The sequence below is a fragment of the Carcharodon carcharias genome, chromosome 20 (assembly GCF_017639515.1).
Source record: "Carcharodon carcharias isolate sCarCar2 chromosome 20, sCarCar2.pri, whole genome shotgun sequence".
NCBI lineage: Eukaryota > Metazoa > Chordata > Chondrichthyes > Lamniformes > Lamnidae > Carcharodon > Carcharodon carcharias.
This window is the reverse complement of record NC_054486.1, coordinates 26,243,385-26,501,065: the sequence shown is the minus strand read 5'-3', so window position 1 is coordinate 26,501,065 and position 257,681 is coordinate 26,243,385. Positions and strand designations below refer to the sequence as shown.

Sequence of the window (257,681 nt, the reverse complement as noted above, 5' to 3'; positions counted from 1 at the left end):
TAATGATAATCAGACATAACTGGAGGCAGCTGCTATTTTATATGGTCAGCTGCCGCTGAAACATGCATGCCCCATCCCCAAGAAAATGATAGGTGCAGTGTTTGGGGGCGGGTCTTCCAGATTTTGGCCAGCTCTCCATCGTTGTGAAGATCCAGGCCTTTGATTCCCAAAACACTCCTTCTTCCCTGACTCAAGTTGCTGCTAGTTGAGTGGCAATTGTTCTGAATTCTGGGCAGTTTCAGATGGTTAGACTGTTCCCAGTAAGGACCAACTGATACTAAAAGTAAAATTTTGCTGTGGCCAGAAATCTGAAATATAAACAGAATGCTGCAAGTACTCAGCAGGTCAGGCAGCATCTGTAGAGAAGACTGTTCAGGTCGATGATCTTTCATCAGAACTAAAAGATGTTGGAGATTTAACAGTTTCTGAGCAAGTAGGAATTGGGAAAGGGGAGAAGGGGAAAGAATAAAATAGAAGGCCTGAGATTGGGTGGAAGGCAGACAAGATAAAATGACAAAAGAGATGATGGTGCAAAGCACAAGGGGTGGCAATGGGACAATAAGAAAATAATAGATGATTCCAGAGAAGGTGTAAATAGTTACAGAAGAATTATCAGCATGGGCTGTCTGAAAAAATGGGAGCAATGGTTATGATCTAAAGTTCTTCAACTCAAAATTAAGACCAGAAGGCTGTAAAGGACCTAAATGAAAGATGGGCTGCTCTTTAAGCTTGCATCACTGAGGTTGGTCAACTCACTTCCCACAGGGGCAGCAGAGCTAGGAAATTCCCATTCCACCAGGCTCGGTTAGACTCAGAGACAATTGTGAATGGTTCTAAATCCAACAACCCTCACTGAACGGGGCTGAATTAGAAGCTGTGTCCCAGGTGAATAATGTCAGCCTGACACCACCACCCCACCAACCAAACCAACTGAGTTCATTGGAAAGTGTCTTTTTAGTGGGTGAACGAAACTGCCCCGCAGTGTCAGAGGAGATCTTCTCCAGTCACTGCTGCTGGTTTCAGCTTTCCCCAATCAGCTATGTTTACAGTACCCAGTGAACTTTGTGGCGGGATTGGGGCACAAGGTAGGGTTAAGCTTTATAACAAAGGTTTCAGGCAAGAACAGGGCGGTACTGAACTGCTGCTGGCCACCTAAGCCTCCGTTAGCTATTCTCTTGGCCCTTTTATAGTTATTTAATGGCCTTCTGTCTACTGTTGGGAGTAGGGCGAGGGCCTGACCGGTGAAGGCCGCCTTGGCGATTCCTTCACATACAGCTATGGGTGAACTATGTCACTGATAGACTTGTAGCATTCTTTAGCCACTTTGTTCTTTCACAAGAGATTGAAGATGACTTTTTGTTCAAAGGTCGGTATGGAGCCTAAACAGCCGATACAGAACAAATGGAGTTCTCACAGAGCACAGAGTGTCGTCCCTGACGATTGTGAGTGTGTGTGTAAATACAGCACACTGTATAGTATATATTGAATACTTGAATGTGACAGGGACAAACCCATTTCTGTGAATGGTTATACCCAATGTACTGTACCTCTTATTTATTCTAACTGTTGAAGTGAACACTGTGATTTTCACACTTTAATTTGAGCAGTTGCCTATAGTTTGGGAATCATGGTGTGATTAAGAGGGTAATACTGGAATGTTCCCATACCCACTCCCTCCATGACTGGTAGTCAAAATAAAGAGGTAATACAAACATGCCCGTGTGTTGTTAATCGCCTGAAGCAGATCCATTCCACTATCATTACTCACAATGGGTGTTCCTGGCCATTACCAAGTAATATAGCAAACTTATTTTAATGGAGGGTGGCTGTGTTATGCAAAACAATGGTTTGAAATGTTTACTTGCAAATCATAAACCATTCAAAACAATCTACACTCTGTTATCCTGTACAAAACAGAAGAGTCATTTGAGTCATGGAATTAAGTGCATGACCATGTGGTAAGTGTAGCATGCTGTGGAGGAACAGGTGACTTTGGACCTATGCTTCCAAAGTTCTCCACAATTGAAGTTTTCCTCACCTCATGTCTGGATCTGTTGTAGACTAATTGATAGAGATTGGTCATTATGATTAGTCAACTCCATTATCATTGTAGCATACTAACATACAAAATAGAAGTAGGCCTGCTTTGAGCCTGCTACACCATTCAATAAGATCATGCTTGTGTTTTCAATTCCACATTCCCATCTACCTCCAGTAAACTTTGATTCCCTTGCCTAACAAGAATCTGTCTACTTATGCTTAGAAAATATGCAATGACCCCATCTCCACTGCCTTCATAGGCAGGAAGTTCCAAAGTCGCACAACCCTCTGTGAGAAAGGATTTCTCCACATCTCTGTCCTAAAAGGGCAACCCCTAATTTGAAAACAGTGCTCCCTTGTTCTGGACTCACCCACAAGGGGAAACATCCTTTCCACGTCCACCTTGTCAATACAGCTCAAGGTCTTATATGCTTCAATCAAGTCAGCCTCACTCTTCTAAACTCCAGTAGAAACAAGTCCAGTATTTCCTCATAAGACAACCCGCTCATTCCAGGTATCAATCTAGTAAATGTCCTCTGAACTGCCTCCAACCCATTTACATCCTTCCCTAAATAAGGAGACCAAAACTACACACACTATTCGAAATGTGATCTCACCAATGCTCTGTATCAGATGAATATCAGGATAATAGAAAGTTAATTAAATGGACAGTGGTCTTCTTACATCCAGCAGTCCAATGCTGCATTTTCTTTATTCATTCACATTGTTGCTGGGCCAGCATTTATTACCCATTCCTTACTGCCCTTGAAAAGGTGATGCTGAGCCACCTTCTACAACTGCAGTAGACCACACAATGTAGGTACACTCATTGCTGTTAAGGAGGGAATTCCAGGATTTTGATCCAGCCACAATAAAGGAACAGCAATAAAGGTCCAAGTCAAGATGGTGTGTGACTTGAAGGGGGAACTCAGGGTATTCCCAAGCACTGCTTCCCTTGCTCTTCTAGCTGGTAGCGGTCTTAGATTTGGGAGATGCTGTTGATAAAGTCTTGGTGAGTTGCTGCAGCACACCTTTCTATATGGTATATGATGCTGCCACTATGCACTGGTGGTGGAGGCAGTGAATATTTAAGGTGGCATATGGGGTCTCAATCAAGTGGGGCTACTTAGTCCCGGATGGTGTCAAACTTAAGTGTTGGTGGAAAGGCTACGGAGAATCAGGTGAGTCACTCACCTGAGAATACACAACCTCTGACCTGCTCTTATAGCTACGGTATTTATGTGATTGGTGCAGTTAAATTTCTGGTCAATGATGACCCCCCCAAAATGGTGGTGGTGGGGGATTCAGTTATGATACCAATGAATGTCAAGGGGAAATGGTTAGTTTCTCTTTTTGGAGATGATTATTGCGCCTGGCACTTTTGTGGTATGAGCATTACTCGCAAATTATCAGCCCAAGCCTGAATGTTTTCCAGGTCATGTTGCATACTTCATTATTTAAGTAACTGTAAATGGAACTGAACACTGTGCAATCATCCCACTTCTGACCTTATGATGGAGGGAAGGTCATTAATGAAGCAGCTGAAAATGGTTGGGCCTAGGACACTATCCTGAGGAAATTCTGCAGTAATGTTCTGGGCTGAGATGATTGGCCTTCAACAAATACAACCATCTTCCTTTGTGCTGGATATGACTCCAATCAGTGGAGAGTCTTCCCCCAATTCTCATTGACTTATTTTAACTAGGGTTTCTTGAAGCCACTCTTAGACAAATGCTGCCATGTGAAGGGAAGAGACTGTCACCCAACCTCTGGATTATAACCCATTATGGTTAAAGTTTTGAGTTTTGTAGCTAACTCAGCAATTTGAACTGAGCACCCACTCTTAACAGCAGTAAGTACTCACATAAAACAGCCACTTCTATCGCTTCCACTGGGCAGCACTGAGCAGAAGTGGCAATAACAAGAGTTTCAGCATTTGCAGTGAGCTGTCATAGTTGGCGCCCCCTTTGAAGGCAGCTCACTGATGGAAACAATCCACCCCACCCCACCCCCACTCCATATTGACCTTCTCGCCACTCCTGTATTAAGTGTCCACCACCTTTATATTAACAGATTAACAGCCATATACTGACCCATCTTTTGCCCTGATATCCCATCGCCCCAACATGACCCACCCACCACCTATATATTGATCTTTAGCCACCCATGACTCCTCGCACATTCATGTCATAAACGCTATCATCCTTGTCATGATTCTCACCCCATTCACCCATATTGTAATCCCGCCAAAAAATTGACACTGCCAAATGGCAACCCTCCCATTGCCCACATGGTGACCTCTGCTATCCATATACTGACATTCATTTATACTTTGAGCAGTCTCAGAACCAACTCTTCTTTAACACCTCCCATTGGAACGCAGGTGACACTCTGGATTTTAGAATAAACGTTTATTGATGAGTAAGGACCAGCTGATTTGTACAGAATAAAGGTGAACTAATCAAGAATGTTAAGCTTCTCCATTTCACTTCAAAAATAAAACTGAGGATTACTGCTGTCTGGAAATTGGGTGCAGCAACTTGGACGAAATGCCGGCGCAAATTGAGTGTCTGGTTTCTTGTTTACATACACGGAGCTCCTGCAGTCACTTCCAGTGTTTTCATACCTTTCAAATCACTAGAGAAGCTAATCTTGCAAAGCACTACATCACCAAAAATATCACACACTAAGTTCAAGACCATGATCATTCAGTACATCCTGGATGCTTCTTGGTCCCAGTGACCATATGGTCACTGGCTGAAGTTAGTAAATCTTCTAATGCTCACTCGCTGGCTAACTTGCATCTGCCTACCAGTACATAAAAAATCAGCCTTAAAACTGAGCCCCTCCATTAACCTATTTATAAATAATTGTGGGGCTGATTGTATAACAATAAAATTGTCCAATACTGCACTGGACAATACTGAATGAGGCATCAGGTACAGGTCTCCAGAAAGAAATCCTGTTGCTGATTATTACCAGTGATAGATATTAGTTTAGTAATAGCATTCTATTACTAAGTCAGAACGTCGTGTTTTCAATTCCACATCAGAGACTTGATCACTAATTCCAGGCTGACATTCCACTGCAGTACAGCTTTTGGTTGAGACATTAAACCAAGGCCCCAGCTGCTCTCTCAGGAGGATATAAAAGATCCCATGATCCTATTTCAAAAACAATCAAGGGTGTTCTCCCTGATGTCCTGGCCAACATTTACCCCTCAAACAACAACACTAAAACAGGCTATTGGGTCTTTATCACATTGCTGCAAGCAAACTGGCTGCTGTATTTCCTAAATTACAATAATGACTACACTTCAAAAGTACTTCACTGGCTGTGTAGTGTTTTGACACGTTCCATGATTGTGAAAGGTGCTCTATCAAGACAATTGTTTCTCTATCAATGCCGCTGTGACAAAGAACCTTCAGGCTGTTGCTCATTCACCTGTTGTACATCTAAAGCTTTGCACTTAAAATGTGTTGCCCAAAGTTCTTCTTTATGAAGTGCCTCAAGAACAAAGATGTAGTTTCAAATGTGCAGTGATACCAATTGACGGTGAACTGATGCTTGCTATCTGTTGGGACCATCTCCTTGACTTTATGAGAGCAGTGGGAAATGTCCTCTTCTTCAAAGCCTTGCTGCCACAGTTAGTTGCAGAAGAATCCTTTGATGGGGTGGTTGCTTAGTTTAGACACCTATTTTAAAAAAGCATTCTTTGATGATAAATTTCAGCAGCACAGGCAATCGATCCAGGCTCTGTCTGAAAGAGAAAATTCCACATCATTCTCTTACAGAAAATGGTGTCTGGAGCAGTTTTTAACCTTTAAAGTTGACTCCATTTATTCCACTTCAATAGCCTGGAATCCTCACAAAAGTCCAGGTTTTATTGGCCAGTTTTCTTCCCCAACTCTCCGGAAAGTTGTCTGGCTGGGGTAGAATTCCATGAACACCAGCAGACCTTGTGCATTTACCCCCTTATGACTATGCTTCATGTATGAAAACGGACAACAAAGGTTGGTCAGCTAACCTACTTTCCAGTCCTCCTTTAACCTGCTCCTTAAAACCTAACTCTTTGATCAAGGTTCATGGCCACCTGCCTGAATATCACCTTATGTGGCTTGGTGTCTAATTTTTGTTTTAGGTGCCTTGGGGTGTTTTATTATGTTATTTAAGGAAAGAGTAGGGCCTATTAGAGACCAAAAAAGCAACCAATGTGTGGAGGCAGATGACGTAGACATGGTTCTTAGTGAATACTTTGCGACTGGCTTCACAAAAGGGGGAATTGTTGAAAGTTGATTAATTGCCAGGCCGCTTAGGGAAACAAAGGAGGAAACAGCGGAGGCTCTGACCATCATTTTCCAATCTTCTCTGGCTACAAGTATGTTTCCTGAGGACTGCTAATAGTGTACCATTAGTTAAAAAGGGAGAAAGCCAGTCAGCCTAACCTTGGTGTTGAGCAAGTTACTGGAATAAATTCTGAGGGACAGAATAAATCATCATGAGGAAAGGTACAGATTAATCAAGGACAGTCAACATGGTTTTGTTAAGGGAAGGTCATGTCTGAGTAACTTGACAGAATTTTTTGAGGAGGTAATAAGGAGAGTTCTCTGAGGGTGAATTCTATAAAGGCTTTTGACACGTTCCAACATGGAAGACTAGTCAGAAAATTACAAGCCTACAGGATCCATGAGGAAATGTTAAGTTGGATCCAAAATTAGCTTAGTGGCAGGAAGGGTAATAATTAACAGGTGTTTTTGTGACTGCAAGGCTGTTTCCAGTGGGGTTGCGCAGGCGTTATCCTAGGTCCTTCCTTCACTGGCTTAGACTTAAATGTAGAGGAAATGATTAAGAAGATCGGAGACAATACACAAATTTACCCCATGGCTAACAGTGAGAAAGAAAGCTGTAGATTGCAGGAAGGTCTCAATGCACTGGTTAGATGGAAAGAAAGGTGGCAAATAGAATTCAATCTGGAGAACTGTATTTAGGAGGGCAAACAAGGCCAGGGAATACATAATTAATGGTAGGATACTAGAAGTAGTCGTTTGGTAGTACAGAACTTGAGTACTGCCAAAAAAGAGACATATCGAAACTTTTCATCTTGCACTCATCAGTCATCTCATACAGTGTAAATTGTTGTTTTCCCCTTAAATCAGTATTCTTGAGAATTGTCCTGATGAGTGCAAGACAAAAAGCTTTGATACGTCTCTTTTATCAGTAATACTCAAATACTGAGAAATGTAGAGGATCTGAGGGACCTTGGACTGCATGTCTACAGGTCACTGATGGTAACAAGGTAGGCAGATAAGGTAGTTAAGAAGGTGTAGGGGATACTTTCCTTTATTAGCCAAGAGACAGAATATAAAAATAGGGAAGTTATGCTAGAACTGTATAAGATACTAACTGGGCCACAGCTAGAGTACTGGGAACAGTCCAAGAAGGATGGGATCACATTAGAGAAGGTAAAGAGGAGAATTATGAGGATGTTGCCTGAAACAGAGAATGTTAGCCATGAGAAAATATTGGATAGGCTGGGGGGAGATTTAATTGAGGTGTATAAATTTATGAGGAACTTAGATAGAGTGAATAGAAAGAACCTATTTTCCTTAGCAGATAAGTCAATAACCTGGGGCACGGATTTAAAGAAATTGGTAGGAGGATTAGAACGGAGTTGAGGAGAAATTTGTTCACCAAAGAATGGTGGGGATCTGGAACTCGCTGCCTGAAAGATCGAGGTGATTCAAAAATTTACCCTGTGGCTGACAGTGAGAAAGAAAGCTATAGACAGCAGGATGGTATCATTGGACTGGTTAGATAGGCAGAAAAGTGCAAATGGAATTCAATCTCAGAAATCCTCATCGCATTTAAGAAGCATTTGAATCTGCACTTGAACTGCCGTAACCCACAGAGCTACAGACCAAGGGCTGGAAAGTGGGATCAAGCTGGATAACTCTCTCTTAGCTATCAAGGATATGACAGACCAAATGGCCTAATTCTGTGCTGTAAATTTCTGTAATTCTATGATTCATCAATATTTTTTACTCAAAAAGCCATCAGGAAAGCACAGACGGAGAGCTGGCAGAAAGCCAGCCATGAAATGGTGGCCCTTCACCAAGACTTCTTGAAAGACCCTCACATCTGTGCAAATTTATGCAGGTTATAATTGAAAATTGATGGCCGTTTGGTCAGGTTTATTGAATGAGGAAAATTATCTTATGCCATCATTTCAAGGCAGCCTGTCCCAGTGTAAACTGACAACAGTACAGGAGAAGAGTGCATAATTACCTGAAAGAATGAGGCTGTTACTTGATTGAAGCTACTTCACTGATCTGCCTGTGTCTGTTGTAGGATTTCCTGGCAGCTTCTGTACACCTGGGATAAACAGTCCAGACGTGGTTTGGCACTCTTGAAATAGAAAGTTGAATGTTGTTAAAAATCCACCGATTTCCTTCCTCTCCCCAAGCCCCTCGTGGTGACTATTAGCTGCACTTATTGAACGAGAGGAAGTCAAGCTGGCTGTTTGGAACTTAAGTTAACCTTTTCTCCCTATTAAACATGGATTCAGCTTTGCTGGCACATGCCAGACGTTATCAACGAATCACTTCCTTACACAACTGACAAATCCTTCCCTGTCAAAAAACGAATCTTCTACTATTTTGACAGATGCTGTGTACAGATGTGGTGCTCAGAAATCAGACTGCAGGTCATCATAGTCTATATCCCATTAGCCAAAGCTCTCAGCCCACACATGCACTACTCGTCCTCTATCCACAGTATGTCAAGATGATGCTGGAGTGTGAGAGAGAGAGAGACACAAAGAGAAAGACAGCTAGATCAGTAACTAAAGCCACACAAGAGGAAAGGGAGAGAGAAATCACAGGGCCACAGTAAGAGTGCTTAGCAGTCTAAATAATTAACAAGGAAGGAGCAACAACGAAAAAAAGAGAGGTCAGGTTACGGAGACAATGAGAGAGCATACGAGAGAATAAAAGATTAATAGCCAAGCCACAGAGAGAGAGAGGGAAATCACAAACAGCCCAGAGAGAGAGGGGAAGAGGTCAACCAGCCACATTGAGAGAGATAAAGCAAGATCACCAACTAGGCAAGAAAAACAGACACAGAGAATACAGGAAAGAAAGAGACAGCCAGAAAGCGAGTCAGAGAGATGGAGAAAGAGAGAAGTGCAAGTATACCAATATATATGCCAGCTTTAAATATTTGCAACATGACCAAGTGCACCCCTTCCCCCTATTTAACCTGGCCCCCTTTCCCTCACACCATTTCAATTGACATTCTTTGATTCCCTTTTCTCATTATTCATGCTCACTTCCTACATACATTAATAAATCACAATGCTCTTCCACTGTTATATTGGTAAGTACCAGAAATGCTACTCGAATAGCTCCTTGAATGCCACTGTCTGGGCGCTACTGCGCCACACAATCCTCAAGATCTCAGGTTTGACCCTCATTCTTGCTCAGCTATGATGTTCCATGCTTCTGAGTTAGAAGGTTATGGGTTTAAGCCCTACTCCAGAGACTTGAGCACAAAATCTAGGCCAATCCTCCAGTGCAGGGAGTGTTGTACTGCAGAAGGTCCTTTTTTTAGGTGCAATGTTAAACTGAGGCACCGTATCCCGTCTCATGTAAATGTAAAACATCCTACAGCACTATTCAAAGAACAATGGGAGACTTCTCCCTGCTGCCCTTTCCAATATTTATCCCTCAACCAACGTCACTAAAACAAATGATGTGGTAATTACCACAATGTTAATTGTGGGATCTTGCTGTGTGCCAACTGGCTGCTGCATTTTCTACATTAAGACAGTATCTAAAAAGCACTTGAGATGGCCTGAAGTTCTGAAGCTTAAAATTCCTCAGATAGGCTTCCCGCTAGATTCCCATCTACCCTGGTCTCTCTGCAATTTAAAGCTGGGGCAGCAAGGCCTCAGACAGGCCACCCGCCCTTGCTCCAGTTGAGGCCCTTAGGTGACCAATTATTGACCACCTAATGGTCATTTCCTGCCCAGCCTCAATTTTTAGGCTGACGGGAGGATTTCCCAAGTATGAGTGAAGTGTGAAAATAATTGGGTTCAGGCCTCGGGCGGGAAGGGGGGGGCCAACACCTCCACCTTTAGCCCACTTTTAACTTCGGGCGACCCCCCCCCCCCCCACCCCCACACTTAAAGGCTGGTAACTTCAGGACCTCCTTTCACCCCCTGCCTCTCCCCTGACTCCCCAATCCCCCAATGTCCACACCCTCAAGCCTCCCCTACCCTCCCTTCCCATCCTGAGATCCCCAAAACTTACCACTTCTGGAATCCTGGGGCTTAGGCTCAGGGGACTGCTTGCAGTCCTGTCCACTGCAGCTTCTGGCGCTGCACGGACTAGAGTGCTGCCAGTCTCCCAAGTGAGGGGCGGAAGTCCCACCTACAGCCAATTAACGCTCATTGGAGTGTGAAATCGCTGCAGGGCAGGCAGTGTCAGTGGGGATGTGCTCCACACCAACTCTTAGGATGGGGGCACGGGAAACCCTGCCATCCTACAACTCCCAGCCATTATATAAATGCAAGTTATTTCCCCTTCGGTTGAACAGTCCACCAACATTACAACAGTGCAAAGCTTACTAGTGAATAATGTCCAATTGGACAGTACAGTGTGACCACAGCTCGAGGTGAAGATAGAATTAGGATGCCAGGACAAGAATGGTGAAGGAGGAAGCCCACCAGAGCTCCCCATTTTTGATTGGCAGACCAGCAACCACCACCCCCACCCCTCACAGTGGAAATAGGTAAGGCCACACTTGGTTGCAAACCCCTTCACGGTTCAGCAGCTGCCAAAGTTCAGTCTGTGGACTTACAAAGATTCATTGCTTGACTGAGGTACAGAAGAGATGTCAGTGCCTCGTGGAACTGTAGCCCAGCAACAGTGTTACCTGAATTTGTTACAAAGCCAGCATCAGAGATGTTGGTGTGGTAAGATTGCAGTGGATGGGGCGGGGGGTGGGTGTGTGTGGTGGGAGGAGAGGAAGGGAACAGAGAGGGAATCATCATTTACGTTCACTCACAGCCATTTGATCTTACTGTGTTTTACCTGAAACACTGGTACCACTTCTGAAACTCCTCTGGGGTTTCCTGGATCTATCAGTAGTATACACAGGTAGTAGATAACCTTCTGCTGCAAGGAAGAAACAAAAGATCTTATATATTAGGCTTCATCGCTTCTCATAAATTTTCCCCAGCCTCTCTCAAACACAAGCATCCTCTGGAACTGTTGCAGTCTATCTGGTGAAAGTACTCCCACTGTTATTGCAGCTGCATCCATCCAGGCAAGTGAAGAGCATTTCATTATACCCCTGACTTGTGCCTCATAGGTAAAGGGGAGGCTTGGACAATTTGGAGCTTAGCTACGTACATACCACAGGATACCTGCTCTAGTAGCCATGGCATTTATTTGGCTGATCCGGTTGAGTTTCTGCCGAATGGTAATCCTCAAGGATGTTGATGGTGAGGGTATTTGGCAATGGTAATGCCTTTGAATGTCACGGAGATGTGGTTAGCCTCTCTCTTGTGTGAGGGAATCTGTGTCTTTAAATTTAATTATAGCTTTTGAGGCAGACCCTAACCAAAACACAAACTGAACTGAAAGGGAAGCAGGAAGGGGAACAAAACAGATAAACATAGAAAAGAAACTGACCCTCCCAGTTGCTAAGGAAACAAAAACAAACACGGTTTTGAAACTAGAACTTTTAGAAAACTGAACCTAGTTGAAAGACATAAAAGGACACAGATTAGTCCAAGCTGGGCAGTAGCAGCTGATGGTGCAGAACAGGCAAACTGTAGAAGGCAGAATCCACATACAGAAGCTGAAATAGAGTTGCTGCAGCAGTTTCTGTCAATTGAAGATACCATTAATGGATCTATGCCATTCAGACTAAGTTGAGCTGGCTCCGCAGGTGTGTACCATTTTGTGGTGGACCATGCAGATGGAAGTCAGGTTGGCTGTGAGCTGCTGTCAGACGGGATCAGTCTAGCTCCTCGAAAGATCAGAGCTGAAATTCTTCATGAAGAAGACGGAGTTTGAAAGACTTTGGGCGGAATTGGCCGTGCCCACTGACGTCGGGCGTGCTCGGCGGCATGAGCAGACAATATGGCGAGAAGGCCAGAATTTGGTTTCATGATGTCGTGAAATCAGTTTGCGATCGTCCACTCAGCCTGTCGATGACAGGCTGCGTTTCCTGTCATCGGACATCAGGAACAGAATATAGAGAATGGCTAAAAGGTTAATCAGGAGTAAGAAATTAGAGTATCAGAGGAAGCTAGTTAGAAACATAAAAACGGATAGCAAGCGTTTCTACAGGTACTTAAAAAGGAAAACAGTAAGTAAAGTGAATGTTGGTCTTCTAGAGAGTGACAGTGGGAAATTAATAGTAGATAATAAGGAAATGGTGGAAGAAATGAACAAATATTTTGCTTCTGTGTTCACTATAGAAGATACAAAAAACACTCCACTAATAGCTGCAAATCAGGAGGTAAACGGGAGAAAGGAACTTGGTGAAATTGAAATCACTAGGGAAATGGTACTGAGCAAATGGAGCTGCAGGCTGGCAAGTCTCTGGGTCCCGATGGACTACATCCTAAAGTCTTAAAAGAGGTGGCTAATGAGGTATTCGATGCACTGATGTTATTTTTCCAAAATTCTCCAGATTCTGGAAAGGTTCCATCAGATTGGAAAGTAGCAAACATAACCCCTCTATTCAAGAAAGGAGGGAGGCAGAAAACAGAAAACTATAGGCCAGTTAGCTTGTCGTCTGTCATGGGGAAATTATCAGAATCGATCATTAAGGAGGTTATGGCTGGGCACTTAGAAGAGCTCAAAGCAATCAGGAAGAGTCAGCATGGTTTTGTGAAAGGAAAATCATGTTTAACCAATTTATTGAAGTTTCTTGAAGCAGTAACATGCGCAGTGGATAAAGGGGAGCCGGTAGACATACTGTACTTGGATTTCCAGAAGGCATTTGATAAGGTGCCACATCAAAGATTATTACGGAAAATAAAAGCGCATGGTGTGGAGGGGTAACATATTAGCATGGATAGAAGATTGGCTGGCTGGCTGGCAGAAAGCAGAGAGTATGCATAAATGGGTTTTTTTCTGATTGGCATGATGTGACGAGTGGAGTCCCACAGGGGTCTGCACTGGGGTCTCAACTTTTTAGGATTTACGTCAATGACTTAGATGAGGGGAGTGAAGACACGGTAGCTAAATTTGCAGATGACACAAAGATAGGTAGGAAAGTATATTGTAAAGAGGACATGAGGAGATTGCAGATGGATATAGACAGGTTGAGTGAGTGGGCAAAGATCTGGTAAATGTAGTTCAATGTGGGAAAATATGAAGTTGTTCACTTTGACAGGAAGAACAAAAAAGCAGAGTGTTACTTAAATGGAGAACGGCTGCATAATTCTGAGGTACAGAGGGATCTAGTACATGAGTCACAAAAAGTTAGTATGCAGGTACAGCAAGTAATTAAGAAGGCTAATGGAATGCTATCCTTTATTACAAGAAGGATTGAACATAAAAGTAAGGATGTTATGCTTTAGTTATACAGTGCATTGGTGAGGCCACTTCTCAAATACTATGTGCAGTTTTGGCCTCCTTATTTAAGGAAGGAGGCGGTTCAAAGTTGGTTTCCTAGATTGATACCTGGAATAAGTGGGTTGTCTTATGAGGAAAGGTTGGACAAACTGGGCTTGTTTCCAATGTTGTTTAGAAGAGTGAGGGGTGATTTGATTGAAGTATACAAGATCCTGAACAGCCTTGACAAGGTAAGTTGTTTCCTTTTGTGGGTGAGTCCAGAACTAGGGGGCACTGTCTTAAAATTAGGGGCTGCCCTTTTAGGACAGAGATGAGGCAAATTTTTTCTCTCAGAGGATTGTGCGACTTTGGAGCTCCCTGCCTCAGGAGATGGTGGAGGCAAGGTCGTTGAATATTTTTAAGACAGAGGTAGATTCTTGTTATGCAAGGGAATCAAAGTTTATTGGGGTTAGATGGGAATGTGGAAATCGAAACACAAGATGATCAGCTAATGAGGTAATCGATGCACTGGTGTTATTTTTCCAAAATTCGCTAGATTCTGGAAAGGTTCCATCAGATTGGAAAGTAGCAAATATAACCCCTCTATTGAAGAAAGGAGGGAGGCAGAAAATTGGAACGCTGGATCGTCTGCATGATCATGCACATTGGCATGATCGCACGCCAAATTGTTTCACAACAGCATATATAAGGCTGCAGCACTCACTTGGGTCACTTGTTGAATTTCAAGGTTCGGGTGCATGGGAGGCATGGGGGCAAGGGCTGCCCTGCAGTTGAGGCAACTTGGGGATGGGGGCAAGGGCTGCCCTGCGGTTGAGGCAACTTGGGGGTGAGGGGCGGGGGGGGGGCAGGAAAAAACTTAGGGGTGGGGGCAAGGGCTGCCCTGTAGTTGAAGGTAGCACGTGTGGGATGGGGGACAGGGAAACTGCCACACATTAGGAAAAGCTTGTATAAAGTGACCATTCCTCCGTAGCTGAGACGGTTCAGATGCAGCCACGTTGTCTGAGGAATAATAAATGGAACTGAACACTGCACAATCAACAATAATCACACCTATTTCTGACCTTATAATGGAGGGAAGGTCATTAATAAAACAGCTGATGATAGTGGGACCTAGGACATTATCCTGAGAAACTCCTGCAGTGATTCTCTGGGGATAAGATGATTGGCCTCCAACAACAACTTGTAATTTTTTAGCGCCTTTAATATAATAACACATCCCAAGATACTTTTCCCAAGATGCTTTACAGGAGCGTTACCAAACAAAATTTGATCAAACCACCATCTTCCTTTATCCTAGGTATGACTCCAGCCACTGGAAAGTTCTCCACTCAACACCCCCCTACCTCCATTCACTTCAGTTTTTGCAGGACTCCTTAATGCCACACTTGGTTGAATGCCGCCTGATAGCTGGGCAGTCATCACTCTGGAATTCCACTCTTTTGTCCATATTTGGACCAAGGCCATGCCTCCATTTCCCCCATCCACCTGAGAGATCCTGCACCGTTCAAGGATGCTGCCACATTTTGAACCTCCCTTCCCAGGGAGCAGCAAGATCAAAATGATCATTCACTATCAATTGTGGCAAAAGGTTATGGCCCTGAAACATTAATTTTATGTTTCTCACCACAGAGCGTTTCCAGCAGTTTCTGTTTTTAATTCACATTTTCAGCAGCTGCTGTATTTTAGAATGATAAAGCGCAGAAAGGCTCAATTTGGCCCATCATGTCTGTGCCAGCTTTTGGAAAGAGCTATCCAATTATCCCACCCACTCCTGCTCTTCCCCGTAGCCCTACAAGTTTCTTCTTTTCAAGTATTTATCCTATTCCCTTCTGCTTTTATCCACCCCCCCCCCCCACCCCCCACTGCAAGAATAATCATTGTCTTCCTCTGCAGTTTTCTCATTTTAAAATTTCTCTCTTTTCTGAGATCATCCTTTTAAAATCATCCACCATCACACTCTCTGAGGTTAGGCCTGCAGATCTTTCCCTTTAACCTGTTTGATTTTCTTTTAAAATCTGTTTTTCACCTCCTACATTTAATTCCGTTTCCGTTGATATTCTGACAAGACGTTCCTTTCCTGCGACCCCACCCCCGAGCCCCATCTGTCATCTTCTCTGACATTCCAGCTCTAGCCTCCAGAGTCCTCTCTTCCAACTATTCACCTCAACCCTAATCTTTTTCAATTAAGAACTATATATTCATTTAATCATTTAAAACAAATGTAAATCTTTTAAAAATGTATACATTTTTCAATACCTTTAAATTATATATTTAATTTTAATAGTTATTTATTCTCTTAATCTTTCATGCTGCAATTTAAAATTTCAATTTAAAGGTATTTCAATAAATTTAAATATATATAGATTCAGAAGCAAAATACTGCAGATGCTGCGAATCTGAAATTAAAACAGAAACACTGTGTCACCTGCCAATGCAATATGGCTGTGCAAGATGGCCACCAATACACTTCTGCGCATGCGCAGAAATCCAATGACGTGACTGTCAGAGCCTGCAGCTTGGAACTCAGAGTAGCAGAAGGGGGAGGGAAGGATTTGCAGGTGGGAAACTAAAATCCTTTCCTTGTAGGGTATTTTACTGCAGTCATGTTGCTAAGTGTTTCTAAACTCTTGTCTCACTATATCAGTAATGTAAGTGGATTGTAGGTTGCCATGAATGTTAGACGAGGTAATAAAGTCTAACACTCACAGCAAAAGACAATCCAAATACAATACTGAGATAATGAGACAGAGTTTAGAAACACTCACCAACAGGACTGCAGTTAAATATCCCACAAGGAAAGGATCTTAGTTTCCTGTCTGCAAATACCTCGGTTCTAACACCCTGTAAAAGGGGTTTCCAAAATCCATCACTTTCAGTCCAGCATGGAAATTCACAACATTGTTTCCTCCTGCTGCCAGTGATGGCCATGTATGTGCCCTGCTGCGCACTGCCCCCTAGAAACATGGCGGCCGTTATCCCAAGCCTGTCATCAGCATACAACTGCGCATGGAAGGCACTGATAGCAAAGCAGCCAAACATAAAACGCTAGAAACACTCAGCAGATCAGGCAGCATCTGTGGAGAGAAAAACAGAGTTAGTATTTCAGATCACCGATTCATGTCAAAATTGGAAGAAGTTAGAGGTTTAGCTGATTTTAGGCAACCACGGAAAACTAGCCAAGGCCGGTGGAATGGGGATTTTCTACCTTTGTTGACCCTGTGAGATGAGAAGCTCTCAGTAACGGAAGCCTGAGGAACAGCATGTCATCTTTCAGTTAAGTGCTTCCTTCATACAAGTGACTGCACTTTAAAAGGAAGTATTTAATTGGCCATGAAAGTGCTTTGGGACATTTGAAGTCACGAAAGGCACTATATAAATGTGAATTCTTATCCTGCCCTTTCTCAATCCTCCAAAAACAACTTAGAGGTTCCCTAATTTCATGTGGTTTCTTTATTACAATATTAAAGACAGTCTAAAGAGAGCATTAACTTTCCTGATGCAGTTCCTCACCAGAACACCAGAATTCTTCGTTTAGACGAAGAATTCGCTCAAGCGTTAACCAGACTCTCATTTTCAGGTGTTGTCATTTCCCTGCAGTTGAGCATATTGGCAAATTAAGAAATTGTTACTCTCTGCCTCACTTACCATATAAAAGGCTTCATTGATCACAATATCTTTCACCTTCTTCATCTCAATGAACCTCACGCTCTCTCTGCCCGAGGCATACAAAGTGTTCATCTGGACTCCAACTGAGCCAATAATCAGTACTGACTCCTGATCAATTTTAAATAAATGGAGGTGCAGTATCATCCCAAGGAGAGTCACAATGATGGAAGCTGAGAGCACTGAAGTGTTCTGCAAGAAACAATGCCCAATATCAAACATCAGTTCAGTTTCTGCAACCTGTTCATGAAGCCAACTTGAACTCTACTTCAATAATAGAAACAGAAAATGCTGGAAATACTCAGCAGGTAACTTTCCAGTTCTGATGAAAGGTCACAGACCTGAAACGTTAACCCTGTTTCTCTCTCCACAGGTGCTGCCTGACTAGCTGAGTGTTTTTAGTGTTTTATTTTGGTATTAGTGAACACCACTCTAGCCTGCATTATGTGCCCACAAAGGCATTTACACTGTTGTGGTCAGGCCTAATGTCTCTCCCAAGCAACTTAAGCAAGGGATTGCAATCTGCCATTCTCTCATCTTAGTTTCATAATCATACATATACAAGGATTCTCTGCATGTCTCCTGGTGGAAAGTGTGATGAAGATGGGGCTATCCCAGAATCCTTAGCAATGTTGAAAACCCCCTATTAAAATTATACGGGCTATACTGGTGGAGATCTAATAGCCAGATAGGTTGTGAAATACGAAAGAGCTAAATGAAGTGGAAAACATAATTGCAATGTGTTACGATCTCCGTGGTAACCAACAGCTTTTAAAAAGAAATTCAAAATTCCACTATATATTTGAAAGGATGACATGACAAGATTTTATGTTTTAAGAGGCTGATTCAATCGTGGTTCTCAAAAGGGCATTGGATAAGTACCTGACGAGAAAAAAATTGCAGGACTACAGCAAGAGGGCAGGGAGTGGGGCTAGCTGAATTTCTTTTGCAGGGAACTGGCATGGATACAAGAACCTGGATGGCTTCCTTCAGTGCTATAACCAATACACAATTCTATTTGATGAAAAATCCCAGAAATGAAATGTTCCATTACATGCTTGAGCCAAAACACAACCTGGTTAAAGAGGCACTCTGCACCATCTGCCTCCACCTCACATTCAGGCAGTGCATTCCACATCTCAATCACTCACTGTATAAAAACATCTTTCTTCATGTCACCACTTAATTGGCATCCCCTGGTACTTGACCATTCTACCAATGGGAGCAGTTTCTCTCTACCTACTCCAACTGGACCCCTCATCATTTTGAACACCTCTATCAAGTCTCCTCTCAAACTTCTCAAAGGGGAATAGCCTTAGCATGTCCAATCTAACAATGTAAATGAAGGCCCTCATTCCAGTAACCATTCTCATAAATCTCTTCTGCACCCTCTGTAAAGCCTTCAAATACTACCTAAAGTGTAGTGCCCAGAATTGGACACAATGCTCCAGTTGAATCCAAACCAGTGTTTTATCAAGATTCATAATAACATCCATATTTTTGTGCTTTTGCCTCTATTTATAAAGCCCAGGATCCCATATGCCTTTTTAACCGCTTTCTCAACCTTCAAGAATTTGTGCACATGCGTACTCAGGTCTCACTGTTCCTGCACCATCATTAAAATTTCACTCTGTGTTTTAAATTGCATCCTACTAAAATATATAAGTAATTACATATTCTCGACATTAAATTTAATCTGCCATGTGTCCGACCATTACACCTGTTTCTATCCTCTTGAAGTCTATCACTATCCTCCTAACGGTTCACAATACTTTCAAGTTTTGTGTCGTGCAAATTTTGAAATTATGCCCTGAGCAAAATCTAGGTCATTAATATAGATCAAGTAAAACAATGGTCCTTGTACTGTTCTCTGGGGAACCCCACTATATATCTTCCTCCATCCAAAAAACAACCATTCACCCTACTCTCTGTCTCCTGCCACGTAGCCAGCTTCATATCCATGATGCCACCGTTCCTTTTATTCCCTGGGGTTCATTCTGCTCACAAGCCTGTTATGTGGCACTTTAACAAATGCCTTTTGAAAGGCCACATACCCGACATCCACTACGCTGCCCTCATCAACCCTCTCTGTTACCTCATCAAAAATCTCAATCAAATACAGTAAACGTGATTTGCTTTTAACAAATCCAAGTTGGCGTTCCTTAATTAATCCTCACTTGCCGAATGACTGCTAATTTTGTCCAGATTATTGTTTCTAAATGTTTCCCCACCAAGTGACAGGCCTGCAGTTGTTGGGCTTATCTTTACAGGGGGGGTTGTATTATGAGGAAAGTTTGAGTAGGTTAGGTCTAAACTCATCAGAGTTTCGAAGAATGAGAGGTGATCTTATTGAAACATACAAGATTATAAAACAGCTTGACAGGGTAGATGGTGAGAAGATGTTTCCTCTCATGGGGGAATCTAGAATGAGGGGACACAGTTTAAAGGGGTCTTTCATTTAAGACTGGGATGAGGGGGAACTCCTTCTCTCAAAGGGTCGTTAGTCTTTGGAATTCGCTTCCATAGACACCAAAGGAGGTTTGTGGCCAGTGCCTCCACGATTTTCAGCCCTATTCCCCTCAGCATTGATGGATGCATCCCATCCAGCCCTGGTAACTTATCAACTTAAAGTACAGCCAGCCTATCTAATGTCACCTCTTTATCAACTTTAGCCTATCCAATATCTCAATTACAAAACAAAAACAGAATTACCTGGAAAAACTCAGCAGGTCTGGCAGCATCGGCAGAGAAAAGACTATACGTTTCGAGTCCTCATGATCCTTCAACAGAACTGAGTGAATATTAGGAGAGAGATGAAATATAAGCTGGTTTAAGGTGGGGGGCAGTGGGGGGGAGAGAGGTTGGCGGGGGGTGGTGTGCTTGTAGAGACAAGCAAGCAGTGATAGGAGCAGATAATCAAAAGATGTCACAGGCAAAGGAACAAAGAGGTGTTGAAGGTGGTGGTATTATCTAAACGAATGTGCTAATTAAGAATGGATGGCAGGGTATTCAAGGTACAGCTCTAGTAGGGGTGGGGTGGAAAGACTAGCAGGGCATACAAGATTTAAAAGTAATGGAAATAGGTGGGAAAAGAAAAATCTATATATATTGGAAAAAACAAAAGGAAGAGGGAAGAAACGGAAAGGGGGTGGGGATGGAGTAGGGAGTTCAAGATCTAAAGTTGTTGAATTCAACATTCAGTCCAGAAGGCTGTAAAGTCCCTAGTCGGAAGATGAGGTGTTGTTCCTCCAGTTTGCGTTGGGCTTCACTGGAACAATGCAGCAAGCCAAGGACAGACATGTGGGCAAGAGAGCAGGGTGGAGTGTTAAAATGGTGAGCGACAGGGAGGTTTGGGATCTCAATTACCTTCTCTTTCACTATGACATTGGCAGCATCTTCTTCCTTGGTAAAGACAGTTGCAAAGTACTCATATCGCCCCTCAGCCATGCCCTCTGCCTCCTTGCCTTTCTTCCTATCTTGAGAAACTCAGTTTTGCCCTGAGGTCAGTGCCCACTTGCTATAACCTTCTTTCGACTAGATGCCAACTGCCAAAGCAGTGCCCACGTGCAGTATGTGAAAACCCCGCCCAATAAAGGGGCGCGTCCCGAGGGCCTAACTGACGCGCCCGTGCACCAATCGGAGGCTGAGGGTCACCTGCCTGGACTCACTACGTCACTGCGCCCTGCTCAGCCAATCAGCGGGCACGTCTCCGCCCTTCCCCTCACCTGGGTGCCGTAAAAGATGGAGTAAGCGACCAGCCAGACGGCGGCGGTGTATGTAAGCACCGAGCGGAGTGACAACTTCGGAGAGATGACTGTAAATTCGCGACACAACGGGGAGTGGCGCTTTTGCTCGAAAATGATGCCGCGACCGTTAATGTCCTTGAAATCCGGCGCCATCTTTTCCCACCGACGGGTTTGTCGGGTGACGTCAGGGAGCCGTACGCTCGGCGAAACGTCAGACCGCCTGCTGCGTCAGGTCACGTGACTGCAATGGCTTGTCGGTGGGGCAACCGTTTAAAGGGACAAAAGCAAAAAACTGCGGATGCTGGAAATCCAAATCAAAAACAAAAATACCTGGAAAAACTCAGCGGGTCTGGCAGCATCTATGGAGAGGAATACAGTTAATGTTTCGAGTCCGAATGACCCTTCAACAGAACAGAATTTAAAGAGACAGTCCAGCCCGCACCCCCTCCCCCTCTCCCTCCAAAAGTCCAATAGAACCAATTCCCAGGGAATCTTCAAACTGGGAGATGGTGCAGCTACACAATAACTGGGAAACAAATGGGAACGTGAAAATAAAAACAAAAAACTGCGGATGCTGGAAATCCAACACAAAAACAGAATTACCTGAAAAAATCAGCAGGTCTGGCAGCATCGGCGGAGAAGAGTTGACGTTTCGAGTCCTCATGATCCTGTTGAAGGGTCATGAGGACTCAAAACGTCAACTCTTCTTCTCCGCGGATGCTGCCAGACCTGCTGAGTTTTTTCAGGTAATTCTGTTTTTGTTTGGGAACATGAAAATGTTAGTTTTAGGTCAGTGACAGGAAGGTACTGAAATCTCCACAGCTGTCCTGCTGATTATTTCTAGCACTTTCTGCAGATTTCCAGCATCCGCAGTGCTTTGCCTTGTAAAATATGCTAGAATCCTTGTTAAAAGATCAGATAACAAAACAATGTTATCCATTCATGGGATGTGGGTGTCACTGACTCAGCCAGCATTTATTGCCCATTCCTAAATGCCCTTATTCAGATGGCATCAAAGAGTCAACCACAAGGCTAGACCAGATAAGGACAGCATATTTCCTTCTCTAAAGGATATCAGTGAACTAGATGGATTTTGACAACAATCAGCAATGGTTTCATGGTCCACATCAGACTTTTAATTCCAGCTTTTTATTGAATTCAATTTTCACCATCTGCCATGGTGGGATTCAAACCCAGGTGCCCAGAGAACTAACCTGGGTTTCTGGAATACTAGTCCTGTGACAATACCAATATGCCACCACCTCCCCATGCTAGTAATGGAGAATATAATAATAAATAACAGATTCCTAAAAGGAAGGTGATGCTAAACAAGCCTTTTTGAATTTTTGAAGAAATAACAGAAAGTGATAAAAAGGGCTGTGGTATGCACAGATTTTTCTAAAGTCTGCAATAAGGGACCACAGAAGAGACTCATGACTAAGCTCAGGGTGTATGTGGTGGTATTGATATATGAAGTGGTACATTTTGGTAGAAAGATTGAGGAGAGGTAATATCAAATAAAGGGTGCAATTCTAAATCCAGTGCAGGAACAGAGAGACCTGGGGCTTTGTGTGTACAAATCATTGAAGGTGGCGGAGCAGCTTGAGAAAGTGGTCCAAGATATGGTATCCTGGGCTTTGTAAATAAAAGCAAGGAAATTATGATGAACCTTAATGAAACAATGGTTTGGTCTCAACTAGATTATTCTATCCAGTTCTGGCGCTGCACTTTAGGAAGGATGTGAAGGCATTACAGAAGGTGTAGAAAAGGTTTATAAGAATGGTTCCAGGTATGAGGGTCTTCAGTTATAGGGTTAGATTGGGGAAGATAGCCTTTGAGAGGATATTTGATAGAAGTGTTCAAAATCTGCAGGGTCTGGACAGAGTAGATAGAAGGAAACTGTTTCCATTGGCACAAGGGTCAAAAACAAGGGGACACTTATTTAAGGTCATTGGCAAAATAACTAATGGTGACATGAGTAACAACCTTTTTGCTCAGCAAGTGGTTAGAATCTGGAAGGCACTGCCTGAGAGTTGATAAAATTGTGGCTTTGAAAGGGGAATTGGATAAACACTCAAAAGCAAATTTTGCAGAGTTACAGGGAAAGGGGAAGGTAGTGGAACTAACCGACTTGCTGTTGCAGAGAGCCACAATTAGCTGAGTGGCAGCCATCTACACTGTAACCATTTTGTGAATCTATGAGGCAATGATCAGATAGCAGAATGTATTGAGTAAATGTTAGACATTCACTCTCTCTACCATCACTGCAATATAGCTGCAATGTGTATCATCTACAAGGTGCACTGTAGCATCTCGTCAATGCTTCCTTGACCAACACCTTCCAAACCTACAGTCTCTACCACCTTGAAGAGCAACAGTTGTTGGGGAACAGCACCATTTCCAAATACTCCTCCAAGTCATACAGCATCCTGACCAGAAAATATATCATTATTCCCTCGTCATTACTGGCTTAAAATCCTGAAACTCCCTCACTGACAGCACTGTGGGTGTGCATACAACACGGACTGCAGTGGTTCAAGAAGATGGCTCACCGCCATCTTCTCAAGGGCAATTAGGGATGGGCAATAAATGCTGTCTTTGACAGCAATGCCCAGATAAGAAAAAAGTTGGCTACAAAACAAAAAAAAATGGAAGGAAATAAGGGAAGTTACTCACCCGGGCAATGTCAAGTGGTGTCCTACTGAGATCCATTATGGGACCATCAGTTTTCACCACATGTATATATGATTTAGACTCGCAATTGGAGTTATGGTGTCAGAATTTGCAGACAATACAGATTGGTATCATCATGAAAATAAATTTCAATATTGTGACGTGTGAGGCAGTTTTACGGTAGGAGGAATAAGGAGACTAGTTATTAAGTGGGATAGAGGAGCAAAATGGTCTGGGAATACAGATACCTAAATACCTGAAAGATCATAACAATTAAAAAGGAAGCCCTGGGGCTCATTTGTATTGAGAATACTAAAGCAGGGAGGTAATGTTAAATTTATGTAGAACCCTGGTTAGAGATGGAGTACTGTGTGCAGATATGGTCTCCATCCAGTTAAGGACTGTTAACATTTAAAGAGAAATTCAAACGCTTAATTTTAACCAATAAAAATATGCCAGAAGATTTAACTTTTTTAAAAATAAAACTTATACTTTATTGTATACAGAACAAATATGATTAACATCATAGCTGAGACCCAGCTATGTAGAGGGAGATGGTGACATAGTGGTAATGTCACTGTGCGAGTAATCCAGAGACCCAAGCTAATGGTTTCTTTGCCACAATACATTACACATTTAATTCCAGATTTTTTTTGTGGTGGGATCTGAACCCAGGTCCCCAGAGAATTACCTTGGGTTGATGGATTAAAAAACTAGCAACAATGCCACTATGCCATTGCCTCCCTGTTAAAACTTTAATCTTTAAAACTACAAGCTATAAGTTACTTTCTAAAACACATGAACCAAACTAGATATTCGCAACAATATATTATGAATAATGTATAATTTTGAGTTGAATTTATATATATTTGTGTGTTAAGAAAGATAAAAATGGTTTCAGTTTATTTTAGGTTTTGTTTATGACCCTTGGTGCCTGGGAGTCTAGATAGATTTATGACTAAAAGGGTTAAGGTATTTTGGGTTTGTTTGTGTATATACATTTTTAATGAGGTCTTACAACCCCTGAAGTTAAAGAGGTGGGTTAAAAGGGGCCGAATGTTCAGTAATTCTGAAAAAAAAGTAGAAAAGCTTCACTGTTGCCCAGGGATTTTAAGCTCTCTGAGAGTAAAAACTACAAGGCTAGTGGGACAGTGATTAACTGAATGATCACAATATTGAAGCATTGGAAAATACATAAAAGATTTGCAAGGATATTAGAAGATTTCAAAGGATGCAGTTATCAAGAGAAATTGAGCAGGCTAGAAAAGAGAAGTCTAAAAGTGGATCTGATAGATGTCTTTAAGGGATTTGACAGAGTGGATGTGGAAAACTGTTTCCATTTGTGGGTGAGACAAGAACAAGGAGGCATAGAGATCAAATTAAAAAATTAGGAGGAATTCCATTACACGGAGAGTAGTGACAAAGTGGAATTCTGTCTCATGCAGTGGTTGAAACAAATTGCATTGATGCATTTAAGTGGAGACTTGATTCATACATGCAGGAGAGGTGCTGAAGGAACACAGAGATACAGTGGGAAGAGGTAATTAGAGTGGGACGATGCTCATGTGGAGTATAAACATCGGCATTGCTTGGCCTAAATGGCCAAGTGGTTATGGTACTGGGTTTGTAACCCCAAGATCAAGAGTTCAAATCTCAAGGCTTGGCCTAAATAGCCAAGTGGTTATGGTACTGGGTTTGTAACCCAAAGATCAAGAGTTCAAATCTCACAATGGCAAACTATGAAACAATGTAACATCATCTGAAAAACAGATGGGAATGTGTTTGTACTCGAAAGAGTTATAAACATCGGCACAGACCAGCTGGGCTAAATTACCTGTTTCAGTGCAGTTAATTCTATGTGATTTAGCACATCAACTCAGTGTAGTGGTGATGGAGTGCTGCACTGTTGGAGGTCCCATCTGCCTTCATAAAAGATCCTGGGACACTATTCAAACAAGGGCATGTTCCAGTGCCCTGACCAACATTTATCCCTTAACCAACACCATTTAATACAGATTTTTTTGCTTTTTTGATTTATACATCCAGGTAGATCAGAGCACTCCCACTGTAGCACCTAATTGTTTCTTAAATTACTCCAAGAGTTTTCTCTCCACTGCTCCATGTGAAAATGTATTGGTGTCAGCTGTGGCTCAGTGGGTAGCACTCTTGCCTCTGAGTCAGGAGGCCATGGGTTTGAATGCCACGCCAAAGACTTGAGCACATAACTTAAGCTGATACTCCAGTGCAGTATTGTCAGAGGCGCCATCTTTTGGATGAGATGTTAAACCGATGCCCAATTTGTCCTCTAATGTGGATATAATAGATCCCTTGGCATTATTCAAAGAAGAGCAGAGAAGTACAGTACACATCAGTTCCTGGCCAGTATCTCTCTCTCAACCAACATCACTGAAACAGATTATCTGGTTGTTACATAAGAGCATAAGAAATAGGAACAGGAGTAGACCATTTGGCCCTCGAGTCTGCTCCGCCATTCAATAAGATCATGGCTGATCTTCTTGTGTTTCGATTTTCACATTCCCATCTACCCCCCTGATAACCTTTGATTCCCTTGCCTAACAAGAATCTATCTACCTCAGCCTTAAAAATATTCAATGACCCCGCCTCCACCGTCTTCAGAGGCAGAGAATTCCAAAGTCGCACAACCCACAGAGAAAAAATTTCTCCTTATCTCTGTCATAAAAGGACAATGCCTAATTTTAAAACAGGGCCCCCTAATTCTGGACTCACCCACAGGAGGAAACATTCTTTTGACACCCACCTTATCAAGGCTGTTTGGGATCTTGTATACTTCAATCAAATCACCCCTCACTCTTCTAACTCCTGTGGAAACAAGCCCAGTCTCTCCAACCTTTCCCTCTCATTCCAGGTTACAATCTAGTAAACTTCCTCTCAGCCACCTCCAATGCACTTACATCCTTCCTTAATTAAGGAGGCCAAAACTGCACTGTCCTGTTTGTGGGAACTTGATGTGTGCAAATTGGCTGCCTACATGAACTCAGTGACTACACTTCAAAGTATTTCATTGGTCATAAAGCGGGTTGGGATGTCCAACGGTCATGAGATGTACTATATAAATGCAAGCCTTTTGAGCGAGTCAGTTTTCACCTGCTTAACTTGTTGTAGTAGTTAAGTTCACGATGGAATGTTGGAGCAAGTTTCTGTTACTCTGACACTGTTATTCCAACTAAAATGAAATTCCGCCTCATCCAGGACAGGATGTTGGATGAGTGTGGCAACACAACAAAGAGGCAGTGGAGCAATGGAGGCTGGATGTGAGGAGGTAGGACTGGGTGTCCTCAGTCTACATGTGGGTGATGTTCCAAAGGGGCAAAATCTAGCTGAGGAAGAGGTGGGGGACAAGGATATTCTTGGGGGAACTCCCAGGCAGTGTGGGAGCAAAAGAGAAGCCACTGCTGTGGTTACAATTGGATAGATAAGAGTGAAACCAATGAAACAGTCGCACAGAACTACAGAGTGGAGGGGAGGCATTGGAGGAGGATGGTGAGGTCGACCATGACAAAGTTGCAAAGAGGTTTAGTAAGCTGAGGAAGCATAGTTCACCGGGGTCACAGAGGATATAATTTATGTTTTTAATAAGGACCATTTCACTGCTGTAGCAAGGGTAGAAATCTAGTTGGAGGAGTTCAAACATGGAGTTGTGGGAAAGATGGGCATTGATTTTGGAGGTGACAGCACATTCAAGGGTGGAAAGAGGAAAGGCAGTTTAGAGTTGGGGCAGCAGTTTTCAAGGACAGAAGAGTCAGGTGGATTTCTTAAGGAGGGAGCTGATGATGCTATTGAAAAGGTGGGGAACAGTACCTGAGGAGAGGGAACTATTTCCAATGGCAGCTAGTACAAGGGCCAGGAAAAAAGGTTGGGTGGCAATGGAGCCAAGGAAGACCAAAGTGAGTCCAGCACATCAGTGCAACAGTCAAGGCTGAAGCATCTTCAGCCAGAAATGCCAAGTGGGTGATCCATCAGGACCTCCTTCTGAGGCCCACAGAATGTCCTGTACAAAAAAAGCAGGACAAATCCAACCTGGCCAATTCCCGCACCATCAGTCTACTCTTGATTATCAGTAAAGTGATGGAAGGGGTCATCAACAGTATTATCAAGTAGCACTTGCTTAGAAATAACCTGCTCACTGATGCTCAGTTTGGGTTCCACCAGGATCACTCAGCTCCTGACCTCATTACAGCCTTGGTTTAAACATGGACAAAAGAGTTGAACTCCAGAGGTGAGGTGAGAGTGACTGCTTTTGACACCAAGGCAGCATTTGACCGGAGGGATGGATGGTGTCATCTACAGTGCTGTCAAGTGGCACTTACTTCACAATAATGTGCTCACCGATGCCTGGTTTGGCTTCTACTTGGGCCACGTGGCTCCAGAGCTCATTACAGCCTTGGTCCATACATGGACAAAAGAATTGAATTCCAGAGATGAGGTGACAGTGACTGCTCTTGACATCAAGGCAACATTTGACCAGAGACAACAGACCAGCAAATCCTGCATGAGCAAGGAATCCACCTACCACCCTCCCTCAGCTGTTGTACACCACATGAAAGAAGCACTGAGGGTCACAAGGACACAGAATGTACTCTGGCTGGGAGCCCATCAACAAGAGTGGTTCAGTAGCATCGCTACTTACCGTCCTGAAGGACATAGCTGCCAGACAGGGCCTGCGGCAGGCGGTGGTGGAGTCCAACAAGAAGGAAAAACCTATTTGACCTTGACCTCACCAATCTAATTTTTTTCCCTTAATTCTTTCATGGGACGTGGGCATTGGTGGAAAAGCCAGCATTTTTTTCCCATCCTTAATCGCTTGTGAACTGTGTCTTGCTCAGCCACTTCTGAAGACAGTTAAGAATCAATCGCATTGTTGTGGGTCTGGAGTACACGTGTAGCCTAGACCTGGTAAGAATGGCAGATTTCCTTCCCTAAAGGACATTAGTGAGCCAGATGGACTTTTAAAACAATCGATGATAGTTGTCATGGTCACCATTACTGAGATTAACTTTCAATTTCAGAGTTTATTAATTGAATTTAAATTCCACCAGCTGCCACGATTGGAATTTGAACCTGTGACCCCGGAGAATTAGGCTAGGCATCTAGATTACTAGTCTAGTGACAAAACCACTACTTATGCCTCAATGCAGCTGTCTGTGACAGTATTGGCAGGAGTGACCATCATACACCCACAAAGGAGATGAAGTCCCGTCTTCACACTGAAAATACTGGCCATCGTGTTATCTGGCACTACCACTATGCTAAATGGGAGAGATTCAGAACAGATATAGTAGCTCAAAATTGGGCAGCCATGAGGCACTGTGGACCATCAATAGCAGCAAAATTTATTCAACCACAATGTTCAACCTAATGGCTGTCAAATTCCTCATTCTACCAATACCATCAAGCCAGGGAATCAGCTCTATTTCAATGATGAGTGCAGGAGACCCTGCTAGAAGCAGCACCAGGCATATCTAAAAATGAGGTGTCAACCTGGTATAGATACAACACAGGACTACACGCTGAACAATGGAAGCAGCAAGTTATTGACAGAGATGCTTAATCCCAATAAGGAATTTAAGGATGGTGTTTTTTGTTAATTCTTTCATAGGATAAGGGCATTTGTGGCAAGGCCAGCATTTGTTGCCCATCCCTAATTGTCCTTGACTTGAGTGGCTTGCTTGGCCATTTCAGAAGGCAGTTAAGAGTCAACCACATTACTGTGGATCTGGGGTCACACATGGGCTAGGTCAAGTGGGGGTGGTGGGTTTCCATCTCTGAAAGAAGTTGGCTTTTTACAATAATTGATGATAGTTTCATGGTCACCATTTCAGAGACTAGCTTTCAATTCCAGATTTTATTAATTGAATTTAAATTCCACCAGCTGCATAGTGGGATTTGAGCCTGTGTCCTCAGAGCATTGGCCTGGGACTCTTTATTGCTAGTCCAGCGACATTACTGCTACACCACCACCTCCCAAATTGAAAGAAATTGTGTAAAATGCCGCAAAGATTAGTGATAGCCCAGAAGATTGGGAAAATGTTATAAATCAGCAAGGAATGACTTAAAAAAACATAAAGAGCAAGAAATTGGAGTATGAGAGAAAATGAAGGAGAAATATAAAAACAGACAGTAAAAATTTCTACAGTATATAACAAGGAAGAGATCAGCTAAAGCAAGCATCGATCCCTTAGAGGGTGAGGTTGGGGAATTAATAATGGGAAACAAGGAAATGGCAGAGTCTATGAACAAGTATTTTGTACCTGTCTTCTCAATAGAAAAAACAGAAAGCATACCAAGAATGGCAGAAAATCAAGAGGCAAAAGAGAGGGAAGAATGTAAAACAACCACAATGACTAGAGAAAAAGTACCCGGAAAACCAATAGGACTAAAGGTTGACAAGTCCCCGGACCTGATGGCCTGCACCTAGGGTCTTTAAAAAAGTGGCTGCAGAGATAGTGATGCCATTGTTTATAATCTCCTACAATTCCCTGGATTCTGGAAAATTCCCAACAGATTGGAAAACTGCAAATATAACACCACTATTCAAGAAAGGAAGGACACAGAAAGCAGAAAACCAAAGGCCAGTTAGTCTAATTAATTAATTAATCTGTCAAATTAATGACCTCATAGTGAAGGAGCCTCCAGGTAACAGTGATAATAACATGACTGAATTTTGCACCCATTTTGAGGGTGGGAAATGTGAATCTAAGATTAGTGTTTTAAACTTAAGTAAAGGAAACTATTGGGTTTGAAGAGGGAGTGGGCTAAGGTGAACTGGGAAATTAGGTTAAAGGGTAAAACAGTAGAGATATAGTGGCAGACATTTAAGGAGATATTTCATAACACTCAGCAAGATGCATTCCAGTGAGAAAGAAAGACATTAAGAAAAGGACGTACCATCTGTGACCAACTAAGAAAGTTCAAGATAGTTTCAAATTCGAAGAAAAAGTGTACAATTCTGCGAAGGTTAGTGGTAGGTTTGAAGATTGGACAGAATTTTAAAACTGGCAATGACTTAAAATAATGAGAACTTAGAATATGAGAGAAAGCTAGCTAGAAATATTAAATCAGATAGTAAGAGTTTCTACAAATATTTAAAAAAGGAAAGAGCAATTAAAATGGGTGTTGGTCCTCTAGAGATTGAGTCTGGATATTAATAATGGGAAATAAAGAAATGGCGGAAGCATTGAACAGATATTTTATGTCTCTCTTCACTGTAGAAGATAATAACAAATAACATCTCAGAAATACTTGTAAATCAAAAGGTGAAAAGGAGGGAGGAACTTATAACAATTACAGTCACCAAGGAAAGGGTACTGAGGAAACTATCAGAACTAAAGTCTGACAAATCCTCAGGATGTGATGGCCTGTGTCCTAGGGTCTTAAAAGAAGAGGCTGCACACATAGTAGATGCATTGGTTATAATATACCAAAATTTTCCAGATTCTGGAAAGGTCCAATCAGATTGGAAAATAACAAATGTAACTCCTCCATTCAAGGGAGGAGGGAGACAGGAAGCAGGAAACTACAGACCAGTTAGCCTAACATCTTTCATGGGGAAAATGCCAAAATCTATTATTAAGTGGTTATAGCAGGCCACTTAGAAAACCTTAATGCAATCTGGCAGAGTCAACATGGTTATGTGAAAGGAAAATCATGTTTGACTAATTTATTAGAGTTCTTTGAAGAAGTAATAAGCAAGGGAGATACATGAGAACCTGTAGATATAATGCACTTGGACCTTCATAAAAACATTTGACAAGATGCTACATCAAAGGTTACTACACAAAATAAGAACTCATGGTGTATGGGTTAACATATCAGCATGGATAGCGGATTGTTTAGCTAACAGGAAAAAGAGAGTAGGGATAGATGAGTCATGTTCAGGTTGGCAAGCTGTAACTAGTGGAGTGCCACAGGGATCATTGCAAGGCCCTCAAATATTTACAATCTATATAAATGATTTGGATGAAGGAGTAGAATGTATAGTTGCCAAATTTGCTGATGAAACAAAGATAGATAGGAGAGTAGGTTGTGAAGAATACATAAGGAGTCTGCAAAGGAATATGGATAGGTTAAGTAAGTGGGCAAAAAATTGGCAAATGGAGTATAATGTGGGAAAATGTAAACTTGTCCACTTTGGCAGGAAGAATAGAAGAGCAATATACTATCCAAATGGAGAGAGATTGGAGAACTCTGTGGTACAGAGGGATCTGGGTGTCCTGGTTCATGAATCACAAAACGTTAGTATGTAAGTAAGTAAGGCGGTAAGTAATTAGGAAGGCAAATGGAATGTTGGTGTTTATTGCAAGGAGAATTGAGTATAAAGGTAGAGAAGTTCTTTTACTGTTGTACGGACGTTGGTGAGATAACATCTGGAGTACTGTGTACACTTTTGGTCTCCTTACTTAAGAAAGGATATCATTGCATTAGAAGCAATTCAGAGGAGGTTCACTCAACTGATTCCTGTGGTGATGGGATCTTATGAGTAAAGGTTGAGCAGGTTGAGCCAATACTCATTGGAGTTTAGAAGGATGCGAGGTTATGTTATTGAAACATATAAGATTATGAGGGGGCTTGATAGGGTAAATGCTTTGGGGATGTTTCCTCTTGTAGGGGAATCTAGAATTAGGAAGCACTGTTTAAAAAATAAGGGGTCTCACATTTAAGACAGAGATGTCTCAAAGGGTTGTTTGTCTATGGAATTCGCCTCCACAGAGAGCGTGGGGGCAGGATCATTGGATATTTTTAAGACTGAGTTAGATAGATTATTGGTTAACGGGGGAGTCAAAGATTATAGGAGGTAGACAAGAAAGTAGAGTTGAGACCACAATCAGATCAGCCATGATCTTATTAAGTAGTGGAGCATGCTCAAGGGGCCGAATGGCCTACTCCTGCTCCTAATTCATATGTTCATTTGTATGTTTCTATAATACTGTTAAAATGTAACCATGGTCTTTCCACAGATAAACCTGTACATTTGAGTTCATAACTAACAAATACTGCCATACAAGGCAGCAGCTCATGTGTGGGAGAATTTGACATTACTGAGCTCATCTTCAAAGCTAGAGCAGGATATTCTTAGCGCCCATTGATCCCTGATAAGCACATGACCTTTTCCATGGCAGCAGGATGATTGGAATCAGAGAATGGGAAGTAATGACAGCTTGATGTCAGCGGTATTGTAGATCAAGTCACTTCCATGTGTTTCATGTAAAGTTGCCATCTCTGGCTGCCTATATTCCTGGTGGTTTCATCACATAGCCTCCTGCCTCGTCCCACCCCCATCCCATTTCTCCTGCCATCAGTCCATCTTCTAGGACCGCTGCCTTCCAACACCAAGGAAAGGGAACGGACCCTTTGAGCAGAATTTTCCCAGACCATAGAAGATGTATTCAGGGGAGAGTGAGGTGGGAAGGCCCAGAAAATGAGACAGGTCTGGATCCTGATGTGATCCCAACCATCTTCCTGCTTTCCCTGGGGTGGCATTGAAGGTGCATGGAGAACACCCCCCCTCCCCCCCACCCCTCCCCCAGATCTGTTGGACAAGTAATTAAGAGCATGTTGAGGCTGTTTAGAAGCCAATTATGAGGTCCTTTAGCTCTGAATCCTGGATTTCCCATCCAGGGCTCTTGTTTTCCAACCTGCCAGAAATTCACCAGAGTTACTGAGGTCAGTGCACAGTGGAACATGTTTTTTTCAGTGAAACTGACAGACTGGGAATGTTTTGATCAGTGGAACTGAAGAGCTGCAGTCATGGCCAGATGAGAGACTGCTGTTCAAAGCACTTCTTCTCTCAGAGAGTGCTTTCATTGCTGGACAGATGATTCCCAACTTCTTGGAAAGAACTTTGTCTGTCAAGCATATCACTCCATCTTCAGCTGCACTTATCTGCTGCCAGCCTTGACCACACCTCTAGGAGCAGCAGGAGCAACACCAGTCGTAGCATCAGCTGCCTTCTCTGCAGCTGCATTCCCCTCCATACAGCAAAGGGGAATGACACCAAGATCCAGCTGGAAGGAGGTAAGATCACCAACACAGGCTATATGGACAAAGGATCAGCTCTCTCAGCATGTCTAAGCACCAGTGCATCAGAAGGCTCAGACTTTCACAGCAGCTTGCAGCTGACATCTGCAGCCTCCTGGAACAAAGACTTCCTTCCCAGTGGAGCAGCTGGGGATGGGCATAGATTGCCAGTGATCAACAAGGTGCCACTCTCTCTGGGTCTTTGCCTCTCACCAAGTTGTGTGGTGCATGAAGAGAAAGCAGAGAGGTGTGAGTGTTCATAAAGGCTTGAGTGTAGACAAAGGAAGGGACATAATTTGTGGAGGGTGACAGTGAGGCATGAATACGAAAGAGCAATAGGCAGAAGGTGAGTTTGAATGCTGGCTGCTCAGATGGGGATGTGAGGTGCAGGAGGTGTGCATGTGAGAAGATAAACTGGAGCTGCAAGGTTGTGTTGTTCTGAAGAGTTATGATGGAGAATGCTGGGTATGTCAGAGAAAAAAAGGACTTCCATTTGAATAACATTTTTCATGACCATTGGATGTCTCAAAGCACTTTATAGCCAATGAAGTTCTTTTGAAATGTACTCACTGTTGTACTGTAGGAACGCAGCGACCAATATTCACACAAGTTCCCACAAATAGCAATGTGATAATGACCAGATCATCTTGTTGTAGAGATTGTGGTAGAGAGGTTATAGAGATAAGCCAGGGAACTACAGGCCAGTGAGTCTCACGTCAGTGGTAGGGAAACTATTGGAGAAAATTCTGAAGGAGAGAATCTTTCTCCACTTGGAGAGGCAAGGTTTGATCAGGAATAGTCAGCATGGCTTTGTCAGAGGGAGGTCATGCCTAACAAATTTGATGACCAGGTGTGTAGATGAGGGTAGTGCAGTTGATGGATTTCAGCAAAGCCTTTGACAAGGTCCTACATGGGAGACTTATAAAGAAGGCAAATGCACATGGGATACAAGGTAATTTGATAAGGTGGATTCAAAATTGACTTAGTTGTAGGAGACAGAGGGTGATGACAGAAGGCTGCTTTAGTGACTGGAAGCCAATGTCCAGTGGTGTACCACAGGGATCTGTGCTGGGTCCCCTATTATTCATCATTTATATAAACGACACAGATGACTATGTGGGGTGTAGGATTAGTAAGCTTGCGGATAACACAAAGATTGACTGGGTGGCTAACAGTGAGGTTGAGTGTCTTGGGCTACAGGAAGATATGGACGGGATGGTCAAATGGACAGATAAGTGGCAGATGGAACTTAACCCTGAAAAGTGTGAGGTGATACACTTTGAAAGGAGTAATTTGACAAGGAAGTATTCAATGAATGGCATGACACTAGTAAGTTCTGAGGAACAAAGGGACCTTGGTATGTGTGTCCATAGATCACTGAAGGCGGAGGGGCATGTTAGTGGGGTGGTGAAAAAGACATATGGGACACTTGCCTTTATCAATCGAGGCATAGATTACAAAAGTAGGGAGGTCATGTTGGAGTTGTATAGAACCTTGGTGAGGCCACAGCTGGAGTACTGTGTGCAGTTCTGGTCACCACATTATAGGAAGGATGTGATTGCACTGGAGGGGGTGCAGAGGAGATTCACCAGGATGTTGCCAAGGATGAAACATTTAAGTTATGAAGAGAGGTTGGATAGACTTGGGTTGTTTTCATTGGAGCAGAGAAGACTGAGGGGCGACCTGATCAAGGTGTACAAAATTATGAGGGGCATGGACAGGGTGGATAGGGAGCAGCTTAGTTGAAGGGTCAGTCACGAGGGGACACAAGTTCAAGGTGATGGGCAGGAGGTTTAGTGGGGATGTGAGGAAAAACCTTTTTACCCAGAGGGTGGTGATGGTCTGGAATGTGCTGTGTGGGAGGGTGGTGGAGGTGGGTTGCCTCACATCCTTTAAAAAGTACTTGGATGAACACTTGGCAAGTCATAACATTCAAGGCTATGGGCCAAGTGCTGGCAAATGGGATTAGGTAGATAGGTCAGGTGTTTCTCACATGTCAATGTAGACTCGATGGGCCGAAGGGCCTCTTCTGCACTGTGTGATTCTGTCATCTGTTTTTGTGATGTTGATGGAGGAATAAATATTAGCCAGGACATTGGGGATAACTCCACTGCCACTCTTTGAAATAGTGCCATAGAATCTTTTGTGTCCACTTGAGTGGGCAGACGGGGCCTCGATTTAACATTTCATGTGAAAAACAGCATCTCTGATAGTGCAGCATTCCCTCAGTACTGCACTAGAGCCTTAGTTTTAAGTCCTGAAGTGGGATTGGAATCTGGAACCTTAAAGGTGTGCAGCTTTGCACCTGAAAGTGTTATGCCGCTCACCTGTCATGCTTGCTTGAGGTCCTCTTTGTGCACTGCCTGAATGTTAGAGGGAGCACACTCCTGATATTGAGTTCCTCAGCCACTTCCTTGCTCCCCTGTTGGGTTGGAGAGGTTGTCCTCTTCCTCCCGTCCTGGGAGAGCTCACCTCACTGCAACCCCTCAGATCCCACAGCAGGACATTGAGGTAAGAGTAGGAGACCCAAAGGGCAATCTTCCCGGGTTTTCTTTCCATCCCTGAGATTCCTGCAGCCTGAACAATCCAAATGTTGGTGACCATCTTAAACCCATGTCGTGTTCCCTTAAGTAGAAACTCTTCCTTAGACAGAATGGACGTGTCATCCTGCTTGCTCTCCCTGATTGGTCGGGGCGGTTGGTAGTGTGCTATTAATTGGTTTTCTCTTATAAAGAGCAATTATTAGGTGTGTTATACAGAGAGTCAATTTCCAAACCCAAAAATGGTCCCACCATTGCGCCAGGAACTAAGTTGATAAGATTCGGCCCTTCGTCACCCAATTGAATTAATCTTGACTGATACTGAAATAGCCTTTTTCCCCACTGTTGTAATAGGCCTTTAAGGGATATCAGCATGACATCACTAGAAGGGAAATGGGTTATGTGATCCAGTCTTAGTTTCACTTCTGCTTTGAGCAGAGCACACACACGGCTTTGATGTCTTCAAGCTTAATGCCTATGTATAATTGTTCTCATGTGCCTAGTTTTAATAAATTAACCCACAATGTGTTTACCAAATCCATTATGAGTGATTGGTGCCTTGTATCTTGCATAGTAAATAAGCACAAGGTATTATATCATTAGAATAACACAACATGATGATCAGCAGTGGGGTTAAGTACAGGTACGACATGGTGAACAGCTTTAGACCATGCTACATGGTAATGAGAAGATGCTCAATGTTTTGGTCAGCCCACAACAAATTTGCAATGTCAGAGAATGTTGAAAATGTAGTGTGCTGACTGCAAAGAAAAGCTTTGAAGACACAACGCCAAGTTAGTGCTCAAGTAAAGAGCTGGTAAGCAGACAGATCCCTTGTGGCGAGATTGCAGCGCATGGCCTGTCAGTTCCCTGAGTGGGACAGCACATCAAGAGGACCAGCACTGGGTTAGCTCAGTTGGAAAATGCAAGTGACCAGGGTCTAGGCCGGATCAACAGCCAGCAAGGGAGAATCAAACAAAAATAATCATAAAAATTGGGTCAGAGAAGGTTGCAATTATAATGAGCTGCTTTGGGAGTTGCTGAACAATAATTTGAATAAAAAGCAAAGATGCCATTACTCTGTGGTGCATCCCTGACACAATCTGTCTTTGTGAATGGAGCTTTGGAAAAATGTGTGAATGTGGCTATAGTGACCCTTATCTCAGGTACTAAAGAAGAAGGAAGGTCAAAGAGTATTGTCAGAATGTCCACAAAATTTCCCAGTTTGAATTGGGATGCAGCTGACCTACTATCCAAATTTAAAATGTTTAAACAGCACACAGAACTATGGTTTCTTGATTCAGGTGTGCCTGAACCAGAAAAGCAAGCCGTAAAAATTTGCCTAGAAATTGGCTGAATATGTCAGGATTAATAGAAGAAGAGCTAAAGGATCCCCCAAAAATACGGGCTACATTGGAAGACCATTTCAGAATCAGGTTAAACTTCTGTATTCATCAACTAGAGTTCATGTCATTTCAACAACAGCTGACAGAATCCATAGACCACTTCGTCAGCAGATGCTGATTTTTCAAATGCAGGACTAGCAGACAGAATTGTTGAGTTTGGTGAAAGCATCCACTCCCATGGATGCATTCCAGAAAGACCTGCTAGACAAGCCCAAAACATATAGCACCAAAGAGCCTCTCAAGGATAGGTGGAAGTACAAAGCAATCCTCACAGGTCAACAAGCTTACAGGTCCTAAATACAACCCAATACAATACAATGTTGACGTGCTCAAGAGAACACTCAAACCCAGCAAGACACGTGGAAGGTGTGGCCTTCTGCATTCACCAAGAAAATGTCCAGCTTTTCACCAATTCTGCAAGGCATGTGGCAGAAAAGGCCATTGGCAGCAGCAGTGCACTAGAAAATAAGCTGATGCAGCTACAAAGAACTGTGTACTGATCCAAACAGACTATACACAATGGGTACCTTCAAGCAATAAGAATGATCATCCAATATTCCGTCAGAAACATATACGTGATGTGATTGGCAAACTAGAAAATGACAATGATGCGCACAACAAGACAACAAGCAGTGAACTCATGTTTCACAACATCAATCATAGATATCATCACACCATCCAAAGCATTTGCCCAAATTCAAATTATCTACCCTAAGAAAGTTGGTAAGTATTCATTGTTGGCTAAGATTGACACAGTGCCAACCTCTGCAAATTCTAAAAGACATGTATCCATAGACATGGAAGGCCATGGCGAAACCCACTGCTGTGAAACTTTCACACCCGACTTCTTTCATGTCCATGGCATTGACTTCATCATCATTATCGACAACTTTACAAAGAACTCCATTATTTGACAATTGCACAATATGTCAAGAACAATCTCAGTGTTATTTTCAGTCTATTTGGTGTGCCTGGAGAGAGCATTACGGTAATGGGCTGCAATTTATTGGTAAGCCATTTCAGGATATGTGTGAGAAGTGGAATATCAATCACACTATTTCTCTTCCTCATTACCCTAAGTCTAACTGCCTAGCTGAATGCACCATTTGCAAAGTGAAATTCTTAATTCTCAAGTATAGACAGATCAAGCAAGATCCACACATTGCAATGTTACATCTGAGAGTGACACCTTTAAGTTCAACTATTCAATCACTGGCAGAGCTCTTAATGGCAGACCAGTGCTTACCAATTTACCTACTCTTGCCATTCTACTCTCTCAGAAACTAGAGAGCAACTTTTAAAACTACAAGAGAAGACGACTAACCTGCACCATAAAAATGCAGGTACAGAATTGCCAAGTTTACAGTTGGGGCAACAAGTTCACATCCAAGATCCCACACAAGGTATGTGGCAACCAGTTGAGATGACTAAGATTTGTTCAGAACCAAGGTCCTATGAAGTTATTACATACAAAGTTGCAATGATGTGGTATAACTGAGGACAAATCAGATCCATTTCAGCTCCTCAACCACTGCACAGTCCTACTGCATCTAAGACAAGATCCAAAATGCAACCATGAGCAACATCCAAGAATGACAATCCCACAAATCACTGTGAGTAATTAAAGAAACCTCCAAACGAGATTACTACCACAAGGCCTGGGCATACCCATTGATAACTTTTACACTTTAGAGGCTCATGGATTCATCAGTTCTATGCACGTATGTAATGGTAACTAAACATGAACATGAATTGTAAATAGTTATACATCTTTGGAAGGGGAGAAAGTATCTTTAAACAGAAAGTGGGATGTTGTAATATGCCTTTAAGGGGTATCAGCATGACAACATGAAGGGAAATGTGTCATGTGATCCCATTTTAGTTTCACTTTTGCTTTGAGCAGAGCACACACGCAGAGCTCTGATATCGTTGCGCTTTATACTTATGTGGGTTCATTTATTCAAACTAGGCACAAGTTCTCATTTGGGTTCATTTATTCAAACTAGGCACAACGTGTTTACCTGATGAACAGTTGGTGCCTTGTGCCTTACATAGTAAATAAACCCAAGGTGTTATGTCATTATAATAACATGACACTCATCTGCAATACCTTTACAACAAATAAATTAAAAAGCTCAAAGAAAATGATAAAAAATCATTCGCCTCCTGTTCCACCATCCTCATTGGCAGAGAGTTCCAGGCTATTACCACTCGCTGCATAAGAGAGTTCTTCTTCACATGCCCCCCTGCATTTCTTGACCAAACCCTGAAATCTGTGTCCCCCTAGTCCTTGTACCATCAGCTAATAGGAACAGCTTCTCTTTGTCTACCCTATCTAAACCTGTCATATTGTTGTACACCTCGATCAGATCTCCCCTAAAGCTCCTTTGCTCTGAGGAGAACAACTCCAGCTTCTCCAACCTAACCTTGTAGCTACAATCACCCATCCCTGGAACCATTCTGGTAAATCTCTCTGCACTCTCTCAAGACTCCCCAGTGTCTTGACCAATATCAATTCTCAACCATCACTGTTAAAACAGATTATTTGGTGATTATCTCATTGCTGTTTATGGGACTTTGCTGTGCACAAATTGACTGCTATTTTTCCTACATTACAACAGCATCTACACCTCAAATGCACTTCATTGGCTGTAAAGCACTTGGGGACATCCCGAGATTGTGAAAGGCATGTAGGAATGAAAGTTATTTCTTTTCATAAGTGGACAGAACTCGCAGATAATATTGGCCCCACCTCAGGCAGACTGCAGAACATGAAGGGTCCAGTATGAGTTGCTTTCAATGCCTGAAAGTGCTTAATTGGAAATTACTTTCTAATAGGACCTTTATGCTGTTTCATTAATTTAAACTCCCATGGGTTAGTTAGAGTCCAGAGTAAGATTGAGATGTATTGGTGTTGGTCTCTTTTAGTTTGACATTCCTGGCATAGACAAATTAAGTCAAAAGTTTCTCAGAAGAGGTGTCCTTTCCAGATATACCAGTGCGTTATTCAAGTGAAATCTGATGCTTCAGATTGTTTCGTTTTACTGTTATTTTAATATATGGGAAAATTGACAGAAAATGGGTGATAGAATGTACCAGTGCTTAGATCTTGATAAGAGTGAGATTATGTAGTATTCTAGTAGCAATTCTTGATAGATTTTGAAACCATTCTCATGCATTTGAAAATAATCCAACCCTGGCATGTAGCAGATTGTTGTACATCCTTCAGGTTTTTATTAACCTAAATGCTTTTAGCATAAAACAACTGAGTTTATTCAATAATGGTATGCTATTGAAGTTTTAGATCAAGGTTTGGATCTCAAGCCTGTGATCTAACCATTTTGGCAATCTTAGGTCACACCAACACTCACACAAGGGATCATAGAGATACAAAAATGATGGTCTCAATCAAAAGATGTAGCCAGGATATGACTGCTAAGTAACTACACATGCACCTTTTTAAAATGACAAGCTATAAGCACACATGTTCCATTTGAATAAATAAATTGATTTGTGTCACTTAAGGTATAGAAGCCCCATTTAGTTCTGCATGTTTTAGGAAATTATCAGTGTACCATTCTTGCATGGAACTGGCTGCGATGGTTCTGGCTCAGATTCCAAAAGTGCTGGTCCAGGACAGAGCCCAAGAGGGGAGATGCAGAGAGTGGCAAACACTGGGGCCCAGGCTCAATGTTATAACAGCATCCAGAGTGATGAGCCAGACCTGAAAGACTTTTTTTTTAAACCTGCAACCGTCAGTCTAACAAATCCGGTTTTTTAAAAGCAAGTTTTTCAGCTGAATTTCAGTGTGCAGCTGTGCTGCTGCTTCTGACCTTCAGGCAGCTTCATGGTTCCAATTTTGAAAAGCCCACCAAAAAACATAAAGTACCTGAAGGTCAAAAGCAGCAACTGAGTTTTCTTGATTGAAGATCTGTTCGAAGGTGGTAAGTCCTTTAATCAATTTACAGCTAATTGGATGCTGGGGGTGGGATGGGGGTGCAGGGTGAGATGAGCAGGTGGGGGTATTTCGGTGGTTGACGTAAAGGGGTAGGGGTTGGGGGGGTGGGGGATGAGGTGGGAGTTGGGGTGTGTGTGGGGTGGGCATTGACGGGGACGTGAGGTGGGGTGATTGAGGTGTTAGGGGGGTGAGGTGAGGGAGTTGGGGGTTGAGGTGAGGGGGTGGAGTATGTGGGGGTGAAGGGTGTGGATGAGAGGGGAGGTGAGGAGGTGGTCAGGTGATGGTGAAGTGGTATTGTTGCTGGACTAGTAATCCGGAGACCCAGGGTAATCCTCTGGGGACCCGGGTTTGAATCCCACCATGACACTGAAAAAGACAATGGCAAACTTAGCCCTGTCGACACTGTAAAGTCCTCCTTACTAACATCTGGGGGCTAGTGCCAAAATTGAGAGAGCTGCCTCACAGACTAGTCAAGCAACAGCCTGACATGGTCATCTCACAGAATCATACCTTATAGATAACAACCCGGACACCACCATCACCATCCCTGGGTATATCCTGTCTAACCAGCAGGACAGACCCAGCAGAGGTGGCGGCGCACTGGTATACAGTCGGGAGGGAGTTGCCCTGGGAGTTCTCAACATCAACTCCGGACCCCATGAAGTCTTATGGCATCAGGTCAAACATGGGCAAGGAAACCTTCTGCTGATTACCACGTATTGCACCCCCTCAGCTGATGAATCGGTACTGCTCCATGTTGAACACCTCTTGGAGGAAGCACTGAGGTTGGGTGGGGGACTTCAATGTCCATCACCAAGAGTGGCTCAGTAGCACCACTACTGACTGACTGGCTGAGTCCTAAAGGACATAGCTGCTAGACTGTGTCTGCAGCAAGTGGTGAGGGAACCAACAAGAGGGAAAAATGGACTTGATCATACTCACCAATCTGCTTGCCATAGATGCATCTGTCCATGACATTATCGGAAGGAGTAACCATGGTCGTTGTGGGGACAAAGTCCCACCTTCACATTGAGGATACCCTCCATCGTTTTTTGTGGCACTACCAACATGCTAAATGGGATAGATTTCGAGCAACTCAAGACTGGGCATTTATGAGGCGCTGTGGGCCCTCAACAGCAGCAGAATTGCAATTGAACACAATCTATAACCTCATGGCCCAGCATATCCCCCACTCTATCATTACCATCAAGCCAGGGGATCAACTCTTTAATGAAGAGTACAGGAGGGTATGCACCAGGCATACCTAAAAATGAGGTATCAGCCTGATGAAGCTATAACGAAGGATGACTAACATGCCAAACAGCCTAAGCAGCAAGTGATAGACAGAGCTAAGCGATCCCACAACCAACAGATCAGATCTAAGCTCTTCAGTCCTGCCAGTCGTGAATGGCAGTGGACAATTAAACAACTCAGTGGAGGAGGAGGCTCCAAAAGTATCCCCATGCTCGATAATGGGGGAGCCCAGCGCATCAGTGCAAAAGATAAGACTGAAGCATTTGCTACAATCTTCAGCCAGAAGTACTGAGTGGATGATCCATCTCTGCCTCCTCCACAGGTCCCCAGCATCATAGATGCCAGTCTTCAGCCAATTCGATTCACTCCACATGATATCAACAAATGGCTGAAGGCACTGGATAGTGCAAAGGCTATGGGCCCTGACAATATTCTGGCAATAGTATTGGAGACTTCTGCTCCAGAACTTGCCGCACCCCAGTACAGCTACAACACTGGCATCTACCCGGCTATTTAGAAAATTGCCCAGGTGTGTCCTTTACACAAAATGCAGGACAAATCTGACCCAACCAATTACTGCCCCATCGGTCTACTCTCGATCATCAATAGAGTAATGGAATGGGTCATTAACAGTGCTATCAAGTGGCACTTGCTCACTGACGCCCAGGGTTCCACCAGGGACACTCAGCTCCTGACATCATTACAGCCTTGGTTCAAATGTGGACAAAAGAGCTGAACTACCGAGGTGAGGTTAGAGTGACTGCCTTTGACATCAAGGTCGCATTTGACTGAGTGTGGCATCAAGGAGCCCTAGCAAAATGGAATCAATGATAATCAGGGGGAAAGCTCTCTGCTGGTTAGAGTCATACCTAGCACAAAGGATGATGGTTGTGGTTGTTGGAGGTCAGTCATCTCATCTCCAGGACATCACTGCAGGAGTTCCTTGGGGTAGTGTCCTTGGCACAACCATCTTCAGCTACTTCATCAATGACCTTCCTTCCATCATAAGGTCAGAAGTGGGGGTGTTCGCTGATGATTGCACAATGTTCAGCACCATTCACGACTCCTCAGATGCTGAAGAAGTCCATGTCCAAATACAACAAGACCTGGACAATATCCAGGCTTGGGCTGACAAGTGGCAATAAACATTCATGCCACACAAGTGCCAGGCATTGACCATCTCCAACAAGAGGGATTCTAACCATCGCCCCTTGACATTCAATTGCATTACCCAAAACTGAATCCCTCACTGTAAACATCCTGGGGGCTACCATTGACCAGAAACTGAACTGGACCAGCCATATAAATACTATGGCTACAAGAGCAGGTCAGAGGCTAGGAGTCCTGCAATGGGTAACTCACCTCCTGACTCTCCAAAGCCTGTCCACCATCTACAAGACACAAGTCGGGAGTGTAATGGAATACTCCCCACTTGCCTGGATGAGTGCAGCTCCCACAACACTCAAAAAACTTGACACCGTCCAGTACAAAGCAGCCCGCTTGAATGGCACCACATTCACAAACATTCACTCCTTCCACCACCGACGCACAGTGACAGCAGTGTGTACCATATACAAGATACACAGCAGGAATTTACCAAGGTTTCTCAGACAGCACCTTCCAAACCCACAAACACTACCATCTAGAAGGACAAGGGCAGCAGATAGATGGGAACACCACCACCTGGAAGTTCCCCTCAAGTCACTCACCATCCTGACTTGGAAATATATTGCCAATCCTTCACTGTCGCTGGGTCAAAATCCTGGAACTCCCTACAAACAGCACTGTGGGTGTACCTACACCACATGGACTGCAGCGGTTCAAGAAGGCAGCTCACCACCACCAAGGGCAACTAGGGATGGGCAATAAATGCTGGCCCAGCCAGCGAAGCCCACATCCCGTGAATGAAATAAAAAAAAGAATCTATCTGGCTCTGCTAAAAATATTCAAAGATTCTGCTTCCGCTGCCTTTTGAGGAAGAGAGTTCCAAAGACTCACAACTCTCTGACAGAAAAAATTTCTCTTCATCTCTGTCTTAAATGAGCGACCCCTCCCTTATTTTTAAACAGTGACCCCTAGTTCTAGATTCTCTCACAAAAAGAAACATCCTCTCCACACCCACCCTGTCAAGGTCCCTCAGGATCTTAAGGGTTTCAGTTGTTGCCTTTTACTCTTCTAAATTCCAGTGGATACAAGCCTAACCTGTCCAGCCTTTCCTCATAAGACAACCCGCCCATTCTTGGTATTAGTCTAGTAAACCTTCTCTGAACTGCTTCTAACGCATTTATATCTTTACATAAGGAGAACAGTACTGTACACAATACTCCAGATGTGGTCTCATCAGTGCCCTGTACAACTGAAGCATAACCTCCCTACTTTTGTAATCAATTCCCCTCACAATAAATGATAACATTCTATTAGCTTTCCTAATTACCTGCTGTGTCACAAAATTAAATACTGTACGTCTCAAAATTCACTTTTGAATTTAAACAAACACATAAATGGCAGCCTAAATTTTCATTATGCCCTAAAGTAGACATTATTCTGATGACAAGCTATGTTGATGTACCAGAATCTTGGGCCTCATCAAAATAAATCTAAGAAACTAAAAACAAGGAATGATGCACTATCGCCTGTTTTATTACTCTTACAAAATCTGGGAATAAAATCCCTATTTGTCACCAGGAGATTGCGAAAGAGAAAGGTTTTACAAATCTCTTCACCATCCTAGATTCATCCCAGATCAGCTGTAAATTCACAGTGTACAGCACAATTTGTATGGCACCTTCTGGGGGAATGGGAAACAATCCAATTCATGAGTTAAGGCCGTACTGAGATTTTGTACCATGTATCCGTCTTCTCTGAAAAATTCAGGTCAACAATTCAATGTACATTTTTCCTGGTACACATCTGATTGACAAATCCTGGGGATAGTGTTATCAGTGTAAAAGGGGCAAATACTGTTTATGATATGTCGTGGGTTGGTGCCAGAGAAGTCAGAATGGTAAGTTTGTGTTAAAAACAGAGTTGAATTGTTTTGTAAATGTAATGATTTATTTGTAGCCATTTTCCTGACATCAATTGATTGCTCTGTGATTAATTTCCTTAGAGGAAAAGCATTGAGCTTACAATTTCACCACAGCTACTGTCACTCTGCCTATTGCATGCAGATGTCATGAAAGAAACACAAAACCTGCATTTATACAGCACCGTCCACAATGTCCCAAATCGCTTTGCAGCTAATTAAGTACTTTTGAGTTGTAGGAGTCATTAGGATAATGTAGGCAATGGTACCAAATGGTGTAACAGAATCAAGGGGCCGAATGGCTTACTCCTGCTCCTAATACATATGTTCATATGTCATTTAGATGGATGAGATGCGTTGCGCTAGGTGGCCTTTGTTATCCATAATTATCTTCCGAACAGAGGGTGGAATCATGGCTGGAGTTCTGTTTATTATTTTGCTAATGGAAGTTTACTGAGCATGCTTTGTGGGGCAAAATTGCCAGGACAGGAGTGCGTAATGGGCTCATAGTGAATCAGTAACCTGTTTTATATTGCACATGATTCTCAAGAGTCCTTTTCATTGACTTCAATCTTGTCCTATTGTCCACTTACCTATTCTCCGACTCTATCTTGGTGCTTTTTATGAGCTTTTGAGGCATTGAAATAGCATGATAAAGTTATGTTGCATAGTATTGAAAATATATTGTATTGAGAAGCAGCAATCAGCAGAGTCTTCAGACTTGCTGATCAAGAAAACACAGATACAATTGTGAACCATTCAGTCTTTGTGTTCTGGCCTCTTAAAAGTTGTGTTGCACAGTGACACCTGAGGGCTCCAACTCTTCTCACTGACAGTGAAGACCTATGTTGTTTAATCATTCCACTTTGTTGCTCAGGAGTCATTTGAACTTTCTACCTGTGAGATTACTGATAAAATAGAATTCGATTACACACCTTGTATGAAATAATGATATTGAATAATATCATGCACCCAGGAAGAGAAAGTCTTCTCCTTCTCAGAATGGAAAAAGATCTTGTGCAGTTTATCTGGATTGTAAGTATTAATCTTCCCCCCAATATGAATTTACTGTCACCATGTTCATATGGTGCAATATGTGGAACATGTTAATGAGGGCTGAGACGGTCACCAAAATCAGTGTTATCATCTGCACAGTGTTATAAATAACCACAAGGATATTTTCCTGTCAAATTAACAATATTGCATGATGCTGTTAAAATAAAATTTGTACTTTGTTTTGTTTTGTTTGGGATCACTTGTAGGGTGCACACAAATTAATGCTGCATTATATCATTGCTGCTCTTAATATTAATCACCCATGCTGCATATATGTTCGATGATATTTGTAACCAGATGCCAACAATGGACGTTATTATTTTACTAGGACTTTTCTGTGATTGGCGAATTGATTGGTGATCTGGAAAGGGGAAAAAATATCATGCATTATTGAAGGAGAGGGTTAAAGAGGTAGGGGTGGGGTGGTGTGGGGATGTGGAATAAGCAGCACAGAAACAGAAGCATCAGAGCCCATGATTTCTCTCCCCGGTCCTGGTACTGGGTTTCTATAAAGCATGACAACAGATGTATGAAATTTCTTTACTCTGTCCACTTGAAGTGTGAAGGTCTATCTCTGATGAGAAAATTGATTATGAAAGTAAATTAGCAAGAAATATAAAAACAAACAGCAAGAACTTCTACGGGTATATAAAAAGAGTGGCTAAAGTGAGCGTGGAACCCTTGGAGGGTGCAACTGGAGAATTGATAACGGGGAGCATGGGAATGACAGATAAATTAAACCAATATTTCACATTGGTTTTCACAGTGGAGGACACTATAAACGTCCCAAAGATATCAGATAAGCAAAGAGCTAATGGGAGGAAAGATCTTGTAACAGTCTCTATCACAAGGGACAAAGTATTTGACAAACTAATGGGACTAAAAGGAGAGAAGTTGCCAGGACCTGATGGCCTGCATCTAAGGGCTTTAAAGGGAGTGGCTGCTGAGGTAGTGGAGGCATTGGTCGAAATATTCCAGAACTCACTAGATTCCGAGAGGGTCCCAGCAGATTGGAAAACTGCTAATGTGATACCCCTGTTTAATAAGGGAGGGTGGCAGGAAACTATAGGCCAGTCAGCCTAACATCTGTTGTTGGGAAAATGCTAAAGTCCAATATGAAGGAAGAAATAGAAGGACATTTAGAAAAGCTTAACGTAATCAAACAATCAACATGGTTTTGTGAAAGGGAAATCATGCTTGACAAATTTGCTAGAATTCTTTGAGGATATAACAAGCAGAGTTGTTAAAGGGGAACTGGTAGATGTAGTGTATTTGAATTTCCAGAAGGCATTCGATAAGTTGCAACATAAAAGGTTATTGCACAAGATAGGAGCTCATAGTATTGTGGGTAATGTATTAGCATGGATTGAGGATTGGTTAACACACACAAGGCAGAGAGTCAGGATTAATAGGTCTTTTTCAGATTGGAAAGACGTAACTAGTGGAGTGCCACAAGGATCAGTCCTAGGGCCTCAATTATTTACTATCTATATTAAAGACTTGGAGGAGGGGGCAGATTGTAATGTTGTGATGAGGACATAAAGAATCTGCAAGATAGGTTTAGTGAGTGGGCAAAAACTTGGCAGATGGAGTTTAATGTAGAAAATTGTGAGGTCATGCACTTTGGTAGGAAGAATCAAAGGCAGACTATTATTTAAATTGAGATTCCAAAAAAGTGCAGCACAGAGGGATCTGTGTGTTCTTGTCCATGAAACGCAAAGAGCTAGCATGCAGGTGCAGCAAGTAATTAAGGAAGCAAATGGAACTTTGGTCTGTATTGCTAGGGGGTTGAAATTTAAAAATAGGGAAGTCTTGTTACAACTGTACAGGGTGTTGGTGAGGCCGCACCTGGAGTAGTGTGTACAGTTTTGGTCCCCGTATTTAAGAAAGGATATACTGGCATTGGAGGCAGTTCAAAAGAAATTCATCGGCGGAGAAGAAAAGAGTTGACGTTTCGAGTCCTCATGACCCTTCAACAGAACTGATTTTTATTTACAATGAGAGGGGTGAAATATAAGCTGGTTTAAAGTGGGGGTGGGGGAGTGGGCGTTGGGGGGGGGAGAGAAGTGGAAGGGTGGGTGTTGTTGTAGGGACAAGCAAGCAGTGATAGCAAGCACTGCTTGCTTGTCCCTCCAACAACATCCCCCCATCCACTTCTCTCCTCCCCCCACATCTTAAACCAGCTTATATTTCACCCCTCTCATTGTAAAGAAAAATCAGTTCTGTTGAAGGGTCAAGAGGACTCAAAACATCAACTCTTTTCTTCTCCGTCGATGCTGCCAGACCTGCTGAGTTTTTCCAGGTAATTCTGTTTTTGTTTTGGATTTCCAGCATCCGCAGTTTTTTGTTTTTATCAAAAGAAATTCACTAGGCTGATTCCTGGGATGAGGGGGTTGACTCATGAAGAATGGCTAAACAGGTTAGGCCTTTATTCATTAGGGTATAGAATAATGAGGGGTGATCTTTTGAAACATTCAAGATTCTGAAGGGGCTTGACAGGGTAGATGTTGAGGAGATGTTTCCACTAGTGGGGGAATCTCAGACTAGGGGACATCGTTACAGAATAAGGGGACACTCATTTAAAACAGAGATGCGAAGGAATTTCTTCTCTCTGAGGGTAGTGAATGTCTTGAATTCTCTACCCCGGGGAGTTGTGGAGGCTGGATCACTGAAAGTATTTAAAGAGGAGGTAGATAGATTTAAGGGGAGTTAAGGGCTATGAGGAGCTGGCACGAAAGAGGAGTTGAGGCCTGGGGCAGATCAGCCATGATCTTATTGAATGGTGGGGAGGGCTTGAGAGGCCAAATGACCTACCCCTGCTTCTATTTCTTATGTTCTTATGATGAGGTGAAGAGTGACTTTGGTGATTTGAATGTCTTTGTTGGTTTTAGGTATGTCTCTGCTGGATTGAAGCCAGTGTGCTGGTGTAGGTCCGGTCTCTGCTAGGTGTAGGTCTGTATCTGCTGGATATAGGTCTGTACCTGTTGGTTGTAGGTCTGTCTCTGCTGAGTGTAGGTTTGTCTCTGATGACTTGAAGTCTATCTCTGGTCGTAGAAGTAATTTGAAGTGATGAATTAAGGATGGGGCACAACTGATTTTAATTCTAAATTTTAATTAATCTTATTAAATAATGAACCTAGGGAAGATGTGGAATTGCTAAGACCCAGTCTGATTCATCGCACTGATATTGTACACTGTTTCAAAATTCAGACTATGCCACATGAATTAAGTTTCTCCAACCCACACCTCAATAATTGGCTTGGTGTTTATTAATCCATTGGGGTGAGTCCTAAAGATCTGAATGTGTCAGCCTGTAGAATACATCATTTAGACATTAGCCGCTGTCTAAAAGTACGCCTTATACCCAGACTGTAGGTCAACATAAAATGACAAAGCTTCCCAGATACTGAAAGGTTTAATAGCGTTAATGATTCCCGACAGTTCCTTCGAATTCTCCTCATTGAATAAAGGGGTTGAGAAGAAAGGGAAAGGTCAGAAGATCTATCCCTAATCTTCTTCATGATACTTTAATGCAAAAAGTTCAATGACATGTGTCTTTTGGTGGAATGAGGAAATGAATAGGCGTTTCCCTGTTTTTCCACAGGCACTAGTAGCCCTCCAGTAATTTGTCCAAATGGCCATTCCTTGTGTAGGAATTTGCATTGTGAAGGGCAGCAAATTATGCAGCAGTGGAGGGGGGAAGCCAGGGTTATATATGGTCGTTGCAACAAATCCTGTCCTCAGCAAATTGCTGAAAAGCCGCCTTCAATTTGTGACTTACACACCCATACACATTCTGGCAGTAGTTTTCTCGATACTGCTCAAGAGAATGTTTGCTGGCTGCATTCTTCCTCCTCCCTAGCCCAGGGACACTGAGACCAAAATAATGACCTTAACTGCTGCCTTGTCTGAGATCAGTTATCTCAGCACAGACTAGAAATCGAGCCTGGAAACTTCAAGTCTTTAAGGTCTAGTTCTGTATTGGACAGTATCTTTTCTCAATTGATGATCAGGGGAGCTACAATATACTCTTACCATGATCTTTATTATGGCATTGCATGCTTGCAAAAGAACAAGTAAAGGGTTGGCTGACAATTTATTTCAGAAGACAATGCATATTTCAATCTGTTGGTTTTGGTTTGGGACTTTCTTGGTTTGCTGTAATTATAGGAACCCCTTTATGCTATATGTACTCTTACGCAATTATAAATAAAATTCAGCTCACACTACCTCCCAACCAAATCTGGGAGTATAACCAATCACCTACCTCTCCAATATTGCTACTGAAACTTCTGACTACAACAGAAAGGCAGTAATTTGGGAGTTCCCTGGATTGCCCCTGAAGATGTTAAAAGCATTGAAAGGTGTCACTGAACCAGGTGAGGGAAGGTCAAGGACATACCACTCCATGCTGAACTCTCCGACATTATATCCTTGAACATCTTGGGCAAAATTTGTCACTTTATGCTCCAAATGGGGAGCAGCATTTGCAGGGAATGCATCCTGGCACTCAGCCCATCATTCCTTTACTCATTAATTTTACTAATGAGCTGGCACAAACAAGATCAAGATGTGTTCACTGCTGGCAGCACTAGCAATGCCAGATAATGAACGTGCCCTTGGATTTCCATTAATATGTACATGAGTTGTCAGAGCATTAAGCCATTTAATGAGCAGCCGATTGGTAACTGGGAACTCACTATGGAAAGAACAAGAATTGTTGAAAGTCTAGGCACAATGCCATAGGAGATGCTTGGCAACTATGAAGTGGCATGATTTGCAGTTAGCAATTAGTGAACATTGAAGCAGGGGCTATATTATGTATTAGTGCATTGCTGTGTACACATCAGCTAGAGTGCTCTAGCCACTGAGGCTAGGGCAGATGGTATTTTACAGTCCATTAAGTGATTCAGTCAGCACAATGGTTAATCACTAGCAATGTGCAGTTAGAGAGAGAAGCAATCATGAGATTTTTATATACCAGGGAGCAAAGGGTAGGGCACAAGATATCAGAATTCTGATGATTCAAAATCCACATTAAGGCTGGGAGGAGAAGGGGAAGAAAGGAAGAGTATATTTGCAAGAAAGGTGCTTAAGAAAATGTCTGAGTGCTGAGCTAATAGGCAGTGGGCTCTGGTTGGTATCTGAGCATTTTATATTGACAAGATTGCAATGGACAAGGTACTGGATAACAGAAGTAAGACTCTTGAAAGGGTCCCGAACTATTTGGAAAACCTAGACTTGTGCAAAAGATCACCTGAATACTTCACTCAGATTCATGACCTTTCTGTATGTCAAAAAAATCTTCCTGAACAGAGCAAAACTACCAAATACTTGAGGTCTACAAGCCCTAGATTTGGTGTGGGGTAAAAGCAATACAGCATGTGGCAAACTCACCTTACATCAGAGAAGACCATTTAGTTAGTATATTTTCTTGGGATAGGGGTCATGCTGGCAAGTCCAGCATTTATTGCCCATTCCTATGAGAAGATGGTGGAGGCGGGGGGGTTGGTGGCATACTGTCTTGAACCTCTTCAGTCCATGTAGTGAAGATGTACCCACTCTTACGTAGGGAGTTCCAGCAATAATGAAGGAATAGCAACGTGTTTCCAAACAAGCACAGTGTGTGAATTTCAGGGGAACTTGAAGGTTGTGTGTTCCCACTGCCCTTCAGGCAGATAGAGATTGCATGTTTGGGAGGTGTTGGAAGATCACAGTGAACTCTCTCAATTTAGTGCTACAGCTCTCCTACACACCCCTAGCATACTTCTGCTGCCCTGGCAGTATTTTCACCCTAATTTCAGTAGAAGTCTAACAGTGGAGTTAAATTCTCACACAAGGGAGTTTAACTGCCTCAATTTCTAGTGTAGTAGTCATTTCTATTAATCATTTATGGGTAAAACAACGCAGGCAAAGTTTAACACAAACGTACCAAAGCACAGGAGGGAAATTGTTAATGCAGTGGTGTCAGCCATGGCTCAGTGGATAGCCACCTCACTTCTGAATTAGAAATATGGCCGTGGTTCAAGAACACAAAATCTAGGCTGACACTCCAGTGCAGTACAGAGTGAGTGCTACACTGCTGGAGGTACCGTCTTTTGAATGAGATGTTAAACTGAGGTCCCATTTGCCCTTTCAGGTGGATGTAAAAGACCTCGCGGCATTATTCAAAGGAATCCTGGCCAATTTTTATCCCCAAACCAACAGACAAATAACCTGGTCATGGTCACACTGCCTATTGTGGGACCTTGTGATATGCTAAAGTACAATTCACAAGTACTTCATTGGCTGCAAGGTCTGAAAGCCCTAAATAAAAGTAAGTCTTTCTCTAGTGTCAGCTGTGGTTCAGTTGTTTGTACTCTTGCCTCTAAGTCACAAGGTTTTGGGTTCTAGTTTCCACTCCAGGGCTTGAGCACAAAAATCAAAGCTGACTCGCCAGTGCAGTACTGAGGGAGTACTGAGCTATCACAGATGCCATCTTTCAGTTGAGACATAAAACTGAGATCCCATCTGCTTGCCTGGGTAAATGTAAATGATTCCATGACACTATTTGAAGATGAGCAGGGGAGTTACCCTGTGTCCTGGCCAATATTTATCCCTTAATCAACATCACAAAAGCAGATTATTGCTGTTTGTGGGAATTTGCTGTGCACAAATTGGCTGCTGCATTTCCTACATTACAACAGTGACTACACTTCAAAAGTAAAGCGCTTGAGACATCCAGCGGTCATGAAAAGTGCTATATAAATTCAAGTGTTTTTTTGGTTAACATTAATGCCGACTGATTTCAGGAACCATCCGTACTAATACATAAGCATGTCCACTGACAATACAGTCTGATCCACCCTGCAATCCCTTCAGCCAGAGCTGCACTCCTTCCTATAATCTGATAAAAAGCCTTGACCATTTGAGAATGAGCAGGTGGGTAATCAAGCCAACACTTAAAATTATTGCACCTTTTAATCAAGTCACCTGCCCAAAGAGAATTATTTTTTTTTAAAAGTTTGTTTAAATTCAGATCAAAAAGTGTGCAAGGAAATCTGTCCAGTAAATGACATCTGATGTTCATTAAGTTGTTTGTTCCAGTTTTCATTGACAATGGAAATCTCAAAGGTCTTTTTGGATCTGCATCCTGTTGAAGGTGGTGAACCTACAAGTGTTCGACCCTTGTGTGGTATGAAGGCACAGCTGAGAGGATCACCCTCAGTTTCATTATTGCACTGCTCAGTAATTAAGCCCAAGTCTCCTGCCGCTAAAGATTTATAATGACTTCATCTTCCAGTTGTCCATCATGTATGGGGTCCACTAAATCATTTGCTGGGGTCTCCTCTCTTCTGTCTTCCATCAAACCCAGAGGAGCCGTCACATAACGATAGTCAGCACTGTCTGAAACAGCTGAGGCTTCCATATTGCCTACACCATCCACTTCCCAGCAGGCCAGGCTGCGGCCTTGATCAGATGCAAAAGCCTCTGCCCCTCCCTGCAAGTTCATGTAGAGAAGTTGTTCTGACTCTGTGATTGGAGAGAGGCCCAGTAAGAGGCTTTCCAGCGATGTCCTCAAAGATTCAAAGGAGGGCCTGAGCTTGGGGTCAGTGTGCCAACACTTGTGCATGAGCTTGTACCTGTCGCAACACAAAAACATTAAAAGATCTTAATAAGAAAGTCATTCAGCTGTAGACGAGGATTCCTCAATATGTCTCTACTAAGCATCTTCAAGGTTACTTTGGAAGGAACAAAAGAACAGGAGTAGGCCTTTCAGCTCCTTGGTCCTGAGTAGCTAGTGGTGAAGCAGAGCAAGGGGACAGCACACATAGTAGAGCTGGCACCAGAGCTGCTTTCACGAGATATATCAGCCTCATATGATTAACCCAGCCCCCTCTACAGCAAATTCATCTATTGCAAGTGTCCTTTGTCAAAAGAAACACTCTCCCATTTAACAAAAAGTGTTTGTTTCCCCTGACCCCCACCCGATCCCCATGAAATAAATTAAACACTAAACAAATCCATCTCCAGCCCTTAACTCAACTATAAGTAGCACCGCTAACCCCTAACCCAATAACAACTTGCATTTATATAGCGCCTTTAATATAGTAAATTGTTTCAAGGTGTTTCACAGGAAGGATTATCAAATGGAATTTGGTGCCATGCCATGTAAAGATATATTCAAAAACTTGGTTAGAGATAAGTTTGAAGGGACATCTTATAGGAGAGAGAGGGAGAGAGGTGTAGGGAGAGAAGTCCAGAAACTTGGACCTAGGCAGCTGAAGGCATGACCACCAACAGTGAACTGATTAGACTGGGGATGCACAAGAGGCCAGAATTGGGGAGTGCAGATATCCCGGAGAGTTCTGGGGCTGGAGGAGATTACAGAGGTAAGAAGGGCCAAGGACCTGGAGGGATTGGAAAAAAAGGATGAGGATTTTAAACTTGATATGTTGCTTGACTAGAAGCCAGTGTAGGTCAGCAAGATGTTGATAGGTGAAGGGACTTGGTGTGAATTAAGAACCGAGGAACATTTTATTTTGAAAGTTAATTCCTGTCCCAATATCCCCTAGAATTGTTACTTACAGTTCATCAATGCAATCGGGGGGCTGCTTCAGCCGGTGCCCACGTATGAGGTAGTCATAAATCTCTGCATTCTCAACCCCTGGGTACGGGGTCTGACCTCTTGTTGCTATTTCCCACATGGTGACTCCAAATGACCACTAGAATCAGAGTTACACAGTTACAAATAGAAAAGATGTATGATAAACACACTGGCACATTCACATTTACCCTGCTACGTTCCTGATGCCTGTTGGGAGCCTCGCTATAGCTGTAAGTCAATAGTAGGTTTGGGGTAACCCCCATACAGCACACACATATCCAGTCTCTACTCTATTGCTGTCCCTGATACCTCATGTGATTCACTCCTTCCAGCACCTTTAGCACATAGTCTTGAGCATCAATGTTAATGGGAGGACCAGGAGGGTACAGGGAACCCGGTAGCGGGTGCTGCACAGGGCAAGTTTAGGGGATCCTGCAAATCTTAATGGCAGGGCTTCATTTGAGTAAACATTAGCAAAGATCCACCTGAGATTTGGCCAGTTTGACAGCCTAGGTGGATGTCAGCGACTGCAGCGCCACAAGGCTGCCCTGGGAGATGGTCCCCAGTAGTCAATGAGAGTGGCAGTGAGGGTGAAGGGGGGTATCTGGCTGAGATCTGTAGGGCAACAACCCAGGAATATGGAAGCCAAAGGTTTCCTTGTGAGGCCTGGAAGAGCACTCAAAAGAGCAGGTTGGTTAGGATGGGAAAAGGCAGGAAGTCAGTTAATCTAATGGCACGTGACAAGCTAGATTTTAACAGACTAACCCCTGCCAAACTAACTTTCTGTCAGGTGCAGTCCTGGACTAACTGGAGCTTAATCAGATTTTGTGTTTCAGCCTCTCAAGGCACCAAGTCTTCACCCGGTAATGCCAATCCTCAATTGACCCAATGACATTCAAGGTGTCATTTACCACCCGGTCCTTGGGGATACCACAACAGACTGCTTCTCCCTCTGGTCTTTCATATTTATTTGAACTCATTATCACAATGGCAAGGCCAGCAGTTACTGCCCATCCCTAGTTGCTTAAGAAAATGATGGAGGGCCTTCTACTGCAACTCTGGCCATTTAAGACCGAGATGAGGAGAAACAAAGTAAACACTGCCTACCTTGCCAGCTGTGGTTCAATGGGCAGTGGAAGGTCGTGGGTTCAAGTCCCACTATAGAGGCTTGAACATCTGTCTGATACACCAGTAAAGTACTGAGGGAGTTCTGCATGGTCAGAGATGCCACCTTTTTGGATGAAGTGTTAAATCGAGGCCCTGTCAGCCCTCTCAGGGGCATATAAAAGATCCAGTGACACTATTCAAAGAGCAGTGGAATTCACCCTGTTGTCCTGGCCAATATTTATCCTTCAACCAACATCACTACACCAGATTATCTGGCCATTATCACATAACTGTTTGCAGGACCTTGCTGTATGCAAATTGATTGCCGCACTTCCTAAGTTACAACACTGGCTATAAAGCACTTTAACACGTCCTGAGGTTATAAAGAAGCTGCCTAATTGCAAGTCTTTCCGTTGGACGTGAGTCTCTGATTTGCCCTGTGTCATAGTTCACATGTTCTACACAGTGACTGTCAGTTAGATGATGACCTTGTCTGTTCCATGTGACCTGTTCCCAGGAGTGGCTTCATTGTTCCCTTGTAATGACCTTTACCATGATTGGAATGATTTTTCCACCCCAGGGCTAGAGCAAAACTGTTACCAATCTATAGAAGCTTCCAACAGCAACAAAAATTAGCCCCTTATTGACCTCCTGCATGCCATTCCCATGAGCAATAACTTTAAAAGGGGCATTTTCATAACCAATGACCTTAAAAGGGGCAAGACCAGCTAACAGCTGAAGGTCACAGCTATGTTTCAGACTTCAGACTGTACATGAGCAAAGCCATAGGAGATAACTATGTGCATAACATACATGCATGGACTTTGTACATACCACGTCACTGTGAACTGTGTACACATTATCTGCCAAACTCTCCAACGCAATCCATTTGACAGGCAGCTTGCTCGTGCTACCTTGTCTATAGTAATCACCGCTGTACAGCTTCCGAGATAAGCCAAAGTCTGCCACACACACATGCATATCTTGGTCTAGCCTGGAGAAAACAAGAAGATTTGGTGCAACATATATATGAATTCACAATGACAATTGGGTTGATTTTAAGAAGCTCACGCTCCCACAACACCTATAGTAACAGGAGGAGGTCATTCAGCCCCTCGAGCCTGTTCCATAGTTGAATTAGATCATAGTTGATCGGCACCTTAATTCCATCTATCCACTTGGTTTCTTAACATCGATGGTAGAAAAATGACCAGAGGCCATTGTCAAGGACAAAATTAATTCTCACTTGGAAAAGCACAAGTTAATAAGCAGCAGAACTTATTAAAGACATAAACCATTGTCATACCTGATGAACTCAAGATTGAGTTATTTGATGAAGTAGCAGAAGGGGTTGATGAAGTTATTGCAGTTGATGTATATATGGACTTTCAAAAGGCATTTTGATGGAATAGTCTCCACTTGTCTGATGAGTGCAACTCCAACAACACTCAACAATGCTCAATACCATCCAGGACAATACAGCCTGCATAACTAACACTCCCTCCATCACCAGCCTGCAGTGACAGCAGTGTGTACCAACCACAAGATGCGCTGCAGCAACTTGCCAAGGTTCTTCTAAACCCCTGACCTCTACCACCTGGAAGAACATGAGCAGCAGATGCATCGGAACATCGCCACCTGGAAGATCCCCTCCAAGCCACACAGCAATCTGACCTGGAACTATATTGCCGTTCCTTCACTGTCATTGGGCCAAAAACTAGAACGCCCTTTCTAACAGTGCTGTGGGTGTGCCTACATCACATGGACTGCAGCAGTTCAATAAGTTCAACCAGCACCTTCTCAAGGACAATTAGGGATGGACAATGCGTGCTGGCCTTGCCAATCATGGTCAAATCCCATGAATAAATAATAATATGTACTGCATACCCCATATGTGCTCACTTACATGCAGTTGCGTGTGGCCAGGTCCCTGTGGACAAAGTTCTTGCTACTCAAGTACTCCATTCCTTTGACAATGTCAATCATAAAGTTCAACAGGTTCTGTACTGGAATGTCCTGAAAGAGAGAGAGAAAGAATATCATCAACTGGGGAACAGAGAGACACAACACAAAGCATCTAACCAGCGCTTGGAGGAACAAATATAGCCAAACAACCCAAGGTGTGTCAGACAGGGGTAATTAAAAAGAAGAAAAAAAGAAAGATCTGCATTTATATAGCGCTTTTCATGGCCTCTGAACCTCTCAAAGCACTTCACAACCAATGAAATGTAATCATTGTTGTGGGAATCGCTGCAGCCAATTTGCACCCAGCAAGCTCCCACAAACAGTATTGTGACACAGATAATCTGTTTTTGTGACACTGATTGAGGGATAAATATGGCCAGTTCATTGGGGAGAACTCCCCTGTTCTTCTTCAAAATAATGCAATGGATCTTTTACAGCCAGCCCACAGGGTAGATGATTTAATGTTTCATCTGAAAGGCAGCACCCTCCAACTGTGCAGCACTCCCCCCCAGTACTGCACTGGAGTGTCATACTTGATTTTTGTACTCAAGTCCCGGTCAAAAAGTTATATATTAAGCCAAATTGTGAAGGATTTTAATCAGGATCTTATTGGAAGAGAGGGAGATGGAAAGATGGAGGGAATTCCAGAGAATGGAGCCTAGTTAGCTAAAGTCACAGCTGCCAATGATGAAGCGAAGGAACCGTTGCTAGAGGTGAGGATAGATGGAGCAGGGAGGAGGGGTTTGAGGAAGCTATGATGGAGAAAAGAACAGTTAACTTTGCAAATAGGGATAATGGCCAGAATTTAATGCCCTCCCCTGAAGCGAGTTTGGAGGTGGGAGAGATCACTTAATTTGGTGGCAGTGTGCGTGGTGCCAATCCCGCTGCCTTCCTGCCTCTGCCCCGATTAAGCCTGGAGCGGGAAGCCTTGTGGACGGCCATCATGCCCTGACGCCATTTGAGGCCCTTAAGTCCACTTAAGAGACTCATCCCGCTACTGCTGGTATTCAACCAGCGGTGAGAGGGACAGTCGACATGTGGGAAGGCCTAAAAGTAAACCCTGTCATTCAGGCTCCAGGAACAGGAGGATCCCTCATTCAAAGCACTCAGTGCCTGAGCTTGGGACCCTGCATCGGGAAGGTGGGGGAGGGGTGGGGTCAGCTGAGAGCTACGCCCCTGTCTTTGCTGCCAATCCCCCTGCCCTGCCACCCTCACTCACCTGGGTCCCTCGGTGACCCTAGGCCCCGCCCTGGGAACATTGCTGGCAGCTACCACCAGTCACGCTGCCTGCAATGAACAGCTGTCAGCCTCTGATTGGCCGGCAGCTCTCGAGGTGGGGCGGATTTCCACCCCTAGGGAACTTAATTCCAGGAAGACCATTGACGGACCTTCTGCAAAGGAGGTGGTATGGGGCTCTCTGGGCAAGGCTCCCATCGTCTACATTAAATATTGTCCATTGCGGCAGTGTGCATTTGACACGAGGACAACAAAGCCCAGCAAACTTGATATAAGTTGGTCAAATCGGGCAAAGGATGGTCAAAGCAGTTGTGGACCAGATATACTCAGGTTTGTGCCCCATGACTTGAGGGAGCAAAGATGGTGGCCAGGGAGATTGACAAAGATGGAAGAGAAGAAATGTGGAGGTTTGGGGATGGTTGAGCAAATTGACAGCTACAGAGGTACTGTGGTAAATGAAAGGTCAACTGCTAGGTATTTTGGAGTTAGAGAGAGAAAGAGAGTGCGAGACACACACAGACACACACACACGTCATGAACTAGAGCACAGAAAGAGACAAAGTAAGAGAGAGGTACATCACCAGCTAGGCACAGATAGAAACAAATAGACGCAATATAAACCAGGGTAAAGAAAGAGAGAGACATGCAGACATTACCAATTTTAACATGGAAAGTGAGTGACAGTAAAAGTGCGGAGCAATGCTAATGGTAAAGAGTGTGAAAGAGGGATCACCAATCAAAATAAGCAGAAATAGAAAAAGAAAAAAAGTCATGAAAAAGAGGAGGAGAGCAAAAAAGAGATGATAAACTAAGGCAGAGAGAAAGTAAAAGAACAACATTTGACCAACTGGGGCACAGACAAATGTGTCACTAACAAGGGCAGAGAGAGTAACGCACATTACCAAGTAAACTGATGGCGAGAATCGCAGGACAGCAAACAGCGATGACCTGAACTTAACTATAACAGCTGGAATAAAAACAAATGTCTGTGCCAAACACTTCCAAATAAAATCACTTCCTTACCGATCTAATAATGAAATGATAGGCACAGAGGGAAAATTGTCTTCACCAGTAACATGAAATGTGCCCATAGCCAAGCTGATGTATGTGATTCTCTCAGCCAATGGCTTTTTTAAAATTCATTTTTCACAGGTTGTGGGCTTTGCTGGCTGGGCCAGCATTTATTGCCCATCCCTTGAGAAGGTGGTGGTAAGTTGCCTTCTTGAACCGCTACAGTCCATGTGGTGCAGGTACACCCACAGTGCTGTTAAGGAGGGAGTTCCAGGATTTTGACCCAGCGACAGTGAAGGAGCAGCCGATATAGTTCCAAGTCAGGATGGTGAGTGGCTTAGAGGGGAAATTCCAGGTGGTGATGTTCCCATCTATCTGCTGCCCTTGTCCTTCGAGATGGTAGGGGTCATGGGTTTGGAAGGTGCTGTCTAAGGAGCCTTGGTGAATTCCTGCAGTGCATCTTGCAGATGGTACACACTGCTGCCGCTACTACGCATCAGTGGTGGAGGGAGTGAATGTTTGTGAATGTGGTGCCAATCAAGCAGACTTTTCCTAGACTGTGTCCAGCTTCTTGAGTGTTGCGGGAGCTGCACTCATCCAGGCAAGTGGGGAGTATTCCATCACACTCCTGACTTGTGCCTTGTAGATAGTGGACAGGCTTTGGGGAGTCAGGAAATGAGTTAATTATTGCAGGATTCCCAGCCTCTGACCTGGTCTTTTAGCCACAGTATTTATATGGGGAGTCCAGTTCAGTTTCTGGTCAGACGTAACGCCAAGGATGTTGATAGTGGGGGATTCAGTGACGGTAATGACATTGAACATCAGTGGGCGATGGTTCGATTCTATCTTGTTGGAGATGGTCATTGCCTGGCACTTGTGTGGCGCGAATGTTACTTGCCACTTCTCCACCCAAGCCTGGATATTGTCCAGGTCTTGCTGCATTTGGACATGGACTGCTTCAATAACGGAGAAGTCGTGAATGCTGCTGAACATTGTGAAATCATCAGGGAACATCCTCACTTCTGACCTTATGATGGAAGGAAGGTCATTGATGAAGCAGCTGAAGATGGTTGGGCTAAGGACACTTCCCCAAGGAACTCCTGCAGTGATGTCCTGGAGCTGAGATGACTGACCTCAAACAACCACAACCATCTTCCTTTGTGCTAGGTATGACTCCAACCAGTAGACAGTTTACCCCTTCTTTCCCAGTTTTGCTAGGGCTCCTTGATGCCACACTTGGTCAAATGCTGCCTTGATGTCAAGGGCAGTCACTCTCACCTCACCTCGGGAGTTTAGCTCTTTTGTCCATGTTTGAACCAAGGCTGTAATGAGGTCAGGAGCTGAGTAGCCCTGGTGGAACCCAAACTGGGCATCAGTGAGCAGGTTATTGCTAAACAAGTGCCACTTGATAGTATTGTTAATGACCTCTTTCATTACTTTACTGATGATTGAGAGTAGACTAATGGGGCAGCAAATGGCCGGGTTGGATTTGTCCTGTTCTTTGATTACAGGATATATCTGGGCAATTTTCCACATAGCCGGGTAGATGCCAGTGTTGTAGCTGTACTGGAACAGCTTGGCTAGGGGTGTTCTGGAACACGTCTTTGGTACCATTGCTGGAATATTGTCAGGACCCACAGCCTTTGCATGGTCCAGTGCCTTCAGCCATTTCTTGATATCACGTGGAGTGAATTGAATTGGTTGAAAACTGGCGTCTGTGACGCTGGGGACCTGTGGAGGAGGCCGAAATGGATCATCCACTCGGCACTTCTAGCTGAAGATTGTAGAAAATGCTTCAGCCTTATCTTTTGCACTGCTGTGCTGGGCTCCTCCATCATTGAGGATTTTTGTGGAGCCTCTTCCTCCAGTGAGTTGTTTAATTGTCCACCACCATTCACAACCGGATGTGGCAGGACTGCAGAGCCTGTATCTGATCCATTAGTTGTGGAATCGCTTAGCTCTGTCTATCACTTGCTGCTTATGCTGTTTGACAAGCAAGTAGTCCTGTGTTATAGCTTCACCAGGCTGACACCTCATTTATAGGTGTGCCTGGTACTGCCCCTGGCATGCCCTCCTGCACTCTTCATTAAACCAGGGTTGATCCCCTGGCTTGATGGTAATGGTAGAGTGGGGGATATGCCGGGCCATGAGGTTACAGATTATGTTCAAGTACAATTCTGCTGCTGTTGATGACGCCTCATGGATGCCCAGTCTTGAGTTGCTAGATCTGTCTGAAATCTATCTTATTTAGCGCGGTGGTAGTGCTACACAACACAATGGAGGGTATCCTCAATGTGAAGGTGGGACTTCATCTCCAAAATGACTGTGCGATGGTCACTCCTACCGATACCATCATGGACAGATGCATCTGCAGCAGGTAGTTTGGTGAGGCTGAGGTCAATTTTGTTTTTCCCTCCTGTTGGTTCCCTCACCACCACCAGACCCAGTCTAGCAGCTATGTCCTTTAGGACTCAGCCACTCAGTCAGTAGTGGTGCTACTCAGCTACTCTTGGTGATGGACATTGAAGTCCCCCACCCAGAGTACATTCTGCACCTTTCAGTGCTTCCTCCAAGTAGTGTTCAATGTGGAGGAGCACTGATTCACCGGCTGAGGGAGGTTTCCTTGCCCATGTTTGACCTGATGCCATGAGACTTCATGGGATCCGGAGTCGATGTTGAAGATTCCCAGGGCAACTCCCTACCGATTGTATATCTCTGTGCCACCACCTCTGCTGGGTCTGTCCTGCCGGTGAGACAGATGATGGTGGTGTTTGGGACCTTATCTGTAAGGTATGATTCCGTGAGGATGACTATGTCAGGCTGTTGCTTGACTAGTTTGTGAGACAGTTCTCCTAATTTTGACACTAGCCTCCACATGTTAGTAAGGAGGAATTTGCAGGGTCAACAGGCCTGAGTTTGCTGTTGATGCCAGGTGGTCCATCCGGTTTGATACAGCTGAGGGGCTTTCTAGGCCATTTCTGAGGGCATTAGCCAGGCTAGGTAACGATGACATATTTCCTTCCCAGATGGGATTTTACAACAATTGACAATGGTTTCATGGTCATCATTATTGAATTCAAATTCCACCATCTGGTACAGCTGGATTCGAACCCGGGTCTCCTGAGCAATACCCTGGGTCTCTGGATTACTAGTCTAGCGACAATAATGCTATACATTGTCTCCCCTGCTGATTCGCCAATAGCCCTTTTCTTGCCGCTAAACCCAATTTTCCCGCCACAATGTCTTCACGAAAATAATGTTTGGAAGGTTTATTTTCTTTGACAAATGAGAGGAGCTCTGTGCCAACACTTGTCACTGTGACATCATAATCAAGGCATGTTTTATTCATGGGTTTTGCATCATTGTTTATTCATTCTTTAAAGAATCTCAGTTTGACACCACTCCAGAGCACACGAGCACAGAACAAGTTGTCCTTTGGCAATGTCATCCCACCCAGAATGCATTTCTGGAAGACAAGCCTTCTCTAGCGCTGTGAAGAATTTGCTTCATTGGGTGGATTCACCCATAGTCTGTGCCTCTAATGCTAGGCAAGGGAGCTATGTGTGAGGGATACTATTGGAATATGTAATTTGCTTTTAAAAAAGGGGAACTTTCCATTTATCTCTACTTTTTGGGTAAAAATTTTCTTCTTTATGAATCTTTGGAATTCTCTACCCCAGAGGGCTGTGGAAGCTCAGTCACTGAGTATGTTTAAAGTAGAGATTGATGGATTTCTTTATGCCAGTGACATAAAGGGATATGGAGATAGTGTGGGAAAAAAGCATTGAAGCGGATGATCAGCCATGACAGTATTGAATGGCGGAGCAGGCTCGATGGGCTGAGTAGCCTATTCCCACTCCTATGTTCCGACGTTCTTTATCTTTTTTGCTGAATTTCCAGCACCCGCTGAGGGAAGGTTCTGTCAGCATTGCTGCTCCTCTGCTCCATCACCTATGTGGCCCATCTTCATGTATGCACATAGACTGTGAGTGGCAGCCCACTATTCCTTTGTGGGAGGAATCACAGTCAAATCCAGAGCTTTCCACCGCGTATTTCTCCAGCTGGGGAAGGGGCATGGGGTTGGGGTCACTGGACAGCTCTTTCTCTTCCTAGCATGAGGGGCACTGAAGCTGATTGTATTGCTCATTATCTACTCTGTCTGAACTCATCCAAATGAGGATTGGACCAGAGCCCATCACAGTCTATACAGCACGGAATCACACCGAGCACAGGCTGTTCACCAAGAAGATTAGCTCTTCTTTAACATTACATTCTCCTGTGTGGAAATCAGTAGGAGAGCAGGCCTTTGCATTAGCAGTTGGAGGTTGAGGCAGATCATTGACTTACAACTGGCTGGTCTCCAAGCCTGGAGAGTACAAGGTAGGTGCGAAGATCTCCATGTTTCATGAAAGGTAGCAAGACCATGGGAACTGGAAGCCGGCGATGGGCTCGACTCTGGAGACTCACTCCTAAATGGAGCAGAAGAAAAAAAGAAACAAGGAAACATTGTTTTTAATTCAGGGCATGAAGATGCTGTGTTACGCTTTTCTTCAAAGGAGCACCAGTTGAAAAAGCTGTTAAAAAGCATATGGGTCCCTTGTCTTTATTATTAGAGACATTGTACAACAGCACAGAAGTTATGCTAACCCCCTACAAATCACTGGTTAGGCCTCAGCTGGAGTATTATGTTCATTTCTGGCACCACACTTTAGGAAGGATGTTAAGGCCTTGGAGAGGTTGCACAGTAGGTTTAGTGGAATGGTGTCAGCGAATGAGGGAATTCATTATGTGGAGCTGTAGAAGCTGGGATTGTTCTCCTTAGAGCAGAGATGGCTAAGAAATGTGAATTATGAAGCATTTTGATGGACTAAATAAGGAGAAACTGTTTCCTGTAGCAGAAGGGTCAGTAACCAGAGGACACAAACTTAAGATAATTGTCAAAACAACCAGGAGGGAGATGACAAGTATTGGGAAAGGTAAGTTTGTAGAGCAATGAGCTAGGAAATGGCATGGCGAGTAGGACTTATTGGATAGTTCTTTCAAAGATCTATAGGTCAATTGGCTTCCTGCTGTGCTGTATCACTCTATGATTCATTTATTTTGTCTGCAATACCAGCCAGGTTCAATCTCATCTTATAGTACCTGCAGGATCTGGGAGTAGATGGAAGGAAAATGAACCCAACTTAAGGTTACTCATTAGTACCATTCACCGGGTAGATGGCACAAGATGCCATGTCCCAAAATGTTACCCCTCAACATGTTTCACGTTTGCTACTCACCCTCAGACAAACCTTAGCAGGCCCCAAAGCCAATGTAAGGCTTTGGAAGTGTAGTTACTGTTCTAATGTAAGAAACAAAGCAGCCAATTTGTATACAACAATCTGCGACCAGATAATCGATTTTATGATATTGGTTGAAAATTGGCCCAGAAATTGGGGAAATTCCCCTGCACTTTTTCAAAAGAAAAACCTTTTTTATTCTTTCACGGGATGTGGGTGTCAGTAGCTAAGCCAGCATTTGTTGCCCATCCTTAATTGCCCTTGAGAAGGTGGTGGTGAGCCACCTTCTTTGACCACTGCAGTCCATGTGGTGTAGGTACACCCACACTACTGTTAGGGAGGGAGTTCCAGAATTTTGACCCACCGACAGTGAAGGAATGGCAATATATTTCCAAGTCAGGATGGTATGTGTGTGACTTGGAAGGGACCTTGCAGGTGGTGGTGTTCCCATCTATCTGCTGCCATTGTCCTTCCAAGTGGTAGAGGTCATGGGTTTTGGAAGATGCCATTGAAAGAGCCTTGGTGAGTTGCTACAGTGCATCTTGTAGATTGTACACACAGCTACCACTGTGCATTGATGGTGGAGAGGGTGAAAGTTGAAGGTGGTCGATGGGGTGACAGTCAAATGAGCTGCTTTGTCCTGGATGGTGTCAAGCTTCTTGAGTGTTGTTGGAGCCACACTCATCCAGGCAAATGGAGTTTTACATCCACCTGACGGGTTCGACATCTCATCTGAAAGACGGCACCTTCAAAACTGCAGCACTGAGAACATAGGTACAAATATCTAGAGTGGGGCTTGAACCAGTGACCTGCTGACTCAGAGCCCAGAGGGCTAGAAACTGAGCCAGAGCCATCAACACATTAGTTGCATTTGACAACAAGACATGGACCCTAGTTAGTGTTCAGAGCAACTATTAAGCGTAAAAAGAGGCCATTCAGTGCTTATCCTAAAGGTGGTTGCTGTCGAGTTCCCTGCTGTGCTTTCTTTTATCTTGTTCTACCTTAGCTGTGCTATTTACTTTAGGGGACTGAAAAACTTGGTCATCCCAGATTTTATTTTCAGAAGGATGTTGATCTAAATTTCAGAGCAATGGAAAATAGTCTGAGGGAAACAACATTATTAAAAGGGATAAAAACAAAAAAACTGCGGATGCTGGAAATCCAAAACAAAAACAGAATTACCTGGAAAAACTCAGCAGGTCTGGCAGCATCGGTGGAGAAGAAAAGAGTTGATGTTTCGAGTCCTCATGACCCTCGTGGTCATGAGGACTCGAAACGTCAACTCTTTTCTTCTCCGCCGATGCTACCAGACCTGCTGAGTTTTTCCAGGTAATTCTGTTTTTGTTTTGATTATTAAAAGGGAACTGGAAACACTGTAAAATGCCAACGAGCTAAGGCAACTGTTGAGGATTGCCACAGTGCTGATCTTACAGATTTTGCCAAAGGTTCATTTAAATATTTTATATGACTTCTAGGGTCTCAGTGAAACATGAAATGGGCACAAGTGCTTCAGCTCACCACGAGGCAGTAGAGTTCTGAACTCTAACTTGGAGTGAATGGAGTCTGCTCTCCCAACCCAGGGTTCCCTCAGTGTTTCCAACCTGCCAGAACCCGCCCTTCTGGATTCGAGTCTCCAGGAATTAAAGATTAATCTCCTGAGCACTGCTGCAAGCAAAACCCAGAAGAAAAATTATTTTCATTTTCTTTGAGCATTTTTGATTTATTGGTTGTAATTGGCTATTCGACTGACAGTCAATTACACAGAGCCTGTTTGCTTTCTAACCAATTGTGGGTAGACGGTACACCCTGAGGATGGACTTCTTGGGAGACCAATGGCAGGAGAGTAGGGAGGAGGGGCTGGTCAGAGGCAAAAGGTCATGTGATGAAACCTCCTGGAATAGATCCAACCTGGGTTGGCAGCCCAACATGCTGGATTTAGTGGGTTAAATAACTGAACACCAGATGGTGCAATTCTCCAACTGGTCTTCCAATCTAGTCTTCTCTGTACACACACACTAGTCCCTGCAACACTCACCAATCACCTTAATGACATTCGGGTGGTTGAATTCTTTCATGCAGGCTGCCTCTCGCAGAAACTCCTCGATATCTCCAGATGCATTGATTTCAGCTGCATGGGAAAGATAAAGCAACATAAGCACAGAGGACAGAAGCAGACAATTCGATCTTTGGAACCTAATCTATATTTCAACTAGATCTTGGCTCACCTTATATTTTAACTCCATCTACCCACCTTTGATCCATATCTCTTCATACCCTTACCAAACACAAACCAATCAATCTCAGTTTTGACATTTTCAATTGACTCCCAGCTTCAACAGCTTTTTGAAGGAGAGCATTCTGGATTTCCATTAACTTTTCTGTGAGGAAAGAATATCACCCCTGAACTGCCTAGCTCTAATTTTAAGATTATGTCCCTTCTGGATTCCCCCAAATGAGGAAATAGCTTCTCTTTATCTACCTTAATCACCTTAAACACCTCGATTAAATCACCCCGGATCTTCTATACAGTACTCGAGGGAATACAAGCCAAGTCCATGTAGCCTGTTCTCATAGTTTAACTCATTTAGCTCTGGTATTGTTTCATCAGATACAAAGAGGGACGGACATCAATCTGAAGCTTCTCTAAGCAGCTTTAGCAACTGCAAGCTTGGCCCTCAATTTGCCATGGCTCCCAGCCTTGGAGATGACCATCTCTCAGTCTCATTAGCCTCAATTAGGAGGTGGTTATCTTTCCCTCCCATTTTTCCAGAATGTGTAAATGTCCCATACACTGACTTTCATGTGTGTGATCTTCATGGTCTCTCATGTGGCTGGAAATAATATATTTAAGATTTGAAATTTAAAGAATGATCAGATTAACCCTCAACTTCCCTGGATAGGAAACAAAGTGTTACAAAAAGTCGGGGGGAGCATCAATCATCCATGTCGAGTAATAAATAGCTCCAAAAAAAATTAAAGTCAGAATGTTGCTTCAAATTATGCCTGGGGAAAATAGAAGCCTTGTTTTATATATAGTTTTAAATATCTTAAGAAGAATTTATGTCCTCAAAGAGTGACGAAGAGCACAACACGGGTTTGAAAATGAGTGGGATAGTGGAGTGGAAGTGTGTCAAATGAATGTTTAATTTAAGAGCATAGCACCTTTCATAACTTCAGGACATGATAAAGAATCTTACCGTCAGTGAAGTACCTTTGAAATGTTGTCAGTGCTGTAATGTGGGAAACACAGCTGCCAATTTGTGCACAGCAAGGTCCCATAACAGCAGTGTGATAATGAATAGATAATCTGTTGTAGTGATTTTGGTTGAGAGATAAATACTAAATCAGTAGCATGAGGAGAACTCTCCCACTCTTCCTCAAAATAACATCATGCGATTTTTTTTTACATGCACTTGAGAAGGCATTAGTTGGTTTAACGTCTCATCCAAAAGACAGCACCTCTGACAGCACTGCACTACACCCTCAGTACTACACTGGAGTGTCAGCTGAGATGTTCTGAAGCTTCTGGCTGAGACCTGAACCCACAACTTTCTGATTCAGAGGTGAGAGTGCTACCCACAACTGAAAACTATCACCAGTTGCTGCAGTGGGAGAGTTAGAATAATAGAGAAATCAGCTTCAATGAGCTAAATGGCCTTTTCTCATCTTTGATTCTCTCAAGCTAGGATGAATCATGAGAATGAGGGTGGATGGAGAGAGGTATCACTTCATTGGAGCCCAATTATGTCAATCGTGTCAAGGCTGGAAGCCCAAATTCCATGCGTCCATTTCAGCCCAACCACAAAAACACAAAGACCACAAGAATTAGGAGCAGGAGTAGGCCATTCGGCCCATTGAGCCTGCTCTGCCATTCAATAAGGTCATGGCTGATCTGATTGTGACCTTAACTCCACTTTTCTCTGCCCACCATAACCCTTGTCACTGTTGTTGATCAAAAATCTACCTAATTCAGCCTTGAGTATATTCAGTGAACCACCTTCCACTGCTCCACAGATGAACAACATTCTGAGAGAACGAAATTCTCCTCATCTCAGTCCTAAATCAGAAACCACTGATTTTTAAACTGTGTCCCTTCGCTCTAGACTCCCCCCACAAAGGGGGACATCCTCTCAGCATCCACCCTGTTAAGTCCCCTTAAGATCTTATATGTTTCAATAAGATCACCTCTCATTCTTCTGAATTCCAATGGGTATAGCCCCAGCCTGTTCAACCTTTCCTCATAAACTAAGCCCTTCATATCAGGAATCAGTCGAGTAAACTTTCTGTCAAATGCTTCTAATGCAATTATATCCTTTCTTAAGTAAGAAGACCGTAGCTGTACTCCAGATGTGGTCTCATTAAGGCCCTTTACAGCTAAAGTAACACTTCCCTTCTTTTATCATATTGCATCCTCAAGATGGACAATCGTTTCACTCACTTTTTAGCATTTTCACAGCCAACTTTTGGGAGGACCCATCTTCCATCTTTAAATAAGCCTCCTTGACCGAGCCAAACTCTCCTGGAAATTAAAAATAGAAAGAAATGTTGGCAAATCAAATAATAATGTAATCAAAATTTTAAAAATGATGGGGTCCTATGTGATTTCTCATTGGACTCAGGGTGGGTTCATCCATCCAGTGTCCTGCAACATTTAATATACAGGCCCAAACTTAAACTACCAAACCCCCCACCACTAAAAAAAACTGCATTTATATAGCACCTTTCATAACCTTAGACATTCCAAATCACTTTGCAGCCAATGAAATACTTTTGAAATGTCATCTGTTGTAATGTAGGGAATGCAGCAGCGATTTGTGCACAGCAAGTTCCCACAAACAGCACGGTGATAACGAAAGGTAATCTGTTTTAGTGTTGAGGGATAAACATTGGCTCAGAGACTGGAGAAAACTCCCCTGTTCCTCTTCGAATAGTGATGTGAGATTTTGTACATCCATCTCCGAGAGCAGGCAGTGCCTCACTCCCTCAGTGCTGCCCTGGATTGTCAACTAGATTATGTACTTGAGTGGGATTTCTAATCACAATCTTCTGATTCAGAGGGTGAGAATACTACCACTGAGGCAATGTTGATACCGTTGTCAGGTAGCACACCTTCTTCAAATGTGATATCCCTCTGTTGTGGAATAGCCCTTTGAGAATTGCTAAGCAACATAAAGAACCATGTAAGTCCAGATGGATAGTATGAGTCAGTACCTTCTGGACAGGATGGGAAGAAAGCTCACCAACCACAGAAAAACTGACCTCTGCCCAGTGTCCGCCCCAGTTCAAGCTGCCTCTCATGGATGAAAATATCTTCCAGCTTCTGCTTCAAAGCATTGCTGATTCCCAAAGTGTCGACTATATCAAGACAAAAAAACAGTTACTAGAGTAGTGTGCAGCACAACAACCTTCACAGACAAATAGAGAGAGACACACACAGAGAATGCCTGAAAGATTGTGCTGGCATCAAGAACAACAGACAGAGACCCAGAATGACTGGGATAGTGTGCACAGCATGGAGAACAGCAGACAGAGAGAGACAAACACACGAAGGGCTGAATTTTTAGGAAGGCGGGGAACACATTCCTCACCCCCACCTCCACCACTGAATCCAAGAGCCCCACTGCCATTTTACACTCTAATGAGCGTTGATTGGCATAATGCGGGACTTCTGCCCCTCAGTCAGAGAAAGCCCAACCTTGAGAGCTGGCAGCCAATCAGATTGGCCAGCAGCTCTCCAGTCCCTCCAGCAACAATGCTGCAGTGGCCGGAAGAGGTACTGCATGGAGCTACCAGAGCCTAGGTCCCAGGGACCGGAGGCCCATGTAAGTGTCAGAAGCCCCAGGGTGGGGAGGGTAGGGAAGGCCTGGGTGGAGTCACGAGGGATAGGCTGGGTTGGTAGGAAGGTATGGAGGTCACCGGGCCTTAAGGGGAGGGCCAGTCAGAAGGGGGCTTCTGATAGAGATGCACCCCTTGCCCCAACCTTCCCACCTAAGGACAATCTTTCTTCATTTTTAGCTTTCCTCCCCTGAGCTGTCATCCACCTGCCAGCCTAAAAATTGAGGTTGGGTGGGAAATGGCCCTTAAGTGGCCATTAATTTGCCACTTAGGGGCCTCAATTGATGCAAGGGTGGGCTTTCTGTCTGAGGTCCTGCCCACCCCAGTGTAAAATTGGTACAAGTTTGGGGCAAGCGGGAACCCAGAGGGAATCCCGTTCATGCAATTTCACATTCCCCCTTGCCTTGGAACCCGCCTGGGTGAGGGGAGCATAAAATCTTGGCCAGAATTACTGGGAAGAGTGTGCACATTTTGGAGAGTATGCAAAGCACATTGGGAAGAGCAGACAGAGATGCAAGAGGCTAGAGAAGGCAACTGAATATGTACAGGAAGTTGTCCTTAACTCGACTGTGTGAGTGAATATATAGCAAATTTTGACTTGGTTAGCTCTTGTATTTTTCTATTGATCATAAATGCCAGCATCACCCATTTAATAAATACTAAAAAAAAATAAAGTCCAACGTTACAGTCCACCTAAATTAATGCAACAATCCACCTGTATCAAATAATCCATCAGTGGATCATTATGTCTACATTAGTGGAACATTACAAAGTATTATTGAACACTGACTGATCACATTTCACAGATTGCTTTTCCTTAGTCCCAGCAATACAAGAACCAATGGTTTTCATGTGGGTTAAAATTCCTTGTTACTACATTCAGCACAATAGAGGCTAATGCCAGTTCCTGCGTGTGCTATTTTAACAATGTGATTAATGCAAAGGTAGATGAACAGATGGTTTTGATTTGAGTATTTTATGCGAAGGGAGGGAAATGTGTGGAACAGACTGCGCACAGAGAGAGTGGAGGCGGATAGTGTTAGCAAATTCAAGACAGGGTTGGATTTATTTTTGAGAAAATGAGCGATTGAGAAGGTATAAGGGAAGGGTAAAATTGCCATCTGCAAAGTGTGTGTATGAGTGCTTAACAAGCCCGCACCACCTTTTCACACAGTTATTAAAATAACTAGCTAGAGTTAATGAGTTAAAATATTTAGAGGTCGGTTTTATACATCTATCCCTCTGAAATATAAAGTTCCAAACTATTTTGAGAATTCTTGAATTAATTTTGCTTTATGTCCTCTAGTTTTCTATTCACAGCTTAAGTCTAATAATCTGGGATCATAGAATATTACAGTACAGAAGGAGCCTCTTTGACAGAAGCATCCAATTAGTCTCACTCACCCGCTCTTTTCTCAGAGCCCTGCAATTTTTTCCCCTTCAAGTATTTATCCAATTCTCCTTTGAAAGCCACTACTGAATCTGTCTGCCCCTTTCTGGTAGTGCATTCCAAATCATATAGCTCATTCATCCTGGCCACATGTTCTGGCACTTTTGCCAATAACTTTAACTCTGCATCGTTTGGTTACTGGCCTTTCTGCTAGTGGAAATAGTTTCTACCCATCTACTCTATCAAAACCCTGTTTGATGTCCTTATTTAAACTTTACAGCCCCACCTGTTATTGTCTGTCATCTCTCTTTCCTTTCATCCAATCTTTTCCTGGTCTGCACTGTGACCATTTTCACCTTGATGAAAGATCTAGCCCAAGACATCTTCCCATCTCAGCATGAGTATTACATCCTATTTGGATAGTACTGGAAGGTGATGGAGTCATCCTATTTTCCCCATGGTGATTTACCAGTTCCTGAGGGTACATAACAGGGAAAGGTCCAGGGGAGGTGACTGATGGTATAGTCAAAGACATGCATTCCCCTACCATCTCTGTGCTCCCTGACCTACACTGACTCCGGCAACACATTGATTTTAATATTTTCATCCTATTTCTTAAATCCCTCCATGGCCTTGCACCTCCCTATCATTGTAATCATCTCCAGTCCAGCAACTCTGAGGTGTCTGCGCTCTTTCGCAACCCCCATTTCACCATTGGTGGCCATACCCTCAACTGCTAGGCCCAGAGTTCTGGAATTCCCTCCCTAAACCTCTTTACCTCTTTCTGATCCTTTAATACGCTCCTTAAAACCTACCTCTTTGACCAAGTCTTGGTCACCTATTTTAATATCTCCTTATGTGGCTTGCAAGTAAAATTCGCTTTGATAAAGCTCCTATAGGTGTTCTACTCTGTTAGAGATGGTCAATAAATTGCAAGTTGCTGGCGTTGTTTTGAGAAGGCTTTTGAAGGAAGATATTGATTATATTAAGGGAACTCCAGTGTACAGGAGTATGATGCCTGAAGATTCCACCATGGATGCTTGAGCAGAGGGAAAAGATGATGCCATGAGCTTGACCATGGAGAAGAGGCATTGGAGGACACAGAGGTGATGCAAAATGGCACAGAGAGGTCAAAGGGGAAAAACAGGCACATAGTGTCATGGTCACAGTCACATAAGAATCATCATTGATCTTGACCAAAGTGAAAGGATTGGAAAGGAAGATTTTTTCGTTAAACAAAAATAAAAATACCTGGAAAAACTCAGCAGGTCTGGCAGCATCTGCGGAGAGGAACACAGTTAACGTTTCGAGTCCGAATGACCCTTCAACAGAACTGTTCTGTTGAACAGTCATACGGACTCAAAACGCTAACTGTGTTCCTCTCCGCAGATGCTGCCAGACCTGCTGAGTTTTTCCAGGTATTTTTATTTTTGTTTTGGATTTCCAGCATCCATAGTTTTTTGCTTTTATCTTAAGATTTTTTTGTTCTTTGGAAAGACAGACATGAAGTTGGGTGGGAACCTCAGAGCCAAAATTAATGATGAGGCAATAGATGAAGATGAAGAGGGTCTTCAGATGAAGAGATAGGCTTAAGCACCAGGGATTGAGGGGGTTGGGGTGGGGGGAGGTGGAATGATGGCAATTTGGGAAGGGAGAGGAACATGGAGAGAGAGAGGGGGAGTGTTGAAGGTGGTTGAGAGGTAAGGTGCTGGATTGGAAAGGAGTTACCGGTTTCATTAAGATTACCCTAATAGTGGTTGAAGGGGGAGAAAGGGGGAAAAGATGCAGAAGTGCAGAAATGGTGTACTGGGAGACATCCAAGGCAGAGATGTGGCTGATCAATAGAAAGGAGCATGATCCACTGGAATAGTTTCAGTTTTTATACAAACCAATTATGAATTCCTCACAGAGTGTCAGAAGCGAAGATGGGACAAATGAGTAGGAAGGTTAAAGGAGTTTAAAGTAGATGCAGTGATGGTTTGGAGTTACCCTTGCCCTCCAGGAATATCCCAGATAAGAGAACTTGACCACAGAGAGGGTCAAGCAAGATTACCTGAGGTAGAAAAGATAAATCTGGAGTTTGACAACCAATGCATTAAGTGTGCTAGAGCATATTCCTTCATGCATGAAGTCATAGTGGTGTCTGATCTACTAGGAGAATAGTTAGGATGCGAGGGATCTGGTGGAGATAATAGTATGTATGTTGGTAAATCAGTGGAGAGGGAGTTGGATGCTAAAGTGTAGCAAAGATTGAGGAGCAAAAATTAATAAATGGAGTTGAGGTGCAGATCAGCCATGAATTAACTGAACAACAACTTATATTTATATAGCACTTTTAAGGCAATGAAACATCCCAATGTGCTTCACAGGAGCATTATAAAACAAAGTGTGACACTGAATCACATGAGGAGGCATTAGGTCAGGTGACTAAAAGTTTGGTCAAAGAGGAAAGTTTTAAGGAGTGCCTTAAAACAGGAAAGCCAGGTAGAGAGATGGAGAGGTGTAAGGAAGGAATTCCAGAGCTCGGGGCTTAGGCAACAGAAGGCACGGTCACAATGGTGGAGTGATTATAATTGGGAATGCCCAAGAGGCCATAATTAGAGGAGCGCAGATATCTCGGAGAGTCGTGGGGCCAGAGGCGATTACACAGATAGTGGACACAAGGGGATTTGAAAACAACGATGAGAGTTTTAATGTCAAGATATTGGGCAGAATTTTACAGCCCCGTTGCAGTGGGGATGGGGCCATAAAATGTGGTGAACTCGGCGGATCCGTAAAATCCCATCAGCATAAAATTCCACCCATTGCTTGACTGGGAGACAATGTAGGTTAGCAAGTACCATGGTGATTGGGGAATGGGATCTGCCGCCAGTTAAGACACAGGTAGAAAAATTTTGCTTGGCCTCAAGCTTATAATGTGGAAGACCAGCTAGAACTATGTTGGAATAGTCAAGTGTGGAGGTATCAAAGGCTTGAATAAGAGTTTCAGCAATATAGAATGAGACATCAAGCTAGAGGGGCTGAATGGCCAAACGCTGTTGCTCTGTTCCTATGTTCTCAATGGATTACAATGATGTTTGTTCAGACTCACAAGGCTTGGGATTATCTACCTTTGGACTGGAGTACTAGATTTGATGCTTCGTTGCCAAAACTAGCTACAAACAAAGACAACTCAATGTATGCATGTGAATAATCAAATAGCCAATAGCTTCACATACATGTAGCCTCGATGCGCTCTGCTCCTCTACGGTTGTAGACTCTTCCTGCCCTGTATTGGACCATCTGGCCCACTCCATCGGAAATAGGGCCAAAGGCTTCTCTGTGGAGAGAGTGATCAGAGAAATCAGCCGCTGGCTTTGTAATACAATGTTTCCACTGGCAAAGTACACACCTCCAAATCACAACAATATTCTGCATGTTACAAAGATGAGGTACTTTTATTTTTCATTCCTTCCCTCAAGAAGCTATTTATACATTGACCAATGCCTCTGTCTTCACACCTAGGGGGACAGCTGTACACAGATTAATGTCTCTCTGTCTCGTCCTCTAACGTTGTATCGGTACACAGTCTGGACTCTTCCAAAGATCAGGAGTGGAGAAAGCAAAAATGAACATCATTTTAATTAATTAATTCAAATACTTAAATGTAACGTCCAGTCATTTGTCAGGTTGCACAATCAGATTAGTTAGCTTTCACTGACTGTCACATCCTCGTTGACAGTTTTAACCCATGGAAAGTGAACCAACAACATATTTTGTCATGTGACCTAGCCTGCATCAAGCCAGGTAGTGTCATTGGTCTGGCCATATTACTGTGTGGGGGAGAGGACTTGTAGTCGGGGAGACACATCAATCCTTTGACTTAAATCAACAACAATAACTTGCACTTATATAGCATCCACATAGTAAGAGGTCCAATGGTGTTTCAAAGGAGCAACTATCGAACAAATCATGACACCAAGCCACATAAAGAGATATAAGGGGAGACAATGGCATAGTGGTATTGTCACTGGGCTATTATTCTAGAGAGCCAGGTTAATGCTCTGGGGACCTGAGTTCAAATCCCACCACAGCACATGGTGAAATCTGAATCCAATAAAAATCTGGAATTAAAAGTTTGATGATGACCACCATTGCCAATTGTTGTAAAAGCCCATCTGATCACTAATGCCCTTTAGGGAAGGAAATCTCCTGTCCTTACCTGGTATGGCCTAAATGTGACTGCAGACTCACAGCCACATGGTTGACTCTTAAATGCCCTCTGAACAAGGGCGATTAGGGATAAGCAATAAATGCTGACCTAGCCAGTGATGGCCACATCCCATGAATGAATTAAAAAAAAGCTACGTACCATTGGGCAAAGAAGTACAAAAAGAAAGACTTGCAATTATATAGCACTTTTAGCAACCAGCAGATGTGTCAAAGTGCTTTACAATAAATGAAGTACTTTTGAAGTGTGTTCACTGTTGTAATGTTGGGAATGCGGCAGCCAATTTGTACACAGAAAGCTCCCACAAACAGCAATGTGATAATGACCAGATAATCTGTTTTTTGTGATGCTGTTTGAGTGACAAATATTGGCCAGGACACTGGAGGAAACCTCTGTGCTCTTCTTTGAAATAGTGCCATGGGATCTTTTATGTCCACTCGAGCCAGCAGACGGGGCTTCGATTTAACATCTCATCTGAAAGACGGCACCTCCGACAGTGCAGCACTCCCTCAGTAGTGCACTGGAGTGTCAGCTTTGATTTTGGTGCTCAAGAGTCTGGAATGGAAATCCACTCTAGTGACTTGAACATGGAACCTTGTGCCTTAGAGGCAAGATGTAGGTGTTTAAAGAAGTATATTAAAGCAGGAGAGAGAGGCAAAGGCAGAGTGATTTAGGGAGGAAATTCCAGAGTTTAGGACTGAGGCAGTTGAAAGCATAGTTGCCAATGGCAGAGTGATGGCATTGAGTAATAAACTCACCCAAATTGCATTTCCTTTCTCCGGATGTGGTACATAACAAGCAGCACGCTGATTAGAGTTAAGACTGCACAAAGAATTCCAATTATCACAGGTGCCCATGAGGTCTTTCGTTCTGTTTCCTCCAACCCTAAGAGAAATATGCCATGAATTATAGGTTAAATTCTAAGATCAGAGTCCTTTGTCAGCCCCTCACAGCCAACCTCGCAACAGAAAAAAAACAACCAGTCATAAAATTGAGGCCTTCGTTGCAGAGTGACAGGTGTTTTGCTTGGTGGCGCAAGGTGTCAGTGCCAGTACTCCCTCATGTGGTGAGGTGCCCAACCTCTACAGGTTGAGCATCCTTTATCTGAAACCCTCGGGGCCGACTGCATTTCAGATTTCAGATACTTTCAGTTTTCGGATACCACATGGAAACTTACATTACAAAAGCCTAAGCCTAGGCTACCTATAGTCTAAAGTAAATACAATGGTTGGAAAAGTAAGATGTATCACTGAATAATAAACACAGGGTACCTGTAATAAATTACTTTTTGACATGTTCACCACAAAAATCACAAAATAAACAGTGCAGACAAACAGCTAGACTTCATCGCACTAAAGATCGATGAGGTTAAAAAAAATGCGGGTTTTGGATCTGCTCGGTTTACGGCTAAAGGATTCTCGACCTTGGTGGCAATACAGGCTGGCAGTAGTGGACAGGTTTAAACAGGAAATGTGTCCATGTGAAAGTCAGAAAGAGAAAAGAATAGTTAAGTATGTAACAGAAAATACATCAAATCTAAATCACTAAAACAGAAATTAATAACAGCAGTAGTAATGATGATGAGCATAAGGTTGAGGATGTCACTGTTGGTTAAATTAATCTTCAGCCATTAACATAATATTTCTCATTAGCCAGGTCCTAGCAGGAAAGTGGGCACAACTCTTGCTGTGCAACAGAAGATTAACGCTAAGGGCAGCAAGGGGCTATATGTCAGGACACTAATTTCTCTAGCAGTAGGGTGTAGGACTCAGGGTCAGCTGTTCAGTACCAGGCTCAGGAGGAAGCCCAGTATCCTCAACAATGGAAATCTCTACCAGTATATCCCCTCAATTTGTTTTTTAGATTTCCATCAATAACAACTACAACTTTTCTTTGTATAGCGCCTTTAATGATATAAAACATTAAAAAATAAAACATGACACACCAACACATAAGGAGTTTTAGGCCAAATGACCAAAAGCATGGTAGGTTTTAAGGAGTATTTCAAAGGAGGTTAGTGAGGTGGAGAGGTTTAGGGAGGGAATTACAGAGCTTGACCCAGGCATCTGAAAGCACGGCCACCAATGGTGGAGCAATTGGATGCTCAAGATGCCAGAATTAGAGGAACACGGATATCTCAGAGTGTTCTAGGACAGGAGGAGATTACAGAGATTACAGGAATCTAGCAATAAATTCCTTCTTGCAGTAGATTCCTTCTTGTGTTCATTTCCCTTTAGTAGTAATTTTCCACTAGCAGTAGATTCCCTCTTGCATTATATCCTAACAATAAATCCCCTTTAACAGAAGATTCCCTCTTGCACTAGATTCACTTTAGCTGTAGATTTCTTTGCAGTAGATCCCCCTTCCACTAGATTCCTTCTAGTAGTAGATTACCTCTTACACTAGTTTCCGACTGGAAGTAGATTCTCCCTTGTAGCAGATTACCCATAGCAGGAGAATCTCCAGTGCACTAGGTTCCCTCTTGCAGTAGATTCCTTCTAACAGTTGATGATTCTTACCAGTAGATTCACTATATTTCCATCTAGATGTAGATTTGCTATTGCACTAGATTCCCTCTGGCAGTAGATTCCCTCTACCAGTAGATTCCCTCTAGCTCACAGAATAACAGAATGGTTGCAGCCCTGAAGAAGACCATTCAGCCCATCATGTCTGTGTTGGCTCTCTGAAGGGACAATTCACCTTATGCCACCACCTCCCCTGCCTTCTGCAAGAGTAGCCCTACACATTCTTCCTTTTCAGATAATAATCCAATTCCCTTGGAAGATTCATCTTGCACCAGATTCACTCTAGCACTAGGTCCTATGTTGCAAGATATTCCCTCTGTAAGATTCCCTCTTGCAGTACATCCCCTCTCGCAGTAGATTCCAGCCAGCAGTAGATTATCTCTATTAGTATATTCTCTATTTTAGTAGATCCCACCTACAAGATTCCTTCTTGTAGTGGATTCTCTCTAGCAGTGTAATGTCTGTTGTGATAGGTCCCCTCAACAAATGGATTCCCTCTTGTTGTAGATTCCCTCAGCTGGTAGATTCACTATTGCAGTCGATTCCATCCAGCAGTGGTTCCTAGTTTAAAAAGCCCAAGTCAGCCGAATGGCAGGGCTCCCACTGGTGACACTTGTTGAAAATTCCTCAGGACAGCAGAAGCCATAAGGAAAAGTTCAAACAACAACTATAACTAAGGTGACTAATCCTAAAGTTTTAAAGTGATTGTGTAGCAGTCAAGAAGAGGGATACACACGGTTCATTCAGTATTGATAGGCCAAAAGGCAGTTTTCATGCAACAAAGGGTGATCTGGTGACTTGGGCACATGTGGGATTAATGGCATACAAAGTGACATGATTTTTAAACACGGACAGAGATCAGCCACATAACCCAACAGCAGCACAGACAGATCAAAGCAAAATAAAATACCGCGGATGTTGGAAATCTGAAACAAAAATAAAAATTGCTGGAAAAACTCAGCAGGTCTGACAGCATCTGTGGAGAGGAATACAGAGTTAACGTTTCAAGTCCGTATGACTCTTATTCAGAGCTAAAGAGAAGTAGAAATGTGGTGAATATATACTGTTTGAGGAGGGTGGAATAGGAGAAGCAGCACATACAGGCTGTGAATTCACCATTAAAATGGCCAGCCACCTGATAACAAGAACTCAGAGGATTGCCTGGCTTCCAGTATTATTAAAATACAGCACGAATCACAAAGAATTTGGAGTAGGACCATGTGACACACATTTCCACAATGAAGATATTCGTGATGGACAAGGTCAGGGGGTTATAACCAACCTCCCAGCTAGGGATAAAGAGAGAGGAAAAATTATACATTGGACAGATTTTTGATCGACAAGGGAGTTATGGGAGACAGGCAGGAAAGTAGAGTTAAGCCCACAATCAGATCAGCCATGATCTTATTGCATGGCAGAGCAGGCTCAATGGGCCGGATTACCTACTCCTGCTCCATCTTCTTATGATCTTAAGAATTTGTACAAAGTACTCAGACTCTCATGACAGTGACAGAGTGACTGAGAGATACAGAGAGTCTGAGGGAATCATTTGCCTCTTCACCGTCTGGGAGGCTGCTCATTTGTTGGAGGACACAGCCAATTTTCATCCCATTTATGTCAAAGGAACCACAATCGAATGGGATTGATAAGGGCTGGGAGACTAGTCAAGTGGTAAAGTCGAAAATTACTCTCATATGTAAGAAAAGGTAAACAGGTTGTTGGTCCAGAGAGCACAACTAAACAATAGAGACTAAATTTAAGAGGAGCTAATAGACAGTCAAAGGGACTGAAAATTGGCAACTTAGCAATCTATACAAACACACAGAAGGGAGTGAGAAATACACACAGAACAATAAATTGTATTTATATAGCATTCAATGTAGTAAAACGTTATTGATGATTCATAGGAGTGTTATCAAACAAAATTTGACACCAAGCCACATAACGAGATATTAGGGTAGATGACCAAAAGCTTGCTCAAAGAGGTGGGTTTTCAGGTTTTAAAGAATAAAAGAAAGGTGGAGAGGTTTAGAGAGGGAATTCCAGATCCTTAGGAGCTAGGCATCTGATGGCGCTGCCTCCAATGGTGGAGTGATTACAACTGGCAATGCTGAAGAGGCCAGAATTAGAGCGGTGTAGATATCTCAGAGGGTTGTAGGACTGGAGGAGATAACAGATACAGAGAGGCGAAGCCATGGAGAGATTAGTAAATAAAGCTGAGAGTTTTAAAATCAAGGAATTGCTTAACCAGGAGCCAATGTAGGTCAGCGAGCTCAGGGGTGCTGGTTGAAGGAGATTTGATTCAAGTTAAGACACAGGCTGCAGAGTTTTGAAGGAGCTCAAGGGTATGAGGCAAAAACAGAAATAGCTGGAAAAACTTAGCAGGTCTGACAGCATCTGCAGAGAGGAAGACAGAGTTAATGTTTCGAGTCCATATGACTCATCATCAGAACTAAGGAAAATTATAATTGAGGTGAAATATAAGCTGTTTAAGGGGGGGTGAGACAGGTGGAGCTGGATAGAAGGCCAGTGATAGGTGGAGGAAAAGGAGAGATTGCCAAAGATGTCATAGACAAAAGGTCAAAGGGGTGTTGACGGTGGTGATATTAGCTAAAGGATGTGCTAGTGGTGACATTAAGGGTAGAAAGCAGGATGATCAAGTGACAGATACCCCTAGTAGGGGTGGGGTAGGGGGAAGGGATCGAAATAGGCTAAATGGTGGAGAAAAGACAATGGATGGAAATAAATTTAAAAATAATAATAGAAATAGGTGGGAAAAGAAAAATATATTAAAAAAATATATAAATTATTAGTAAAAAAGGGGATCGGAAAGGGGGTGGGGATGGAGGAGAAAGTTCATGATCTGAAGTTGTTGAACTCAATATTCAGTCGGAAGGCTGTAAAGTGCCTAGTCGGAAGATGAGGTGCTGTTCCTCCAGTTTGTGTTGAGCTTCGCTGGAACATTGCAGCAGGCCAAGGACAGACATGTGGGCATGAGAGCAGGGTGGTGTGTTGAAATGGCAAGCGACAGGGAGGTCTGGGTCATGCTTGCGGACAGACCTCAAGTGTATGAGGGTGAAGGATGGGGGGATGGCCAGGAGTAGATTGGAATAGCAGCAAATGAGCTGAGGCAGGGCAGAGTCAGGCAATGTTACAGAGGTGGAAATAGACGATCTGAGTAATTGTGTGAATATGTGGTCAGAAGCTCATCTTGGGGTCAAATTTGACACCAAAGTTGTAAACAGTCTGGTTCAGCTGCAGAAAGTTGCCAGGGAGAGGGATGGAGTTGGTAGCGAGGGAATGGAGTTTGTAAAATGGACCAAAGACAATGGCTTCAGACTTCCCATCATTTAATCGGAGGAATTTTCTGCCCACCGAGTACTGAATGTCAGATTAACAGTCTGACAACTCGGAAACTGTGGAGGTGCTGAGAGGTGGTGGTGAGGTAGAGCGGAGTATCCTCACTGTACCTGTGGAAACAGAAGCTCCTTTTTCAAATTACATCACCAAGTAGTGGGGGGGCACGTAGATGGAAGGAGGAGCACGTAGATGACAGGAGAGGTCCTTGGGGACACCAGGGGTAACGGTGCAGGAGCAGGAAGAGAAACAATTGCAAGTGATTCTCTGGCTACGACTGGATGCATAAGAATGAAATTAAACAAGTGTAATCCAACCATACTGGACAACAGTGGAACGGTGTTGGAGGAGGATGATGTGGTCAATGATAAGAACATGGGAACATAGAACGCAGAAGCAGCAGTAGGCCATTCATGTCAAAGGCTGCAGACTGGTTGAGAAGGTCAAGTAGGAAAAGTTAACCTTTGTCACGGTCACATGGGATTTCCTTTGTGAATTTGGTAAGAGCCGTTTCAGTACTATCACCTAATTGGAGGGATCCAAACATGGAGTTCCTGTAGAGATGGTCATGGATTTGAGAGGCAGCAGCAATGAATATGGAGAGGAAAGGGAGGTTGGGGATGGGGTGGTCGGCTGCAAGGACAGAGACAGTCAGGGGTAAGTTTTTTGAGGAGAGGGGTGATGAGAGCAGAGGCACAGAACCTGAGGAAGGACAATCATTCATAATACCAGCTAACATAGGGACCAGGAGGGGAGGTTGGATGGTCAGCAGTTTAGTGTGAATAGGGTTGAGGGAGCAGAAGGTGGGTCAAATGGACAAGATGAGCTCAGAGTGGCCATGAGTGAGGGAAAATAGGAGAAAATCTAGATAGGGAAAGATGCACATTCAGGAATAGGCTGGGAGGGAGGATTAAAGGAAGTTTGGCCGATTTGGTTAGTAGATGGAAGGGTTAGAAAATGATCTGTAGTAAAAAAAAGAAGCTGGGGATTATCTTTGCATTCCAGGACGATCCTGGATTGGTGAGCAATTTTAGCAGATGACTTCAGGACCCAGAAATGCTTTATGTGGTCTAGCCAGATCTGGCGATGAACAGCAAAACGAATTGTCTGCCATATCTGTTGAAGTCTGATTCCCTTGAACTTAAGAGAGCCAAGGTGTGGGCCATACCAGGAGAAATGGCCAGGGTTAGAGAGAGGTACGGTTTTAATGGGCCGAGGACATTGGAGGTGGTGCTGAGAGTGCAGTTGAGCAACACAGGCGGTTTGAGAGAAAGAGCCAAAAAGAATACACAGTAAGGGAGAGAGAGAAAAAGGCACGTTTACATTAGGAGAAAGAAAGAAAAACACACAGAAAGGAGAGGATTGTTGTATGATGTTGTATGTGCCTGCACACAATGTAACGGTGCTCAGCAGAGCAAGAGTTAATGTGCAACTGGAGAATAGCACTATCCACTGTATGATGTATAGAGTCACGTGGTAATAGACGCAGAGAACAATCTAGAGAGAACACTCTGGAAGCAGACTGAATGAAAGTAACAGCATCGTGCATGACAGTAACCTGGAGTCCGTAAATAGTTAAAGATTAACAATAAAGGGATTAACTAATGTTTAACTATACAAGTCTCAAGATCTCATCATTGAGGCATCTAAGAACCCATATTACAACAAGAGCTGTACTCAAAAAGGAGAGAGGAGTCAAAGACACACAAACCTGAGATAAAGAGAAATGCAGACAGAAAGGAAAGAATGAGAAAGATACGCACAAAGGGAGATGGAGAAACACACACAGAGAACAGGAAGGTTAAAGGGAAATGATAGAGAAATACACATAAAGGGAGAGGCTAGGAAATGGAGAGCAATGAAAGAAAGGGAAAGGCAGGTGGCCTGTGAAATTCATGGTAAATAGTAGGTTAAAGGGTATGTGGTAATAAGCATCATTAAATCATCACGCTATGTGCAAAAGTACAATTGGATAATGCCTCAAACTCACTCCTGGTTCTATTTCAGGTGACCAATGAGTGACTTCAAACCACATGCTGGGCAAACATTCTGACTGAAGTGCAAGAAGCTGAGAAATGTCTATTCCAACCCCCATGAAAAGCTGCTCCTGCTCCATCCGCTACAAAGTAAAGGAAAGGTTCATGCTGAGTGTCTGATATATATTCATCTCACACCTCAACAACATCATGCCCTCCCCAAAAGACATTCGAAAGACATTGTTTCCTATTTCTCGTAACAAGAATTAAGGCATTTTGCACTCACCAACCTAAAGTCAGAGCTAGGAATGGAACAGCACCCTTTTGATAAAATCCACATAGCGTTGATGTTGAATATTTCCATATGGCAAAGCTCCCTTGCCTTTAGACCAACAAAATAATTCAGCCTCAAAGGACAAGGCACTCCTGCAGGAAGGCTGCATCTCCATTCTTCAGAATAACTCTCCAGCGGCTGGTGTCAGCAAGATTGGAAGTTAGTGCCAAATGGACAGTTTCCCTCTGTCGATCTGTGTCTACAAGGAACTGGACTGAGATGAACCCAGATTTATTTCATATAAATTAGGACCATAAGATGTAGGAGCAGAAGTAGTCCATTTGGACCATCGAGTCTGCTCCTCCATTCAATGAGATCATGGCTGATCTGATAATCTTTAACTCCACTTTCCTGTCTTTCTCCATAACCCTGGATTCCCTTACTGATTAAAAATCAGTCAATCTCAGCCTTGAATATACTTAATGACCCAACCTCTACAGCCCTGTGGTAAAGAATTCCACAGATTAACAACCCCCTGATAGAAGAAATTCTTCCTCATCTCTGTCCTAAATGGGCGATCCCTCACTCTGAGATTATGCCTTCTGGTCCTATACTCCCACAAGGGGAAACAACCTCTCAGCTTCTACCCTGTCAAGCCCCCTAAGCATCTTCGATGTTTCAATAAGGTCGCCTCTCATTCTTCTAAACTCCAATGAGTAAAGGCCCAACCTACTCAACCTCTCCTCATAATAAAATCCCTCCATACCCAAGATCAACCTAGTGAACCTTCTCTGGACTGCCTCCAATGTCGGTATATCTTTCCTTAGATAAGGGGACCAAAATTGTTCACAGCATTCTAGATGTGGTTTAACTAGTGCCTTGTATAGTTTTAGCAAGGCTTCCCTATTTTTATACTCCATTCCCTTTGAAATAAAGGCCAATGTTCCATTTGCCTTACCTATTACCTGCTCAACTTGTATGCTAGCTTTTTGGGATTCATGCACAAGGACCCCCAAATCCCTCTGTGCTGCAGCTTTCTGCAGTCTTTCTCCATTTAAGTAATATTCAGCTCTTCCAAAGTGCATAACCTCACATTTTCCCACATTATATTCCATCTGCCACAATTTTGCCCACTCACTTAACCTGTCTATATCCCTCTGTAGACTCTTTGTGTCATCCTCACCACTTGCCTTCCCATTTATCTTTGTGTTATCCACAAACTTGGTGACAGTACGTTCATTTCTCTCATCCAAGTCATTAATAAATACTGTAAATTAATTGTGGCCCCAGCACTGATCCCTGTGGCACTCCACTTGTTACAGGTTGCCAACCTGAAAATGCCCTCCCCGTACCCCAACACTCTGTCTTCTATTAGTTAGCCAGTCATCTATCCATGTTAATATACAACCCCTAACACAATGGGTTTTTATCTTATTAAGTAGCTTTATGTGTGGTATCTTATCAAACGCCTTTTGGAAATCCAAATATATTACATCTACTGGTTCTCTTTTATCTATCCTGCTTGTTACCTCCTCAAAGAATTCCAATAAACTTATCAGGTATGATTTCCCCATCATGAAGCCATGCTAACTCTGCTTGATTAGATTATGTATTTCTAATTGCTCTGCTATTACATCCTTTATAATAGACTCTAACATTTTCCCAATGACAGAATCTTCATAGATAGCAGAAGAGGAGAGTTTCATACTATTAGTTGGGCTAGATTAGATTCCAACTTCTAACTCACTCCCATGTGTCCGTGAGAAGCTTAGAACCATAGAAAGTATACAGCACAGAAAGAGGCCACTTGGCCCATCGTGTCTGCACCCGTCGAATATCAAGCCACCCAGCCTAGTCCCACTTTCCAGCATTGCCCTGTAGGTTACGGCACTTGAGGTGCATATCCAGACACCTTTAAAATGAGCTGAGGGTTTCTGTCTCTACTTCCCTTTCAGGCAGTGAGTTCCTGATCCTCACAACCCCCTGGATGAAAACGTTTTCCTCATCTCCCCTCTAATCTTTCTATCATTCACTTTAAATCAATGTCCCCTAGTCACTGACCTCTCTGTTAAAGTAAATAGGCTCTTCACATCCATTCTATCCAGGACTCTTACATTTTACACATCTCAATCAAATCTCCCCTCAGCCTCCTCTGTTCCAAGGAGAACAACGCCAGTCTATCCAATCTTTCCTCATAGCTGCAATTTTCCAGTCCTGGAACATCCTTGTAAATCTCCTCTGTACCCTCTCTCATGCAATTACATCCTCTCTGTAATGAGGTGACCAGAACTGGACGAAGTACTCAAGTTGTGGCCAAACTAATGTTTTATATCATTCCAGCATAACCTCCCTGGACTTATATTCTGTGCTACAGTTAATAAATGAAAGGATTCCATATGACTTCTTAACCACCTTATCAATCTGTCCTGCTACCTTCAGGCATCTGTGGACATTCACTCCTAGGTCCCTCACTTCCTCTACACCTCTCAGTATCCTCCCATTTACTGTGTAATCCTCTGCTGTGTTTGACCTCCCCAAATGCATCACCTTACACTTCTCTGGGTTAAATTCCATTTGCCACTTTTCTGCCCATCTGACCTGTCCATTATTGTAGATATAATAGATATAACCATTATTGTAGATATAAACCATCCCCTCAGCTCACAATTAAGGGTATTATAACCTGGTGTTTTACAGTAATTAACACGCCTAACTGCAAACAAGTATTCAGATTAAAATATTTCTGATTATTCCACAGCAAACAGCATTAAACATGATGATAGCTAAGTGATTTGGTCCAGTCAATAAGTGTACTGAAACCTACAGATTTGGAAGGACCCACATTTGATTTCCAATCTGTGCTGATTCACTCAAAGTAAAGCCTATAGTATTTCAATAGCTCTAGGCTTACCCTAGACTTGGGAGCAGTAAATCAATCAGCCAGGGTCTGCTCCTAACCCCCTCTGCACCCAGCCCCTTGCTGAAAAGTCTCTGTGTGCCTGGACATAAAGTTAAGACCAGTTTGGCAGAAGTGATACACCCCATGATCCACTAGTCTATAATACTCGGCTGTGTTCACACTGTGTGGTCACTTATTTAACATACCGTAGGGCAGAATTTCCCAGTCGGCGTGCGGGGGTGGGACCCGCACACCGACACGTAAAATGATGCAGGGTGACGTTGGGCGTGCTTCCTGACGTCACCATGCGTCATTTAGATTTTCAGTTCAGTGGGCGCGCAGCCAAATCGGCTGCTTGCCCGCCAAACTGTCAAAGGCCTATTGAGGCCTGTGAATTAGCTAATTGACGTGGTTGTCAGGGTTGCCCGTCCAACACGGGAAGGCGAAGAGCCCAGGCGGCCTTCCAAAAAAGCATGAAACCTCATCCACGGGCAGGATGAGGTTTCATGAGGGATTTAAAATGTTCGGAAAATTTTTAAGTAAAAGTAATGGACATGTCCCAGCTCATATGACAGTGTCACATGAGGGGACGTGTCAGGAAAATTTTTTCATACCCTCAATAAATTTTTATAAGTTCAACCGATCTCCCTGAGGCAGCACTTTGCCTCAGTGAGATGTGCGAGTCCTTCAGCGTGTATGCGTGAAAGAGACCAGCTCAGGAATTCCACCCCCCCCCCACCCACCCCCCCCCAACCCCCCTGCCCGCACAGGGAGTGCATAGCGCTTCCGGGCAGATGTCACGCTGGGTGGCTCACCCATGTAAAATGGCAGCGTGCCCTCCCCCATTGGGAATCCACCCACTCCCTCACAGCCCCCCTGATGGGGGCAAAATGCTGCCCATAGTTTTACACGGAACTGCAACCTCATATTTCCTTCAGAAGAGGAGGGAGGAATTTTCAAGTTCAAAAGCGAGGAGTTATACTAAACGTTAATTAATCAATGGTTAGGCCGCAACTGTGGCACTGTGCTTAATCTGGGCACCATGTTTTAGTAAGGATGGCAGGACCTTAGAAAGAGTGCAGAGGAGATTCATTGGAATGGAAGCAAGGCTGAGGAACTTCAGTAAAGTGGGATGACTGGATAAACTGGTTCCACCAGCAGGAGGGTTGGTAACCAGAGAACACAGATTTAAAATAATTGGTACAAGAGCCAGAGGGAGATGAGGAGAATTAGTTGTATGCAGCGAGTTGCTGTCATCTGGACTGCACTGCCTGAAAGCTTAGGGGAAATAAGATTCAATAAGTAACTTTCGAAAAAGAATATAAATACAAAAGCAAAATATCGCAGATGCTGGAAGTCTGAAATAAAGACAGAAAATGTTGGAAATACTCAGCAGGTCAGGGAGCATGTGCCACGAGAAACAAAGTTAACATTTCCAGTCAATGACTCATCAGATTTGTTCTGATGAAAGGTTATCACCCTGAAACATTAACTCTGTTTCTCTCCACGGATGCTGCTTAACCTGCTGAGTATTTCACGCAGTTCTTGTTTTTTTTGAAGAGGAGTGATTTGCAGGACTTTTAGGAAAGATAGGGGAATTCAACTATTTGGATATCTCTTCCAAAGAGCCTGTACATGCACCATGAGCAGAAAGGCCACCTTCTGTGCTCTACGATGAGTGGGGAGGGGGTGAGAAACTGAACATTAATTCCCTGGCGACAAGTCCTAACCAGTCTATGTGAGCAACTTAAATCATAGAACCATAGAACACTACAGCAGGGAAAACAGGCCATTCGGCCCTTCTAGTCTGTGCCGAAATATTATTCCGCTAATCCCATTGACCTGCACCCAGTCTATAACCCTCCAGACCTCTCCAATCCATGTATCTATCCAATTTATTCTCAAAACTTAAGAGTGAGCCCGCATTTACCACGTCAGATGGTAGCTCGTTCCACACTCTCACCACTCTCTGAGTGAAGAAGTTCCCCCTAATTTTCTCTCTAAACCTTTCCCTTTTCACCCTAAAGCCATGTCCTCTCGTGTTTATCTCTCCTAATCTAAGTGGAAAGAACCTATTCGCGTTTACTCTGTCCATACCCCTCATAATTTTGTAAACTTCTATCAAATCTCCCCTCATCCTTCTACGCTCCAAGGAACAAAGTCCTAACCTGCTTAATCTTTCCCTGTAACTCAACTCCTTAAGACCTGGCAACATCCTAGTAAATCTTCTCTGCAATCTTTCAATCTTACTGATATCCTTCCTGTAGTTAGGTGACCAGAACTGCACACAATACTCCAAAGTTGGCCTCACCAATGTCTTATACAACCTCACCATAACATCCCAACTCCTATACTCAATACTTTGATTTATGAAGGCCAGTATGCCAAAAGCTTTTTTTACAACCCTGTCTACCTGTGACGCCACTTTCAGGGAATTATGTATCTGAACTCCCAGATCCCTTTGTTCCTCCGCACTCCTCAGTGCCCTACCATTTACTGTGTATATCTTACTTTGGTTTGTCCTTCCAAAATGCAACACCTCACACTTTTCTGCATTAAATTCCATCTGCCATTTTCTGGCCCATTTTTCCAGTTGGTCCAGATCTCTCTGCAAGCTTTGAAAGCCTTCCTCGCTGTCCACAACGCCGCCAATCTTAATGTCATCAGCAAACTTGCTGATCCAATTTACCACATTATCATCCAAATCATTGCTATAGACAACAAACAACAATGGTCCCAGCACAGATCCCTGAGGCACACCTCTAGTCACAGACCTCCAGTCTGAGAAGCAATCATCTGCTACCACTCTCTGTCTTCTCCCACAGAGCCAATTTCGAATCCAGTTTACAACCTCTCCATGGATACCAAGTGTCTGAACCTTCTGAACTAACCTCCCATGTGGGACCTTGTCAAAGACCTTACTAAAGTCCATGTAGACAACATCCACAGCCTTTCCTTCATCTACTTTCTTGGTAACCTCGAAAAACTCTACAAGTTTCGTTCAACACGACCTACCACGCACAAAGCCATGCTGACTATCCTTAATCAGCCCTTGGCTGTCCAAATAATTGTATATCTGATCTCTCAGAACACCTTCCAATAACTTACCTACTACTGACTTCAGGCTCACTGGCCTGTAATTACCTGGTTTATTTTTGGAACATTTTTTAAACAACGGAACAACATGAGCTACCCTCCAATCCTCCGACACCTCACCCGTGGCTAAGGACATTTTAAATATTTCTGCCAGGGCCCCTGAAATTTCTACACTAGTTTCCCTCAAGGTCCCGAGGGAATATCATGTCAGGCCCGGGGGATTTATCTACCTTTATTCGCTGTAAGGCACCAAGCACCTCCACTTCTTTAATCTCTATATGTTCCATGATGCTACTTCCTTCCTTATACACTATGCCAGTTTCCTGAGTAAATACCGATGCAAAAAAACTGTTTAAGATTTCCCCCATCTCATGAGGCTTCCTCAGAAGCTGTAGTGTGATTTATATATTAGTTTGCAGGTTCATCCAATTGTACGAGAGAAGCCTCATTCACCTTGTCCCTGGGCTAACAGAAGCACAGGTGCACTCCATGGGCCCCGGCCACCTGCAGTCTGCGCACAGACCCGAAATGAATGCTTCTCAGAGGGATCGAAGGGGTGTAGGACAGCCTGGGTTCCCGTATCGACCGTGATCTCCTGCGAAGCAACACAAAGTCTCTCATTATTCTGTGATGCAAAAAGGGTGCTTTGTAAACAGACCATAAAAGGTTCATGAGCAACCATGACACATCAAAGCTTAAATGAAGCTCCATGCAGAACACAATGTCCTGCTACAGTGTTTAATCATACATGGACATCATCTCATCACAATACCTCAGAGACTGCCCTGCTCAAAGCATTTCAGTCTCCTTGGAGACTATATTGGTATTATTCACAAAGCCCTGCAGCCCTTCCAGTTCTCAAAAGCTCCCTTATTCCTGTTGCATACTGAAATTAATTTAGCTTCTCAATGTGTCCTCCTGCCCCAGGCCAATTGGTTAATCAATGATCAGTATTAGCGATAGAAACACCAAATACACAGCATTTCTGTCCAGCATGTGTGAGAGGGAAGTTCAGTTAATTTTCGGTATGGGTCTTTCAACCTCAATGAAGAAAAATGAAATTTGCATCTTTCAAATTGGGGCTGTTACTTTACTACCTGCCTGCAGATTTCAAATGTAGGTGGTTTGTAATTTTAATCTCAACTATTATTGGCCCCAAATAATGGAGATTGCAGATCAGAGCATGGATATAAACCGTAGGGTGGATTAAAATGGAGATTGGTGCTGGAAGGATGAGTGTTCAACACGGAGATTAGTGAAGGGAGGATGGTGTTAAATATGGACTGGGTCAGAATGGAGATTAGTAATGGAAGGACATGCATCAAATGTGGACTCGACTGGAAATGGTACAGGGTACTGCTGCACCGGAGTGCAACCTTAAATGGAGTGCTGGAGTTTGGTGAGTTGAGGAAATCTTAAATCTCTTTCTAAAGTCTAATATTGTTTGTATTTAACATTTAATGGAAAGTACTGTATAAATTCTAAATCTCATCCAGGGGCCCAAGCAGGTAGATAGAACCTCAAAGATAATAATCTGTGGATTATTACCTGAGCCACATGCAAATTGGTATAGGGCAAATAAGATTGGAGAAGTGAATGCCTGGCTCAAGGACTGGTGTGGGAAAAGTGGGTTCTGGTTCATGGGGCTGCAGCACCAGTACTGGGGAAAGTGGGTCTGTACCTTTGGGACAGCCTACACCTGAACCATGCTGGGGCTGGTGTTCTAGCGAGTTGCCTAACTAGGGAAGTGGAGAGGGTTTTAAACTAAATAGTGGGGGCAAAGGATCAAATTTGGGAAGATGTGGTAAAACATAGAGTGGAGACAAGGGGTGGATTTTCCAGCCCCGACCACTGCCGGGATTGTCCCGATCCCGCCGAAGGTCAATGGACATTTGGCTGGGCTGCTGAATCTCCCACGTAAGTCCTGCCATGGCAGGACTGGAAAATCTCAGTCAAGGCAAGAGAGAAAGGTACTAGTATAGAAAATGATAAACTGACCATGACACGAAGGGACAGTGAGGACAAATCTAAGAGTAAATCAATAAATAAGGCTAGATGTTGCAAAATTAACAAAAGGACAAAACTAAAGGCTCTGATTCTGCATGCGCATAGCATTTGAAACAAACACAGATGAAGTTATAGCACGAATAGAAATAACTAAGTATGATCTGATAGCCATTATAGAGACAAGGCTACAGGATGAATAGAATGGAACCTGAATATTGAAGGTACATGACGTTTAGAAAGGACAGGAAACTGGGTAAAGGTGGAAGGATGGCTCTGTTAATTAATGATGGTATTAGTACATTAGAGAGGGATGACCAAAGTTCAGAAAACCATGGACAGAATTTTACTCTCGATGGGTGGGTGTGCGCCCAATGCGAGCGAGCGTAAAATGACGGGCAAGCGTCCCGATGTCTTCACGCACTCACGTGATATTTCGGTCGGTGAGCGGGTGTGCACACACGGGAGTGGACAGCACATCCGCCGACAATTAAGCGGCTTATTAAGGCCCTTAATCAATTAATTCAGTCGAATTTTTCACTGCCCACCCAACCGTTCGGTTGGCAAAAAGGCCAAGCAGCTGTTGCATTTTTGGCGAAACCTCATCCACGGGCGGGATGAGGTTTCGACCAATGATTTTAAAAAAGTAAAAACTCTTAACACTCATGTTTAACATGTCCCTGCTCATGTGACAGAGTCGCATGAGGGGACATGTTTTCATTATTTTTAATATCTTTATCTTTATTGCTAAAAATCTTCAGCTTCTTGAGGCAGCTCTGTGCCTCAGAGAGCTTTTACTGTGAGCACCCCCATTCATGCACACACTTCCACCCACCCCCACCCCAGCAGTGCAGCAGCGCGTGTTTCATGCTGGCTGGCTGTTAATTGGCCAGTCAGCGTGAAATCTATGTCGGTGCCCAATCGGGGGCGGCAGTCACTTTGTGACAGCGGGCTGCCCCTACCCGACGAGGGCAAAATTCTGCCCCAGGGTGTAGAAGCGGTTTGGGTTGAGATGAGAAATGATAAAGGCAAGAAGTCACTTGTGGGAGTGGTGTACAGGCCCCCTAATTGTAATTATACGGTAGGACAGAGTACAAAGGAAGAGATAATGGGAGCTTGTCAGAACAATACGGTGATAATCATGGGAGATTTTAATCCACATATAGTCTAGAAAAATTAGATGGGTAAAGGTAGCCTAGATGAGGAATTCATAGAATGTTTTTGGGATAATTTCTTAGAACAGCACATTCTGCAGACAAGCAGAGAGCAGGCTATACCAGACCTGGTATTGTGCAACGAGATAGGATTGGTTAATAACTTCATAGTGAAGGCTCCCTAGGTAGCAGCGATCATAATGGGGAGAACTTTCCCCATGTCGGGTGGGGTGTGCAGGAGCGGGAGCAGGTGGTCACTGACCCGATCGCTGCCAGCGATCAGGACCGCACCACCATTTTACACAGGCGGGCCAATTAAGGTCTGCCCAGCGTGTTTGCCGAATCCCAGGGACGGCTGGAGTGGGTGGGCGGAGGCGGATTGGCAATCACTGCCGGGTCGATTGGCGACACAGCGACCTGTTTAAAGGCTAAGCTGCAGCCACTCCAAGGCTGCTGTACATGGCCAGAGGTCGGGGCCGAGGCACATCGAGGCTAGCCATGCAGGAGGGTAGGGTGGGTAGTCACTGTGCGCCCAGGTTTTCAGACGAGTGCATTGCTGCCCTCCTCGAGGAAGTGGCAGCACAGCGGGAGGTGCTCATCCCTGAGGATGGGAGGAAGAGACCACCCCACTTGACCAAATATGCATGGGAGGAGGTTGTGGAGGTCGTGAGCTCCGACGTGGTGCGGTGCTCATGGACCCAGTACCGCAAGCGCTTCAACAACCTGCTGCGCACAGGAAGGGCGAGTTGCATGTTGGCATCGTTCAGTTCACCCATCATGTAAGCTTCTCCCTTCCCCCTCCGGCGCCCCACCCATGTCTGAGTGGCCGTTTTGAGCAGGAGGCCCTCGACTTGGAGAGGCGCCATGCACCCAGATCCACCGGAGCCAGAAAGGATGTGGTTCCACAGGCAGGTATGTGTGGCCAGCACTCACGTCACCAGTAGTCTCCCAGCATCCAGGGCAGTGCTGATTGTTCAGTGAGTGACGTAACCAACATGGCTCGCCCATTGCACGTGGAATGATCCGGGGAACAGGCAGGTACATTGACATTGCCCGCAGGCCAACTGATCGAATTTCCTTACTCTTCCTTTCAGCATCATCGGCACGGCCGGGATCCGGAGTAGCAGGGGCCCCTCTGACACCTGAGGGCCATGAAGTCTCAACATCACCAGCGTCGCACCATCTCTGCCAGGCAGGCACCAGCACAGATACTAGCGCCTCGGTGGGCATATCTTCGGCTAGTGTCCCGGATCACAGTGGTGAGGGCATTTCACAGTCACTGGAGGAGCTGGCAGAGACAGAGAGTGCCCATGGCACCAGCAGTTGGAAGACTGCAGGGACCCAGGCACATGCTCAGTCCGTCACTGATGATGAGCCTCTGGAGTCGTCGGCGATGCAGCCAACTGATGAGATGCAGCCGGGTGTGCGGGTATATCTGGTGGAGATACATGAGGCTCTGCTTGGCTTAGTATCAGTGGTGGAGGAGTCTACGCAGACTGTAGCCGGTGCATTGAGCCTCTTGGGTGAGCATCAAGCTTTCTCCATGGAGAGAGTGGCGAGTCTCATGGAGAGGCAGCTCCAGGGACAGGATCAGGGGTTCCTGGAGTGCGCTCGGACCTGCAGTCCCTCATAGGGGCATTGATCTTATGTAGTCAGTGCCCGTGTGGGTGGTGGTTTGGGCACCAGGTATCCCACCTCGGTGCCCATCTAACTACGGTGAGCAGGGAGGGCCAAACGGACCTCATGTCGGCAAAGCAGCTGCCTGTCGTTTCTGCTGGCGCCTCTCAGGGCGGTCTGGGTGAGGGCGGCAGCTCCTCCACCCCTCTGCCAGTGACCACGGCACTCAATGAGGCTGCAACGACTGGGGAGATGACAGCTGCGGAGCTGGAAGCTCCCTCCCAGGCGGGTCCATCACAGGCTTGATGGGCTAGAGGACGTCCGCCAAGATCATCGAGGCCACCAGGACATCAGAGAGAGCAGGCTGTCTCAGATGCCAGTGCCAGTGAGGGGGCAACACAAAGATGTAGCACCCACAAGTATAAAATGAAGGCACCTTAGGCACACCCTGTGTTCATCACTGGTGGTTTTTTTGTTGGCCCCCCTATGAGTTCCTTCTGATTGTGTGTAAAGTGCAACACCATTTTATTTCTGTTATGTCAAGAGACTTTTGTTACAGTATTAAATTTATGTCATCTAAAATGGCTGGGGGTACCTCTTTTCTTGGGCAGGTGCATGGATTCTTGAGATTTGATGAGTGATTTGTTTGCCATTGACATTTATTGACTGGGCCCATCATCAATGCTCCTATCCAGACAGATTTTGCGCTAAGGTCTCCAGGATGGAGGCAACAGGCCAGGCTTGTGTTGGAAATCCATATGTGCTGTGCTAGTTAAAGGTTCCTTGGATTAGAGTGGTCCCGGGTGTCCCTGCCTCCCTAGAGTATGCCCAGGTCAGCGTGTGCCCCCTCATCATTTCCCTGTGCGTTCTCATCCTCGGACTCACTGCTGGACTCATCGTGTTCAGCCGCACCCATTCCGTCTACACCTTCTTCGTCCACAGCGTTCCCCCCTTGTAGTGCAAGATTGTAGAGAGCGCAGCATGCAACCACTATCACCGAGACAGGATCTGGGGGCTATTGGAGTGCGCCCCCTGAGCGGTCCAGGCATCTGAAGCACATTTTGAGAAGATTGATGGTTCTCTCCACGACAGCCCTTGTGGTGCTCTGGCTCCTAATGTACCGCAGCTCAGCTTCTGTTGTTGGATGGCGGAGAGGCGTCATGAACCACCTTCTGAGGGGATAGCCCTTGTCACCCAGCAGCCATCCATCAAACCGAGCCAGAGCACTGAAGAGCCCTGGAACCTGCGAGAATCTGAGGACGTCGGGGTCGTGGGAGCCTTCTGAGTACCTTGCACAGACTTGTAGAATCAGTATCCTGTGATCACACACTATCTACACGTTCATGGAGTGGAAGCCCTTCCTGTTGACGAAGGCACCGGGCTCACCTGCTGGCGCCTTGATGGCCACATGTGTACAGTCTATAGCATCCTGGACACGGGGGAAGCCAGCAATGGCCATGAAGCCTCTGGTTCACTGTGCCTGACTTGCCTGGTCACAGCGGAAGTGGATGAAGATCAATGCCCGCCTGAACAGAGCATCTGTAACCTGCTTGACACAAGTGTGGACAGCTGATTGGGAGAGACTGCAAAGATCACTTACCGAGCCCTGGAAGGAGCCAGAGGCATAGAAGTTGAGGGCATCTGTGACCTTTAGAGCCAGGGGTATGGGGTGCCCACCCACAGAGTTAGCTGAGATCTCTGGACCAATCATCTGACAGATACTGTTGACTGTCCCCCTTGACAGACTGAGTCTCCTTCGGCATTGCACCTCAGACATATTGAGGTAGGTGCTTTGCCTTCTGTATACCCTGGCAGCAGGATAGTGGTGTTTTCTGTGGCCCCCTGCACCTTGGACTATCCCTTGGCTCTGCGCCCCTTGTGCCTGCACCTGGCCTCCCAAAGGTGGCTCTCCTGCAGGCTGAATGTACACTCCTGGCCTCCTCCCCCTTCTAGCCCTCCATTCCTCCTCAGATGAGGCGCCTCCAGTGGAGAGATCACCTCCCATTCCCCTGCGCAGGGAGGCTTCCTGAAACCTACAGGCCCCAAAACAAATCCTCACTGAAAAGTGCTGACCTGAAGGTAATGGGTGCAGTCCAAGCAGCTGATATGCATTTGCAACTTTTCCACCTCACACAGGCAAGTTTCACTAACTTCTGAGCAGTAACTTTTAAATGTCTGGATTTGCAAATCCACTGAGCCCTCTTCTCCCGCCCGTGGTTGAGCATCAGGCAAATTTCTGATACCCGTCTGCCCGTTGCAACCGTGCAATGAGCCGAAGATCACACGGGTACCTTAAAATCCAGGTCAGTTGGAGCCTCAAGGGCCTTAAGTGGCCAGTTAATTAATGGCAGCCGCACAATGAACATTGTTGTGCGCCCGCCCACCGAAATATCACGATGGTGCACGGTGATGTCAGGACGCAAGCCCGACATCACCGCACATCATTTTACGCATCGGTATGTGGGTCCTGCACCCACACCCCGCTCGTCAACAGAAAACTTCTGCCCAATACAATTGAATTTAACATTCAGTTTGAGGGAGAGAAGAGTGGGTCCAAGACTAATATTTTAAACTTAAAAAAGGGCAATGATAAGTGCATGAAAGCAGAGCTAAATGAGGTTGAGGGCTAGGTCAATAGAGATGCAGTGGCAGATATTTAAAGGGATATTTCAGAATACAGAGAATATATACATTCCAGTGAGAAAGAAAAGTTCCAAGGGGAGGACCCACCATCCATGGTTAGCTGAAAAAGTTAAGCACAGTATCAAACTTAAAGGAAAAGCATATAATTGTGCAAAGATGGCTGGAAGGTCAGAAGATTGTACAGAATTTAAGGAACAGCAAAGAATGGCAAAAAGATTAATAAGGAGGGAAAAATTAGAGTACGAGACAAAGCTAGCTAGAAATATAAAAACTTTTAGTAAAAGTTTCTATAAATACTTGAATAAGAAGAGTTAACAAAATGAGCATTGATCCTATAGAAAGTGAGTCTGGGGAATTAATAATGGAAATTAAGGAGATGGCAGATGAATTGAGCGAGTATTTTGTATCAGTCTTCACCATGGAGGACACAAGTAACATCCCAGAAATGGCTGTAAATCAAGAGTTGGAAGGGAGGGAGGAACTCCGGTAAATTGCAATCACTAGGGAAGTGGCACTTCGCAAATTGTTGGAGCTGTAGGTTGACAAGGCCCTGGGTCCTGATGAACTTCATCCTAGGGTCTAAAAGATGTGGCTAATGAGATAGTTGATGCGTTGGTTTTAATTTCTCTAAAATCCCCTAGATTCAGGGGAGGCTCCATGAGATTGGAAGATAGCAAATGTAACTCATTTATTCAAAAATGGACACAGAAAGCAGAAAGCTACAGGCCAATTATCTTAACATCTGACATAGGGAAAATGTTAAGAGCTATTATTAAAGGTGTTATGGCAGGGCACTTAGAAAAATTCAAGGCAAAATGACACAGCCAACATGGTTGTGTGAAAGGGAAATCATGTTTAACCAATTTATTGGAGGTCTTTGAAAGATTCACATGTGCTGTGGATAAAGGGGAGCCAGTGGATGTACTGTACTTAGATTTCCAGAAGGCATTCGATTAGGTGGCACATCAAAGGTTATTGTGGAAGATAAAAACTCATGGTGTAGGGGGTAACATAATGGCATGGATAGGAGATTGTCTAGCTAACAGGGAGCAGAGAGTAGGCATAAATGGATCTTTTTTCTGGCTGACAGGATGTGACGAGAGGTATGCCACAGGGATCAGTGCTGGGGCCTCAACTTTTTACAATTTATATAAATGACTTGGATGAAAGGACCAAAGGAATGGTGGCTAAATTTGCTGATGACACAAAGATAGGTAGGAAAGCAAGTTGTGAAGAGGACACAAAGAGGCTACAAAGGGATAAAGATAGGCTGTGATTGGGCAAAGGTCTGGCAAATGGAGTATGATGTGAGAAAATATGAAATTGTCCATTTTTGCAGGAAGAACAAGAAAGCTTAGTATCTAAATGGTGAGAGATTGCAGAGCTCTGAGATGCAGAGTGATCTGGAGATCCTATTGCATGAATCGCAGAAGGCTAGTACGCAGGTACAGCAAATAATTAGAAAAGCATTGTTTATTGTGAGGGGAATTGAATACAAAAGTAAGGAGGTTATGCTTCAGTTGTATAGGACAATGGTGAGATCACATTTGGAGCACCGTGTACTGTATTGGTCTCTTTATTTAGTGAAGCATGTAAATACATTAGAAGCAGTTCAGAGAAGGGGTACTTGGCTGATACCAGGAATGGGTGGGTTGTCTTATGAGGAAAGGTTGGACAGGCTAGGCTTGTATCCACTGGAGTTTAGAAGAGTAATTGAAACATTTAGGATCCTGAGGGGTCTTGACATGGTGGATGTGGAGAGGATGTTTCCTCTTGTGAGAGAATCTAGAACTAGGGGTCAATGTTTAAAAATAAGGGTTGCTCATTTAAGACAGATCTCAGGAGAATTTTTTTTCTTAGAGAGTAGTGAGTCTTTGGAATTCCCTTCCTCAAAAGACAGTGGGAGCAGAGTCTGAATAGGTTTAAGACAGAGGTAGATAGATTCTTGATAAACAGGGAGGTGAAAGATTATCAGGGGTAGGCAGGACGTTACAATCAGATTAGCCATGAATTGAATGGTGGAGTGGGCTCCAGTGACCAATTGGCCTACTCCTGCTCCTAATTCGTATGTTTATATGTTCGTATGTTCATACACACTAGGTTATACTGGGACAATGTGGATAATCTCATGTTCAATCAAATACTCCAATGTTGATTTTTGTACGGGTTAGGAGGAGTGTTACTCCAACTCAAAATCTGGCTGTCCCAGATTCAGAGCGCTGGTGAGACATAGCACAGACTGGACCACCTTTAAGTCCTTTCCATCCAGCGTTTCCAGGTCATGGTCAGGATTGAATAAAGGCAGAGTGAAGCAGTGTCTATACTATCTCCTCAGATCACTCCCGGTTCATTTGGAGTATAGGTCGCAGGTCCTTTAATTTATCTAAACAGTGCAGCTCCACCCGCTCTCAGAAAAATGCTTCAATTAAATGAAGGAGAGGCTTTACTGACAAAATAACCATCCTAATTATCTCTCTGAGGAGACTAGCAATTTAATATTAATCAATGCCAAATTATGGACAATTTTACTTTGTCTACCCAATCATACATGTAACTAGATGGAAACTGTTTCAGAGTCAGTCACTACAGCCAGTACAGAAGGGACATATTGGGCAGATCTAAAGAAAAAGTTCTTTATCCCACTGATTAGGATATAGAGAGTACAGTAGCATATTTATAGGGTATGATAGCATAGTGGTTGTATTACCGGACAAGTAATCTAGAGGCCTGGATGAATATTTCAGAGACATGAATTCAAATCCAACCACGGCAGCTGCGGAATTTTAATTTGATTAAATAAATATGGAAGAAACAAAACTAGTTTCAGTGATGGTAACCATCAGATTGTTGTGAGCTTGCATCTGGTTCACTCATTTCCTTACCCAGTCTGGCCTACATGTGAATCGGGACCAACAGCAATGTGGTTGGTTCTTAACTGCCCTTTGAAATGGCCTAGTGAGCCACTCAGCTGAATTCAAGAAGCAGGTGCACCAGTTCTTCTCAAAGGTGATTAGGGATGCGCAATAAATACTGGTCTTCGTGGTGACGCATCCATCCCATGAGTGAATAAAAAACAGGAGTGCCAGAATCCTTGGCATATTCCTGGTTCCAATGAGTTGGTTCATTTTTATGAGATGCAGGGTTTTGGAGGGAGGGAAGGGAGATCTTCCCATATATTATTGTCCAGTCTGTGCATGGAAGAGCTTCCTATTTTTTATTTGTCCATTGCTTAGAGCCTAGGCAACTGAAAGTGTGGCTGCTAATGGTGAAGCGATTAAAATTGGGGATTCTCAAAAGCTTAGAATATCTCAGAGGTTGTGGGGCTGGGGGAGATTGAAGAGATAGCAAGAGACAGGCAAGGCCATGTGGGGATTTAAAAACCAGGATGACAATTTTAAAAATTAGGTTCTTTGGCTGGGAAAGAAAAAGATTGAGCAAATGTTAACAAAAACACACACAAGACAATGGTGATATGTGGTTTAATTGAGTTTAGGGAGAAGAATGGATTGGGAATAAAAGCAAAAAGCAAATGGGGGGATGGTGGAAAAGAAGGGTCAGTAGAGAGAAAGAAACAAAGCCATAAAGGAGACAAGGACAGTCTAAAAACAGAAAGGCAACAAGCCTTGGAAAACATCTGGGGTCTTCAAAAAAGTAGCAGTTGCAGAGGGCGAGGGGAAACCCAAATATGTTCCTGGAGATTACTGCTGCTGGGCTCAGATTTTCTGAGGCAATGGAATTGGAAGACAAGATGGGAGGACCATATCACAATGACAGTAAAGCTTGGCTCCACTGTGTTGCCTATGGTGAGAAGCAAGTATTAGTTATTGAGTTTTCCAGGCATTGTCCAGGAATGTGACACAGGAAGACAATAGGAAATGTACACAGTCACAATACTTTTCATTTATCATAATGGAGGACGTTTTATAAACCACCACCTTCTTTTCCTCCTGCCTGCTCCACTCCACGATGTATCCGAGTAGAATGCCATGTACATCCCAAGCTGCCACATCATACCACCATATCACCAATGATGATCCATTGTAGAAGTAACTCACATTCCTTGGTGGTGCACTTGGAGCTATGATAGAAACAGGCCATGTGTCAATGGAGATACCACCTTCATAACTATAAGATGCAATTTCAAAAAGTCTTTGGAACAGCATATGGCAACTGCCATTAGGCAGTTAGTTTAATATCTGGTGCCAAGCTGTAGTACTTCTCTGTTTCCCACACTATTTTCTCTGCTGTGATTGGACACCAGATCCTAAGAAGTGATACCCCATGAACCCACTGACCTCAATACCAGGACCGACACACATCGCCATCCACTTCTCCCATACAGGCAGTGGCATACACCAGTCATACTAATGTGCTGAATACCCAGGTATTGACCCAAGTGCATGGTTGGTATCCCTGCTATGGACATGGTCCCAGATCCATGATGCAGACACAAAGGCCAATCTGGTGCCACAAAATACAAGTACCACAATTCTGAAGCCATAGGTCTGATACTGGCACTGATACAGCTATACTGACATACCCCAACACTTGACACCTGACCATCACTTTCGTATGCATAGAAATCATCAAAATATTCCACTTTATTGGATTTCCACTAGGTTTCTCTCTATTTCCTTTCTATTAACTCCTATCCTCATGGAGTTAACCTTTACGGTGTTGAGACTATGTAGTTAGGATATAGACTATGTGCCTTCCATTGCCCTAGAACTAGGGTTCACTATTTAAAAATAAGGGGTCGCCCATTTAAAACAGAGATGAGGCAAAATTTTTTCACTCAGAGGGTTGTGAGTCTTTGGAACTCTCTTCCTGAAAAGGTGTTGGAAGCAGAGCCTTTGAATATTTTTAAGGCAGTGATGGATAGATTCTTGGTAAGCAAGGGGATGAAAGGTTATCGGGGGTAAGGTAGGGTGCAGATTTGTGGTTACTACCAGATCAGCCATGATCTTATTAAATGCGGAGCAGGCAAGGGGTTGAATGGCTTATTCCTGCTCTTTGTTCATATGTTCGTATGTGTATATGTTCGTATGCTCTGGAGCATACTGGGAACAAAGCACCATACAATTCAGCATGTCTGGCTATTCCATGTTGGCATTCTGTCCACATGGATTTCCTTCTCCATCCATTTCTGCAGTCAGGACTCTGTCAACATGGATTCTATTCATCATCAATTCCCAGATATGGGATACACACTCCATTGATTCAACCCATAGTACATTCCTAATTTTAGAATGGAAATTCCACAGTTTCCAGACCTGCCCATTGCCATAGACAGCATGTGGACACCATGACATTCATCACCACAACTTTTCCCAGGATGTAGGTCTATAGTTTCCAGTTCTCCTGATAATTTCCATACTTAGAATCATAGAAGCAGAGAATAGCCCACAACAGAAGAAGGCTATTCAGCCCATCGAGTCTGTGCTGGCTCTTTCAAAGGGAAATCGATCTCAGCATTGACCCAGTTTCCTGCAATGTTTTTCTCCTTGAAATATTTATCCAATTCCTTTTTGAAGGCTACAGTTAATTTCTATCCTCCACCAGATCAGGCAGCGCATTCCAAATCCAAACCATTCGTTATGTTAAAAAGGTTTATCTCATGTCGCCTGGTTCTTTTGCCAATCACCTTAAATCTGTACCTTCTGTTTATAGCCACTGGAAACAGGATCCCTTTATTTACTACATCAAAACCCGTTCATGATTTTGAATTCCTTTATCAAATCTCCACTAAGGATGTAGTCTTCATAGCAAATCTTTGCAATCTAAGCAGTATTTTTTATTCTTTCATGGGAGTATCAGAATTTGTTGCCCATCCCTAATTGCCCTTGAACTAAGTGAGATCAGTTTGCTAGACCAATGTACTCTGGGTGGGGGGCTTCAATGTCCATCACCAAGAGAGGCTTGGTAGCACCACAAATGACCGAGTCCTAAAGGACACAGCTGCTAGACTGGGACTTCGGCAGGTGGTGAGGGAACCAACAAAATGGAAAAACCTACGTGACCTTGCTATCACCAATCTACCTGTCGCAGATGCATCTGTCCATGACAGTTTTGGTAGGCCACTGCACAGTCCTTGTGGAGACAAAGTCCCATCTTCACACTGAGGACACCCTCCATCATACTGTGTAGCACTACCACCGTGCTAAATGGGATAGATTTCAAACAGATCTAGCAACTAAAGACTGGGCATCCATGAGGCACTGTGGACATCAGCAGCAGAATTGTACTCGAACACAATCTGTAACCTCATGGCTCGGCCTATCCCCCACTCTACCATTACCATTAAGCCAGGGGATCAACCCTGGTTCAATGAAGAGTGCAGGGGGTATGTCAGGAGCAGCACCAGGCATACCTAAAAACGAGATGTCAACCTGGTGAAACTACAACACAGGACACTTGCATGTTAAACAATGGAAGCAGCATGCAATAGACATGCTGCTAAGTGATCCTACAGCTAACAGATCAGATCTAAGCTCTGCAGTCCTGCCACACCCAGTTGTGAATTGTGGTGGACAATTAAACAACTAACAGAAGGAGATGGCTCCACAAGTATCCCCATCCTCAATGGTGGGGGAGCCCAGCAAATCAGGGCAAAAGACAAGGCTGAAGCATAGGTAACAATCTTCAGTCGAAAGTGCCAAGTGGATGATCCATCTCAGCCTCCTCTTGAGGTCCCCAACATCTCAGATGGCAGTCTTCAGACAATTTGGTTCACTCCATGTGATTTCAAGAAATGCTGAAGGCACTGGATACTGCAAATGCTATCGACCCTGACAATATTCCGGCAATAGTACTGAAGATATGTGCTCCAGAACAAGCCACACCCCTAGCCAAGTTGTTCCAATACAGCTACAACACTCGTATCTACTCAACAATGAGGAAAATTGCCCAAGTGTGTCCTGTACACAAAAAGCAGGACAAATCCAATGTGGTCAACCATAGCCCATTAGCCTACTCTCAATCGTCAGCAAAGTGATGGAAACTGTTGTTGACAGTGCTATCAAGCAGCACTTACTCAACAATAACCTACTCACTGACACTCAGTTTGGGTTCCGCCAGGGCCACTGAACTCCTGACCTCATTACAGCCTTGGTCAAACATGGACATAAGAGCTGAACTCCAGAGGTGAGGTGACAGTGACTGGCCTTGACATCAAGATAGCATTTGACTGAGTGTGGAATCAAGGAGCCCTAGCAAAACTGGAGTCAATGGGAATCAGGGGGAAAGCTCTTTGCTGGTTTGAGTCATCCAAAACACAAAGGAAGATGGTGTGGTTGTTGAAGATCAATCATCTCAGCACCATTTGCTACTCCTCAGATACTGAAGCAGTCCATGTCCAAATACAGCAAGACCTGGACAATATTTAGGCTTGGGCTGATAAGTGGCAAGTAACATTCATGCCAAACAAGTGCCATGGAATGACCATCTCCAACAAGGGAGAATTTAATCATCCCCCCATGACATTCAATGGCATCCCCATTGCTGAATTCCCCACTATCAACATCCTGGAGGTTACCACTAACCAGAAACTGAACTGGACTAGCCATATAAATACTCTGGATACAAGAGCAGGTCAAAGGCTGGAAATTGGGCAGAGAATAACTCACCTTCTGAATCCCCAAAGCCTGTCCACCATCTACAATGCACAAGTCAGGAGTGTGACAGAATACTCTCCACTTGCCTGGATGTGTGTGGCTCCACCAACATTCAAGAACCATCCAGGACAAAGCAGCCCGCTTGATTGGCACCCCATCCAGCACCTTCAACATTCAATCCTCCAGCACCAATGCACAGTGGCAGCAGTGTGTACCATCTACAAAATGCACTGCAGAAACTCACCAAGTCTCCTTCCACAGCATCTTCCAAACCTGTGACCTCTATCACCTAGAAGGACAAGGGCAGCAGATGCATGGGAACACTGCCACCTGCAAGTTCCCCTCCAAGCCCCTCATCATCCTGACTTGGAAATATATCACCGTTCCTTCACTGTCACTGGGTCAAAATCCTAGAACTCCCTCCCTAACAGCTCTGTGGGTGTTCCTACATCACTTGGACTACAGTAGTTCAAGAAAGCAGCTCCACCATCACCTCTTCAAGGGCAATTAGGGACAGGAAATAAAAGCTGGCCTAGCCAGCGACACCCATATCCCATGAACGAATAAAAAAATTCTACCTCAACGTCTTTACAAATATGCGTCAGTTGTGGCCAGTGGGTAGTGCCTTGAGCAGAACTTTTAGGATGGTGGGTGGGCATGATCAGCAGGCTGACGATTGGCTGCGGAACAGACTGCCGATCACGATCACCCCCTGACCGCGAGTTCACGCTGGCTGGCTGACTGACCGCCAGCCAGCGTGAACCACGCGCTGAGAAGCTCAGCGCTGCCGGGGTGGGAGGGGGGAAGAGGGCGGGCACTGGAGCCAATGTGAGCGCGGGCCAGCATGAGAGAATGCTCTCTGAAGGCAGAGAGCTGCCTCAGGGAGCTGCACAACCGAAAATGTTCAGCTAAAGTTTCGAAAAGCAGAAAATAAAATGTCCAAGCGTCCCAATCAGGCACCTGAAAACATACATGATGAAAATGCTGTCCACCAATTTTTATTTTTATTTTATTTCATCATGGAAAGCTTATCCCACCCTTGGATAAGGTTTCATGAAAAATGTAAAGGCCACCTGGCCAATTCACCTGTCTGCCAACCATAAAATTAAAGACAATCGCGCTGTTAATTACCTTAATTGGCTACTAAATTGTCAGTGGGTGCGCTTCCGACTTTTGCGCACCCCCCCCCCCACCATCCGAAATATCGTGCGAGCACAGGATGATGTCAGGATGCTCGCCCGACGTCATCTCTTGCGATTTCAAGCCGGATCAGGTCGGGTGCACACCCGCTCAATCAGAATAAAATTTTGTCCCTTGAGTCAGAAGAGCATGGGTTCCAATTCCACTCAAGAGATTTGAATATCTAATTAGGCTGACACCCTCAATGCAGTACTGAGGGAGTGCCACACTGTCAGAGGCCTTATATTTGATGAGCCTTTAGCCCCTAATCCCCTCTCTGGTGGATGTAAAAGATTCCATAGCACTATTTGAAGAAAAGCAGCCAAATCTCCCATGTGTCCTGGTCAAGCATCCCTCAACCAACATCACTAAAACAGATTATTTGATCATTATCATATTGCTGGTTGTGGTAGCTTGCTGTGCATAAATTGGCTGCCATGTTTCCTACACATTTTACACTGCGATTGGTTAGGATCTCGAATGGGCTATCTGAGACTCCTGGAGGTAGAATCAACCTTGGCTTTCAAAAGGGAATTCGGTAAGTGTCTAAAAAGAAAAGATTTGCAGAGCTAGTGAAAGGGCTGGAAAGTGGGACTCACTGCCTTGCTCTTGCAAAGAATTGGCATGGACACAACAGGTCAAATGGCCTCCTTCTGTGCTGCAACTACGCTGTGATCCTATCATACAACAATATCCACACTTCAAAAGTACTTCATTGGCAGTAAAGTGCTTTGGGATATCCTGAGGTCATGAAAGGTTTTATCCAAATTTTGTTTTATTTAAATAATATTACTCTTGGGAGGATGTTGCCCACGCACATGCACACGCACACACACACACACACACACACACAAACACACACACACGACAGATTAACTTACTGGTTGAATTCAACTTATGAAGTTATTTCAACAGAAACTACAATGACCTCAAAGACCCTTGGGTATAGTAGCATATTGGTTATGTTATTGGACTCATAATGCAGAGGCTTGAACTTATGATTCAGAGTCATGACTTCAAATTCCACCATGGTAGCTGAAGAATTTAAATTAAATAAATCTGGAATTTAAAAAAGGTTAGTATCAGTAATAGTAAGAATGAAGCTACTGATTTGTTGTAAAAACCCACCTGGTTCACTCATGTCCTTTAAGGAAGGAAGTCTTCCATTCTACATGATCTGATTTATTTACCTGACTCCAAACCAACAGGAATGTGGTTGACCTTTGAAATGGGTGAGCAAGACACTTAAGTTGCATTCAAGAAGGTGACTCACTTCCACCTTGCAGGGCAATTTGGGATGGACAATAAATGCTGCCCTTGTCAGTCATGCCTATACACCATGAATGAATTAAAAAAATGAAGGCTGGAGAGACTCAGTGCCCATATAAGCCATCTTTTACTACACATGATTGTGGATCACCTCACCTGCTTCAGATGTTTGGAAATGTATCCACTCAGTGAACTCAGAACGCCCGACTTCATTACGACAGCTAAGTCGGACACTGCAGGATGTGAATGGGCTCAGGCCTCTGATTGTATGCCTGTATGGTGGAACAGGAAATGTCTCCTCAAAAGATATGTTGTAATTTGAAGTAACATTCACCTTGTTGGGATCATAAACCTAGAGAGGCAGATAGACACACACACATACACAATTTGTTAAATTACAGCCAAATGACAGAATATCCACAGCCAACTTCATTATAAAGGAATAGAAGGTTCCTAATGCTTATAGAAGCCCTCCAGTACCAGCACCCCAATCACCGACACAGTCTCTCACTCCAGTACCAGTTCCTCCATCATAAGCAATTTTCCACAATCCAGGACCAGCACCTCCATGACGAACACTGTGTCACACTCCAGTACCCGCACTTCCATCTCGAACACTGTGTCACACTCCAGTACCAGCACCTCCATGACAAACACTGTGTCACACTCCAGTAACAGCAACTCCATCACCAACACAGTCTCACAATCCAGTACCAGTTCCCTCATCACCAGCACTGTCTCACACTCCAGTACCAGTTCCTTCATCACCAATACTGTCTCACGCTCCAGTACCAGAGCCTCCATCACCAACACTGTCTCAAATTCCAGTACCAGATCCTCCATAACTAACACTGTCACACATTCCAGGACCTGTTCCTCCATCACCAACACTGTTGCTTGCTCCAGTACCAGCAGATCCATTACCAACACTGTATCACACTCCAGTAATAGCACTTCTTCCAGCAACACTGTCTCACACTCCAGTGCCAGTGCCTCCAGCATCAACACTGTCTCACGCTCCAGCACCAGTTCCTCCATCATCAACACTGTCTCACACTCTAGTACCAACACCTCTATCACCAGTAATGTCTCAAATTCCAGTATCAACACCTCCAGTGGCAACACTGTCTCAAATTCCAGTACCAACACCTCCAGTGGCAACACTGTCTCGCACTGCTGTACCAGTTCCTCGATCACCAACACTGTCTTACACTCCAGCACCAGCTCCTCCATCACCAACAGTAGCTCACATTCCAGCACCAGTTGCACCATCACCAACACTGTCTCACTCTCCAGTGCCAGTTCCTTGATCACCAACAGTCTCACAGTCCAGTACCAGCAACTTCATCACCAACACTGCCTCACACTCCAGTGCCAGTTTCTCCATCAGGAACACTGTCTCATTGTCTAGTACTAGCACCTCCATCAGCAACACTGTCTCACACTCCAATTTCCATTCCCCCATCACCAACACTGTCTCAAAGTCCAGTCCCAGCACCTCCATCACGGAAACCGTGTCACACTCCAATACCAGTTCCTCTATCACCAACACAGTCTCATAATCTAGTACCAACCTCTCCATCACCAGCACTGTCTCCAACTCCAGTACCAACACCTCCATCACTCACACTGTCTCTAACACCTGTACCAACACTGATACCAGTGACACTGTCTCACACTCCAGTGCCAGTCCCTCCATCACCAACACTGTCTCAAATTCCAGTACCAGTTCCTCCATCACCAATTGTCACACACCCCGGCTTCAGCACTTCCATCACCAACACTGTCTCACACTCCAGTACCAGTTCCTCCATCACCAACACTGTCTCACGCTCCAGCTTCAGCACTTCCATCACCAACACTGTCTCACACTCCAGTACCAGTTCCTCCATCACCAACACTGTCTCACGCTCCAGCTTCAGCACTTCCATCACCAACACTGCCTCACACTCCAGTACCAGTTCCTCAATGCAGTTTCTTCTGCTTAATGCTCATGCAAAGCACTTTGTCGCACTTCGCTAAGTTAAAGGAGCTATATACATGCAAGCTATTGTTGCTATTGATAGGTACAACATCTCAGCTCCCACATGCACAGGAACTGAAGCAAATAAACTTATGGGCCATGCAGTTCGAGATGGAAGATGTGTGAATCTTTGACTCAGTTTTCATTGTTGTCCTTCAATTATTAACAAATATCACTAAGCTACCTACAAACATGAAATGGTTCAATTCATTGGCTCACTTTGGGCTCATTAAACTGATTCCCAAATATCATCTCCTGAGGTAGTTACTGCAGGCAAAAGTTACATAGAAGAAAATAGCTTATTTAATCCTTTAATTGAAGAAGAAAACCAGAAAATCATTTACAGCAACCTGGTCTAATCCACCCTGGGCAGTTGCTTTCCACAGGTAGTATTTCCATGGTCCCATCAGTAAATTCCATGCACCATTTGAGCTGCTCTGTGTGCATTTAGCACTACAGTCTTCAACTCCATCCTTACTATTTCTTTCTAAAGGAGACGATCAAAGCTGCATTAATTTAGAAAGCAGCTGATCAGTTTTGGAAGTGAGTGGACCCAGAGGTTACAAACGTAACAAAAGCATTAGTCTAACGACAAGAGTCTCTACAAGAAGAATGCACCATTTGTAGCTAACTAAGGAAATTGTGGGCAGGTATCAAATTGAGGGAAACGGCATACAATTCTGCAAAGATTATTGGTAGGCCAGAAGATTGGGAAAATGTTAGAAACTAGCATAGGATGACTAAAAAAAAGGAGAAATTAGAATTCGAGAGCAAATAAGTAAGAAATATAAAATCAGTTAGTGCTTTTCCAAGTATATTACAAGGAAGAGAGTAGCTAAAGTAAATGTTGATCCCTTAGAGGGTGAGACTGGGGAATTAATAATAGGAGACAAGAAAATGGTTGAACGTCTGTCTTCATGGTAGGAGACAGAGAAAGAATCCCAAGAATAACAGGAAATCAAGAGGCAAAAGGGAGAGGGGAACTTAAAATAATTTCGATCGTTAGAGAAAAATTATTAGGTAAACTAATAGGACTAAAGGCTGACAAGTCCCCTGGACCTGATGGCCTCCAGCCTAGTGTCTTAAAAGAAATGGCTGCAGCCAAAATTCCCTAGATTCTGGAGAGGATGCAGTGGATTGGAAAACCGGAAAATTAATACCTCTATTCAGGAAAGGAGGGAGAGAAAAGCAGAACACTATTGGCCGGTTAGTTAACATCTGTCATTGGGAAATTGCTGCAGTCCATTATTAAGGAAAGAGTAGTAGAGCATTTAGAAAATCAAATGCAATCAAGCAGATTCAACATGTTTTTATGAACAGGAAATTGTGTTTGACAAATGTATGCATGTTCTTTAAAGATATAACAAACAGAGTTGATAAAGGGGAATCAGTGTTTGGATTTCCAAAAGGCATTCGATATGGTGCCACATAAAAGGTTACTACACAAAAGAAGTGCTTATGGTGTTGGGGGTAAATATTAGCAAGGATAGAGGATTGGCTAACTAACAGGAAACAGATAGTTGGGATAAAATGGGTTACTTTCAGGTTGGCAAACTGTAACAAGTGGAATACCACAGGGATCAATGTGAGAGCCCCAACTATTTGTAATCTATATTAATGACTTGGATGAAGGGAATGAGTGCATTGCAGCCACATTTGCTGACGCTACAAAGTTAGGTAGGAGTGTGCAAAAATTTGGCTGATAGAGCATAATGTGGGAAAATGTGAGGTTGTCAACTTTGGCAGGAAGAACAAAATGCAGAATATTATTTAAATGGAGAAAGACTGCAGAATACTGCAGTACAGAGGAATCTGGGTGCTCTCATACATGAATCACAAAGATTTAGCATGCAGCTACAGCAAGTAATTAGGAAGGCAAATGGAATGTTGGCCCTTATTGCAAAGGTGGATGGTGTACAAAAGTGGGAAGTCTTGGTACAGTTGTGCAGGGCATTGCTGAGATCACAGCTAAAATACTGTGTATTGTTTTGGTCTCCTTACTTAAGGAGGGATATACTTTCATTGGTGGCAATTCAGAACGGGTTCACTAGGTTGATTGCTGGTTTGAGGGTTTTGTTTTATGAGGAAAGGTTGAGCAGGTTGGACCTATACTCATTGGAGTTTAGAAAAATGAGAGATGATCTTATTGAAAAATATGTGGGAGCTTGACAGAATAGATGCTGAGGGTGTGGGATGGACTTAACAGGGTGCTCTAGTCCACACACCCTTGGCTAAAAGGTTTTTAGGTGTCTAATATAAATAGAATTAAGACGAGAAAGTCTGGAGCAGAAGGCTGAGCACTGATGTAGCTGACTGAAACTCACTGTGCTGTCTGCAGTGATGCTATTTCATCCAGGGTGAGCTGGCTGCTCTAAGCTATATTGTAGGAGAAGGCAGAGTCCAGGAGTTTAAGTGAGAGTGAGAGGGAGTGTGAGAGGGTATGTGATAGAGAAGCAAGAGTGAGTGTGAGAGGGTGCATGTGAGACTGCGAATGTGTGAGAGGGTAAGGGTGAGTAACAGAGACTGAGGGCAGAATTTTTCTCCAGCGGGATCTTACAGTCCCGCCAAAGTCAATGGACTTTTGAACGGCTTGCCGCATTTTACGGCCCTGATCTCACCACGATAGGGCCGTAAAATTCCACGCTGAGACAGTGACAGAATGAGTGAGTGTGTGTGTGAGTGTGAGAGAGAGTCAGGGTAAGTAAGAGAGAGAGAGGCTAAGAAAGAGAGCAAGAGAGTGAATGTGAGAATGAGGAAAATATAAAATGTGCTGTGGTATCTCTCATGTCACTTGGTGACGGGCTACAGAGAAGCCCTGCCTATAACCTGGTGCCTGTGTGGTCTGGCATGGCATGGAGTAACACCAAGGGTATGGGAGCTACTTATTAAACATTTTGGAAAAGCACTTCTCTGTGAAGGAATTGAAGTCTCACGATCATTCCAAAGTTGATGGACAGAGACCCCAGTTTTGAGGAGGGCATACGGAAGTTTCTAGACTCTAAAACAGATACCTGGGAGTATGTTTACCAGCAATATGTGCCTGGTGCATAAAGTGGGAATTAAATAGAGTGCAGATCTTTTCTGCTGAGCTTATCACATGAATTCTTAGGCTTGATGGAGCTCCACTTCCAGTTGGATTTATGTCTAAAACTCCAGGTTGGGATCCAGAAGAAGACTCAATTTTCCAACTAACCTCTCCATCTTATGTGTGGAGTCAGAAATTATTAAAGTTTATAAGAAACTTTCAATAACAAAGAACTATAACCTTGATCCAGTTTCCTGTCCTATTTTGATTCGGAGAAAGATGGGACCCTTGGCAGCCTGAAGACTATTTCCAGCCAGATGACAAACTTTGCCCAAGTAACCATCCACACCTCTTTATGTGAGAAGAATACAAAATGTTCCTCTCCTGAGCTGTAACCTTGTTCAATACAAAAGCCCTCTGTCTGTGACTACAGACCATGTACTAATTGGAATCTGGCAACCCTATGAACCAAGATTTCACAATAGGGGGGCACAAATTTGGAATCAGACCAAACATCCACAGCCCAAACCACTTCACTACAATCTGAGATGTCTAGAGAAAACAAAAATGTGCTGTTAAAAATGTAATCCCAAGAACAATTGGTTCAACAGAAAACACAAAATTGGGACCCGAACAAGGGTTTATGTACATACAATTACTTCAGATTACCTCACAGCCCTGCATTGCTTCAGTGGAGAAGGCCCAACCAAATTACAGGCACTTAACTGGCCAGAAATAGGCCTCTCCAGGGATTAAGGACCCCAGAGCAGAAATCCCGCCCGCAGAGAGCTACCAGCCAGTCAGAGGTCGGCAGACCTACAATATACCCAGTGCCACCAAGAGCAGTGGGTGTTGCCAGTAATAAAAGGATATATCAATAGGGTGAGATAAAGTTATGTGGGAAGAACTCATGTGGAGCATAAACCAGTTGAACTGAATGGCCTGTTTCTGTACTGTACTTTCTATGTAATTCTACGTACAGACAATGTTAAAGAAGGAATTGGCTTGGTTTCTGACACAATGGGCCTGATTTTAACTCTAGTGGGTGGGGTTGAATGAGTTAAAATTTCATCCAATAAGTACAAGGAGAATCTGCACAATCTGATCACCGCTGCGAGAGTGACCGCACTTACTTGAGCTGTACAGGCCTGAAGCTTCGAGAAGCCGTCAAAGGCAACAGTCCAACTGATGCTGACATTGTTGGAAGTCTGGCTGTTGATTCTCAGCTTGGTGGGCTTGGCTGGTGAAACTGAACAAGAAAATTACTCAACAATTGGTGCATGGGGAGGCCACAGCCAAAGGACTCATCAGCTCCAGTGCAGAATCTCGGTTTGAGCTGACAATGCAAAACACTGTAAATAAATCCTGTGGGCAACACCTGCCCAGTCATAGACTTTCTAGAACAGAGGTTCTGTTCAGCATTCTACATCCAGGCTACATCTGACTATCAGCTTGAGAACAAGAGAATAAGAGAGTGAGTCACATTGCATTTGTTTTTAAATCATGTGACAACTCGCATAGCTGTTCCAGGAACCCGTCAGTCAGCATGTAGGAGCAAGAGATAAGTAACTGTGTGCTCTTAAAGGGACAGCCTTCCCCAAACAATACAATTCTCCTTTGAAAAGGGAAATTCATTACTGGTAGCCAATTAAGACCATGTTAATAACAGTTATCATAAATTACAAAACAGCAGAGCAAACTTATTACCCTTAAATGCAGAAGAGAGGAGAAGGGGGAGCATGGAGCATGGAAGGGAAGGAAAAGAAGAAGAGGCAGGAATGAAGGAAAAAAGAAGGGAAGGGGGAAAAAGTAAGGAAGTAATGGGGGGAAACAGAAGGAACGGAAGGGAAGGAAGAGGAGAAGGAAAGGGGGGGGAAGAAGGATAGGAAAGGGATGGGGAAGCATGAGGAGAAGGCAAGAAATCAATGAAAGGGAAATGAAAAGAGAAAAGGCGAAGGAAGGAGGTTGGAGAAATGAGAGGGAAAGGAATGCAGGTGAAGGAAGGAAGGAATGAGGAGGAAGAAACAGGGTAAGGAAGGAAATGGGAAAGAAGGAAGGTGTGAAGGAAATAGTTGTAAGAAGGGTCCATTAAGGGAAGGAGGGAAAGGAAGGAAGAAGGTAGAAGAAAGCAAAGAAGGAAAGAACAGAAGAGATAAGGGGGTTGAAGGAAAAAATGAAAGAGAAGAAAGGGGCAAAGGGGATGGGTAAGAGTGTAAGAGAGGAGAAACAGAAAGAGAAAAAGGATGAAAAAATACCACTTGCATTTATATAGCACGTTTAACATTGTGAGACATCGCAAAGTGCTTCATGAGAATGATTATCAAACAAATTTTAACACTGAGCCACTTAAGGAGATATTAGAAAAGATGACAAAATCCTTGGCCAAAAAGGTAAGTTTTAAGGAGCATCTTAAAGGAGGAAAGTGAGGCAGAAAGGCAGAAAGGTGCAGGGAGGGAGTTTCAGAGTTTAGGGCCTGGGCAACTGAAGGCACAGCCACCCATGGTGAAGCAATTAAAACAGGGGGCCAGGGTTGGAGGAGATTTACAGAGATAGGCAGAGGCAAGGGCACAAAGGGAAGTGAACACAAGGATTATAATGTTTCAATTAAAGTATTGTCAGAATGGGAGCCAATGTAGGTGTTATGACACAGCAGTTGTTAAAGGCTGAGTTATATAAATCTCAGAGGGAAACTTGAACAATTGTCATAACCTATACTGTCAATTGGTATATTTGAGATACAGCTCTGAATTCAGGAATAAGACCACCGAGCCTCAAAAGATTTTCTATATAAAATTAAATTAAACATTTATTAATTTAACAACAAATTAAACACATACACATATCTACAAATTATTACCATAATAATTTTCAAACAAATCCCCAAATTAATCATTCCCAGGTAAATCCCAAGGCAACAGTAACCCATAGACGTTAAAAAGATGCCAGGCAAAGCACATTTGACCTTATGAATTCAAAATGAGGTTCCTTTCAGTTTGGTTCCTTTGCAGACACCATTGTAGGCTTACAGGCTGGTTAGATCTTAAATGCCTCTGACCCACACACACACACACACACTCCTTTTCGTTTACACCTAGCTTCCCCTTTGAATGTAAATTTTCCATTGTATTATTAGGTTTTTTAATTTTACCTTTCCTAACAATAATCCTATCATTCCACCAATTTTATTAGTAATATAAACACATTGCTTGGTGTCTCCCAGCTAGGTGCAAGATTTTACCTATTCTCTTAAATGGTTTATTCAACAAATACAAATTTACACTTTACCTTCTCCTCCTTACATTTATCTAATTGATATATCAAACTGCTATACACCACAACACCCAGACTAGCTGGCTTTAATCCATTCGGACACACATAGACACAGACACTACAATTCCAATTTAATAATAATTTCCAATAACGTTATAGATATTAATATGTCTTCATGACAGTAGGTCAGCAAGTACAGGGTCAATGACTGAATGGGACCTGGTGCATGATTGGATATGGGCAACAGAGCTTCTGATGAGCTCAATTTTACGGAGGTTGCAAAGTTGGTGGCTGACCAGGATGGCATCGGAAAATCAAGTAAAAAACTATCACAGCATGGATAAGGGTTCCAACAACAGACAGAAGAGAACTGGACAAACTGTGATTGTGAACTTACCTTTGACATTGGCACTAGCTGTCCGGGAAACGGTTACTCCCTTTGAGTTGTGTGCTTCGCAAGTGAAGGTGGTCAGCCTTTTAATTCCTGAGGACAACGATTGCAGAAAAACAAGATGTTACATTCTACAGATTCAGAGCAACCACCTCCCCAACCCAGTTGAAGAGACAAAGAGAAGGAAGAGTTCATGCAGTTTGCTTTTGTATTGGGGACAGAATGAGACATCATAGAGAATCAGTAATGCCTCTGAATTAGCTGGTTTCAGCTGAGACAGAAGTAGGACAATACAATTGGCTTCACAGGAACAGAAGGAGGCCATTCAGCTCCTGGAGCCTGCTCTGCCATTAATTAGATCATGGATGACCTGACCTCAACTGCATTTAAACCATTTGTCCCATATCTCCTGCTACCTTTGCCACACAAACCTCTATCAATCCCAGTCTTGAAAGCTCCTGTTGAGCTCCAGGATCCACAATCTACTGGGGAGAGTCTCAGATTTCTTTGTGTGGGAGATTGTTTCTGGATTTTGTTCCTGAATGAACTTCTGTCTTTGAGTTAGAGAGGAGGAAATTATCAACTCAAAATTCCTGGATCTAATCACTGCCCACTGACCTCCCCCCGACGCCCCTTCTGGGAAATGTGTGTCTGCAGAAGTTAGGCAATAACAAGGACAGGCTCAAATGTGATGCCTCCATAGTCGGACAGTTTCGGGTCACCAGTGGAAGTAAAAGGCTGCCAAAACTAATGAGTGCCCTAGACAGTGCCATCACCTATCAGAGCAGGAGAGCAGAAAAGAGGAGATGCAAGAACTGAAATTCTGAATGTTGCTTTCTGCATCACCCTTCCCTTCAGCAGTTCAGCAATAAAGGGCCAGTCATGACCCCATTTTGTGTTAGGTCCTTTTTATATGCAAATCAGGGGCCTTGCACCAGGTTGGTGCACCTGCTGCAAGATTGGTTTGCTCTGAAAGTGTGGTCAGGAAAACAAGGCTTACATGGTGGTTGATTGGTGGTTATTATTGTATAAGGGTCTGACATCGAAAGATGTGGGACTGGGTACAGTACTGCCTGCACTGTGATGTAAAGGACCACATGACCTGAGTCTAGAGGGCAGCCTAGTACTGGACAGAGACATGTGTAGAGGCAAGCATGGAGACAGCTCTTAGCTTAGACCTTATACTGTGTATATGTATTTAGTTACTAGTAGTTAATAAACGCTTACTGTTAAACTATACAAGATTCAGAACCTCTTCATGAGACCTACTGCACTACACACAACATCTTACAACTGTTATTATTGGGACAGTTGCACAACCAACATGGTAAATTTCAAAAAGAATTTGGAGCTGGAAGGGCAAAGATTATTCGAAATATAAACCATCTGAACCTCTCAACTAGATACTGGCCTGTAACTCACTCCCTGATAACAGGCCAAAATACTGACATTTTCTTTTCTGGTTGTCACTTTTTAGAATTCTTTTTGCCCTTGCAATTCCAAGTGCCTCTTCAACTGTCTTATGGTCTGTATGTGGGCTCACTCCAGGTATTAATTATTCTATATAAAAACCATCTGAACCCCTCAATTAGGTTCCAGCCTGTATCTGACTATCCTCTTCATTCTGCATTGTGCTTTTATTAATCATTGGTATGCATTAAATTGCTATATGTGTGTCCGTACATGCTGAATGCTGTCCCTGAGTTTTACTCAGTGGGGGGACAGACCTTCAGGCACCTGGGCTGATGTGGTTGTTGCAAGTAAGGCAGTTTGGCACAGTTACAAGAGAAATCCCTCCAAACATACTCACCTTCCCCACCTCTGTTTAAAGAACATTGATAGCAGGTGGATATCTAGGGGAGGAGGTTGCTGACAACTGCTTGCCTTCCAAGGAAATGCAGATCAGCAAATTTATTCACAAAGCAGTTCACATGCAAGCAGCAAAGCAAGATTCAACCTGTTGGAGGAGCTGCTAATTTCAAGCTGCAGATTTCTGTGAAAATGTTAATCTAATAGGTTTTCAATGAAACAATTACAAGAACTAGAGTCCCTGCTGGCTTCAGGAAAGAGAACCAATTGTGAAATACAACTGGTGCCATGTTACCCGGGCAGCACTGGCATTTGCAAAGAGGCTGGTGCACATCTTCTGCGCAAAGCCAACATTCTCAGGCATGCAACTGTTCCTCCGCCTAGGGCAATACTAGCATTCTTACACGGGCTGCTCCATTCTGTTTGGGCACTGCCAATAGCGCCAAAAAGGCTGGTGCCAGAGTGTATGGTACAGTGCCAAAGAGACTTTGTTAATTCATTTTGGACCTGTACAATTGTTGGGTTCTCACCTCTGTCCTGGACAAGAGCTGGCACTATTTTTTTCTGTGGAAAGCAATCGATTAATGGATGCCCATTAATGGATGGAGTGGATCCCATTCGGACAGTATGAAAGCTGATTTCAGCCAAGCAGTAATACACTCTCAAAGCATCTGATAGCTATCTGCAGCACAGCAATTCAATTCAATTCAAATGGCTGAACAACAAAGAGGTAGAACATAGCAACCCCACTGAGAGTCAAATAGCAAGACTGTGACAAAATCCAAATGACAGAATATGATATCGGCACTGTGGTGGACTCCCAGAGAGAATTTGATATTGATAAGCTGATGGACTCCCAGTGAGTGAGCTCAATATCGATAGTGACAGACTCCCATTGAGAGTTTGATATAAATACACTGACGGACTCGCAGTGAGAGAGTTCAATAGCGATACCATGTCAGACTCCCAGTGAAAGAGTTCAATATCGACACGATAACAGAATCCCAGTGGGAGAGTTCACAATCGGCACTATGACACATTCCTAGTGAGAGTTCCATATCTTCACTAGCACAGACTCCCAGTGACAAAGTTCCATATCGGCAATGTGAAAGACTCCCAGTGAGAGAGTTCCATATCGACACTATTTCAGATGCCAGTGAGAGAGTTCCATATTGACACTATGACACGCTCCCAGTGAGAGAGTTCAATATCAACACTATGACAGACTCCTAGTGAGAGAGTTCCATATCGACACTATGACAGATTCCAGTGAGAGAGTTCAATATCGATACTATGACAGACTCCCAGTGAGAGAGATCAATATCGACACTAACACAGACTCACAGTGCGAGAGTGCAATATCGACGCTATGACAGATTCCGAGTGAGAGAGTTCCATATCGACACTAATACAGACTCACAGTGGATGAGTTCAATATCGACACTATGACAGACTCCCACTGAGAGAGTTTGATATTGACACTAATACAGACTCATAGTGGGAGACTGCAACATCAACACTATGACAGACTCCCAGTGAAAGTGTTCCATATTGGCAGTATGACACACTGCCAGTGAGAGCGTTCAACATCGACACTATGACACATTGCTCGTGAGAGAGTTCAATGTCAGCACTAATACAGACCCCTAGTGAGAGAGTTCAATATCGACACTAATACAGACTTCCAGTGAGGGAGTTCAATATCGACACTATGACAGATTCCCAGTGAGAGTTCAATATCGACACTATGACACATCCCAGTGAGAGTTCAATATCGACACTATGACACATTCCTCGTGAGAGAGTTCAATATCGACGCTATGACTCATTCCTCGTGAGAGAGTTCGATATCGACACTATGACAGATTCCAGTGAGAGAGCTCCATGTTGACACTAATACAGATTCCCAGTGAGAGGCTTCCATATCGGCAGTATGACACACATCCAGTGAGAGAGTTCAATGTCAGCACTATGACAGACACTATCCAGTGGGAGAGTGCAATATCGACACTAATACAGACTCCCAGTAGAGTTCAATATCAACACAAATACCGACTCACAGTGAGAGAATTCAATATCGACACTATGATAGACTCCCAGTGAGAGAGAGTTCCATATCGACACTAATACAGTCTCCCAGTGAGAGAGTTCAATATCGACAATATGACAGATTCCCAGTGAGAGAGTTCAATATCGACACTATGATAGACTCCCAGTGAGAGAGCTCAATATCGACAGTATGACAGACTCCCACTGAGAGAGTTCGATATCGACACTAATACAGACTCATAGTGGGAGAGTGCAATATCGACACTATGACAGACACCCAGTGGGAGAGTTCAGTATCGACACTATGACAGACTCCCAGTGGGAGAGTTCAATATCAGCACTATGATAGACTCCCAGTGAGAGTGTTCCATATTGGCATAATGACACACTGCCAGTGAAAGCGTTCGACATCGACACTATGACACATTGCACGTGAGAGAGTTCAGTATCGGTACTAATACAGAATCCCAGTGAGAGAGTTCAACATCGACACTATGACACGTTGCTCGTGAGAGAGTTCAATGTCAGCACTAATACAGACCCCTAGTGAGAGAGTTCAATATTGACACAATGACAGACTCCCAGTGAGAGTTCAATGTCGACACTATGACACTTTCCTCGTGAGAGAGTTCAATATTGACACTATGACAGATTCCTGTGAGAGAGCTCCAATGTTGACACTAATACAGATTCCCAGTGAGAGGCTTCCATATCGGCAGTATGACACACATCCAGTGAGAGAGTTCAATGTCAGCACTATGACAGACACTATCCAGTGGGAGAGTGCAATATCAACACTAATACAGACTCCCTGTCAGAGAGTGCAATATCAACACTAATACAGACTCCCAGTAGAGTTCAGTATCGACACTAATACCGACTCACAGTGAGAGAATTCAATATCGACACTATGATAGACTCCCAGTTAGAGAGAGTTCCATATTGACACTAATACAGTCTCCCAGTGAGAGAGTTCAATATCGACACTATGACAGACTCCCAGTGGGAGAGTTCAATATCAACACTATGTCACATCCCAGTGAGAGTTCAATATCGACACTATGACACATTCCTCATGAGAGAGTTTAATATTGACACTAATACAGACTCACAGTGAGAGATTTCAATATCGACACGATTTCAGACTCCCAGTGAGAGAGTTTGATATCGACACTAATACAGACTCACAGGGAGAAAGTTCAATATCGGCACAATGACATACTCCCAGTGAGAGAGTTCAATATCGACACTATGACAGACTCACAGTGGGTGAGTTCAATATCGACACTAATACAGACTCCCAATGAGAGAGTTCAATATCGACATGATGACAGACTCCCAGTGTGAGATTTCAATATCGACACGATGACAGATTCCCGGTGAGAGTGATCCATATCGACACTAATACAGACTCACAGTGGGTGAGTTCAATATCTACACTAATACAGACTCACAGTGGGAGAGTCGATATCGACACTATGACACATTCCTTGTGAGAGAGTTCCATATCGATACTATGACAGACTCTCAGTGAGAGAGTTCAATATTGACACTATGACACATTCCTCATGAGAAGTTCAATATCGACGCTATGACACTTTCCTTGTGAGAAAGTTCAATATTGACACTATAACAGATTCCTAGTGAGAGAGTTCAATATCGACACTATGACAGATTCCTAGTGAGGGAGTTCAATATCAGCACTATGATAGTCTCCCCGTTAGAGAGTTCCATATCGACAATAGAAAGATTCCTAGTGAGAGTGTTCAATATCGGCACTATGACACATTCCTCGTGAGAGTTCAATGTTGACACTATGTCACTTTCCTTGTGAGAGAGTTCAATATCGACACTAATACAGACTCCTAGTGAGAGAGATCAATATCGACACTAGTACAGACTCACAGTGGGAGAGTCAGTATTGACACTTTGACACACTCCCAGTGAGAGTTCCATATGACACTTTGACACATTCCTCGTGAGGGAGTTCAATATCGGCACTGTGATAGACTCCCAGTGAGAGAGTTCAATATCAACACTAATACAGACTCCCAGTGAGAGTTCAATATCGACACTATGACAGACTCACAGTGGGTGAGTTCAATATCGACACTAATACAGACTCCCAGTGAGAAAATTCAATATCGGCACTATGACAGACTCCCAGTGAGAGAGTTCCATCTTGACACTAATACAGACTCTACAGACTCCCAGTGAGAGTGTTCCATATTGGCACTAATACAGACTCCCAGTGAGAGCGTTCAATATCGACACTATGACATACTCCCCGTGGGAGAGTTCAACATTGACACTATGACATATTCCTCATGAGAGAGTTCAATATCAGCACTATGACAGATTCCAGTGAGAGAGTTTAATATCAACACTAACACATACTCCCAGTGGGATAGTTCAATATCGGCAAAATGACAGATTCCCAGTGAGAGAGTTCAAGATCGACAGTATGATAGTCTCCCAGTGAGAGAGTTGCATATCGGCATTATGACACATTCCCAGTGAGAGAGTTCAATATTGGCACTATGATGGACTCCCAGTGAGAGAATTCCATATTGGCACTATGGCACATTCCCAGTGAGAGAGTTCAATATCGACACTATGACAGACTCCCAGTGAATGATTTCAACATCAACACTAACACAGACTCCCAGTGAGAGAGTTCAATATCGACACTATGACGGACTCCCAGTGAAAGAGTTCAAAATCGACACAATGATAGACTCCCAGTGGAAGAGTTCCATATCGGCACTGACAGATTCCAGTGAGAGTGTTGAAGATCGGCACTACGATAGAATCCCAGTGAGAGAGTTCAATATTTGCACTATGATGGACTCCCAGTGAGAGAGTTCCATATTGATACTATGACAAATTCCCAGCGAGACATTTTGATAGCAATATTTGGATGTATCCCTGCTTTAACTGCACGGTGATGACCCTTACATACAGCTGCTAATTGTCAGGCTTTGATCAGAAGGCTCATTAGCACTGCCAGTAGATCATTGGATGCCTGTTCTGAGGATCTGTTAACTCTAGGTGACTACTTTTAATGAGTAGTCTACCTAACGCTCACACAAGTCGTACCTTTAACTGTCAGTACGGAAGGGGATTCTATCCCTGTTCCTTCGACTAGGACCCCTCCCATCCTCCATAATATCTCTGTCGGCGTTGGCCTTCCAACAGCAGCACAGGTCAGGTTGAAAGGTGTATCTTTAAATACAATGATGTCCTGTGGATGCACTGTGATGTATGGCAGACCTAATCAGGAAAAAAGAGGAGTCATTATATACCAACCACATAAATCCTAATTACAGCACCCCTCCCAATAAATAACATTGGCATGATTTTTGGCACTCCAATTGGTGTCATTGCCATTAATTACCCACACTCCATTTACTACCCAACTGTAGAACAGACAGAATCAACACCCCAAAAGATTATTGTTAGCATGAATCCACACTGGCCTTTAATACTGACCTTGTAATGTCCATTACCTTAAATCCTACACACTGGCCATTTGTCTAAGTTCTTACACACTGACCTTCTTTATAGATAATGAATGCCATTAATCTAAACCCCACACAATTACTCTAGATACAAACCCTGCAATCTCCAATGTCCTAAACTCTACACAATTATCCATGATATAGGCCCTACAATCACCTTTGTCCTAAACCCTATACGATTATCCTCATTGCGGACTCTGCAATCTCCATGATCCCAAAGCGAATACACTGAACCTGGACGCTGATTCTCCAACATGCCGAATGATAAAACTAGGTATCGTGCCTATCTCCCACCCCCCATGTTCACTTCAATAAATCCTACGCACTGACTGACTCTCCCTTGCCCAGGGCAACATTAATATTTACTTCCTCACCTTCAACGGTTAAAAAGGCCTTCTTTGAGTTAATATGAATGCCTTTCACACTCGCCGTGCACCAATACCAGCCCATGTCTATTTGCTGCACGTTTATCAACCTGAGAAAAAGAAATGGATGCAGAGGTTTATCACAATGAAACTTATTGCAAGCAAGTCAGTTTTGTTCAGCTATTAAAGTAATATCACTGATTTAATTCAAAGAGACAGCACAGACTCTAAGTATTTGTGGTTTTCCTCCTTTGCTAGAATGTCTATAGAGAAGTGGATCACACATTGTGCAACTAAGCCACACAGACCAAGAAAGGTCAAAGGTCAACCTGCAGTCTGGACCGAGTCACCTGATCTCAACCAGGGCCGTGACGGCAACACTGCAACTTGACTGTAATGCCCCTGTCAACTTGAGGGTCCTGGCTTCTGATGGTCATTCAGTTGGATAGTGCCAACTGTTAGACAGCAGGTGAGGCCAGTGTCAGGATCAACTGCCGTCCACTCCCATACGTTGTCAAAATACCTGCACAATGTTTGAGGTCACGCGTCAAGAGAGGCCACTTGGCTTTTGCATTTGTATGGCACCTTTCATAGAATCACAGAATCACACAGTGCAGAAGAGGCCCTTTGGCCCATCGAGTCTGCACAACACATGAGAAACACCTGACATACCACCTAATCCCATTTACCAGCACTTGGCCCATAGCCTTGAATGTTATGAAGTGCCAAGTGCTCATCCAGGTAATTTTTAAAGGATGTTAGGCAACCTGACTCCACCCCCTCCCAGGTAGTGCATTCCAGACTGTCACCACCCTCTGGGTAAAAAGGTTTTTCCTCACATTCCCTCCGAAACCTCCTGTCCCTCACCTTGAACTTGTGTCCCCTCATGACTGACCTTTCAACTAAGCTGCTCCCTATCCACCCTGTCTATGCCCCTCATAATCTTATACACCTCGATCAGGTCGCCCCTCAGTCTTCTATGCTCCAACAAAAACAACCCAAGTCTATCCAAACTCTCTTCATAACTTAAATGTTTCATCTCTGGGAACATCCTGGTGAATCTCCTCTGCACCCCCTCCAGTGCAATCACATCCTTCCTATAATGTGGTAATCAGAACTGCACACAGTACTCCAGCTGTGGCCTCACCAAGGTTCTATACTACTATAACATGACCTCCCTACTTTTGTAATCTATGCCTCGATTGATAAAGGCAAGTGTCCCATATGCCTTTTTCACACCCCACTAACATGCTCCTCCGCCTTCAGAGATCTATGGACACACACGCCAAGGTCCCTTTGTTCCTCAGAACTTCTTAGCGCCATGCCGTTCATTGAATACTTCCTTGTCAAATTACTCCTTCCAAAGTGTATCACCTCACACTTTTCAGGGTTAAATTCCATCTGCCACTTATCTGGCCATTTGACCATCCCGTCTACATCTTCCTGTAGCCCAAGACACTCAACCTCACTGTTAACCACCCAGCCAATCCTAGTGTCATCCGCAAACTTATTAATCCTTCTCCCCACATAGTCATCTATGTAGTTTATATAAATGATGAATAATAGGGGACCCAGCACAGATCCCTGTGGGACGCCACTGGACATTGGCTTCCAGTCACTAAAGCATCCTTCTGTCATCAAGCTCTGCCTCCTACAACTAAGCCAATTTTGAATCCACCTTATCAAATTACCCTGTATCCCATGTGCCTTTGCCTTCTTTATTAGTCTCCCATGGTGGGACCTTGTCAAAGGCTTTGCTGAAATGCATATAAACTACATCAACTGCACGACCCTCATCTACACACCTGGTCACCTCCTCAAAAAATTCAATCAAATTTGTTAGGCATGACCTCCCTCTGACAAAGCCATGCTGACTACACTGATCAAACCTTGCCTCTCCAAGTGGAGATGAATACTCTCCTTCAGAAATTTCTCCAATAGTTTCCCTACCAGACATGAGACTCACTGGCCTGTAGTTCCCTGGCTTATCTCTACAACCCTTCTTAAATAGTGGAACCACATTAGCTGATCTCCAGTCCTCTGGCACCTCCCCCGTGGCCAGAGAGGAATTAAAAATTCGGGTCAGAGCCCCTGCAATCTCTTCCCTTGTCTCCCTCAGCAGTCTGGGACACAAATCATCCGGACCTGGAGATTTGTCCACTTTTAAGCCTGCCAACACCTCCAATACCTTGTCACTCCCAATATCAATTTGCTTAAGAACCTCGCAGTCTCTCTCCCCGAGTTTGCTACCTTCATCCTCATTCTCCTGGGTGAAGACGGACGTGAAGTATTCATTCAACACTCTAGCGATGTCCTCTGGCTCCACCCATAGATTGCCCCCTTGGTCCCTTATGGGCCCTACTCTTTCCCTGGTTATCCTCTTCCCATTGATATACTTACAGAATATCTTGGGATTTTCCCTACTTTTACCAGCCAGAGCTTTCTCGTATCCACTCTTTGCTCTCCTAATTGCTTTCTTAAGCTCCACCCTGCACTGTTTGTACTCCACTAATGCCTCTGCTGATTTGCTTCCCTTGTACCTGCTAAAAGCCTCTCTTTTCCTTCTCATCGTAACCTGAATATCTCTGGTCATCCATGATTCTCTGGGCTTGTTACTCCTTCCTATCACCTTAGAGGGAACATGTTGAGCCTGTACCCTCCCATTTCCTTTTTGAACACCTTCCACTGCTCCTCTGTAGATTTCCCCACAAGTAACTGTTCCCAGTCTACCTTGGCCAGATCCTGCCTTATTTTACTAAAATCCACTCTCCCCCAATCCAAAACAATTTTTTGCAACTTGTCGATTTCTTTGTCCATAACAAACTTAAACTGTACCATGTTGTGGTCGCTATCACTAAAATGCTCCCCCACCACCACCTCAGCTACCTGTCTGGCTTCATTCCCCAGAATTAGGTCCAGCAATGCGCCGTCCCTTGTTGGACCCTCTACATATTGACCTAAAAAGTTCTCCTGTACACATTTCAAGAAATCCACTCCATCCAAGCCCATAACACTATGTCTATCCCAATTAATGTTGGGAAAGTGGAAATCACCTAATATAATTATCCTATTGTTTTTGCACACCTCCACAAATTGTGCACATATTTGTTCCTCAATTTCCCACTAACTATCTGGGGGTCTATAATAAACATCTAATAATGTGGTTGCCCCTTTATTATTCCTAAGCTCTACCCACAAAGCTTCATTCGATGCCCCCTCCAAGATATCATCTCTCCTTACTGCAGCAACGGACTCCTTAACTAATAATTCAATGCCTCCTCCTCTTTTACCCCCTCCCCTGTCTCACCTGAAGATTCTATATCCTGGAATGTTGAGCTGCCAATCCTGCCCTTCCCTCAACCACGTCTCAGTGATGGCTACTATATCACAATTCCACAGGTCAATGCTCACCTTTAACTCATCCGTTTTACTTGTAATACTCCTGGCATTGAAGTAGAGGGCATCCAGCCTTGCCTTACTCCCTTGAAGCTTATTGGAGATATACTCCCTCTGACTTGATTGTTTTGCTGTATTATGATGTGTCCCTATTCTGCTAACATTCTGTGTGCCCTCGTCCTGCCGAATTACTTTAAACTCCTCCCAACAGCACTAGTAAATATGCCCGCAAGGATGTTAGTCCTGCTCTGGTTCAGATGTAGACCTTCCCACTTGTACAGGTCCCACCTTCCCCAGAAATGGCCCCAGTGATCCAGGAATCTAAAACCCTCCCTCCTGCACCAACTCTTAAGCCACGTATTCATCTGCGCTATTCTCCTATTTCTGAGCTCGCTAGCACATGGCACTGGGAGTAATCCAGAGATTACAACCTGAGAGGTCCTGCTTTTTAGTCTACTGCTAAACTTCCTGAATTCTTGATGCAAGACCTCATCCCTCTTTCTACCTATGTCATTGGTACCAACATGTACCATGACCTCTGCCTTATCACCCTCCCCCTTCAGGATGCCCTACAGCCTTTCAGTGACATCCTGGACCCTGGCACCAGGGAGGCAACATACCATCCTGGAGTCACATTGACGGGCCACAGTAGTGCCTATCTGTTCCCCTGACTATAGAATCCCCTGTTACTATTGATCTTCCTCCCTTCCTCCCCTCCTGTACAGACAGGCTGCTTAAGGTGCCAGAAGCTTGGCTCTATCCGGACTCCCTGGAGGAACCAGCACCCTCATCAGCCTCCAAAACGGTATACCAATTTGAGAGCGGAACCCCAGGGGACTCCCGAACTACTGCCTGTTTCTCTTGGACTACCTGGTGGTCAGCCATTCCCTTCCTTCTTCAAGTCCCTTCATCTGCAGTGTGACCACCTCTCTAAACATGCTATCCACAATGCTCTCAGACTCACGGATGCTCCACAGTGTCCCCAGCCACCGTTCCAGCTCTGAAACCCGAGCTTCCAAGAGCTGCAGCTGGACACACTTCCTGCACACATGCTGGTCCCGGGCACTGGAAATGTCCCCGGCTTCCCACATGGAGCACGAGGAGCACACCATGGCTTTGAGCTCTCCTGCCATGACTTATCCCTTTAGATTAAACCTTTTAAGTCAATTACCTAGGGCCCTTCTTTCCTGATCCTCGTTACTGCACAGTATACAAACTGTAAACCACAAAAAGACCTTAAACTATAAGCGATTAAAGTAGTAAATACCTTACCCACTACTTACCAGTGATTCCTTTCCCTTGTAGCCTCTACCGCTGCAGCACGCTCTGAAGGTTTAAGAAGTTAGATAGCAAGGAAAAAATGCAAAGAGCACCTTGTCCCCTATGCACTGAATTCCCGCTTTGCACCAAATTCCGAATACCCACTCTGGCTGTGCCCCACTCAGGATGTGCTCGGTCTCCTGTTCATGTGCAAGCACACTGTAGCGTGCTTCCAGATAGTCCCTTTCTTAAATAGAGCTGACTTGACTCACCACTAGTTAAGCTACAAATAGTAATTAACCCCTATTCAGGCCCTAATCAGGCTTCAGGTGACTGACAGTTAACTGTCACACCGTCAGCTGAGTCAGCTACCTTACCAATTTTTTATGATCTCAGGATTTCCTAAAATTCATTACAGGCAATGAAATGTTGTAATGTAAGAAACATGGTAGCCAGTTTGTGCACAGCAAGATTCCACAAACAGCATTAAGGACAGGATAGCTGTTTTTGAGATGTTGGTTGAAGGATGAGTATTGGCCGGGACACTGAGGGACAGCTCCCCTGCTTTTCTTCAAAAGAATACTATGGGATCTATTACGTCCATCTCCGAGGACGGACAGGACCTGGGTTTAGTGTCAGGGCTGCACTGGAGCGCCAGCCTAGATTTTTGTGCTCAGGTCTCTGCAGTGCAAATTGAACCCATGACCGTCCGACCCAGAGAGGAGAGTGATACCCACTGAGCCCGCTGCCAACACCACCTTACAATGTTGGTGAACCACGGGTACTGGATGCCAACATGACTCAGCCTTCACTAGGCAAAGGGAAAAAAATGAAAACAAACTTTCCTCTCCTTAAACACCCATGGAAGACAACTCAGAAGGAGGCAGTACATCACGTGGCATCAGCATGTCACCCCTGATGGCCACATTTCCCGACAGATTGGGAATATGCAATGAATTAGCAGTCAAAAGCCCTGCCATGCATTCTACCCTCTGATGGTGCAGCCATCATTTTAGTCATTCCCTCCATGATTTTCTGTTGCTTCAGCCAATGCTGAGATAGCAACACAACAATTACCTCAGTATCCCTCAGTTGGGGAATGGAATAACCCACCACACTACGGTATGTACAATGAACTCCCAACATCCATAAACCTTGTACACTGACCCTATCTACCATTCCAGTTACAAGTCAAGAAATAACCTAAGTCCGACTGGCGATCACCATAATAAGAAGAAAAAAAAGACCTGCATTTGTAAAGCGCCTTTCACAACCTCTAAACACCCCAAAGTGTTTCACAGCCAGTAAAGTCCTTTTGATGTGTATCACTGTTTTAATAGAGGGAACACCGTAGCCAATTTGCAGACGGCAAACTCCTACTAAAACAATGAGTTAAATAATAAGATCATATGTTTTAATAATGTTGGTTGAGAGTTAAATATTGTTCAGGACACTGAGGAAGAACTCTCTTACTCTCCTTTGAAATAGTAGCATGGGAACTTTTGCATCCACCTGAGAGGGCAGACAGGGATGGGGAATGCACCAGGGAACAGCTGCCCTTCCCCCTCCTCCTTGTGCTTTTGCTTAATTGAAAAAGAGACAATGCCTGAACATGTTCTCTCTGCTGGTGGAAGACAGGGCTCTGCACATGAAAATAAGTAGCTTCTAGTAAGTGAACGTGCGAGTCCGATTGACGATCTTTTTTGGTTGTCAGTGCATCCAAAAGATAGCACATTTGACAGTGCAGCACTCTCACGATAATACACTGGGACCGTCAGCCTAGATCTTGAGCTCACCTCTATGGAGTGGGCCTTGAGCCCACTCAGGCAGCGGAATGCCTGTTTGGGTTTGTGGGATTACCTGATGCTGCTCAGCAATTCGTCTTCGCTAAGGTGCAGGCTGGTGGACTCTACGTCTTGTAGCTCTCTGCCGTCCTTTAGCCAGTAGATAGCAGGCCAGCCCGAGAACCCCTTCCCCTTCAATTGACATCCCATCTGAGTATTCAGGCCCAGTGAGACTGTGACATTGGTGGGATCGGCCACAAACTCCAGCCCTGTCAAAAGAAAGGAAATGAATAAGAAATTGCTCATCAAGAATATTTTACTGAATGTGCACATCAACAGATTTAAGCCAACCAGAGGGGATTGGCTTTGCCCCACACTCTTGTCTTTGCTGAAAGGGGTTAGATCCCCCGATTGTCTTGTAAGAAAAGAGCCCACTGGTCTGGAATCAAGCCGTATTGAGCAAGTATGGCTTGTATTCCCTTGAACATAGAAGGTTAAAGGTTAAAGGATGACCTAATTGAGGTGGTTAGAGATCAAAGGTGATGCTAGGGGAGATAGGGAAAAACTATTTGCTGTTGTGGCAGAGTCTACACAAAGGGGGCATAGCCTCAGAATTAGAGCCAGGTCATTCAGGAGCGATGTCAGGAAGCACTTCTTCCCACAAAAGGCAGTGGAAATCGAGAACTCTCTCCCCAGTAAAGCTGTTGAGGCTAGTGGGGAGGTGGTGGGGGGTGGCGCAATGGGGTTGGGGGGAGGGGTGGGGGCAGTCTAGTTGAAAATTTCAGAAAGGAGATTGATAATTATGGTATGAAGGTTACTGAATCACATCAGGTCGATGCAGTTAAGATCGGGCATGATCTAGTTGAATGACACAACAGATTTGAGGGGTTGAATGGCCTCCTCCTGATCCTATTCCTGTGTTCCAAAGCCCAGATTCAATCCCCAGCCTATACTGAGCTGTCTGATCTCATGCCAAAGGTGCAGTTGATGCTTTTAATTGGCCTCAGCACCCCTGGGCTATGGCAGGGTCTGGGCATGGTGGGGATGGGGAGGAGATGAAATTGGCCTGGCTTCTCATTCCTGATTGTTATCCAACAATGCTTTGCAGGGAGTGTTTTAATGCCCCATATGTTGAAGTTAAATGTCTAGGATCGCACATGATGAGCAGCCACACATAACATATCTGGAGGCAGTTTATCAACTGACAAACCTGGCATTAATGAAGTGTTCTTCGTTGGAGCTCTGGCCTTGTCTTCTTACTTGGAGAATGCCCATGGTCCTAAAGCTGCTTTCTACTCTTTCCTGCTAATTATCAGCCTAGGCTCACTGGCAGCACTCTCACCTCCAAGTCAGGGTGTTATGGGATCAAGTGTCACTCCAGAACCCTTAGCACATATTCTTAGCACACATTCTGCTGGTACTCTAGTGTAGTACTGAGGGAAGTGCCGCGCTGTTGGAGGTGACATTGGATGGGATATTAAACCAAAGTTCTATCCACCTTCTCAAGTGGACAGATTCAGTGGCACTAGTCAAAGCGGGGGAGGGAGGGGTTCTCACTAACACCCTGTCCAATATTTACCTCTCGCCCAATATCATTGAAATAGATCATCTGGCCATTAACATATTGCTGTTTGTGGGACCTTCCTCTGCGTAAATTAGCTGCTGCATTTCCTACATTGTAACAGTGACGACACTTCAAAAAGCACTTAATTGGTTTTGAAGTTACTTTAGAGTGTTCAGAGGTTGTGAAAGACACTATAGAAATCCATGCATTCCTTACTTTCAGAGCCTCCCTGTGGAGGAATGACAAACCTCCGCTTATTTTAAAAGCGGAAGGGGAATTACACTCAAACAGCTGCCTCGGCAAACGTGGCATTCAGGAAAACCTGGGGTATGGATAAAAAGTTGGCGGCGTTTGGGGGGAAAGCACCAGGATGAAGCATCACGGAAAAGATACAAGGTTTGCCGGGACTGGAAGAAAAAAATAGCAGCAGAATAAAAAGTAGGTCAGAAATAGGAGGGCTCAGATGGGAGGAAATGTAAGGCAGTCTATGATGGGTTTAGAGTGCATGTGTATAAATGCACTGAACGTGGCAAACAAGGGCCGGGATTTTCCGGCCCTGGCCGCCGCCGGATCTTCCAGTCCCGCTGAAAGCCAATGGACTTTTGGCTGGCCCATTCCATCCCCTGCAGTGGCTCCCTCCATGAGGGAGCCAGAAAATCCCAGCCAAGGTTTGGGAGCTGCAGGCTCAACATAATTAGCCTTATGGATTATGATGTGGTGCAATAACAGACTTAGACAGGGGAAGAATGGGCTCTTAATATACCTGACTAGAGTGTACACTTGGGAAAGATAGGGAAGGAATAAATGGAGAAGGGGAGAGTGTGAGTGATGGTAATATTGATCAAAGATACTGGGCAAAATTCTTTCTCAGACATGAAGCAACATGGAGGCAGGTATTTTGCAAGCTGGCCGGCTGGTTTTCCGCATTAACCCACCCACTCCCCCGGGCCATTTTCTTGGAGGTGGGATCAAGGGGCTAAAGTGCTACCCACCCACAAGTAACGGGCAGGCAACTGAGGTTAGTTAAAGGTCGAACAATTACAGACTCAGTCTTCCAATTCTCCTTAAATATGAAAACGGGAGCCAGACGACTGGAGGTGTGCAAATGTTACAATCCTGTTCAGAAAGGGGAGAGGGATAAACTCAGCAATTACAGGCCAGGTAGTTTAGCATTGGTGATGAGAAGCTCTTAGAGATAATAATCTGGGACAAAGTTAACTGGCACTTGGAAAAATATGGGTTAGTGAAGGAAAGCTTGCATGGATTTGTCAGACTATTTGCGTTTGACTAACATGATCAATTTGTTTGATTAACTGAATGAGGGTAGTGCATTTGATGCTGTGTATATGAATTTTCAAAAGGCGTTTGATGAAGTACCACATCATGGACTTGTTAGCAAAATTGAAATGGGTAGGGTTAAAGGGGCGAGAGCTGCATGGATACGAAATTGGCTAAACATTAGAAAGCAGAGAGTGGTGAATGGATGTTTTTCAGACCAGAAGAGACTGTGCAGTGGTGTCCCCAGGAGTCGTTGCTAGGACCAATGTTCCCTGTAAAATTTTGCTGTGTGCAGCCAGTTTTTTCCATGTTCCATACCTTTAAACTTATTTGTGTGACCACAGCAGGCACGGAATATGGCCTGCACTATATCTTCCAGTTTGCTGTGCAAACATGCATACACATAGAGTAGTGGGAACATTGGTTGAGGCCTCTGCTTTTTTTGATAAATAGATATATATATTAATGACCTGGATATTATTTTGAAGTTTGCACTAAAATCAGAAATGTAGTAAACAGTGAGGAGAAGAATAAAAGACTTCAAGAAGACACAGAATTGGCAGACATACGGCAGATGAAATTTAGCGCAGAGAAGTGTGAAGTGATTCATTTTGGTAGGATGATCGAGGAGAGTATAAAATAATTGGTACTATTTTAAGAGGGCAAAAAAGACAAACCTGGGGGTATGCATACTACAAAGTGGCAGGACCAGTTGGCAAGGCTGTTAAAAAGACATTTTCCAACGAGTAAGAAAAAGTCCAAAGGATGGACACACCATCCTCAGTTAACTAGAAAGGTTAAAGATAGTATCACACTTAAAGGAAAAATATATAATTGTGTAAAGAAGGCCAGGAGATTGGACAGAATATAAGGAACAGCAAAGGATGACTAAAATATTAATAAAGAGGGAAAAATTAGAGTATGAGAGAAAGCTAGCTGGAAATATAAAAACAGAGTGAGCATTGATCCTATAGAAAGTGAGTCTGGAGAAATGATAATGGAAAACAAGGAAATGGCAGAGGAATTGAAGAGGTATTTTGCATCAGTCTTCACTATAGAGGATACAAGTAAGATCCCAGAAGCAGCTGTAAATCAGGAAATGGAAGGAGGGAGGAACTCAGGAAAATTACAATCACCAGAGAAGTGGTACTGAGTAAATTGTTGGAGCTGCGGCTGACAAGTGCCCGAGTCCTGATGGACTTCATCCGAGGGTCTTAAAAGAAGTGGCTAGTGAGATGGTTGATCAATTGGTTTTAATTTTCCAAAAAACCCTAGATTTGGGGAAGGTCCCATTAAATTGGCAGATAGCAAACTCCATTATTCAAAAAGGTAGGGAGACAGAAAACAGGAAACTACAGGCCAGTTAGCTTAACATCTGTCATAGGGAAAATGTTAGAAGCTATTATTAAAGCCATAGCAGGGCATTTGGATAAATTCAAGGTAATCAGGCAGAGTCAACATGGTTTTGTGAAATGGAAATCATGTTTAACCAACTTATTGGAGTTCTTTGAGGAAGTAACATGTGCTGTAGATAAAAGGGAATCAGTGGATGTCCTGAGTGTACTTAGATTTCCAGAAGGCATTTAATAAAGTGCCACATTAAAGGTTATTGTGGAAAATAAAAGCTCATGGTATAGGGGGTAACATATTGGCATGGATAGAAGATTGGCTGGCTAACAGGAAGCAGAGAGTAGGCATAAATGGGTCTTTTTCAGGTTGGCAAGATGTAACGCGTGGTGTGCCACAGGGATCAGTGCTGGGACCTCAACTTTTAACAATTTATATAAATGACTTGGATGAAGGGATTGAAGGGATGGTTGCCAAATTTGCTGATGACACAAAGGTAAGTAGGGAAGTAAGTTGTGAAGAGGACATAAGACGGCTACAAAAAGATATAGATAGGTTAAGTGGGCAAAGATCTGGCAAATAGAATATAATGTGGGAAAATGTGAAATTATCCATTTGGCAGGAAGGATAAAAGAGAGACATATTATCTAAATGGTGAGAGATTACAGAGCTTTGAGATGCAGAAGGGTCTGGGTGTCTTAGGGCATGAATTGCAAAAGGCTAGTGTGCAGGTACAGCAAATAATTAGGAAAGCTAATATAATGTTATTTATTGTGAGGGAAATTTAATACAAAAATAGTGAGGTTATGCTTCAGTTATACAGAGCACTAATGAGACCACACCTGGAGTACTGTGTACAGTATTGGTCACCTTATTTAAGGAAGCATGTAAATGTTTTGGAAGCAGTTCATAGAAAGTTTACCAGACTAATACCTGGAATTGGCAGATTGTCTTATGAGGAAAGGTTGGACAGGCTGGGCTTGTATCCTCTGTATAAGATCCTGAGGGGCCTTGACAGGGTGGATGTGGAGAGGATGTTTCCTCTTGTGGGAGAATCTAGAACTAACGGTCACTATTTGGGGTCGGCTATTTAAAACAGAGATGAGGCGAAATTTTTTCACTCAAAGGGTCGTGAGTCTTTGGAACTCTCTTCCTGAAAAGGTGGTGGAAGCAGAGTCTTTGAATATTTTTAAGGCAGAGGTGGATAGATTCTTGGTAGACAAGGGGGTGATAGGTTATCGGGGGTAGGTGGGATGCAGATTTCAGGTTACTATCAGATCAGCCACGATCTTATTAAATGGCGGAGCAGGCTTGAGGGGCCGAATGACCTACTCCTGCTCCTTGTTTGTCTGTTCGTATATGGGATTCTTGGCTTTATAAAGAGAGACAATAGAGTGTAAAAGCAATGAAGTTATGCTAAATCTTTATAAAATATCAATTAGTTCAGCTAGAATAGAATGTTCAATTCCACACATTAGGAAGGATGTCCGGGCATTGAAAGGATGCAGAAGAGATTTACTACAATGGTGCCGGGGATGAAAGATTTTTACACGAAGAGACCAGAGAGTCTTCTCCTTAGAACAGAGAAGGCTAAGGGGCAGTTTGAACAAGTTGCTCAAAATCTTGAGGAGTTTTGATAAAGTAGACAAAAGAAAAATTGTTTCCAGTAGCAGAAGAGTCAGTAACCAGAGGAAACAGAATTACAATAATTGATAAAAGAATCAAAGGGATAATAGCAATATAATTATAATAAAACACAAAGAGTAATAGTGATATGAGGAAAAAGTTTTCCACCCAGAGGGTGGTTGGATTCTGGAACGAACTTCCCGAGAGGGTGGTGGAGGCAGGTTTGATCGAGATATTCAAAAGAGCATTGGATTGCTATCTGAAAAGAAAGAATGTGCATGATTATGGGGATAAGGCAGGGGAGTGGCACTTGGTAGAATGCTCTTTCAGAGAGACAGTGTGGACTCGATGGGCCAAATGGACTCCTTCTGCACAATAAAGATTCTGTTATTCTGGATGGAAAACTCTTTTAAAGCAGCAAGTCGCTATGACCTGGAATGCATTGGATGTTGTAATTCATTAATAAAGGAATTGGATAAACACTTGAAAAGAAAAGATTTGGAGGCAGTGTGACTAACTGAATGGTCTTTTCAAAGAGGCATCACAGGCACAATGGGTCGAATGTCTTGGTTCTGCTATATCAATCAATTGTTCATGAAAGGTAGAAAACAATTGGTATTTGTTCACAGAGGTACAACAGGTTGGTGGTACTCAGTGGGATGTTGCAGGGCTTGGAGCTAGGACCAATATTGTTGCTGATGACCTGGATGCTGAAACACAATACAAAGTAGTCAAACTTGCGGATGACAGCAAACCAGGGATGGTGGAGAAGTGGGTGGGGATGTGGGATTGGATGAGGAAGCTCAAAAATTACAGAATGAGTTGGAAAAATATGCAAAAACAATTGCTTGATAGTCTTGTATCTTAAACTATGCAACCACTGCAAAACAACAATCAACAAAATCAGTTAGCTTAGTTGCTTAGAGTGTAGTTCTCATAATGCCAAAGTTGTGGGTTCAGTCCTCGTGCCAAGGCAGGTCAAACATAGGCAAGGAGGCTTTTTACTGATTACCACTTAAAGCTCTCCCTCAGCTGATGAATCAGTACTCCTCCAAGTTGAACACCACTTGGAGGAAGCACTGAGGGTGGCAAGGACACAGAATATACTCTGGGTGGGGTCTTTAATGTCCATTACCAAGAGTGGCTCTGTAGCACTACTTCTGACCGAGCTGGCTGAGTCCCAAAGGACATATCTGCCAATATGGGCCTGCAGCACATAGTGAGGGAACTAACAAGAGGGAAAAACCTACTTGACCTTGTCATCACCAATTTACCAATGGCAGCTGCATCTGCCCACGATAGTGTGGGTATGAGTGACCACTGCACAGTCCTTGTGAAGATGAGGTCCATTTTCACACTGAGCATGCCCTCCAATGTGTTGTGTGGCATGACCACCATGCTAAATGGGATAGATGCAGAACAGGTCTAACAGCTCAAAGCTGGGCATCCACAAGGTGCTGTGGGCCATCAGCAGCAACAGAATTATATTCAACCACAATCTGCAACCTCATGGTCCAGCATTTCTCACTCTGTCATTACCGTCAAGCCCAGGGATCAGCCTTGGTTCAATGCAGAGTGCAGGAGGGCATGTCAGGAGCAGCACTGGGCATACCTAAAAATGCGATGCCAACTTGGTGAAGCTACAACAAAAGACTGCTTGCATGCCAAACAGCAGAAGCAGCAGGCAATAGATGGAGCTAAGTGATCCCACAACCAAGCAATGCCAGAACAAACACATCAGATCAAAACTCTGTAGTCCTGCCACAGTCAGTCATGAATGGTGGTACACAATTAAACAACTAACAGGCAGAGGAGTTTCCATAAATTTCCCCATTCACAATGATGGAGAAGCCCAGTGCATCAATGATGGCTGAAGCATTTGCAACCATCTTCAGCCAGAAATGCCAAGTGGATGACCCATCTCAGCCTCGTCCGGAGGTCCCAGCATCATATCGCCAGTATTCAGCCAATTCGATTCACTCCAAGTGATAGCAAGGAATGGTTGAGGGCACTAGATACTGCAAAGGCTATGGGCCCTGACAATATTCCAGCAATAGTACTGAAAACTTGTGCTCCAGAACTAGCTTGTGCCCTGGCCAAGCTGCTCCAGTACAGGTGCAATATCTACCCGACAATGTGGAAATTTGCCCAAGTATGTCCTGTCCATAAAAAGCATGACAAACTGAACCGAGCCATTTACTGACCCATCAGCCTCCTCCCGATCATCAGCAAAGTGATGGAAGGGGTTGTCGACAGGGATATCAAGCGGCACTTACTCAGCAATAACCTGCTCACTGATGCTCAGCTTGGGTTCAGCTAGAGCCATTCAGCTCCTGAGCTCATTCCAGCCTTGGTTCAAACATGGATAAAAGAGCTGACCTCAAGTGGGGAGGTGAGAGTGACTGCCCTTGAAATTAAGGCAGTATTTCACCAAGTGTAGCATCAAGGATTCCTGACAAAATTGAAGTCAATGGTAATCAGCGGAAAACTCTTCAGTGGTTGGAGTCGTACCTAGCATAAAGAATGATGGCTGTGGTTGTTGGAGGTCAATCATCTCAGTTCCAGGAGTTCTACAGGTCATGCCCTAGGTCCAACCATCTTCAGCTGCTTCATCAATGACCTTCCTTCCATCATAAGGTCAGAAGTGGGGCTGTTCCCTGATGATTGAATGATGATCAGCACCATTCCTGACTCCTCAGATACTGAAGCACTCCATGCCAATAATGCAGCAAGACCTGGATTCAGGCTTAGACTGATAAGTGGCAAGTAACATTTGCACCACAATAATGTCAGGCAAGATCATCTCCAACAAGAGAGAATCCAACAATTGCCTCTTGACATTCAGTTGTTATCACTGAATCCCACTATCAACATCCTGGGGGTTACCACTAACCAGAACATGAATTTTACCAAGTTTATAAATACCTTGGCTACAAGTGTGGATTAGAGGTGGGGAATTCTGAGGTGAATAATTCACTTTCTGACTCCTCAACAACTGTCTACCATCTACAAGGCACCAGTCAGAAATCTGATTAAATACTCTGCACTTGCCTGGATGAGTGCAGTCCCAATGACATTCAAGAAGCTTGACACTGTCCAGGACAAAGCAGCCTGCTTGATCAGCACCCAATCCACCAACTTTAACATACACTCCCTCCACCAATGCATAGTGGCAACAATGTGTTCTATGTACAAGATGAACTGCAGCAACTCACCAGGGCTCGTTCAATAGCACCTTCCAACCCCGTGACCTCTACCATCTAGAAGGACAAGGGCAGCAGATAGATGGGAACAGCATTACCTGAAAGTTCTCCTCCAAGTCACTCACCAACCTGACTTGGAAATATATCGTTGTTCCTTCACTGTGACTGGGTCAAAACTCTGGAATTGTCTCACTAACAGCATTGTGGGTGTACTTACACCACATGAATTGCAGCGGTTCAAGAAGGCAGCTCACCACCACCTTCTCAAGAGCAATTAGGGATGGGCAACTAATGCTGACCTTGCTGATGCCCATGAAAGAATTTTTAAAATGCTTTGCTTAAGTTCAAGTCAACGGAATATTGAACTACATTGAATAAATAGAATACAAGTTAAAGGATAGCATAATCAAATTGTACAGAGTATGATCAGACCGTACCTTGAGACCATAGAGTGTTCAGTTCTGGTCACTGAGACACAAGGGAAATGAATTTGTGTGTTAGAAGTGGTCAAGTCTTGGAGGTCTGAGTTATAAGGAAAGATTCTGAGGAACAAAGGGACCTTGGCATGTGTGTCCATAGATCTCCGAAAGCGGAGGGGCATGTTAGTGGATGGTGAAAAAGGCATATGGGACACTTGCCTTTATCAATCGAGGCATAGATTACAAAAGTAGGGAGGTCATGTTGGAGTTGTATAGAACCTTGGTGAGGCCACAGCTGGAGTACTGTGTGCAGTTCTGGTTGCCACATTATAGGAAGGATGTGATTGCACTGGAGGGGGTGCAGAGGAGATTCACCAGGATGTTGCCAAGGATGAAACATTTAAGTTATGAAGAGAGGTTGGATAGACTTGGGTTGTTTTCGTTGGAGCTGAGAAGACTGAGGGGCAACCTGATCGAGGTGTACAAGATTATGAGGGGCATGGACAGGGTGGATAGGAAGCAGCTGTTCCCCTTAGTTGAAGGGTCAGTGACAAGGGGGCATAAGTTCAAGGTGAGGGTCAGGAGGTTTAGGGGGAATGTGAAGAAAACGTTTTTACCCAGAGGGTGGTGACGGTCTGGAATGCACTGCCTGGGAGGGTGGTGGAGGTGGGTTGCCTCACATCCTTTAAAAAGTATCTGGATGAGCACTTGGCACATCATAACATTCAAGGCTATGGGCCAAGTGCTGGTAAATGGGATTAGGTAGGTAGGTCAGGTGTAATTAAAATGAAAAGTGAAACCTCAGGAATAATAAACTCAGGATCATTACCCGAGCTACGTAAAAATTGTAACTGGGACAAACCGATGAGGAAAGTTAACACTTGGCTAAAGATGTGGTTTGGGAAACTGGGCTTTCAAGTTATGCAACTTGTACTAGGACCAGAACCAAGCTGGGCCCAAGGCCCTAGTAGAAAAGATAACTAGGGCTAAAAATAAGACAGTAAACTAATAACATGGGGTGGGGAGGGAATGGCTAGAAATAACAGAAATCTAACAATAAAACAATCAGGAGAAGAGAGCAAAGGGCAAACTAAAGGAAGGAGTAGTAAACACAAACGGCCAGAGATCAGAAAAAAGTCACAGCATGAAGATTAAAAAAAACCCACTAAAAACAGTGACAAGAGAATAATAAACAACAAAAAACAATTTGAACTGTTGGTACAACAATGTACACAGTATTCAAGCCTAAATGGATGAATTGGAGGCAACAAGTTGTAGAGAGGATCTGGATTCAGTAGGAATGACTGAAACATGGCTACAAAAAGAACAGGATTGGCAACAAAATATTTCAGGATATAACACAAATAGGCAAGAAAAGAAGAAGGGAGGTAAAGCTGATTTACTAGTCAAATATAATATAATGCAAGTCGAAAAACGCATATAACCAACAGTAAGATAATTACAGAAATCGTATGGATTGCAGGGGTAATAATCTTGAGAGAGTTAAATTATGTTTATAGTAAACTGGCAAGGAGAAGTAGCGAAAGGAGAAAAGAGAATTGAGTTTTTACATTGTATACAGGACTCCTTTCTTACTCATTATCTATGCAGTCCAATGAGATAGGAACCACTGCTAGATCTTGTTATGGGCAATGAACCAGAACAGATAAAAGTAAGAGTAGCAGAGCATCTTAGTAACAGTGATCCCAAAATAATGTGGAATATTAGGAGTGAAAGTGACATTAAAAAGGACATAAACAGCAGAATATCTTTGATAGGGTAATCAACAGAGACCAAGAAAAATATAAACCACTAAAAATCAAAAACAAGCAATTTAATTCTGGAGGCATCGCAAATAAATAAAGAATTAGAGAACACTGAATATAAAGAAAAAGCCCAAGAAGACGTGCTTTTTGTGAGAACAAAAGAAAAGACCAAAAACTTAGAAGTTTTTAAAAACCATCGGGGAGGCAAAGAGAAATTATGAAATCAAATTATCAAAAAATATAAGAAGAACTATGCTCCGCAGACACACAGGGAGGGGTGTGATGTGTAGGCAGGGGTGAAATTTCTGACAGGAAACCCACAATTACTTGTTTCTCCGCACACTGTGGAGTTTTGGCAGGTTCCTCATCAGATGTTAGCTTTCTAATGGGACCATGGATGGGTGAGTTTGGGGGCTTGGCAAAGGCACTTCTCCCTGAAGCTGGCCTCGCCTACTCTTAGCTGCTGAGTTTCCCAAGGGCTGGGAAACACAGCCAGCCAGTTAAACTTGTAAAGCAGGTTAATACAAAGGTTGCCAGCTTTGTTGGAATATTTCATTGTCTAATCACCACCGCCACCATCCCCCACCCACCAACCCCCGCTGCCTTCTGGGAGCTGATTGGCTGCCTTAGTTGAACCTGGAAGTGGTTCAGTTGGAGGCGGGTTGGGGTCAGGTTTCAAATTTTTAAAGTTTAAACATCTCACCCAACCTTCATCCACCTGTTTTTGAGGGTTAAAATGCCATAACTAAAAAGGAAAACTTTAGAAGTTTTTTAAAATAAACACTTTACTAGAGGATGAGCTTAAAAATATTAACACGCTTAGATAAAGGAAGGAAATAATTGAAGAACTAGCAAAGCTAAATGAGGATTAGACCCCAGATCCAGATGGCAAACCCTCATATATATTCATGGAAAGTAACGGGCACTTGCTTATAAATATATAAAAATTGCATTGTGCCAGGAGACTGGTGAATAGTTAATATTGCTCCAATATACAAAAGGGGGGATAGAAGAAAACCTGAGAACTATAAACCATCAGTTTAACATAAATTGTAGGAAAAATACTGGAATCTATGCTAAATAAAAAAAAGCAATAGCAGAGGACCTGGAGACAGAAAATATCATTTAAAAAACAGCCAGTTGAAGTCACACTTAATTAACTTGAAATAATTCTTTAAAGAGGTAATGGAAAGAGCAGACAATGATAACAAGTAGATGTCATACACTTCTTTTCTCAAAAGGCCTTTGATAAGCTGCACAGTCGGCTCAGGCCAAAGGCATGTGGAAAGTAAATGGATAGTGAATTGGCTAAAAAGTAGAAAGCCGAGAGTTGTGGTAAAGGATAGTTATTCAAGTTGAAGGATGGTAGAAAGTGATCCATGTGGATCAGTGCTGGGGCCACTGTTATTCATAATTTACATCAATGCTTTGGACTTAGGAACAAGTAACACAATATCAAAATTTGAAGATGACACCAAACTGGGACACTAGCAAACACTGAGGAGTGATGGAACATAAAAGGATATTAGGAAAGTTGAAGACCGGGCAGTTAAATAACAAATGAACTTTAACATAAAGAAATGTGAAGAAAAATAGAAACACCAGCTACATCTTAGAAAACAAGAAACTGAATGGGCTAGAAAAGCAAAGGGATCTAGGGATAGAGATGAATACATCATTGAAAGCTGCTGAAAATGTTAACAAAGCACAGAGATATATTTCTAGGGGTACAGAATTCAAAAGTAGTGAAGTTATATTAAACTTGTATAGGACCCTGGTCAGGCTGCATTCGGAGGGCCATGCAAAGTTCTGGTTTCCACACAATGAAAAGGACATAGAAGCGTTGGAGGAAGATTTAAAAAGATTTATAAGGATGGTAACAGAACTGAAAGATTACAGCTATCAGGAAAAATTGAACAAGTTGAGTCTGATTGCTTTAGGATACAGAAGACTTAGAGGTGACTTGATGGAGGTCTTTAAAACAATCAATGGATTGGACAGGGTAGATGTGGAGAGAGCTCGCTCACTTTGGGAGAATCCAAAACTAGGAGCCAAAAATACAAGGTAGTTATTAATAAATCCAATAGGGAAATAAGGAGAAATTTCTCAATTCAGTGTGGCTAGAATGTGGAAATCGCTACCACAGGAAGTAGTTGAGGCAAATAGCTTAAATGCTTTCATAAGAACTAGATGAGTTTGTGAGAGAAAGGGAATAGAAAGATATTCTGAAAGGCTGAGACAAGGCAAATGAAATGGGGGGAGACTCATGTAGAGTATAAACCCCAGCACAGAGTGGTTGGACTGTTTCTGTATTGTATACTCAACATAGTTTTACGCAATAGTTAAGGATATGTAAATCTGGGAAATTATTTCAAGTTGATTTTCTAAAAAATGGACAAATCATGGAGTGGCCCCTCAGATAAAGTAATGGGGGTAAAACTCAGGTATGATTTAAGAACCAATTAGACGTTGCAATGGTGGGTAGTGGGGCAGAGTTCTAGAGTCATTCTGGAAGGATGTGCTAAGATGAGCCTAATAGCCTTCCTCATCAGTGTTTATAATGGAACAGGCAGAATCACAACTTGAGGAAAAACACACACAAAGCTGAAAATTCCTCTCATTCATGAGAACTCTGATGTGTGAAGATATAAAATGTCTTTAATTCACCACTGACCACCACCGCGCCCCCCATCCCCACCCCCACTTCATGTTCCACACTCTAATTACAGCTGGGGGTTGAATCTCAAGTACTGCTATTGGTCAGTTACAAGGGCAATTGAATGTCAACTCTTCCTGACATATCAGTGGGAAAAAAACAGAAAAAACTGGGAAATAGAGTACTGGTCTGAACTGGTCTTGTATACCTTAAAATGGAACACCAGTTCAGACCAGTGCCCTTATTTCCCAGATTTTACTGTTTTTTTCCTTCCCCAAGCCCATCTCCACCCTCTCTCCCAGGCCCCCACCCAACATCAGGACAGGAAGGAGGTTTCTCCCAGCTTTTGACTCTGGGGTGAGGGTCTCAGTGGAGTGAGGGATAGGACAATGTTGAACCTTGACCTCCCCGCCCATACCACTCTAAATCCCGAGGGGGATGCCACGTCAGGTCCTGTCAGCCAGATTCACTCCTGAAGAATTGGGCTCTGCCATATGCAGGGAAATCAAAGCCACCCCCCCCAACCCCGCCACCCCCCCTCCACCCCACAGCCTCATCACCCTCACCCCACTCCCTCAGTGGCTCCCAACACAGTTTATTCACCCAACAGTATGCCATCCTTATTGGTCCACTCTGAGCTAAGTAAGGCAAGTGCACAAATGAGTCATCAGAGCTGCACCCATCTCTGCGCCTCTTATCTGCAATAAGATAAGGAAGCAGGGAATAGGTCAAATCTTTCAGTCGTCAAACCTGTTCTTTTCACAGGCCACTAACCCTCTATTGTCCTTGTTTATTTCCTGCCCTCCTATTTTGATAGTGCAGCTCAGTGGGTTGGACTCTCATCTCATCTTAACATCAGAGAGGTGTCAGGCAAAGCCCAACCCCAGACACTTGAGCACAACATCCAGACCTCCACTCTGGCACAATACTGAGGGAGTGCTGCACTGTTGGAGGTGCTGTTGATCTGGTCATTATATCGCTGTTTGTGGGATCCTGCTGTGCAAAAAAAAAACAGCTGCTGCATTTCCCTACTTTACAACGGTGACTGAGTTCAAAGGTACTTTCTTGGTTGTAATGTATGTCAGGATAGCCTGAGATCATGAAAGGGGTTACATAAACAGAAGTCTTTTCTTTCTTTTTGTTTGAATGTGGGTTTCATAGTGGAATGCAGTGAAGTCAGGGGTTCTGAAACCACAGCCTCATAGCCGAGCCCAATCTCTCCTCAACCGGCATTCTCACGTTGCATTGGATATAGATCAAGGTGGGGGTATCTCTGCTGTTTCCACTATCCTTAGTCCACGGTGGCAGAGGCCAGTCATGCCCCCCCACCTCCCCCAACTTACTCAGCAACGGCTGTCAGCTGAACTTGGGATCTTCCTGATCCATGTGACTCAGTACACCACACAATGCTCTCATACTGTACAATCCCCTCTGCCACAGCCTCACTCCTCACCCATTTCATCTCTAGGCTCTGCAAAGGCTTTCCACTGACTCCGAAACATATCACCAAATCAGTCTTGGGCTGTAAGTAGCCTCTGAAATATTGCACGTGCAGAACTTAAACTAGCTCGCAATACAACCCTGCCACTCAAGCACAAATGTTGAGTAAAGATGACACAAAGGGGTTTAGTAGGCACTCTATCTGAGGTTAGAATGGAAGCATGTTATTAGGAGATTGTAAGTTGCATTTCAGGTGTGTGTATCTTTGTGGGAGAGTATGAAGGGAGTTTGTTTCCCCCTTATCTAATCTATTTGGGAGTAGGGCTGCCAATTCTCTCAGGTTGCACTGGGAGTCTGGAGGATTTTAAGGTTAATCGCCTGGACAACCCAGGAGAAAAAAATCATAACAAAAATAACTACGCTTTTTTAAAGCACTTTCCTCTATTGTTTGTAAAAAAATATTAGGCAAAGGAGAGGTATTTAATTGTCAGTGAAGAATATTCCAATTGGTGGGGGCAGGACAGTCTGCTTGCTTTCTCATTGGTGGGTTTACTATGGGATAGATGTACTGGTTGACCAATGGTAAATCAATGGTGGGAGATAATGGGCGGGGTGGTTGGAGGTGGGAGGTCACGTGATGAAACCTGGAATGCTCCAAACAGAATTGGCAAGTCCAACCTGGCACAGGAGCACAAGACAGATTTACTTTGCATCTTAGGCATGTTTTACCTAACCTGGGGCCTGCAATAGTACTCCCCATCTTTATTGAATTTCCCAAACAAGAGCACAGCAGTCATGCAGTAACAAAAGGCTGATGGCACTCTGCCTGCGGTGAACTGCCACTGCTAGTGAGTGGGACACACCCACTTGCACATCCTGTTTGCATGGAAAAATAAAATAAAAAGCCATCCCGGCAGCAAATGCGCCTTGAGAAATGTCATAGTCATAGAGTCATAGAGGTCTACAGCACAGAAAAAAGGCCTTCGGCGATCGAGTCTGCACCAGTCAAACAAGTACCTAGCTCTTCTAATCCCATTTTCCAGCACTAGGCCCATAGCCTTGTATGCCATGGCATCACAAGTGCATATCCAAATACTTCTTAAATATTATGAGGGTATCTGCCTCTACCACCCTTTCAGGTAGTAAGTTCCAGATTCTCACCACCTCTGGGTGAAAAAAATTCTTCCTCACATCCCCTCTAAGCCTCCTGCCCCTTACCTTAAATCTATGCCCCCTGGTTATTGATCCATCCGCCAAGGGGAAAAGTTCCTTCCTGTCTACCCTATCTATGCCCCTTATAATTTTATACACCTCAATCATGTCCCCCCTCAATCTCCTCTGCTCCAGGGAAAATAACCCCAGTCTATCCAATCTCTCCTTATAACTAAAACTCTCCAGCCCTGGCAACATCCTGGTAAATCTCCTCTGCACTCTCTCTAGTGCAATCACATCCTTCCTATACTGCGGATTCCAGAACTGCACACAATACTCTAGCTGTGGCTTAACCAGCGTTTTATACAGTTTCTACATAACCTCCCTGTTCTTATATTCTATGCCTTGGCTAATAAAGGCAAGTATCCCATACGCCTTCTTAACTACCTTATCTACCTGCCCCGCTACCTTAAGGGACCGGTGGACATGCACACCAAGGTCCCTCTGATCCTCGGTACTTCCCAGGGTCTTACCATTCATCGTGTATTCCTGTGCCTTGTTTGTCCTGCCCCAGTGCATCACCTCGCACCTATCTGGATTAAATTCCATTTGTCACTGATCAGCCCACCTGGCCAGCCTGTTTACATCCTCCTGTAATCTAAGACTGTCCTCCTCACTATTTACCACCCCACCAATTTTTGTGTCATCTGTGTACTCCTACATTCAAGTCTAAATCATCTCTATATACCACAAACAGCAAGGAACCCAACACTGATCCTTGTGGAACCCCACTGGACACAAGCATTCAGTCAAAAAAACACCCCTTGACCATCAACCTCTGCTTCCTGCCACTCAGCCAATTCTCGATCCAATTTACCAAATTACCTTGGATCCCATGGCTCTTAGCTTCGTTATCAGTCTCCCATACAAGACCTTATCAAAAGCCTTGCTGAAGTTCAAATAGACTACGTCAAATGCATTGCCCTCATCTACATACCTGGTCACCTCTTCGAAAAATTCAATCAAATTGGTCAGACATGACCTCCCCTTAACAAAGCTGTGCTGACTGTCCTTGATTAATCCCTGCCTCTCCAAGTGTGGGTTAATTCTGTCCCTCAGAATTGCTTCCAATATTTTCCCCACCACTGAAGTTAGACTGACTTGTTCATTGTCCAAGATAAAAGCTCGACTCCTGAGTGCTATTCAAATATGGAAATACTGTACCGCTGGGAGTTAGAAGCTGTTTAACTTTCTGGAACAAATGAACAGAATCAAGTTTCACAAATGCTAGTTAAAGGTGAAAGAGATCTTGCAGTGGTTAAAACTCTCCCTTTTGGCCTGTACGCAAAAACACTACTGATCTAAATACACCTTGGCATTTCTGTAAACCGACGTCTTTTTAATTTTGGTGGAGACCATAATGTTTTTGACTAAACAATGTGTTTGTTTCTAAGTCTGCCAAGCACTTTATTCTTCATACCCCTCCCGCCTTTCTTCTCTCTACAAGGCACAGATACTTTCTACACTCCAGAACCACCACTGCTGTTCTGTGTGGGCATCGGCAGGCTATTCCACTACACATGGCATCACAGTTTACCCTGATGTTATCCTCACCTGACACCTACACACCTGAATGGGTGACAATAGATACTGCTAGAGAGTGGAAAACCCAGCTGGTAGTTTGTATTCTCTCTTCCCATACCTGGGACTCTCAGAGCAAGGATTGAGCAAACAACCTTCTGATCTGAATGACTCAGTACCACTTTGGAGGGAATCTACTCATTGCATCAGGACAGGAGAAAATAGAAAGATACCTGCAAGGGAAAACATTCTCCTGGACTTTCCTTCCAGTTAAAAAATGGTTTAACTACCCAGGGTACTAAGTTACAAATTGAACAAACACTCACGGGAAAACTGTGTGCTCCAATGTCACAGCTGCTCAGCAGAGTACAAACCACAGAGAGTGTTAGAATCATCAGAAAGGCGCATTAACACTGCATAGACAATCAGCTGCTGCTTCTATACAGTGCTGCACTGAGGGTGGTAAAGGGAGAGGGTTAGGGGCAAAGAGGGGGTTGGGACTGGGAGGAGGTCAGGGGCAGGGAGAGGTTTACGGGCACAGGAGGGATTTAGGGGCAGGGAGTAGGTTAGGGGCAGAGAGTGGATTAGGGCAGAGAGGGGTTAAAGGCAGGGAAGGGGGTTTGGGCAGTGAGGGGGTTAGGGACAGTGAGGGGGTTAGGGACAGGGATGGGGTTAGGGGCAATGAGAGAGTTAGGGGCAGTGAGGTGGTTAGGGGCAATGAGAGGGTTGGGGCAGTGAGGGGGTTAGGGGCAATGAGAGGGTTAGGGGCAGTGAGGGTATTAGGGGCAATGAGAGGGTTAGGGGCAGTGAGAGGGTTAGGGGCAGTGAGGGTATTAGGGGCAATGAGAGGGTTAGGGGCAGTGAGGGTGTTAGGGGCAGTGAGGGGTATGGGGCAGTGGGGGTTGTTAGGGGCAGTGAGGGTGTTAGGGGCAGTGAGGGTATTAGGGGCAATGAGAGGGTTAGGGGCAGTGAGGGTGTTAGGGGCAGTGAGGGGTATGGGGCAGTGAGGGTGTTAGGGGCAGTGAGGGTATTAGGGGCAATGAGAGGGTTAGGGGCAGTGAGGGTATTAGGGGCAGTGAGGGGTATGGGGCAGTGAGGGGGTTAGGGGCAATGAGAGGGTTAGGGGCAGTGAGGGTATTAGGGGCAATGAGAGGGTTAGGGGCAGTGAGGGTATTAGGGGCAGTGAGGGGTATGGGGCAGTGGGGGTTGTTAGGGGCAGTGAGGGTGTTAGGGGCAGTGAGGATATTAGGGGCAGTGAAGGGTATTAGGGGCAGTGAAGGGTATGGGGCAGTGGGGGGTTAGGGGTAGTGATGGTGTTAGGGGCAGTGAGGGATTTAGGGGCAGTGACGGATTTAGGGGCAGTGAGAGGTTCAGGATAATGAGGGGTTAGGGGCAGGGAGGGTGTTAGGGATAGGGAGAGGGTTAGGGGCAGAGAGGGGGTTAGGGACAGTGACGGGGTTGGGGCAATGAGAGGGTTGGGGCAGTGAGGGGATTAGGGGCAATGAGAGGGTTGGGGCAGTGAGGGGGTTAGGGGCAATGAGAGGGTTGGGGCAGTGAGGGGGTTAGGGGCAATGAAAGGGTTAGGGGCAGTGAGGGTATTAGGGGCAATGAGAGGGTTAGGGGCAGTGAGGGTATTAGGGGCAATGAGAGGGTTGGGGCAGTGAGAGTGTTAGGGGCAGTGAGGGTATTGGGGCAATGAGAGGGTTAGGGGCAGTGAGAGTGTTAGGGGCAGTGAGGGTATTAGGGGCAGTGAGGGGTATGGGGCAGTGAGGGGGTTAGGGGCAATGAGAGGGTTAGGGGCAGTGAGGGTATTAGGGGCAGTGAAGGGTATGAGGCAGTGGGGGTTGTTAGGGGCAGTGAGGGTGTTAGGGGCAGTGAGGGTATTAGGGGCAATGAGACGGTTAGGGGCAGTGAGAGGGTTAGGGGCAGGGAGAGTGTTGGGGATAGGGAGAGGATTAGGGGCAGTGAGGGGGTTAGGGGCAGGGAGAGTGTTAGGGGCAATGAGAGGGTTGGGGCAGTGAGGGTATTAGGGGCAGTGAAGGGTATGGGGCAGTGGGGGGTTAGGGGCAGTGATGGTGTTAGGGGCAGTGAGGGATTTAGGGGCAGTGAGAGGTTCAGGATAATGAGGGGTTAGGGGCAGGGAGGAGGTCAGGGGCAGGTAAGGGGTCAGGATCAGTGAGCAGGATAGGGGCAGGGATGGCATCGGTGAGAGCTGAGGGACAGGCAGAAGTTAGGGACCGGGAGGGGGTCAGGGCAGGGAGGGGATTAGGGACAGGGAGGAGGTCAGGGGCAGGTTGGGTGTTAGGGGCAGGGGGAGGGTTAGGGGCAGGGAAGGGGTTAGGGATAGGGAGAGGTTTAGGGGCAGGGAGGGTGTTAGGGATAGGGAGAGGGTTAGGGATAGGGAGAGGGTTAGGGGCAGGGAAGGGGTTAGGGATAGGGAGAGGGTTAGGGGCAGGGAGGGGGTTAGGGGCAGGGAGGGTGTTAGGGATAGGGAGAGGGTTAGGGACAGGGAGGGGGTTAGGGGCAGGGAAGGGGTTAGGGATAGGGAGAGGGTTAGGGATAGGGAGAGGGTTAGGGGCAGGGAAGGGGTTAGGGATAGGGAGAGGGTTAGGGGCAGGGAGGGGGTTAGGGGCAGGGAGGGTGTTAGGGATAGGGAGAGGGTTAGGGGCAGGGAGGGGGTTAGGGGCAGGGAGGGTGTTAGGGATAGGGAGAGGGTTAGGGGCAGGGAAGGTGTTAGGGATAGGGAGAGGGTTAGGGGCAGGGAGGCAGTTAGGGGTAGGGAGGGGTTTAGGGGCAGGGAGGCAGTTAGGGGTAGGGAGGGGTTTAGGGGCAGGTTGGATGTTAGGGATAGGGAGAGGATTAGGGGCAGGGAGGGAGTTGGGGCAGTGAGCGGGTTGGGGCAGGGAGGAGGTTAGGAGCAGGGGAGGGTGTTGAGTAAGGAGCAGGTTAGGGGCAGGAAGGGAGTTAGGGGCAGGGAGGAGATTGGGGCAGTGAAGGGGTTAAAAGCAGAGAGTGGATCAAGGGCAGGGAGCAAAGGCCTCAAATCACAGAATCATTACAGCACAGAAGGATGCCATTCAGCCCATCATATCTGTGCTTTCTCCCTGCATGAGCATCTCAGCTAGCATCACTACCCCACTCTTTTCCTATATCCCCGTAATTGTCTTCTCTTCAGATAATTATCCAACTTTCTTGTGAAAGTCATGATTGAATCAGCCTCCACCATACTCTCAGGAAGTGCATTCCAGATGCTAACCACTCACTGCATTAAAAAAGTTTTCCTCATTTCCCTGTTGGTTCTTTTGCCAATTACTCAAATTGTTGTCCTCTTGTTTATGATCCTTCCACCTTTATAAATGGAAACAGTTCCTCTCTATCTACCTTATCTGGATTGGTCATGATTTTGAACATCTCTATTAAATCTCCTCTCAATGTTCTCTCTCTAAGGAGCACAACTCCAACTTGTCCAATCTATCCACGTAACTTATGTCCCTCATCTGGCCAATCATTCTCGGAAATCTTTTCTGTGCCCTCTCTAAAGCCTTCACACACTTCATAAATTGCAGTGCCTGGAATTGAACACAATACCCCAGCTGAGGCTGAATCCGTATTTTATAAAGGTTCATCATAACTTCCTTGCTTTTGTACTCTCTGTCTCTATTTATAAAACCCAAGATCTCATGTCTTCTTAACCACTTTCTCAATATGTTCTGCCACCTTCAACAATTCCTGACTTAGTCGTCTTGTGCATCCTCCCTTCCTCTACACCACCATTGGCGGCCATGCCTGGAATCCTCAGCTCTGAAATTTCCTCACTATACCTCTTTGCCTGACTCTCCTCTTTAAGCTGTCACTGTTATGTGATGTTACTCACGTGGGACAACACTGTGACATGATGTCTCTTGTGTGCGAGCTAATGTTACTTATCTGTGATGACACTACAAGGTCATGCCAATGTGATGTCACTGTGGTGTGATGTCACTGCAATTTGATTACACTTGCATGTGATGTCACTGTGCTATGACATCACTGTGATGTGATGTCACTTACTTATGATGTCACTGCGATGTGTCAGTGCGGTGTGATGTCACTGTGATGTGAGGTCACTGCAGTGTAATGTCGCTTATCTGTGATGTCAATGCGGTGTGATGTCACTGCAGTGTGATGTCACTGCAATGTGGTGTCACTGCGGTGTGATGTCACTGCAGTGTGGTGTCACTGCGGTGTGATGTCATTGTGTTGTGGTGTCACTGTGGTGTGATGTCACTGCGATGTGGTGTCACTGCGGTATGATGTCACTGCGGTGTGGTGTCACTGCAGTGTGGTGTCACTGCGATTTGGTCACTGCGGTGTGATGTCACTGCGGTGTGGTGTCACCACGGTGTGATGTCACTGCGATGTGGTGTCACCACAGTGTGATGTCACTGCGATGTGGTGTCACTGCGGTGTGATATCACTGCAGTGTGGTGTCACTGCGATTTGGTCACTGAGGTGTGATGTCACTGCGATGTGGTGTCTCTGCGGTGTGATGTCAATGCAGTGTGATGTCACTGTGGTGTGATGTCACTGCGATGTGATGTCACTAGGTGTGCAGATTACATCTCCATGTTTTATATAACAAAATCATAAACATATTCTTACTAAGGCAGGTTACAAAATCCTCATGGCAGCCTTTTCCCCTGTACATATACTGCTCCTCTCTCTCTGGTCTGGGAGAAGGTTTGGTTTAACATATGAATGGGATACCCCAGGACAGCCGCTTTCTCACTCGCACTGCCCAGTGCATAATGCCAACTTTTCTCATGACCGAAGAGGAACTGCTGCAGGGCAGCTTCCAGAGACACCCTAGCAATCCGAGCAAATCCATAGCTACTGAGACGAGAATTAGGGAAAAGTAAATTAAAATACTCCTTTCAACAAATGGCAAACAAATAAAAACTCTGCCTCCAGCCGTAACCCCCGCTAAAGTTTGCAAAACTTTGGTCGCCCTCTCTCTAAACTTTGTTTTTCTCCCCTTCCCTTCCTTCTGATCCAACTTACCCCAGGTGAGCCGGAGCAGGAGGGCGATGGTCAGGCACAATCCCGGAATCATCCAGATATACAGACCCAGCTTCAGAAGGGGCCGGAAAGCTGTGACTGCTTACAGCGGGGTTGTTATTAATGATGTTGTACACTGTGAATCCTGCTCTGCATTTACACCGCAGTGTGAGCCCTCTCCGGGGGCAGCCAGCGCCTCATAGCTCCCACCGCCCCCCCCAACCCACCACCCTCCCCCCCCCCCCCCCCCCACGACTTCAATCGCCTCCAGCTCAGAGCTTCTACCCTGCACCTCGACAGTGCCAGCGACCAAAGACTTGGCAGGAGGAGGAGGAGATTGAGGGACCTCCCATCGCTTCTCCCTATGGATCTCAAGCCAGAAAATAAGGAGGAGTTTAAGGCTTCAGAAAAGGCACTGATCGGCTCCTGCACGTCGGCAAGCTGCAGCCTGAAGCCCCAGTGCCTCCAGCTCCGATACTGTCCTCAGATCAATTCATCTTCTAACTGAGCTCAGCTCCAGCATCATCCAGACCGTCTCCCATCATTGGCTCATAGAGGACGTGAAATCATCCGCACCCCCCAACCGCTTTCAAATAGCATCGACACGATCCAGGGGCTGGGATAGACCTCAAAGTGCGAGTCACCCGGTGTACTGGGGTCGATTCAGATAGTTTACATATAGAATAATGGATACCCGGGAGTGAGTTACAGGCTGGAATCTAATCGAGGGGTTCAGATGGTTTACATATAGAATAATGTATACTCGGGAGTGAGTTACAAGCTGGAATCTAATCAAGGGGTTCAGATGGTTTATATATAGAATAATGGATACCCGGGAGTGAGTTACAGGCTGGAATCTAATCGAGGGGTTCAGATGGTTTACATATAGAATAATGTATACTCGGGAGTGAGTTACAAGCTGGAATCTAATCAAGGGGTTCAGATGGTTTACATAAAGGAAATAATGGATACCCGGGAGTGAGTTACAGGCTGGAATCTAATCGAGGGGTTCAGATGGTTTATATATAGAATAATGGATACCCGGGAGTGAGTTACAGGCTGGAATCTAATCGAGGGGTTCAGATGGTTTATATATAGAATAATGGATACCCGGGAGTGAGTTACAGGCTGGAATCTAATCGAGGGGTTCAGATGGTTTACATATAGAATAATGTATACTCGGGAGTGAGTTACAAGCTGGAATCTAATCAAGGGGTTCAGATGGTTTACATATAGAATAATGGATACCCGGGAGTGAGTTACAGGCTGGAATCTAATCGAGGGGTTCAGATGGTTTATATATAGAATAATGGATACCCGGGAGTGAGTTACAGGCTGGAATCTAATCGAGGGGTTCAGATGGTTTACATATAGAATAATGTATACTCGGGAGTGAGTTACAAGCTGGAATCTAATCAAGGGGTTCAGATGGTTTACATATAGAATAATGGATACCCGGGAGTGAGTTACAGGCTGGAATCTAATCGAGGGGTTCAGATGGTTTATATGTAAAATATTCAATACCCGGGATTGAGTTACAGACTGGAATCTAAGTGAGAGTTTCTGATGGTTTATATATGGAACAATGGATACCCAGGGATGAGTTACAGGCTGGAATCCATGTAAGGGGTTCAGCTGGTTTATATATGGAATAACGCATATCTAGCAGTGAGTTACAGGCTGGAATCTGACCATGAGATTTGGGTGATTTATTTATACCACAATGGGACCCAAAAGCAAAGATTAAATTTCACCATCAGTTTCATGCCATTAACGTCCTAAATGGTAGCTTTTGTTGTCCAACACAATTTTGCTCGTGAAAACTGCAGAAGTTACCATGACTTCATCAGAGGACATATTAAATGTCAATGAATGTGGCATTCAGTTATTTTGTGTGTTGAGGCGGATGCTTTTCTCTAGTGTGTGTAGGAGAAAATTCATCAGCAATTGTATAAGTTCAGAGTTTAGAGCCATGCAGAATCCTGCCTGGAAAAACTCAGCAGGTCTGGCAGCATCGGCGGAGAAGAAAAGAGTTGATGTTTCGAGCCCTCATGACCCTTTGACAGAACTGAGTCATGAGGACTCGAAACATCAACTCTTCTTCTCCGCCGATGCTGCCAGACCTGCTGAGTTTTTCCAGGTAATTCTGTTTTTGTTTTGGATTTCCAGCATCCGCAGTTTTTTTGTTTTTATCAGAATCCTGCCTGATTGTTCTAGCAGTTCGTTCTCAGTGCTTGAGGCTTTGGGCAAATTTCATGCTCTCTTCAAGTAATGGTAGGGGAATATTAGGACCATAGTTTACATCTATGCCTTAGATGTGCTGCGTCCAAAAGCACTGGAGACCCAGGTTACTAAGAAGACAGGGTTGAAGAATCAATGTCAGGAATGGGGTGCAAAATTAATGAGCTGGAGTGAAAATGGGACCTGATGGACATAATTATAGACCTCGTTATAGTATCAATCATGACCGTAATTGCAATTAGCACAAGAAATAGTTTCTTCTGAAGAATATTTTGGATGGGTGTGGGTAGATGTTGATTCCATTTTCTTTGGGGTTCATGGATAACAGTATATAATCAGTCTAAGGTTGTTAGCTTCCCTATTCTTCTGGAGATTTTGCATCATAGTTCTGGAGCTTATCCCCACTGTGGGTGGACAGACAATTTGGGTCCTGACCTACAGCTGGTGCGAACAGCTCGAGAACAAGTTGGAGACATTCTCCTTCTGGGGTGTTTGTCTATACAGGTTAGCAGTTTAGCATACCTCCCTGCAGTTGAAATCGTAGGAGGCAGCTAATGTTTGCCTCATTCAGACATTCGTAAGCATTGCCTGTTCTGAGGCACCTGAAATAAAGTGCCTTTCACAACCACAGGACGTGTCAAAATATTTTACAACCAATTAAGTACTTTGAAGTGTAGTCACTGTTGTAATCATAAAATGACACAGCAGAGGAGGCCATTCAGCCCATTATGCTTGTCCTCTAAAGCCCACTCCTCAGCCTTTCCACATAGGTCTGTAAATTTCTCCCCTTCAGGTATAGCGGAGCAGGCTCAAGGGGCTGAATGGCCTACTTCGGCTCCTTGTTCGTATGCATATCCAATTCTCTTTTGAAAGTTATTATTGAATCTGCTTCCAACCACACTTCCAGGTAGTACATTCCACATCGTCATAACTTACTGCTTGATAATGTTCTTTTGCCAATCACCCTAAATCTGTGTCCTCTGGTTACTGACTCTCTTGACGCTGGAAGCAGTTTTGCCTTATTTACCTTATCAAAACCCTTAGTTTTGAAATTTTGAATACCTCTATTAGCTCTCCCATTAACCTTCTCTGTTCTAAAGAGAACAATCTCAGCATCTCTAAAGTGTGGAATTGGACAAAATACAACAGCTGCACCCTAATCGGTGATTTATAAATGTTTAGCATAACTTCCTTGTTTTTCTACCCTAAGTCAAGGTTCAGTTCTCGACTTGTCCTGCTGCCTTCAAAGATTTGTGTACATAATCCTGCAGATCTCTCTGATCTTACAGGCCTTTTGAAATCCCACAAAGCAACAATGAGATAAATGACTAGATTACCTGATTTTGTAATGTTTAAGAGTTAAATATTGGCCAGTACACCATGGCAAACTCTCCTACTTTGACTAGCACCATGGAATCTCTTATGTCCACCTGAAGGGACAGACAGAGCTATTGTTTAACATATTATCTGAAAGATGGCACCTCCAATATTGCAGCACTCCCTCAGTACTGCATTGGGGTGTCAGCCTAGATTCCGTGCTCATACTGCTAGAGTAGGACTTGAATCCACTCTGACTTGGAGGGAAGAGTGCTATTCATTGAGCCAGGCTCTTGTCAGTGTTCCCTCTTCAGTGGAAGGGCTCAGGAATCTTCTCTTATTTATTTACATGACTAACTTCTTTGTCAGGTAAAGAGATCATTTTGAATTGCCAATTGACAAGATTTCTGAGAGATGAATTGGAGGTGGAGCGGGTGAGATTCTCATCCTACTTGAGTTCCTGGGAGTTGGTACTGCCATCTTCTTCCCTTAATGCTGCAAATATTTGTTACCATCAGGCATGTAAGTTCTCACATGCACAGCATCCCGCCTGACTGGCATCAAAACTTCTCCTCTGACATCTCATAAACCACATCATTAGGGGAAATTTCCATTCCAACTCATGACTGATCCCAATATCTGAAGCCACCCAGCAATGAGTGACGGGACTGGGACCTTCTGTTCCAGCTCCTTAGGCCTTCGAAACTATTACATTCACCTCCACATGAGTAGTTGAGTCCTGCTGGTGGTTGGTATTGCATGGCTGAGCTCCAGCTCATTTAGCTTGGGTGAGTCTTATCTTCCAGGAGAGTATGAAATCTGCTTCTCAATGACATGTTTTATAAGAATATGTAAAATTGACGATCAGGAAAAGAGCAGCTAGTCCATCAAGCTCGCATCACATCTCACACTGGCACATCAACCCAGCCCCTGTCCAACAATGGGAAGCTATCCAGCTCTTTAATTATTTATAGACCTCTAATAGTTTGCCTCTAAGTCTATAGTGCTCTAAAGTAAATTGACCAAGGCCCTTAAGCCTATCCAAGGTTCATGCAGCCAAGGATCATTCACGCAGTTCTTCTCTGCACCTCTTCCAAGGGCATTATATCACCAATATTGGGCATAGCCTGTCAGATGTAGTCTGACCAGCAACTTGTACTGTCAAAATGATGTTCGTTGATTTATACTGAATGATTGTATTAATAATAACCAATGATTAGCTTTAACTACAGTTTCTCTACTTTGGCCTGAACCTTCACTGGGAAATGGGCCATTAAAAATACACAAAATTGGTTGTACTGTGCAAATATGATGAGAGCTTTTTAAAGTCTTAACCCTTGCACAAGTTTTGGTGTCATCTGCAATTTTACTTAACATATCCCCAATACATATAAAAACAGAGAGCGCTGGAAATACTCAGCAGGTCTGGCAGCATTTGTGGACAGAGAAACAGACTTAATGTTTCAAGTCAAATATGACTCTTCTTCAGGTTTGAAGAAAGGTAGAAATATTCATGGATTTAATGCCATAGAAAGGGGGCTGGAGGGGGAGGAAGAACAAAAAGGAAAAGGGAGTGGTGATGCTTGTAGTAAAGAAACAAAGCATTGGTCCAGAGTGAGTGTGAATGGCACAATAATGAACAGCTCCGCTTGTGACATTACAGCTGTCTGGGTCATTAATCAAGATAACCAAGAGTAACAGACCGAGAACCAAGTTCCTTCAAAATTTACTTGTGTGCGCTCCCTTTAAATTTTCTTCCGTGGCCACATATACAATATTTATCACAAAGCAAGGTCTACACAGTACTTGCACTCCGATAGTTTAGTGGGGACATTGCCTAGAACCAATCTTGTGGACACCATTAGTAAACATAAGAGGTTAGTGTGCAAAATTAAAGCACATGAGATTGGGGGCAATACATTGGCATAGATTGAGAATTGCTTAACAGACAGGAAAGAGTAGGAATAAATGATTTTTTTTATCAGAGTAGCAGGCGGCGACTAGTGGAGTAGCACATGGATCAGTGCTTGGACCCCAGCTATTCACAATATATATATCAATGATTTGGATGAGGGAACCAATTGTAATATTTCCAAGTTTGCTGATGACACAGAACTAGGTGGGAATGTGATTGGTGAGGAGGTATTAAAAGTCTTTAAGGCAATTTAGACAGGTTTAATGAGTGGGTAAGTACATGGCAGATTCATTTCTGTGCTCGGTGGGCACCGCGGGGACTGGGGTGCTTTATTGACCCCTTTTATCACATTTTGGTTTAAAGTTGTAAGTTTCCTTTAAACTTTGTTTTTGGTTTTACAGCTGACCTGAATTAGGGGCTGTGCCTGATTTATCCTAATTTTGTTAATTTAGTTTAATTGTTTTAACTCAACAAGAGTTACATGGCAGATTCAGTATAATGTGGATGAGTGTGAAGTTATCCACTTTGGTAGGAAAAACAGAATTGTAGAGTATTATTAAATGGTGATAGATTGGGAAATGTTGATGTACAAAGGGACCTGGGTGTCCTTGTACACCAATCACTGAAAGCAAGCACACAGGTGCAGCAAACAGTTAAGAAGGCAAATGGTATGTTGGCCTTCATTGAGAGAGGACTCGGTTACAGGAGCAAAGATGTCTTACTGCAACTGTACAGGGCCTTGGTGAGACCATACCTGAGGTATTGTGTGCAGTTTTGTTTTCCTTATCTAAGAGGGAGTGCAGTGAAGGTTCACCAGACTGATTCCTGGGATGGCAAGATTGTCATATGAGAGGTTGGGTCAACTAGGCCTGTATTCACTGGAGCTTAGAAGGATGAGAGGGGATCTCATTGAAACATATAAAATTCTGACAGGGTTGGACAGACTGGATGCAGGGATGATGTTTCCTGTGGCTGAGGGGTCTAGAACAAGGAGTCACAGTCTCAGAATACGGGGAAGGCCACTTAGGACTGAGATGAGGACAAACTTCGAGTGGTGAACCTGTGGAAATCTGTACCATAGAAGACTGTGGAGGCCAAATCACTGAATATTTTTAAGAAGGAAATAGATTTCTAGACTCTAAAGGCAGCAAGTGAAATGGGGAGAGAGGGGGAGTGTGGTGTTGAGATAGAGGATCAGCCATTGTCATATTGAATGGCTGGCAGGCTCAAAGGGCCGAATGACTTACTTCTGCTCCTATTTTCCATGTTTCTGTTAATGACATGAATATAGACTGTTGCAAAATATTAATTTAGTAACTCTTCTGTAGCCTGAGAATCAATTTAATCCACCCTATAATATACTTTAGTGGCCTTATACACTCCTTAATGGCCTTTTAGCATTTCTGAAAAAGCTTTTGCAATTAGTACCATAATTGCACATCACCTACTTTACCAGAAATCTCTTGGCAAACCTCTTATGACTGTTTTTGTCTCCCTCAATTGCATGCAATACTTGGCCCCGTTCTCCTGCAAGTTAAATTCTTTAAGTGTGTAACATGTCTTCTCTTTAACCTGATTTACCTCTGGTCATGCCTCGTCAATCATTCTTTTAGTGGTGCAACCAACCATCACCAGATATATTATCTCAGAGAACATGGGTGTGCAGACTTGTAGCACAATGACATTGGTAACTACACACGAATGAAGCAGGGCCCTGAACCCATTCGATCCCTTCTATCTAGAGTACCAACCCTACTAGTTTCATAGGATATCTGTTAATAAGTCAACTGCCCTTCCTGATCCATTTGCTTGAAAACTCCCTTTACATATGCAGCAAACGGCCAAATACCACTATGAGCCGCTCTTCCCACACAGTTCATCAACCACAGGATACCAAAACGTCTTCCACATAGATTTTATTAAAATACATTGAATCAGCTTTACAATCACATCTAAAGCCCAGTCATACGTATTCCACAGAGCATTAATTGATTAAAAGTATGATTCCCTGATAGGAGGCTGCATTGGTGCGGTTATGCGGAGCTAATGCAGCTACAATCAACAAGGCTGTATCCAAAGTCTGCAGCTATCTCAATTGCACAGACAAAATTTAAATAGGTATCCTGCAGTAATTTAAATAATGAATTTGCATTTATCACTTACTGTCGAGCAAAACCTCTGGAATTACACCCTGCCACCTCCCCCCACCGCCACCTCCCAAGCTCTCTGCTTCTCTTTCCTCCTTTAAAACATTCCTTAAAGCCCCACCTTGTTGACCAAATCTTTGGTCATTTGCCCTCATATTCTCAGTATTAAATTTTGTTTTGATAACACTCCTGCAAGCACCTTGGGGCATTTTACCATGTCAAAATCACTATCCGTTTGTTGTTGAATATATGTATTTGTTGATGAAAAAGACAAAAAAGCTTAGTGTTGATATGAGTTATGGCATTTGTGGCACTTTTGTGACCTAAATGTACAGTTTGCCAGATACCATCACCATATGAAGACATCACCCTTTTATCATTCTTCAGCTTTCTTCTGATATAATTCCATCATGGGGCTGGAACAGTTAAAGTCTCTAAGATGGTTCTGTAACCCCGAGAATGAATGAACAATAGACAAAAGAATAAACTAATGGAGAAATTTTACAATCCATCGTCAAGAATATTTGATCTAATTTGATCAAATTTATATGACTGTTGACCATTCATAGCAGACTAAGGTTAGTCTGGGAAGGCGTAGCCCCATAAGGGCGGATGTGTTAGGCTACCTTGGGCAACCTCCAGAACCACATCTAACTATAGTAGACAACCCTACATCAGACCCTTCATGTATACTCAGGACACGTGTATCACAAGGAATGGATTCACCAGTTCAAATGAGTCAGTGTATAATTGCGCAGATTCCAGTATTTGACAATTCAGGAGAATTTTCGGAAATTGTAACTGGATTTCTGCCAACTATCACACAGAAGACCAGAACGAGAAGAACATTTAGCCTATCCCTCTTGTCAATGGAATTTTCACTCATTTATACATGGCTTCCTTGTTCTACTTGCTGACTTACCTGGAAGTGATATTCTGAATGCACCTTATCCATATCATATACTTTATAACTCACTGAAATCACACCCTCTTCCAGATTGTAGAGTTTAAACTCCTCTGTTCTTTCCTCTCAGTTCACCCCTTTTACATTCCTGTTGCATTGCTCATACATGCTTTTTGGCAAGCTTACCTATTTTTCAGAACCAGTCATAAGTGCGATATTGCACTTTGAAATGTTATGCGGTTTTCTTGCCTTGAGCCAGAAATTTACAAGCACTTCCCATTTCAGCTTCGCTAACTGAAAAGTGATCAAACTCTCAGTGATCTCAGGTTGTCCAAAGACTTCCTGACCTCAAAGGTTCGAGGGTTCATTGTATACAAAGCTCCACCTTAGCAGAATGAAGCAGTGTGCAGTACAAAGTGTCTCCTGACAGCATATTCTCTGGTATATCTTCAGCAATGCCAGGGGAGATATGCTTGTATTTATTATTTTAGTTAAGAGGACGACTGATTAGGACAGCTCACAACTTTGTCGCTGCTTTAGAAAGTCAACCATCTGCTGACACTTCCATTATAGTTTTTGCAATAATGACAATTGAACACTTCAGTATAACTTTATCCAACAATGGAGGAAGAGGTACATGTAGATTATGTGCAACTGTACAGCAGCAGTGCACAATCCTGCCATTTAAATATGAAGTACCGTGGAGGGATAATTTTGTTGCTTTTGCATCCCATTTCTTCTTTGCAAGTTAATAAAACCCACACAATGCATTAACTAACAAACCAGAGTGATGATGCAGAGCCAATTTCTGAACTGCATTGTATCCTGTCGCTCTGCCACCTGCAGCAAGCTCTCCTTCTTCTTTAACTGAGTATTTCGTGTTCAATGAAAGTCAACATTCATGATTTTGCCACGATCCTAGCCTTGCAGCTGATATTTTTACGAATGATAGATGTCCTGATGGAATCCAAGGCACTTCAAAATACAGTAAGAACAGACCTTAAAAAGTTAAATGAGATATTGCCACAATGCAATCAGTGCCATGTGAAATTAGGAGACATGTACTAGGCCTCACCTTTGGGGATGACTGGGAGGCTGGGCTATTTGTAAATGGCATTAAATGCTCTACCAATGATAAGTCTCCTGACTTCACTGGTTCCGGCCCCTATTTCATAAAGCTTAGCATCCCGCAGAAAGCGGCCCATTGGGTAGTCATTGATGTAGCCATTGCCGCCTGCAATCACAAACACTTTAGAATAAGCATGAGCAGATTCACCACAGTACAGTCGATTAGCAAAGCTCATATCGTGTGTACCCAAGTTCCGAGAGGACCATGCCTTTTCTTGCTGAATTCCATTTCCCAAGTATTAGACAAGTTACAAAGCACAGGACTAAAAAACAATTCTTGAACTCTGTAGTGTGAAGAACCTATTATAATAAAAACAGAATTACCTGGAAAAACTCAGGTCTGGCAGCATCGGCGGAGAAGAAAAGATTTGACGTTTCGAGTCCTCATGACCCTTCAACAGAACTGAACTATTATAATACATACTTGTAAGGGTTTATGGTAATTCAGAGGGCTGGACTAATTATCTACAGAACATGAGTTTAAATCCTGCCATGCCAGTTTGAAAATTTGAACTCAGCTAAAAAAAGGAAGTCCGGAAATTAAAATAACTTTAATCAGTAGAAGTGCAGTTGGTTCATTTGAATTCTGTGCAATGGGAGGGAATGGGGTGAGCTTGTATCCCTGAGAATTCTATGCTTGGACCAAGTTATATTGAGTAGACTGTACATATTTAACTGGAAAGTGAGATTATTATTAAGAATTCCATGCAGAAGAACACCATTGCGGGGACTCAAAAGTAGATTTGCTCATTGATCTATAATCAATACTGAAATTAATGCTCTTCAGATGAATTTGACATTAAATTTCACGCTGTAACCTGGTGGCCAATTATTCAGTCACTCAAAAAGAAAAGCAGGAAGGAAACATTCTGTGACAAACACTTTTTTTTACCCCCCACCTTTACACTTTGCAATGTCCAAGTCCACCCAAGACATGAATTTTACTTCATTTCAAGGGACACATTTAGATCTCCTCTGGGACAGGAACATTGGTTAATTGAAGGTGATCCATATTTCATATCCAGCCTATGAAGATTCTTCACTGAAAATGTTGCGCTCTCTATTTGAATCTGGCAAGTGCTCCTGAGTATTTGCCTTTTTCTTCTTCACCAGCTTCATAAGAACATGGGGCCATTCACCCCCTGATCCTGTTCCACCATTCAGTTAGATCACGACTGATCTGTATTTAAACTCCATTTACCCAGCTTGGATCAATATTCTTTAACAGGCTTAACTAATAATAATCTATCAATCTCAACTTTGAAATATTTAATTAGCCGAAGCTCAATCACTTTTTGGGGATAGGAATTCCAGGTTTCCACTACCCTTCCTGATATTACCCCTGTTAGTCTCACTCTAATTTTAATGTTGTACCCCCTTGCTATGGATTCATCCCCCCACATGAGGAAATGCTTTCTCCCTATCTACCCTATCAAATATTTCCCTTTGACAGCTTCAAAAACTCCAACCCTGGCACTCTTCCATACAGCATTTGAAAATGAGGACACACTTCAGTGTCTCCTTGCTCCAAACCCTCTGGAGTGCAGGGATCCTACTGTGCTCAACCTTCCCTTCCTCCTATCAGGGGTCAGGGCTGTGAAAAACAAAGATGTTAGCCAATTACTATTTGCTTTCCCCTTCCAATTGTTGGGGTGGCCTCATTGATTTGGTCTCAGCCTTTTACCTAGATTTATGATTTAAAGAAGAGAACACTCACCCAGACACTGAATTCCATCCAGGGCGACTTTGGTAGCTGCCTCTGCAGCATAAAGAATCACGCCTGCACAATCCTGGAAAAGGAAGGAGGGGTAAATGAGGTCCTAAACCTGGATAGTCAGTTTGGGTAGTCAGTTGCAGTTAGGTAACCAGGATTCAAAGTATGCAATCTTGATCAATACCCCACACACTCAATATATTGTGGGACCAGCCTGATGGATCTCAATGTCCCTTCCTGATCCTATGCATTCCTAATGTAAAGAAAGTCCGAATTTATATTTATACAGAACAGCACTTTTCATGGCCTCAGGATGTTCCGAGGCACTTTGTACCTAAAAATGTACTATTGAAGTGCATTTGCTGTTGTAATGTAGGAAATGGAACAGCCAATTTGTGCATAGCAAGCTCCCAAAAACAGAAATGTGATAATGATGAGATCATATGTTTTAGTGGTGTTGCTTGAGGGATAAATATTGTTCAAGACACTGTGGAGGCCTTCTCTGCTTTGAGTAACACTATGGAATCTTTTATATCTGCCTGGGAGGACAATGATAAGGGTAGATGTGGCTTAAACCCTTTTACTGTGTATCAAACACTGGGGAAAGAGGAACAGGTAAGTAGATAATCTTGACCATCGCTCATAATTATTTATACACATATTTACAACTACACTTTACCCATGAATATATTTTTGCCTTTTCTGGAAAATGGTGAAAAATAAGGACCGAAAGCACAACCGAGCAAGACAGAAAAATGAAATGAGAGGCAATTAAAGCAGAAAAAATCTGATCAGAAAAGATGAAAAGGCAAGGGCACTATTATTCTAGATAGATGATTTAGGACTTAGGGATATGGCTTCACAAAAGATCAGCAACCCCCTTTCAGTCTATTAATTACTTAAAAGAAAGAAAAATTCATAGAGGTTTTTAAAACGAAGAAGAGTTTTGAGAAAGCAAATAGGGATAGACCATCTCCTCTGGTAGGGGAAACAGTGCCAAGCAGTCACCAATTTATTATAATAATATAAAAGCAAAAAACTGCGGATGCTGGAAATCCAAAACAAAAACAAAAATAAAAATACCTGGAAAAACTCAGCAGGGCTGACAGCATCTGCGGAGACGAATACAATTAACGTTTCGAGTCTGTATGACTTCAACAGAACTAAGGAAAAATAGAAGAGAGGTGAAATATAAGCTGGTGGGGGGTGGGGGGGGGGGGGGGAAGAGAGAGAGAGAGAGAGAGAGAGAGAGACAGGTAGAGCTGGATAGAGTGCCAGTGATAGGTGGAGATAGCCAAAAGATGTCATAGACAAAAGGACAAAGAGGTGTTGACTGTGATGTTAGCTAAGAAATGTGCTAATAGGTGACATTAAGGGTAGAAAGCAGGACGAGCAAGGTACAGATAGCCCTAGTGGGGTTGGGGTTGGGGGAAGGGATCGAAATAGGCTAAAAGGTAGAGATAAAACAATGGATGGAAATAGATTTAAAAATAACGGAAACAGGTGGGAAAAGAAAAATATATATAAATTATTGGAAAAAAGGGGGATCGGAATGTGGATGGGGATGGAGGAGCGAATTCATGATCTAAAGTTGTTGAACTCAATATTCAGTCCGGAAGGCTGTAAATTTAATATTGTTATCCAATTTAATATTGTTGCTAAGAGTATGAAAGGAAATTCTCCTAACCTCTTTCTTCAGAGCTTGGAATACTTTTGCACAGGGAATGGTTGAGATGAAGACCATTGCATTTTTTATGATGAAAAGTGGATCAATATTTGAAGTTGATGAAGGTAGAAGGCTATGGGGAGAGGGCAGGACAGTGACATTGGCTTTGGATTGCTCAAGCACAGACACAATGGGCTGAATAGCCTCCTTCAAACTTCTGTGATTCTCAAGTGAAATACACTGAGAACCATTGAAGCCTACAAAATTCTGAAGGGGCTTCAGAGGGTGGATGCCAAGGGATCGTTCCTGCTGGTTGAGGAATCTAGCACATTGTCAGCATAACGGGTTGATCATTTAGGACTGAGATGAGGAGAACTTACTTCATTCAAAGAGTTGTGAATGTTTGGAATTCTCTACTCCAGAGGGTCATGGATACTCTATTGTTGAATGCATTTAAAGTTGGGGGAGACAGATTTTTGGTCTCTTACGGAATTAACGGATATGGGGAGCTGGTGGGAAAATGGAGTTGAAGCCCAAGATCAGCCATGATTACACTGAATGGCAGAGCAGGCTCAATGGGCCGTGTGGTCTACTCCTGTTCCTATTCCCTATGTTCTTATGACAGCACAAGTAAGCCACCTGCTGCCAGGTTTCTGCCTAAGCAGCCCTTGAGCAGATTTCATAATGATAAGCAAGTGTTCTGTTAAAATGTTTTCCTTCAAGTTTCTCCATGTACCTTTGTTGAATATTTTAGTCTCTGCTCTTCCTAGAATGATCCCAAATGTACCTTAAACTCTACTGCACCAGTGTGATATTTCCACTTATCACACCACCCTCACATCCTCAGTGAGGCCGGGTTTAAATTATGGGCAGTATATCTTTTGATGTAGGTTTATTGCTCCACCATGAATTATGACTTCCTAACTTTTAAAATGAAGAGCAGACATTCATTAGAAGAGTTTCCCACTCCAGGAAACTATTGGACCGTCACTGAACAAGAGCAAATAAAGATGCTCGTGTGAATTTCTGGCTATCAAGTTGAGGCGTCAGTACACTATAGACACCGTGTCAACATTTAAGCATCCCCTAATGTGATACAGCGTAGTTAGATCCAGAAACCTCCCTCAATACTGCCCCAATAACGTATCTCAGCTTCAAGCACAGACAGTTTCCACCATTACAGAAGTGTGAAAATTTATCCGTTTCCCACATTAGCCACCCTGCGAGTGAGATTTCCAATTTAATTGGAATCAGTGCTGTGGAATAGCCTGAGGGACTGGATTGAGACTGCTTAAACTCATTTCCAGTAGGATCCCTACAACCAGCAAGCTGAGGAATCTAGGCTGAATTAAAGCTCAGATCGCACAGGTGGCAACTGTAGACTCAAGTCCATGACTGTGGTCAAGGATTTATACAAACCATTTAGAGTGATTATCTACCAAGCATTTGTTGACAATGGGGTTGCTTATACAGCAGTCCATGAGAATGAGCTCTGCAACTCTCTTTATCCTCACCTTTGAGCTCATGTGGCCCTCATCACAGGCTCTTGCCACGTTGTATACGTACTGTCTGCACGCGCTCAGACGGGTATACATGTCAGCCATCTTGCCTTGTAAAAGCTGTAGTAGAGTGGAGGAGAGAGAGAGACACAGAGCAAAAGTAAATACATCAAGATGTCACTCCAGTTAGCCCATCTCAGTACAACTCAAATCTGCAAAGGGTAAAATGAGGAGATAACAAGGACAAAATTTGAACATTGTTGTGAACACATAAATGTAGAACATATTTAGGAGGAGAAGAAGAGTGAGAGAGAGTGAGTGTGAGGGACAGAAAGGAAGAGGGAAAGAGAGAGAGAAAAAGAGAGAAAGAGAGAGACAGATAGAGAGAGATTTTGCTACAAACCACCACTGGAAAAAGGCTTTCCACTCATGCCAAGGGCGGGCCAATGTGTATCAGAGTCAGATTCAAACCTCGGCACTCTACTTGGGAAGCAACGCGCAATGGCTGGGTCTACATGTCCAATACAGGTCCTACGGTTCTACGGTTAAGGTATTGTATCCTCTGAAATTAGAGTCCATTTAACCATATCTAGGGTTATCATCCCTAAATAGCATCAACTTGAATTTATATAATGCTCTGCCATACTGAGGTGCTACACAGCAGAGTTAGAAGACAAAGACTGACACCAAACCTAAGGAGGAGACAAACAGAATAGATTACTAAAATCAGGACCACAGGTAAGTTTTAAGGACCAATTTTTAAAAAAGAGGTGGGGACACAGAGTTTAGTTTTCCCAAATCACCATCACTATAACCACTATGCTCCTTCCTAATGGGCACTGAATCCTCCTTCTCTAGGGCTATCATTTCCCCCTGAATAGAAACCCAACAATCTCTCACTAGTTCTACCATCCCTCCTTGAATAGGAACCCAATCCTACATCACCACGATCATCTTTCCCCTCAAATGGTAGCTTATTGCTGTATCACTTGTAGTATATACTTTCTGTTCAGGGTTTCGACATCAAATCTTCTCCCTCATTCCTCGAATGGGAGTTATTTATACCAGCACTAAACTAATGGGCCTCCCAAAAGCAGCTGATTGCTCAAAGTGCTTTGCTCACATAGCAACAGAGGCCCAGAAGAATGTTGTTTGCCTGCATTTTTTGATCAGGAATAATGTTTGTCCCAAAGTGAATAAATAAGAAAAGGAAAGATTTAAAAAAAAAAATCAAATACCTTAACATTATATTCAGAGTCTTTGTGCCATCTTACCTGAAACTCTCCAATCTTCTGACCAAAAGCCTCCCGGACATGCAAGTAAGGGAGAGCGTTGTCCAGGACAGCCTGCATGATGCTGCAAATGAATGAGAAGAAACTTTTACCTATCAGTAAGGTGAAGATGTTGGACCAAAATGAAGAGGAGCAGAGTCCAGATGTCTCTACAACAACCTCATTCTTTCTCAGAGCTCAATAATATCAAACTCCTATCTCTCAGTCTTTTCTCACTTCGACAATCTATTGGCATTTAAAATCCAAACTTGACTTTACCTACTAATTCTTGATTTACCTTGTTTATTATCCTTCTCATCCTCAAGGTCTACACCATGGCCTTCATTTAGGTTCCTCACTAAAAAGAGGTAGGAATGCATTTCAAGCCAAATAATTTAGTAATGAGAGCAAAAACAAAAATAGCTGAAAAAACTCGGCAGGTCTGGCAGCATCTGCAGAGAGGAATACAGTTAACGTTTCGAGTCTGTATGATTCTTCATCAGAACTAAAGAAAAATATAAATAAGGTGAAATGTAAGCTGTTTGAGGTGGGTGGGACAGGTAGAGCTGGATAGAGGGCCAGTGATAGGCGGAGGCAAAGAAGAGATTGCCAGAAATGTCACAGACAAAAGGACAAAGGGGTGTTGACGGTAGCAATATTAGCTAAAGGATGTGCTAATGGTGATATTAAGGGTAGAATGCAGGTCGAGCAAGTGACAGATGGCCCTAGTGCGGGTGGGGTAGAGGGAAGGGATTGAAATAGGCTAAAGGGTGGAGATAAAACGATGGATGGAAATAAATTAAAAAATAATAATAGAAATTAGTGGGAAAAGAAAAATATATTTAAAAAATATATAAATTATTAGAGAAAAGGGGGGGATCGGAAAGGGGGTGGGGATGGAGGAGAGAGTTCATGATCTCAAGTTGTTGAACTCAATATTAAGTCTGGAAGGCTGTAAAGTGCCTAATCGGAAGATGAGGTACTGTTCCTCCAGTTTGTGATAAGCTTCACTGAACATTGCAGCTGGCCAAGGACAGATATGTGGGCATGAGGGCAGGGTGGTGTGTTGAAATGGCAAGTGACAGGGAAGTCTGAGTCATGCTTGCTTGCGGACCATTAGGGAAGGGAAGGAAATCTGCTCCAGATCCACAACAATATGGTTGACTCTTGACTGCCCTCGGGAATGTGTCTTTCACGCAGTTCAAGGGTAACTAGGGGTGACCAACAAATACTGGCCAGTGACACCCACATCCCATGAAAGAATAAAGAAAAAAATATAAATAAAGACTTTGTCCAGTATTGGCATTCTCGCCTCTGTGTCAGTGGGTTTAGAAATAAATACCCATTCCAGAGGCCAAACCACATAATCCAAGCAGATATTCTCAATTCTCTACAGAGGGACTTGAAGCTATAACTGTCTGACTCAGGGATGAGAATGCTGCCAATGAGCTGTGGTTGATGCCACATGCATGAAGAGGAATAGCCTCAGCTGACATGCCTCCCATAGTCAAATTGCCCAGCTGCACTCGGTGCTGGACTCACACTATTTACACACCTGAAGAATGGGCAGTTGAGTGAAGCACCAGAGAATGTGGGCATCCATGGATCTTTTTCACAGTTGGAATCTGCACATTCAAGGGATTAGCAGGGAAGACTGGGGAATAACAGCTTAGGAGATGGGAAATGCAGACTATTTGGCTCCTTATTTTTCACCTTGCAGTGGTCAACGTTTTTCACAATTGGTGCAGTCTGGCTCATTCTTGGAGTAATTAAATAAATGTTATACATTATGTGACAATATAACCCATCAGAAATAAGTTTACAGAGTCCCACCGGGTTTTGGAGCAGAAAGCAATCGTACAAAATTCAGATCTAAGACACTACTAACTGAAAAGTATTTATCTATATTTCAACAGCATCTTTCACATCAGAACATGAAGCGTTTGTTAAAAGATTGAGACACATGATCAATAGGAAGGGACAGAATTAATTCCTTACCCTAGAGGACCAGCAGACAGCACCAATCGCTCCAAGTCTAGACCGCTCATCAACACATAGACTCCTTTGTTCACTTCTCCCAAGATATTATTGGCTGAAACCATTAAATCATAGATATCATGTAGATATGAACATCACATCCATAAAAAGTGGGCTCAGGTCAGTGTTGCAGCTATGTACACTGGTGACAGGTACTCACCAATACAGCAACAGACCATGCTTCACCTTCCCCTGCAAAAATTACATGCCCTTACCATGTTTTCTTTACTAGGAAACCTTTATCCCTGTATCGAATCGTTGTAACAGATGTGTAGCTGGTCACTTTCTTCAGTATAGGTATGCTGGATGTCATGGTTCACAGGACTCCTGTCAAGTTGATTTGCTCTGGCACTTACCGAAGCTCAGGAAGGTGGCATGTGACAAACATTTACTTGCAGATTGGACTGCCTGCCATTGTATAATTCAAAGCACCAAATGGGTTCACTCACACATAGCTGCATTGTGTACTTTAATTTAATTGACAACTGCATTTTTGATCAATCCTTTTTGCAATGGACAGGAGAGGGGGGGAGGTGTGGTGGGCAGGGTTCAACTGCCTGTTACATGGTCACATTATCACAGACATATATACAAAGCAGGAGGGACACTTATGAAGCAGATCCTCACAATGCTGTCAAAACCCCCACCTGTATAACTCATATAATTATAGTTCCATTCAGTACAGAAGGCCATTCAGCCCATCATGCCTGCAAAGGACCTTTGTAAGAGCTATCCAATTAATACCATTCACCCCTGCATCTTACCCATAGCACAGCAATATTTTCCTTTTTAACTATATACCCAATCCCTTTTCAGAAGTTAGTATTCAATCCACTTCCACCACCATTTCATCACCATGCATTCTAATTGACAATAACAATAATCAGATTCAAATATGGAAGTTTAATACCTGGCACTTTGCAGTCTTCAAAAACTAGTTCACACGTGTTGGAGCCTCTCATTCCCAATTTATCAAGTTTTTGAGCCGTACTGAATCCAGGCATGCCCTTAAGATGAACAAAAATACGTACAGAGGGATATAAAAAAAAACTATAAGAGGAAATGCACAAGAGGACATCAAATGTTATGAACTCTGGCTACATGGATAGATAATCTGAGCCACACTAGGACAAAGATATGATGAAGAAAGCAGGTAGATGATTATAATCAGCCCTGCTGTAATCAGCTTGATGCATCTGTCCTGTTTCGCAGGGTGCAAAAAAAATCTATTTCTTGCCGCTGAGTTTACAACAGGTTCAAAGTCACACAGATCAGCTGAGTTGGTTTACTCTATACCAAAGTTTGGCTGTATGCACACACATAATAATAACCCTGAATAACTAAGTGTCTCTTGTAACTGGTGCACGTTTTTTAGAAAACCATCTTTTCCATCCCACTCAGCCGTGAGTTCCACATGGGCCCAGATTACTGCTCCAAGTTGAGAGTTTAACAAGGTGACCCCTGATCACTGCTCCCTGCCGGGAGCTTCACATGGGGGCCCCTACCCACCACTCCCAACTGTGACTTCCACTGGAACCCCTTATCACCACTCCCAGCTACGAGCTCGAGAAAGGGCCTCCTGATCACTGTTCCCTGGTGAGCTCCACACGGAAACCCTGATCAGCACTCAGCTGTGGCCTCTACACAGAAACCCTTTATCATTGCTCCCAGTCACGAACTCTAGACAGGGACCTCTGATTACCACTCCCAGCCATGAGCTCTACAAGGGTAGCCTGATCACCAGTCACAGCATGAGCTCCATAAGTTGATGCCTGATCACTTGACAGGGACCACACCTGGTCAAGATTCATGCTACGTTTATAGCAGGCCAGGCTGAAGATGCATCCCTGAAACCAAACTCATAATTCCTGCAATGTAAAGAGAAAGTAACTGATATTAACAAATGCCTGATGTCCCAAATGCCCCCCAAAACATACTAGAAGGTCCTGATGAGAATCAGTGTAAAACATTACCTTCTCTACAATGAATGCTGTAATGCCACGGGAAGCTGGCTTGGCATTAATGTCCGTTTTGCCATAAACAATGATAACGTCAGCGTCAGGGCCATTGGTAATCCAGAACTTGTTGCCATTGAGGACGTAGTAATCACCTTCCAGAAAACACAAACAAGTCTGAGTCAGTGAAGCACACTGCTTTTTGAAATTACTTTGATCAGACCAGATCACTGAAGCGCTTCATTTTCATATTGGGATCCAGCTTTGACCATTTTGCCAACAACTAGGGAATAATTTTCTTCTCAACAGTGGCACTTCAAATTTTCACTTTTCTGTTTGGGCAAATGGGGTAGAAATCTGTGGTGAATGGAACATTTTTCCATATTTAGTAGTCAGCATCTACAAGGGACAAAGTTAAAAATGTGGCTTTCTCTGCACTGCCCCAACCAGGGATCTGGTCTCCAAACTCTGAAGGTCACCCACTGCTACATTAAATGGAGCATTTTCTCCACCAGCCAAGCTTTTGGCTCTCTTAAATTTACTGTCAAGTTTCAGGGCTCATTGGCCACTTTGCTAAAAATAAAATTCAGATCGAAACTATTTCAAAATGTGTTTTGGGTGAAAATTTATTTTGTAGGGGTTAGTTTCAGGGGATAACCCAGGAATGGTCTGTGAATCCAAAGTCAGCTGTAAGTGGTTAGTATACAAATCGGAAGTCACTTTCCCCAGAAATCAAACTGTTTGCAGTCAGGAATAAGACTGAATACAGGCACCAAGGAAGGCAATCTTGGTTTTTGCGACAGGGCTGCACAGGCAGTCAGCCAGCAAAAAGCTGTAAAGGAAAAGTAGTTCTGCCCTTGGAATAGATGCAAAGAAATCAATTAGTTTCAAGTGCCAACTCTCCAGTGTGGGGCAATGCAATCACCATGCAAACATAAGTGGTATCAATTGAACTAAGCACCTCTGATCACAATTGCTAATCTGTACTTTCTGGAATAAAGTAATTTAATGATTCAAGTCAAGTTTTGCCTTGTCCAGGGTTCAACTGGTCCACCTTCAGAGAGATTGAAGATGTACAAGTGCATGGGGCTCAGAATTCCAGATCAGATCACAAGTGAGTTTCACTTATACTCCTGGGTCCGCCCCCCCAACAATACTGCACAAGTAGATACAGGACAGTGCAAGCCAACTCCCATATAAAAACATTCAAGTCACTTACAGGAGTAATGGCACCACTGAATCTGAGAAGGTACCTACAGCAGATTCAAATCCATAACACTCATCAATTTCTTGCCAAAATACGGGTAGTTTTATGTCATGAACTTAGCTCACTTGGACGTCAGTGAAAAGTATCCAAACTTGTTTCTCAAAGGACTCTCTCAATCAAATAGTAACAATTTTGATCCCATCAGTCTGGGATGGATTCAAATCTAGATCCCCAAGGGAACCAAGTCCTAAGCCACAGTGTCATGTTGTGTCACTCATTGTGTCATTAATTCCACAAACCTTTTTTATCTGCCTTCAATTTCATAGAGATAACATCTGACCCTGCATTCGGTTCACTCATTGCGAGAGCCCCAAAATGATCGCCACTAATTAACTGAAAGGAGAGAAAGCCAATTAAACAGAAGGAAACCCACTTCACAGTCCAACTGCAGTGCAGTGACAAGAACACTCTGGAGCTGCTCCAAGAATGAGCTGCAGAATATAACACAATCAATGGATTCACTTCTAGTTGTAATACAGTTACACAGGTGATTGTTTAAAGATTTCTCATCACTTGCAATCTGTTACTGTCTTGAAAGCCCTGTCTCTGTTGTTTCTAAAGAGCTCCATTCTGTTACCTTATTATTTCCCTCTGATGTTAACCTGGCTGCTCTTGTTACCTTTTTTTTTGAACAGATACAGAATGTAGGGATTAGGTGGCAATCAGGTTCAAATATTTTGGTTATAATGTCCATCATGCATCATGTCTGTGATGTTGTTAATAATTGCTGGTGTCTGGTTAGGTATGCTTTACCAGTCCAATAAGACTGATGATATATTGCTTATATATAAATAAATATTATAAATATATATATAAAAAATGCTGGAATGCAGCACCTCTTCCCTTGGGAACAGCAACATTCCAGAAATAAACACAGGGGTTGTTGAATGACTCCTAAGAGCTTACCATGTGGGAAAGCAGATGAGCTAAAAAAGTAGGACATTCAAATGGATGTCCTAAATTTACATATTTTAACTGAACAAACTTTGAGCCAGTTATATTATCGCCTCAGTGCTGGTGGAAAGTACACACTGTTTACAGTGCACACTGTGCAAAAGCAGGAGCACAAGTCAGGCGATGAAGGCAATATGAAGGTGTGAGGCCACAGCTCAGAGGCAGCCTTATGCTCCTAAATCTCTAGCCTTGTTATGATATGTATAAGCCAAGCAGAGCTATTTTATCAGTTGACAGAACACACTGTATAGCTGGCAATGCAATTCAGATCTGTTAGCTGCTAATGCTGCTATATAGGCACTTGCCTGGGCTTGGTATCTATACCATAACTGGATGCTGAATATGGGATTAAAAGGCACTGGAAATTCTCTCTTGGATACCTCTCTGAAGTTTCCTTTAGCTAATGAAAGATGGCCTGTGAGCAAGGAATCCACAGCTATTTGACAGATCCAATAATTCAGCTTAAGCATGACTGGAATGCGCTATTTGGTGCCATACCTTTGGTAAGTATTTATTCTTCTGTTCTTCGTTCCCATTCCTCACCAGCTGATTGATGCACAGGTTGGAATGAGCTCCGTAACTGAGGCCGATGGCAGCAGATGCACGGCTTATTTCCTCCATAACAAGGACGTGATCCAGGTATCCACCTCCTGCCCCTCCATACTCCGCTGTAAAGTACCACAGAGCTAGCTGAACAAGATGATTAAACTCACCACAATAGTAACAAAATCCTGAAAACACTGCATCATCCAGCCGGGACAAACATTGTAATTGCACACATTACTGGTGAGAATGTGAAACTTGCTACCGCATTGAAGTGGTTGAGATAAATAGCATAAATGTATTTAAGAGGAAGCTTGTTAAGTACGAGAGGGAGAAAGGACTGATAGGACGAGATGAGAAAAGGTGTGCAGAGACTCATGTGGAGCACAAACAACAGCATAGATCAGTTGGGCTATAAGCTCTGTTTCTGTATTGTAAATTCTATGCAGCTAGAAAAGTACCCACATCATCAGATATTCAAGGACTTTCCACAGTAACCATGCTGAAAACACAATGCGTCCTTCTGCATAATACAAATACCAAACTACACACACTGAAGTCCCATCTATTCAGTAAACATTCAAACAATTGCAAAATGCAGAGTCCCTCCTGCATGCCACAGGCCAGCTCAATACACAAACACCCATACATTCGTATAAAACACACTAACATGACAACATAGCACACTGTTGCATCATCAATATACACACTAGCAAATCACATGCAGTCACTAATTTGCACACACTACATGTCCAAAGATGCACTAAATGCATTGTGTTTATGGGCATGAAAATACTATTTATAAGTACCAGTCATAGCTCCATGGTGGAATTCTCACCCAAAGGTCAGAAGATTATAGATTCAAGTTGCACCACAGGACTTGAGGATGTAAATCCATACTGACACAGCAGTTAGTAAAGGCTGAGAGAAACTTTAAATGACTGTTATAACCTATATTTTCAATTGGTATGTTTGAGATGCAGCTCGGGAAATTAAACACATACACATGTCTACAAATTACTACCATAATAACTTTTAAACAAATCCCCAAATTAATCACTCTTGGGTAAACCTTCACCAAGGCAACAATAACCCATAGACTTAAACAGACACCAGGCAAAGCACATTTTATCTTATGAATTCAAAATGAGGTTCCTTTGCACCGTTGCAGGCTTACAGATGGCTTAGATCTTACATGCCTCTGACCTACATACGCAAACTCTTTTCTGTATATACCTAGCCTTCCCTTTGAATGCAAATTCTCGTTGTATCACCAGGCCCTTTGAACTCCACCTCTTCTAACCCTTTTCATAGTACCAATTTTATTAGTAATATAAACATCTTGGTGTCTCCTAGATAGGTGCAATATTTCACCTCCAGTCTATGAATGGTTTATTCATCAAAATGCAAATGTACCCTCTACCTTACTGTTTAACATCTTAAAACTACTATACATCAAAGACTAGCTGGCTTTAATCCAATTAAGACACAACACTCACACCCACAGACACGGACCCTACTACAAGTCTAATTTAAAATAATTCCCAATAACATTATATACAATAATATCTTCACGACATCCCGCTCCCTATCGAAAATGAACCGTCATAATTCTAAAAGACGGCTTCATTTTTTAATAAAACATCTCACACTATCAGATGCATGCATTAACATAAGAACATAAGAACTAGGAGCAGGAGTAGGCAATTCAGCCCCTCGAGCCTGCCCCACCATTCATTATGATTGTGGCTGATCTCACTTCGGCCTCAACTCCAATTTCCCGCCCTCTCCCCATAACCTTTCAACCAATTACTAATTAAAAATCTGTCGATCTCCTCCTTAAATTTATTCAGCGTCCCGGCATCCACTGCACTCTGAGGTAGTGAATTCCACAGATTCATGGCCCTTTGAGATAAGTAATTCCTCCTCATCTCTGATTTAAATCTACCACCCCTTAGCTTTAAACTATGGCCTCTGGTTCTAGAATGCCCCACAAGGGAAAACAACCACTCCACGTCTACTTTGTCTATCCCCTTTAGCATCTTATATAGCTCAAGTAGGCCTAAACTGCTCAATCTCTCCTCATAAGAAAAGACCCACATCTCTGGAATCAATCTAATGAACCTCCTCTGAACCGCCTCCAGTGCAACTACATCCTTCCTCAAGTAAGGGGATCAAAACTGTGCACAGTACTCCAGGTGCGGTCTCACCAATGCCTTGTACAGTTGCAACAACAGTTCCCTATTTTTATACTCTATTCCTTTAGCAATAAGTGCCAAAATTCCATGTGCCTTCCTTATTACTTGCTGTACCTGCACACTAGCTTTCAGCAATTCATACATGAGGATACCCAGACCCCTCTGCACTGAAGCATTCTGAAGTTTCCCTCCATTTAAATAAGTCACCTTTTTAATTCTTCTGACCAAAATGGATAACTTCACACTTATCCATGTTAAAATCCATCTGCCAAATTTTGGTCTATTCACCTAACCTGTCCATTTCCATTTGTAAATTTCTTATTTCTTCATTGCAACTTACTTTCCCACCTATTTTTTTTTAACATAGCTATATATATATATATATATATATATATATATATACACACACACAAGTCCTTGGTATCAACAGAAATCACTCCAGTTCAATGTCCAGGTTTTTTTTTAAATGTCCAATTTTCCTTTAAGCTTCAAACTCTTAATAATGCTTTTACGAACAGATTTTCTCTGCCAGCAACATGTATAATCCATAGATTAAATGGTTGTAATAACAGACTCCACTTGAAAAGTCTTGCACTTTTATACTGAAATTTGTCCAAAAACTTCAAAGGATTGTGATCTGTGTAAATTGTTTTTGATGAATTGTTGGCAACATAAATTTCAAAATGCTGCAACGCTAACACCAAATCCAAGGTCTCTTTTTCGATCATTGGATAGCTTCTCTGTTCTCTGTGAAAAATATCCTATCGGCTTTTTGATTCCAGTGTCATCTTCTTGTAACAGTACAGCCCCAATGCCTATTTCGCTTGTGTCAACAGCAAACTTGAATTGCCTGGCATAATTGGGTCCTGGCAAAACTGGTGTCGTAGTTAATACAGTTTTCAAACTATCAAATGATTTCTGACACTCCTGTGCCCATTGAAACTTCTTGTTCTTTTTTCATAGTTCAGACAGTGAAGCAACCACTTAGCTAAAATTAGGTACAAATTTCCGGTATAACCCACTCATGCCCAGAAATCTCAAAACTTTTCGTTTTGTTGTAGGAACTGGGAAATCCATGATAGCCTTGACTTTCGCATCTCTTGGAGCCACCTTACCGTGTCCAATGGTATGGCCAAGTTCATCACCAAATTAGCTTCTTGTAATCAAGAAAATAATTCTTCCAGATGCTGTAAATGCTCTTTCCAAGTAGGACTGAAAACTATTAGATCATCAATATAAACAGCACAATTGCTTAGACCTGCAATTACTTTTCTTGTCAATCTTGGAAATGTCACAGGTGCATTCTTTATGCCAAATGGCATGACTTTAAACTGATATAGCCCATTTTACATTACAAAAGCCGATATCTCCTTTGCTCTCTCCGACAACGCTACCTGCCAATATCCTTTTAGCAAGTCAATCTTTGTGATAAATTTCAATTATCCCACTTTCTCAACGCAATCTCCCAACCATGGTATAGGATATGAATCTGCTTTTGTCACCACATTCACCTTTCAATAGTCCACACACAGCCTTTGTGTTCCATCCGGTTTCGGTACTAGCACAATAGGCGAACTCCAGTTATTGCAACTAGACTCAATTATATCATTTTGAAGCATAAAATAAATTTCTGTTTGTGATAACTTTGCCACATTTAATCTATAAGGATGTTGCCTTATTGAAGATGAAACCTGTACAGAGACATCATGTATAGCTAAATGTGTCTTTCCCAATTTATTTCCACATATAGGTTTGTGTGACTGCAATAGCTTTTCCAAATCACTTTGACACTTGCTTGGAAGGTAACTCAATATTTCATTTAAATTTTCAAGCACCCCCTCATAATCCAATTTGATTAGAGAAAAATCAATTTCAGAGTCCTGCACTTCTACCTGTTTCTCATCATTCACCATCACTAATACCTCTTTTTGTTCCTCTTCCCTGTCAAAGTATTTTTACATGATACACCCTCTGCTTCCTTCTTCTTATTTATTAAATAATTTACTTCATTCAATTTCTTTTCAATCCTGTAAGGCACATTAAACCTTGCATTTAATGAATCACCTAGTACTGGTAACAAACAAAGTCTGCCTTCACACTTGCTGTGATATCTTTAAATGTTCCCTAGCCAACTCACATGCTCTGTTCAATCTTTCCCTGAAATTTCATATGTAATCCAAGAGAATAGTTTCTGAATTTTGTCCAACCAATTTCTCATGAATTAATTTCAGTGGTCCCCTTATCTCATGACCATAAACTAGTTCAATGGGGCTAAAACCAGTCAATGCATTAGGAGAGTCTCTAATAGCAAATAACAAGAATGGAATTCCTGTATCTCAATCCTGTGGATAATCCTGATAGTACGTTCTCATCATAGTTTTTAAAGTTTGATGCCATCTTTCCAAAGGTTCTTGTGACTCTGGATGATAAGCTGTTGGCTTAAACTGTTTTATCCCCAAACTATTCATTACTTCCTTAAACAGCTGTGACATGAAATTTGACCCCTGATCTGATTGTATTTTCTTAGGTAAACCATATCTTGTAAAAAAAATTTAATTAACTCCTCCACAACATTAGTTGTAATATTTATTAAAGGTGTTGCTTCAGGAAACCTGGTAGACAAATCTATTATTGTCAGTAAGTATCGATTACCACTTTAAGTCTTAGGGAGGGGTCCTATGCAATTAACCATGACCTTAGTAAAAGGTTCTTCAAATGCTGATATTGGGATTAAAGTTGCTGACTTAACACTGCCTGTGGTTTTCCCTGGTACTTGACATGTATGATAGGCTCTACAGAATTTGACAACATCCCTATGTAATCCTGGCCAAAAAAAACCTCTTTTTTTGTGTTTTCCTAATTCCTAAATGTACTCCCATTGGAATTTCACGAGCAATCCTCAGAATCTCATTTCTGTACCCGAATAGGATAACAATCTGATGCATCTTGCTCCAGCTTCATTTGCTGAGACACGATCCATTTTCTCATTAAAATATCTCCCTTAAGGTAATAACATTCTGGAATACATTTTGCTTCTGTTTCTGAATAAGCTTTCTGATATAACTGTTCTAATTGCAAATTATTTTTCTGTAACTCCACTAACCTCCTGGAGTTAAACACTTCAGCTGAATTGTACGCTAGTCTTTCTTCCTGAACAATGTTATCAAACACAGTGCCAGCTAACTGGATTTTGACACCTTCTTCTTGCCTTTGAACATTCTGCCTTTCTTGTTTTTGTTTCAACCTGTGTGCCTGTGACCTCGTTACCCCACAATCTGGAAACAATTCAGGGTGCTCTTTCTGTAACATCTCTGTTGAAAACACTTCTACAGGCTGCTCAACTACCTTAGGTATCACCCATATTTGTGATCCAGCTATATCATTACCCAGAATAAATTGAACTCCTGCAATGGGCAACTTTTCCGCTATTCCAACAATAACTTCACCTATTCTCCATTTGCTCTTTAAATTTACCTTCCACCATGGGATAGATTTAGCATCTCCATGAACCCCACTTTTTATCACTTGCTCCTGCAATACTCCCTCTGAACAACAAATATCATTATCCCACAACACTTAAGATTGACAAGTCCCTGTGTCTCTTAAAATTTTAACATCTTTACTTACTCCACCGTGTACTCATGGAAAGACTTTCCCTTCACACAAAGTCGTTAAATATTTCTGCAACCTGCTCCTCAGAATTTTCTTTGGTAAATTGTGAACACATTCCCATTTCTTTACTATCACTAGTTCTCCCTGTTTTACCTGTATACAAACCACTGGTTTTACCTGTGCCTGAACCTCAGAACTCTCAGTACTTTTACTTCCAGAACTTTTCAGTACCCCAATAATTCCAACAGATTCTCTCAGTGATTTCCAACACAAGGGGCAGAATTTTCTGCCTGTCGGGAGGGCAGGCCCAACCCAATCTCTGGCGGGCAGGGAGCCAATCCCCGTCGGAGAAGCGGGCCCCACTGCCATTTTACGTGGGCAGGCCAATTAAGGCCCGCCCAGCGTGATGTCCGGCGGTAAGCACTATGCACTTCCTGTGCGGGCGGCGGGGAGAGAGAATTCCCCAAAAGCGAAAGTGCGCTCTTTCGCGCATACGCAAAAAAGAGCGCACATCTCCCTGAGGCTAAGTGCTGCCTCAGGGAGATCGCTGACAGTTTTAAAAACATTAAAAATAGAAAAAAAAAATCCTTAACATGTCCCCCTCACGTGAGAATGTCACATGAGATGGGACGTGTTCATAAATTACACTAAAACTTTATTAAACTTTTTAAATCCCTGCATGAAACCTCATCCTGCCGGTGGATGAGGTTTCATGTTTTTCTATTCCCCGCCGGGGCTCCTGGCCTGCCCGCCAACCATAAATTATTTAAATGATCCTGTCAATGGCCTCAATTGGCCATTGACAGGTCGGCAGGCCCACAGCTGATTTTGCTGCGGGCCCACCTTCCTGAAAATTTACATGGGGTGGGGTGATGTCGGGGGTTTCCCCCGACATTATCCCGCGTCATTTTACGCATCGGCAAGCGGGCCCCGCCCCCTGCTCGCCGATGGAAAAATTCAGCCCACTGACTTTGTGTGCCCCACTTTGTTACAATGAAAACACCTCAATTTTCAAATGTCACTCCTACCCTCAGCATCTTCATTTTTATTCTGAGAAAAACTTTCTGGGAATTCCCAGATACTCCTCCTCTTCCCTGACTACCTACTTTCCTTTCACCTTCCCCCTTTCTATCCTTTTCTGATTTGAAAGGGTGACGAAAAGAAGGTTTAGCTCTCTGAACTAACTCATAATCATCAGCCATCTCTGCTGCTTGTCTTACAGTTTGAACCCTCTGTTTCTCCACATGAGTTCTCACTACCAAAGGGACTGAGTCCTTAAATTCTTCCAAAAGAATTACTTCCCTAAGAGCTGCATACATTGTCTCTATTATAAATGCCCTTATCCACTGGTCAAAATTTGTTTTACGTCTTCAAACTCAATATAAGTTTGCCAAGGCTGTTTTCTCATATTCTTAAATTTCTGCCTGTATGCTTCAGGAACCAATTCATATGCACTCAAAATAGCCTTTTTCACCACATCATAATTCAATGATACCTCTTCAAACAGCGAAACTTAGCAACTTAGACTGTAATAATAAAATCCAGTACTCTGGTGGCCATTTCATCTGTTTAGCTATCTTCTCAAATGAAATAAAGAATGTTTCAACATCTTTTTCCTCAAACTTTGAGACAGCTTGCACAAATCTAAACACCTCCCTACTGGGTTTTAGGTTAAAGGTTTTTTCATTATCTGAACTCTCCTCAGAATCAGAGATCTCTTTTTTTAACTTCCAGCCTTTTAAGCAGGTGTTCTCTTTCTCTCTCTTTTTTGAAATTCCAGTTCCCTTTATTTCTCCTGCCTTTCTGCTTACTCTCTTTTAAATGCCATTTCTCTTTCCTTTGCTTGTTCAAATTCAAGCTTCTTAATTTCAAACTGAAGTCTCACTGCCTCCAGTTGTGACTCACCAGTGTCAGATATCACTTCCAACTATAGATGCTGTGCTATACCTTTAATTATATCTGATTTCCTAGCCCCCAATTTTAACTTATCTGCCAACTCTGTTAAATTACTCTTGGTTATTTTTTGCAACCCAATCAGAGTTATATCCTCTACTCCCAGACAAGTCATAGCAATTGCCAAAGTCATCTTGCAGTCTCACCACTTCTAAAAAACCTCACCAACTCATGAATTCAAGTGCTTCTCAAACTCATAACCTTAAAATTTACCAATTCCAAACCGATAAAGGAATTACAAATATTATCCTGCCAAGAGCCCACAACTGTTATAACACAACCTTTACCAACTCGTGTGTCATAATACACACTCCTATGCAGTACTGAGGGATTACTGTATTCTCAGAAATGCCATCTTTTGGATAAAATAGGATGTAAAATACAGAAACAGGCCATCTGCCCAACCAGTTCATGCTGGTGACTGAGAAATTAAACCTTTTCAGGTGGATATAAAAGATTCCATGGCAATATTTTGAAGACAAGCAGGGGATGTGTCCTCCTCTACTATCCTGGTCAATATTTAATCCCTCAGCCATCATTATGAACAGATTATCTAGTCATATATCTTATTTGCTGGTTGTAGAAACTTATATTTGTAAATTCCAAAGTATTACAGTGGCACTGAAGTGCTTTGGGATATTGCAAGGACCTGAAAGGTGCTATTTCTTCAAAGTTACTGCAATAACATGCAAGATAGACACCACTACTACATCTTAATTTAAAAAGCAAACATTAATCTACATCTGCTAAATATCTTCATCACATCAGCCCAATATACACACTCATTCTAGAGTTTTACACTGTTCTCTGCATGAAGTCCCTAAAGCAGTACAAAGTCGGTCACACCCAATGATTTGCTACAAAATCCCAGGGGTTAGGGTGGTGGGGGGCATTTGATATTATGTGGGGACATCACAAGCAGAAGATCTCTGCCCTCCTACTCAGCATTACATGACTGTGATGTCACCTATTTAACAGTAAGATTTTTCCTCTTGTTTTGAAGGCATGAAGTGATGTGTGGCACTATTATAGTCATAATGCAGGGATCACGAGTTTAAATTCTACCATGGCAGTCCGAGCATTTAAATTTGGTTTCAAAAATTCTGGAATTAAAACTGTGACATGAAGTTATAGGGTTATTGCAAAAACCCATCAGATTAATGGATTTCCTTTAGGGAAGGGATATAGAGTCTTTACCCAGTTTTCACTCTATATGACTCCAGTCACACGCCAATGTGCTGATTCTTAACTGCCCTCTGAAGTGCTCCAACAAGCCACTCAGTTGAATCAAACCACGATTGGTTCAAGAAGAAGGCCCAATATCTCATTTCCATGGTAAAAGTAGGGATGGACAATAAATGTTGGCCTTGCCAGCATTGACTAGGTCCCAAGAACTAATAATGATTTAAAATAAGGGGGTGCAGTTGCACCGTCGCTGGCAGTTTTCCAGTCCTTCATTCAAGTAGTCCTTCATGCAAAGACAATGAATGTTGGATGCCAGCGATGCTCACATTCCATGAAAGAATAAAAAGTTGGCATCTTTTCTGTAAATAGTGCAAGCCTAGATGTCATAACTTCAAAAATAGAAGCTGGAATAGATTATTTGGCCCCTTGACCCTGCTCCATCATTCAACAAGATCATGGCTGATCTTCTACTTCAACTCCACCTTCCTGCGCCATCCCAGATCCCGTGAGCATGCGACCATTATCTGATTGTTAAAATTACTGGTATGGAAGGCAAAGCAGATGGAAGTTGAGGCTACCAAAACTCACCAGGTGCAGTGATCCCTAGAACTCCAAGATCACCAAGCTGCTTCCAGAACTCCTAAACACCAAAGAGGCAACATAGCAGTAAATTAAGTCAATGGAAGAGTTTACCAACAAATCCAAACTGTGTTGAACACTGGTGCATAAATCACTCTTGTAGAGGATGCGTACACGTGGGATTTGCACAAGAAATTCCGCAACACACAAATTCAAAATGTACCAGTCACATCACACCATATTATCAATTGTTGAGTAATGATGAATAAGTTGCAACTTAATAATAGATAATCAAACAATTTATATACAGGATAATGGAAAGGTAGGAGTTAAAGGCTTTTACTGAGTTCCAGATAGTTTATGTACAAAATAACAGATGGTCCAGGGTGAGGTACAGAATGCAGTTTAATTAAGTAGTTGAGAAAAAATGAGACAGGATACTTGGAGAAAAGCTCCTTTGTGAAATTGTTGCGGCAGGGGGGTGGGAGGGTATGGGCTAGGCACGGGGAAAAAGAGAAAAGCACTTCCAGGAAAAGGAGGCGAATGAGGACAAGCAACTCCTTGAATTGATGCAAGAGCACCACTGCCTCCATAAAACAGAAGAAAGAAAATGGTGCCTCCATAAACAGGGGAGCAATGAGAGAAGAATACTTTAGTAAAACAGGATAGAGGAGAAGAATATAGAAATTGGAGAATTGAGCAATTAAACGCATGGGCTAGAAAGCTGATATAGGAGAGCATCAGATTTCTGAGGCATTGGGATGGTTCTAGGAAAGGTAGGACATATACAAGCCGGATGGTCTACACCTGAACAGGACTGGGACGAAAATCTTTGCAGGGAGATTTGCTAGGGCTGTTGTGGGGGGTTTAAACTAGATTGGCAGGGGGCTGGGACCCTGAGGGCAAATTCAGAGCAGGGAATGGGAGGTGGCAAATTAGTGAGTGACTCTGAAAGACAGAAGCAGCTCAGGTTAAAAAGTGTACAGCACAGGAATTTGGCAGTGTTAAAAGATGTACATGTAAATACAAGGAGCAGAGTAAATAAATCCAATGAGCTGAGGGCATGATAGATACACAGCAGCATGATAACATTGCTATAACGAAAACTTAGCTAAAAGAGGGGCAAAAATGGCAGCTTAACATCCCTGGATATAGAGTTTTCAGGCAGGATAGAGAGGGGGATAAAAAAGTGGGGTTGTAACATTATTAGTTAAAGAAATAATTACATCTGTGAGGAGGGATGATATACTAAATTAAGCATCAAATGAGGCCATATGAGTTGAGCTCAGAAATAAAAAAACTACAGTCACATCACTATAGGCCCCCAAATAGTGGACGGGAGTTAGAAGAGCAAACATGTAGGCAAATTTCTGAGTGTAAAAGCAATAATGCAGTAATAGTTGGAGACTTCAACTACCCTAATTATTAATTGAGATACGAGCAGTGTGAAGGGCACAAAATTCTTGAACTGCATTCAAGAGAACTTTTTGAGCCAGCACCTAACAAGCCCCTCAAAAGGGGGCACAATTCTAGATTTAAGCTTAGGAAATGAAGCTGGGCAAGTGGATGAAGTAGCAGTGGGGGGACCATTTTGGAGATAGTGACCATAATAGTTAAATTTAGCATAATTATGGAAAAAGACAAAGGTGGAACAGGGGTGAAAGTTCTAAATTAGGGAAGACAGATTTTACAAAGCTGAAGGGTGAGCTGGCAAAAGTGTACTGCATATAGCTACTAGAAGAGAAAAGAGTGTCAAATCAGTGGGAGGTATTCAAAAGTGAGATTCTACTGGCACAGTGTGGACATGTCCCCAGAGAGAAAAAGGGTAGTACTGCCAAATCTGGTTATCCAGAAGCATACACGGTAAGATAAAACAGAAAAAGAAAGCTTATGACAGTCACAAAAACTTAACACTGTAGAATGCCTTGATGGGGTATAGAAACTATTGGGGTGAAGCAAAAAAAAAAAATTAGGAAAAGCAAAGGGAGGATATAAAAATATTGGCAGATAAAATCAAAGAAAACCCAAAGATTCTTTACCAATGCGTTACCAACAAGAGAATAACTAAGGAAAGGGTAGGGCCTATCAGAGATGTACACAGTAACTTGTATGTTGATGCTGAAGATGTGGGTAGGGTTCTCAATGAGTACTTTGTCTCTGTCTTCACTAAGGAGAGGGATGATGCAGACATTCTAGTTAAGGAGGCGGAGTGTGAAATACTAGATACAATAAGCATAATGAGAGAGGAAGTACTTGAGGGCCTGGCATCCTTGAAGGTGGATAAATCGCTAGGGCCGGATGATTTGTATCTCAGGTTGTTAAAGGAAGCCAGGGAGGAAATTGTGGATACTCTGAGAATCATTTTCCAATCTTCACTCGATACAGGTGAGGTACCAGAGGATTGGACGAGCGAACACTGTACCAATAATTAAAAAGGGTGCGAGGGATAGGACAGAAAATTATAGGCTGGTCAGTCTGACTTCAGTGGTGGGCAAATTATTGGAATCAATTGTGAGAGACAGGATAAACTGTCACTTAGAAAGGAATAGATTGATCAGGGATAGTCAGCGTGGTTTTGTTAGGGGAAGGTCATGTCTCACTAACTTAAATCAAATTTTTTGAGGAAGCAACAAGGAGGATTGATGAGGGTAGTGCAGTGGATGTTGACTAAAGTGGATTTTAGTAAAGCACTGGACAAGGTCCCACATGGCAGACTGGTTAGAAAAGTGAGATCCCATGGGATACAGGGGAAGGTGTTGAGTTGGATCCAAAATTGGCTCAGCGACAGGAAACAAACGGTAATGGTCGATGGATGTTTTTGCAAATGGAAAGCAGTTTCCATTGGCATTCCACAGGTCTTTGCTGTTTGTTGTATATATTAATGATTTGGACTTAAAGGTGGGAGGCATGACTGGGAAATTTGCAGATGACACAACAATTTGCTACGTAGTTGATAGTGAAGAGGATGGCTGCTGTCTCCAGAATTACAACAGTGGTTTGGTTAAGTGGGTGGAAAAGTGGCAAATGGAATTCAATCCAGAAAAGTGAGAGGTAATGCATTTGGGGAGGGCAAACAAAGCAAGGGAATACTCAATAAGTGGGAGAATATTGAGCAGAGTGACAGGCCTTGGAGTGCATGTCCACAGCTCCCTGAAGGAGTCTTTGGAACTCTCTTCCTCAAAAGGCAGTGGAAGCAGAGTCTTTGAATATTTTTAAGGCTGAGCTAGATAGATTCTTGACTAACAAGGAGGTGAAAGATTATCGGGACTAGGCAGGAATGTGAGGTTGAGGTTACATTCAGATCAGCCATGATCTTATTGAATGGCTGGACAGACTCGAGGGACCGGGTGGCCTACTTCTGCTCCTAATTCATATGCTCGTATAGAAGAGAGATCAGGATTGCATATACGATGAAAGATCTTTTCAAGTATTCTGTTTAGGAGTGAGAGAAGAGTCTAACCAAATACAGGAGCAACATTCACATCTTGCATGGTTTAAGAGCTTTTGAGGGGAAAACCAATGTTTGGCAAAAAAGGGGAAATCAGTTTTCTTGGGAATTGGCTTTCACAATGGATGAAATGTGTGTTTGGTTTGGGAACAGAGGTGACAGTGAGATCAGGATATAAACAGACAGAAAAGGGTTGACCTAAGGTTAAGAAATGGTAGCAGTTTGTTAGACGTGGAAGTAATGCAAAGATGCTATATGAGGGATATCAGAGATCAAGGTGTAGGGATTCAGACACTGCATTGCAAGTGTAGAATATATTGAGTGCTAAGGGACTGTATAATCTGAAGGAAGCTGCTGAATGTATAATGCAATCATCAGCAAAACATGGATAGATTTGGAAGATGAGAGCAGACCGTTAATGATAGGAAGGGAGGGGGAGAACACGGAACCCTGGAGAATCACTTAATTAATGGAAAAAGAGTCAGAAGATAAGCTTTTCATTACAGCAGATTTTTAATTACAGCAAATAGAAAGGAAACTTGATTGCAATGACCTTAGGCTGTACAATAATTTGTTTAGAAGAGCTTGCTACCAAAGCTGTTAAAAGCTTTAGAAATATTGAAGCAATGACAGGTAATTCTCAAAAGTGTTGAAGGGAACAGTTCCACAAGAGCATTGCAAGCACAATGACCGTGCCAAAAACCACACCAGGAATCACTGCATGGTCCAGCACTTTTAAAATGATTCACAATTTGAAAGTCAACATCAGTTCTAGAGTTCCAGAAGGAACTAAAGCAGAAACAGACTTGCGTTTCTGTGATCTCAGACTTGAATCCAAGATGGTATGTTGTTCCAGGGTCAAGGATGTCATTGAACAGCTGCAGAGCACCCTGAGGGGGAAGGATGAACAGTCAGCCATCATGGTCCACATTGGTACCAACGACATAGGTAGAAACAGGGATGTGGTCCTGCAGTCAGAATTTAGGCAGCTAGGTAGGAAATTAGCAAGCAGGGCCTTAAAAGTAGCAATCTCTGGATTGCTCCAGGTACCACACACGAGGACAGAAATAGGATAGAGCAATGAAAGCATAGCTGTAGAGATGGTCCAGGAGAGAGGGCTTTAGATTCTTAGGACATTGGGATCAGTTTTGGGGGAGATGGGATCTGTATAGGCCTGACGGGTTACACCTAAACAGAGCCAGGACCAATTTCCTTGCGGGGTGATTTGCTAGTGCTATGGGGAGAGTTTAAACTAACTTGGCAGCGGTGTGGGAACCAAGAGGTAATACTATAGAGGGAAACCAAGGTGCAAAGAATATTGTGAGATACAGATAGCACTAGAGAAGGATGTAATAAGGTATTAGGTGAGATCAGCATAAGGGGGAAAATAATGGAGTCTAAATTAGTGTTACAGCGCATGCATGTGAATGCGCGAGGTGTGATAAGTAAGACTGGCGAGTTGCAGATGCAGATAGCCACATGGAAATATGATGTTGTGGTGATGACAGAGACTTGGCTCAAAGAAGGGCAGGGCTGGGTATTAACTATTCCTGAATGTAAGGTGTTCAGGAAAGACAGAAAAGGAAGGACAGAAGGTGTGGCAGCCTTGATTGAAGAGAATATTGAAGTGCTTGAGAGAGTGGAAGTCCCAGAGGTTTCAAGGACAGAATCTATTTGGCTAGAGCTAAGGAACAAAAAAAAGTGCAATACATTGCTCAGTGTAATCTACAGGCCACCAGTGGGAAAAATGTAGAGGAATAAATTTCGAAGGATGTTCCCGAGAAGTGCAAGAATTATAGAATAGTTATGCTGCAGACTTCAATTATCCAAATACAGACTGGGATAGTAGTAGTGTAAAGGACAGAGAGGGGCAAGAGTTCTTAGAGTGTGCTGAGGAAAATTTTCTACAGCAGCATATTTCCAGTCCAATGAGAAAGGAGACATTGCTGGACGTGGTTCATGGGAATGAGATGGGCCAAGTGGTTAAAGTGTCAGTAGGGCAACATTTATGGGACAACGATCATTGGATCACAAGGTTTAGGGTGGCTATGGAAAAGGACTAGGAGCAATCCAGAATATGAATAATGAACTTGGGGAAAACCCAACATTTGTGTAAGAATGGATCTGGCTCAGAAAAACTGGAATCAAAGATTAGCAGGCAAAGCTGTAACTGAACAAAGGTTTGCCTTTAAAGAAGAACTAGTTCAAGTACAGGATGTCAGGTAGATAATACAAATGAGAACCAGGCTAAATATAAAAGGTTCCGAGGGAATTAAAAAAGCAAATAAAAGAAGCAAAGAGAGAGTATGAGAAAAGACTGGTAACTAACATAAAAGGGAATCTAAAAGTCTTCTATAGGCATATAAATAATAAGAGTGGTAATATGAGGAACAGGGCCGATTAGGAATGAAAACGGAGATTTATGCATGGAGGCAGGAGGTATAGCAGAGCTATTAAATGAATCTTTACCAAGGAAGAAGATGCTTCCCAGGTCATGGTGAAAGAGGAAGTAATTCAGACACGTTGAAAGATTTAAAATTGATAAGGTGGTGGGATTGTTTAGGCTACCTGTACTTAAAGTTGATAAGGCACCAGGACCGGATGAGACATATCCAAGGATACTGAAGGAAGTGAGAGCAGAAATTGAAGAAGTCTAGGCCATAATTTTCTAATTTTCATTAGACTCAATGGTGGTGCCAGAGGACTGGAGAGTTGCAAATGTTACACTCTTGTTCAAAAAGGTGTAAAGATAAGCCCAGCAACTACAGGTCAGTCAGATTAACCTCAATGATGGGGAAGCTATTAGAAACGATAATTCAGGACAAAATCAAATGTCACTTGGCAGATGTGTGTTTGTTAAAGAAAGCCAGCATGGATTTGTTACGGGCAAATTGTGCTTAACTAACTTGCTTGAGTTTTTTTTGAAGAGGTAACAGAGAGGGTTGATGAGGGCAATGGCGCTGAAGTGGTGTACATAGACTTCCGAAAGGCATTTGATAAAGTGCCATTCAACAGGCTTGAGCAAAGTTAGAGCTCATGGAATAAAAGGGACAGTAGCAACATGGATACAAAATCAGCTGAGTGACAGGAAATGAAGAGTAGTGGTGAATGGTTGATTTTGGACCAGAGGAAGGTTTCTGGCATGGAGATCCCCAGGGATGGGTGTTAGGACACCTGCTCTGCCTGATAATATATTAATGACCTAGACCTTTGTGTAAGGGAAAAATTTGCAGATTACACGAAATTTGGAAGCACTGAACCATGAGGAGAAGAGTGTAGAACTTCAAAAGGACATAAGCAGGTTGGTGGATTGGGCGGACAAGTATCAGGTGAAATTAATGCAAAGAAGTGTGAAGTGATTCACCTTGATAGGAAAACTGCAGAGAGGCAATAATAAAGGGTACAATTCTAGAGGGGGTGCAGGAGCAGAGGGGCCTGCGTGTACGTAAGGGGAGGTGGTACTGTAGCGGTAATGTCACTATGAATATAAAGCTAGTCTCAGTGATGGTGATCATGACAACCATCACCGATTGTTGTAAAAACCCATCTGGTTCACTTAAGCCATCCTTACCTGGTCTCCAGACCCACAACAATGTGATTGACTCTTAACTGCTCTCTGAAATGGCCTAGTAAGCCACGCAGTTCAAAGGCAACAGTAAGTGGCAATAAATGCTGGTTTTGCCAGAGACACCCACATTCCATCAAAGAATAAAAGGAGCATAAACCACTGAAGGTAGCAGGACAGGTTAAGAGAGTGGTTAATAAAGCATACAGAATCCTGGGCTTAATCAATAGGGGCATGGAGTACAAAAACAAGCAGGTTAGGCTAAACCTGCATTAAATGCTGGTTTGGCTTTAAATGGAGTGTTGGGCGCCAAACTTCAGGAAGGATAAGAAGGCATTAGAGGGGGTGCAGAAAAAAAGCATGAGAATGGTTATAGCAATAAGGAACTTCGGTTACATAGATAGATTGGGGAAGTTGGGATTGTTCTCCTTGAAGAAGAAAAGGTTGAGAGGAGATTTGATGGAGGTATTCAAAATCATGACAGGTCTATACAGAATCACAAAATCTTTACAGTGCAGGAGGCCATTCAGCCCATCGAGTCTGTACTGGCTCTCAAAGAACATTCCACCTAGGCCCACTCCCCTGCCTTATTCCCACACATTCTCTCTTTTCAGGTAGCAATTCAATTCCCCGTTGAATACCTCGATCGAACCTGCCTCCACCACCCTTTCAGGAAGTTCGTTCAAGACTCCAACCACACTCTGGGTGAAAAAAAAATTCATATTTACTCCTTTTGCCAATTATTTTGAATCTGTGCCCTCTAGTTCTTGATGGTCTCTTGAGTGGTTACCCCTCAGGAGCTTGAATACCTCTATCAAGTCTCCTCTCAGCCTTCTTTTCTCCAGGAAGAGTCCCAACCTCTCCAATCTATCCTCATAGCTACAGTTCTTTGTCCCTGGAATCCTTTTTGTGAATCTCCTCTGCACTCTCTCCAATGCCTTCACATCCTTCCTCAAGTATGGTGCCCAGAACCAGATGCAGTACTCCAGATGAGGCCTGACTAGTGTTTTATACAAGTTCATCATGACCTGCTTACTCTTGTACTCAATGCCCCTATTAATAAAGCCTAAGATATTAATTTCTTTATTAACATGTCCTGCCATCTTCTATGTACGTATAAACTGAGGTCCCTCTGTTCCTGCACCTCCTTTAGAGACTCTCCCTTTATTTTATACTGTCTCACCATATTCTTCCTGCCAAAATGAATCACCTCACACTTCTCTGCATTGAACTTCATCTGCCACTTGTCTGCTCAATTCACCAACACATCTATGTCCTTTTGAAGTTCAAGACTATCCTCATCACAGTTGACAACAATTCCAATCTCCGTATCATCTGCAAATTTGGAAATCATGCTCTGCATACCACAGTTTAGGTCACTTATCTATATCAGGAAGAGTAAGGGTCCCAAAACTGATCCCTGGGAAACTCCACTACGAACCTTCCTCCAATCTGAAAAACAACCATTTATCACTACTCTCTGTTTCCTGTCACTCAGCCAATTTCTTATCCAAGTGACTACTTTCCCTTTTATTCCAGGAGTTAGAATTTTGTTCACAAGCCTGTTGCTTGGCACTATATCAAATCCTTTTTGAAAATCCATATACACCACAGTGTTTCCCTTATCAACCTTCTCTGTTACCTCCTCAAAAAACACCAGCAAGTCAGTTAAACATGATTTTCCCTTAATGAATCCATGCTGGCTTTCCTTAATTATCCTACACTTGTCTAAGTGACTATTGATTTTATTCCGAGCTATAGTTTCCAGAAGGTTCCCTGCCACTGAGATCAAACTGACTAGTCTGTAGTTGCTAGCTTTATTGTTGCATCCCTTTTTGAACAAGAGCATAACATTTACAATTCTCCACACCTCTCGCACCTCCCCTGTGTCTAAAGAAAACTCGAAGATTATCACTAGTGCCTCGGCAATTTCCACCCTCAATTCCTTCAGAACCCTTGGATGCATCTCATCCGGTCCTAGTACCTTACCTATTTTAAGTAAAGATTGCCTTTCTAACACCTCCTCCTTCTCAATTGTAAATTCTTCTAGTATACCAGTTACTCCCTCTCTCACCTTGGCCCGGGCAGCATTTCTTCCTTTGTAAAGACAGATGCAAAGTACTCGTTCAATACATCCACTATTTCTCCAGTCTCCAAATGCAAGTCCCCTTTTTTGTTCCTAATCTTTCTTTTACCACCCTTTTATTATTTATATGCTTATAGAAGACCTTGGGATTCCCTTTTATGTTAGCTGCCAGTCTCTTCTCATGCTCTCTCCCTGCTTTACTCATTAGTTTCTTCACTTCACCTCTGGTCCTTCTATATTCAGCCTGAATCTCTATTGTATTTTCTACCTGACCTCTGTCATACACACACCTCTTCCTTTTCATCTTCACCTCTATCTCTCTCATCATCCAGGGCACTCTGGATTTATTTGTCCTTTACTTTCCCCTTCAAGGGAATATACCTTGACATTGCCTGCAGTACCTTTTCTTTGAAGGTGGCCCATTGTTCAGCCACTGTCTTTTCTGCCAACATTTGATTCCAACTCGCTTTACTCAGATAAATTCTCATCCCATTAAAGTTAACTTTCCCCTAATTAATCATCCCTGCTCTGGATTGTGCCCTGTCCTTTTCCATGACCAACCTAAACTTTATGACACAATGATCACTCTCCCCTAGAGGCTCTTCCACTGACTCTTGATCCAGTTGGGCCAAGTCATTCCCCAGATCCAGGTCCAAAAGTGCATGTCCTCTCATTGGACTGGAAACGTACTGCTGCAGAAAATCGGCCTGCATTTTACCCTTGGTAGGCGGGCACAATCGGTGGGTCCATGACTAGTCGGGAAACGGGCCGCCGCCCATGTTCGGCCCGCAACTGCAATTTCATGCTGGTTAGCAAATTAAGGCCCGCCCAGTGTGAAACACGTCCTCCCAATGGTCGGGAAGGGGTGGGCGGGGGCCTATCAGCCGCCGGCTCCAATGGTGACCCAGCGGCCGGTTTAAAAACAGCACAGTTCTCCTTGAAGGCTACCAGGGGAGAACATATCTTCTGTGTTGTGAACACTGAAGTTATGGCATCAAGTGCAGCTGGAGATGCCGGGCGGGAGAGCAGGTCAGGTGGGCACTTGGGAGGAGGTGGGAGTGCAGGTCAGCAGCCACAAACTTGTGCGGTGCACATGGGTGCAGTGCCACAAAAGGTTTAACGACCTGCTGCACTCGGGAAAGGTGACTGCTGTGTTGGCATGGATCAGTGTGTTGATGTATTGTCTGGCCATGCCACCCCCACCACCCCTTGGAGCTCAGGGGTGTTAGGGTCTGAGTGCCAACTGTTAATGACACCGGAGCTGACTGAGGGGGTGAGTCCTGGCTGCTTGGACTGAGTGCCTTGCAGCTTGAGGGCCACAACTCAGGTGTGCCCTGCAAGGTGTTCCTCAGGTTGGGGTGGCCAGGCTGCAAAGGCGCTGCCATTAAGAGTGGACTAATCCATGCTCCTCTGTCTTTTCAGGAGAAGACGACCCATAACAACATTGTGGACAGACAGAGGCCACCCCAACCCTCCTAATTCTAACCAGATTTGAGCAGGATGCCTTGGAGCTGCAGAGGCACCATGCACCCCGGCCGCAACAAGGCTGGGGTGGCAGACAATGATAAGACTGCAGTAAACAGAGGTGAGAGTTTCAGATGGTGCAAACATTCTTATGTAGTCTCTTCATTGATGGGATCCTCATAACTGGACTCCCCATTGATCATTGAAAGATGATGGCACCATGATGCAGGTCTCCATTGTCTCATCAGGGTGCCTGGCATGCCAGTGGCAGTTTGATGACTTAAAGTAATGACATGTTGTTGTTCTCCCTTATATTCACCAGCACACACTCAATTGCAGGACCCCAAAGAGCCAACCCTGACGCCAGAGGAACACCAGGCTTCACATGCACCTGTGTCACACCCACTCTCTGAACCAGGCACAACGCAGATACCAGCACATCGGTGGGCATTATATCCACTGCTTGAATGTTGGAGCACTGCGGTGATGGCACTTCCACTCGCTTGAGGAGCAGGAGGAGGCAGAGTGCCCAGGGCACTGGCATTCAGAGAACTGCTTGAGACCAGGACGATGCACAGTCAAAGGCAGATGATGAGCCTCTGGCGTTGTCCATTAGGCGGCAGATGCTGGATGTCCAGCGGGTTATGCAGGAGGATCTAGCGGAGATCCATGAGGGTATGCGTGGCATTGTCTCTGTTGTAGAGCAGGAGCACTGCATTGACCATCATGGCCAAGCACACTGCCTCTTCCATTGAGAGAGTGGTGGCTCCAGGAACAGAATCAGTAGTTCCTGGGGTTATGCTTAGACCTGCAAGCCCTCACACAGGCAGTGACCTCTGGTGGTCAATGCCAGTGTGGGAGATGGATGAGGCATCCAGTATCCCAGCTAGGTGCCCATCTATCAATGGCGAGCAGAGAGGTCCAGAGTGACCTCACATTGGCACGTGACCTGCTTGTTGTCTCTGTGGGCTACTCTCAGGGTGCTCTGGATGACGGCAGCTGATGAGGCTGCGATGACTGCAGGGATGCCAGCCATGGCACTGGCTGCTCCCTCCCAGGTAGGAGCAGCACAGGCTCCAATGGCCAGAGGACAACTGCCAAGGTCATCAAGGCCAACAAGACACCTGAGTCAGCAGGCTGTCTCCAATGCCACTGCCAGTGAGTGGGGGTGGGGGGGCGGCAAGACATGGCACTTGCAATCGTAAGTTTAAGGCACCATGAGCACAAGAGGGGCTGGTCATGGGTGATCTCTTGTTGTGTAATGTTTTGTTTATGTTTTCTGGCCTGGTAATTAAGACCAGAGAGGATGCTGTTAATTTCTTTGGGTTGTCAAAATGAGGTAAATTTTACTTTTGTCCTAATGGCCTGAGTATGCTTTACCTTTGTTTTTTGGTGCAGGGTACGCCAGTATGTAATGCTGGACTGTGAGTGGCTCCTGGAAAGAGCTGGAGGCATAGAAGTTGAGGGCCACTGTGACCTTCAGAGCCACTTACATGGGGTGTCCACCCACACAGCTGGCGCTGATCTCAGGCCCAATCATTGACAAATGGAGGTCACGGTCTCCCTGGAGAGGCAGAGCCTCCTTCGGCATTGCACCTCAGACATATTGAGGTAGTTGCATCGCCTCCTGTATACCCTGGTAGAAGAATAGTGGCGTCTTCTGTGGTCCCTTCCGCCTTGGAATACCTGCTGGCCCTGCGCCTCTTGTGCCTGTGCCTCTCCTTCCAAAGTTGCTCCCCTGGAAGCTGCATTGGGAGACCTGGCCTCCTCTCCTTTCTGCCCCTCTCTTCCTCCTCAGAGGAGGTGCCACCAGCGGAGACCACAATTCCCATTACCAGGGTCACAGAAGGCTGTCTAAAGATACCTGGAAAGGTCCAGATGGTCAAAATCCTCCGTGGGCTTTGGCGACACCAATGAGTCCTGAAATGAAGCCTAGAAATGCTAAGAATCAAGAATGGAGATATAGCTGTCAAGTTCAAATAAGCAACCAGCAGCAAACTATCTCCTAAACTCCTCACTACTCACACTGGCAATGCTGCTGAACCTTTTAATCCTGCCCTTGGATGAGGTTTTGCAAAATGTGGACTGCCGGTTTCCCTGTTTTGCCCGCGTGACAAGTGCAAAATCGCACGGGCAACGTAAAATTGGCTTCAATTGGGGTTTTAACGGCCTTAAGTGGCCTCTTAATTGATGGCGGACGCAGCTCCGACTCCTGTGCGTGCCTGCCGACCTAAAGATTGTGCGCCTGCAGGATGATGTCAGGACGCTCGCCCAACCTCTTTTCGCACTATTTTACACCCAATCGGGTCAGGCGCGAGGTGTAAAATTCTGCCCATTATCTTGAACACATTCCGGGGACTCTTGCCCCTCTTGTCTCTTTGTACTATTCCTATCCCAGTCTATATTTGGATAATTGAAGTCCCCCATTATGATTACTCTATAATTCTTGCACCTCTCTGTAATTTCTTTGCAAATTTGTTTCTCCACATCCGTTCCACTTGATGGTGGTCTATATACTACACCAATCAGTGTTGGACAGAGTAGATAGGGAGAAGCTGTTCCCATTGGTGGAGAACCAGAGGACATAGATTAAAGCAATTGGCAAAAGAAGCAATGGTGACATGAGAAAAACCTTACTCATGCAATGAGTGTTTAGGGTCTAGAACGTACTGCCTGAGAGTGTGGTGGATGCAGGGTCAATCGAGGCATTCAGGGGGGAATTGGATCATTATCTGAAAAGAAAGAATTTGGAGAGCTACGTGGAAAAGGCGGAGAATGGCACTGGATAAACTGCTCCTTCAGAGGGCCAGCACAAACAAGTTGGGACAAATAGCCTCCTTCTGTGCTGTAACTATTCTATGATTTTATGTGCAATGGGGTGGAAATTTGCACATCTTTTGCAGCCATGAACAAGAGCATTGCTTACCCAGTGGACGAGGTAAAGGGGTAGGTTGAGGCGGGTAGAGATGATTTTGGAAAGAGAGGAAAATCAAGTGTCATGGTCCATGGATCAAAGAACACAGGTAGGAACAGGGAGGGGGTCCAGGGGTGTCAGGTGAAAGGAGCTAAATTAAGAAGCAGGACCTCTTGATTACTGCTGGAACCACAAGCAAACTGGCACAAAGACAGGCAGATCAGGAGAATTAACTTATGTCTAAGGATAGTGTGGGAAAGCAGGGCTCCTTTTCACTTGACAATGGCACCAGTATCCTAGCAGAAAGGGTAAGTAGGGAATTGGCAAAGACTTTACACAAGTAAAACAAGTAAGGGTGATGATAGTTGGAGGGGCACATCCACAAAATAGGAAATAAGCCTAAACATAAATGAAACACGAAAGGACAGCATACAACGTGACCAACTTCACTGAATTCTCCGAAGAGATAACAGAGAGAGTAGTCAAAGCTAATGCAGTAGCTGTAATTTATCTAGATTAGGTCTATATTCTGTGATAGGTGATCCTACAAGATTCTGAAGGGGCTTGACAGGGTAGATACTGACAGGCTGCTTCCCCCTTGCTGGGGAATCAAGAACATGGGAGCACTGTCTCAGGATAAGGAGCTGATCATTTAGGGCAGAGATGAGAAATTTCTTTACTCAAAGGGTTGTGAATCTTTGGAATTTTCTATCCCGGGGGTTGTGGATGCTCCATCATTGAATATATTTAAAGGCTGAGATAGGCAGATTTTTGGTCTCTTAGGGAATCAAGGGATATGGTAAAGGGGTGGGAATGTGGAATTGGATCCAAAGATCAGCCATGGTTGTATTGGATGGCGGAGCGGGCTCAGGGGGTCATATGGTTTACTCCTACTCCAATTTCTTATGTTCTTAAGTTCTTATTTAGAATAGCACAGCATAAGAGCATAAGAAATAGGAGCAGCAGCAGACCATACAGTACCTCAAGCTTGCTTCACCATGATGAAGGTGAGAAGGGGCATTCCACAAGGGTCAGTGTTGGGACCACTGTCGTTCACAATTTACATCAACAATTTAGATTTTGGAATCAAAAACACAATTTCTAAATTCTCAGATGGCACCTAATTTGGGTGTGGCCGGGGAGGGAAGACAGCAAAAAAATTACAAGATGACATTAATAAACTTGTGGAATGGGTATATAATTGACAAATGAATTTCTACATAGGTAAGTGCAAGGTATTACATTTTAAGAAAAATAAAGAAATAATATTTTACTTGAAAACAACAATCTAAACAGGGTAGAGAAGCAAAGGATTCTGTGAGTATAAGTACACAAATCACCATAAGTTATGACCTAAGTCAATAAGGTCATAACAAAAGCAAATCAAGCAAGAGAATTTATTTCTAGAAGAATAATTGAAAAGTGGAGAAATCAAATCTTGTTTAGATTGTACAGTGTGCACTTCTTGTCTCCATATTAAAAAGAGGATATGGAGGCAGTGGCAAGGGTGCACAAAGGATTTATAAGCACAATAGTGGAACTGTGACGTTACGTCTGTCAGTAAAAGATGAACAGGTTGGGTCTCTTTTCTCTTGAAGACAGAAAGCTGAGGGGTGACCTAAATTAGATCTTTAAAGTTGTGAAAGGTTTTGACAGAGTGGATCCAGAAAGCAAGTGTCTCCACTTAAAGGGCAGAGCAAAACCATCAATATAAGGTAGTCACTAAGAGATCCAATAGGAAGTTCTGAGTTCTTTACCCAGAAAGTGGTGAGAATGTGGAACTCACTAACATAGGGAATATTTGAGGTGAATGGTATAGACGCATTTTAAGGGGATCTAGATAACCACATGAGGGAGAAGGGAGTATACGATTTTGCTGATATATTTAGATGATGAAGGATAGCAGGAAGCTCAAGTAGACCATAAACATGGACTGATTGGGCTGAACGGCCTGTTTCTGTGCCGTATATCATATGTAATTCTACGTAAAGAGCATTTCACTTTCTTGGCAAATAGAAATGACCAAAAGGAAGGTTGGGCTGAGATAACGAAAGTTTAGGACAGGATAAGTTAGACGCCACAACTTGAGGTCAATGGGAGAGAAACTGAAACCAGAAGTTTTGCCAGGCAGATAAAAGGTAAAGATAAAGCTTGATGTTGATCAAAATACTCCAACTATATGAAACAGCAGAAGGAGGTTCATGACCAATATTCCAGCTGGGGTGGGGAGTGGAGGGGGAAAGAAGTGAACCAAGAGGGTCAACATTCTGTTTAAGAGTAATAAGAATTGTATCAGGAACAAAGAGGAGTGCAAAGTGGAACAGTTTCATCAAAGGATCATTAGAAGTGCATACTGGAGAAACAAGGGAACATTCATTGATGCATCCTTGCAATAAAGTGTTCAAACAGTTATATCACTGGATTACAGAAGTTACTAAGGGAGACAGGTCAGGATGCTTCAAATTGAAACAGCTAGATTTGGCAGCATTTTGTTTTACTGCACAGGCATAATGATCCCAGATGTAGGAGTGATCCAACTTTGACCTCTGTTGTAACTTCTGGTTCTTCTTAATCAATGGGAACTTTGATATATTTGATTATATCAATGTCTAGTTTTAAACTCTCAGATGTCAGGAATGATTCATACACAGGGACATGAGCTATATATTGTGTACTTACCTTCAACGCTGGGAAGTCATTCTTCTGGTCAATCTCCTGGGCTTTGGGAGCAAGGTGATCCTGGCAGAATTTATGAACCACCTGCCGAAGCTAATAAGCAAAGAAGGAAAAGAAAAAGCAATGCAGTCAATTCTGAAGTTTAAATGTTACTTCAAAAAACTGGGTTTGATCTTTAACATCTGTGCGGAGTGAGAGGGGGAGATCTGGCTGAGAGAACTGTACTGCAGTGAGAGGAAGAGAAATGCAGCAGGTTCTGTAGGGATGTGCAATCCTACCTAAGGGATTTCCTTTTCTACAGGTCAGATGCTTCTTAATGAATGACCAGGTGGTAAAGGCAACATCTACCCTGCTATGTTAATCAGTGAGCATTCTGTGAAGGAAGGGACAATATACTGTCACTTGCTTATCGCTGCCCTGTCCAGATCTAGACAAGAACTTAAAACATGGACAAGAAGAGTCCACTTGTTTTAATGAGTTCAGCGTTAGAGCTAACCTGTTACAAAACCTGAGTTAGCGTGTGCCTGCCGATACAGGAGAAATAGCTACTTAATGGAGTTAAAGAACTATTCACTTTCAGGAGAGATGGGGTAATAGAGAACCAAAACAACAATGAGTTTAAGAAAACAACTTTAGAAAACTCTATGTTGTGACAGATACAGAGTCCTTTTACACACAAAAATAAACTTCAAATGGCGGCATTGTCGATAAGTTCATAGGTCAGCTCACCACAGCCAACCAATGGCAGCCTGAAAATAGCAACACGCCCTAGCCATAACAAAAGCCAACAGGCTCCAGAATGCAAAACAAAGCCTTCACTTACACAACTTCTCTCATTGATAAATCTGGACTCATCAATCAGCTCTCCCAATCAACCACCTTACTAGGATTACTAGTCTTGGAACACTCTTCCTGCCACCAACCCCCACCCCATAGTGTGCTCATGCTATTCCAGTTTTCTAAGGAAAAGGAAATTAAAAGGAAGGCAGGACAGAGTGGAGGCACATGGGCTGAAAGGACATGGGTTTACACTTGCGATTCCCAAACTGGTTTTACTTTGTATCCAATCTGAGCCGTGCTGCTGCAGGGTGGCATCAAGTAGTGGGAGGGTGCCACTCCATGAGAAGCAGAGGGGGCATTGGGGACAGTAACAGTGAGTCATTGAAGGCCATTTTTCTGCAGTTTCAAGCAGGACCTTTCGTAGCACTCCAGAACTAAAGTTTGTTACATCAGTCATGGGGAAACTGTGGGGAGGGAGGGAGGGAAGGAGAGATGGCAGTGTGTGGTGTGGAGGGGGCGGCACTGGCATGGGGGTGGGGGGAGGGGGTGAGGTTTGCTGGACCTGTGGATGAGGGAAAATAATTAAAATCATAGAGCATTGGCCTCACAAAAAGCAAGTTTTTTTCAAGTTTCATATTGTGACCTTTTAAACAAACAGTTCCAATTTTTCAACTTAAAATATAAAAGCGGGTCCCAAGGGAACTAGTACGAGCAATCCTCCACCCTTAGTTACACAAGTACAGAGGGCATTCTGACATTCAAGAAAGTTCAGACGTCAGCTCGCCAAGGCCAGCCAATGGCAAACTGGAAACAGCAGCACGCCCCTCAACCAATAGAAAGAAACCCTGTAGGCTCCAGGATGCAATGAAAAACATTCACTTATGTAATCACTCTCACAGTTCAGTCAAAGCTCATTATTCAGCTCTCTAATCAACTACTTAAGAACTTCCATTCAAAATACATGAATTATTAGATTATTTTTAATGTATTTACTTGACCTTGCCCCTATTTCCACTCTGTGTAAAAAATATAAATGTAATAAAGACGAAATAGCAAGTTGGAGTGTGTGCACTGTATATAACCCAAGTCCTTGATTTAGCAAGTTCACTGTTTATGCATGTTCTAGGAAGGTTCATGTCACCTATCCGAGAACACAAACTTCATCAGCGACACTCAATTATCTTTGAAACACGCCATGAATATCACATGCTGTACTCCCAAACAGCACCTGGCTCTTCTTGGCAATTGCCCATGTAAAACCAGACAGTGCACCCACTGAGAAGACAGGGTTTCTTTGCTGGGTACCAGTGGGCACCAGTAACTCACTCAAATAAACATTTGTCACATACGAGACTAGGTAGAAAACTATTTGGCTCTGAATGGGCATCACAGCTAAGGTGTTCCCAGGTATAACAACAATTTAATTGTACTTCTTTCAACTGAGTATACAATGTTTGCTGGTAACAATGTGGTCTCCTGTACATGGGGGATACCAAACACAGATTGGGTGGTCCCTTTGTAGAATGCCTCCACTCAGTCCACAAGGATATCCATAAGCTCCTGGTTGCTGATCATTTTAATTCTTCATCCCATTCCCACCCTGACCTCTGTCTGGCATCCTGCATCCTACATCCTCTAATGAATCTGAAGAAACAGCACCTCATCTTTCAATTAGACACTTAACAACCTTGCTGACTCAATACTGAGTTCAACAATTTCACATAACCTCTGCTCCCATTTATTCAGACGGCAACTGTTGGTAATGGTTTTGCTTCTCCCTATTTACATATCTCCAAGACCCATCTCTTGTTTCTTTACTTGTCCCGTTAACATTGTCTCCTTACAGCACCGTGGGTGTTCCTTCAGCTGTTAAGAAAGTGGCTCAATGACATTCTCAAAAGCAGTTAGGGATAGGCAATAAATGCTGGCTTAGCCCGCACGCCCGCATCATGTGAATAAATAAAAAATTCCTTTTGCCAGTTCATCTCTCCTGCTCTGCCTCCATATTATCACAGACTTTCCTTCTGTTTTGTTCTTTCACCCTTCCCCTGCCACTGTACACGTTTAAAACCTACTCTATTACACTTCTAACTTTTTCCAGCACTTATGAAAGATCATTGATTGAAAGGGTGACTGTTTCTCTCTCCTCAGGTGCTGCCTGTCCTGCTGTTTGCTTATCTCTAGTCATCATCCAATTACCCGTGGTCATTTTTAATCCTCTGTTTAGCAATCAGTAATCTGTCTTCTGGTTAGCAGCTGATTACCAACTGGTTACCTGACTCTGGTTAGCTGCTAGTTACCTTTCTGGTTAGCAACTGATTACCTGTCTCTGCTCCTCGGTCAGCCCGTTAACCACATCATCGACAGAGGGCAGGTTACTGTAAGAGGGGCTGAGCGCTCGGAGCTTGGCCTGCCGCCGGCTCAGCCTCAGTAAAGGGCCACGCAACACACGGAGAGCGGCCATGACCAACTACCAGAGCCCGGGAGCTGCAGCCTAGACCTCCGGGCACAACACAACATTCAGTCCCCCGAACACTTCCGGATACAGAGCAACCCGGACACAAATAGCTGGGGCACAAGCAGCCTCACTGCCGGTAACATGGACACTGCCCAACGACAGTTTTATCCGAATGGAAACATTAACTATTCCTCTCTCCACAGATGCTGCTTGACCTGCTGAGGAGACCCAGCATTTTCCGCTTAAATTTAATGGAACACCAGCCGCCCCCCCCCCCCCCCCGGAACCTGGGTCACCCCCTGGCCCCAGCGCGGAGCAGGAACTTGGACCCCTCCTGGCCCCAGCGCGGAGCAGGAACCTGGATCCACCCTGGCCCCAGCGCGGAGCAGGAACTTGGACCCCTCCTGGCCCCAGCGCGGAGCAGGAACCTGGATCCACCCCGGCCCCAGCGCGGAGCAGGAACCTGGATCCACCCTGGCCCCAGCGTGGAGCAGCAACTTGGATCCACCCTCCCATGGCCCCAACACGGAGCAGGAACCTGGATCCACCCCGGCCCCAGCACAGAGCAGAAACCTGGATCCATCCTGGCCCCAGCCCAGGGCAGGAACCTGGATTCCTCCTCCCACAGCACCAGCGCGTAACAGGAACCTGGATCCCCCTGGCCCCAGCGCCGAGCAGCAAATTGCATCCAACCTGGCCCCAGGCCGGAGCTGCAACTTGCATCCACCCTGGCCCCAGCGCGGAGCTGGAACTTGCATCCACCCTGGCCCCAGCGCGGAGCTGGAACTTGCATCCACCCTGGCCCCAGCGCGGAGCTGGAACTTGCATCCACCCTGGCCCCAGCGCGGAGCTGGAACTTGCATCCACCCTGGCCCCAGCGCGGAGCTGGAACTTGCATCCACCCTGGCCCCAGCGCGGAGCTGGAACTTGCATCCACCCTGGCCCCAGCGCGGAGCTGGAACTTGCATCCACCCTGGCCCCAGCGCGGAGCTGGAACTTGCATCCACCCTGGCCCCAGCGCGGAGCTGGAACTTGCATCCACCCTGGCCCCAGCGCGGAGCTGGAACTTGCATCCACCCTGGCCCCAGCGCGGAGCTGGAACTTGCATCCACCCTGGCCCCAGCGCGGAGCTGGAACTTGCATCCACCCTGGCCCCAGCGCGGAGCTGGAACTTGCATCCACCCTGGCCCCAGCGCGGAGCTGGAACTTGCATCCACCCTGGCCCCAGCGCGGAGCTGGAACTTGCATCCACCCTGGCCCCAGCGCGGAGCTGGAACTTGCATCCACCCTGGCCCCAGCGCGGAGCTGGAACTTGCATCCACCCTGGCCCCAGCGCGGAGCTGGAACTTGCATCCACCCTGGCCCCAGCGCGGAGCTGGAACTTGCATCCACCCTGGCCCCAGCGCGGAGCTGGAACTTGCATCCACCCTGGCCCCAGCGCGGAGCTGGAACTTGCATCCACCCTGGCCCCAGCGCGGAGCTGGAACTTGCATCCACCCTGGCCCCAGCGCGGAGCTGGAACTTGCATCCATCCTGGCCCCAGCGCGGAGCAGGAACTTGTGACCCCCTGGTCCGAGTGTGGAACAGGAACCTGGGACCCACAGGCCCCAGTGTGGAGCAGGAACCTGGATCCCCCCAGGCTCCAGCGCAGAGCAGGAACATGGATCCACACTCCCCCTGGCCCCAGCGCGGTGCAGGAACCTGGATCCCTCCCCCCACAGCACCAGCGCGGAGCAGGACCCTGGGTTACACTGGCCCCAGCGCAAAGCAGGAACCTCGATCCCCCTGGCCCAAGCACGGAGCAGGAATCTCTGTCCGCCCTGGCCCCAGCGCGGAGCCGGAACTTGGATCCACCCTGGCCCCAGCGCAGAGCAGTAACCTGGACGCACCCTCCCACTGACCCCAGCGCGGAGCAGGAACCTGGATCCACCCTGGCCCCAGCCAAGGGCAGGAACCTGGATCCCCCTGGCCCCAGCGTAAAGCAGGAACCTGGATCCACCATCCCTCTAGCCCCAGTGTGGAGCAGGAACCTGGGTCACCCCTGACCCCAGCGTGGAGCAGGAACCTGGATCCCCCCTAGGCCGCAGCGTGGAGCAGGAACCTGGATCCACCCTCCTCCTGTCCCCTGCGTGGGGCAGGAACCTGGATTCCCCTTGCCCCAGCGCAGGGCCGGAACCTGGATCCCCCTGGCCCCAGCGCATAGCAGGAACCTGTGTCGCCCCTGACCCCAGCGCGGAGCAGGAATCTGTGTCGCCCCTGACCCCAGCGCGGAGCAGGAACCTGTGTCGCCCCTGACCCCAGCGCATAGCAGGAACCTGTGTCGCCCCTGACCCCAGCGCGGAGCAGGAATCTGTGTCGCCCCTGACCCCAGCGCGGAGCAGGAACCTGGATCCCCCTGGCCCCAGCGCGGAGCAGGAACCTGGATCAACCTGGCCCCAGCGCATAGTAGGAACCTGGATCAACCTGGCCCCAGCGCGGAGCAGGAACCTGGATCCCCCTGGCCCCAGCATAGAGCAGAAACCTGGATCCACCGTCCCTCTAGCCCCAGTGCGGAGCAGGAACCTGTGTCGCCCCTGGCCCCAGTGTGGAGCAGGAACCTGTGTCGCCCCTGGCCCCAGAGCGGAGAAAGAATCTGTGTCGCCCATGATCCCAGCGCGGAGCAGGAACCTGTGTCCATGCTGGCCCCAGCGCGGAGCTGGATCTTGCATCCACACTGGCCCCAGCGTGGAGCTGGAACTTGCTTTCACACTGGCCCCAGCGCAGAGCTGGAACTTGCATCCACCCTGGCCCCAGTGCGGACCTAGAACTTGCATCCATCCTGGCCCCAGCGCGGAGCCGGAACTTGTGACCCCCTGGTCCCAGCGTGGAGCAGGAACCCGGGTCCCCACATGCTCCAGCGCAGAGCATGAACAAGGATCCACACTCCCCCTGGCCCCAGCGCGGGGCAGGAACCTGGATCCTTCCTGGCCTCAACATGGAGCAGGAACCTGGATAATACTCCCCCCAGTACGGTGCAAAAAACTGGAACATCCCCCCCCCTTCCACAGCACGGAGCAGGAACCTGGGTCCCTCCCCCCACAGCACCAGCGCGTAACAGGAACCAGGGTTGCACTGGCCACAGCGCGGAGCAGGAACTTGGATCCCCCTGGCCCCAGTGCGGAGCAGGAAACTGGATCCACCCTGGCCCCAGCGCGGAGCAGCAACTTGCATCCACCCTGGCCCCAGCGTGGAGCAGCAACTTGGATCCACCCTCCCATGGCCCCAACACGGAGCAGGAACATTGATAACACTCCCCCAGCACGGGGCGGAAAACTGGAACATCCCCCCCCCTCCCACAGCACAGAGCAGGAACCTGGATCCATCCTGGCCCCAGCCCAGGGCAGGAACCTGGATCCCCCATCCCTCTAGCCCCAGTGTGGAGCAGGCACCTGGGTCGCCCCTGGCCCCAGCGCGGAGCAGGAACCTGGATCCACCCTTGGCCACAGCGCGGAGCAGGAAACTGGATCCATCCTCCCCCTGTCCCCTGCGTGGGGCCGGAACCTGGATCCCCCTCGCGCCCCAGCACAGGGCAGGAACCTGGGCCCCCCCAGGCTCCAGTGCAGAGCAGGAACATGGATCCACACTACCCCTGGCCCCAGCGCGGGGCAGGAACCTGGATCCCTCCTGGCCCCAACATGGAGCAGGAACATGGATAACACTCCCCCCAGCATGGTGCAAAAAACTGGAACATCCCCCCCCTTCCACAACACGGAGCAGGAACCTGGATCCATCCTGCCCACAGCGCGGAGCAGTAACCTGGACTCACCCTCCCACTGATCCCAGCGTGGAGCCGAATCCTGGGTCCTCCAGGGGTCCCAAAGCGGAGCAGGAACCTGGATCCCTCCTGACCCCAGCGCAGGGCAGAAACCTGGATCCCTCCTCCCACAGCACCAGCGCGTAACAGGAACCTGGATCCCCCTGGCCCCAGCATGGAGCAGGAACCTGGATCCCCCTGGCCGCAGCGCGGAGCAGGAACCTGGATCCACCCTGGCCCCAGCGCCGAGCAGCAAATTGCATCCACCCTGGCCCCAGGGCGGAGTTGCAACTTGCATCCACCCTGGACCCAGCGCGGAGCTGGAACTTGCATCCACCCTGGACCCAGCGCCGAGCAGCAAATTGCATCCACCCTGGCCCCAGCGCGGAGCTGCAACTTGCATCCACCCTGGCCCCAGGGCGGAGCTGGAACTTGCATCAACACTGGCCCCAGGGCGGAGCTGGAACTTGCATCCACCCTGGCTCCAGCGCGGAGCTGGAACTTGCATCCACCCTGGCCCCAGCGCGGAGCTGGAACTTGCATCCACCCTGGCCCCAGCGCGGAGCTGGAACTTGCATCCACCCTGGCCCCAACGCGGAGCTGGAACTTGCATCCATCCTGGCCCCAGCGCAGAGCCGGAACTTGGATCCACCCTGGCCCCAGCGGGGAGCAGTAACCTGGACGCACCCTCCCACTGACCCCAGCGCGGAGCTGAATCCTTGGTCCCCCAGTGGCCCCAGCACGGAGCAGGAACCTGGATCCACCCTGGTTCCAGCCCAGGGCAGGAACCTGGATCCCCCTGGCCCCAGCGTAAAGCAGGAACCTGGATCCACCATCCCTCTAGCCCCAGTGTGGAGCAGGAACCTGGGTCGCCCCTGACCCCAGCGCGGAACAGGACCCTGGATCCCCCCTTGGCCGCAGCATGGAGCAGGAACCTGGTTCCACCCTCCTCCTGTCCCCTGCGTGGGGCAGGAACCTGGATCCCCCTGGCCCCAGCGCGTAGCAGGAACCTGGATCCCCCGGGCCCCGGCGCGTAGCAGGAACCTGGATCCCCCGGGCCCCAGCGCGTAGCAGGAACCTGGATCCCCCTGGCCCCAGCGCGTAGCAGGAACCTGGATCCCCCTGGCGCCAACGCTGAGCAGGAACCTGGATCCCCTTGGCGCCAGCGCGGAGCAGGAACCTGGATCCCCCTGGCGCCAGCGCGGAGCAGGAACCTGGATCCCCCTGGCGCCAGCGCGGAGCAGGAACCTGGATCCCCCTGGCGCCAGCGCGGAGCAGGAACCTGGATCCCCCTGGCGCCAGCGCGGAGCAGGAACCTGGATCCCCCTGGCGCCAGCGCGGAGCAGGAACCTGGATCCCCCTGGCGCCAGCGCGGAGCAGGAACCTGGATCCCCCAGGCGCCAGCGCGGAGCAGGAACCTGGATCCCCCTGGCGCCAGCGCGGAGCAGGAACCTGGATCCCCCTGGCGCCAGCGCGGAGCAGGAACCTGGATCCCCCTGGCGCCAGCGCGGAGCAGGAACCTGGATCCCACTGGCGCCAGCGCGGAGCAGGAACCTGGATCCCCCTGGCGCCAGCGCGGAGCAGGAACCTGGATCCCCCTGGCCCCAGCATAGAGCAGAAACCTGGATCCACCATCCCTCTAGCCCCAGCGTGGAGCAGGAACCTGGGTCGCCCCTGGCCCCAGAGCGGAGAAAGAATCTGTGTCGCCCAAGATCCCAGTGCAGAGCAGGAACCTGGGAACCACAGGCTCCAGCAAAGAACAGGAACATGGATCACTTTCTCCCTGGCCCCAACGCGTAGCAGGAACCTGGATCCACCCTCCCATGGCCCCAACATGGAGCAGGAACCTGGATAACATTCCCTCCAGCATGGGGCAGAAAACTGGAACATCCCTCCCCTCCCACAGCACAGAGCAGGAACCTGGATCCCCGTGGCCCCAGTGCGGAGCAGGAACCAGGGTCCCCGTGGCCCCAGCGCGGAGCAGGAACCTGGGTCCCCGTGGCCCCAGCGCGGAGCAGGAACCTGGGTCCCCGTGGCCCCAGCGCAGAGCAGGAACCTGGGTCCCCGTGGCCCCAGCGTGGAGCAGGAACCTGGGTCCCCGTGGCCCCAGCGCGGAGCAGGAACCTGGATCCCCGTGGCCCCTGCGCGGAGCAGGAACCTGGGTCCCCGTGGCCCCAGCGCGGAGCAGGAACCTGGGTCCCCGTGGCCCCAGCGCGGAGAAAGAACCCGTGTCGCCCCTGGACCCAGCGCGGGGAAAGAACCCGTGTCGCCCCTGGACCCAGCGCGGGGAAAGAACCCGTGTCGCCCCTGGCCCCAGAGCGGAGAAAGAACCCGTGTTGCCCCCTGGCCCCAGCGCGGAGAAAGAACCCGTGTCGCCCCTGGCCCCAGCGAGGAGAAAGAACCCGTGTCGCCCCTGGCCCCAGCGCGGAGAAAGAACCCGTGTCGCCCCTGGCCCCAGCGCGGAGAAAGAACCCGTGTCGCCCCTGGCCCCAGCGCGGAGCAGGAACCTGGATCTCTCCCCCCACAGCATCAGCACGTAACAGGAACCAGGGTTACACTGGCCCCAGCGCAAAGCAGGAACCTGGATCCCCCTGGCCCCTGCGCAGAGCTGGAACTTGCATCCACCCTGGCCCCAGCATGGATAAGGAATCTCTGTCCCCCCCGGCTTCAACGTAGAGCAGGAACCTGGATCCCCCCCTTGGCAGCAACGTGGAGCAGGAAACTGGATCCACCCTATTCCTGTCCCCCGTCTGGGGCAGGAACCTGGATCCCCCTGGGCCCAGCGCGGAGCTGGAACTTGCACCCACCCTGGCCCCAGCGCGGAGCCGGAACTTGCACCCACCCTGGCCCCAGCGAGGAGCCGGAACTTGCACCCACGCTGGCCCCAGCGCGGAGCCGGAACTTGAATCCACGCTGGCCCCAGCGCGGAGCCGGAACTTGCGCCCACCCTGGCCCCAGCGCGGAGCAGGAACCTGGATCCCCCTGGCGCCAGCGCGGAGCAGGAACCTGGATCCCCCTGGCGCCAGCGCGGAGCAGGAACCTGGATCCCCCTGGCGCCAGCGCGGAGCAGGAACCTGGATCCCCCAGGCGCCAGCGCGGAGCAGGAACCTGGAACCCCCTGGCGCCAGCGCGGAGCAGGAACCTGGGTCCCCGTGGCCCCAGCGCGGAGCAGGAACCTGGGTCCCCGTGGCCCCAGCGCGGAGCAGGAACCTGGGTCCCCGTGGCCCCAGCGCGGAGCAGGAACCTGGGTCCCCGTGGCCCCAGCGCGGAGCAGGAACCTGGGTCCCCGTGGCCCCAGCGCGGAGCAGGAACCTGGGTCCCCGTGGCCCCAGCGCGGAGCAGGAACCTGGGTCCCCGTGGCCCCAGCGCGGAGCAGGGACCTGGGTCCCCGTGGCCCCAGCGCGGAGCAGGGACCTGGGTCGCCCCTGGCCCCAGCGCGGAGAAAGAACCTGTGTCGCCCCTGGCCCCAGCGCGGAGAAAGAACCTGTGTCGCCCCTGGCCCCAGCGCGGAGAAAGAACCTGTGTCGCCCCTGGCCCCAGCGCGGAGAAAGAACCTGTGTCGCCCCTGGCCCCAGCGCGGAGAAAGAACCTGTGTCGCCCCTGGCCCCAGCGCGGAGAAAGAACCTGTGTCGCCCCTGGCCCCAGCGCGGAGAAAGAACCTGTGTCGCCCCTGGCCCCAGCGCGGAGAAAGAACCTGTGTCGCCCCTGGCCCCAGCGCGGAGAAAGAACCTGTGTCGCCCCTGGCCCCAGCGCGGAGAAAGAACCTGTGTCGCCCCTGGCCCCAGCGCGGAGCAGGAACCTGTGTCGCCCCTGGCCCCAGCGCGGAGCAGGAACCTGGATCTCTCCCCCCCACAGCACCAGCACGTAACAGGAACCAGGGTTACACTGGCCCCAGCACAAAGCAGGAACCTGGATCCCCCTGGCCCCAGCGCGGAGCAGGAACCTTGGTCTCCGTGGCCCCAGCGCGGAGCAGGAACCTGGATCCCCGTGGCCCCAGCGCGGAGCAGGAACCTGGGTCCCCGTGGCCCCAGCGCGGAGCAGGAACCTGGGTCCCCGTGGCTCCAGCGCGGAGCAGGAACCTGGGTCCCCGTGGCCCCAGCGCGGAGCAGGAACCTGGGTCCCCGTGGCCCCAGCGCGGAGCAGGAACCTGGGTCCCCGTGGCCCCAGCGCGGAGCAGGAACCTGGGTCCCCGTGGCCCAAGCGCGGAGCAGGAGCCTGTGTCGCCCCTGGCCCCAGCGCGGAGAAAGAACCTGTGTCGCCCCTGGCCCCAGCGTGGAGAAAGAACCTGTGTCGCCCCTGGCCCCAGCGCGGAGAAAGAACCTGTGTCGCCCCTGGCCCCAGCGCGGAGAAAGAACCTGTGTCGCCCCTGGCCCCAGCGCGGAGAAAGAACCTGTGTCGCCCCTGGCCCCAGCGCGGAGCAGGAACCTGTGTCGCCCCTGGCCCCAGCGCGGAGCAGGAACCTGGATCTCTCCCCCCACAGCACCAGCACGTAACAGGAACCAGGGTTACACTGGCCCCAGCGCAAGCAGGAACCTGGATCCCCCTGACCCCTGCGCAGAGCTGGAACTTGCATCCACCCTGGCCCCAGCACGGATAAGGAATCTCTGTCCCCCCCCTGGCTTCAACGTAGAGCAGGAACCTGGATCCCCCCCTTGGCAGCAACGTGGAGCAGGAAACTGGATCCACCCTATTCCTGTCCCCCGTCTGGGGCAGGAACCTGGAATCTGTGTCGCCCAGATCCCAGTGCAGAGCAGGAACCTGGGAACCACAGGCTCCAGCAAAGAACAGGAACATGGATCACTTTCTCCCTGGCCCCAGCGCGTAGCAGGAACCTGGATCCACCCTCCCATGGCCCCAACATGGAGCAGGAACCTGGATAACATTCCCCCCAGCATGGGGCAGAAAACTGGAACATCCCTCCCCTCCCACAGCACGGAGCAGGAACCTGGGTCCCCGTGGCCCCAGCGCGGAGCAGGAACCGGGGTCCCCGTGGCCCCAGCGCGGAGCAGGAACCTGGGTCCCCATGGCCCCAGCGCGGAGCAGGAACCTGGGTCCCCGTGGCCCCAGCGCGGAGCAGGAACCTGGGTCCCCGTGGCCCCAGCGCGGAGCAGGAACCTGGGTGCCCGTGGCCCCAGCGCGGAGCAGGAACCTGGATCCCCGTGGCCCCAGCGCGGAGCAGGAACCTGTGTCCCCGTGGCACCAGCGCGGAGCAGGGACCTGGGACGCCCCTGGCCCCAGCGCGGAGAAAGAACCTGTGTCGCCCCTGGCCCCAGCGCGGAGAAAGAACCTGTGTCGCCCCTGGCCCCAGCGCAGAGAAAGAACCTGTGTCGCCCCTGGCCCCAGCGCGGAGAAAGAACCTGTGTCACCCCTGGCCCCAGCGCGGAGAAAGAGCCTGTGTCGCCCCTGGCCCCAGCGCGGAGCAGGAACCTGTGTCGCCCCTGGCCCCAGCGCGGAGCAGGAACCTGGATCACTCCCCCCACAGCACCAGCACGTAACAGGAACCAGGGTTACACTGGCCCCAGCACAAAGCAGGAACCTGGATCCCCCTGGCCCCAGTGCGGAGCAGGAACCTGGGTCCCGGTGGCCCCAGCGCGGAGCAGGAACCTGGGTCCCCGTGGCCCCAGCGCGGAGCAGGAACCTGGGTCCCCGTGGCCCCAGCGCGGAGCAGGAACCTGGGTCCCCGTGGCCCCAGCGCGGAGCAGGAACCTGGGTCCCCGTGGCCCCAGCGCGGAGCAGGAACCTGGGTCCCCGTGGCCCCAGCGCGGAGCAGGAACCTGGGTCCCCGTGGCCCCAGCGCGGAGCAGGAACCTGGGTCCCCGTGGCCCCAGCGCGGAGCAGGAACCTGGGTCCCCGTGGCCCCAGCGCGGAGCAGGAACCTGGGTCCCCGTGGCCCCAGCGCGGAGCAGGAACCTGGGTCCCCGTGGCCCCAGCGCGGAGCAGGAACCTGGGTCCCCGTGGCCCCAGCGCGGAGCAGGAACCTGGGTCCCCGTGGCCCCAGCGCGGAGCAGGAACCTGGGTCGCCCCTGGCCCCAGCGCGGAGAAAGAACCTGTGTCGCCCCTGCCCCAGCGCGGAGAAAGAACCTGTGTCGCCCCTGGCCCCAGCGCGGAGAAAGAACCTGTGTCGCCCCTGGCCCCAGCGCGGAGAAAGAACCTGTGTCGCCCCTGGCCCCAGCGCGGAGAAAGAACCTGTGTCGCCCCTGGCCCCAGCGCGGAGAAAGAACCTGTGTCGCCCCTGGCCCCAGCGCGGAGAAAGAACCTGTGTCGCCCCTGGCCCCAGCGCGGAGAAAGAACCTGTGTCGCCCCTGGCCCCAGCGCGGAGAAAGAACCTGTGTCGCCCCTGGCCCCAGCGCGGAGAAAGAACCTGTGTCGCCCCTGGCCCCAGCGCGGAGAAAGAACCTGTGTCGCCCCTGGCCCCAGCGCGGAGAAAGAACCTGTGTCGCCCCTGGCCCCAGCGCGGAGAAAGAACCTGTGTCGCCCCTGGCCCCAGCGCGGAGAAAGAACCTGTGTCGCCCCTGGCCCCAGCGCGTAGCAGGAACCTGTGTCGCCCCTGGCCCCAGCGCGGAGCAGGAACCTGGATCTCTCCCCCCACAGCACCAGCACGTAACAGGAACCAGGGTTACACTGGCCCCAGCGCAAAGCAGGAACCTGGATCCCCCTGACCCCTGCGCAGAGCTGGAACTTGCATCCACCCTGGCCCCAGCACGGATAAGGAATCTCTGTCCCCCCCTGGCTTCAACGTAGAGCAGGAACCTGGATCCCCCCCTTGGCAGCAACGTGGAGCAGGAAACTGGATCCACCCTATTCCTGTCCCCCGTCTGGGGCAGGAACCTGGATCCCCCTGGGCCCAGCGCGGAGCCGGAACTTGCATCCACCCTGGCCCCAGCACGGAGCCGGAACTTGCATCCACCCTGGCCCCAGCGCGGAGCTGGAACTTGCATCCACCCTGGACCCAGCGCGGAGCTGGAACTTGCACCCACCCTGGCCCCAGCGCGGAGCCGGAACTTGCATCCACCCTGGCCCCAGCGCGGAGCTGGAACTTGCATCCACCCTGGCCCCAGCGCGGAGCTGGAACTTGCATCCACCCTGGCCCCAGCGCGGAGCTGGAACTTGCATCCACCCTGGCCCCAACGCGGAGCTGGAACTTGCATCCATCCTGGCCCCAGCGCAGAGCCGGAACTTGGATCCACCCTGGCCCCAGCGGGGAGCAGTATCCTGGACGCACCCTCCCACTGACCCCAGCGCGGAGCTGAATCCTTGGTCCCCCAGTGGCCCCAGCACGGAGCAGGAACCTGGATCCACCCTGGTTCCAGCCCAGGGCAGGAACCTGGATCCCCCTGGCCCCAGCGTAAAGCAGGAACCTGGATCCACCATCCCTCTAGCCCCAGTGTGGAGCAGGAACCTGGGTCGCCCCTGACCCCAGCGCGGAACAGGAACCTGGATCCCCCCTTGGCCGCAGCGTGGAGCAGGAACCTGGTTCCACCCTCCTCCTGTCCCCTGCGTGGGGCAGAAACCTGGATCCCCCTGGCCCCAGCGCGTAGCAGGAACCTGGATCCCCCTGGCCCCAGCGCGTAGCAGGAACCTGGATCCCCCTGGCCCCAGCGCGACGCAGGAACCTGGATCCCCCTGGCCCCAGCGCGTAGCAGGAACCTGGATCCCCCTGGCGCCAGTGCGGAGCAGGAACCTGGATCCCCCTGGCGCCAGCGCGGAGCAGTAACCTGGAGCCCCCTGGCGCCAGCACGGAGCAGGAACCTGGAGCCCCCTGGTGCCAGCGCGGAGCAGGAACCTGGATCCCCCTGGCCCCAGCATAGAGCAGAAACCTGGATCCACCATCCCTCTAGCCCCAGCGTGGAGCAGGAACCTGGGTCGCCCCTGGCCCCAGAGCGGAGAAAGAATCTGTGTCGCCCAAGATCCCAGTGCAGAGCAGGAACCTGGGAACCACAGGCTCCAGCAAAGAACAGAAACCTGGATCACTTTCTCCCTGGTCCCAGCGCATAGCAGGAACCTGGATCCACCCTCCCATGGCCCCAACATGGAGCAGGAACCTGGATAACATTCCCCCCAGCATGGGGCAGAAAACTGGAACATCCCTCCCCTCCCACAGCACAGAGCAGGAACCTGGATCCCCGTGGCCCCAGTGCGGAGCAGGAACCTGGGTCCCCGTGGCCCCAGCACGGAGCAGGAACCTGGGTCCCCGTGGCCCCAGCGCGGAGCAGGAACCTGGGTCCCCGTGGCCCCAGCGCGGAGCAGGAACCTGGATCCCCCAGGCGCCAGTGCGGAGCAGGAACCTGGATCCCCCTGGCGCCAGCGCGGAGCAGGAACCTGGATCCCCCTGGCCCCAGCATAGAGCAGAAACCTGGATCCACCATCCCTCTAGCCCCAGCGTGGAGCAGGAACCTAGGTCGCCCCTGGCCCCAGAGCGGAGAAAGAATCTGTGTCGCCCAAGATCCCACTGCAGAGCAGGAACCTGGGAACCACAGGCTCCAGCAAAGAACAGGAACATGGATCACTTTCTCCCTGGCCCCAGCGCAAAGCAGGAACCTGGATCCCCCTGACCCCTGCGCAGAGCTGGAACTTGCATCCACCCTGGCCCCAGCACGGATAAGGAATCTCTGTCCCCCCCCTGGCTTCAACGTAGAGCAGGAACCTGGATCCCCCCCTTGGCAGCAACGTGGAGCAGGAAACTGGATCCACCCTATTCCTGTCCCACGTCTGGGGCAGGAACCTGGAATCTGTGTCGCCCAGATCCCAGTGCAGAGCAGGAACCTGGGAACCACAGGCTCCAGCAAAGAACAGGAACATGGATCACTTTCTCCCTGGCCCCAGCGCGTAGCAGGAACCTGGATCCACCCTCCCATGGCCCCAACATGGAGCAGGAACCTGGATAACATTCCCCCCAGCATGGGGCAGAAAACTGGAACATCCCTCCCCTCCCACAGCACGGAGCAGGAACCTGGGTCCCCGTGGCCCCAGCGCGGAGCAGGAACCGGGGTCCCCGTGGCCCCAGCGCGGAGCAGGAACCTGGGTCCCCATGGCCCCAGCGCGGAGCAGGAACTTGGGTCCCCGTGGCCCCAGCGCGGAGCAGGAACCTGGGTCCCCGTGGCCCCAGCGCGGAGCAGGAACCTGGGTGCCCGTGGCCCCAGCGCGGAGCAGGAACCTGGATCCCCGTGGCCCCAGTGCGGAGCAGGAACCTGTGTCCCCGTGGCACCAGCGCGGAGCAGGGACCTGGGACGCCCCTGGCCCCAGCACGGAGAAAGAACCTGTGTCGCCCCTGGCCCCAGCGCGGAGAAAGAACCTGTGTCGCCCCTGGCCCCAGCGCAGAGAAAGAACCTGTGTCGCCCCTGGCACCAGCGCGGAGAAAGAACCTGTGTCGCCCCTGGCCCCAGCGCAGAGAAAGAACCTGTGTCGCCCCTGGCCCCAGCGCGGAGCAGGAACCTGTGTCGCCCCTGGCCCCAGCGCGGAGCAGGAACCTGTGTCGCCCCTGGCCCCAGCGCGGAGCAGGAACCTGTGTCGCCCCTGGCCCCAGCGCGGAGCAGGAACCTGGATCACTCCCCCCACAGCACCAGCACGTAACAGGAACCAGGGTTACACTGGCCCCAGCACAAAGCAGGAACCTGGATCCCCCTGGCCCCAGTGCGGAGCAGGAACCTGGGTCCCCGTGGCCCCAGCGCGGAGCAGGAACCTGGGTCCCCGTGGCCCCAGCGCGGAGCAGGAACCTGGGTCCCCGTGGTCCCAGCGCGGAGCAGGAACCTGGGTCCCCGTGGCCCCAGCGCGGAGCAGCAACCTGGGTCCCCGTGGCCCCAGCGCGGAGCAGGAACCTGGGTCCCCGTGGCCCCAGCGCGGAGCAGGAACCTGGGTCCCCGTGGCCCCAGCGCAGAGCAGGAACCTGGGCCCCCGTGGCCCCAGCGCGGAGCAGGAACCTGGGTCCCCGTGGCCCCAGCGCGGAGCAGGAACCTGGGTCACCGTGGCCCCAGCGCGGAGCAGGAACCTGGGTCCCCGTGGCCCCAGCGCGGAGCAGGAACCTGGGTCCCCGTGGCCCCAGCGCGGAGCAGGAACCTGGGTCCCCGTGGCCCCAGCGCGGAGCAGGAACCTGGGTCCCCGTGGCCCCAGTGCGGAGCAGGAACCTGGGTCGCCCCTGGCCCCAGCGCGGAGAAAGAACCTGTGTCGCCCCTGGCCCCAGCGCGGAGAAAGAACCTGTGTCGCCCCTGGCCCCAGCGCGGAGAAAGAACCTGTGTCGCCCCTGGCCCCAGCGCGGAGAAAGAACCTGTGTCGCCCCTGGCCCCAGCGCGGAGAAAGAACCTGTGTCGCCCCTGGCCCCAGCGCGGAGAAAGAACCTGTGTCGCCCCTGGCCCCAGCGCGGAGAAAGAACCTGTGTCGCCCCTGGCCCCAGCGCGGAGAAAGAACCTGTGTCGCCCCTGGCCCCAGCGCGGAGAAAGAACCTGTGTCGCCCCTGGCCCCAGCGCGGAGAAAGAACCTGTGTCGCCCCTGGCCCCAGCGCGGATAAAGAACCTGTGTCGCCCCTGGCCCCAGCGCGTAGCAGGAACCTGTGTCGCCCCTGGCCCCAGCGCGGAGCAGGAACCTGGATCTCTCCCCCCACAGCACCAGCACGTAACAGGAACCAGGGTTACACTGGCCCCAGCGCAAAGCAGGAACCTGGATCCCCCTGACCCCTGCGCAGAGCTGGAACTTGCATCCACCCTGGCCCCAGCACGGATAAGGAATCTCTGTCCCCCCCTGGCTTCAACGTAGAGCAGGAACCTGGATCCCCCCCTTGGCAGCAACGTGGAGCAGGAAACTGGATCCACCCTATTCCTGTCCCCCGTCTGGGGCAGGAACCTGGATCCCCCTGGGCCCAGCGCGGAGCCAGAACTTGCATCCACCCTGGCCCCAGCACGGAGCCGGAACTTGCATCCACCCTGGCCCCAGCGCGGAGCTGGAACTTGCATCCACCCTGGACCCAGCGCGGAGCTGGAACTTGCACCCACCCTGGCCCCAGCGCGGAGCCGGAACTTGCATCCACCCTGGCCCCAGCGCGGAGCTGGAACTTGCATCCACCCTGGCCCCAGCGCGGAGCTGGAACTTGCATCCACCCTGGCCCCAGCGCGGAGCTGGAACTTGCATCCACCCTGGCCCCAACGCGGAGCTGGAACTTGCATCCATCCTGGCCCCAGCGCAGAGCCGGAACTTGGATCCACCCTGGCCCCAGCGGGGAGCAGTATCCTGGACGCACCCTCCCACTGACCCCAGCGCGGAGCTGAATCCTTGGTCCCCCAGTGGCCCCAGCACGGAGCAGGAACCTGGATCCACCCTGGTTCCAGCCCAGGGCAGGAACCTGGATCCCCCTGGCCCCAGCGTAAAGCAGGAACCTGGATCCACCATCCCTCTAGCCCCAGTGTGGAGCAGGAACCTGGGTCGCCCCTGACCCCAGCGCGGAACAGGAACCTGGATCCCCCCTTGGCCGCAGCGTGGAGCAGGAACCTGGTTCCACCCTCCTCCTGTCCCCTGCGTGGGGCAGAAACCTGGATCCCCCTGGCCCCAGCGCGTAGCAGGAACCTGGATCCCCCTGGCCCCAGCGCGTAGCAGGAACCTGGATCCCCCTGGCCCCAGCGCGACGCAGGAACCTGGATCCCCCTGGCCCCAGCGCGTAGCAGGAACCTGGATCCCCCTGGCCCCAGCGCGGAGCAGGAACCTGGATCCCCCTGGCGCCAGCGCGGAGCAGGAACCTGGATCCCCCTGGCGCCAGCGCGGAGCAGTAACCTGGAGCCCCCTGGCGCCAGCGCGGAGCAGGAACCTGGAGCCCCCTGGTGCCAGCGCGGAGCAGGAACCTGGATCCCCCTGGCCCCAGCATAGAGCAGAAACCTGGATCCACCATCCCTCTAGCCCCAGCGTGGAGCAGGAACCTGGGTCGCCCCTGGCCCCAGAGCGGAGAAAGAATCTGTGTCGCCCAAGATCCCAGTGCAGAGCAGGAACCTGGGAACCACAGGCTCCAGCAAAGAACAGAAACCTGGATCACTTTCTCCCTGGTCCCAGCGCGTAGCAGGAACCTGGATCCACCCTCCCATGGCCCCAACATGGAGCAGGAACCTGGATAACATTCCCCCCAGCATGGGGCAGAAAACTGGAACATCCCTCCCCTCCCACAGCACAGAGCAGGAACCTGGATCCCCGTGGCCCCAGTGCGGAGCAGGAACCTGGGTCCCCGTGGCCCCAGCGCGGAGCAGGAACCTGGGTCCCCGTGGCCCCAGCGCGGAGCAGGAACCTGGGTCCCCGTGGCCCCAGCGCGGAGCAGGAACCTGGATCCCCCAGGCGCCAGTGCGGAGCAGGAACCTGGATCCCCCTGGCGCCAGCGCGGAGCAGGAACCTGGATCCCCCTGGCCCCAGCATAGAGCAGAAACCTGGATCCACCATCCCTCTAGCCCCAGCGTGGAGCAGGAACCTAGGTCGCCCCTGGCCCCAGAGCGGAGAAAGAATCTGTGTCGCCCAAGATCCCACTGCAGAGCAGGAACCTGGGAACCACAGGCTCCAGCAAAGAACAGGAACATGGATCACTTTCTCCCTGGCCCCAGCGCGTAGCAGGAACCTAGATCCACCCTCCCATGGCCCCAACATGGAGCAGGAACCTGCATAACATTCCCCACAGCATGGGGCAGAAAACTGGAACATCCCTCCCCTCCCACAGCACAGAGCAGGAACCTGGATCCCCGTGGCCCCAGTGCGGAGCAGGAACCTGGGTCCCCGTGGCCCCAGCGCGGAGCAGGAACCTGGGTCCCCTTGGCCCCAGCGCGGAGCAGGAACCTGGGTCCCCGTGGCCCCAGCGCGGAGCAGGAACCTGGGTCCCTGTGGCCCCAGCGCGGAGCGGGAACCTGGGTCCCCATGGCCCCTGCGCGGAGCAGGGACCTGGGTCCCCGTGGCCCCAGCGCGGAGCAGGGACCTGGGTCGCCGCTGGCCCCAGCGTGGAGAAAGAACCTGTGTCGCCCCTGGCCCCAGCGCAGAGAAAGAACCTGTGTCGCCCCGGCCCCAGCGCGGAGCAGGAACCTGTGTCGCCCCTGGCCCCACCGCGGAGAAAGAACCTGTGTCGCCCGTGGCCCCAGCGCGGAGAAAGAACCTGTGTCGCCCCTGGCCCCAGCGCGGAGAAAGAACCTGTGTCGCCCCTGGCCCCAGCGCGGAGAAAGAACCTGTGTCGCCCCTGGCCCCAGCGCGGAGCAGGAACCTGTGTCGCCCCTGGCCCCAGCGCGGAGCAGGAACCTGGATCTCTCCCCCCACAGCACCAGCACGTAACAGGAACCAGGGTTACACTGGCCCCAGCGCAAAGCAGGAACTTGGATCCCCCTGACCCCTGCGCAGAGCTGGAACTTGCATCCACCCTGGCCCCAGCACGGATAAGGAATCTCTGTCCCCCCCTGGCTTCAACGTAGAGCAGGAACCTGGATCCCACCCTTGGCAGCAACGTGGAGCAGGAAACTGGATCCACCCTATTCCTGTCCCCCGTCTGGGGCAGGAACCTGGATCCCCCTGGGCCCAGCGCGGAGCTGGAACTTGCACCCACCCTGGCCCCAGCGCGGAGCCGGAACTTGCATCCACCCTGGCCCCAGCGCGGAGCTGGAACTTGCATCCACCCTGGCCCCAGCGCGGAGCTGGAACTTGCATCCACCCTGGCCCCAGCGTGGAGCTGGAACTTGCATCCACCCTGGCCCCAACGCGGAGCTGGAACTTGCATCCATCCTGGCCCCAGCGCAGAGCCGGAACTTGGATCCACCCTGGCCCCAGCGGGGAGCAGTATCCTGGACGCACCCTCCCACTGACCCCAGCGCGGAGCTGAATCCTTGGTCCCCCAGTGGCCCCAGCACGGAGCAGGAACCTGGATCCACCCTGGTTCCAGCCCAGGGCAGGAACCTGGATCCCCCTGGCCCCAGCGTAAAGCAGGAACCTGGATCCACCATCCCTCTAGCCCCAGTGTGGAGCAGGAACCTGGGTCGCCCCTGACCCCAGCGCGGAACAGGAACCTGGATCCCCCCTTGGCCGCAGCATGGAGCAGGAACCTGGTTCCACCCTCCTCCTGTCCCCTGCGTGGGGCAGAAACCTGGATCCCCCTGGCCCCAGCGCGTAGCAGGAACCTGGATCCCCCTGGCCCCAGCGCGTAGCAGGAACCTGGATCCCCCTGGCCCCAGCGCGACGCAGGAACCTGGATCCCCCTGGCCCCAGCGCGTAGCAGGAACCTGGATCCCCCTGGCCCCAGCGCGGAGCAGGAACCTGGATCCCCCTGGCGCCAGCGCGGAGCAGGAACCTGGATCCCCCTGGCGCCAGCGCGGAGCAGTAACCTGGAGCCCCCTGGCGCCAGCACGGAGCAGGAACCTGGAGCCCCCTGGTGCCAGCGCGGAGCAGGAACCTGGATCCCCCTGGCCCCAGCATAGAGCAGAAACCTGGATCCACCATCCCTCTAGCCCCAGCGTGGAGCAGGAACCTGGGTCGCCCCTGGCCCCAGAGCGGAGAAAGAATCTGTGTCGCCCAAGATCCCAGTGCAGAGCAGGAACCTGGGAACCACAGGCTCCAGCAAAGAACAGAAACCTGGATCACTTTCTCCCTGGTCCCAGCGCGTAGCAGGAACCTGGATCCACCCTCCCATGGCCCCAACATGGAGCAGGAACCTGGATAACATTCCCCCCAGCATGGGGCAGAAAACTGGAACATCCCTCCCCTCCCACAGCACAGAGCAGGAACCTGGATCCCCGTGGCCCCAGTGCAGAGCAGGAACCTGGGTCCCCGTGGCCCCAGCGCGGAGCAGGAACCTGGGTCCCCGTGGCCCCAGCGTGGAGCAGGAACCTGGGTCCCCGTGGCCCCAGCGCGGAGCAGGAACCTGGATCCCCCAGGCGCCAGCGCGGAGCAGGAACCTGGATCCCCCTGGCGCCAGCGCGGAGCAGGAACCTGGATCCCCCTGGCCCCAGCATAGAGCAGAAACCTGGATCCACCATCCCTCTAGCCCCAGCGTGGAGCAGGAACCTAGGTCGCCCCTGGCCCCAGAGCGGAGAAAGAATCTGTGTCGCCCAAGATCCCACTGCAGAGCAGGAACCTGGGAACCACAGGCTCCAGCAAAGAACAGGAACATGGATCACTTTCTCCCTGGCCCCAGCGCGTAGCAGGAACCTGGATCCACCCTCCCATGGCCCCAACATGGAGCAGGAACCTGGATAACATTCCCCACAGCATGGGGCAGAAAACTGGAACATCCCTCCCCTCCCACAGCACAGAGCAGGAACCTGGATCCCCGTGGCCCCAGTGCGGAGCAGGAACCTGGGTCCCCGTGGCCCCAGCGTGGAGCAGGAACCTGGGTCCCCGTGGCCCCAGCGCGGAGCAGGAACCTGGATCCCCGTGGCCCCAGCGCGGAGCAGGAACCTGGGTCCCCGTGGCCCCAGCGTGGAGCAGGAACCTGGGTCCCCGTGGCCCCAGCGCGGAGCAGGAACCTGTGTCCCTGTGGCCCCAGCGCGGAGCAGGAACCTGGGTCCCCATGGCCCCTGCGCGGAGCAGGGACCTGTGTCCCCGTGGCCCCAGCGCGGAGCAGTGACCTGGGTCGCCGCTGGCCCCAGCGCGGAGAAAGAACCTGTGTCGCCCCTGGCCCCAGCGCGAAGAAAGAACCTGTGTCGCCCCGGCCCCAGCGCGGAGAAAGAACCTGTGTCGCCCCTGGCCCCACCGCGGAGAAAGAACCTGTGTCGCCCGTGGCCCCAGCGCGGAGAAAGAACCTGTGTCGCCCCTGGCCCCGGCGCGGAGAAAGAACCTGTGTCGCCCCTGGCCCCAGCGCGGAGAAAGAACCTGTGTCGCCCCTGGCCCCAGCGCGGAGCAGGAACCTGTGTCGCCCCTGGCCCCAGCGCGGAGCAGGAACCTGGATCTCTCCCCCCACAGCACCAGCACGTAACAGGAACCAGGGTTACACTGGCCCCAGCGCAAAGCAGGAACTTGGATCCCCCTGACCCCTGCGCAGAGCTGGAACTTGCATCCACCCTGGCCCCAGCGCGGAGCTGGAACTTGCATCCACCCTGGCCCCAACGCGGAGCTGGAACTTGCATCCATCCTGGCCCCAGCGCAGAGCCGGAACTTGGATCCACCCTGGCCCCAGCGGGGAGCAGTATCCTGGACGCACCCTCCCACTGACCCCAGCGCGGAGCTGAATCCTTGGTCCCCCAGTGGCCCCAGCACGGAGCAGGAACCTGGATCCACCCTGGTTCCAGCCCAGGGCAGGAACCTGGATCCCCCTGGCCCCAGCGTAAAGCAGGAACCTGGATCCACCATCCCTCTAGCCCCAGTGTGGAGCAGGAACCTGGGTCGCCCCTGACCCCAGCGCGGAACAGGAACCTGGATCCCCCCTTGGCCGCAGCGTGGAGCAGGAACCTGGTTCCACCCTCCTCCTGTCCCCTGCGTGGGGCAGAAACCTGGATCCCCCTGGCCCCAGCGCGTAGCAGGAACCTGGATCCCCCTGGCCCCAGCGCGTAGCAGGAACCTGGATCCCCCTGGCCCCAGCGCGGAGCTGGAACTTGCACCCACCCTGGCCCCAGCGCGGAGCCGGAACTTGCACCCACCCTGGCCCCAGCGAGGAGCCGGAACTTGCACCCACGCTGGCCCCAGCGCGGAGCCGGAACTTGAATCCACGCTGGCCCCAGCGCGGAGCCGGAACTTGCGCCCACCCTGGCCCCAGCGCGGAGCAGGAATCTGGATCCCCCTGGCGCCAGCGCGGAGCAGGAACCTGGATCCCCCTGGCGCCAGCGCGGAGCAGGAACCTGGATCCCCCTGGCGCCAGCGCGGAACAGGAACCTGGATCCCCCAGGCGCCAGCGCGGAGCAGGAACCTGGAACCCCCTGGCGCCAGCGCGGAGCAGGAACCTGGGTCCCCGTGGCCCCAGCGCGGAGCAGGAACCTGGGTCCCCGTGGCCCCAGCGCGGAGCAGGAACCTGGGTCCCCGTGGCCCCAGCGCGGAGCAGGAACCTGGGTCCCCGTGGCCCCAGCGCGGAGCAGGAACCTGGGTCCCCGTGGCCCCAGCGCGGAGCAGGAACCTGGGTCCCCGTGGCCCCAGCGCGGAGCAGGAACCTGGGTCCCCGTGGCCCCAGCGCGGAGCAGGGACCTGGGTCCCCGTGGCACCAGCGCGGAGCAGGGACCTGGGTCGCCCCTGGCCCCAGCGCGGAGAAAGAACCTGTGTCGCCCCTGGCCCCAGCGCGGAGAAAGAACCTGTGTCGCCCCTGGCCCCAGCGCGGAGAAAGAACCTGTGTCGCCCCTGGCCCCAGCGCGGAGAAAGAACCTGTGTCGCCCCTGGCCCCAGCGCGGAGAAAGAACCTGTGTCGCCCCTGGCCCCAGCGCGGAGAAAGAACCTGTGTCGCCCCTGGCCCCAGCGCGGAGAAAGAACCTGTGTCGCCCCTGGCCCCAGCGCGGAGAAAGAACCTGTGTCGCCCCTGGCCCCAGCGCGGAGAAAGAACCTGTGTCGCCCCTGGCCCCAGCGCGGAGAAAGAACCTGTGTCGCCCCTGGCCCCAGCGCGGAGCAGGAACCTGTGTCGCCCCTGGCCCCAGCGCGGAGCTGGAACTTGCATCCACCCTGGCCCCAGCGCGGAGCTGGAACTTGCATCCACCCTGGCCCCAGCGCGGAGCTGGAACTTGCATCCACCCTGGCCCCAACGCGGAGAAAGAATCTGTGTCGCCCAAGATCCCAGTGCAGAGCAGGAACCTGGGAACCACAGGCTCCAGCAAAGAACAGAAACCTGGATCACTTTCTCCCTGGTCCCAGCGCGTAGCAGGAACCTGGATCCACCCTCCCATGGCCCCAACATGGAGCAGGAACCTGGATAACATTCCCCCCAGCATGGGGCAGAAAACTGGAACATCCCTCCCCTCCCACAGCACAGAGCAGGAACCTGGATCCCCGTGGCCCCAGTGCGGAGCAGGAACCTGGGTCCCCGTGGCCCCAGCGCGGAGCAGGAACCTGGGTCCCCGTGGCCCCAGCGCGGAGCAGGAACCTGGGTCCCCGTGGCCCCAGCGCGGAGCAGGAACCTGGATCCCCCAGGCGCCAGTGCGGAGCAGGAACCTGGATACCCCTGGCGCCAGCGCGGAGCAGGAACCTGGATCCCCCTGGCCCCAGCATAGAGCAGAAACCTGGATCCACCATCCCTCTAGCCCCAGCGTGGAGCAGGAACCTAGGTCGCCCCTGGCCCCAGAGCGGAGAAAGAATCTGTGTCGCCCAAGATCCCACTGCAGAGCAGGAACCTGGGAACCACAGGCTCCAGCAAAGAACAGGAACATGGATCACTTTCTCCCTGGCCCCAGCGCGTAGCAGGAACCTAGATCCACCCTCCCATGGCCCCAACATGGAGCAGGAACCTGCATAACATTCCCCACAGCATGGGGCAGAAAACTGGAACATCCCTCCCCTCCCACAGCACAGAGCAGGAACCTGGATCCCCGTGGCCCCAGTGCGGAGCAGGAACCTGGGTCCCCGTGGCCCCAGCGCGGAGCAGGAACCTGGGTCCCCTTGGCCCCAGCGCGGAGCAGGAACCTGGGTCCCCGTGGCCCCAGCGCGGAGCAGGAACCTGGGTCCCTGTGGCCCCAGCGCGGAGCGGGAACCTGGGTCCCCATGGCCCCTGCGCGGAGCAGGGACCTGGGTCCCCGTGGCCCCAGCGCGGAGCAGGGACCTGGGTCGCCGCTGGCCCCAGCGTGGAGAAAGAACCTGTGTCGCCCCTGGCCCCAGCGCGGAGAAAGAACCTGTGTCGCCCCGGCCCCAGCGCGGAGCAGGAACCTGTGTCGCCCCTGGCCCCACCGCGGAGAAAGAACCTGTGTCGCCCGTGGCCCCAGCGCGGAGAAAGAACCTGTGTCGCCCCTGGCCCCAGCGCGGAGAAAGAACCTGTGTCGCCCCTGGCCCCAGCGCGGAGAAAGAACCTGTGTCGCCCCTGGCCCCAGCGCGGAGCAGGAACCTGTGTCGCCCCTGGCCCCAGCGCGGAGCAGGAACCTGGATCTCTCCCCCCACAGCACCAGCACGTAACAGGAACCAGGGTTACACTGGCCCCAGCGCAAAGCAGGAACTTGGATCCCCCTGACCCCTGCGCAGAGCTGGAACTTGCATCCACCCTGGCCCCAGCACGGATAAGGAATCTCTGTCCCCCCCTGGCTTCAACGTAGAGCAGGAACCTGGATCCCACCCTTGGCAGCAACGTGGAGCAGGAAACTGGATCCACCCTATTCCTGTCCCCCGTCTGGGGCAGGAACCTGGATCCCCCTGGGCCCAGCGCGGAGCTGGAACTTGCACCCACCCTGGCCCCAGCGCGGAGCCGGAACTTGCATCCACCCTGGCCCCAGCGCGGAGCTGGAACTTGCATCCACCCTGGCCCCAGCGCAGAGCTGGAACTTGCATCCACCCTGGCCCCAGCGCTGAGCTGGAACTTGCATCCACCCTGGCCCCAACGCGGAGCTGGAACTTGCATCCATCCTGGCCCCAGCGCAGAGCCGGAACTTGAATCCACCCTGGCCCCAGCGGGGAGCAGTATCCTGGACGCACCCTCCCACTGACCCCAGCGCGGAGCTGAATCCTTGGTCCCCCAGTGGCCCCAGCACGGAGCAGGAACCTGGATCCACCCTGGTTCCAGCCCAGGGCAGGAACCTGGATCCCCCTGGCCCCAGCGTAAAGCAGGAACCTGGATCCACCACCCCTCTAGCCCCAGTGTGGAGCAGGAACCTGGGTCGCCCCTGACCCCAGCGCGGAACAGGAACCTGGATCCCCCCTTGGCCGCAGCGTGGAGCAGGAACCTGGTTCCACCCTCCTCCTGTCCCCTGCGTGGGCAGAAACCTGGATCCCCCTGGCCCCAGCGCGTAGCAGGAACCTGGATCCCCCTGGCCCCAGCGCGTAGCAGGAACCTGGATCCCCCTGGCCCCAGCGCGACGCAGGAACCTGGATCCCCCTGGCCCCAGCGCGTAGCAGGAACCTGGATCCCCCTGGCCCCAGCGCGGAGCAGGAACCTGGATCCCCCTGGCGCCAGCGCGGAGCAGGAACCTGGATCCCCCTGGCGCCAGCGCGGAGCAGTAACCTGGAGCCCCCTGGCGCCAGCACGGAGCAGGAACCTGGAGCCCCCTGGTGCCAGCGCGGAGCAGGAACCTGGATCCCCCTGGCCCCAGCATAGAGCAGAAACCTGGATCCACCATCCCTCTAGCCCCAGCGTGGAGCAGGAACCTGGGTCGCCCCTGGCCCCAGAGCGGAGAAAGAATCTGTGTCGCCCAAGATCCCAGTGCAGAGCAGGAACCTGGGAACCACAGGCTCCAGCAAAGAACAGAAACCTGGATCACTTTCTCCCTGGTCCCAGCGCGTAGCAGGAACCTGGATCCACCCTCCCATGGCCCCAACATGGAGCAGGAACCTGGATAACATTCCCCCCAGCATGGGGCAGAAAACTGGAACATCCCTCCCCTCCCACAGCACAGAGCAGGAACCTGGATCCCCGTGGCCCCAGTGCGGAGCAGGAACCTGGGTCCCCGTGGCCCCAGCGCGGAGCAGGAACCTGGGTCCCCGTGGCCCCAGCGCGGAGCAGGAACCTGGGTCCCCGTGGCACCAGCGCGGAGCAGGAACCTGGATCCCCCAGGCGCCAGCGCGGAGCAGGAACCTGGATCCCCCTGGCGCCAGCGCGGAGCAGGAACCTGGATCCCCCTGGCCCCAGCATAGAGCAGAAACCTGGATCCACCATCCCTCTAGCCCCAGCGTGGAGCAGGAACCTAGGTCGCCCCTGGCCCCAGAGCGGAGAAAGAATCTGTGTCGCCCAAGATCCCACTGCAGAGCAGGAACCTGGGAACCACAGGCTCCAGCAAAGAACAGGAACATGGATCACTTTCTCCCTGGCCCCAGCGCGTAGCAGGAACCTGGATCCACCCTCCCATGGCCCCAACATGGAGCAGGAACCTGGATAACATTCCCCACAGCATGGGGCAGAAAACTGGAACATCCCTCCCCTCCCACAGCACAGAGCAGGAACCTGGATCCCCGTGGCCCCAGTGCGGAGCAGGAACCTGGGTCCCCGTGGCCCCAGCACGGAGCAGGAACCTGGATCCCCGTGGCCCCAGCGCGGAGCAGGAACCTGGGTCCCCGTGGCCCCAGCGTGGAGCAGGAACCTGGGTACCCGTGGCCCCAGCGCGGAGCAGGAACCTGGGTCCCTGTGGCCCCAGCGCGGAGCAGGAACCTGGGTCCCCATGGCCCCTGCGTGGAGCAGGGACCTGGGTCCCCGTGGCCCCAGCGCGGAGCAGGGACCTGGGTCGCCCCTGGCCCCAGCGCGGAGAAAGAACCTGTGTCGCCCCTGGCCCCAGCGCGGAGAAAGAACCTGTGTCGCCCCGGCCCCAGCGCGGAGAAAGAACCTGTATCGCCCCTGGCCCCACCGCGGAGAAAGAACCTGTGTCGCCCGTGGCCCCAGCGCGGAGAAAGAACCTGTGTCGCCCCTGGCCCCAGCGCGGAGAAAGAACCTGTGTCGCCCATGGCCCCAGCGCGGAGAAAGAACCTGTGTCGCCCCTGGCCCCAGCGCGGAGCAGGAACCTGTGTCGCCCCTGGCCCCAGCGCGGAGCAGGAACCTGGATCTCTCCCCCCACAGCACCAGCACGTAACAGGAACCAGGGTTACACTGGCCCCAGCGCAAAGCAGGAACTTGGATCCCCCTGACCCCTGCGCAGAGCTGGAACTTGCATCCACCCTGGCCCCAGCACGGATAAGGAATCTCTGTCCCCCCCGGCTTCAACGTAGAGCAGGAACCTGGATCCCACCCTTGGCAGCAACGTGGAGCAGGAAACTGGATCCACCCTAATCCTGTCCCCCGTCTGGGGCAGGAACCTGGATCCCCCTGGGCCCAGCGCGGAGCTGGAACTTGCACCCACCCTGGCCCCAGCGCGGAGCCGGAACTTGCATCCACCCTGGCCCCAGCGCGGAGCTGGAACTTGCATCCACCCTGGCCCCAGCGCGGAGCTGGAACTTGCATCCACCCTGGCCCCAGCGCGGAGCTGGAACTTGCATCCACCCTGGCCCCAACGCGGAGCTGGAACTTGCATCCATCCTGGCCCCAGCGCAGAGCCGGAACTTGGATCCACCCTGGCCCCAGCGGGGAGCAGTATCCTGGACGCACCCTCCCACTGACCCCAGCGCGGAGCTGAATCCTTGGTCCCCCAGTGGCCCCAGCACGGAGCAGGAACCTGGATCCACCCTGGTTCCAGCCCAGGGCAGGAACCTGGATCCCCCTGGCCCCAGCGTAAAGCAGGAACCTGGATCCACCATCCCTCTAGCCCCAGTGTGGAGCAGGAACCTGGGTCGCCCCTGACCCCAGCGCGGAACAGGAACCTGGATCCCCCCTTGGCCGCAGCGTGGAGCAGGAACCTGGTTCCACCCTCCTCCTGTCCCCTGCGTGGGGCAGAAACCTGGATCCCCCTGGCCCCAGCGCGTAGCAGGAACCTGGATCCCCCTGGCCCCAGCGCGTAGCAGGAACCTGGATCCCCCTGGCCCCAGCGCGACGCAGGAACCTGGATCCCCCTGGCCCCAGCGCGTAGCAGGAACCTGGATCCCCCTGGCCCCAGCGCGGAGCAGGAACCTGGATCCCCCTGGCGCCAGCGCGGAGCAGGAACCTGGATCCCCCTGGCGCCAGCGCGGAGCAGTAACCTGGAGCCCCCTGGCGCCAGCGCGGAGCAGGAACCTGGAGCCCCCTGGTGCCAGCGCGGAGCAGGAACCTGGATCCCCCTGGCCCCAGCATAGAGCAGAAACCTAGATCCACCATCCCTCTAGCCCCAGCGTGGAGCAGGAACCTGGGTCGCCCCTGGCCCCAGAGCGGAGAAAGAATCTGTGTCGCCCAAGATCCCAGTGCAGAGCAGGAACCTGGGAACCACAGGCTCCAGCAAAGAACAGAAACCTGGATCACTTTCTCCCTGGTCCCAGCGCGTAGCAGGAACCTGGATCCACCCTCCCATGGCCCCAACATGGAGCAGGAACCTGGATAACATTCCCCCCAGCATGGGGCAGAAAACTGGAACATCCCTCCCCTCCCACAGCACAGAGCAGGAACCTGGATCCCCGTGGCCCCAGTGCGGAGCAGGAACCTGGGTCCCCGTGGCCCCAGCGCGGAGCAGGAACCTGGATTCCCGTGGCCCCAGCGCGGAGCAGGAACCTGGATCCCCCTGGTGCCAGCGCGGAGCAGGAACCTGGATCCCCCTGGCCCCAGCATAGTGCAGAAACCTGGATCCACCATCCCTCTAGCCCCAGCATGGAGCAGGAACCTAGGTCGCCCCTGGCCCCAGAGCGGAGAAAGAATCTGTGTCGCCCAAGATCCCAGTGCAGAGCAGGAACCTGGGAACCACAGGCTCCAGCAAAGAACAGGAACATGGATCACTTTCTCCCTGGCCCCAGCGCGTAGCAGGAACCTGGATCCACCCTCCCATGGCCCCAACATGGAGCAGGAACCTGGATAACATTCCCCCCAGCATGGGGCAGAAAACTGGAACATCCCTCCCCTCCCACAGCACAGAGCAGGAACCTGGATCCCCGTGGCCCCAGTGCGGAGCAGGAACCTGGGTCCCCATGGCCCCAGCGCGGAGCAGGAACCTGGGTCCCCATGGCCCCAGCGCGGAGCAGGAACCTGGTTCCCCGTGGCCCCAGCGCGGAGCAGGAACCTGGGTCACCATGGCCCCAGCGCGGAGCAGGAACCTGGGTCCCCGTGGCCCCAGCGCAGAGCAGGAACCTGGGTCCCCGTGGCCCCAGCGCGGAGCAGGAACCTGGATCCCCGTGGCCCCAGCGCGGAGCAGGAACCTGGGTCGCCCCTGGCCCCAGCGCGGAGCAGGAACCTGGGTCCCCGTGGCCCCAGCGCGGAGAAAGAACCTGTGACGCCCCTGGCCCCAGCGCGGAGAAAGAACCTGTGTCGCCCCTGGCCCCAGCGTGGAGAAAGAACCTGTGTCGCCCCTGGCCCCAGCGCGGAGAAAGAACCTGTGTCGCCCCTGGCCCCAGCGCGGAGAAAGAACCTGTGTCGCCCCTGGCCCCAGCGCGGAGAAAGAACCTGTGTCGCCCCTGGCCCCAGCGCGGAGAAAGAACTTGTGTCGCCCCTGGCCCCAGCGCGGAGAAAGAACCTGTGTCGCCCCTGGCCCCAGCGCGGAGCAGGAACCTGGATCTCTCCCCCCACAGCACCAGCACGTAACAGGAACCAGGGTTACACTGGCCCCAGCGCAAAGCAGGAACCTGGATCCCCCTGGCCCCTGCGCAGAGCTGGAACTTGCATCCACCCTGGCCCCAGCACGGATAAGGAATCTCTGTCTCCCCCTGGCTTCAACGTAGAGCAGGAACCTGGATCCCCCCCTTGGCAGCAACGTGGAGCAGGAAACTGGATCCACCCTATTCCTGTCCCCCGTCTGGGGCAGGAACCTGGATCCCCCTGGGCCCAGCGCGGAGCTGGAACTTGCACCCACCCTGGCCCCAGCGCGGAGCCGGAACTTGCACCCACCCTGGCCGGGGCGAGGAGCAGGAATCTGGATCCCCCGGCGCCAGCCTGGAGCAGGAACCTGGATCCCCCTGGCGCCAGCGCGGAGCAGGAACCTGGGTCCCCGTGGCCCCAGCGCGGAGCAGGAACCTGGGTCCCCGTGGCCCCAGCGCGGAGCATTAACCTGGGTCCCCGTGGCCCCAGCGCGGAGCAGGAACCTGGGTCGCCCCTGGCCCCAGCGCGGAGAAAGAACCTGTGTCGCCCATGGCCCCAGCGCGGAGAAAGAACCTGTGTCGCCCCTGGCCCCAGCGCGGAGAAAGAACCTGTGTCGCCCCTGGCCCCAGCGCGGAGAAAGAACCTGTGTCGCCCCTGGCCCCAGCGCGGAGAAAGAACCTGTGTCGCCCCTGGCCCCAGCGCGGAGCAGGAACCTGTGTCGCCCCTGGCCCCAGCGCGGAGCAGGAACCTGGATCTCTCCCCCCACAGCACCAGCACGTCACAGGAACCAGGGTTACACTGGCCCCAGTGCAAAGCAGGAACCTGGATCCCCCTGGCCCCAGTGCGGAGCAGGAACCTGGGTCCCCGTGGCCCCAGCGCGGAGCAGGAACCTGGGTCCCCGTGGCCCCAGCGCGGAGCAGGAACCTGGGTCCCCGTGGCCCCCAGCGCGGAGCAGGAACCTGGGTCCCCGTGGCCCCAGCGCGGAGCAGGAACCTGGGTCCCCGTGGCCCCAGCGCGGAGAAAGAACCCGTGTCGCCATTGGCCCCAGCGCGGAGCAGGAACCTGGGTCCCCGTGGCCCCAGCGCGGAGCAGTTACCTGGGTCGCCCCTGGCCCCAGCGCGGAGAAAGAACCTGTGTCGCCCCTGGCCCCAGCGCGGAGAAAGAACCTGTGTCGCCCCTGGCCCCAGCGCGGAGAAAGAACCTGTGTCGCCCCTGGCCCCACCGCGGAGAAATAACCTGTGTCGCCCCTGGCCCCAGCGCGGAGCAGGAAACTGTGTCGCCCCTTGCCCCAGCGCGGAGCAGGAACCTGTTTCGCCCCTGGCCCCAGCGCGGAGCAGGAACCTGGATCTCTTCCCCCACAGCACCAGCACGTAATAGGAACCAGGGTTACACTGGCCCCAGTGCAAAGCAGGAACCTGGATCCCCCTGGCCCCTGCGCAGAGCTGGAACTTGCATCCACCCTGGCCCCAGCACGGATAAGGAATCTCTGTCCCCCCCTGGCTTCAACGTAGAGCAGGAACCTGGATCCCACCCTTGGCAGCAACGTGGAGCAGGAAACTGGATCCACCCTATTCCTGTCCCCCGTCTGGGGCAGGAACCTGGATCCCCCTGGGCCCAGCGCGGAGCTGGAACTTGCACCCACCCTGGCCCCAGCGCGGAGCCGGAACTTGCACCCACCCTGGCCCCAGCGAGGAGCCGGAACTTGCACCCACGCTGGCCCCAGCGCGGAGCCGGAACTTGCACCCACCCTGGCCCCAGCGCGGAGCCGGAACTTGCATCCACGCTGGCCCCAGCGCGGAGCCGGAACTTGCGCCCACCCTGGCCCCAGCGCGGAGCAGGAATCTGGATCCCCCTGGCCCCAGAGCGGAGCAGGAACCTGGATCCCCCTAGCCCAAGCATAGAGGAGGAACCTGGATCCACCATCCCTCTAGCCCCAGCGCAGAGCAGGAATCTGTGTCGCTCCTGGCCCCAGCGCTGAGCCAGAACTTGCATCCACCCTGGCCCCAGCGCGGAGCAGCAACTTGCAGACTGCCTGGCCCCAGCTCAGTGCAGGAACGTGGATAACACACCCCTCAGCATGGGGCAGAAAACTGGAACATCCCCACCCTCCCACAGCACGGAGCAGGAACCTGGATCCACCATCCCTCTAGCCCCAGTGCGGAACTGGAACTTGCATCCCTCCTGGCCGCAGCGCAAGGCAGGAACCAGGATCCCTCCCCCCACATCGCCAGCGTGTAACAGGTACCTGCTTTACACTAGCCCCAGCGCGGAGCAGCAACTTGCAGACCCTCTGGTCCTAGCGTGTAACAAGTGCCTGGGACCCACAGGCCCCAGCGTGGAGCAGGAAACTGCGTCCCCCCAGGCACCAGCGCAAAGCAGGAATCTGGATTCACCATCCCTCTAGCCCCAGCGCGAAGCAGAAATCTGTGTCGCCCCTGACCCCAGCACGAAGCAGGAACCTGGCCCCAACGTAGAGCATGAACCTGGATCCATCATCCCTCTAGCCCAAGTGCGGAGCAAGAATCTGGGTCGCCCCTGGCCCCAGCGCAGAGCAGGAACTTGCATCCACCCTGGCCCCAGCGCGGAGCAGGAACTTGCATCCACCCTGGCCCCAGCACGGAGCTGGAACTTGTGACCCCTGGTCCCAGCGTGGAGCAGGAACTTGCATCCACCCTGGCCCCAGCGCGGAGCTGGAACTTGTGACCCCTGGTCCCAGCGTGGAGCAGGAACCTGTGTCCCCCCAGGCTCCAGCGCAGAGCAGGAACATGGATCCACACTCCCCCTGGCCCCATCATGGAGCAGGAACCTGGATAACACTCCCCCAAGCATGGGGCAGAAAACTGGAATAACCACCCCCTTCCACAGCACGGAGCAGGAACCTGGATCCATCCTGCCCCAGCACGGAGCAGTAATGTGGACGCACCCTCTCACTGACCCCAGCGCAGAGCCGAATCCTGGGACCCTGGAACTTGCATCCAATCTGGCCCCAGCGCGGAGCAGGAACTTGTGACCCCCTGGTCCCAGCGTGGAACAGGAGCATGGATCCACACTCACCCTTGCCCCAGCGTGGGGCAGGAACCTGGATAACACTCCCCCCAGCACGGTGTATAAAACTGGAACATTCCCCTCTTCTTCCACAGCGCGGTGCAGTAACCTGGATCCACCCTTCCACTGACCCCAGCGCGGTGCAGGAACCTGGATACCCCTGGCCCCAGCGTGGAGCATGAACCTAGATCCCTCTAGCCCAAGTGCAGAGCAGGAATCTGTGTCGCCCCTGACCCCAGCGCGGAGCAGGAACTAGCATCCACCCGGGCCCCAGTGCGGAGCTGGAACGTGCATCCACCCTGGTCCCAGCGTGGAACTGGAACCTGGAACCCACAGGCCCCGGTGTGGAGCAGGAACCTGGGCCCCCCCAGGCTCCAGCGCAGAGCAGGAACATGGATCCATGCTCCCCCTGGCCCCAACACGGAGCAGGAACCTGGATAACACTCCCCCAAGCACGGGGCAGAAAACTGGAACATCCCCCACCCCCCCTCCCTCCACAGCACGGAGCAGTAACCTGGACGCACCCTCGCACTGGCCCCAGTGCGGAGCCGAATCCTGGGTCCCCAAGTGGCCCCAGCGCGGAGCCGGAACTTGTGACCACTTGGTCCCAGCATGGAGCAGGACCTGGGTCTCCCTGGCCCCAGCGCGGTGCAGGAACCTGGATCTACCCTCCCATGGACCCAACACGGAGCAGGAACCTGGATAACACTCCCCACAGCATGGAGCAGGAACCTGGAACTATCCTGGCCCCAGCACAGGGCAGGAACCTGGGTCCCCCTGGCCCAATGTAGAGGAGGAACCTGGATCCACCAACCCTCTAGCCCCAGTGTGGAGCAGGAAATTGGGTCGCCTCTGGCCCCAGCACGGAGCAGGAATCTGTGTCGCCCCTGGCCCCAGTGCAGAGCAGGAACCTGGATCCCCCTGGCCCCAGTGCAGGGCAGGAACCTGGATCACCCAGGCCCCAGCGCAGAGCAGGAACCTGGATCCCCCTGGCCCCAGCATAGAGCAGGAACCTGGGTCCCCCCAGGCTCCAGCACAGAGCAGGAACATAGATCCACATTCCCCTGGCCCCAACACGGGGCAGGAACCTGGATCCCTCCTGGACCCAGCGAGGAGCCGGAACTTGCATCCACCCTGACCCCAGCGCGGGGCCAGAACTTGCATCCAACCTGGCCCCAGCGCGGAGCAGCAACTTGCATCCACCCTGCCCCCAGCACGGAGCAGGAACTTGCAGACCCCCTGGTCCCAGCGTGGAACAGGAACCTGGGACCCACAGGCCCCAGTGTGGATCAGAAACCTGGGTCATCCCAGGCTCCAGCGCAGAGCAGGAACATGGATCCACTCTCCCCCTGGCCTCAGTGCGGAGCAGGAACCTGGATCCACCCTCCCATGGCCCCAACACGGAGCAGGAACCTGGATAACACTCCCCCAGCACGAGGCAGAAAACGAACATTCACCCCCCTCCCAAAGCACGGAGCAAGAACCTGGATCCACCCTGGCCCCAACACGGAGCAGGAACCTGGATAACACTCCCCCAGCACGAGGCAGAAAACGAACATTCACCCCCCTCCCACAGCACGGAGCAAGAACCTGGATCCACCCTGGCCCCAGCGCAGAGCCGGGACTTGCATTCACCCTGGCCCCAGCGCGGAGCCGGAACTTGCATTCACCCTGGCCCGTGCGCGGAGCCGGAACTTGCATTCACCCTGGTCCCAGCGCGGAGCCGGAATTTGCATTCACCCTGGCCCCAGCGCAGAGCCGGAACTTGCATACATCCTGGCCCCAGTGCGGAGCAGGAACTTGCATTCACCCTGGCCCCAGCACGGAGCCGGAACTTGCATCTACCCTGGCCCCAGCGCGGAGCCGGAACTTGCATTCACTCTGGCCCCAGCGCAGAGCCAGAACTTGCATTCACCCTGGCACCAGCGCGGAGCCGGAACTTGCATCTACCCTTGCCCCAGCGCAGAGCTGGAAATTGTGACCCCTTGGTCCCAGCTTGGAGCAGGACCTGGGTCCCCCAGGCTCCAGCGCAGAGCAGGAACATGGATCCACACTCACCCTGGCCCCAGCGTGGAGCTGGAATCTGGATCCACCCTCCCATGGTCCCAACACGGAGCAGGAACCTGGATAACACTGCCCCCAACATGGGGCAGAAAACTGGAACATCACCCCCCCTCCCACAGCACTGAGCAGGAACCTGGATCCATCCTGGCCCCAGCCCAGGGCTGGAACCTGGATCCCCCAGGCCCCAGCATGGAGCAGGAACCTGGATCCACCATCCCTCTAGCCCCAGTGCAGAGAAGGAATCTGTGGCGCCCCTGGCCTCAGCGCGGAGCAGGAACCTGTGTCGCCCATGGCCCCAGCGCGGAGCAGGAACCTGTGTCGCCCCTGGCCCCAGCGCGGAGCAGGAACATGCATCCACCCTGTCCCCAGCACGGAGCAGGAACTTGCATCCACCCTGGCCCCAGCGCGGAGCTGGAAATTGCATCCAATCTGGCCCCAGCGCGGAGCTGGAAATTTCATCCACCCTGGCCCCAGTGCGGAGCTGGAACTTGCATTAACCCTGGCCCCAAAACGGAGCAGGAACCTGGACAACACTCCCCCCAGCACTGTGCATAAAACTGGAACGTCCTGCCCTGCCTTCCACAGCACGGAGCAGGAACCTGGACGCACACTCCCACTGATCCCAGTGCGGAGCCGAATCCTGGGTCCCCCAGTGGCACCAGCGCAGGGCAGGAACCTGAATCCCTCCCCCCACAGCACCAGCGCATAACAGGAACCTGGATTACACTGGCCCCAGCGCGGAGCAGGAACCTCTATCCCCCTGGCCCCAGTGTGGAGCAGAAACCTGGATCCCTCCTGACCCCAGCGCGAAGCAGGAACTTGTGACCCCTTGGTCCCAGCGCGGTGCAGGAACCTGGATCTACCCTCCCATGGACCCAAGACGGAGCAGGAACCTGGTGAACACTCCCCCCAGCACGGGGAAGAAAACTGGAACATCACCCCCCCCCCCCCCCCCCCCCCACCACAGCACGGAGCAGGAACCTGGATCCCCCTTTGCCCAGCATGGAGCAGGAACCTGGATTCACCATCCCTCTAGCCCCAGCGCGGAGCAGGAACCTTTGTCGCCCCTGGCCCCAGCTCGGAGCCGGACCTTGCATCCACCCTGGCCCCAGCGCGGAGCCGGAACTCGCATTCACCTTGGCCCCAACGCGGAGCAGCAACTTGCATCCACCCTGGCCCGTGCGCGGAACAGCAACTTGTGACCCCTGGTGCCAGCGTGGAACAGGGACCTGGGACCCACAGGCTCCAGCGATGAGCAGGAACATGGATCACTCTCCCCCGGCCCCAGCGTGGAGCTGGAACCTGGATCCACCCTCCCATGGCCCCAACACGGAGCAGGAACCTGGATAACACTGCCTCCAACATGGGGCAGAAAACTGGAACATCACCCCCCCTCCCACAGCACGGAGCAGGAACCTGGATCCACCGTCCCTCTAGCCCCAGCGCGGACCAGGAACTTGCATCCACCCTGGCCCCAGCGCGGAGCAGGAACCCGGATCCCCCTGGCCCCAACATAGAGCAGGAACCTGGATCCACCATCCCACCAGCCCCAGTGGGGAGCAGGAACCTGGGCCGTCCCTGGCCCCAGCGCAGAGCTGGAACTTGCATCCACCCTGGCCCCAATGCAAAGCTGGAACTTGCATCCACCCTGGCCCCAGCGCGGAGCTGGATCTTGCATCCACACTGGCCCCAGCGCGGAGCTGGAACTTGCATCCACACTGGTCCCAGCGCGGAGCAGGAACCTCTATCCCCCTGGCCCCAGTGTGGAGCAGAGACCTGGATCCCTCCTGGCCCCAGGGCGGAGCAGGAACTTGTGACCCCTTGGTCCCAGCGCGGAGCAGGAACCTGGATCTACCCTCCCATGGACCCAAGACGGAGCAGGAACCTGGAGAACACTCCCCCCAGCACGGGACAGAAAACTGGAACATCACCACTCCCCCCCCCCCACCCCCCCACAACACGGAGCAGGAACCTGGATCCCCCTTTGCCCAGCATGGAGCAGGAACCTGGATCCACCATCACTCTAGCCCCAGTGTGGAGCAGGAACCTGTGTCGCCGCTGGTCCCAGCTCGGAGCAGTAACTTGCATCCGCTCTGGCCCCAGCGCGCAGCCGGATCTTGCATCCACCCTGGCCCCAGCGCAGAGCAGGAACCTTTGTTGCCCCTGGCCCCAGTGCAGAGCCGGACCTTGCATCCACCCTGGCCCCAGCGCGGAGCCGGAACTCGCATTCACCCTGGCCCCAGCGCGGAACCGGAACTTGCATCCACCCTGGCCCGAGTGCGGAGCCGGAACTCGCATCCATCCTGGCCCCAGCGCGGAGCAGCAACTTACATCCACCCTGGCCCCAGTGCGGAGCAGCAACTTGTGAACCCCTGGCTCCAGCGCGGAGCAGGATCTTGCATTAACCCTGGCCCCAGCGCAAAGCTGGAACTTGCATGCACCCTGGCCCCAACGTGGAGCTGGAACTTACATCCACCCTGGCCTCAGTGCAGAGCAGGAACGTGTGACCCCCTGGTCCCAGCGTGGAGCAGGAACCTGTGTCACCCCAGGCCCCAGTGCGGAGCAGGAACCTGGATCCCTCCTGGCTCCAGCGCAGGGCAGGAACCTGGATCCCTCCCCCCCACAGCACAAGCACGTAACAGGAACCTGGGTTACACTGGCCCCAGCACGAAGCAGGAACCTCAATCCTCTTGGCCGCAGCACGGAGCAGGAATCATTGTCCCCACTGGCCCCAGCGTGGAGCCGGAACTTGCATCCACCCTGGCCCCAGCACGGAGCAGCAGCTTGTGACCCCTGGTGCCAGCGTGGAACAGGGACCTGGGACCCACAGGCCCCAGCGCAGAGCAGCAACTTGCATCCACCCTGGCCCCAACACAGGAGCAGCAACTTGTGAACCCCTGGCTCCAGCGTGGAGCAGGATCTTACATTAACCCTGGCCCAAGCGCAGAGCTGGAACTTGCATGCACCCTGGCCCCAGCGCGGAGCTGGAACTTACATCCACCCTGGCCTCAGCGCAGAACAGGAACTTGTGACCAGCTGCTCCCGGTGTGGAGCAGGAACCTGTGTCACCCCAGGCCCCAGCGCAGGGAAGAAACCTGGATCCCTCCCCCCACAGCACAAGCGTGTAACAAGAACCTGGGTTACATTGGCCACAGCACAGAGCAGGAATCTCTGTCCCCACTGGCCCCAGCGCGGAGCCGGAACTTGGCTCCACTCTGGCCCCAACACGGAGCAGCAACTTGTGAACCCCTGGCTCCAGTGCGGAGCGGGATCTTGCATTAACCCTGGCTCCAGCGCGGAGCTGAACTTGCATGCATCCTGGCCCCAGCGCGGAGCTGGAACTTACATCCACCCTGGCCTCATCGCAGAACAGGAACTTGTGACCCCCTGGTCCCAGCGTGGAGCAGGAACCTGTGTCACCCCAGGCCCCAGTGCAGGGCAGGAATCTGGATCCCTCCCCACACAGCACCAGCATGTAACAGGAACCTGGGTTACACTGGCCGCAGCACGGAGCAGGAACCTCAATCCATCTGGCCGCAGCACGGAGCAGGAATCTCTGTCCCCACTGGCCCCAGCGCGAAGCCGGAAGTTGCATCCACCCTGGACCCAGCGCAGAGCTGGATCTTGCATCCACCCTGGCCCCAGCGCGGAGCCGGAACTTGCATCCACCCTGGCCCCAGCGTGGAGCAGCAACTTGCATCCACCCTGGCGCCAGTACGGAGCAGCAACTTGTGAACGCCTGGCTCCAGCGCGGAGCGGGAACTTGTATCCTCCCTGGCCCCAGAGTGGAGCTGGAACTTGAATGCACGCTGGCCCCAGCGCGGAGCTGGAACTTGTGACCCCCTGGTCCCAGCTTGGAACAGGAACCTGGGATTTACAGGCTCCAGCGTGGAGCAGGAACCTGTATCACCCCAGGCTCCAGCGCAGGGCAGGAACCTGGATCCCTCCCCCCACAGCAGAAGCGAGTAACAGGAACCTGGGTTACACTGACCCAACGCAAAGCAGGAACCTCAATCCCCCTGGCCCCAGCGCGGAGCAGGAATCTCTGTCCCCACTGGCCCCAGCATGGAGCCGGAACTTGCAACCACCCTGGCCCCAGTGAGGAGCAGCAATTTGCATCCACCCTGGCCCCTGCATGGAGCAGCAACTTGTGACCCCTGGTGCCAGCGTGGAACAGGAACCTGGGACCCACAGGCCCCAGCATGGAGCTGGAACCTGGATCCACCCTCCCATGGCCTCAACACGGAGCAGGAACCTGGATAACACAGCCCCCAACATGGGGCAGAAAACTAGAACATCACCCCCCCTACCACAGCCCAGGGCTGGAACCTGGATCCCCCAGACCCCAGCATGGAGCAGGAACCTGTGTCGCCCCTGGCCCCAGCGCGGAGCTGGAACTTGCATTAACCCTGACCCCAGCGCGGAGCATGAACTTGCATCCACCCTGGCCCCAGCGCGGAGCTGGAACTTGTATTAACCCTGACCCCAGCGTGGAGCATGAACTTGCATCCAAACTGGTCCCAGCGCAGAGCTGGAACTTGCATTTAACCCTGGCCCCAACACAGAGCAGGAACCTGAATAACATTCCCCCCAGCACCGTGAATAAAACTGGAACATCCTGCCCCGCCTTCCACAGCATGGAGCAGGAACCTGGATACCTCCTGGCCGCAGCACCAGCGCATAACAGGAACCTGGGTTACATGGCCCCAGCGCGGAGCAGGAATCTCTGTCCCCCTGGCCCCAGCGCGGAGCAGGAATCTCTGTCCCCCTGGCCCTAGCACGGAGCAGGAACCTGGATCCCCCCCACCACAGCACCAGCGCGTAACAGGAACCTGGGTTACACTGGCCCCAGCATGGAGCAGGAACCTGTGTCTCCCCTGGTCCCAGTGTGCAGCAGGAACCTGTGTCACCCCTGGCCCCAGCACAGAGCAGGTACCTGTGTCGCCCCTGGCCCCAGCGCTGAGCAGGAACCTGTGTCGCCCCTGGCCCCAGCACGGAGCTGGAACTTGCATCCACCCTGGCCCCAGTGTGGAGCAGGAACTTGCAGCCACCCTGGTCCCAGCTCGGAGCAGGAACTTGCTTCCACCCTGGCCCCAACACGGAGATGGAACTTACATCCACCATTGTCCCAGCACAAAGCAGGAACCTGGATCCCTCCTGGCCCTAGAATGCAGCAGGAACCTGGTCCCCCAGTCCCAGTGTGGAGCAGGAACCTGGATCCCCCCTTGGCCCCAGCGCAGGGCAGGAACCTGGATCCCCCTGGCCCCAACATACAGCATGAACCAGGACCCACCATTCCTCTAGACCAAGTGCGGAGCAGGAACATGGGTCGCACCTGACACCAGTGCCGAGCAGTAACTTGCATGGTCCCAGAACAGAGCTGGATCTTGCATCCAATCTGGCCCCAGCGTGGAGCAGCAGCTTGTGAACCCCTGGCACCAGCGCAGTGCGGGATCTTGCATTAGCCTTGGCCCCAGCGCAGAGCCGGAACTTGCACCCACCCTGGCCCCAGCGAGGAGCCGGAACTTGCACCCACGCTGGCCAGGGCGCGGAGCCGGAACTTGAATCCACGTTGGCCCCAGCGCGGAGCCGGAACTTGCGCCCACCCTGGCCCCAGCGCGGAGCAGGAATCTGGATCCCCCTGGCACCAGCGCGGAGCAGGAACCTGGATCCCCCTGGCGCCAGCGCGGAGCAGGAACCTGGATCCCCCAGGCGCCAGCGCGGAGCAGGAACCTGGATCCCCCTGGCGCCAGCGCGGAGCAGGAACCTGCATCCCCCTGGCCCCAGCGCGGAGCAGGAACCTGGAGCCCCCTGGTGCCAGCGCGGAGCAGGAACCTGGATCCCCCTGGCCCCAGCATAGAGCAGAAACCTGGAGCCCCCTGGCGCCAGCGCGGAGCAGGAACCTGGATCCCCCTGGCCCCAGAGCAGAGAAAGAATCTGTGTCGCCCAAGATCCCAGTGCAGAGCAGGAACCTGGGAACCACAGGCTCCAGCAAAGAACAGGAATATGGATCACTTTCTCCCTGGCCCCAGCGCGAAGCAGGAACCTGGATCCACCCTCCCATGGCCCCAACATGGAGCAGGAACCTGGATAACATTCCCCCCAGCATGGGGCAGAAAAATGGAACATCCCTCCCCTCCCACAGCACGGAGCAGGAACCTGGATCCCCGTGGATCCAGTGCGGAGCAGGAACCTGGGTCCCCGTGGCCCCAGCGCGGAGCAGGAACCTGGGACCCCGTGGCCCCAGCGCGGAGCAGGAACCTGGGTCCCTGTGGCCCCAGCGCGGAGCAGGAACCTGGGTTACACTGGCCCCAGCATGGAGCAGGAACCTGTGTCTCCCCTGGTCCCAGTGTGCAGCAGGAACCTGTGTCACCCCTGGCCCCAGCACAGAGCAGGTACCTGTGTCGCCCCTGGCCCCAGCGCTGAGCAGGAACCTGTGTCGCCCCTGGCCCCAGCACGGAGCTGGAACTTGCATCCACCCTGGCCCCAGTGTGGAGCAGGAACTTGCAGCCACCCTGGTCCCAGCTCGGAGCAGGAACTTGCTTCCACCCTGGCCCCAACACGGAGATGGAACTTACATCCACCATTGTCCCAGCACAAAGCAGGAACCTGGATCCCTCCTGGCCCTAGAATGCAGCAGGAACCTGGTCCCCCAGTCCCAGTGTGGAGCAGGAACCTGGATCCCCCCTTGGCCCCAGCGCAGGGCAGGAACCTGGATCCCCCTGGCCCCAACATACAGCATGAACCAGGACCCACCATTCCTCTAGACCAAGTGCGGAGCAGGAACATGGGTCGCACCTGACACCAGTGCCGAGCAGTAACTTGCATGGTCCCAGAACAGAGCTGGATCTTGCATCCAATCTGGCCCCAGCGTGGAGCAGCAGCTTGTGAACCCCTGGCACCAGCGCAGTGCGGGATCTTGCATTAGCCTTGGCCCCAGCGCAGAGCCGGAACTTGCACCCACCCTGGCCCCAGCGAGGAGCCGGAACTTGCACCCACGCTGGCCAGGGCGCGGAGCCGGAACTTGAATCCACGTTGGCCCCAGCGCGGAGCCGGAACTTGCGCCCACCCTGGCCCCAGCGCGGAGCAGGAATCTGGATCCCCCTGGCACCAGCGCGGAGCAGGAACCTGGATCCCCCTGGCGCCAGCGCGGAGCAGGAACCTGGATCCCCCAGGCGCCAGCGCGGAGCAGGAACCTGGATCCCCCTGGCGCCAGCGCGGAGCAGGAACCTGCATCCCCCTGGCCCCAGCGCGGAGCAGGAACCTGGAGCCCCCTGGTGCCAGCGCGGAGCAGGAACCTGGATCCCCCTGGCCCCAGCATAGAGCAGAAACCTGGAGCCCCCTGGCGCCAGCGCGGAGCAGGAACCTGGATCCCCCTGGCCCCAGAGCAGAGAAAGAATCTGTGTCGCCCAAGATCCCAGTGCAGAGCAGGAACCTGGGAACCACAGGCTCCAGCAAAGAACAGGAATATGGATCACTTTCTCCCTGGCCCCAGCGCGAAGCAGGAACCTGGATCCACCCTCCCATGGCCCCAACATGGAGCAGGAACCTGGATAACATTCCCCCCAGCATGGGGCAGAAAAATGGAACATCCCTCCCCTCCCACAGCACGGAGCAGGAACCTGGATCCCTGTGGACCCAGTGCGGAGCAGGAACCTGGGTCCCCGTGGCCCCAGCGCGGAGCAGGAACCTGGGACCCCGTGGCCCCAGCGCGGAGCAGGAACCTGGGTCCCTGTGGCCCCAGCGCGGAGCAGGAACCTGGGTCCCCGTGGCCCCAGCGCGGAGCAGGAACCTGGGTCCCCGTGGCCCCAGCGCGGAGCAGGAACCTGGGTCCCCGTGGCCCCAGCGCGGAGCAGGAACCTGGGTCCCCGTGGCCCCAGCGCGGAGCAGGAACCTGGGTCACCGTGGCCCCAGCGCGGAGCAGGAACCTGGGTCCCCGTGGCCCCAGCGTGGAGCAGGAACCTGGGTCCCCGTGGCACCAGCGCGGAGCAGGGACCTGGGTCGCCCCTGGCCCCAGCGCGGAGAAAGAACCTGTGTCGCCCCTGGCCCCAGCGCGGAGAAAGAACCTGTGTCGCCCCTGGCCCCAGCGCGGAGAAAGAACCTGTGTCGCCCCTGGCCCCAGCGTGGAGCAGGAACCTGGATCTCTCCCCCCACAGCACCAGCACGTAACAGGAACCAGGGTTACACTGGCCCCAGCACAAAGCAGGAACCTGGATCACCCTGGCCCCAGTGCGGAGCAGGAACCTGGGTCCCCGTGGCCCCAGCGCGGAGCAGGAACCTGGGTCCCCGTGGCCCCAGCGCGGAGCAGGAACCTGGATCCCCGTGGCCCCAGCGCAGAGCAGGAACCTGGGACCCCGTGTCCCCAGCGCGGAGCAGGAACCTGGGTCCCCGTGGCCCCAGCGCGGAGCAGGAACCTGGGTCCCCGTGGCCCCAGCGCGGAGCAGGAACCTGGGTCCCCGTGGCACCAGCGCGGAGCAGGAACCTGGGTCCCCGTGGCCCCAGCGCGGAGCAGGAACCTGGGTCCCCGTGGCCACAGCGCGGAGCAGGAACCTGGGTCGCCCCTGGCCCCAGCGCGGAGAAAGAACCTGTGTCGCCCCTGGCCCCAGCACGGAGAAAGAACCTGTGTCGCCCCTGGCCCCAGCGCGGAGAAAAAACCTGTGTCGCCCCTGGCCCCAGCGCGGAGAAAGAACCTGTGTCGCCCCTGGCCCCAGAGCGGAGCAGGAACCTGTGTCGCCCCTGGCCCCAGCGCGGAGCAGGAACCTGGATCTCTCCCCCCACAGCACCAGCACGTAACAGGAACCAGGGTTACACTGGCCCCAGCGCAAAGCAGGAACCTGGATCCCCCTGACCCCTGCGCAGAGCTGGAACTTGCATCCACCCTGGCCCCAGCACGGATAAGGAATCTCTGTCCCCCCCTGGCTTCAACGTAGAGCAGGAACCTGGATCCTCCCCTTGGCAGCAACGTGGAGCAGGAAACTGGATCCACCCTATTCCTGTCCCCCGTCTGGGGCAGGAACCTGGATCCCCCTGGGCCCAGCGCGGAGCTGGAACTAGCACCCACCCTGGCCCCAGCGCGGAGCCGGAACTTGCATCCACCCTGGCCCCAGCGCGGAGCCGGAACTTGCATCCACCCTGGCCCCAGCGCGGAGCTGGAACATGCATCCACCCTGGACCCAGCGCGGAGCTGGAACTTGCATCCACCCTGGCCCCAGCGCGGAGCTGGAACTTGCATCCACCCTGGCCCCAGCGTGGAGCTGGAACTTGCATCCACCCTGGCCCCAACGCGGAGCTGGAACTTGCATCCATCCTGGCCCCAGCGCAGAGCCGGAACTTGGATCCACCCTGGCCCCAGCGGGGAGCAGTAACCTGGACGCACCCTCCCACTGACCCCAGCGTGGAGCTGAATCCTTGGTCCCCCAGTGGCCCCAGCACGGAGCAGGAACCTGGATCCACCCTGGATCCAGCCCAGGGCAGGAACCTGGATCCCCCTGGCCCCAGCGTAAAGCAGGAACCTGGATCCACCATCCCTCTAGCCCCAGTGTGGAGCAGGAACCTGGGTCGCCCCTGACCCCAGCGCGGAACAGGAACCTGGATCCCCCCTTGGCCGCAGCGTGGAGCAGGAACCTGGTTCCACCCTCCTCCTCTCTCCTGCGTGGGGCAGGAACCTGGATCCCCCTGGCCCCAGCGCGTAGCAGGAACCTGGGTCCCCGTGGCACCAGCGCGGAGCAGGGACCTGGGTCGCCCCTGGCCCCAGCGCGGAGAAAGAACCTGTGTCGCCCCTGGCCCCAGCGCGGAGAAAGAACCTGTGTCGCCCCTGGCCCCAGCGCGGAGAAAGAACCTGTGTCGCCCCTGGCCCCAGCGCGGAGAAAGAACCTGTGTCGCCCCTGGCCCCAGCGCGGAGAAAGAACCTGTGTCGCCCCTGGCCCCAGCGCGGAGCAGGAACCTGGATCTCTCCCCCCACAGCACCAGCACGTAACAGGAACCAGGGTTACACTGGCCCCAGCACAAAGCAGGAACCTGGATCACCCTGGCCCCAGTGCGGAGCAGGAACCTGGGTCCCCGTGGCCCCAGCGCGGAGCAGGAACCTGGGTCCCCGTGGCCCCAGCGCGGAGCAGGAACCTGGATCCCCGTGGCCCCAGCGCGGAGCAGGAACCTGGGACCCCGTGGCCTCAGCGCGGAGCAGGAACCTGGGTCCCCGTGGCCCCAGCGCGGAGCAGGAACCTGGGTCCCCGTGGCCCCAGCGCGGAGCAGGAACCTGGGTCCCCGTGGCCCCAGCGCGGAGCAGGAACCTGGGTCCCCGTGGCCACAGCGCGGAGCAGGAACCTGGGTCGCCCCTGGCCCCAGCGCGGAGAAAGAACCTGTGTCGCCCCTGGCCCCAGCGCGGAGAAAGAACCTGTGTCGCCCCTGGCCCCAGCGCGGAGAAAGAACCTGTGTCGCCCCTGGCCCCAGCGCGGAGCAGGAACCTGTGTCGCCCCTGGCCCCAGCGCGGAGCAGGAACCTGGATCTCTCCCCCCACAGCACCAGCACGTAACAGGAACCAGGGTTACACTGGCCCCAGCGCAAAGCAGGAACCTGGATCCCCCTGACCCCTGCGCAGAGCTGGAACTTGCATCCACCCTGGCCCCAGCACGGATAAGGAATCTCGGTCCCCCCCTGGCTTCAACGTAGAGCAGGAACCTGGATCCTCCCCTTGGCAGCAACGTGGAGCAGGAAACTGGATCCACCCTATTCCTGTCCCCCGTCTGGGGCAGGAACCTGGATCCCCCTGGGCCCAGCGCGGAGCTGGAACTAGCACCCACCCTGGCCCCAGCGCGGAGCCGGAACTTGCATCCACCCTGGCCCCAGCGCGGAGCCGGAACTTGCATCCACCCTGGCCCCAGCGCGGAGCTGGAACATGCATCCACCCTGGACCCAGCGCGGAGCTGGAACTTGCATCCACCCTGGCCCCAGCGCGGAGCTGGAACTTGCATCCACCCTGGCCCCAGCGTGGAGCTGGAACTTGCATCCACCCTGGCCCCAACGCGGAGCTGGAACTTGCATCCATCCTGGCCCCAGCGCAGAGCCGGAACTTGGATCCACCCTGGCCCCAGCGGGGAGCAGTAACCTGGACGCACCCTCCCACTGACCCCAGCGTGGAGCTGAATCCTTGGTCCCCCAGTGGCCCCAGCACGGAGCAGGAACCTGGATCCACCCTGGTTCCAGCCCAGGGCAGGAACCTGGATCCCCCTGGCCCCAGCGTAAAGCAGGAACCTGGATCCACCATCCCTCTAGCCCCAGTGTGGAGCAGGAACCTGGGTCGCCCCTGACCCCAGCGCGGAACAGGAACCTGGATCCCCCCTTGGCCGCAGCGTGGAGCAGGAACCTGGTTCCACCCTCCTCCTCTCTCCTGCGTGGGGCAGGAACCTGGATCCCCCTGGCCCCAGCGCGTAGCAGGAACCTGGGTCCCCGTGGCACCAGCGCGGAGCAGGGACCTGGGTCGCCCCTGGCCCCAGCGCGGAGAAAGAACCTGTGTCGCCCCTGGCCCCAGCGCGGAGAAAGAACCTGTGTCGCCCCTGGCCCCAGCGCGGAGAAAGAACCTGTGTCGCCCCTGGCCCCAGCGCGGAGAAAGAACCTGTGACGCCCCTGGCCCCAGCGCGGAGCAGGAACCTGTGTCGCCCCTGGCCCCAGCGCGGAGTAGGAACCAGGATCTCTCCCCCCACAGCACCAGCACGTAACAGGAACCAGGGTTACACTGGCCCCAGCACAAAGCAGGAACCTGGATCCCCATGGCCCCAGTGCGGAGCAGGAACCTGGGTCCCCGTGGCCCCAGCGCGGAGCAGGAACCTGGGACCCCGTGGCCTCAGCGCGGAGCAGGAACCTGGTCCCCGTGGCCCCAGCGCGGAGCAGGAACCTGGGTCCCCCGTGGCCCCAGCGCGGAGCAGGAACCTGGGTCCCCGTGGCACCAGCGCGGAGCAGGAACCTGGGTCCCCGTGGCCCCAGCGCGGAGCAGGAACCTGGGTCCCCGTGGCCACAGCGCGGAGCAGGAACCTGGGTCGCCCCTGGCCCCAGCGCGGAGAAAGAACCTGTGTCGCCCCTGGCCCCAGCGCGGAGAAAGAACCTGTGTCGCCCCTGGCCCCAGCGCGGAGAAAGAACCTGTGTCGCCCCTGGCCCCAGCGCGGAGAAAGAACCTGTGTCGCCCCTGGCCCCAGCGCGGAGCAGGAACCTGTGTCGCCCCTGGCCCCAGCGCGGAGCAGGAACCTGGATCTCTCCCCCCACAGCACCAGCACGTAACAGGAACCAGGGTTACACTGGCCCCAGCGCAAAGCTGGAACCTGGATCCCACTGACCCCTGCGCAGAGCTGGAACTTGCATCCACCCTGGCCCCAGCACGGATAAGGAATCTCTGTCCCCCCCTGGCTTCAACGTAGAGCAGGAACCTGGATCCTCCCCTTGGCAGCAACGTGGAGCAGGAAACTGGATCCACCCTATTCCTGTCCCCCGTCTGGGGCAGGAACCTGGATCCCCCTGGGCCCAGCGCGGAGCTGGAACTAGCACCCACCCTGGCCCCAGCGCGGAGCCGGAACTTGCATCCACCCTGGCCCCAGCGCGGAGCCGGAACTTGCATCCACCCTGGCCCCAGCGCGGAGCTGGAACATGCATCCACCCTGGACCCAGCGCGGAGCTGGAACTTGCATCCACCCTGGCCCCAGCGTGGAGCTGGAACTTGCATCCACCCTGGCCCCAATGCGGAGCTGGAACTTGCATCCATCCTGGCCCCAGCGCAGAGCCGGAACTTGGATCCACCCTGGCCCCAGCGGGGAGCAGTAACCTGGACGCACCCTCCCACTGACCCCAGCGTGGAGCTGAATCCTTGGTCCCCCAGTGGCCCCAGCACGGAGCAGGAACCTGGATCCACCCTGGTTCCAGCCCAGGGCAGGAACCTGGATCCCCCTGGCCCCAGCGTAAAGCAGGAACCTGGATCCACCATCCCTCTAGCCCCAGTGTGGAGCAGGAACCTGGGTCGCCCCTGACCCCAGCGCGGAACAGGAACCTGGATCCCCCCTTGGCCGCAGCGTGGAGCAGGAACCTGGTTCCACCCTCCTCCTCTCTCCTGCGTGGGGCAGGAACCTGGATCCCCCTGGCCCCAGCGCGTAGCAGGAACCTGGGTCCCCGTGGCACCAGCGCGGAGCAGGGACCTGGGTCGCCCCTGGCCCCAGCGCGGAGAAAGAACCTGTGTCGCCCCTGGCCCCAGCGCGGAGAAAGAACCTGTGTCGCCCCTGGCCCCAGCGCGGAGAAAGAACCTGTGTCGCCCCTGGCCCCAGCGCGGAGAAAGAACCTGTGTCGCCCCTGGCCCCAGCGCGGAGAAAGAACCTGTGTCGCCCCTGGCCCCAGCGTGGAGCAGGAACCTGGATCTCTCCCCCCACAGCACCAGCACGTAACAGGAACCAGGGTTACACTGGCCCCAGCACAAAGCAGGAACCTGGATCACCCTGGCCCCAGCGCGGAGCAGGAACCTGGGTCCCCGTGGCCCCAGCGCGGAGCAGGAACCTGGGTCCCCGTGGCCCCAGCGCGGAGCAGGAACCTGGATCCCCGTGGCCCCAGCGCGGAGCAGGAACCTGGGACCCCGTGGCCTCAGCGCGGAGCAGGAACCTGGGTCCCCGTGGCCCCAGCGCGGAGCAGGAACCTGGATCCCCGTGGCCCCAGCGCGGAGCAGGAACCTGGGACCCCGTGGCCTCAGCGCGGAGCAGGAACCTGGGACCCCGTGGCCCCAGCGCGGAGCAGGAACCTGGGTCCCCGTGGCCCCAGCGCGGAGCAGGAACCTGGGTCCCCGTGGCACCAGCGCGGAGCAGGAACCTGGGTCCCCGTGGCCCCAGCGCGGAGCAGGAACCTGGGTCCCCGTGGCCACAGCGCGGAGCAGGAACCTGGGTCGCCCCTGGCCCCAGCGCGGAGAAAGAACCTGTGTCGCCCCTGGCCCCAGCGCGGAGAAAGAACCTGTGTCGCCCCTGGCCCCAGCGCGGAGAAAGAACCTGTGTCGCCCCTGGCCCCAGCGCGGAGCAGGAACCTGTGTCGCCCCTGGCCCCAGCGCGGAGCAGGAACCTGGATCTCTCCCCCCACAGCACCAGCACGTAACAGGAACCAGGGTTACACTGGCCCCAGCGCAAAGCAGGAACCTGGATCCCCCTGACCCCTGCGCAGAGCTGGAACTTGCATCCACCCTGGCCCCAATGCGGAGCTGGAACTTGCATCCATCCTGGCCCCAGCGCAGAGCCGGAACTTGGATCCACCCTGGCCCCAGCGGGGAGCAGTAACCTGGACGCACCCTCCCACTGACCCCAGCGTGGAGCTGAATCCTTGGTCCCCCAGTGGCCCCAGCACGGAGCAGGAACCTGGATCCACCCTGGTTCCAGCCCAGGGCAGGAACCTGGATCCCCCTGGCCCCAGCGTAAAGCAGGAACCTGGATCCACCATCCCTCTAGCCCCAGTTTGGAGCAGGAACCTGGGTCGCCCCTGACCCCAGCGCGGAACAGGAACCTGGATCCCCCCTTGGCCGCAGCGTGGAGCAGGAACCTGGTTCCACCCTCCTCCTCTCTCCTGCGTGGGGCAGGAACCTGGATCCCCCTGGCCCCAGCGCGTAGCAGGAACCTGGATCCCCCTGGCCACAGCACGTAGCAGGAACCTGGATCCCCCTGGCCCCAGCGCGTAGCAGGAACCTGGATCCCCCTGGCCCCAGCGCGTAACAGGAACCTGGATCCCCCTGGCACCAGCGCGGAGCAGGAACCTGGAACCCCCTGGCGCCAGCGCGGAGCAGGAACCTGGATCCCCCTGGCGCCAGCGCGGAGCAGGATCCTAGATCCCCCTGGTGCCAGCGCAGAGCAGGAACCTGGATCCCCCTGGCGCCAGCGCGGAGCAGGAACCTGGATCCCCCTGGCGCCAGCGCGGAGCAGGAACCTGGATCCCGCTGGCGCCAGCGCGGTGCAGGAACCTGGATCCCCCTGGCGCCAGCGCGGAGCAGGAACCTGGATCCCCCTGGCCCCAGCATAGAGCAGAAACCTGGATCCACCATCCCTCTAGCCCCAGCGTGGAGCAGGAACCTGGGTCGCCCCTGGCCCCAGAGCGGAGAAAGAATCTGTGTCGCCCAAGATCCCAGTGCAGAGCAGGAACCTGGGAACCACAGGCTCCTGCAAAGAACAGAAACATGGATCACTTTCTCTCTGGCCCCAGCGCGTAGCAGGAACCTGGATCCACTCTCCCATGGCCCCAACATGGAGCAGGAACCTGGATAACATTACCCCCAGCATGGGGCGGAAAACTGGAACATCCCTCCCCTCCCACAGCACAGAGCAGGAACCTGGATCCCCGTGGCCCCAGTGCGGAGCAGGAACCTGGGACCCGGGGCCCCAGAGTGGAGCAGGAACCTGGGTCCCCGTGGCCCCAGCGCGGAGCAGGAACATGGGTCCCCGAGGCCCCAGCGCGGAGCAGGAACCTGGGTCCCCGTGGCCCCAGCGCGGAGCAGGAACCTGGGACCCCGCGGCCCCAGCGCGGAGCAGGAACCTGGGTCCCCGTGGCCCCAGCGCGGAGCAGGAACCTGGGTCCCGTGGCCCCAGCGCGGAGCAGGAACCTGAGTCGCCCCTGGCCCCAGCGCGGAGAAAGAACCTGTGTCGCCCCTGGCCCCAGCGCGGAGAAAGAACCTGTGTCGCCCCTGGCCCCAGTGCGGAGAAAGAACCTGTGTCGCCCCTGGCCCCAGCGCGGAGAAAGAACCTGTGTCGCCCCTGGCCCCAGCGCGGAGAAAGAACCTGTGTCGCCCCTGGCCCCAGCGCGGAGCAGGAACCTGTGTCGCCCCTGGCCCCAGCGCGGAGCAGGAACCTGGATCTCTCCCCCCACAGCACCAGCACGTAACAGGAACCAGGGTTACACTGGCCCCAGCGCAAAGCAGGAACCTGGATCCCCCTGACCCCTGCGCAGAGCTGGAACTTGCATCCACCCTGGCCCCAATGCGGAGCTGGAACTTGCATCCATCCTGGCCCCAGCGCAGAGCCGGAACTTGGATCCACCCTGGCCCCAGCGGGGAGCAGTAACCTGGACGCACCCTCCCACTGACCCCAGCGTGGAGCTGAATCCTTGGTCCCCCAGTGGCCCCAGCACGGAGCAGGAACCTGGATCCACCCTGGTTCCAGCCCAGGGCAGGAACCTGGATCCCCCTGGCCCCAGCGTAAAGCAGGAACCTGGATCCACCATCCCTCTAGCCCCAGTGTGGAGCAGGAACCTGGGTCGCCCCTGACCCCAGCGCGGAACAGGAACCTGGATCCCCCCTTGGCCGCAGCGTGGAGCAGGAACCTGGTTCCACCCTCCTCCTCTCTCCTGCGTGGGGCAGGAACCTGGATCCCCCTGGCCCCAGCGCGTAGCAGGAACCTGGATCCCCCTGGCCACAGCACGTAGCAGGAACCTGGATCCCCCTGGCCCCAGCGCGTAGCAGGAACCTGGATCCCCCTGGCCCCAGCGCGTAACAGGAACCTGGATCCCCCTGGCACCAGCGCGGAGCAGGAACCTGGAACCCCCTGGCGCCAGCGCGGAGCAGGAACCTGGATCCCCCTGGCGCCAGCGCGGAGCAGGATCCTAGATCCCCCTGGTGCCAGCGCAGAGCAGGAACCTGGATCCCCCTGGCGCCAGCGCGGAGCAGGAACCTGGATCCCCCTGGCGCCAGCGCGGAGCAGGAACCTGGATCCCGCTGGCGCCAGCGCGGTGCAGGAACCTGGATCCCCCTGGCGCCAGCGCGGAGCAGGAACCTGGATCCCCCTGGCCCCAGCATAGAGCAGAAACCTGGATCCACCATCCCTCTAGCCCCAGCGTGGAGCAGGAACCTGGGTCGCCCCTGGCCCCAGAGCGGAGAAAGAATCTGTGTCGCCCAAGATCCCAGTGCAGAGCAGGAACCTGGGAACCACAGGCTCCTGCAAAGAACAGAAACATGGATCACTTTCTCTCTGGCCCCAGCGCGTAGCAGGAACCTGGATCCACTCTCCCATGGCCCCAACATGGAGCAGGAACCTGGATAACATTACCCCCAGCATGGGGCGGAAAACTGGAACATCCCTCCCCTCCCACAGCACAGAGCAGGAACCTGGATCCCCGTGGCCCCAGTGCGGAGCAGGAACCTGGGACCCGGGGCCCCAGAGTGGAGCAGGAACCTGGGTCCCCGTGGCCCCAGCGCGGAGCAGGAACATGGGTCCCCGTGGCCCCAGCGCGGAGCAGGAACCTGGGTCCCCGTGGCCCCAGCGCGGAGCAGGAACCTGGGACCCCGCGGCCCCAGCGCGGAGCAGGAACCTGGGTCCCCGTGGCCCCAGCGCGGAGCAGGAACCTGGGTCCCGTGGCCCCAGCGCGGAGCAGGAACCTGAGTCGCCCCTGGCCCCAGCGCGGAGAAAGAACCTGTGTCGCCCCTGGCCCCAGCGCGGAGAAAGAACCTGTGTCGCCCCTGGCCCCAGTGCGGAGAAAGAACCTGTGTCGCCCCTGGCCCCAGCGCGGAGAAAGAACCTGTGTCGCCCCTGGCCCCAGCTCGGAGCCGGACCTTGCATCCACCCTGGCCCCAGCGCGGAGCCGGAACTCGCATTCACCTTGGCCCCAACGCGGAGCAGCAACTTGCATCCACCCTGGCCCGTGCGCGGAGCAGCAACTTGTGACCCCTGGTGCCAGCGTGGAACAGGGACCTGGGACCCACAGGCTCCAGCGATGAGCAGGAACATGGATCACTCTCCCCCGGCCCCAGCGTGGAGCTGGAACCTGGATCCACCCTCCCATGGCCCCAACACGGAGCAGGAACCTGGATAACACGGCCTCCAACATGGGGCAGAAAACTGGAACCTCACCCCCCCTCCCACAGCACGGAGCAGGAACCTGGATCCATCCTGGCCCCAGCCCAGGGCTGGAACCTGGATCCCCCAGGCCCCAGCATGGAGCAGGAACCTGGATCCACCGTCCC

The 257,681-nt window shown here is 48.2% G+C and overlaps 3 protein-coding genes across 7 annotated transcripts; all 3 read right to left on the bottom strand.

The window, feature by feature from the left end:
• Positions 1-4,436: 4,436 nt before the first annotated feature.
• Positions 4,437-21,247, bottom strand: pigh (phosphatidylinositol glycan anchor biosynthesis, class H). Of its 3 annotated transcripts, none has more exons than XM_041213871.1 (5): positions 21,023-21,247; positions 17,280-17,489; positions 11,133-11,216; positions 8,326-8,445; positions 4,437-5,800 (listed from the first exon to the last, which is right to left on the bottom strand). In XM_041213871.1, exons 1-4 carry the CDS (start codon positions 21,194-21,196, stop codon positions 8,362-8,364), a joined length of 552 nt encoding a protein of 183 aa, XP_041069805.1. In that variant the 5' UTR covers positions 21,197-21,247; the 3' UTR covers positions 4,437-5,800; positions 8,326-8,361. The 3 variants fall into 3 exon arrangements, with proteins under 3 accessions (XP_041069805.1, XP_041069806.1, XP_041069807.1); XM_041213872.1 differs by having other exon boundaries at positions 11,133-11,213; XM_041213873.1 differs by lacking the exon at positions 21,023-21,247 and adding an exon at positions 20,664-20,978.
• A 32,705-nt stretch (positions 21,248-53,952) lies between these two features.
• Positions 53,953-155,411, bottom strand: tyro3 (TYRO3 protein tyrosine kinase). Of its 2 annotated transcripts, none has more exons than XM_041213812.1 (19): positions 155,203-155,411; positions 132,207-132,399; positions 125,700-125,800; positions 124,904-125,077; positions 117,953-118,039; positions 115,419-115,534; positions 109,394-109,589; positions 103,109-103,254; positions 92,212-92,353; positions 78,390-78,516; positions 76,640-76,740; positions 71,456-71,551; positions 70,635-70,715; positions 68,232-68,324; positions 65,265-65,386; positions 58,612-58,721; positions 57,540-57,699; positions 55,580-55,716; positions 53,953-54,633 (listed from the first exon to the last, which is right to left on the bottom strand). In XM_041213812.1, the coding sequence occupies exons 1-19, from the start codon at positions 155,252-155,254 to the stop codon at positions 54,264-54,266; spliced, it is 2,604 nt and encodes an 867-aa protein (XP_041069746.1). In that variant the 5' UTR covers positions 155,255-155,411; the 3' UTR covers positions 53,953-54,263. The 2 variants fall into 2 exon arrangements, with proteins under 2 accessions (XP_041069746.1, XP_041069747.1); XM_041213813.1 differs by having other exon boundaries at positions 103,112-103,254.
• Positions 155,412-162,573: 7,162 nt separating this feature from the next.
• ivd (isovaleryl-CoA dehydrogenase) lies at positions 162,574-206,758 on the bottom strand. Of its 2 annotated transcripts, none has more exons than XM_041214959.1 (13): positions 206,541-206,758; positions 203,441-203,530; positions 187,294-187,345; positions 177,713-177,882; positions 176,500-176,593; positions 175,012-175,148; positions 173,949-174,045; positions 173,000-173,093; positions 171,005-171,086; positions 169,746-169,850; positions 166,569-166,641; positions 164,799-164,957; positions 162,574-164,722 (listed from the first exon to the last, which is right to left on the bottom strand). In XM_041214959.1, exons 1-12 carry the CDS (start codon positions 206,679-206,681, stop codon positions 164,824-164,826), a joined length of 1,269 nt encoding a protein of 422 aa, XP_041070893.1. In that variant the 5' UTR covers positions 206,682-206,758; the 3' UTR covers positions 162,574-164,722; positions 164,799-164,823. The 2 variants fall into 2 exon arrangements, with proteins under 2 accessions (XP_041070893.1, XP_041070892.1); XM_041214958.1 differs by having other exon boundaries at positions 162,574-164,698.
• Positions 206,759-257,681: the final 50,923 nt, after the last annotated feature.

Bases quoted from the DNA above. Each gene is read 5' to 3' on its own strand.
- pigh (XM_041213871.1), bottom strand. From the start codon at position 21,196: ATGGCGCCGGATTTCAAGGACATTAACGGTCGCGGCATCATTTTCGAG. The intron at 17,490-21,022 runs GTGAGGGGAAGG...TGTTTCTTGCAG, and splicing joins CCATCTTTTACGGCACCCAG to AACACTTCAGTGCTCTCAGC. The intron at 8,446-11,132 runs GTAAAACACAGT...TTCTATTTCAAG, and splicing joins AAGTGGTACCAGTGTTTCAG to AGTGCCAAACCACGTCTGGA.
- tyro3 (XM_041213812.1), bottom strand. From the start codon at position 155,254: ATGATTCCGGGATTGTGCCTGACCATCGCCCTCCTGCTCCGGCTCACC. The intron at 125,078-125,699 runs GTGAGGAAGTAA...TTTCCTGATTAG, and splicing joins GGCCTTTTTAACCGTTGAAG to GTCTGCCATACATCACAGTG. The intron at 70,716-71,455 runs GTCAGTTTTTCT...TTTAATTTCCAG, and splicing joins GGGGCGGACACTGGGCAGAG to GAGAGTTTGGCTCGGTCAAG.
- ivd (XM_041214959.1), bottom strand. From the start codon at position 206,681: ATGGCCGCTCTCCGTGTGTTGCGTGGCCCTTTACTGAGGCTGAGCCGG. The intron at 187,346-203,440 runs GTAAGTACACAA...TTTGGTGTTTAG, and splicing joins ATGACTTCCCAGCGTTGAAG to GAGTTCTGGAAGCAGCTTGG. The intron at 176,594-177,712 runs GTATGGCACCAA...CTCTCCTTTCAG, and splicing joins AGAATAAATACTTACCAAAG to TTAATTAGTGGCGATCATTT.